This window comes from Episyrphus balteatus, chromosome 4, assembly GCF_945859705.1.
Source record: "Episyrphus balteatus chromosome 4, idEpiBalt1.1, whole genome shotgun sequence".
NCBI classification, from domain to species: Eukaryota; Metazoa; Arthropoda; class Insecta; order Diptera; family Syrphidae; genus Episyrphus; species Episyrphus balteatus.
The window spans coordinates 41596591-41824356 of NC_079137.1; the positions used below are offsets into that span (position 1 = coordinate 41596591).

The following is a 227766-nucleotide window of genomic DNA, read 5'->3' on the forward strand; positions in this document are numbered from 1 at the left end:
ATATATATATATATTTAACACAAAAGTGAATATACAAATGTATAAATAAATAAAAACAAATTAATGATTAAATAAATAAAAAGAAAATAAATAAATAAATTAATTAATCAATAAATTAGTAAATTAATAAATCAATAAATTAATAAATTTATAAATAAATAAATAAATAAATAAATAAATAAATAAATAAATAAATAAATAAAAATGTAAATAAATAATAAATAAATAAATTAATGTAAATAGATAAAAAAGTAAATATAAATAGATAAATAAATAAGTACATAAATTAATGAATAAATAAATAGGTACATAAATAAATACAAAAAATTAATAAATTAACAAAACAAGAGAAAAAATAGAGAAACAAAAGGAGAGATTAATAAATAAGAATTTATATGTACAGTGACAAAAAAAAAAAAACAAAAAAAAGATATAAATAGATAGGTAACTGAACAAATATTTATCACAGATTGATTTGGTTTATAAGAGGGTTATCAGATGAACTACATCTAAACGCAAAGTTTGCTTCTAGCTTTTGAATTCGTTCAGAGATCAATTCAACATTCGTTTCTTGATGAAGGTCACAAGTGGAGTAACGGAATGGTAGATTAAGCATCATTTTTAATAATTTATTTTGTGAAACTTGGAGTTTTTTAATGTGACATAGTGCAGCCCCTCCCCAAACAGGACTTCCATATAATAAAATTGACTGAAATATCACTTTCATTATGATCACTTTATTCTCAATTGTTAGAGCAGATCTTCGATTTATACATAAAAGGGTAAAGCAATTTGATAGCTATATTTACTTTCTTTATAGTACAATTAATATGGTGGTTGAATGTAAGTTTGGTGTCAAGATGTATACCTAGATATTTAACAGAATTTTCCCAAGCTATGTCTATTCCATTTATCTGAATAAATTGGTTGCTGGGGAGATAACAAGACTTTCTTTTCCTTGAGAAAAAGATAGCTTGAAATTTATCAGCATTTAACTTAATTTTCCATTTGTTATAATAATTGCTTAATATTTCAACAGCTTGAACTAAATTACTCTCAATGTTGAGAGCAAGTTCATCTGAAGAATATATTGCTGTGTCGTCTGCAAAAATGGCAAATTCACAGAGTGGAATGGTTGGGATGTCTGAAGTATATAAATTATATAACAGAGGGCCCAAAACAGAGCCTTGGGGGACACCAACATTGAACGTAAATAAGGACGAAATACCACTGTTGACATGAACACTAAAACATCGATTGGAAAGAAAACTTTGAACAATTTTGCAAAGATATAATGGAACTTTAAATTTAATCATTTTATAAATTATTCCTTTATGCCATACTGAGTCAAAAGCCTTCTCAATATCTAAAAGTATCATACCCGTCGATTTACCTTGGGTTCGTTTACTTTTGACATGCTGACAGATTCTTTTCACCTGATGAGACGTAGAGTGAAATCTCCGAAAACCAAATTGTTGATCGGGGAATATTTTTTCATCGGAAATATATTTTAGCATTTTTTCTTTAAGAATCTTCTCGTAAATTTTGCTTAAACTACTTAGAAGGCTTATTGGTCTATATCCGCTAGCTAAATCGGGAGGTTTTCCGGCCTTACAAATTGGAATGATTTTAGCTGTTTTCCATTTAATTGGAAAGTATTGCATTTTCAAACATGCATTTATTATGAATGTAAGGAACTGAATGCCTTCTTTCGAGAGATGTTTGATATAAGTGTTTTTGATGTTGTCTAGCCCATCTGTTTTTTTTTAAGTTTTAAATCATTGATAATGATGTTGATATCTTTAGTTGAAACAAATGCATTTGAAGGCGTTAATAAATTTAAATTATTAAAATTGTCGATTTTTGAACCAACTAATGCGTTTGTTTCATTATCACCTAAATGTTCTGAGACCCTATGATTCTTTAAAAAGTGCTCAGCGAACACATTAGCTTTATCCTCGTTAGAACATATAATCTCATTATTTTCCCTGAGGAATGGAATTTTTCTATTTTTATTTTTTGTAATTTTAACAATATTCCAGAAGGGCTTTCCATTCTTATCAAGCGTACTCAATTTGTTGTTCCATTCATTGTTTCGAAGATGTAAAATTTCTCTCGAAATTAATTGATTGAATTGAGAAACCATGTTTTTCGAAAAAGGCTGACGGTATCTTTGCCAATTCCTTCTATGAATATTTCTCAGTTTTATCAGTTCCAAAACATGAGCAGGAAGCGTTTTGTTTAGAAAACCATCTTGTATAAGTTATTTGGGAACACATTTTTCTACGGACGATAAAATACCTTGGGTAAAGCTTTGTACAGCGCAGTCTACATCATTAAGAGAAGATATTTTGTTCAAATCCATAGATACATTTTGAAGTTCAGCATTCATGGTTGTTTGAAATAATTTCCAGTTTGCTTTATGAAATTGTTGTACATATTGCACTTTTTTTACACCCGACCAAGGGAGACGACAAAGAACAGGGTTGTGATCGGAACTCAACGCATTTACAGAAATTGGGTTAACTAATTGACAAGACATATTAGTAATAAACAAATCAAGGACGGATGGAGATCCATGGGAACCAGCGGGAAAAAAAGTGGGACCAGGAGGGAAAAGGATATTAATAGGAAAGAAATGTGGAAATTGGGTTAGTAAATTCCCCCAACAATTTGCCCTAATACATCCCCAATCTTTATGTCGACAATTTAGATCGCCACCTAGCAAGAATTCACCATGAGTGGAGAAAAGCTGCCTTAAGTCACGCTTAAAAATATTTCTTTTTAGATCCGATGAAGTTCCACCAGGAAAGTAGACACAATAAATCTTAACTTCATTTCCGTTCAAAAGCTTAACCGATATCCCTATATTCTCTATCAAACGTGTTCTTATGACAGGTAAGAGTGAATGCTGGATTGATCTCTTCACGAAAATAGCTACGCCACCACCCCTTTGATCAGACCTATCTACTCGATAGCACTGAAAATCAGAAGAAGGAAGTGTATCTACATTTGTTAGCCATGTTTCAGTTACTAATGCAACGTCTACTTTTTGGCTATTTAAAAAATTCAAAAATTCAAAATATTTGTTCCTTATTGACTTAGAATTCCAAGTTATAATATTTAAATTATTCAAAATGTTATTTGCCATTGGAATAAAGAAACTTACAAGCTAAATGTGCGATTACATTAAATTGTTCAATTTTGTTTTTACAAACAGATAAATTAGTGATCATTTCCATACAAAGGCTGTTGAGTTCTTCCATCGAAAATAAGGTTGTGTTGTTGTTGTTAGATGTAATTGATGGTGTTGCACTTGTGTTGACAAGGGTTGGTGAAGTTGGTGAAATTGGACTACAGGTAGGCAGAGAGCTTTTTTGTAATGATCTTGTTGAGTGAAGAGATTGAGATCTGATTACTGCAGGTTGTTGGCTCTCAGTAATTACTCTTTTTCTTGGAGTGGGAAGCAATGGAAAATTGTTCATTGAACCATATAAAACCGGTTCTTGTGAAGGAACTTGCGTAGGTGTAGGTACGGAGAAAGAAATTCTTTGGTGATTGTTTAATCGGAGAGATTTTTTCTCTTTAATTTGCAAGTATGTGGCTCTGCTTGCACAAGTCATATCGGTGGCCTTATGATTCCCATTACAGTTTGCACATTTGTGTGCCGAGATGTTGTCACAGTCGGATGTTTTATGTGAACCAGCACAGATCGCACAGTAGGTTTTAATGTGGCAATTGCGCTCCCCATGACCAAACATTTGGCAATTGTGACATTGGGTCAACTTGCCTTTGAGTTTTTTTTGATAACTCCAAGTGACTTGGGTGTAAAATAAAGATTTAAAGTTTTTTTTTAAGTCATTCAATTTCACGGAACCGTTTTCAAAAGATATTATGTACAGATTGTCACTATAGTGTTCATAGTTCTTAACAATTTTTTTTACTTCGATGCACTTAAGATCGCGTCGAATAAGTTCATTTTTAAGATCATGTGATTCGATATTATCCAAACCAAACAGAACAACTTTAAATGCTTTGACACTTCTCAAATCATGTGAAAAGAATTGACAGTTTTGATCATTTAAATGTTTAAGAACAGCATTAAATGATTCAAGTGATGCACAAATAATTTTAATTCCGATGGATAGTTTTTTAATGGAATAATCGATAATTTTAAGTTGTTACATGAATCCATGCACAAATTCAGGGTTTTTTTGCAACAATTTAATTGGGGGCACATACACTTTTTTTTCAACAAATGGTAAAGATTCGTCCATTTCTTCAGTATTGTCAGTATCCGGGTGACATTGAAGAGGAAAAAAAGAATTGTTGGAAAGACGACTTGTACCTGCCATTGCAGTACGAAGTTTTTTATCCAAGGACAATTTCTTGCCCTCGGATTCTGGCGATCGATCGCGTTTAGTTATGTTTAGGCTTATTGAGAACTTTTCAGAGAAAACACGTTATGCGTCAACGAAAGCTTCACCTAGACTGACTTATTTCTAATAAGATACATTGATTGATATTAAAATTTGTTGGCACATATGGGGCCTAACCTTATACAATGGATAAAAGATAAAATATATATAAATATAGTACATGAATAGGCTTAATTTTACAAGTCTGCTGACTAGGTTATCCTCGGGGTGTTCCGTCCCGGTTGTCCAGTTGTGGTATTGATAATGGTGGGTTGGGTGGTATGGCATTTAGCAGCGGTAGTAGGCCGATTGCGTATCGGCGTAAAAGTAAACTACTTCCTCGTTGTCGGTTGGGATTATGTGCTCATCCAGAATATCCAAAGCACTAAGGTATCTGGGTTCGGGATGTCGTTGTTGGGTTCTCATGCTTCTCATCAGCTGATTGGGGTGGTTGGCGATGCTTCCGACAAGTTTCTTTGCAGATTGCAGCAGATACTTTTCCAACGTCATGATGTTTGCTTCCTCGTAAAGTCGCTCGTTGCTGTAGTATTTTTGTCGCTGTCGATCGAAGTAAAGTCCGGTGCAGATCCTCAGGATTTTCCTCTCAAAGTTTCTAGGTGGTCATATTTTTCTCTGTGTGCCTATACCACATTACCCACATTAAGGCTAGGCGCACATATGCGATTTCAGTCGCGCGATTATTTAGTCGCAAAAATGGATCACACGGATTTCAATGCCGGTGAACACACATGCTTCTAAAAAATAGCCGCAATTTAAAAATTGAAAATTGTCCAATTTTTTTGGCGACACGATTGTCGCAAATTAAAATGGAACAAATGGACCAGTATAGTTGTGCACACACTTGCGACTAAACCGAAAACGACTAAAAAGTAGCAGTCGCAAAGAGGCCAAATCATGCGCACACATGCGATTTTCAACCACTCAATTTTTTAGACGCAAAAAATGAAACACATTATTTTAAATGAGAGCGCACAGACTTGCGATTTTAAAATCGCAAAGTTTAAAAAAATGGATCCGGTTTTATTTTTCGCGATTTTTTTTGCTGTACATAAGGATATATTATACAGAATACAATGCACCTGCCCGCACGTGCGACACTTGGAACAATTATTTTATGTACAATAATGGATATTACTAGAAAGTGTTGTATAGTGGCTCTTTTTTTATAAACGATAGGAAATTTAAAAGGACAGTTCCATAAAATTCATAAAAATTTAAGAGAAGGCCCTCAGAAATTTACCCAGTACTATAGAATGAGTATATAATGCTTTGGTGAAATAATGGTACTCGTGGGGCCTAAAATAAGATACAAATATACACATTGCAGAGAATTTATTTCTAATCTGGTAAACAAGCTGTCAAACCCTTACCAAATTTTGAAACATTTATTACTTTACCACTTTTACCAGAGCTTACACAGTTTCATGAATTCACATTATCATAAAATCCGATCGTAGATACCATTTGTATGAAATTTTCCATTACGAACGGATTTCGTGATTGTTTTCTTTGCGGTAATTTGACCATTAGATTTGAACGGTGAGTATCTCCTGGCTCTTTTGATCTTGAGATGATGCATTTTTTTTTATCGAAAAACGGTCAACTTTTTTTCGACCAAACATAATGTTTTTTCTTGCAATAAAAAATAGTCGCGCGATTTTTTAGTCGCAAGTGTGTGCACGGTAATTTTATGTTGCGACTGCGATTTTTTAGTAGCAACGACTGAAAATCGCATGTGTGCGCCTAGCCTAAGGCTAGGCGCACACATGCGATTTTGATCGCGCGATTATTCAGTCGCAAATTAGATCACAACAATTTCAATGACTGTAGACACAATTTTCAAATTTTTAATCGCGGGAAGCATGTGTGTGCACAGGCATTGAAATCCTTGTGATCCATTTTTGCGACTCAATAATCGCTCGATCAAAATCGCATGTGTGCGCCTAGCCTAAGACTGTTGCCCTACCTTAAATTCAACTCTGGCAACGGGCCTCTATGCATATTCCAAAACCAAAGGTGTATTGGAGGTCAGGTTGCTGAGATATGGCACACAAAATATTTTTTTTTTTTTAATATTCGAAGCAGATTTTTTCGGAATTAGTTCTCGAAACAAGTTTTGGTTTACAGATATGAGTTCACAGTGAACAATCCTATGCATTTAATTAAAAAAATTTTAAATCTATTTTTTTTTTTTTTTTTTTTTCAGATCTTAGAAAAAAATCCAAGGTCCTACAAATCCATTAAAGTGATACATTAAAAAAATTTCTCTCTAATCTTTATTCATAACTGAAAATTAAAAGTTTCTATTAGGTAATGGTGTTGAGTTATTGAATGAAAACCAAACATTGTTTTTTTCATACACTTTAGACTTTTCTTACATTGACTGAGCTAAGTACTGTGTTATCCTATTTATCAATCAAATAGAGGTAAAATAAAATACTAACAAACTGTAAAGATTATCGATATTTCAGACCTTTAAAAGTCAGTTTGTGCATGATTGTTTCATTTATTTCTGAAAAATTAAAATAGTTTGACCTATACGGTGTTTGTAAAATTAGGAGCTGATATGTTTATCCAATTACAAAACTTATCGTTAACATACTGTGGTAAGATAATTTTGATCAAAAATTTATCCATTTTTTGTTGACTGTTTATAATTATGTTTATTTATATTCTGCTCATAATACTAATAACAGTAACTCAACTCCAGTCAAGGACCTACTTCCTTATCGGTATTTTTGACAACTCTACATTCCTTTGTCAAATAATATGACTCTACCATGTAACTGTTAAACAAATCATTTTTTTTCTTGTCTTGAAAACATATTCTTCCTTTCAACGAAAAAAAAATATAAATTATTCATCTTGCTACAGAAATGAAATGCTCACATCAGTGGTAAAGAACAAGACTCCAGCCAGTCAAGTCAAAAAAATAGAATTTTTTATTAAAATTCTTTTTGACAAAATCTTAATATACTCTTATATACAGTTTACAACCAAAGCATTCAGGTCAGCTACTTTTTTATATAGTTGGATAGGTACTCCCTCGATAAGAAAGAGCAAAAGAAGAAAAAAAATCAGAGTAGCACTTCCTTAAATATTCATCGCATTCCTTTGCAATTTCGCAATTCTCCACAAATTAACCATATCAACTTTATCATCTACAATCTATTCTAACAAATCTTCTCTGTCAGCCACTCAAGTTATGGCTCTTCCCCTTGGTCACATTCAAGAAACGAAAAAAATGTATATAGATCCAAAGAGATTGTCACCACTCAACAAACTGACGATGAAACTATACTCTATACAGAACACCCAAACCCATCACAGGAAAAAGAAACGAAGTGAAACAGTGAGTCCACTCTGGATGCGACGACACAGGACTGGGAAGAAAAAAAAAATCAAGAAAAAAATATTTCCATATCAGTCCATCAAATTTTTCCACCATCCGCATCTCAAGGGGAAAATCAAATTAATGGACGAAAAGTTAGTTCGCATAAAAAAATTATACTTTGCATAAAATCGTTTGAAGATTGTGTCACCAAACCGACCCACCAAGCGTCCGACCCCCGTATCCGCATCCACATCCACCCGCCCGCCCGCCATTCCAATAATATTATATTCTCTCCCAGTTGCCCCATGCCCATTGAAATTGACAGTCGTGGCAAGGACACTTAGTTCTCATCCCTTGACAGAGTTTCACAACGGAAACGGGCCAGAAGAAACATTTGAATGCAAATGCGACTACTTTGACTTCAACAGACAGCACAGAAAGGAAAATGGAATGTCCTCCTTCATTGAATAATCAAAAAAGCTTTGCTATGTAAGTGTAAGTGTGTATGTAAGTGTATGTTGGGTAAAGTGGGCCAGTTCGTAGAAAGGAAGCTGCGTATTTCCGTTTTTTGTGGAAATTTGTTTTCCTATGATAAAGGACAAGATTTGTGGGGTTTCGGAATTGAAAGTCTTCTTTTGGCAATTTGTCATACTGTTAACGTTTACTCCCAAACTCGAATGACAGAAACGAATATTTTTTTTATTAGAACAAGAAAAAAATAATGACAAAAAAATTATCAGCAACAGATTTTGTCACTTTAAGAAAAATATTGGCTGAATAACTTAATTAAGGAGCTGTTTAAAAATTGCTGAATACTAATATTTGCTGAATGAATTTCTTAATTTAGAAAAATACCACCAGTTGACATAATTAAAACAATTTAGGTCAATCTGTAAAAACAACAAAATGTCAAAAGATAAATGACAGTAACTATCGTTCTTCCAACATGTGTGGTTTACCAGACGACTGTTTTTCTTCCTGCAAACAAAAGTACTAGAAAATGTTCCTGAGAACATTATTTCCTTCCCTTACATGCAATTTCCACTTTACCATTGATAAATTGTGTCACAAGGTGATGAGATGACAATCGTAAAACCGTTAAATTGCATGCGAGTGTTACTGTCTTATCATGTATTTTGTATGGTTATTATGTGAGTTATTAGTAATAATTCTTCAAGAGTTGGCTTACCAAAGGGATTTCATGTATGAAAGAATTATTGCGTGTATTAACTGAACTAGTTCGGGTGCTATCAGTCAAAAGTGTCAGATTTATAAAAGTGCAAATTTGAGGTTAAGGGTTAATTTTTCGAATTACTTTTTAGCAATTACGATGATGAAGTTTATTCAGTTTCTGTAATCTGTAATTGGTCCCAAAAAGCCAGGTTCGTGTAAAACGTCAAAGAACTTAAATATTAACTTTCAATTTGTCATCAAAACCAAAAATAAAATGAATTATTAGCTTTTTGGGACCAATTACAGATTTTACTATCTCTTCCAAAAAAAAACACCCTTTCAACTAATTTTTTTTTGACGTGATAACGTGACGCCATTTTCTCCCGTTCCACTCTCGCACTTTTGCAGTGCGGCCAAAAATTTCAATTAAAAATTAAAAATAAACTATTAGAGATACAAAAATCTTCTATAGCTTATTTCAAATGAAGGATTTTTAAAAATTCCGTCATTTAATAGGGTAAACAGGGGTAAAAAGGAAAGATGAAATTTGCGCTAAAATCTAAACGCGTTGTTGTAGAGAGTTTATTCTTTTTGCTATAGATAGAGGAGACTGGTTTATGGATAACTGCATTTAAAAAAAAATTCTAAAAAATTCTGGAACTTCGCTATAACGTTTTGTTTGAACGTTGATCAGGTGTTGTGGGTATGACAAAATGTTGATTATGGGTAGGGGAAATTTTTTTTGACAATTCTAAGATGCCAGGTGAAAGATGAAGGCAAAAAAAAATTAGGGGTCTAATACGGATTTTTTTCCAACACTCTGCGTTTCGAAATATGAATTTTTGAAAAATACCTACTTTTTTAGGGGTATTTTTGGGTAGTTTTTGATTTTTAGCTTTATTTTGGAGCGATCAAAAAATCTCAAGTTATATAGGACATATAGGGCTGATCAATGCACATACATATGCAAAAAATTGGAATCGTTAAAAGAGTTTTGACTGAATACGGAGAAAAATAATTTAAAAAAAAACAGGTTTTTTGGCCGTTTTTAACCCATTTTCATCGTTTTTTATTTTTATCTTTTTTTCTTTAATAGATAGAGGAATATTATATATGGAGTAATGATAGACCATGACCACGACTATATGTGTGCAAAATTTCATCATTTTCGTAAACACAATTTTGAGATAACGGTAAAATAAAATTTTAGAATTCAACAGGTTATAACTTTTTACCAAAAGCAGATAGAAATTTGATTAAACATTTATGAGCATTCTGATACAACTACCTTTCATTTGGTTTATCACACATAACGCTAGACTAACTACAAGCCACAAAATGTTAAATCAAGAAACTTGCGAAAAACCTCAAACCACCAGTGGAGATCTGTTGCGCCATGAACAGCCACCTGTGTGGGAAGTACCGTAATCTCAGTCTGGAAATTCCACATGGTTGACTTTAAAAAATTCTAATTTCTCTTGTAGGCATCTTTGAAATGAGATTGATACGTCATTTGAAAGGTGAAACAATAAGCTTTCACATGGTTCACAATAAGCTTTATAGGTTTTTAGGGAAAAAATTCATTTAATAGCATGAGAACATAAAAATAAATGTTTTTTTTGTTGCTTTTTTTGATGAAATTTCATTGAGTTTAAAAAATTCTAGCTCTTTTTGTAGATGTCTCATAGACTTGATCTATATAGGGTACAGTTTCCTATTTTCGGCTGTCTCCAGTTTCCGGCCACCTTTCGGAAAATCGTCATAGCTAGGGATTTCGTAGGGTTTATTCCAAAATTTTGCTCTTGTGCTGTTCTCTTATATGTTAGAACAGCATACGAGTGAAAATTTGGAATAAACCCCTTTGAAATCACTAGTTATAACGATTTTCCGAAAGGTGGCCGGAAACTGGAGACGGCCGCAAATAGGCAACTCTACCCTATATATTTTTAGCTAAGACAATAAGCTTTTAGATGGTGTAAAAATTTGTAAAGATTGTTGAAAAAAAAATGGATTTAATAGCGTGAGAAGATAAATTTACATGTTTTTTTTTTTTCTTTTTTTAATGAAATTTGATCAAAAAATTCTAGCTCTCTTTGTAGATGTCTAATAGGCATGATGAGCTGAAGCAATAGGCTTTCAGGTGTTATAAAATTTATTATAGGTTGTTGTATCAAAAAAATGAGTTTTTGTGTGAAGTGATTTTTTCACTTTTTTCATAAGAAATTATTGTTTTCAATAAATTATTTCAATACTTTTTGCTCATTGTAAAAATTTAAAAATGGTTTTATTATTTAGAAGAAATATTTGGCTTTATAATGGTATAATTTTTTTTTTGTGAGCTTTTAAAATAAAAAATTAATATAATGAGAAAAGAAAAAAGGTATTTTTTTTAGCTTTTTCTTGTAAATTATGATTGTTTGAAATAAATAAACGCTTCAAATGGCTCATTTTAAAAGCATACAACCTGTTTTCCTACGAGGTTATCACGTAAAATCATCTTCCGTAAACCAGCTTTACAGACAACCTCTTTTATGAAAACTCTTTATTCTTGCTTTCTATCCGAAATTAAATGTTTTCACCAAATTTCATTAGGGTGACCCATCATTTTTGTTTTCACTAGAAAAAAAAACACCCTTTTAACCATGATATTTTTAAAGACAATGTAGATTCTTGTTTCTTATCTCAAAAGTAACATAATTCCTGAATTCCAGTAGGGAACCACAAGTATTACTCTAGTATTGCACACTTTTCCAAATATACCCATATTTTCTCTACACCTAAAAAAAAAACACCCTTTCACATGAAAAAATTTATAGTTTTACTTTATTCGTAATTCCCATGGGAAAGACAACATTTTTAATAAATTTCGTGAGGGTAACTTTTATACCATTGATTTTATCGGACTTATCGCGGATTTACGTTATTTCCCCAAAAAAAAAACACCCTTTCACCTAAAATATTTTTATAGACTACTTAGATTCTTGGCTTCTGTTATAAATCAAACACTTGTACCAATTTTCATTGGTGTAACAATTTTTTCCCAGTTTTTTTGGTACTAATTTCGAATTTCATCATATCTTAAAAAAAAAAAACACCCTTTAACTCAAGAAATTTTTGTACACTTTATGGATTCTTAATTCTTATATAAAACAAAACTTTTTCACTAAGTTTTAAAAATTAATAAAATATAAGTCAGCTGTTATGATACCTTTCTCACACACAACTCAACCCACCAAAAAAACCCTTTCACCAAAAATATTTTAAAAAACTTTATGAATCCTTTGTCCATGCTTTATCTAAAACATGCTTTTGCCATGTTTTATGAGTGTAACAATTTTTTTTTTTATTTCTTTATTTTATGTACTATTTTACCTGTACTAATTAGAAGCATATAAATAATTGATTCAACTCTTAATTTGTTTTTGGAAGCTGCTCTTTGTAATCAGACTGTAAATATTGTGATTTTTTTTCCAAATTTTCGATAAGACTACAGGACCCTGTAACTTATCAACACCTGAAGTGTCGCCTAAACTGTCCCATTCCAAGACCAAACAGGATTTTTTTTTTGTCTCTGGAATTTTCAGTGACACAATCTTATTGAATTCTTAAAATAAAATCTCTGACACTCACCAAGAAACTCATTTATTCTTCAACCGACCGAAGAAGTTCAAGGTTGATCTGCTGACATCAGTGGCGTATTGAGGGGGGGGCTCAGGGGGCTCAAGCCCCCCCCCAAGCCTCCAAAATCATGTTATTATTTAGCTGATTTCATCATAATCTACATGATTAACTGAAACTTCTTCGTAAATCGTAGAGATTTAGAGGCAGCTCAAATGATCGAGCCCCCTCCAAATTCTAAAATGGTTGTTTGTGTTTATTTGAGTAAGTGCCTTAGTTGACGTTGAGGTTTCGGATTTTCAGGATTTTAGTCCAATTCAGAATTCTTCAAATAACACGGTGTTACAAAAATGAGGTTTCAAAATATACGCGGGCGGAGACCTATCAGGTTTTGTAGAGCTAGTCGCACTGAATACGAAACGGTATTTGAAAATCCCCTAACACCCCCAAAATCTGGAGTTACGGGCAAAAAACGGTTTTTTGGACCTTCATTTCATTTTCGATTTTTTTACAGTTTCTGATAGAAGATAAATATACCTTTTCAACAATGTATAGAACATGTAACTCGGTTAAACCACTTAGAATTTATAAGCTGCCAAAGTTCAAAAATTCCATTTTTTTCGTCATTTACCCAACTTCGGCATCAATTTAAAGTATATGTTTTCCAAACAACATGCTATTTAAAAAATATATTCTAAAACTATATCTTTTTCCAAATTCAAAAATAATATTTTTCTCAAAGATATTGGAAATACAAATTTTTTCTATCTCAATATTTTAGTGGTCAACATAACTAATGGTTTATTTAAGCAAATTCCACTTTGTGCTTCTGATTTGTATTAAAAAAAGAACATATTATTAAAAAATATATATTTCGGATTAAACATCAAAAGAATTTCATTGAAAATTAGTTTTTGAGACTTTTACGTTCTGCATTTCACTTTTTGAGCATTCACTTGCGTTGCCGATAGTGAAATTAGGTGTTCTACATTTTTTCGCTCATTTCGATTTTCTGATCGAATTCAATTCACTTTGTTTCTGCTCGTGAACTTGGTATCTTTTTCAATGAATCTCCAATTTTTGGGCAAAATATTATCAAAACTTATATTTTTATTGTTTTGTAATGTTTATTTGTTGTTAATTTAATACAAAATACATAAAACACATGAGGCATTAAATATCATGCCTCTGTGTTTGCAACCTCATTCGATTTACACTTTATCTAATTCATTTTTCTTTGAAAATTTGCAATAATATCGCCCATGTTCTGCATTTCACTTACATATTTCATATGTCTCGCAAAATGTGACTTCTTATTTTTTCTTTTAAATTCTGCTTTTTTCCAATAAAGTTGCCAATAAAATTGCATCCATGTTCAAAGTAGCAGTAATTTAACTTTAGAAACAAAATAAAAATGGATGATCCTTCAGTTTTGACAGTTCGAAGCATTTTCGAAGTTTTCGAAATCGATCGAAAATCAATTTCACGTGAAATTGAAAAGTGATGCCAGTTCACTTTCGGTCGAATTGCGGAAATATGGGCATTTATACCGAAAAAAGTGATGAGTATACTCAAAAACTAGACGTGATAGGAATAAATCTGTAAACAGTTTTGAATTCAGCACATGAAAAAGTTCGAACGAAAAAGTGTTTTTTTTTACAGATAACTAAACACCTTGCTGTTTGTGTAAAATGTTTGGGATACAAGAACTTGGAAAAATAGCTACTTTGAATGTGAAAGGAGACAGTAGTACGAAGTTGTCGGGAGCAGTAAAATGCTACTATACAGCTTTCAGTACCGCAGCACAGCGCTTTTCTCTCGATCAAAGATGAATAAAAAAAGAGACAAATTTGTAGTACATTTACCTTATCAAAAATTTTTGAAAAATTTTTCAGCCCCCCCCAAATTTTTTTCTGGATACGCCACTGGCTGACATCAATTTAGGTTGACAACCAATTATAATTGGCTTTTAATTATTCACTACATCCAATTGTACCAGACAAATTTGCCATTAAATTAAGGCAGATTCTCTTCAGCAAACTTTTTCGACATGTTTATTGAAGTCATTCATGGACAATGTTTTATGTACAACTGTTTCAATTATTTATAAAACCTCTCAATTTTACGGTAGGATAATTCATTCGTTCACATATCTCACGAAACTTTTGACAATTAATTTGGTTCGTTGTAGTTTTACGGACTTACATGATTTGTCTCGTGAAAACCCCTAAAACATAAACTTTCGAATAGGTCGTCGAACGACATTGGACCGCACAAGTCTGGCAAGAAGAAACTTTTACTCCAAAAAGTCCATAGATGAAAAGTAAAAATAAACTTTGTTCTCTTCAACAAAATCACACAAACAAATATAATTTTTAACACTCTCAAGGTCCAGACGTCCGAAAATCCATGCAATTAAAGAAAACAAAAGATAACAGAAAAAAAAAACAATAATTGTAACTCATCCAGGATCACCCTTATATAAAAAATACCTTATTCAATTCATTGCATTAAGTTTTGCTTGCTCCTTCCCAGTCTTTCTTCCTCTTTAAGACTAAATCCTGTGAAAGGAGGTTAGGGAAAAATTCACAACCACAAGAAGGATGGTGGACAGGTATTAGGAAGGTAAAGACTGAACCTACGTACGATTGCGAACAATAGAACCTTTGAAATTGGCCAAGAGCTAGAGAGAGGAGGAAAATCTAAAAGAAAAGAAGGATTTTTGACTTAATTACAACAAATTGGATTAGCCAATAAAATTACGAGAACGGAATAGTTTTCAGAGTCTCTACCCATTTACAAGATAAACATTCGACTCCTTCCGTTTGTTTTTCATTCTTCTTCGGCAACAGGACGATTCCCGATTTCTTTATTTTTTTTTTTTTCTTCTCTTTTTCGATTTTCATTGGAATTGAAAAGAAAATCACAAGGATGATGGTCGTCGGTGGACTTACCACATTCGTGAGCGGATGTGGATGATGAATGTCGACTCAGTGATCCTTTCCCTCCCTCTATTCTATGACTTTGGACCAAAAACACAAGACGAAGACAAAAAAAAACAAAAATAGAAAAAAAAATTGAAAGCTTAAGAAGCAAAAGAGAGAGTGTCTGACTTAATAGGAAAAGTAAAGTCCAGAGTTAGAAATGTGGTAGACAAAGGATATTCTACCATCAGAAAAACGAAGATGCCCTAGACACTACCGACGACGACGATGATGATGATGATGGTGATGTCGGTGAACAAACAAACTTTCCTTCTGTTTCTTTTGTTTTTTTCGTAAAAGAAAATCAATTGAATTGTCCTTTGGACAAGAAAAATATTAGTAGACAAGTTGAGGAAAGGTGAGAGAGAAAGAGTTCAAGGAGTAAAGGGATTTTATCAGAAATTGTATACGCCTGATGGCACTGTCGACGACGACGACGACTTGGAGATTGCATTTAGAAAAGAATACGCATGTGTTTCCAAGGTACCTCAAGTTGTATGCTACACATGTTCTGGCTTTATGAAGAACGAGTTAAAGAGGAAGTTAAAGAAATAAAAGGATTTCTTATAAGGACCTTAATGTTCAGTTGTTGGGAGTTTTTTTTTGTATTCATTCCACTGTCCAGTTGATGGATGTAGATTGTTGGTGCTGCATTGTTGGTTTGGAATAAATCTTAGTTGAAGTTATTTGAACTTTTCTAAGACTCACTTAAGGATAACTTTTATATTATACTCCCAAAGACGGAATTTCTAGTGAATTTTTTGAACAGGTATGAAAATACTTATATTGAGAAAAATGATATTTTCTTCTTTGAACAAAGGCAATGTTTGAGTATTTTTATATGAAATTTTTCCACCAAAAAATTTACTTCAACACTCAGATGTTAGATTACACTGGTCTGCAAGGAAATCCTCCTTTAAATAAAACTATATTTTTCTAAAGGATTTTTGTATGCTGATTCCGAATAGGAAGTTAGAATTGACCTAGCAAGTCACGTTTTCTAGATATTCCCGTTAGAAAATCTCAAAAACCCATTTTTTGCTGTTTTCGAAGAAATATTTTGGCATAATGTAATCTTTTTCAATTAAAATTGTTACGGTTTATGAAAGAACTTATTTTTTATTTCTTTCAAATTCAGTTTCAATATTCTCAATATCTCTTTTCTTCTCCGAGATATCTTAATTTAAGTAAGTTTAGTAGGTTTGGCATATCTTACCGTAAAGGAACTGATCTCTAAAAATTAATTTATCTTTCTCCCTAGAACAAAAGTATACTTTTCTAATGGACTTTAGTGGGCTGATTTTGAATCCGAACTCAAAAAATTTCGGTCAGCTCTGGTTTTTGAGATATAGTAGTTTTTTTTGAGATTTTTGATTTTGTGATACTTTAATGCGAATATTTTAAAATCCTGACGTGATAGAATTTTTGACCTCGGATTCTAACTCAGCACATCAAAAACTATAAGAAAAGTTTACAAATCTGAAACTTTACAATGCAGTTTATCGAATGGTTTATTACAAATAAGATATTTCTAAATAGAAATATAAACTCCTGCTCAAAATTAACGCACATTTTTCGTCTGAAGTTATACCCCTGCATCTTATTTTAAAAGGCTTTAAAATTCTTTGGTGCATTTTTTTGTGTTTTGTTATTGTTTAGCAAGTCGAAAAAATGCTAAACTGCAACAGTATTATCAACCAAAAAAAAGATAAACCAAATTTAACAATTCAAGGTCTGAAAACTGATTATAAAGTAATATTTATTTTTAAGAAGAAAAATTTAAAAAAAATGGAAGCGGGTGACGGTTCTTTCCCATAATTGTATGCAATACTTGGTATAGTCTCCTCTAGCGCATATGACAACCTGGAGTCGTTTGTCCATTCCACTAATTAACTTTTGAAGGTTTTGTTTTAACACTTCTTTCACTGAAGTTTTCAGTTGATCAAGACTGCTTGGAGGTGGATTTCGGTCGCGAATGCATCTTTTCAATATTTCCTACACATGTTCTATTGAATTCAAATCCAGATTTCTGTGTGGTTAATCCGAAGCTGGAATATTAAAATCTTGAAGATATTCCCAAACTACTCTAGCATGCATTATCTTGCATCAGACTAAACTGTGGACCAAATCTAGGGATGATTGGAACCAGATGCTGTTCGAGGGCATCAGTCAAGTATTTTTGGGTACTTAACTTAGGCTCGCTAACTCCGTAGGTGTTGTAAAGCAGATTTAACTCCATGAAATTTTATGACTCTTCTTTAAAAGGCTCGCGGGTTAACAGACAGACTTCAGCAAATCTCTCCCCAAATCTTCCCGACAAACATATTATTCCATACCTTTAATTTAAGATCACTACTGTCTCATTTGAGAAAATAACCATGATGCTGTGGCATAAAGTAATAGCAGGACTTTACTTTAAAATAAATAGGATGTGCGTTAAATTTGAGCAGGAGGTATCTAGGTAGATTTCTCTCAGAAAATTTAAATCTGTATAAATTGATTGAAACATGATAGCTCCATTATAAGATGTTAAAACACTACTTTTACGATAATTTTGCGACAAAAATAGTCGCTGAGCATTATCAAAAAATTCGAAAGTAAAAAAAAAACTACAAAAATGGCACGCATACGTCACGGTGACCCAATGTCTTGAATTCATTTATTATGCTCAATATACATAACATGACAAGCAGTTCTTCTAATTTGATAATCCTTATTTTTTTTTGTTTAATTCTTTTAAAAATATGTAATTCTATAATAAAATGTTGTTATTAAAAAACATAGCACATCTAAAGAGGGTGCTCTTCATAGTTATTTTGACAGACGAAAAATTCTCAATGTTTTCCCCCATTTCTATTCTATTAAAAACTGAAATGGTAAATTTAGCACCATTCAAGTTTGTATGAAACGTGGACGTTACGCGGCCAGGAATAAATTTTTTATTTTTTGATGTAATTAAGGTTTACATATATTGTGCAGAAGTTTTATCCCTTTGACGTATTTCAATAACGGATAAAATGCATTTTTGCATTTAACACTTTATATATGTCTCAATGTTAAAACTCAATTGTGTATTTTAAGTGCAAAATATTATTTTCTGTCATTTTCCCTGAGTCTGAAGACCTTTATCTTGAATATTCAACCACTAGAACCCAAACTATAAGCATTTTAAAACAACAAATTCAAGCCTATTTTTAGAGTTTTGTTGTTCAATTTTTTGTTACTTTGAATTGTTTGAAAACTTTCGAACCTGAAATGGTTGTCTTAAAAATCTTATATTATGAGTTCTATTGGTCGGATTGTCAAGATTAATGTCTTCATGCTCAGGGAAAATGACAGAGCATCATATTTTATATTCCATATAAAAATATAAATCAGTTTTTCCTTCATACATTGAACAATGCATTAACAATACTAATACTGCATTATCTTGCATTCTTAACGCAATACAGCGAAAAGTCCATAGTAAAAGTTTTTCCTGGGCTATAATTCTTTCATTTCATACCAATTCTATTGATGGCCGCTCAACGTCCAAAATGCCCATTCTCCTTTGAATAGAAATCAAAAATAATTTATTTAATTTAAAAATTTTATAATATTGAATTTTGATTTACCTACATACACGCCCATGTTCATCAATTTTTTCCGAATTGAAATCACTTTTGAATTTCACGTGAAATGAAATAGCATGTTCTACATTCCGGAAACTTCGAAATTTCTTCTTTCAGAATTAAAGGATCATCCATTTTTATTGTTTTCCTAATGTCTTTAAACATGGATGTCATGTAATATTACTGGCAATTTAGAGGGAAAAATTGAAGCAGATTTCAAAAGAAAAAATAAGTAGACAAATTTTCTTTAGATAACGAAATGTCATTTCTTTAGTTGTCTATTTGACGATTAATGTAAAATATTTTGATAAAATAAAAAAACCGTTTTAGGAAGAAGACGTGCTTAAATAGGTTATTGGTAAATATAAAATAATACATCGTTGTTTTGTGTTTTGTTCACCCCACTGTATGTATTCCAAAAGCTTTCATTTGCAAAAAGTTTTCTCAAATCAAATAATAAAACCACTAAGCCAATACCTAAACCACTAAAAGTTATTAAATCACAAGTACTCATGATTCGTTACTATAGCTATGAAAGCTTGCAATTTAAAGCTTTACATAGAAAGCTTTTTTTAATATTTATAAAAAAAAAAACAAAAGCTTACTGTTGTAATTTGTTTTTGTTTTGAGAGTAGGCAATACATTTTGGAAAAGATAAAAAAAAAACTTCCCATACCGGGAATCGAACCCGGGCCTTCTGGGTGAAAGCCAGATATCCTAGCCACTAGACCATATGGGATATGAATGTAATGTGGTTAAAATGTTTACATAAATGATTTTCAATAATATTATCAAATGTTATAAGCGCTTGATTTTCTAAGAGTTAAATTTAATTGCTTGCAAAGTAAATAACAACAATTCATCTGTATTTCATTATTAAGCTTCAACTAAACTATTGCAACCAGCAGATGTATATGACAGTTGTTTTAATCATATCACAAATTAGTTATAATATGGAAATTTTAAAAGTTAAAAATTTAGAATGACAAATAATATATGTGTAAAAGTCTTCTCAATTAAATTTTGAGTTTAAGATAGCTTTGAGAAAAATCTATATTTTCGAAGATATACATTTTTAAATTCTAAAATTTGTTTTATCTTGCAACGGATCGCTTGTATATAGAAAAAACTGTGTTGCCACTTTTTGTAGATGATGGATATTATTCTCCATAAAAGGGGCATGAAATATTTCTTGTTCATAAAAAAAATTTGTTTTGACTTCTTAGAAGGAAAAAAACATTTTTTCTTTTTAATTTTTTTTTAAAGGGGTCTCTACCACAATTCAAAGTTTTGAAAAAAACAGCAAATTTTGTTTTTTTTTTGTCCAAAAATTTTAAAATTTGTAATCAGAAAATACGTTATATTAATGTCGTTTTCGATTGGTTTCACTCAAGGATTCGCTCATTCTGAAATCCAATAAAACAGTTTGAATCGCTGTCTCTCAAATCTGAAATTTTATATCTTCAAACGAAATATTATAAATATGAACTTAACTGTCCCATGAGTCCCATATGACTCAAAATATATGTTTTGTCCCAAGCCTACAGAGTCCCATGTATCATATATGATTCATATACATATTTTACTAAAAACAACTTCACTGTCCCCACACAATCATCTTACAGAAAATTTGCAAGGACGTTATTGGCCCTAAATTATATTATCTTTCTTTTTTAAATTCACAATTTTCCTATAGAATGAATAATTTTTTAATTAGAGAGCCAAACAATTAATATGTGCTTTTAATTTTTTATTTTTTACTCCTCAAGGCAGTTGTAAGGGGTAAGAAGTAGGGGAAACATACACAATTTCCAAACATTTTTTTTTTTCTTTTTTGTTTATTACTTTTTATCTCAATGTGTACATTTTTTCACTTTTTTTAGTCAATCCGTATAAAAATAATGATCATAAGTAAATGAGACCAAAAAAATATAAGCTGCTTCGATAAGAACCTCAAAAATTGAGCAACATAAACCAAAAAGAAGTGTTTTTTAATATATGTACATAAGTGCAACTTAGTTCATCTTCTCCGCGCTCTACACCCGAAACGGTTGATTTTAGAGAGAAAATTATATTGTAAATAATTTTACGACGAACAATGCCCTCTGATGACCTCCGAGAAATAGGTCGCGAGATATTTGTGAAAAATTTATTTCAAGGACCATTTGACCCTTATAAGTTATAACTTTTTTAGACTATAAGGTATCAATGTCAGTTTTTCACATTTTCATTACAAAAATAAGCATTACTATTTACAAATAATGCAATTAGAATTGGTTTCTTATCTGAGTAATTGGTAAATATTGTTAAAAAAAGAGTTTAGTTTTATTCTCCTATATGATTCATTGGACTTGTGGCGATGAAAATCAAATATCATACGTCCATGAATCATATAGGAGCATAAAACTAAACCCTTTTTTTAACAATATTTACCAATTACTTATAGGTAAGAAAAAAATTCTAATTGCATTATTTGTAAATAGTAATGTTTGTTTTTGAAAAAAAGTACTGGACGTAGAGATGATTTTGAAGGAGTTTGTATGGGGACAGTAAATTCTATTTTATGAAAATATGTGAATGTATCATATATGATTCATTGGACTCTGGCGGCAAGGGAAAAAATAAATTATATGAATCCAATGTGCTTCATGGGACATATATACTTGTTGATGAGAATAATGATGGACGTATAAGGTTTTATATTGAGTTTCTATGGGGACAGTTAAGTTGTTAATATTCAAAAACGGTAATATTCAACAAATTATTGGGATAGATGGTTGGTAATATATTTTAAGTAAGTATAATAATGCGTTTATTTGTTTGAAAGTAAATTAAAAAAATAATTTAAAAAAAAAAAAAACAAAAAAAAACTGATTGAGTGATTATTTTGACTTTTGAATTTGATGTATTAGTGCTTCTTGACTGGATTCTGATTTTGAATCGAGAAGAGAATTTCTCTTCTTTTCTGTCATTTTCGTGCGAATAAAACAGTTTCAGAAGGCTTCTGAATGATTCCGGACGCTTCCGAAGAGCCAATCGAAAACGACATAAATCTCTAGCTGTTTTGAAAGAAATTTTGTTAAAAATACAGCGAAATAAAAATGACGTTTAATTTTGAATATTTTTAAATTTGACATTTTTTTTTAATGCCAACATTTTTAGTAAAATGTGCCTAGGTTTATATTGTTGACTGTAAAATCATGTTCTATGGTGAGGATATCTACACTTTTTTATGTCTTGCAAACCTGAAGAATGACAATTATTTTCAACTTTAACTAAGATTAAAATGAGAATAAGTAAAATTTCAATACCTTCAAAAAAAAAAAAAACAAATCTTTCATTTGGTAATAAAAATTATCCTTTCATATCAAGAACAAATTTTCTACAGCACCAATTAAGCACCTTTTACGACTTATATCTCCATAAAATTAGTCTAACAAAAAACATGCTTCAGCATCTGCACTACAAATTTCCACTTAAGAACTTTTAGCTCGCGGATTTCAACACCAATCACGACCATAAAATAAGGAAATAGAAAATCCATTCATTTACAAAGAATATCTCTCTCTCTCTTAACTGTGTTCCAATTCATCGACCTACAGAACCATATTTTTCTAATTTCTATATACCTACAATTTGCTTGGCAAGCATGGAAGACCGTCCACTTACTTATTCTACATACACCTCTTTCGTGGTCCAAGTGCCCTACAAAAGGAACAAGCTGGTATACACTCACATCAAAATCAGACATCAAATTGCAGCTCCAGCTGCACCAGCTCCAAGACTAAAACCAGCACTCCAGCTGTTTCTATGAAAAGTTAAACAGATCGCACCTTCATCATGCACAACACGTTTACGGATGATGATGATGATACCTTTTGTGGTATTTGGAGTAAACCATTGGCCAATGCAACCAACAGTCTCTAAGTCATCATATTTGATCTTTTACTCCTTTAATGATTGATTGCTGCACCACAACTTCTTTTCCAATCCAACCCACTTTATTGGTTCAGAGCTCTTGGATCAAATCAATAAAGAGGAACAAGTTGATTCTATGACTTTGTGTGTGGATCACATTGATCCAGAAATGCTACAATAGTTTTTTATTTCCCGATTGGGAATTCTTTTTTTTTTTCTCTTCTTCTATCATGACTATATATTTGGCCTCGTTTATATGACCGAAGTCAGGAGTTTCGCTAATTGCCCGGTTTTGTTATGCAATTTTTACCTTTTATGTGGAGATTTGTAGAATTGTTTGTTCAGCAATTTATATTTCTGTTTTTCTTGTGATGATGTTGGTTAGCTGATGAAATAGAGAGAAAAAGAAGGAACTTGTTCTAAAAGGTATTCATACACTACACATGTATGCTAGTTTGTTTGTTTATATTGAAGAATTGTGCCATATGTGCGATTGAATTCGATAGGTAGCTGATTTAACTGTAATTGATAATAATGTCACATTGAATGAAGAAAATGGAATTTGACGATGTATTTACTCAAGTCAAAACAAATTCCAATGTCAAATTCTTGAATACTGTTTGTTGCAAGGTTGAAAAGAGAAAAAGAAATTATTGATGATATTTATGAAAAATTCGAATTTTTCGTTTTGGTACGTTGTGGAAAAAAATTGGAAATAAAAAAAAATTCAGTTTTCTAAGGATCACTTTGAGCATTCATTTAAAAAGTTATTTGAAACTTTCATAATGTGCGTTCAAGAAGAATAGTTTTCTAGATTTCTCACTTTTTCTTGTCATCGAGTCAGTCGATTTGCATGAAAAGTTTTGTACAGAAGATTTTTTGAAAATAATTCAATGAATTTTCTTGAAATTTTAAAATCGGATCTGTTTGGCCTGGTTCTTAGATTAAGCCATTTGTTTCACTTAACAAATGAAAAAAAGCAAAATTAAATTGGATTTAGGAAAACATTTTGGTATATTTGCCCAGGCAGATATCGAAATAAAATAGGGGTCACTGTGGTGTATGCGTAACATTTTTTTTTTATTTAATTTTTTCTTACACGATTTTTGAATTTCCCTTACACCTTAAGCTTTTAGCTTTAAATTTAAGCAATGTGTTATAATGTAACTAGATTCCAGTATATTTTTAAAAACTTAGACTTGCTGGAAATGTTTATTATTTTATAATTTGAAGTAAAAGTATTTTCAAATAACATTATGCTGTTAAAAAAAAAAAACTACCGTCTTTTTAGAATTTAAGCGTGTTATAAGTTTGAAATATGAAATATTTTTTAAAGCAAAATTCTTATTACTTGCCATCCAACCAAAGTGAAAGAGGTTGTCTTTCTAAAAAAAACTATTCTAAGGATTTTGATACATGAACTATGTCAAATAACGTCGTTGTTTTCAAGTACAACAAATTTTTTGGACCGTTAGGTATTAATGGTACCTGTCATGGAATGGAACCAATTTCTTGATTTCTTAAAAAATTCCAGTTTTTTTTGAAAAATTAGTTACAGTAGCGAGCAAAAAAAATGCAAACAATAAAAACATTCGCATTTTTTTGCTCGTCTTAAAAACGAATATTTAGGTAGACTTTTGACCAAATAATGGTTTTGAAGTAAAATATTCCACAAATTGACTCTGTTTAATGAAAATAAAACAGTTTCAATATGCCAAATTTGGTAACTTAGTTCTTGTAAAAAATTCTTTAAACCTCTTTCGTTTGCATTTTTTTTGCTCGCTACTGTATTTGCAAACGGGTTGATAATTTTTTTGAAATTTTATTTTTAAGCCTCGAATTAAAAAAAAATAAATAAAAACGGTTCCTACAATTTTCGAAAAATTCTTTGTCATACAAAAACTAAAATGGTATACTCAGTTTGGAGATTAAAAATATAGAGAAGGTGTTTTCATTCTTTTAATAAAAAGTTTTAATATTTCTTATAAATTTAAATTAAATTTTTGTTTTATAAATGCAATAAGAAATTTAACATTGTAAGCAACTTTTACTATACTTGCTTAACCGTGCGACCCAGCCGTAGCCACATACACAAATATGTTTTTGTCTAGATCGATTTTTAACTAATTTGTTTCTCCCATCCTGTTAAACTCAAAAAAAGTTTTAACTATAAAAAAAGTTGTGTAATAGTCTGCTCTACAAATTTATTGTAAAAAAAAGCATTTGAAATTTAAAAAAAAAAATATTTATTGTAAATTTCAAACTTATTTACTTTAAATCGAGCATTTTTTTTAAGAATATTGAATTGAAAATAATTGGCACTATAAATAAAATTTTTTATCCAAAATTGAAATAAATATTTTTTCCCTTGTTTGCGTTGACTTTTTATTTGACAAAATGTTGAATGCACACATTTTTCATTAAAATTTTCGATTTGCAATACCATTCTTTTAATGAAATTATTTACTTTGTTTAAAAGACAAGTATACATTTATGCATTAGTTTTGAGTCTTAAAAAATATTTAAAAAAATATCAAAAATATTGAAATTTTTATAGGTATTACTAAGGTGGATTAATCCATATATAATTCGTTTTTCAGGTAAGGCCTAATAAATACTTATATCGATCTTAATTTAAGCAAAATTTTTTCAAAACTTATGATTAAAAATTGTTAAGTAAAAATATAAAAAAAAATTGACTTAATTTATTTTTTGAAACATATTTCATAAATTTTATTCAATAAAATAATACAAAGCTACTTTAATCGACATGCGACACAGTGTTGTTAATTTTATTTTAATTGCAATAATATTTTTTTTTATTTCAAATGAATTTTTTTACATTTATATTCTTAAAACTCTCGTTCGAAATAGGTTCGGCGAGTCGAACGGTCATAGGCAATTTTTCACATCCATACAATCACTACCATTTCTATGAATTTTACTGTTAATTTTAACTTTAAAAAAAGTAGACATGTACATTGGTACATTTTTTAAGTCTCGTCTATTAAATCAACGCCTGAATTAAATTAAAAATTGAATAAATAAATTCGTCAAATCGTACAACTGTAAAATTATTTTACCTGATCTATTGCAAAATCGTCTGCCTCCCATAAATAAGACCAAAACCTATCACCTATATCAACTTGTTGTCTAGCCATCTTCATCCTACTGCCTATTTTGTATGCAAATATGTAATTCCTCTCCTCAACATGTTACCCTTAATCTTAATTAAAGACAAAAATAAAATAAAACTTATTCTTCTTCTTTTAGTTGATAAATGAAAAAATGCAAATTACAAACAAAATTCCTTTTATTTTTCCATAAAAATACACGCAGTCCAATGAAGGAGGTAAACAAGATCATTGAATTGCAGTAGCTAGCTATTCTGTCAACATCACGCACTTCATCTTCATCTTCTTCTCCTAAAGTATCTCGATTCTCATGAAATTAACACGCATACATGCCATTTCAATCTCACCTAATGACCAAATTGTTGTTTGCCACTCTCCAAGAACACTTCACTATTCCAACCGAACACTCTTAAGTGATAATGTGATCTTGATCTCAAAGTTGCAGTGCCCATCTCAGTTCTGCTGATCATCCCACCATTAATTGAATAAAAATCTATGTAATTGGTTCAGAAGCCGGCCATCGAACAACTCTCTTGGTAAAATGATGAAGAACCTGCCTCATCATCATCATTACCACCATACACAATCACGATCGACAGCGATGAAACACACAAAAACAAACTTGATCTTACTGACCTAGTCAGTCACACTACCAAGAAGAAGTCTCATCACCATCCAGCCTACACTTTCGACCAACATCATGCCGCACTCTATATAAATTAAGTCCAAGTCCAACGATGATATCTACTGCCAATTACCTCATCCCCAAGCTAATTCATCGAGGATAACTCCCTTCTTCGTCAAAGTTCTGCAGGCGATCCGGATCCCCCTGGTTGCATTGCATCTTAGCCCAGTCGGGATGTACAAAAAATTAAGCTGAAATAGAAATAATTAGATCGTGCAATTTTTTTTCATAGGATAATAGAGGGGATCACTGGGAGCTTAAAACCAGTTTTTCGGGAAAATCGACCTTGTGCTTAAGCCGCCATCTTGGATTAAAGGTAAAACACGTTTTAGTGAATAACTCGGCCATTTTTGATTTTTGACAAAAATTATATATGTAAAACTTGTAGAAAATTTTATTTTCTATAACTTTTGTCTTAATAAATTTTTCTATGTGACCTATATTTTTCGAGTTAATTTGAAAAAACTATACCCCTACTCAGCTTAAACTTTATACCCGCTTTGATTATAGTTTTTAAGATCAACGCAATATGGGAGTGTTTTTATATGTTTTTGGGGATGATAAATCTAGCTGCAATGTTAGTTTTTGCAAATTCATGAAATTTTATAAACAAAAGGAACTATCTCAAAATTGGTAAGTGTCGTTTTAAATAAAATTGGTAAATATTATAATTGATGTCTAGCAAGACAAGCAAGTTTTTGAATTTTTCAAATCGGTTCATTAATGCCTGAGATATGACCAATTGTTTATAACTCCTCTCTCTTTTAAGCTTTTATTATAAACAATTGGTCATATCTCAGGCATTAATGAACCGATTTGAAAAATTCAAAAACTTGCTTGTCTTGCTAGACATCAATTATAATATTTACCAATTTTATTTAAAACGACACTTACCAATTTTGAGATAGTTCCTTTTGTTTATAAAATTTCATGAATTTGCAAAAACTAACATTGCAGCTAGATTTATCATCCCCAAAAACATATAAAAACACTCCCATATTGCGTTGATCTTAAAAACTATAATCAAAGCGGGTATAAAGTTTAAGCTGAGTAGGGGTATAGTTTTTTCAAATTAACTCGAAAAATATAGGTCACATAGAAAAATTTATTAAGACAAAAGTTATAGAAAATAAAATTTTCTACAAGTTTTACATATATAATTTTTGTCAAAAATCAAAAATGGCCGAGTTATTCACTAAAACGTGTTTTACCTTTAATCCAAGATGGCGGCTTAAGCACAAGGTCGATTTTCCCGAAAAACTGGTTTTAAGCTCCCAGTGATCCCCTCTATCATCCTATGAAAAAAAATTGCACGATCTAATTTTTTCCATTTGAAATGTTTAATTCTACTGGGCTATCTGCACCGACCAATCGATTGCAAACAAACCACGCGATCACTTTTTTTTGCAGAAGCATTATAGCCAGGCCTAGGCTACTGATAGTCAATGAGTGTGGCGGATTTTCAGTCTTCAACGAAGGCTTTAGCCAAACAGACGTGCATTGTTTCTTCAAGCCCCGGCTTTATAGTGTCTTATGTGTCTTCAGGTAGTTCGTTCGAGATCGATCGTTACTTTTGGTTGCGTGTTCGAGGTTTTGTTTGTTCTCCAGATTTCTTGTATACGAAACATGTCGATGGCGTTCTAGATATTTTTTGTTTTGTATTTTCCATCCGTTTGCTCTTGGGGAATCTGTTTTTTTTTTTTCTCCTATTAATGTGTAACAATTAATACTGTGCCTTGGCTAATTTGCATATAAAGATTGTTAACTGATTCCATTGCATTTATTGTGTCTACTTGGTCTGTGTGTCTTAAAGAGAAGAAAAGAAATCGTTGCTTGGTTTAAAGTGTTTTAAGTATATTTTGCCTGAGGCCGGCTTACAATAAAAATCAGGCTTCTATTTAATTGGCTGGAAATCAATTTGTGGCTAGAAGAAAAAAAAGTGACCGGAAATATATACGAAATTTTGTGAAGTTTAGAAAAAAGAAAAATAACAAAAAAAAAACAAGGAAAGAGAGTTTAAGTTCTTTGGCAGGTTAAGAATAGGTGAGTTATTATCTTTTTTAAGCTCGAAGCTATAGACAATTAATTAGATTAAAAAGTTCTTCGAGACGATCTATTTTTCTAGTTCATAAATCTTTAATTTCGAATTTAGGTTTTTGGGTAAAAAAATTAACATAATATGCAAAACAATTTTTTGTTTCATTTTTTGTTTGATTTTAAAATTAACTTTCTTTTGGCAATAAGTCTCGATTTTTTGTTTTGTTCATTTTTCCCACATTAAGTTTTTTTTTTTCATCATTTTTTAATCTATTTTATCAGGTGAAAAAAAAGTCTTTTTTATTGCTTTTTTTTTAAAGAAAACACGTACTTATTTGAGCGATTGAAATGTCTTATGATTCCTTCCGTGTGCCGGGAATTTCTTTCACAGGTTTTGCTTTATAATGAGTTATTTTTGTTTTAGTTTAAGTTGCTTTTGGACATTTCGAATGATGAACGCTCGGAGATGGATAGGGCTGGTGTTACTACAGGTACAGGCCCATGGTGTGAGGGCCTCTTATTGAGTCTTGAAAGGTTAAAAAGGTCGAAAAATTCTATGTGATCTGCCATTGGTGTGAAAAAAAATCTTTGTTAGACTAAAAGTAGTAAAAGTCATGTTTGGATTATTTTCTTTTCAAGGCTTCTGTCATAGTCTGGATGACTCGGGCCGACCATGGCGCTGATGGTGTCTCGTATTCTTGAGTATTTTTTCAATTATTGTATTTTGTTTTGTTATACCAATCACATAGTGTTATTAATTTTTTTTTGTTTCCATTGAGGAAGATTGTCACAAAATGAACAGTTAGACTTTAAGTTGAAAGGAAAAGTTATTTCTTCAAAAAAAAAAATTCATCACGTAGATATTCGTGATTGTAATAAGATTAAGTTTGGGTATTTTTTTTATTTTTGAAGAGCATACCTACGTTATTAATAGGTATTTTTGTTTACTTTAAATTTCACTTTTTAAATAAATGATTTTAAACCGAAATACTTAAATGCACGTCATATACTCGCACGAACTTTGTTTGTGCACCAGTCAATGATCCTCAGAATGTTAAATTTTTCTATAAAAAAGTATTAATTGTTACCATCACTTTTGTATTTTACTTGCGATATATGTAGGTACTATAAGGCAAATTTAGAAATAACAATCAGACATGACATTACGATGATGTAGAATGTTCGCAAAAAGGGGGTTCTGCAATTCTGTCTGTCCGTCTGTATACTGTATGTACCTCGAGCTTCAGCCTAAACTAATAGAGCGATTTTCTTCAAACAGTATTGGGTTATTCCCTAGAGGAGAAATTGAAATTTTTTTCTTAGGACCAAAACTAACGGTACCTGTTACTTTTTTTCGAAAACGGCTCAAACGATTTTGATTTAAATTTTTGTGTCTTGAGCCAACTTTTGAAAAATCAGTTTTAAAAAAACCACTAGGTATAAATATTTTCAATTTTATTTTTCCTTAAAATTCTTTTTAACTGCATTGGTTTTATAAAAAAGATCATTAAAAACAATGTTTAAATAATAATAAAAAACATTTTTAATTTTTTTTTACCAACTATGTTAATTTCATGCTTTTATCACAAACGATTTTGTGGCTAAGCCGCCCCAATATTTATATTACGAAAAATTTTTGTTCAAAAGCATTGAATCAATGTTGAATTAAGAAAAAATTTAAAAAGAAAGTTATTTTCGGATTATTAAAAAAAGTTTAATTTTTCATTTTTTTACCTCAATTTTTTGAAAACGGATGAATTAATTTCATTGAAAATTTTTTTTATGTATCAAATTTCCTTTTTAGTAATGAATGCCAAATTGTTTTCGGAAAATAATTTTGAAATTTTTTAAATAAAAAACTACTTTTAAAAAAAACGGCTCGAACGATTTTCAAAAAAAAATTCTGAAAACTCCATGTTATACAAGAAATTCCATGTCACTCTTTCTTTTGAGGACAAATCCATAAGGAGATGTTTTTGTAACTTTAAACCAATTTTTACATATTATTTTTTAACGTTTTTTTAATTTTATACTTCTTAGAAAACTATTTTATGAATTTTTAAAAAGCTTTAATATTTCTAGCTATAACTTCTTTTAACATAACAGCAAATACATGCGACCCAATCTTGCAATTTTTTTTAACTACGAAGATTGATTGATATTTTTCATACAGAAGCCATGACCTTCAAACTCAATATCAAAAGTAGGTACTTCCACTAGTGGATCAATTTTTGTTTGGAATCGTTTGAAGAATCAAATGCAGTTTTTTAATCTGAAACTTCTCTCGGCTCTGGCTATAAAGCCCCCAACACCAAGTATTGAAAATCTACTTTATAGAAATCCACTGTTCAATTTTTATTTGCAGAATGGACATTATTATAACTCAAAAATACAACTTCCACCTCTTAACCGTGCGATTATTGTGATTATTACCGACTTCCAAAAAGGAGGAATTGAATTCGTCTATGTTTTTTTTTATCGATAACAGATCATCATTTTTGGATTGTCTTAGGTAAAAAAGATGGTACCTAAGTTCCGCCGGCTGAAGAGGATTATAGGTTGTGGTCAGACAAGAAAGATACAAACATGATTTTTTCTTTTGCATTCGTATTACAAAACTTTCATTGTCTGAATTAAAGCTTAAAATCTTCTATTCAAAAGCCATCATATTTTTTGAATTTTTTTAACCATCCAAATGAACCGCAAGCTAAAAGTTTTATGCTAAAAAAACCAAAACAAGCTTGTCACATGAAATAAATTTCTATTTCCTTAACCAATCTTTCAAATAATTTTCCTGGTTTAATCCATTAAGATAGATACATATCAAGATAAACTAGCTCACTTTCACCTAAAATCATCGCAATGTTTAACGAAAATTAAAAAAAAAAAAATAAAACAGGACTAACATCAAACCCCAGGATACAAAAATCATCGATCTTTTTCTTTCTTCCATATCAAGTTGAAAAATAAAAAAAAAAATATTCAAGTCATAGGTTTCAACAGCATCGATAGAAATGTCTTTAAAAGCCGGAAAACAAATTGCACTTGTTTGCATATTCAGCCAACGATGACAAGGCGAGAGCAAGCATTTTACAAAAAAAAAAAAAACGCGAAAAAAAAGACCGCGACATCCAAGCACCTCTATTATTTAAATTGCATCAGCAAGTGACCACGCGGCTCATACGATTACAAGAGTATATTTCAATATTTATCTGCCACTTAGCGCCTGTGTTATTGCAAAGAGACACATTTTAAGGATAAGACACTTCGTTTAGATATAGGATTCCATTTTCATGCCTGCACTTATTCTAATTGATTTCTGGTGCCAGCTTAGGTGACGCTCCTGCTGCTGCAGGAAGTCCCCATTCCGGACTAAATTCACGCATTTACCGGTCATAAATAATAGTCCAGCACCATTCTATAGCCAATAGCTTGTGCTACCTCGAAAAGAACACACATAGAATATGCCAGAAAGGCGACGATAAATCTGTTAGCAACGCCATCTTACTAGATGAATTATTGCCCCAGAACGTGCCGCCTATAATATTCCTTCGAAATTCTAACTTTTGTCTTGTACCGCATTCCAGAATCTAGGTATATAGAAATTAAGGCTATAACTGCCTTAAGCCGTGGCTCGATGTGTTGCCAAATAGGAAGACATCGAATACACTGGTAACTAAACACCGCCAACCTGTCTTAAGATCGAACCATATTAATTTCTGTTGTACTTGCACCAGCAATGGTATGGCAGCACATTTATACTCATTTCTCAATCATAACCGCCATTTAAGCCAACTGTGACGGCCATGTTAGGATTCAAATCGGAACTGGGAGTCATTGATCGCTGATGTTGGTTTGATCGAAACAAACGCGAAATAATATCGATTGCAATTACTCTGATTACATACCGGCATCAATATGCGCGCCAGAGAGAGGTGGTATTTTGTGGTGCACCATCGATGATCGTCAGCAGAAGCCACAAGTAGTCAAGTTATATGTCGAAATGACTGGGTGGTAATTTAGTTTGCAGCTAATTTAATTGCCAAAGTCCAATTGTAAAACTTTCTATCCTTTCTTGTTGCAAGTTTTTCCATCAGAGCAGCATTTGAGCTGAAACAAAATATAATACCTAATGGTCTTTTGGACTTTTTTTTGTTTGTAATTTGTTTTCTTTTTGGAACTGGTTTTGAAACCAATATTGCTAGAGATTGGGAAGATTGTGGGAATATCCATCTATCCGTTCTAAAAATGGGATGGAGAGCAGCAGTTTGAAAAATGACGGAACATGAGAGTACACTAACTTGTGTTGCCTTGTGGTTTGCTTGTTTTCAATGGATAAAACATAGACGCAAATAAGGAGTAAACTAGACCACATTTGCCAGATGTACCGTACAGTGGGGCATATTTACAAATTGTCTTTGACTAAATTTATCAATTGAAAAAGATACATATTTTTTTCGAAGTATCGCAAGCCAACAAATAGTTACGCGTTAAAAAATTTCCAAGTTTAGAATAACGTTCCATGATGGCCTCTCTCAATGCATTAAAGGATTCAGTATTTAAATCTTGTAAAAGGTTTTCAGAAGGAAATTAGTCACGTTGTGATCTCTCATGAGAACTCAATTGTGTATTTAAGTGTTCAATACCGTAAACTTAAAATTGCATTGTCAAAAAAAAAACATTTTTTCCTCCTTTAAAGCTAAAACGCCCCACTGTATGGATTTTATGCACTTGCAATGATAAAATAGAAAACATTTTTATATAGATTTAATATTAGTATGGTGACTATGTGAAGCATGTGTTAGGAAGTAGATATCAATTTAAGGCATCGCTTTAGGTTGTCCTGTTTAAGAACTCCTTTTTTAGTTTGTTTGTTATTTTGTAAACACGGTTTTGTATTGTATGTAACTTTACATTTTAAAGGAAGTTGTCGCTGCTCAGGATGTTGACTCTAAAAAATTTTAAACCGGGTATGGTCTGAAAGCAAGTTCAGATGAACTGAATGTTATCATATATCAAAAGATCTGCTCAAAAGTTTAAAAAGAAAAAATTAATAAAAAAAAAAATTGTTGACAAATCGGTCTAGACAAAACTTTAAGATCTAGAAGTGTTAGGTTAAAGCGTATTTTGACCCCTGAAATACATAGATACTTTGGTTAATCATGATCTCGAGTCACCTTTACAATTTGGTAATTTTAAATCTGATGGGTCAGTTGAAAACATTTTCTAACAGATTCGGCCTCAATTTCTTTTAAAATTATCATGCCTCATGGGTGGAGTGAAAAAAATTGTCTTATTTTTTGATATATCTAGCCAGGATGGGTGCCATTTGGAACATAAATAGCAACAAAAAAGTTTCAGATCGATCAAAGAAGTTTTAGAGGGTTCACAAGTCACTTGAAAAAATGAAAAAACCCTAAAGTTTAATATGGACTTTTTTTGTAAATCAGCAGATTTTCTATTGTTTTTTTTTTTTTAATTTTTTAAACGGTGTGTATCTCCACACGTAACAGTCGTAATAATATTAAATAAGTATCATATAAATTCATTAAGTCAAACCCCTCAAAATATAAGTTCATATGAAGAAAACTTCAAACAAAAAATAAAGAGGTTTCATAGAAAAAATAGTTTTGGTTTTTTGTTAATTTCTCGAAAATAGCAAACAAAATTTGTTTGCAATTTTTTTTTCAAAATTTTAATTTTGAAAATTTAGCTTTAAAGTGAAGTTTCACTCCACCCTAATGCCTAAGTATATGGAAACTAAATGCGCAAATAAATTATGGCACAATATAGCTAGTAATCGATTTAGTTAAATGCTAAAGGCATTTCATTAAGCTGTACTTAGTCAAAAAGCAGACTGATTTTTAGCTTGTTTTACTAAGTCATTTAAAATTTTGCTCCAGTATGTTTTTTGTACTTAAAAATTGGTGTGTCGATAAAAAGAAAAAATTATTTTACACATAAAACAAAAATTTTGATAAATTTATTTTTGAAAAAAAAAAATTGAATTTTTTTATTTCAAAAACGTTTTGTTTTATTTTTCTTAATAATTTCTACATTGAAGTTACTCAAAGGTTTTGATATAAAAATTTCCGGGAATTCGATTATGTAAATCTTAAACTAAAAAAAACAAAACAAAATTAAAACAGATTTCTCGCATGAGCCCTTTTTTTTAAATATTTTCCCTTCTTCTTTTAATCGGTGCAAATTTATATCATACCATACACAGATACACACCCTAGCTTTTTGCATAATTTTAAAACCTTCCTTATTTAAAATTTAATTTTTTTTTTAATTATTAAAAATGATCATGTGTAATTTATTTGTAAGCTGTAGAAAATGTATTTATTGATTTTTTTACTAACAAAAAATGTTACGCATACGCCATACTCACTTTTACTCAGAAATATAAAGTTGACAATTTTTCACCGATCTTCTAAACTTTAGTATAAAATGAAAATACGAAAAAATTTCAAAATTTTAAACCTTCAAATTTTACTTCACTCGTAGATGTAATCTTAAAAAACGACAAAATGTATGAGACCATGTGTATTTTTATCTCGAAAAAGTGACGTCATGAATTCTAGACAGAACTTAAAATTTTTAAGGTTAAATCCAGACACTTGATCGTATTGATACAACACACTTCCAGAAGGTATATTAATTTGACCCAAAACTACAATTTGAATAACTTAAAAAAATGCTGATTGTATTTCATTGATTTAATGGCGCTATATCCGTTAAGACAAGTGCAAACATTAAACAAAATATAATTCCACAAAGTTAATCATGCAGGTCTGATTATCTTTGCGTGTTTGGCTTCAATAAATAAAATTATTTTTCTTCACGACCAACGACGACAATATTTTCACACTTTGCCTTTGAACATCTTTCATTCTTTATGGTATTCGATCTTTTCTGTTCTTGTGTCACTTTTGTTCATTTTATTTGTATCTAGTGTTTGTTCACACGTAACACTGATTTATTCACATTCAAAATGCACTTTATTCAAAGAAAGTATTTTTTTGTCACACTTTTTTTCTTACTAAGAACTTTCAACGATGTGACATTTTTGCATTTGAAATGACACAAAATCCTTATTTTCAAAATAACAAAATGAAAATATTAGCTCAGACCCCTTTAGTTTTGTTTTTTTTTTAGTTTTTTGTTTAGCTTGTTAATTTGCTAATTGAGTGCACTCAAGTAAAGAGTTAAGTTTATTTCTTATTGCCACTACCGAAGTCCAAAAAGTCTGTTATGCAGCCACCATTTATACCAACAGGAAGACTATATATAAACTTGGCTAAGAATAACAAACAATACAACCATAACATTCTTGAGCTAGAGCTAAAGAGTTAAAAAGGTTTATGAAGTCGATTTGCCAATGGCCAAACGTTTCTAGCCAAAGTGAAGTAAATTTACTCAGTCGAGTGGGAAAAAGTGCAGTTGGGATGTTTATACTTTTTCGCATCATGATTTTGCTTTTTGCGTGTTGCAATGTAAACAAACGGTTTATGGTTATGAATGATGCTTGAAAAATGAATACAAACTAACATAAAAAAAATTAGTGCTTTGTTTGAAACCGAAAATATAAAGTTTCTGGTTCATCAAATTATAATTTTAAGGAAAAAGGAAAAAAATTTCTTGTAATTATCAATCTGTCCATTCATTTTTTTATAAAATGAACACAAATTTAATTGTAGTGATTATTTAGTTTGCGGAAAACTTTTAGACATGCTAACATGTTGTTAAAATTTATCCGTTTATCATAAAATAAATTGATATTTTTACTCTAGTTACCAGGTTATTATTATTGTAGTATTAAACTATTTAATCATGTCTTATATATATTAATTGAAAACCTATTCCATGTAAATATGTATGTACCTATGTTTATGTATTTGTACGTACAGTAACATATGGACATCTTTACCAATATAAAAAGCAAAATACTTGCCTTAATTAACCATAAGAATTCGGTAGTAAAATTTGAATTAAAATAATGTTTGCTAACAGTTTTACGTACAAAATGCTTTCGTTTTTGACAATTTTTTGTCATGTAATAGTGTTATTACACCATCTTCAAATTATTGTTTAAACAAAAAAGCTTTACCTTTGAAATCTTCAAATTCAAAAATTTATTCACTAACTTTTTTGATTTAAAACAGGGCCATTTTTTTTCCAAATTTTTAAAAAAAAAATGCATCAACCGAACAATTAATATATTGGTTTAAACAAAATTTAATATAAAATTTCTAGATCTTTCAATTGCATGTCTAAATAATGCATATAATGGTAGGTAGTATTTTTTTTACTTGCTCTCAGTATTGGTTTCGTGTCGAAAAAATAATGATGTTTTAATCAAAACTAACATTACGATGATTAGGAGAACTCCGAAAAAGTCGGTCTCGCAATTCCGTCCGTCCGTCTGTCCATCTATACACATTTCCACAGCCTAAACGAGTGGACAGATTTTCTTCAAATTTGGTTTTATCTCGCTTAGAAAGTGTACCCCCATACAAAATTTTTTAAATTTTACCAAATAACTAAAAAACGGCTCTAACGATTTTTAATAAACTTTGGAGGCGTAATATTCATATTGATTGCAACAAAACTGCACCAGAGGAAATAAAATCGAATGTCTTGTTCGATTTCACTAGTCAAAAAGCTTTTTTTTTTATAGAAATCAAAGTATATTTTTCTAATGGTTTTTTGTGCGCTGAGCTCGAATCCAAAGTCAGAAAAATTCTATCACATCACGTTTTTGAAATATAACCATGCCAAAATATCACACAAATAGTGTTTTAGACGTTCAAAATTCAATATCTCAAAAACTTTGCACGTTAGAGCTATTCTAATGCTAGATTCAAATTAAGAAGGTCGAAGGCCATTAGAAAAATATAATTTGGTTTCTGTGGAAAATTATTTCTCGCCAATATTACTGTCATTTAGGGAAAAATCGATCTTAAAAATCGTTTTTTTTTTGTTTTTTTTTTCAACTTTTCTCAATATTTTCTTAAACAAAACTATAGTTTTTCCACATAATCTTAAAAAATAGGTTTAAATCTAAATAATTGCATTCCAAACTTTTCAAAAATCAAAATTTTTTTCGGTAACTTTTTTGATTGAAAAATAGGCTATTTTTTCAAATTAAATTCGTCAAAAATCCAAAAATTAACTTTTTGCTCAAAAAATATTTAAAATAGATTTAAAACAAAACAAAATAATTTTTAAATAAGTTTTGTTAAAATCCAACCTTTTTTGTAAAAGATAAAAATAAAAAATAAAAAATCGTATTTTTGCATTTTTTACAATATTTTTGAGGTTATACCTACCTACAAAAAAATTGTTTGAGTAAAAGTTGTATAGACACCTTTACTATCTACAATTTTTGCATTTAACTTTTTTCGCTAGGAGGTCTACTCTTGACAGAAATAGTAAAAAACCACGATTTTTGACACCCACCCCACTTTTTCGCCCATCCACCCCCTTTCCCCCAATTTCTTTGTGCGCAATTTATATTTCAGCTTTCATATACCATTTATCCTAAAATTTCCAACCACCCGCTGTTAATAATTTTTTTATTTTCAAAAATTATCGGCACTGGTCTATAAAGATGATAAAAAAATCTAAATAAATATAGAAAATTATTTTTGAACGGATTCAAGTCCATCTAAGGTCGAGATTTTCAGTTGAGTTAACAATCACTTTAATTTCTAGTGAAGGTACATCGGTAAATAGAACAGTCAAATAATTTCCTACTGTATATAATTTACCTAGCTACATATGTACATAGGTTCATACAAAACAATACACTGTTCGTTCATAGCACACCTGCGAGTATTACGAAAAATAGCACAGAAAAATGAAAAAATGCTCATGTGTGTATATGTTCACATCAAAAACCACAGGTCTTGTGGCGCAATGGATAACGCGTCTGACTACGGATCAGAAGATTCCAGGTTCGACTCCTGGCAAGATCGACAAAACTTTTTTTTTAAATTGTATCCAAAATTTTATTTTAGATTTTTTCCTAATATAATAATTATAGACCAGTGCCAATAAATTTTTGAAAATAAAAAAAATATTAGCAGCGGGTGGTTGGAAAATTTAGGATAAATGGTATATGAAAGGGGAAATATAAATTGCACACAAACAAATTGGGGGAAAGTGGGTGGATGGGCGAAAAAGTGGGGTTTGTGTCAAAAATCGTGGTTTTTTACGATTTCTGTCAAAAGTAGACCTCCTATCGAAAAAAATTAAATGCAAAAGTTGTAGATAGTATAAATATCTCAAACCATTGTTTTATAGGTGTATCCTCAAAAATATTGAAAAAAAAATGCAAAAATACAATTTTTTGGTTTTTTATTTTTATCTTTTACAAAAATGGTTGGATTTTAACAAAACTTGGTTAAAAATTACTTTGTTATGTTTTCTATCTATATAAATATTTCTTGAGCAAAAATTTAATTTTTGGATTTTTGACGAATTTAATTTGAAAAAATAGTCTATTTTTCAATCAAAAAAGTTACCGAAAAAATTTTTGATTTTGTAAAAGTTTGGAGTGGAATTATTAAGATTAAAACTATTTAAAAGATTGTGTGAAAAAACTATAGTTTTGGTTTAGAAAATATTAAAAAAAAAAAAAAACAAAAAAAACATTTTAAGATCGATTTTTCTGTAAATGACAATAATATTGGCGAGAAATAATTTTACATAGAAACCAAATTATACTTTTCTAATGGCCTTTGACCTTCTTAATTTGAATGTAGCATTAGAATAGCTTTAACGTGCAAAGTTTTTGAGATATTGAATTTTGAACGTCCAAAACACTATTTTTGTGATGTTTTGGCATGGTAATATCTCAAAAATGTGATGTGATAGAATTTTTCTGACTTCGGATTCGAGCACAGCGCACAAAAAAACATTAGAAAAATATACTTTGATTTCTATAAAAAAAAACTTTTTGACTACCGACGCTGAGCTCGAATCCGATTTTTTTTTCAAACATGAATTTTGTATTACTGATATTTAAGCAAATCTATAACTTTCCAATAGTAAGCCAATATTTATGTTCTACTTTGAACTATAAGAACAAGTTGCAAGTGCGATACAGCCGTTCAATTTTTTATCTGTAGAGTACGATTGAGTCAAGTCCGAACTGATTTGTATCTAGAACTTAAAGCTTCAATGGAATGGAACAATTTCATCTAATTCTGTTCAGAGCAAAACCTTTTCATTAACTTAACTTTTTCCAAATGACCTCAATATACCTAGGTATAGCAAAATTTTGCGGGAATCCATCAATCTTAATTTTTTCAAAAAGTCTGTTTTGGGCCGATACGTTTTTAACTTCAGGAACATGTAGGTACTACCAGGTATTTAAGCTACTAAAACTAACTAATGACATCTAAAACAATTGACACAAATGAGAAGAACTTTTTCTATTCCTATGTCCTCTTTCTCCAAACCCGCATCTATCACATCCATAATCCAACAAAGCAATAGACTTCAAGAATCTCTTCTGCGTACTAGTGTCCATCACCATTAAAATCCAAGTCTTATTAATCATCGCTGTATCACCAGTTTGGCACATCTTAATAAATGTAGACACACATCGCATCTCTGATGGACTTAAGTCCCAACTTGATGGATGTATCTGGAACGGAAACAGACAACCCGCAATAAAACAAATACCTACCATCATCTCCAACTTTCATTCACGCCATGTGTTTTCAAAATATATGCACATACACGATCCCAAACACTCTGTCATTGTGAATTCTCCAAACAGCCAGCTAGCCAGCCAGCATCCAGAACCAACAACAGCAGCTCCAGAAGCAGCAACAGCACACATATGAAGTCTTCTTCATCTTTTCTGGCCAGACATGTAGCAATGTCACTTAACCAGACACATAAACCTTTTGCAAACAACAACTTTGTGGGTCAAATCAATCTTCGAGATACTTTTGCAAAATCCATAACTCCGCATTCGATCGTATATCTTCGCTGAGTCTTCTTGTGGTTCTTATAAGCTTGGCTCCACTTGGCTCATGTTTATGTTTATGTTCTTTGCGTTCTCTTTCGAGTTACAATGTCGAGGTCGTTACGACATAAAGCCGGTTTTGCTAAGACTTAATCTGGGACTCTCTCATTAGAGTCAACCGCATCCAAGCTACTGATAACACTTTTTTTCTGCGCAAACGCAAACAGCAGAGAGGAGGGATTCCACTTATGGGATTCTAAAGCGAATTAATTGACCTGATTCTTGTGCATCAACCAGAACTACTTGACTTTCGTTTCTATAAACTGCGGAGGAGATCTCTGTTGGTGGTTTTGTGAGATGGAGATGGAGCTGGGATGCTGGTGGAATTGTGTCGATCTATCGATTTGTGTCCAGGTTTTTGTGGTTTCAATTTCTATATCGTGAATGAAGGTTGTTTTGAATTTTGTGTGGTGTGTGGGTCAGAATTAGGTGGGTCGCTGAACAGACTATTAAGATTATAATTTTATGTTATAAGCTTGTTATTAGGCCGCTGTTTGGGAATACAAAACCGATTATTGTAGAAATTGTGTTATTTATTGAGGAGTTTAATTATTACCTACTAGATTATGAATTGAAAAAGATGAATAGGTGTGGTTTAAAGGCTTTGTAAGACTTCTACATCTTCTTCCATCATTTTGTTATGTTCTTATGAAGAGCAAATTGGTCTCAGATGGAGTGTGACATGGATGGATAATTCAATTTGAACCAACACGTTCTTGGAGAAAAAGATTTATGTTGATTAATTGAGATTAGAATGTTTTGATGAGAGAGGCTCCATAGAAGTTGTCTACTATTTAGAACAAAAGAAAGTGGAAACTATAAAATGTGAGAGCATTCAGGATCAGGTTTAATTCAAGTATCCCAGAAGATAAGAAAAGTGTAATACTTTTCATACATAAATGTGTTGATGTTTAGGAGATTGTAAACAAAAAAAGTGTGCCAAGATGGGTATTTTTTCCTATATTAATTGTGGCCTTGTGGGCATAATTGATAGTTTATGTCAATTTTGTGAGGACAATTAAATTGGACAGGAAAGGCTTCATAAAATATTAAATACTTTCCAGTTTTAATGTTTTTTTAAATGTTCTCCATGAAGAAAGACGTTTTATTTTTTTTAAGTCTCAAAGCTTCATGGAAACGTTTTTCTTCTTGAAACCTGTTTACTAAAGGAAGCCTTTTTGTTTTTGAAAGACTCCCAATAGTTTTTTTTTACTTTTTTCAGTCTGTTTCAAAAATAACTTTTACGATTTTGATTTAAAAAAATTTTTCTGTCAAGATCAAAATGTTTACCTTCTTTTGAAATAAAAAAAAAATATTTTGAACCGATATCAAAGGGAACGATCTTGTAAACTATTTAACCAATCTTAAAAAAATTAAAACCATATAACAGACAAAAGTATTGCCTGCATGAAGTTAAATCAAAAAATTTTCTAAACGATTGATCAGTTAAAAGTTATTGTGACTTTGAATAGCCAAACACCAAAACAACGATTTTTCAATTCACATTTTTATAATACGTTGCAATAACTTTTAGTTGATCGTTCGTATGGAAAAAAGTCTAGTAACATCTTTTATAAGAAATATTTCAATCTAAGTATAAAGTGAGCTTGAAATAATTTTTGATTGTTTCTTTATTCAGAATTTAAAATCAAAACCCATTTTTTCGACGTTCAACAGAATGAATAAATGTTTTGTGGGCTATTATAAAAGGTCTCACCTTTAGTTCGGATTATTTGTATCAGTCGGCGTTTCGGATAGGTCCTTTCTTCAGGACTACAATTCAAAATCTCTTTAGCCTCCTAAGTTTTCTTAATAGTGATTTGTTTAAAAACTGCTTAAATTTTTTTAAATTGATAATATTTTTATTATATTTAGTTTTTTTTTTCAATTAAAAATTTTCAAAAATTGTTCAAAATTATTTAGTAGGTATGCCATTAAAAAAGTAACATTAATCGACACATAAAAACAAAGTTTCAGTTAAATCATTGGTAAATTCTTAAAACATTAAAAAAAAAGAATGATTTTTTAAATGAGTTTTTTGAAAATTTTTGAATAGATATTTAAATAACTAAAATATTTTAGTACAAAAATTTTCATTGATGTTGACGAGAAAGTCAGACATCAAGAAAAAGGCTCTATTGCAAGTAGAAAAAGATTAATAGAGCCGTTTTGAGTCGTTTTTAAGAATAACAAGCTTTTCATTTTGGGTCATATGGCAAGTACCGTTAATTTTGGTCCTAAAAACAATTATTATTACGAAAAACTTTTTGGCAGCTCTTTGCTGCCAGAGTTAAGCTTTGCGCAGAGTTTGGCAGATTTAAAAAAAAATATTTTTTTTATTTGATCCGCTACAACTTTTAGCCCTCTATTTCCCTAAAATATTCGCCATATTTGTTTGACAATTTTTTAATAGTCGCTGACTTAATTAAAAAACAGTTTGTTTAATTTAAATCAAATTTTTAAAACTTATGAAAAACTTGAATACGTTTGCATTCTTCAACTTCTGTTTTCGTTATTTTTAAATTTTTTTGGAAGTTCAAAAATCGAAATCTCAAAACTTCAGACGTTCAGACGTTAGATCAAGGACCGAGAAGTTTGTACACAGAACAATCTTTTTTCATTGATTGTGCGTTTTTCCAACTAATTTTTTTTTTGCTGAAACATAATAAATAAATTTGTCATGGGAAAACTAACTACAAACCAATTTCAATCTCATTTTCTCATTGGCGATGATATTGGCACGACGTGTTTAGGGTGATCTATTTATTTGAAATTCGTGCAATAATCGATTTATAGTAGATAAAAATAAAACCAAAACCCTCCCTATACCACCTCCTCAACAAGCTAACCAATGTTAACTTTTTCCCAACTACAGCTATAAACTATTGATCTACATCTAACCTAAAACCGATTAAACGTGACAAAGAATTGGACATAAATCTTATCATCGAATGCTCCTTGCAAGCGTGTATACTTCTTGTATAACCTACCTTTTACCTATTTTATAGGCCAATTTAGACAGACACTCAGAGTATTAGTCTTGAACTTCAATTTCTCATTCTTTCTCCACTGGAATTATTGTCGACAACTTTATAAAGTGGCTGCACATCGTGATTGTTGCCAATTTGTCGTTTCATTGTATTTTTTTCGATCAAAACCCTCAGCACGTTTTTGACCCACCTTTTATTCCCGTTACAAGTTAGTTAGTCAGTTAGTTGATGATGGCTTATTCAACATTAATTTTTTTTTATGTATAAGTACGAGTATATCTAAAAAGCGTTTAACCCAAAGTGTTTAACGTTTAACCCTTTTGCGATTGGATATACCTCCCCAAAATAATACTAAATACAGTTTCAACAGACACCAACGCTGGAGCTGCGGTTTCGATAGATCAATGATGCTGGCAGTTTAACTAAGATTGTATATTCCGCTGCTGTTGGCTAATTCTGATGCTGGTTCAGATCATTTAGGTATCTACACGTACAATGTTCATTGTGTAGACACAACTCATTACAAGTTAGTTATGGATAGCTCCATTGACCACGCAGATAAGTGTGGTGTTGTGCAAGTTGTTGCACAGGTACCCAATAAGATAGCTCGTTCATTCTATCTGTTTACCTTTAGGATCAGGTTATTTTGATAGAATAGTCTTCTTGTATTGAAGCGGACGACGACGGTCTGTGTCGGCCGGGCGATGAGATGGTGAATATGCTTCGCATGGTAAATGGGTCAATTAACTTGATATGCAATCATGTAAAAGTAGTTAGCAGGGCTACATTTACAATAAATAACTAAACGAAGCCATAATATAGTTGTTGCAAGTTGTTTTTCAAATTAAATACATATTAATAATTGAAATTGTGGTTTAAATTTTTTTTTTAAGAATAAAGACAATTAAGAATTAATTGTAATGTGTCATATCTATCAGTCAAAGACTTAAGGCAAAAAAATAATAGCTTAAGACCAGCCAAAAATTTTGCAATTGTATCGAAAGCCTCCCAAGCTATGAGGTCTCAAAAAATAAAAAAAAAATAAAATAAAAGAGTTAAAAGGCATCACGGAACAAAAAAAAAAATTCTCCATGAGGCTGTGAGGTTTTCAAAAATAAAAAAATTAGGGAAAATTTAATATTTGACACTTTTAAGGAATTTCATAAGTAGTGTAATAAATAAAATCTGTTTTCATAATTAAATAAACACTATTTTAAATGATCTTCAACACAAACCCAAGTTTGAAATTTCATTTCTAGCATAAAAGGAATTGTAAGCAAACAAAATTTCAGAATTGTTTTTTTACATATAAAAATTTTTCAACGTTAAAAAAAAAAAATTGGTAGGTATGTCATTTTGAAGAAAATACTATTCAACACATAAAATCGAAATTTCGATAAAATTCATCAAGCCGTTTTCAAAAAATTTATTTTTAATTTTTTTTTTAAATCCAAAAATGTGTTTTTTGAAATTTAATTTTAAAATTTGTATGTATCGTTTATTTTGGAGTTTCTCTGTAAAAAATTTGATTGAATTCTGCTTTGTCGTTCACGAAAAATTAATAAACCCTTCTATGACAGGTACCGTTAAAAAAGGTATAACAAATATTTTTTTTTAATTGCTCTTTTGTATAACATAATGCGGGACCCACTTTTTTAGCATTCTTTATCATCGTAATGTCGTGTCTATAATTGGGTGCTTTAATAAATGCATGGTTGCGCAAGTCTGACGAATGCAAAGCTTTCAATATTGCAAATAACAAATGTCATTTGTTCATAAATGTCATTTGTTCATAAATGTAAAACGCAAATATTAACAGCGCAAATGTGCGCAAATATAAAATTTCACATGCATTCTAAAAAAGCGACAAATATCATATATTTTGTTTCTATCTGCTAGAAGACTTAAAAAAAACCTCGTGGAATCCATATCCACGTTGAGAATTATAGCGTCACAACTCAAAAAACGTGATTTTTCAGAAGAATTAAAATAAGAAAATAGGTAGGTACACATAAAAAACATGTGCACTCTAGCGACTCGAATTCAAAATCGATACTTTTTGAGTTGTGACACTATTTTTCTCAACGTGCGATATACAGGCGGTCCCGGGATGAGATAAGAAGATTTTGAGGGATGTTTTACAGTAACTCTCTATCTGCAAATTTGATACCCTTTAGCGATGATTTAAGAAAACGCTTACTTTTGTATGCCTTTACTCATGTTAATGTTAATAACTCCGTTAATACTTATGATAAAAACTTAATTAATGTCTTTTTTTTAGAAGAAATGCTATTCTTTTTACCAGCATTTACATTGCTGCATTTAATTGCTCAGATATTAATTTTTAAATGGAATTATTTATTTCTTACCCATGATATTGATATGGGCCGATTTTCTTCGATAAATGTAGGAATAATAAACATAGTGTTTTATAAATTTATTCTTATGAACAAAACAATAATGAACAAAAATGTTGTTCACAAGTTTGCCAGAAAACTTATAGATTTTATGATATTTGGGAAAACCAGGTAAAATCTCTAAAAAAAAAATGCAGCAATTTAATCTGAGCAATCAAAAAAGATATTAACATTTTTTAATTGCAGGTACAAAAAATAGCATTTCTTCTAAAAATCAAGACATTAATTAAGTTTTTATCATAAGTATTAACGGAGTTATTAACATTAACATGAGTAAAGGCATACAAAAGTAAGCGTTTTCTTAAATCATCGCTAAAGGGTATCAATTTTGCAGATAGAGAGTTACTGTACAAAAATTTTTTTCTTAAAATATAGCCAAGAATCATCCCTCAAAATCTTCTTATCTCATCCCGGGACACCCTGTATTTAAGAAGATAAATCGAAATCCAAACTTCAAAAATTTTACAGGAGTCGCAAATAAGAAAAGGTAGAAAAGATAGCAATCATGTAAATATGAAAGCACCCACTATTTCGAGTCCGATTTTTTTTTTCGAAACCTATAGTACCTACCTATAACGCAAGTAAAAACGACATTATATTGAATTGAATTACCCTAAGTATTTCTGATGAATTTAATTTTTTGTCTTTCTGACTCTGACATAGATAATTGAAATAGTCAACTAATTTCAATTAACTAAACAAAATGCGTTATTAACTCAGCATCATTTCAAGATGTCCAGTTCTTGCTTGGAGTAATATTGCTTGGATCTTAAATTATACAACAAATCATTAATAATAAATTATGAGGTATTAAGAAGCTACTCTTTCAGTTACATATTCACACAAACACCGAGTTGACAATTGGATTTTCTTTTGCATATCGAAATATTTTCATATTCATTCAAATTAAAATGTAAAAAAAAAATATTTTCCGCATTTATCTAATACTTGCTTTAACTCTAAGTTGTAAAATTTCAACTTTATGATCTCTAATCACTTTTTTTTTTTAATTCACAGCATGAAGGTGTAGAAGCTAACAAACATCTACCTCTGTCATGGGTAATTCGATATCAAATGGACGATCATACGGCCATAATAATATACATCGTCACCAAGAGCATCAAGGTGTAAACAAATCTACCGGCAACACCAACCAACAAACCGGTGGTGGTGGAGGAGAAAGTTCCCGGGTATTATTCCTTTTATATTTGATACATCGTACCTGGAATGTGGTCATTGACACGGTTGATACCCGCAGTAAGAGGTGAATTATGTCACTTTTATTATTATTTTATTTATCAAAAATGAGATGTTTTAATCTCACGCAAACTAACTTACAGAAGTTCTAATTCCATTTTGCCGTAGGTCGCGTGTGAGTGGGCGTTGTTCGACGTCAGAAGATTCGGGTGCACCTAGAAGTTATTTTGATGGAACAAGTTCACATGATGATGACGATGAGACATACTTGGATGGCTATTCGTCGTTGTATGGATCGCAGTGTACATTCTGTAGTTGCAGCTATTGCTTCGAGCCAAAGCAAAATCTGTATAATTCGATTGATGGCAAAGATGGCGCCGGCGACTGTGGTGCTCGTAGAGAATCATCAATTTGCCGAAGAATGTCGATGTGCGAAAGGTGAGTGATTTTTATTGATTTTTTTGCTAATTCTTCATGATGAAAGTTGATAGTAAAATATTTTTATATCTTTTAAATGAGGCAAATTGGTATTGGAAGATTTTTAGCCTTGTTGGAATTTTTATGAGGTATTAATTAGTTTTTTTTTTTTTTTTAAGATTGGCATGGGATTAATTGAATTATGCATGTATTGCTTCATTTTAAACAATGCGGTCAAAATAATTGTTGAAAAGTAAAAATTTATTTCTTAATTTTATTCGAAATAGAAACATGTTATGTCTGCCAATTTAAAACTTTTTTCTACAACAAGTGACAACAGTTTCCAACATAAGCACTTCATAACAGAGAGCATCTCAAAATAAGGCTCGTACCTCAGCTCTTTTGTTTGGTACTTTGCAAAAAAGAAATAAGAATCAAAACGGCATCAACTTAGTGAAATTCTATTACTAATACAAGAAATTATCATGTTAGTTTATCTGCTTAGTGCAGTGAAAATCCTTGATTTAGACAAATTGTATTAAGGAAGGGAAAGTTCGGGTGCGCAATTGTTTTTGATGGCTGAATGTATGCCTTATATAGGTTTCAATTTCTTTGTGCAGAGACTTTTTTTCATTCAAAAAGTAACTGCTTATTAGTAGGTAATACCTAACCTAAACCACGGTATTATAGAGAGTAATTTCATCACACAAACGTTTTGTTTTTGTGCCCACGTAAAAGCAAAAATTTGGTTCTCAGATTTAGTGAAAAAAATTTGCCCGATTTGTTTGAAATCGGAGAATTTTGTACCGAGGTATCCGTTAAATGCGATTAACATATCGGACAATCTTCCGATGAAATGTGAAGCCCATCATTGAGTTGCGTTGAATTGCATAGTGTGCAGCAAAGAATTTTTGACATTTGTACGTTAAATTTCAAATTTAACGAAAGAAAATAGTTGCGAAATATTTTAAGAAAAATGGGATCTTCACAAAAATAAGTAAAATGTGCAATAGTGTTATTTGTATTAAAGAAAAAATTAAAACTAAGGCTGAGTAAGAGATTTTGGTTGAAATATAAAAGACTTTTAATCAACCCATGGGACAAGTGGATCCCTCCAACAAACTCTTCATTCCACGCGAACGTACTATCGTTTCGGAACTTCTTTCGAATTGATGCCTCGAGAGTGCTGAATAGAATAGTATAGTTGAACATTGCGTTGTTTTTCGTTACAATAATCCGTCGCGACGCGTCGTATTGGAGTTGTAATTTTATTAAATCTGCTCGAAAATTCAAATACTTTTCCAAACACTGTTGAAATTGCGATCAAAAAAATTCTTAGTATAGGAGAGGGTTAGAGCCCCCAAAAATATTTAGATACAGGGCTGAAAAAAAGAGAGAAAAAAAATTAAGGACGGATTTTATGTCGAGATTTTTCTCAAATGAACGTCTGAAGAGATATTTTTTCTTGAGAAGTTCCTTAGATCACATTAGTTTAAACAATTTCAAATGAAATGAGTAAACATTTAGACCAGCCACAGAAAGATTTTGGAAAATAGGCTATCACAAACAAACTAGGTTGTCACAAACGATTTCTTTAGAAAATTCTAATAGTTTAAACAATTTCAAATGAAATGAGTAAAAATTTAGACCAGCCACAGAAAGATTTTGGAAAATAGGCTATCACAAACAAACTAGGTTGTCACAAACGATTTCTTTGGTAAATTCTAATAGTTTAAACAATTTCAAATGGAATGAGTAAAAATTTAGACCAGCCACAGAAAGATTTTGGAAAATAGGCTATCACAAACAATTTGTTAAACCACAAACGATTTTCGAAATATGTTGACAATTTTCAATAGAATTAAGTTAAACATTAGATAAGGTTTACCCATAAGAGTTTAGATGAAAATGGTAGTCGCTGACTTATTTTAATTTATAAATTAAAAATTCAAACTCCATTTCCCTTCATTGAAGTAGAAACAACAGTAGTTTATGCTTACAATCAATCTTCTATACTTGTATACATTTGCAACATGTTGCTCACCTCAAAGTATAAAAACTCACCTCAGCATCATGAATCCTATGCATAGCTCCGCCCATATTGATAAACAAAATGAAAATGTGGTGAAATTTAATTAGTTTTTCTTATTTTTCTCGAAAACTAAGTTGTCACAAACGATTTTATTGATAAATTCGGGAGTCAAAAACGATTTCTGATCGAATGAGTATAAAAAAGTCCATACTATTTCAGTTTTGAAAAAAAAAAATGGCTAACTGGTACTTTTTTTTTAATTTGTTAATAACTAAAAAACTAGCGAGTCACAAAACTTTTTATTGCTGTCACAAACAGTCACAAACGAATCACAAACGAATGGCATAAAAAAAATTCAAAAAGTTGATTTTTTAAAAATTAAAATGGCTATCTGGGAGCATCTATAAACTACAGTGTATTTCAGACATAATAAGGTAAGTTGTCACCAAATTTCGTAGAAAAAAAACTTTTTTTTTATAAGATAAAAATAAAAAACCAAAAACTCGGTTTTTTACCGACTTCCATAAAAGGAGGAGGTATTCAATTTTTATGTTTGTTACCTCATAACTTTGGACTAAGTGAACCAATTTTGATAGTTCTTTTTGTAGAGGAAAGCTGGTGGCTGCAATGTGGTCCCATTTCAATTTCGTTCAGTTATAGCCATAGGAACTATTAGAAAAACCATAAAACCCGGTTTTGATCCATGGAAGTCGGTTTTGCTTTTTGATAAAAAAGATTATATTATTTAATTTTTCAACTAAATTTTGAGGTTATGTGAAAAAATTGTTTAGGTATACAAAAGTAGTAGATCTTTTTATTGCCTACAACTTTGCCATAAAACTTTTTTCCATAGGACTTGTAGTTTTGCCGGACATCGATATTTACAATTTTTTACCATTAAAAACTCAACCCACCCACTTCCCGAACTCGGCTCGCCCGTAATTTATTTTTAAAAATTAACTGACATACAATCAAATACGCAAACCTAGGCTTCTGAAACTGTCTTCTTGACTTACCTCATACACCATTTGTATATAATTCATCCCAGTATTATAACAGTTGCTAGCACGTTCAAGAACCTATCTTTTCCCATTCTCCACTCTACTGTAACACAATAGCAAGTACACAAACCTTATATTCTCCTCAAAGTATGTGATGTTTTTGAAGTGGACGTACGTTTACACATCGCAGCATGAAAATTATTTGAAAAATGATCCATCTCAAAGATATATTTGATCCTCTCGGCTATAATGGATTTTAAATTAAAAAAAAAAATAAAAGACGACATATTCAAGATGGTAAAATGTGTTTATCCAAGTCTAAAATGTTCTTCAACATAAACTGCCTAGAGCAATAATTTCACACTGCTTTCCATCGGCTTGACACCTTCCATCCATCACTTTGGGATTCTTTTTACAAGACAGCCAACAGAATTTGCATAAACATTTTTCTTAGAGGAAACAAAATTGCTTTAAGAAGAAGAAGAAGCATTACCCTTCTGTGTCTCTGGATATATTACCTATACCTCTTTTGTCTCTCCTCAAATATTATCATGACACTTCAGTTTGTTTGAAGAAGTGGAAATAACGATGATGAAGATACAACATGTAACGCGTTCTGGAGGTCCGTGTTCGTTATTTATATGGGAATCTATTAAAGATTCATTTCAAAAGCATAGAAGTAGATAGGATAGGTATAAGTTTGTCGTCCCTCTGCGCTACCGGTAGTGGTTGTAGTTGTTTTTCTGGTGATGCTGGCTCTGGAAGAAAAGACCAAACATTGCATTACACGTTAGTGAGAACTTCTTCTTTTATTGAGACTTCAACTCAAGTTTATAACTGACTTTGGAAATTGAATTTCAACGGCACGCGAAGTTCTATCGTTTTGTGTCCCTCTTATACAGTCGATGTGTGTGTTTTTTTTTCGCCTTGAGGTCAAATTGCTACCGCATGATGTCGGTGCAGAAACAGATTCACTTTACAAATGCAGTTTCTAACCAAACAAACATGAAAAAGGCTGCAAAAATGAGGGTTTGGAGATACCTACTCTTTTTTTATTTATTTTTATAATGATAAGCCTTAGTCGCATCGGTAAAGTAGTAATCTTTTCTGGCCAATGCAATGATGAGTTTTTATTTTCTTCTGGATAATAATTGCGTTTCTTGAATATGTAATAAGTTGAGAGGAGGAATTTATTTTATTTTGTTTGATTCCGGGAAGGTTCAAAGGGAATAAAACTGTTGTGAAGGTTCAAAAAGTGATATGATAGTTATCTTGAATAAATATGAATATTGTGTTGGAGCGGAGGTGCCATTGATCATTTTCAATGAGTGCATGCATAAGAAGAGAGAAATATGTATTATGAGAGGGAACTAACACCTGAGGACTTTGTTTCGGTTATTTTTAAGATCAAAGGAATTCATGCGAAACGAAGGTAGACAGCGACAACCAGTAGTGAATGGGTTAGTTAGACATGTAAAATGAAGACAACAAAATATTTTTATTTAATCACATACCAACAAACATACAAACAAAAAAACATATCAGATTTGCTTTTTATTAGTTTGCTTAGAAGTCACGAAAACACGGTTAATATTATATTTTCAAGTTGGCCAATCCAAATTTTGTTTTCAACTCATATCATTTAAGAAAACTTTTAATAAGCTTATTCAAGTTAAAAAAAAATCAAATAAATTACTTTGAAGTAGCTTGCACTCGAAAGAACATTAGATATATTGATTTTAGAGTTTGCAGATCAGCTCTTTTGTTTCATATTCACACAAAAAAATACAAAGATTTAAAAGACCTTTAAAGTTTGCAAAGGCCTCAGATATTGTTTCCTTCAATAAATATATTGACTTTCTCTTTAAAAATTCTAATAGAAAAATTATTGTATGTCGACATTATCACGAATTTGTAATTTTGTAAAATTAAAAGAAACTGATGCATTTTATACCTACTATTGTTGGGAGTGTGATAGAAAAATTCACTACTAGTAGTATGCTAGTGTTTAATTTTCAGGAAAAAATTTCAAATATATTTTAAAAATCAAAATCTTTTGTGCTTTATTTAAAGAAAAACAAACGTTTTGGTTTTATATTATACTTAAAAGCACAAAATATTTCGCTGAAATTGGCCAGGAGAAAATGAAAAAAATTGTTGTTATAATTTTATAATAATTATAATTTTAATTTAATTTTATTTTAATTTTAACTCATAAGAAAAAGGGTTTTGTGCTGCTGCTGTCTCTGTTTTACTCAATAGAATCGATAGATGGAATGGAAAAGAGAAGTCAAAGTTTTATTTTAAATTTCAGCTCACGCTTCACCAAAAGTGAAAAGCTTAGATAAAAAAAAAAGTCATTTGTGCAATTCACACGTGGTAGAAGTGAAACCTTAAAAAAAGAAAAAAATCTACCTATTTTTTATTCTATCTCCTTTAAATACATGTTTTTTATATGACAACCTATATTAATTTTATATCATCTGAAAGCTTATTGTTTCAGCTCAAAATATTTATATCGTTCATTTCTATACAACATCTACAAAAAGAGCATATTTTTTTCAAACCAAATCACTTTTCATCAAAAAAGCAAAAAAATCAATCTTTTTTCTCTTTTAACACCATTAAATATATTTTTTTAAATGACAACCTATAATAGTAAATTTTATATCATCTGAAAGGTTATTTCACCTTTTACCTATATGACATATGAATCATATTTCTACCATGGCTAGAAAAAAAATAAGAATTTTTTAAAGCCAACTATGTCGAAATTTCAAACTGAGATTACTGTACTTCCTACACTGGTCATCGTCAACAGATCTCCACAGGTGTTTTGAGGTATTTTTCAAGTTTTTTTCAATTTAAGATTGTGTAACTTGTAGAGCTTGTACAGTTAATTGTGATATATCAAATGAAAGGTTATGTTATCAGCATGCGTATTAAAGTTAATTCAAATTTGTATGTGCACTAGATCAAAAGATATAACGTGTGTAGAAAAAGAACATCTTTTTACCGTTATCTCAGAATTTTGCATATGAGTCTTCGGTATTATTTCGAGTAACTTTGAATTTCGTTATGATGCAAAACTATGAATGTTTAATTTGCAGAAAATAAAATCATAGGTATATATACTAAGGGAAAAAATAAGTTGAAGTTGAAACGTCGTTGTTAAACTTCTTTTATTTATGTGACTTTAAGATTTCAAAATGTTCATCTTCAACTCAAAATCATTCCGAATAATAGTTAAATCAATGTGGTTTTTATTGATTTCATGTCGTTTAATGGTGGCTTTTCCCTCAGTGTATAATATAAAATGTATTTCTTATAGCTATTCCGAAACCGTTTGTAATCAGCTTAAAAACGTTTACTATGGATTCAAGTAAACTACTAAAAATACATTTGGAAAAGTATTTGGTCTCTGCAAAAAAAAAAAAAAAATTAATTTTGCTGAGTAATTTCATAAGAACCGTTTTAAACCGTTTTCAAGAAAATTTAAATTTTTGTGACCCATCAATATAGAAATGTATTCACGTGAAATGCTTTTGGGCCTGCAAATATAATTATTTTCTTGTAATAAAAAAAACTATTGTAACCTGAATTTAGAAGATAATCGTATTCAAATCGCAATGCATACTTGTCATAAGAAAACTATTGAAATCAGTGGGCATTGGTTTTGATACGAATATCTTCTTAACGGTTAAAGCAATTAATTTGCTGCCAAGGAACTTTTTATAGAACGTTTAAGTCCCTACAAGAAAACATCTTGCTAATTTGAAAATATTGAATTTTCAGTGAATTAGAAAATTTTTAAATTGAAAATTGATTTTTTAATTTTTTCTCGATTTAAATCGTGAATAACTTCTTTAGAACTCAATTTAGGGAAAATTACTACAAGACCTTTTTTGTAGAGAATTAAATTTCCTATAAGAATCTGTCGTGGTTTTATTTTTCTATTCACTTATTTGCTCATCACAAAATTCCAAAGTGAAACAGTCAAATTGAAAAAACACTTCGATTTAAAAAGCTTAATTACTCGAATACGGCTCGTCTGACGAAAATTTTCAATTAGATCTTTTTTGTAGGAAATTTAATTTTATATAAGAAAAAATGAACAGAAATTTTTTTTACTTTGATCGTCTAGCAGTTCTGTTGTAAAACATCATATCATGTATAAAAATAAAAAACACCGATGATAGACCTCTTAAAATTTTTTTTAACTGCTCAAATTTTCACCAAATTTTTTTTTCATCATCCTGAACAAGATTTTCGAAGTAACTTTCAAAAAAAAAATATTTTTTTTTTGGCCCAGTCTACTTAATATGATAATGATGAGTTGTTTTAAAACATGATCGAATGAATATAATGTCTTTGATATTAGATGATATTGGATAATTTTTAGTTTTCATATATAATTTTTTTGCACAAAAAATCAATTAAATGTATGTTTTTTTTTTCTAAGAGACACATAATACATATTTATATAAATAATTTTTTTTGTCAGGATTTCATTTGTAAAAAATTTACGCTACAAAAACAAGTTGTTTTTCTGAAGAAAAAAGAACCAAGATCACAAATATGTCTGGTCTATTTCCTTTGAATTGAGTTTTGTCTTATTTTGACCAAACTTTTTTATACAAACACTTTAAATAATGAAGTCATTCAGACCATGACACACACACAAAAATCATTTATCATCAGTTAATTTTAAATTATAATTCTTTTTTTCCCAAAGAAAATTAGTGTCCACAAAGTGGAACGAATTGAATAAAAAGTCTACTGACCCTTTCATGAATTTTTAAATTCGTTTATCATCCTCCCTTTATTAATTTTAATTTTTCTTTTTATTCTTTTTCTTGTTCTTACAAAATATTCATAAGACCTTTTTTTCATTTTTTGTAAACCATAAAAACCTATCAAACGGAAAACATAAATAAAAAAACTTCTGTATGCAACAAACAATAATGTAGAAACTGCTTTATCTACAACTTCAGAACAGAGAATCCATAATTACATCATAATCCATCTGCATCAACAACATCTCTCTAATCAACGTTATAGTATTCACTCACGAAGGTATAGCATACAAAAGGCACAAATGAAAAAAAAAGTCAATCTTCAAGCCTGTCTCTCTTACATCTTATCATCATGGATGCGAGGCTAATAAACTTGAATCGATAAATTATTCCCTGAAGATCAGTGACTTCCCTCGACGGTAGCGTATTTCCACAATTCTTTAGTTTAAATCCTCTCACAATGCCCACTTTATAGATAAAAAGATAGTTTTTTTTTATTCCCACAATATCTCTCAATAAAGCCCCTCTCTCAAATTCTCTTTGAATCCAGTTATACAAAGCCCCCCATATTTGAGAGACGTTAGATAGAATAGCCAAAGTATCTAAGTATCTTTTATACACCTGACGAAGTCAAGACCAAAACAAAAGCCAGGTGGTTGTGGACTCAAAGCCGAGTTTTGTTAGCGGCATTGCATCAGTTAGTTGAGAATCGTGTAACGTTGTGGATCGTCGTAATATTTGTTCGTCTTGCTTGGATAATTTTTTTTCCCTATAAAGTTAGAATAGAAGACTTGAACGTCTAATAACTAAAGTATCTATAAGATTCTTGTTCTTCTAGTTTAAGTGCTTTTTTGTTCTTCTTCTTCGACTTGGTGGTTTTTGTATCTAAAGTAAACAATTTCCTCATCTTTATAGTTGCATATAAACACGAGAAAAAAAGAGATGCAACTCTGGACTCAATCAACATATTCTCGTTCGTCTTTATTGGCTTCTAACGGTACAACGAGTATTTAGAGAGATACATTTCCTCCTCTCGACGAGATGATGCCAAGACTTCTTCTTCTGTAATAATTTCTTTCGTTTTGTTGGTTCGTGGTGTCGTTAAAATGTGTTTAAATTGAAGTCTATTAGATGCTTTTTTATGTGATTCCTGACCCTTTTCAAGTGAAAATTGTTTAAACTTTGCGCAAGTGTATCTGCAGCTTTCGCCAAATTTTTGGATTAAAACAATAAAGTCTATAATTATCTTGTTTATAGAAGATCAACCAAAAGAGGCAAAGTGGTAAGTGTCCAGACCAAACTGTAATTTAATGATACGAGTAGGTACACCTGCTGCTCGTTAGGGTCATAATGCGACACGCAAAGGTGAATTACAATTCTATACAATTTTATTGTTTAAAATGTAATTAGGCCAAAAGTCATTCAGTACAAAAGAAATAAAAACAAAAACTACTTTTTGACCAAAAAGAAAGTGAAATTTTACTTTTTTTGTAAATTATTTTGTTTTTTTCCTTTTTTTTTTAGTAAAGTTGTTGTATAATTTACATTTTTAATGTGAATCGCGTTTGATTTGAAATTAGACCGGAAAATTTAGATTCCATGGTCCGAAACAGTTTCTGTGGTAATTTTGCTCTTTCTTTCGCTCTTTTTGGTAGTGGTAGTGATTTTGCACTTTTGATTGAATTTGGAAATCAAGGTATTGTGCTTGACCGCAAAAAAAAAACAAAAAAACAAAAGTAATGAACATTTTTAAATATTAATGAAAACCGAATAGTTTTGCGTAGGTAGTGGTTTCGAAATTTAAATGTAATTAAAGTACCATACAGCGGAAGTGGATGTGAAGCACGCAACAACATATTTTCAATGTTATGTTATGATTTTGTAAGATTTCATTTGTTTTTATCTGATTTATGTGAATTTCTCATTTTAATTAAATTTTTTTGAACCCACCTTTCTTTTGATTTAAAAAAGTTAAAGAAAAATCCCCCTGATTTTATAATTTCTTTCGACCCTTCAATTCGAAACCAGCAGGTTTTGAAAATATTTTAAGAACTGCATTTTAAAAAAATTCAGAATTTTGACCTAACCCCTGTAATTTTTACTGTCAAAAGTGGTCTTAAACTGTAAGGATTAGTTGAATATTACGATAATATCAAGTTATTCAATGAAAATTTGCCCTTCAAGGCAGAAAGTTTTGAACATAATTGATCAACATTTTATTTGATTAGATTAGGTAGGTGTAAAGTGACGGTTTACATTTAGTAGAAAGTGAAACCATTCATTCCCTTTAGGCATTAAATTGTTTCTCCTGAATTTAATCACACCTTAATTATAATTTGTTGAAGATGTTATTTAAATCAAATAATTTTAAATAAAAAATGGCAAAAGGAATGTTTACATATTTTTCTTCTTCATCAATCAAAAATTTTCTGAATTTATAATTTTATTTTACTTTGAGTTTGAGGCGGTGAATCGTGTTATAGATATGATATAATAAAAATAATAATAAATTAATAGTTTCAATTCATGCGCTTTTACAAATGTTCAACTTCAGTAGCCATGATCAATGTTATTTTACAATAATCTTGACAGCCTCATATTATATAAAAAATTATAAACAATTTGTTTTGTGGAATTTCATTAATTTAAATGCCTGAATGGTTTTTTACATGATTTTATAGTTCAAGTATGATTTTTTATTATCTTGACTATTATGGAAATGGGTAGATAGAGATGATAGTATACAGAGTTTCATGACTTTTAATTAAAAAAAAAGTCTTTAACGAATTACTTAACAAAATGAATATAACACGCTTTTTGAGGTAAAACGCAAAAACTACCTTTTTGAAATAAATGAATAACGTAATATAAACCAATGGCAGTTGGATTTTGATTTCAGCTTTATTTAATTTTTCATAGCTTGTGGTTAGTAGATAGAGCCATTTGGGATAAGTGTTCACATTTTTTTAGTTTCAAGAAGAATTTCGAGCAAATTTTTAAAAAGTTATTAATTTATTGGAGGCACCTGTTTTGACAACTCTTTTAAAATTAAAAAATAACAAAAGTTTATAAAACTAATTTATATTGAAACAAAAGCCAGTCAGTTGTTATTTTTTTCTCTTTTACCTTTTCGCGAAACACGAAACGGACTTCAATGTACATCAGATATTATTAATTGTTCATCTGTAGAAATTCAAATTCGATCGTTATTTTTGAGAAAATGGCAATGCCCACACTTTAAGGAATTATCAATTTCCTATTATTAAAGTGTTTCCATGTACTTAGCCGGTGGAATGGTTTTCAAATATTGTTGATTTTTAGGGAATTCTCAATGTAAAGGCCCCGCCCCATAGAATCCGTTGCGTCCGTTCCGTCAATCCAAACGTTGAAGTTGAAGAATGGGACAGAAAGGGGTGACCCATAGAATACGTCGTATGACGGATTTCTGTTTGACAGCTCACTTCAAATTCCAAGGTGTGTTCGATATTTTATCGCTGAATGTGCACTAAGGAAGTTCTGATGGAAGAAATTTTTAACTATTATTGTTGTTCTTTTTTTTAATAAAATAAAATGCACGACAAGATTTCCTGTAGGTACTTGCTCTTCAGTTAAAAACAATTTTTTATAACAAATTATGAGTTGTAGGTATGACTTTGGCATAGTAAAATTGAACTCTACAACAGAATTTGAGTATTTAATTGATATAATTTATTAGATATATCATTAAATGTTACTTTTATTAAATTTTCTTCACAAATATACAATTAAAGTTCACAATTCATAAGATCGGAGAAGAAAAGAACACAGTTCTTAGTTCTGAAATTCCCCGGTGTGCACTCAGAAACAGAAAATCGAACTGATCTATTGTTGACAACCAATGTCAAAGGATAAGACGGGTTGGGCTACTTCTTCCTTCGAATCCGTCCGTCTCCGTCCGATCCGTGGCTTATGGGTCGCTTCCCATAAAAACGTGTGTATTTTATCGAGCTGTCAGTCAAAAACTTCGACGCAACGGACGCAACGGATTCTATGGGTCGGGTCCTTAAGTTTTCTTTTTATTCCCCGGATTCCTCTCATATAAAATGTTTGGTATTTTTCAATTCTCTAAAAAACGTCTCTAACGATTTAAAAAAAAAACCAAAGTTACTTGTCTAAATGAAAAAAAGACTTTTCCAAAAATCATTATTAACAAAACAACGTCAAAATTTTCAAAAAAAAAAAAAATGATTTAAAATTGTAATAATAAATAATAAGTTATTTCTTAATTTAATATTCCTTTTTTTTGTAAAAATGATCAACGATTTAGCAACTCTTATAAAAATGCATTTAAAGAAAAGAAATCTATTCTCTTACTTTTTTAGTTTTTTTTTATGAAAAAAGAATCTTAAAAATCAACCAACTAAAAAATGTTTTTTACTCGTTGAAAAATGGCAAACATATGAATATGATAAAAATAGAAATGAGACACAAACAAAAAACAACTATACAATACAGTTATATTGATTTGATTTATAGCAAGGCTACCTTAAAGTTTTCTTAAAGGAATTAGTTTTAATTGATCCAAAAATATAAAAAAAAAAATTTATAGAATGATAAAAAAAGAGTTTTTTATCAAAAGCAATTACCTTCGTTTAAAAAATCAGTTCTAGACTCTTTGATTTTTTTTTGTCAAATTTTGTTTTTAGTTTGAATTAATTTAATAACGAATAAAAATAAAAATATAGGTACAATAACTGTCGTTAAGAAAAAATAAAATATTAACACCTAAAGCAATTTCTAGCTTCAGGCGTGGTAAGATTTGGTAGTCGCTTTGAAAAAATAATAACAACAAAATCCACAGAAATTTAGCTTATTTTTTCTTAAACAGATCGTATTGGGAACCATCGTATTTAAAAAATTGATTTTGGAAAATACTTTTCACTTTTTGTTAAACTTTCTTTGTTTTAATTTACCAAGCTGTCAAAAAAACATGCAAGTTTATATAGAAGACGTACGCTAACTTGTGCTATTTATTTTTTTATTTTTTTTAAATTTTTAAAAATTAGTCTTTAATTATTTGATCGTGGCTAACTTCCGATATATAGGTATTTGGAGCCGCTGAATCCCAATTTTAAGTCCCTCTAGTTTTGAGCTGTGATTGCAGTTTATTTATTTTTTTTTTTTTTACTTTTTTGGGGTTTTTTGCATTTTGCTGGAGGGTGATCGGGCCAAATGGATTTAAAATTCGGATTCAGCGGGTGCAAATAAAATATCGGTAGGTACATAGGTCTGGTCTCAAGTACATGCTCATTAACATGGGTAAAGTTATACCAAATGTAAGCGTTTTCCTATCATTTTTAGAATAAACCAATGAATCGCAACTTAAATGCTCATTATCTTACTACGGACACCCGCCATATAGTTCTTTCATTAATCCTATGAATTTGATTGTGCAGATATCCCAACTTTCTATTTAAACAATCCCTTTATAAGAGTGTTAACATACAATTATAGAGATAAACAAACTTACCTCATAAAAAACGTATGAGAAGAAGCTTATCTATTCATTAAACGATGAATATAATGTTCTTATTTTGCATTTGTGTTCATCTGTTATCAATAAATTAATCATTATCACAATTAAATCACCATGCCTGGAATTTTATTTTTGACACTTAATTTTCAACATCCTCGATAGTATAGTGGTCAGTATCCCCGCCTGTCACGCGGGAGACCGGGGTTCAATTCCCCGTCGGGGAGATTCGATGTGAATGTTTTTTTTTAAATTTTCATTTAACATAAATATAAATGACACTCAATATTTTTTTCCCTGTTATGCAATCCATTTTTTTTTTTTCAAATTTATATCAATCATTTCAATCATTTTTAGTCACACTTCAATAAATAATTGCCACACCTAATTATATTGTTTTTGCTTCGAAGAATACCAACTGAATACACATTCTTTTAATGTAAGAACAAGATTCTTTCGCATCTGTCAAGAACTCATTCCATCAGATCTCATTTCAATCTGGGTGACAGAATGTAACCAAAACAAACCATAATAAAACCGCACTTAAACCTATCAACAATAAAAAGAAAACATAGTAACCGCATTATAGATACAAATCCAATCCAAATCAATCTTTAAGATTTGTGTTTACTATGCGGGATCTCTAGAGCATTCAACAAATAACTAGACCGCACTCTCAATGGTGTCGCTAAGCTGCACGAACACACCGCATCCATCGTAAATAATGTGTGCATTGAAGTGGAACATTGCTCCGTTGCAAGTCGAACGAAAAAGCCGTCCGTAGTCATCTACAATTGAAATTAATCGAAGTCAAGACCAAGACGGTGCAGTGTTCCGAAGACCGCAAGAAAATAACTCGTTACAAAAAGTACCTAGGTTCGGTACCCATGTAACATCATGATTCATTTCAAGCCCACTTCATTGGAGATCTCTTCTCCATTATAATAACTTAAATGTCTGTCTTGAGAATCGAAGTGAGCGACATTTTCAAGGTCGATCTCAAAAAATAAATATTAAACCTTAGCTAATTAAACTTCACCGCAACAATACACGAATTTACTTCTTGTACACGCCTTAGGAAGTTGTTGTTTCGAATCATAAAGGTGATGCAGATTGATTGAATCAATTTGTCTCGCCAAAAACGGTATAACAACCAACGATCCCACAACAACTTTATAGCTTTCAAGGTGAGTATTTGAATAATTCTGTCAGAGTAAAACACAAAAAACGATAAAAACAATGATTAATGGAAAAACCTTCATCAAAGTCAAATGGAATTCATTTTGTTCAACCATCAAATCTTTTGAAGCCACGTGCCATTTATGGAAGCACGAGCTTCACGTTTGCCCTTTTTCAGTTTAAAAACCATAATTTAAAATAAATGTTTTTTGTATAGTAAATTATGACGACGGACGATGATGCTCATAAAAAATAGTTAACATAATTTCTGACAATGTTTGAGATTGTTTTGGTGTAATTATTGTCTAATGTCTCAGAGGCTAATTAAAAATGCTAACGGAACATCAAATTCTAGGAAGTCAAGAATTTAAAACATAACGTTTGAAGTTAAAATGATTTTTTAGTACCACAACGCATTAAAACTTCAAAGTCTTGGAGGTTGAGTTGAAACACTCACTTATTCTGTTAGATTAAAGTTGGGAAGTTTTGTTGGTTTGATAATTTTCCTATCCTGGTCTGAATGCTGTGGAATGTATTTATTTAACGTTTTTTGGTGAGTCTTGTAAGGAGAAAAGTTTCAGCCTTTTTTTTGAAAAAATACAACTTTACACCATTGACTATAAATACGAAAACGAAGGAAAGCCATCGACGACAGTCATCGATTGGTTTCCGTAGAGTTGCTAATTAATTGGCACTCAGTTGCTGTTGGTTGTACCATTGAATAATTATATATAGAAGTGACACCGATAGTTTCTAGCGCTACACAATTTTATTTTTTTCGGCAATCAGATGTACTAAAAAATCCCCAGAGAGAATGGGGCTTGTCTTAGAAAATTATTTTTCCAAAAATTTGTTTTTAAAAAAGGAAATTTCACAAATACAAACGTAACAAAACAAATATCAAATAAAAATAAATTGTATCGACACGTCGACATCCTATAGTAGAAAAAAAAAATAAGGAAATTTTACTCACACATAAAACATAAAACAAATATCAAACAAAAATAAATCGTATCGACACATCGACATCCTATAAATGAAAAAATAAAATAAGGAAATTTTACTCATACATACAAAATTACACAAATATCAAACAAAAATATTGAAAAGTTAGTTGACATTATAAATGTATCCATAGTAAACTCGAAACTAAAAACAAGAAATTTTTTATTAACGACGAGAATTTGAACAAAATTAAATATTATTGTTGTATATCCTAGGCACGTTATAGCTTATAGGGCATGAAAGTTACCCTTGTTTCAATAGTCCTATTAGCGTAGGTGACAAGGTGATTGCTGTTTAATTTTGCTTTCTGAGTTCGTATCCCAACAGAGATTGCTATTTTTTTATATTATATTTTGTTTTGGAATATTATGAAATGCGTAACAATTAGAGCCTTTTTTTGCTGAATCGAAACTTAAGCATTTAATTACAACATAAATCCTTATGTGACAGTTTACGCCGAAGTTAAAATAGAGCCTAAAAGTTTATGTTCAACATGAATTATTTAAGGTTCGTTTCAGCTAATGGCCCTTAAAGAAAAAAAAGAAAAACGTTAAGAAAAACTCAACGTAATAATTTAAGTGAGGTAAGAGCTCAAACCAATAAGTCGTTTTGGCTCAAACTTTTTGTTTATTTTTGATTCCAAGGAGGGGAAATTGAAATTTTTTAACGGCACCAACTAGAGATGCTGCGAATAATGATTCGGTCGAATACCGAACATTCGACCACGCTTATATGTACATTCACTTACTATTAGGCTATTATTACTATAATTCACCAAAGCTTATCATTAGTAAATTTGATTTTCTACGAGCCTTACCAATAATCAAATTAAAGGTTCACTTAATTATTTAACTGAATTATACATATTTCTCTCAACCAATATAAACAATTTAATACTCAGATTAAAGGCTAAAGCTCGGCTAAATTTAATACTTGAGTTTCATAACCATAAAATTTAACCGAGCATTAGCTTTTAACCTGAGTTGTTTTTATACACTAGCCCAAAAAGTTTAAGGAACAAAGGAAAATTCGTGATAGCTCCAAAACAAGTACCAATTCGATTTGATTTTTTCTACTAAGATAGATTTTTAGAAAAAAAAAATTTCAAAATCGTTGGAACCTTATAAGTTAAAAAAAAAAAAATTCAAAAATAAAATTGGTATGCAATTTTGTAGAAATTACTAATCCAAAAACTATTATTTTCCCAAATTTTCTTTCTGTTTTATATCTTAACTATATAAATGCTTTTGTATAAAAAATTCGTTGAAATTAAATTGGCAGTTTGGCACGGTTCTACGGTAGGTTAATAAATAATAATTTTAAAAAATGTCCATGATTGCCCAAAAACTATTATATAATTTTTTTAAACAAAATCACTGGTACCGTTTTCGAGAAAATTAAACATTTCCTAAATTGGTTTATGACAGGTATCGTTATTTTTGATAAAAAAAAAAATAGTTCTAAAAACCCCTATGGAGATTCTGCAAAAAAATGCTACCAAGTTTGATGTTACTCGGTAGATCCATTTAGCTGTTCCTTTGGGAGGTGGCAAAGTACTACTAATAGTTAACTAGCGATTTTCAATGGAACGCACTTTCAACGAATTCAATACAAATCGTATCCACTCGGGAAGAAGAGCATGAGTAGGTAGATGATAGTACTAGATTAAACAAAAAATCTACTATTAGCAGACTACCACCTCCAGTGGAACAGGGCTATAGTAATCCCATGTCTGATTGTTATCTCAACTTTTTTTTTGTACGAATGCATAGCTTGACTATATCATGACAAAATAAAAAGCATGTAAAAGCTACATTTTTCTAGTTTTAGAATCTTAGAACCAAATATGTATTTTATTTCAAATGGTGAAATAGAAAAATCATTGGAACTATCCCAAAACCACATTTTCTTGCATTTGCGATCAAAATATGCCCTTTTACCTTTTGAGTTTATTTGAACATTTTATTTATAAATATCGTTTAAATTTTAGATAACAAAAATGTTTTAATTAAAAATAAAGAAAAGTATCCAAAAATGGTACGAAAAGATTTTTTTTTTCAAAATTTAACATTTTATAAAAACTTTTAATTTTTGTTTGCAGTTGCAAATTTGAACAAAGCCGTATATCCAGAGTCCTTGTTCGCAAACATAAATCAGTTTAAGCAAATAAACGAGGTTGTTTCGTATTGTATTAAAATACTTTAAAATAATGTGAAATATGGCCTTATTGTATGAACTTGATCCCTACCTACTCTTGCATTATGCGGTTTAAGAAAATAATAAGTATATGCCACAGTGCATGTGGAAAACATTCAAACAATGAGAACTACAACTTTGGCCTAGATATTATTACAAAAAGCACCCTAATCAAAATTAAATAAACACTTCTATAACTGAAGAAAATCTTCTTCTTCTCGTTAATAAAAACAAAAAACAAAATCCTTCCAAACATACATAAGAATCAAACATTCAAAAATAAATATTCGATTCAAAATAATACAAAAATTTAAAATAAATTCAATTTCAATATTACAGAAACAAAAATAAACAAACACACTACTAGCACAAAACAAAACTAATACAAATACACCAAATATAAATAATATTGTAAATGTGGTTACTTAGTAACCAAAAGTCCTTTTCAGGGATTTTTCGGCCATCGAATACACAATCCTAAAACGATTGTGGCGCCACTTCTCAAACGATTGTGGCTCCACCCCTCAAACATAGCGGACGTTTTTTCCGGTGTCACTTCTATATATAATTATTCAATGGTTGTACGAACTGTTTCCTTTGTAAAGCTTAAGAATGACCCCCCATGGCAATATTTGTGTTACTATTTTAGCTATTAAAGTACCGTTATCCGCAGAGTCCATTGATATAGTTTATATCCTTTATTTAAACGATAAATCAAAGTTAATATGAGTCACAAATATGCACTCTTTAATTCACTATGTGGGTATTTCTTTTGTGGGACATTTATGTGGTTTTTCAGATGAAAGAATCTCCTGGCTATTAGTGAACCCGTGAGTTTTAAATAAACAAATAAATTAAAGCATAAAGAAGAAGATTGAAAATACTTCTGTACTATGTACTAAAATAAAGGAAGTGAACATTTTTTGTTGTTATGGATAACCACATTTTCGAGCTCATAAATTCATTGAAACGATGTAACATAATTGAAGTGTTTTATATTCCTTGAAAGGAAATAATTCGTGTAAAAAGGTTTAATGAACTTAACATAATTTTAAAATGTGTATTAAATATTAATCCTTAAGACATCGATGCCACATGTTCATAAAAATCGTACTAATTTTACATTCTAATTTAATATAATGCTCTTCACCAGAGATTTAAGGCAAACACATACAAACATATAATTACCGCATTTCTTAGTACCTACTTAATGAAAAATAAAAAAAGCCTTCACATTTTTATCAATTTTCAAAGTTTTAATTTAATTGGTCACTGGGGCGTATGCGTAATATTTTTTTAATAACTTTTTCGTTGAGGAAACTGTCCTACAAACTGTCAAGACCCGTCGTTTTTGAGCATCTACTTAAAAACACCTAAATCCGAATTCCAAAAAATATAATGTCCCGTTTTCAAGAGTTTGATTTTTCAAAAAAAGAGGTAGTCTGTAAAGCCGGTTTACGGACGATGATTTTGCGTGATAACGTCGTAAGAAAACAGGTTGTGTGCTTTTGTTTAAAATGAGTCAATTGAAGCGTTTACTTTATTCAAACAATCATACCTATAATTTACAAGAAAAATCTAAAAAAAAATACCTTTTTTATTTTCTCATTATATTAATTTTTTTATTACAAGAAAAATTATGTGATTTAAAAGCCAAGTATTTCTTCTTAAGAATAAAACCATTTTTAAATTTTTACAATGCGCAAAAAGTATAAAAATAATTTATTGAAAACAATCATTTTCATCAAAAAAAGCAAAAAAAAACATGAATTTTTATCTTCTCACGTCATTAATTCCATTTTTTTCCCTAACAACCTATCAAAAATTTTATACCATCTAAAAGCGTATTGTCTTAGCTCAAAATATATATATCGATCAGGTCTATGAGACATCTACAAAAAGAGCTAGAATTTTTTGAACTCGATCAAATTTCATTAAAAAAAGCAAAAAAAAACATTTATTTGTATGTTCTCAGGCTTCCATAGCCTTTTTTGTTTGACAACCTATAAAAAATATATACCATGTGAAAGCTTATTATTTCAACTTTCATATGACGTATCAATCTCATTTCAAAGATGCCTACAAGATAAGTAAGAATTTTTTAAAGTCAACCATGTCGAATTTCCACACTGAGATTACTGATGTTTTGAGGTTTTTCGCAAGTTTCTTGATTTAACATGGTGTAGCTTGTAGTTAGTCTACCGTTATGTGTGACATACCAAATGAAAGGTAATTGTATCAGAATGCTCATAAAAGCATAATAAAATTTCTATCTGCTCTTGGTCAAAAGTTATAACCTGTTGAATTCTAAAATTTTATTTTACCGTTATCTCAAAATTTTGTTTACGAAAATGATTGAAACTTCGCGCACATATAGTCGTAGTCATGGTCATCATTACTCCATATACTTTATTCCTGTATACAGGGTGTCCCAAAAGTAATGGATCAAACAAAATATGCTGATAGGCCTACTTAAGGGCTCTCAGAATTTGGTAACTTGTTCATCCCAAATCCTTACGGTTTTCGATTTAATGCAATTCTTGTGAAATTTCGAAAAATCCCTACTTTGCAACAGTATTTTGCTTCCTGCGCCCACCATTGATTTTTGTTTTTTCAAATTCCTTTACAAAAACATTGCCAAATAATTAGGAACAATTAATTAATCAAAATATTTTTTGTTCCATACGCTATTTCGCTGCAAATTAACTAACAGTTTCAAGTTTTATAAAAAATCAATTTCTAACTTTTATTTGAGATCAACACCGCAAAAATAATTTGTACGGTGTGCGGATGGTTTATTACTTTAAAAAGTTGCCCTGTTATTCTAGTTTTCAAAAATGTATAAAAGTTCCAAAAGTTGCAGTTAGATCGCAAAATATTACAATTTGAATTCAACAAAACAGGGTTTTTCAGAACAAAAAACAACCAAAAATAAACAATTTTTTTCAAACTGTTATTTGTTTATTTTTCTTTCAACAAAAGCCTCTATTTTTGTTTGTATTTTTGCTCTGAAAAACCCTGTTTTGTTGAATTCAAATTGTAATATTTTGCGATCTAACTGCAACTTTTGGAACTTTTATACATTTTTGAAAACTAGAATAACAGGGCAACTTTTTAAAGTAATAAACCATCCGCACACCGTACAAATTTTTTTTGCGGTGTTGATCTCAAATAAAAGTTAGAAATTGATTTTTTATAAAACTTGAAACTGTTAGTTAATTTGCAGCGAAATAGCCTATGGAACAAAAAATATTTTGATTAATTAATTGTTCCTAATTATTTGGCAATGTTTTTGTAAAGGAATTTGAAAAAACAAAAATCAATGGTGGGCGCAGGAAGCAAAATACTGTTGCAAAGTAGGGATTTTTCGAAATTTCACAAGAATTGCATTAAATCGAAAACCGTAAGGATTTGGGATGAACAAGTTACCAAATTCTGAGAGCCCTTAAGTAGGCCTATCAGCATATTTTGTTTGATCCATTACTTTTGGGACACCCTGTATATTAAAGAAAAAAAGATAAAAATAAAAAACGATGAAAATCGGTTAAAAACGGTCAAAAACGTGTTTTTTAAAAACTTGTTTCTTCCGTTATTCAGTCAAAACTCACTAAACGATTCTAAGTTTTTGCACATGTATGCATAAGGCATGTCCTATAAGTTTGAGATTTTTTGACCGCTCCAAAAAAAAAGCTAAAAATCAAAAATACCCCTAAAAAACAAGGTGTTTTTCAAAAATTCGTATTTCGAAAGCAGAGTGTTGAAAAAAATTCGTATCAGACGCCTAGTTTGTTTTTCCCTCATCTTTCACCTGACATCTTTAGAATTGTCAAAAAAAATTTCCTTTACCCAAAATCATCATTTTGTCATAGCCCCAACACGTGTACAACGTTAAAAAAAACGTTATAGCTTAGTTTCAAAATTTTTTAGAATTTCTTCTTAAATGCAGTTATTCTTAAATTAATCTCATCTATCTATAACGAAAAAAATCAATTCTCTACGACTTCGCGTCTAGATTTTAGCCCAAATTTTATCTTTCCGTTTTACCCCTGTTTACCTTAAAATCCTTCATTTGGATTAAGCTTTAGGTTATTATCTTTCAAATAAGCTATAGAAGATTTTTGTATCTTCAATAGTTTATTTTTAATTTTTAATTGAAATTTTTTGCCGCACTGCGAAAGTGCGAGAGTGTAACGTTAGAAAATGGCGTCACTTTTTTGTGGTAGCTGCCATGGTTCATCGATTTATAAGACGTTATCACGTCAAAAATAAATTTATATTTAAAAAGCTGTATAAGATTTTTAAAATGGTTGTTGAGTTGCCCAATTTTTTCTTAAAAATTGTGATATAATTTGATTATTCCCATTCGAATCTTTAACGTTTCCATATCAGCCAAACTCCTTCATTTTCAGTGCAATTCCCATTTCCATCAATGGTTTAATTTAATTTGAGTAAAAATTGTTGTAATTTTGTGTGCCTTTATGTTTTTGGGCCTGTATGCCTAGAGTGTGGTCGATTAGTAACGTAATACTCTAAAAACAAGTAGACGAAGTAGTATTTATATAAGAATCCTACAATTTCTTCAGTCATAGACTTCTTGAAATCCTTTTTAAAATATGGCCTTATTTTGCCTTAATTCTGATGAAATTTAAACCTCCCCAATTGATATTTCTTTAAATTGTTGCTTTCGGCTAAGAAAAAAAAAATATCAGTGTAACTTTTCTAATTTAAAATCTTCCCATTCTTCACCGAATCATTAGAAAGCTAATTTCGATTACCTATACTTTTTTTTTTGTGTATGTTACGACCTGTTTTGTCAAGGCCATTAGGTAGGTATTCTTTCTCTCTAAAATAATAGCTATACTTTCAGAGCCAATCTTTGAGTCGTTTTGATAAAATGTTATTTCAATTGATCACATAGCTGTCCCATTACAAAAAAGACTTGATTGTATGGCTTTCATTCATTATCAGCCAATCACCTTTTAAATCAATTCCTTACACATTTTTTAAAACTATCATCGACCGAATTGCATGGTGAGTTTGTAGTTGTTGTTGTTGTTGGTGGAAAGTATAATTTAATTTGTTTACATAGGCGAATCAGTTAGTTATAGATGGTAACTTGCAACTTAACTACACAATCGCATTGCACGCTTCACTGCGCTCCTACACCAACAACAACTGATATTTAAATTTCTTTATACCCATGGGGGGCTTAGCTGGCAAAAGCTGATAGGAGTGGTTGATGGTTTGATGTGATGCGATGATGAGACGAGATGAAATGGAAACTGCATCGGAATGCTATTGAAATTGCCAGATGAATTGTGTGAAACGATTTAATTGGGAAGATTGTTAAAGTTTTTTGTATCGCATAAAACGCATAGGTAAAGTATATATTCAAATCAAATTCATTGAGGTAAACAAACAGAGCTGAAAAATAAAAAAGCGGAATAGGAATGGCGGTGGCGGGAGGCTTGGCATTATTTACGTTACTTATCAAACCTAATTAATTCGGTTTTAATTATTGAGTAATCGGTCTGTGTTGGGGGGAAAGAGGGTTTGAAACATGTGGGAGAGCAGCTCTGCACTCGCAATTTATTCAAATACTGGAAACATTTTTATAGACGCAATGAACCCTTTGCCTATTGGAATGGTTGGTAACAATAAATGAAACCGATTTTATTTTACTTTTTGCTGAAGAGATATGCTTTTAAAGCTTTAATGTTAAAGCAATCTTAACAATGACATTAATTGACAGATAAACCTTCTTCCTTTAACTTCTCTGAAGATTCCATTCAAAATAATACCCAACTTCCAACCACGCCCATTGCAAAATAATTCTGCAAAATCTCTTCCGTATAATAACCATCAAACCTACTTAAAAACACCTTTAAGAAGATTAGTTCTTTAAGTTTTTGTTTTGCTGGCTTAAGTGATTATGCCTTCATAAGTAACAAGCTTAAGCTGGCACACAGAAACCAGGTCAAAGACACTCATTTTCTTCTTAAAGTATAATATACCACTGGGACCTAGTTGATCTGGGCTAAGTGCCCAGTTTGCATCAAATTATGTGCAATATACCGTTTGAATGCAACCTACTCTGGTGGGTAGAAATTCTATTTACAACAACAAAAAAAGTAAACACCTTTTGTATCTAGGTCTTCGACCGAGCTCAGATGAAGCATACTTCTTAAGCTAATAATATACACCACCTAGCCGCAGCTTTTGTCCAGATGTGGTACATTATAATGATCATTATGATCTTTCAATGGATGCAAAAACCTCTGGTGATCTTAAAAGTGAACTTTGGAGCACATTTTATCGGTCAAGAATTAAAAAAAAAATATAAAAAATAAAGAAGAAAAGAAACAAAACAGCAAGAAAAAAACGTCCACCGTTATTGTGTTTGGTATCAATATTCTTTCTTGGAAATTATACTATCTGGAACATAATTTATGCCATCATAACGGTTTTTTTTATTTTCTCGATTGTTGTTAAAGAATTAAGCTTTGATTCTTTTTTATTTAAATTTGTTTTCTGATGGGTTTATCGAAAATATAAATCATCAAACAGACGCAATAAAGTGTTTGTATGATGATGGTCTCAACTGATTATTTTGTTTAATTAATTTAATATACTGTGTTTGGAGCCTACTATACTATAAATCTTTTAATTAAAGAAGAAGAAAAATGTATAACTGAATAAGATTAAAACGTGTTCAGGTCACTGACACTTCATGTAGATAGTTTTTGGTTTTATGTTTCTTCAATGTTCATAAGTTTAGCGAAAGTATAGTTCTTCCTAAAATTTGAAATGCTTAATAAGTTATGTTTTTGTTATTTTCTAAATCTCACTTTCATTCTTTTTATATTTTGGATTGCAAACATTTATCAAAATTCGACGCGAAGTCAACAAATAATAAATTATTTAGTAAAATAAATCAAACTTTCAAACATCAGGAGCGGGATAAATTATATTTAAAATAATCTAGGAAATATCAATATATCGTACCTAGTTTGGGTACGGACAAGAAAAAATTTGCAAGTTAGTTGAAAAAATTTTAACTCCAGACATTTTAAACAAAGCAAACAAATCTGTATTTATTTTTTTCTCATTTACAGATTAAAATAATAGACTTTTTAGAAATGTATTTGATTTGGTAAGATAAATTGTTCTGATTCTATTTCAGTCCATGGAATTTATCCAAAAAAGCGTTCCCTGAATATTTAAAACCTAATATTCAAGCTTAAAAAACACATTAAAATTAATTATTGTTAGATTTTCTTACACGACTTATGCACATTATACTTCATACGTATGTATATTAGGGTGGGTCAAAAAAAAAAATCATGTGTGCAATTCACACGTGTTAGAAGTGAAATCTTAAAAAATCATTTTTCTTGCAAAGAAAATCGAAAAAACCTACCTTTTTTTATTCCAACAACCTATAACAAATTTTATATCACCTTTTATATGACGCTTCAATAATGTATGTATCTACCATGACTACCAAAAAAGTAAGAATTTTTTAAGGCCAACCATGTCGAAATTTCAAAATTAGACTACGGTACTCTGTTCACTGGTGGCTGATCTGATCATCATCGGCAACAAAGGTGTTTTGGTGTATTTGTCAATTTTTTTCAATTTTTTCAATTTTAGATTGTGTAACTTGTAGAGCACGTACCGTTATGTGTGATATATCAAATAGAAGGTTATGTTATCAGCAGGTAAAAATTTGTATAGGTTGTTAGGGAAAAAATGGATTTAATAGCGTGAGAAGATAAAAATTCGTGTTTTTTTGCTTTTTTTGATGGAAATTGATCGAGTTCAAAAAATTCTAGCTCTTTTTGTAGATGTCTCATAGAACTGATCGATATATATATTTTCAACTTAGACAATAAGCTTTCAGATGATATAAGATTTATATATGTAGGTTGTCATATAAAAAACATGGATTTGAAGGTGATAGAATAAAAATAGGTAGATTTTTTCTATTTTTTTTTTTTTTGCAAGAAAAATGATTTTTTAAGGTTTCACTTCTACCACGTGTGAATTGCACACATGATTTTTTTTTTTATTAATTGCATTTTTAGCCAATTATTCACATATTCTTGTAGAAAATTGAACGCTCTACAAAAAAGGTTAAATACACTTTTTTGAATTATCTAACCGTTTAGTAGATACCTATTTAAGGTCCAAAAATTGAGAAAATCTTTAAAAATTCGTTTTTTGTTCTTAATTTTGTAAGAAATTGAAAAATTATAATAATCAAACGCGCATGACATATTCTTGTAGGAAACAGATTGCTCCACAAAAAAGGTCTTATTAACTTTTTTTATTAATCTAACCATTTGAAAGATATTCGAGGTCAAAGTTAAACAAAAATTAAAAACTTTTTTTACTTTTCAAAATTTTCTAATTCACTGAAAAGTCATTATTATTAAATAAGTAAGATGGATTATTGTAGGGGCTTAAATGTTCTACAAAAAAGTCCATGGCATCAAATTGGTTGCTTTAACCGTTTAGAAGATATTCGCATCCGAGTCGCAATGCATAGGGACTATAAGAAAACTATTGAAATCAGTGGACATTGGTTTGGATGCGAATATCTTCTAAACGGTTAATCTGTACATCGAGCTATTGCCTAAGCGGATGGATAGATTTGCTTGAAACTTAGTACAGATGATTTTTACGTAGGTAATTCCCTAGGCTGTTTTTTTTTTCATGTTTTTAATATCTCCTTTTTAACGCATATCTCCCATATAACGTTTTCGAGGTATTGCAATTTTCCCGAAAACGGCTCTAACTCTATAACATGAGTAATCCGATCCACAAAAAATTTAATATCCTTATAAAAGTTAATATTTAGTTAAAAATTGCAGTATTTGTGAGGGTTTTCTCAAATTTTCAAGTAGTCTTAATATCTTAGAGCTACAAAATTAAATAATGGTAACACTGAAAGAGAATGACTATGATTTTTTTCCAATCTATAGAATATCTATGCAAACATGTTTTTAGTAACAAAAATTTGTTTTTCCAATCTTAATAATAGTTTCTTAAGCTTTTTTGTTAAAACACATTGGTTTTTAAAGCATTTTTATTTTTTACTTATTTTAACTGAAAAATGGAATTCAACTTTTGTACTCTCAGCTCAAAAGTTTCCTAATACAATGTTAGTACTAGTACAATCATTTACTCCGGGAACAAAAGGAGTTAAGATATCGATAATTTGAACTACAAGAGCAGGTTCGTGCGAACCCAGTCGTGCATTTTATTTAAGATAAAATATTCGTGGTCAAAGCGGTAAATTTATTTTTTGTTCAAAAAATATTTTTGAATTCAAATCCATTAATCACACAAAGAGACTATAGAATAGCGAATACTCATTTTTTTCGCATTTTCTATCATCGAAATTTGGTGCCTGGGGGTCAATTCCCGAACTGTGAAACTGTGAAGTGATTAAAAATTTATCATTTAAGTGTTCATTTGAAAAATTTTTGAAAGTTTTTTTTAATTTTTCAATTTTTTGTTATTACATTTTTGAAGTTTGTTTTAATTTTTGTATACATCCTGAATCGAATTTATTATAAAAACGTGATAAAACTTATTACTTCATAGTTTCACAGTACGGGAATTGACCCCCTGATTGTTATCTCGAGTTCAATTTGTTTCCAAATCCTAAAGAAGAAAAAAATACGTATACGCCATGGTGAACATATTTGAATGTGTCTTTACATACAGCTTGCGTAAATCCTCTTCTATGCTTTCATTCTACTCAGCAAACACAAATACCTACACAAATGTATGTAGCTTTAATCAAATAGCACAATATGAAAACCAAAAAATATATATTTCTTTTCGGACGCATAATATTCATACACAAGAATAATTGACAAAAAAAATAAATAATTTAATTTCTATCATATAGGAATGTAAACATCAAGTTTTGTTTCTTTCAAAGATAGGCAACCTGATTCAGCTTGCCGCCCAGTTTCATATTAATGAAGTCGCTGCTAATTTTTCTAGATTAAAATGCTTGCAAAATTGAGTTATTGCAATTAATTAAACCAACAAACATTATTTTATAAAATAAATAAAAAATAAAAAACAAGAAACTTTCTTTGCAATTAGGCCTAATAATCTCGTTTAATCGCTCAAATTACCAGCGAAAGTTTAATTGATTTAAATAATTTATATGTCGCTTGAATTATATAGTCTGAGCGCGCGGCTTCATTAAAGAGTCGCTTCTTTCAAGGGCTTACAATGTATATATTTTAAGTTAACTGACATCATGACAAACAAAATCCCACAATAAAATCTGCCAAGCTGCGCTGCTGTGAGGGCTTGACAGCAGCACTTAACTTGGCTTAGCATTGTCTTTTGATTTTTCCAACAACAACAAAACAATATAACCTCCCACCTTCTCCGTTTGTACTACAAAACATGTGATATCTTTTGTTTTATGTGTCTTGTGCGATAATCAATGCATTTCTTTAGTTGTTCGTTTGCATTACATTGGAATTGCGTGCGCAAAAGTGACATAAGCAGTGCATAACCTCACATTACATGAAAACATATAAAAAAAAACTAATTAAGAAGAAAAAAACTTCCAACACGTTCAAATTGTAAAAAAAAAAATTATTATTTTTCTATAAAATTATAAAATTTTGATTGGAGGTCATATAACCACATTATATCGCTTTGTCTTCTGTTTAATGTTTATACGCATAAAAATATTTATATATTTTCGCATTACCCGATATAGGAAATGGTTTAGTCGTTAATGTATAAAAGTGAAATTACAAGATTACATGATGCATTGCTAAGCGATATTAACAGCGTTATAGGTGCAAATTTTACTAAATAGGTGGGAAATTTTTTCACTGAATCCTGAACATATATGGAAATGCATTTGCCAGTATGTCACTTGGCACTGTTACTACCTATATTGTATATAAACGTTTCTGTAAATGGTTGATGATGGAATATCATAGCACAGAAATAAAAATGGTATTGCAGCATTTTGTTTCTTTATTTGTTTTTGGTTGTGTTTACTTTAATTCCTAAGGGAAATCAAATTACAAATTGTAATGACATGACCAGATTCTTTGACACGAAAGAATTGTTACTTAACGTTATTTATGGGTGGAACAGGTGTTTGTGATGAATTGAAATAGAAGTTTTTACATCACCATGCAGTATTTTATTATTTCTTATTGAATATTGTAGCTCAGTTCAGTAATATTAAACATGGAAAACAACAACAAAACTAACTGTATCTAACTATTGTAGTTATAAACAAAATATTTGTTTGTTGTCATTTAAGAGCATTTTTTGTTAAATTCATTTATTTTTGAACCTTCAACAACAAATAATAGTAATAAATAAAAGAATTCGGTTGTTCTTGTTTATAGTTTAAAATGTTTTTTACTTACCTTAATACAAAATAACCAATAAAATTTAACAAATGTTAGAAAAAAAATAGAAAAAAAAATATATCACAACGCTTCTCCCCGACGGGGAATTGAACCCCGGTCTCCCGCGTGACAGGCGGGGATACTGACCACTATACTATCGAGGATGTTGAGAAATGCTTGTCAAAAAGCAATCAAACGCTTGGCTATCTTTTATTTAGTGAATTCAAATTTTTTTTAATATAAAAAGTAATTTCATAAAATTAATAGACCAGTGCCGAAGCCTTCAAAAACTTTAAGAAGTAAGAAAAAATATGATAAAAATTAAAGGAAAAATAAATTACGGTCGAGCCGAGTTCGGGAAGTGGGTGGGTTGAGTTTTTAATGGTAAAAAATGGTATATCTCGATTTCCGGCAAAACTACAAGTTCTATTGAAAAAAGTTGTATGGCAAAGTTGTAGGCAGTGTTGCCACAAGTTGAAATGAAAAGTCGCTAGGCCAACCCCTAAAAGTCGCTAGATTGGCTGAAATTCTGGGGACAAAAAGTCGCTAGAAGTCGCTAGGAAAAAATTGTAAAATAAGGCTCAACAAAAATTTATTTTTGAATAACTTTATTTTTTTTTTTTTTTTCAAAAATTCAAAGTTATTTAAAAAACTTAAGGCTAGAGTAACAAAAAACAAATAAAGGTAAAACAAAATAAAAATTCAGTCTCATTGTTAATAGGTATTTAGATATATAGATAATTCTTAAATCTTTTGGAATAAAATACTTAGTATTTATTCTGAATCACATACAAAAAGATCAATATCGATTTCTTCAATATTCTCAGTTGCAAGAACTTCAACAGCATTATTTTTAAATACATTTGTTTTTAAAACGATTTCTGGTACTTCATAGGTTTGACAGTTTTTGTAAAGTAATTTAAGCTGATTTCGAATAAGAATAATAGAATTTAAAGTTTTTGTTGACAATTTGTTTCTGGTTTTATTTTTCACAAGGTTCAATTACCAGTGCTGTTTTATAATAAAAATAGTATTTACGTTTCACAACTCAGAAATGCTTGGCTTCAAAAGTCGCTAGAAAAGTCGCTAGAAATAATCTAGCGACATCAAAATATTTTTTGTCGCGGAAGAAGTTGAAATGTCGCTAGATCTAGCGACAAAGTCGCTAGAATAGCATCCCTGGTTGTAGCTAATAAAAAGATCTACAGCTTATGCATTAACAATTTTTTCACATAACCTCAACATTTATATGAAAAATTCAAAAAACCGAGTTTTTGGTTTTTTATTTTTATCTTTTTCAAAAAGATGTTTTTTTCTACAAAATTTGGTGAAAACCTACCTTATTATGTCACATTTAAAATATTAATTTTTTAACCTTATTTTGACTTAATATCAAAAAAACACAATAATTTTCAATCGAAAATTCACGTGTCAAAATATTTTATTTTTTTATGTTACATTGATAAATCTATTGGTTATTGAGTAGTTAAAGTGTAAATTTTAATAAATAGGCCGAAATTGTTAATAATGATAAATTTTCGAATTTAAGGTTTTTTCATTTTTTGCATTTTCCGAGAATATGTACTATGGTATACTAATGTAAATTTATGTTTACACCATCAGAAAGAAGAGATTTTAACGAACAAATTACCCACCGATTTTTTGAAAAAAACTGATATTTTGTAACGTGAATTTTCGATTGAAAAGTAGGGTGTTTTTTTGATATTAAGGCAAAATAAGGTTAAAAAATTAATATTTTAATTCAAATAACTTACTGTGTATTTGAGACATAATAAGGTAGGTTTTCATCAAATTTCGTAGAAAAAAACATCTTTTTGGAAAAGATAAAAATAAAAAACCAAAAACTCGGTTTTTTGAATTTTTCATATAAATTTTGAGGTTATGTGAAAAAATTGTTAATGCATAAGTTGTAGATCTTTTTATTACCTAAAACTTTGCCATACAACTTTTTTCCATAGAACTTGTAGTTTTGTCGGAAATCGAGATATACCATTTTTTACCATTCAAAACTCAACCCACCCACTTCCCGAACTCGGCTCGCCCGTAATTTATTTTTCCTTTAATTTTTATCATATTCACCTCCTTTTCCAATGGGTTTCATCCTACTATGATTTTTTTTGGTTTCAAAAATTATCGACCCTGGTCTATAAGGTCTAGTCAAAAAAAAAAAAAAATTCAACCTAGAAATAATTCGCATAGAGCTGAAAATTGGTACAGACCATTTAAATGTCGATCAAAGTAAAATGTCAAAAGTCCCCAAAAGTTATATATGTATAACTATGAAACTGGAGAAGCTATACAAAAAATAGTATACGGATGACTTGTAGGTTTTGTAATTGCCTAAAAAAAATGTAGTGACACTTTTTTCTCTCCGAGATATCGTTTAGAAGATAGCTATCGTGGTTTTAAAACGTGTCAAATGTCGAAAATATCGGTTTTTTGCGTATTACTCGTAAACGATGAGTCCTATCGGAAAAGTTGTCTTTGGAAAACTGGTCGATAATCTGCTCCTCTATTTAACTACGTTTTTTGATTTTTGTTAAAGTAGTCTTTCGAAAAGATAAAATTTTTTTTTTGATTTAGTCAAAATTCAAAAATTGCGAATTGTTGTACCTAGCTTCTAAAATATGAGTTTTTTTAAATGTATTTTTTACTCATAGGTATCATAGACTATAACGTTTTCCACAAAATAGCTGAAGATATGCTTTAGTAGCACTTATAGTTTTGTTTTTAAGGGTAGTGCGTCAAAAGAGTGGAATACCTATATAGAAAATATCGTTTTTGCCTATTTTCTTCAAATGGTCAGTGTTATCTTAACAAATGTATATACAAATACAATGTGTAGATTATGTGTTTTTTTACATACCTATTTCAATTCAGTTTTTATTTCTCAGAGCTGTAATTAAAATAATTTTTTTTTTAATTTGGGCAAAAATTAAAATAACAGATTTTTAAACTAAAATCTTCTAAAATGCAGTTTTTGAAATATATTTTAAATTTATTTTATATCCATGATGTTTTCCATAAAAAAAAATTAATATGTGCTTTTTCATAGCTGCCATCGTTGAGAAGATATTACTTACTGATGAATAAATTCAATTTCTCTAAATCTATAGCAGCTCAAGTTTTCAACATATTCCAATCTGAAGTCAGTTTTTTCTTAGTTTCTTATCATTATAATTTTTAGTGACTTGTCAAAAAAAACTCCATAATCAACAAAGAAACTTGTGCATATATTTGACTAACGTTGTTAATCATACCTTCCAAAGTATTTAATTTAAACTTAAAATCTTATACATACTTACTTTTTTGCTGTGTCTAGACAATTCTTGATGTCTAATTCAACAAGGCACATAATAGTTGTAGCGCCCACACTTCCGTGAGAATATGTAACAAAGATCTCGATCTTCATCACATCACCCATCGCAGCTCTCAAACAAACACAAACCTTGAAATTGAATAGTGTTGTATACTGTTGAAGGTATATCTCTACTGCATCGACCGCATCTCAATGGTCATATAATAGAAAACCGACAAACATCTTAAGATCATGTAAAATCAACGAACTCGAACGAACGTTAATGTCAATTTATGTAAGGGAAGCGGCAGCCAGAAAATACAGAACTCTATCTCTCCACAAAAGTCAGATAGAACAACACAAATCAGAAAAAGAAGCATCAAAGCAAAAAAAAAAAAAAATAGAGACTCCAAACGAAAAGCAATTTAAAATGCGCTTCCTGCTTCGGCGCACATATCGCCAACGAAGAAGTCGACAAGCTGAGACGGACAGGGCGTTCGGACATGCAGTAATCAAAGTAAATTAAATCGTGTGCTCCTGCTTCTCGTCCCTCTTTGGTTCGTGCTGCAAGCAATAGCAAAGAATACTCTAGGGTTACCCTATAGAAAAGTCTTAGGTATGTGCGCCAGGCCGACAATTGACAGGCTATGTCGTCGACATAGTCTCCATCTACGTCTTCTTCGTCGTCGTTGTCTTCCATGTCGAAGGAGTATCTAGCTTCAGAGTACCGATTTTTAGTTTTATTCTATTATATTCTATTTTCTACTATGAACAATCTGTATTTTTGTATCTATAAACCCCATTCAGTGGTGTTGGTTATTGTGGTCATAAATTTTCCCAGAATAATCAGCGATGCGAATATAAAATCGCCATTATACATGTGGTGAAGTTTTTAAAGTATCTAAGTATAAAGCCATGGTCCGAATCTGACCAAACGACCGATGAATAGAACCTACAAGATTGTTTCTATAGAACCCTATAAGTGTGCATAAATTGAGATATATATTCCATGAAATAGACGCCAGTAGGTACTTGAGGTGTACCTACTAGCTATATGTTATTTGTGCAATCTTCCGTAGTCGGACAGATGGACATAAACATGGAATCGTGTGGGTCTAAAAGGAATCGACAATGTCACTTGTTCGGGTACTCCAACTCCATATCAACTCTCCACAACACACCACCTGCTCTATAAATGACTTGTTTTAGTTACTTGAAATGGTTTTGAATCTTTTGGCTCGTTACTTCATCAAATGGATGGATGGTATGAAATTGGAACAGGTATAAAATGTTGTTCGCCTTTTTTAAGTAGAATAATATTATACTTGATTGCAATCATTGTAAATGATTCAATTTTATGTACTTATACTGGAAGAAACATTTTCGAAGAAAAAATATATTCTGTGAATGCAATGTGTCTGGAAAATAAATTGAAGAATAATGTCAAAATTGATTCAAGTTGTCATCTTCTAATTCATGTTGAAACAATTTATATTTTGACGAGAGAAGAATCTGAGTTTTTTGTATTTTTCCGGTAAAGTTAAAAATTCTGAGGAAACAAATTATGTTATCAGCTTTTTATGTACATATGTATCTACATAAATAGTCGAAAAAATAAAACGATTTAAAAATTTATTTCTTCTATTGTAACTCTCACAAATGATTTTTGAATTAAATTTTCCAAAAATTAATCTTAACAATTAATTTTAAATCGAAAGAATTTTTAGCTATCTTACTTTCAATTTTTCTAACTTCTACTGCTTACAAATGCAAATGATTATTTATTGTAGAAAAGTTTTATAATTATTCATTTTGATCCGATTTAAGGTTAACGACATTAAGTCAACGAAATATTTAAGTTTGATATTTCTATTCTTTTTCAACAATAGCGGCGATCTGATTAATTATTCTTTTATTTATTTTCTCGAGACAATTTATCAAAATTAAAGAAATGATTTTGTTTCTTTTTTTTAGAAAAGTTTAGAAAAGAATAAAAATAATAGTATATGCATTGACAATTTATGGAAGATTTATTGGAAAACTTTGTGCATATAAAAATTCTTTCATTAAAAATTTATACTTTCAATTTCACATTGTTTGAATGTTGGACAATATGACATAGTATAGGTACCTACCTATAAAGAAAAATTGTATTTTTACAACATATACATTAGGGCGTTCGTTTTTTTTTTTAAATCAAGTTCCTAAGTGGAAAAACTATTTCTAAATATGAAAAAAAAAAATCCCTAGCCTAAGGCTATATCTAAAAAATATGGCCTCATAAGTCAACATGTACCTATTTCAAATGAGAAAAAACTTAAACCCTCTTGGGGCGCCATCTAGCGTCAAAATAAAAATCTGAAAAAATTGGGGAATTTTTTTTTTATTATTACGAAACAGCTTTTCCACTTAGGAACTTGTTTCCCTTTTGCTACTGGTGCTCTTGTTAAAGTCACAATATGTATTAGATAAAAATCTTGTATAGCAATTATATTCATTGCAAATGGTTCTTAGGTACATCAAATGAAACTCATCTTTATATTTTATCAAATCTTCATACTTTTAATATTTAAACTAAAAATCCATCCATAATAATACGTCCCAAACTTTGGCGAAAATTTTAAGGTGCTATCAAAAAAAAAACTTTGATCTCAAATATTGTAGCTGATCAAATCTTATTTGCTGAGCAAACGAAAAATTTGTAGACCTCAAGGCTTTTTAGAATTTTTCGCTAAAATACTTCTGAGTTCTTAAATAAATAAAATAAAATGTTAGAGTGGATTGCCGATTTTACTTATCGGTTTCCAGTTGTTTAAATTTTCAAACTTTTTATTTTCGATCTTTTTCCAATGTTAACTTTGGGAAAATCCTACTTAACTGCGGATAGATTTAGCAAACATATTTTTTGAAGTGAAAACTTCTTTAGTATCGTAGTGATTTGAAACAAGATGAAACGAAAATGCGACACGACTTCAACTTGTTATAACTTTTTTGTTTTAAAAAATAAATGAATGAAATTTGTACTGTAGATAGGTAATTAAATAAATTATAATTGTACGAAATTTCAATAAATGTCATATTCAAAATTCGGAGATAACGGTAAAAAGATGTTCTTTTCCAACACACGTTATATCTTTTGATCTAGTTCACGTAATTTAACTTTTAAACTTTAATGTACATGCTGACATAACCTTTTATTTGATATATCACACATAACGGTACGTGCTCTACAAGTTACACAATCTTAAATTGAAAAAATTGAAACATACCTCAAAACACCTTTGGAGATCTGTTGCCGATGACCAGCTACCAGTGTAGGAAGTACCGTAACCTCAGTCTGGAAATTCGACATGGTTGACTTTAAAAAATTCTAACTTCTCTTGTAGACATCTTTGAAATAAGATTTATACATCATTATACGAGGTGAAACAATAAGCTTTCACATGGTATACAATTTTTTATAGGTTGTCAAACAAAAAAATTGAATTAATAGCATGAGAACATAAAAATAAATGTTTTTTTTTGCTTTTTTTGATGAAATTTCATCGAGTTTAAAAAATTCTAGCTCTTTTTGTAGATGTCTCATAGACTTGATCGATATATATAAACTCCTGCTCAAAATTAACGCACACATTTTTCGTCTGAAGTTATACCCCTGCATCTTATTTTAAAAGGCTTTAAAATTCTTTGGTGCATTTTTTTGTGTTTTGTTATTGTTTAGCAAGTCGAAAAAATGCTAAACTGCAACAGTATTAATAACCAAAAAAAAAGATAAACCAAATTTAACAATTCAAGGTCTGAAAACTGATTATAAAATAATTTTTATTTTTAAGAAGAAAAATTTAAAAAAAATGGAAGCGGGTGACGGTTCTTTCCCATAATTGTATGCAATACTTGGTATAGTCTCCTCTAGCGCATAGGACAACCTGGAGTCGTTTGTCTATTCCACTAATTAACTTTTGAAGGTTTTGTTTTAACACTTCTTTCACTGAAGTTTTCAGTTAATCAAGACTGCTTGGAGGTGGATTTCGGTCGCGAATGCATCTTTTCAATATTTCCTACACATGTTCTATTGAATTCAAATCCAGATTTCTGTGTGGTTAATCCGAAGCTGGAATATTAAAATCTTGAAGATATTCTCAAACTACTCTAGCATGCATTATCGTGCATCAGACTAAACTGTGGACCAAATTTAGGGGTGATTGGAACCAGATGCTGTTCGAGGGCATCAGTCAAGTATTTTTGGGTACTTAACTTAGGTCTAGAAAGGCTCGCTAACTCCGTAGGTGTTGTAAAGCAGATTTAACTCCATGAAATTTTATGACTCTTCTTTAAAATGCTCACGGGTTAGCAGACAGACTTCAGCAAATCTCTCCCCAAATCTTCCCGACAAACATATTATTCCATACCTTTAATTTAAGATCACTATTGTCTCATTTGAGAAAATAACCATGATGCTGTGGCATAAAGTAATAGCAAGACTTTACTTTAAAATAAATAAAATGTGCGTTAAATTTGAGCTAAGACAATAAGCTTTCAGATGGTGAAGTTGTTATAGGTTGTTAGGGAAGAAAATGGATTTAATAGCGTGAGAAGATAGAAATACGTGTTTTTTAGCTTTTCTTGATGGAAATTGATCGAGTTCAAAAATTCTAGCTCTTTTTTTAAATGTCTCATAGACCTGATCGATAAATATATTTTGAGCTTGGACAATAAGCTTTCAGATGGTATAAAATTTTTTATAGGTTGTTAGAGAAAAAATGCATTTAATAGCGTGAGAAGACAAAAATACGTGTTTTTTCACTTTTTTTGATGGAAATTGATCGAGTTCAAAAAATTCTAGCTCTTTTTGTAGATGTCTCATAGACCTGATCGATATATATATTTTGAGCTTAGACAAAATATTCAACAAATTAATAGGATAGATGGGTAGTAAAATATTTTAAATAAACATAATAATGCTTTTATTTGTTTGAAAGTAAATTAAAAAAATAATTTCAGAAAACAAAACAAAAGAAACTGATTGAGTGATTATTTTGACTTTTGAATATTGATGTATTAGTGCTTCTTGACTGGATTCTGATTTTGAATCGAGAAGAGAATTTCTCATCTGAGAAGAGTTTTTTCTGTCATTTTCGTGCGAATAAAACAGTTTCAGAAGGCTTCTGAATGATTCCGGACGCTTCCGGAGAGCCAATCGAAAACGACATAAGCTTTCAGATGATATAAAATTTATATAGGTTGTCATATAAAAAACATGGATTTGAAGGTGATAGAATAAAAATAGGTAGATTTTTTCTATTTTTTTTTTTTGCAAGAAAAATGATTTTTTAAGGTTTCACTTCTACCACGTGTGAATTGCACACATGATTTTTTTTTTGTTTGTTTTTGTAAAAATTAGATCTTATTCTATGTATTTACTTGTCTAAAATGCGCTTGGTCAATCTTCCAGTATCCCATATGGTCTAGTGGCTAGGATATCTGGCTTTCACCCAGAAGGCCCGGGTTCGATTCCCGGTATGGGAAATTTTTTTGGTAATGATCTCATCTTTTCTTATAATAAAAAATAAAAAAGGAAACTATAGAACATTCAAAAATTAAATCTTGTTTCCAGAAAAATAGACCATTTAAATATGACGTATGGTTTGAATTACCTTAAAACTTCTGTCATTTTGTATCGGTATTGTTTAAAATATTAATACTGTTATTAAAACTGCCCTGAATAATATAAAATATCTTATATTAAAGACTTCTCTTTTTTCTTGTACTATAATTTTCTTTACATTCTGTCACATTTTCTGAACTAACTTCTTATCTCATTTTTATTTTAATAATAATCACAATTTTTAATAATCATTAAATTTCTTCACGAGTATGTAAAACTTAATTTGTTGTGATATGAAACGCAATTAACGCAATGATTTTGATGTAAATTATATTCGTATGAGTGAATTCGTCACGCGCTAAACACTACCGCATGCGGTATGGCTTTTACTGATTCTTCCGCTACATCAACACTTTTTCTTGATATTGATCTAAATTCAAACAACGACTAGCTAAATTGCAATAGAGAATTCTTCACAGTTTTCACGCACCTTCTTTTTGAAATGAAAGTGGATATTAATCTAAAAATCTAGATCCGACAAGTGAAAACTAAAAGAAGTAAAAATTTAATAATTTAGCAGCTACATTATAAACTTTGATCTTAAGATTAATGAGGCGGAATAGATGGTAAAGAACAGATTGTGCATACAAAGGAAATCTTATTCGATCAAGATTTTGTGTCTGAATTATTTTCTTTTATCAGATTTTCACTCAATCGAAAACAATAAAATGGAAATAAATCTTAATCGATTTTTGTTTTCTTTTAAATAAGTTTATTGGTAAACAATTTGGGTCATTTGGAGAACATTTTTATTCTTAATTAATTTTTGTTTAAAAATCATACAAAATTTGTAAAGCAATATTTCGTTTGCTTGTGAAATAGGTACTAGGTTATTTTTGTTTTATTGTATTGTTTTAATATAATACGGTTATAAAATAGATTTATTTGTCTAAAATGTGCATGGTCAAACTTCCAGTATCCCATATGGTCTAGTGGCTAGGATATCTGGCTTTCACCCAGAAGGCCCGGGTTCGATTCCCGGTATGGGAAGATTTTTTGAAAGAGATCGATCTTCTTCTCTCGCGATTAAGTAAACAAAAAATAAACTATCAACATACAAAAACTACAACTAGCTCCATAGCTTCCAAAAAAGTGCGATATCAAAAATTCGCATAATGTTTTTATTGTACTTGTATGTACCTACAACTAATTTATTCTTGGTATTTAACAAATCGAAATATTTGTTTTCTAATTAAAAAAAAGAGAATATATAAATATTCACCTCAAAAATTTTTCGAGGTCTTTGCGAAAAACTTATTTTAATCAAACGTCTATAGTTTTTGACTTGTTTTTACCATCGTCAAACACATCTATTGAGACGCTCGTACGTCGTCTTAGGTCATTTTAATTAAAATTTCAAATGGGTAGAATAAGACAAAATGTATATTAAACTTTTTGAAGAAAAAAGGTCAACTTAATTATTTTTGAAAATAGACGAGGTAGTTTTTCCGTCACGGGTTGGACAAAAACAAAGGAAGCGATTTTGAGAGAGTACCTATGTTATTTTGTTACAAAATGTATGTGAATTTGTTTCAAATGTCGTAGCTTTCATTACAAAAAGCGAATTAACATACCTATAAAAGACTCTCTTTATATTAAAAATAGGATTTATTGATGTCACGGGTCGGAATTTTTTTTGTCATGGGACCTTTCCTCTTTGATTTAATATTATGTCAGCTAAGCTATCTTAAACCCGATTCACAAGAATGATTTGGACTTCAATGTAAAACTAGAATTAGGTTGGTAGGTGCATTTCTCATCAAATTAATGGGTAAATGCTTAATATACCTATCCAAAAATAGAAATTGTCGAATAGTTTTTTTTCAAGGTTTACATGGATTGCGTTTGCAAAAACATCGCCCTTTTCTTTTTACAAAAAAAAAAGTGTCTTTTACTTACACTTTTTTGAACAAGAAATATCTCTGTGCAAAAATATGCTTTCTTTTTAAAATTTTTATTTTTATATGGATTACCCAGATAACATTTTTTTTTATTTTTACAGTTTTCAGTTTTCACAATTGCTTTAGTTTTCGAAAGTTATGAGTTTCGTTTTTAAAAAATAAAATTTTGGTACAGGTTTTTCTTTTCATCCTTAAAAAATTATGGTCGATTCAATTTTTTAACAATTTTAAATGAACAAATTAAAAAAAAAAACATTTATTTGGTACAGCTTTTTTATTTTGCGACAAATGTATTTATGTAAGTAGGTTCTATAATAGGACAAGCTTGTCGAACTCAAGAATTTGGTATGACACGTCATTATATTTGTTCATAAATGTAAATATGCGTGTTAAATTTTTTTTAAGCAGGTAACTCAAAGAATTTTATTTTTTTTCTTAAAAAAATCATTTATTATACACTTTGGAGGTCAAAACCTTTTTTATATTTTCCAAAAAAAATGCATATAATTTTTTTTTAAGTTATTGTTAAAGTTTCTATACAGTTAAACAAAAAAAAAATCTTATTATGAATTTTAAAAACTTTTTCAACTTCATAGTTTAAAATTGGTTTTTCAAAATTAATCATTCAATATTAAATCCTAAGCGGGCTTTAAGTCTTTATTGAATCTCTAATCTGCGAAAATCTGAGATTTAATAAAGACCTAAAGCCCGCTTAAGATTTAATATTCTAAGAAAAAGGTCACGAAGATAGAAATTATTACTCATTCAAGTTACTTGATTTGAAAAGGAAACGTATCCAATTTATTACTATTTCTTGCCACTTTCCACTTTCGATTTACGAAATGTCACATCACAACACATACCACTTACCCCTTGTCGCATGTCACCACAGCCACTTCCAATTCCAACATGCCACAAATATAGATACCATATGCCATATATTCAACATGCCACATGCCACATGCCAACCCTATGCCTCATGGCGTAGAAGGGTGGTTTCAAGATGATAAAATGCCAAACATTCATATATTGAATTTTTGCTAGCAAGCATTTTATATCCCATATGGTCTAGTGGCTAGGATATCTGGCTTTCACCCAGAAGGCCCGGGTTCGATTCCCGGTATGGGAAATTTTTTTTTATTTTTTTTTTGTTTTATTTTTTTTTTTTTTACTTTTAAGCTTGAAATTTTCCTAATTTAGATTTTCAATAAAACATTAGAAATGTTTTTGTAAAAGTGCTAGAAATGAATGATATCAAAATGTGTGTGAGACTAAAACAGTTTTAAATTCCTATATGTAACTACTTTTCAAGAGTGTTTGTTTATGCAGCTTAAACTACACCAAACATGTCAATAATTTTGCGGCTCGTCTGTCATAGTTTATTTAAGGTTGTAAGCATAACAAATACCACTTTTTTTTTTGTTATAAACAAAAGAAAAACCGCCAAATGACAATGTAACATGTAGCTTTTGTTATATGCCTAGACCCAGACAGCCTCACAAATAAACACTTATGACAGCATACCTACCAGATAAGCAAAAAATACACTTGTTCCAGCTGAATAAATTCATAATCCCTAGTAGATCCTGCCAAATGTCATGCACTGATCCGCCTTGAATAGCATACTAATTGGCTAACCCGCCACACATCCTACTAAAAGAGCCAGTGTCAGTCATAATGAGAGCCGGACTCCCAGGAGGTAACCTCAATCCGCATGTGGAATTCCCTTTCCATATTTTTCTATATGTTGAACATAGTTCCCGGCTAATAAATCATGCAAACATACGTAACTAACTAATCCGCAGACAGTCAACATTCAACGGGATGTCAGTTGATTTGACATTACTGTGGGAGCGATATGACATATTTTCCAGAGTTGACAATTGACTCTAAAAAAGGTATATCATAAACATAAAAAATCACAACTACTTATGCGGTTTGCAGTAGTGTATGTTGATTTGGATTCGGCGACAAAAGAAAACCTCTTTTCGGTTTGGAGCTCTTGAATATTTTAAAACTCATAAAAATGCTTGTGGGAGGACTTGCCAGATTTTTTTTCTGTTTTCATTATTTCGTTTGACTCACAAAAAATGTATTAAAACTTTTTTTTTCAGTTGATGTCTGTATAGTTAATGTTGTCGAAGACAATCGGCCATTTCGGAACTCGTATATTATATATATATTATATTTTTTTCTCTTAGTTTGTGGATGGTTGATGTACCGTGATATGGAACGCTTTTGATCTCGATTAGATAAACTCTCCCATCTTAAGGCTAGGCGCACACATGCGATTTTCAGTCGTTGCTACTAAAAAATCGTAGTCGCAAAATAAAATTACCGTGCACACACTTGCGACTAAAAAATCGCGCGACTATTTTTTATTGCAAGAAAAAATTGATTGTTTGGTCGAAAAAAAGTTGACCGTTTTTCGATGAAAAAAAAATGCATCATCTCAAGATCAAAAGAGCCAGGAGATACTCACTGTTTAAATCTAATGGTCAAATGACCGCAAAGAAAACAATTACGAAATCCGTTCGTAATGGAAAATTTCATACAAATGGTATCTACGATCGGATTTTATGATAAGGTGAATTCATGAAACGGTGTAAGCTCTGGTAAAAGTGGTAAAGTAATAAATGTCTCAAAATTTGGTAAGGGTTTGACAGCTTGTATAGGGTCAATGTGGGTAAATGTAAACAATTTCATGTCTTTTTTTTCTTTCGACTTTAGATTTTTATATGTTTTCACGGAACAACTTGAATGGTATCTTCAAATGCAAATATGAAATGATGGCAATTCTTCTTTATAAATATAAACAAATATTTCCCAAATTGTTTACATTACTGTCAAATATGGCATGTTTACAAATACCCCACCATGTTTGTGTTTTTTTACAAATTTGGGGTAAATGTAAACGGTGGTTTAAAATTTAGAATTTCCTCTTTATCATATGGATAACAACTTGAAAAACGTTCAAGAAGGTATTTGACAAAAACTTTTTCAAATTCCAATAAAAGTTTTTGTTTTCTTCCTTTGATTCTTTATATAGAGGCCCAATATGAACCCTGAGCAGCTCCGAACGTCAAATATTTTGTTTTTTTACGTCAAAGGCCGATTTTGCAACATCATCCACTGAAAATGATGGTGTTGGCTACTTTAAAATGTGACTCCGCGGCACTTTAGCAATAGTAATCGACTAAAAATACTTTATTTTTATTAAAACCAATAATTTCAGCAAAAATATATGTTTATATTTACCCCCAGAATACGTTGTTTACATTTACCCATTATGAAAAATATTCTGGGGTAAATGTAAACACATGCAAATCGACATAAATGTCCTGTATTTTTAAATTTGGTTGTATCACATAGAATCTACATCAAAATTAAAAACAAAAAAGTATTTCCAAATTATACTGACTTAATTAAATCTGCAAAAATATTTAATTTTTCTGAAAGACTAACGACTTGTTTGGCACTTTAAAAAATTATCTTTCACGGAAAATACGCTCGTCGAATGAATTCTCTCTTGACAGCAATGAGCTTGACGTATATGTTAAAAGATACATGCGTCCGCGATTTGTACTTATGCATGCATCAAAGAGATTTAACTGAAGCTTGTTATGAGCCATGTTTTCATTTACCCCTGTTTACATTTACCCACATTGACCCTACTAGATTAGAAATAGAAATAAATTCTCTGCAATGTGTATGTTTGTATCTTATTTTAGGCCCCACGAGCATTATATACTCATTCTATAGTACCTACTGGGTAAATTTCTGAGGGCCTTCTCTTAAATTTTTATGAATTTTATGGAATTGTCCTTTTAAATTTCCTATCGTTTATAAAAAAAGAGCCACTATACAACGCTTTCTAGTAATATCCATTATTGTACTTAAAATAATTGTTCCAAGTGTCGCACGTGCGGGCAGGTGCATTATATTCTGTATAATATATCCTTATGTACAGCAAAAAAAAAAAAATCGCGAAAAATAGAACCGGATCCATTTTTTTAAACTTTGCGATTTTAAAATCGCAAGTCTGTGCGTTCTCATTTAAAATAATGTGTTTCATTTTTTGCGTCTAAAAAATCGAGTGGTTGAAAATCGCATGTGTGCGCATGATTTGACCTCTTTGCGACTGCTACTTTTTAGTCGTTTTCGGTTGAGTCGCAAGTGTGTGCACAACTATACTGGTCCATTTGTTCCATTTTAATTTGCGACAATCGCGTCGCCAAAAAAATGGGACAATTTTCAATTTTTAAATCGCGGCTATTTTTTAGAAGCATGTGTGTTCACCGGCATTGAAATCCGTGTGATCCATTTTTGCGACTAAATAATCGGGCGACTGAAATCGCATGTGTGCGCCTAGCCTAAGACTTTCAAGCTATCTAATTAACAATTAGCCTTCGGAAGCATAATCCCTTCAAATATAGCTTTACGGCAACTGAGACGAAGAGATACAGATCTTGTGAAAATGAGATTTTAATGGTGGTATAGTCTGGCAGATCGGTGGCACTAAGATGACTTAGATTACCAGGAAATTACATCTTGTGTGGAGCTGTTAAATTCTTTTTTATTACTCTGACAGTATCTTAGTCACATGAGTGAGGGAGTTAAAGTTTTTCTTTATAATCTAAAACTCTCTTTTGTGTCTTTAACGATATTTATATTACCTTATGGGAAAGTTCTTGATGGAAGTTGAAAGTTACATTGTTAGTTTTATAAATAAAAATACAAACTTGTATATGACTTTGACTTTCGTTTTAGTTTTGCTTATTTTATGAATAATAATTATTATTATAAAGTTTATATGAATGAATAGAAGAGTTCTAAAAATAAAATATTAAAAAATATGAAAACATTGTATTCATACACACACAGTTGAGAACCTTAGCAGAGAAATTAATACAAAGAATACAAAAAAAAGTTCAAAAACATCACATAGCAATAATAAAATTTAAGTACTAAACTTTGTAGTAACCTTAATGTTAAAATTAAGAACAAAATTCAAATAATTATTTTTGGATTTGAAAAAAAATTGATTTAAAAAAAAAAAAACAGACAAATGAATTTATTTGAAACTTTAATTTTATTAGTTGATTATTGGCATACAAAAAAAAATTTTTTTTATATATTTTGCATTGCAAAAAATAAAAGTATTTTGTTTTTTTTTTTAAACAATTAATGTTGTGTAAAGTTTTGGTTCTTAAAAATTCGCTGTTATAAAGAAATTAAATCTTTTTTTGTAGTTTTAAAAAGAAATTTCTTACTATTTCTTATGTAATTATATTAAAATATTTTATAAAATTAAATATTTTGAAAAATTATAATAAAAAAAATCATATTTTAGATATTTATTGCAAACCATTAGGGGACTTATGTGACCGAACCAGCGGCGCATTTTATTTTTATCGAAAACCATTTATCCATCACCCAAAAATTCATTTTTTTTGATATACCTAACAACCTATAAAAAATTTTATAGGTACCACTTGAAAGCTTATTGCTTCAGCTCAAAATATATACATATATCGATCATGTCTATTAGGCATCTACAAAAAGAGCTAGAATTTTTTGAACTCGATCAATTTTCATCAAAAAAAGCAAAAAACAAAACATATAATTTTATCTTCTCTCGCTATTGAATCAATATTTTTTAGACAACCTATAAAAAATTTTATATCATGTAAAAGCTTATAATTTCACCTTTCATATGATTTTTCAATCTTATTTCTGCGATGCCTAGAAAAAAAGTTAGAATTTTTAAAAGCCAACCATGTCGGAATTCCAAACTGAGATTACGGTACTTCCCACACTGGTGACTGTTCATGATCAACAGATCTCCACAGGTGTTTTGAGGTATTTCGCAAGTTACAACAATTTCAAAAAATAGTACCTATTAAAACAATCAATAATTTATTTTTAAGTTTTGTGGAGCCACTTAGTCCTTATCTGTCCATAATCTCGTAAAGGCCCTAACTACATTTTTCTTAATTCTGAGTTATAGAGGGAAACAGTAAATCTAATATCGCAATTTGCATATAAAAATGAAAAAAATCAAAAGTGCATTTTGAATTTTCTGACGTATTTAAAGACCTAGCCTAAAAAAATATATGAGGATAAATCAGAGACATTGCCCTAACTCCAAATATGCAAACAATTTTTAGTTAGGGTTAGGGCCTTTACGAGATTATGGGCAGTTATATGGCTGTGATGCCAAATTACCACAAAAAGCTTTCTCTTAAACCAATTTAACCTTTTTGTTTTTTTATTTTACAATTTTTTCTAATCATTGTTTGGAATGAAATTATTTCTCTGGCCTATTTTCATTCCAATATACATACAAGGTCTGGATGATTTGTAAAAAAAAAAATATGTGCATATCTACCAGTGTCATCATGAAGTAATTTTCTATGAACTCTCCCATCATATTTCAATCCACACTCTTGGCAGGCATTTTACACTTTACTCCATAGCAAAGACATATTTGAACCCCCTCCCACTACCCGCAGTTTTCTGTTCTATTTTGAACTGCAATAAAAATATATATAAGGTTAAACATAAAATGAATTCCTAATTGTCAAGCAGCAGACTGGTGCTGACTTCTGATGCACTTCTAGTACATTGTACAAGCCTAACACATCCATCAGATTTGATTAAAAATTCATGAGTTGTCGTTCTTCTAGTAATTACCACCCCACGATGTTCTCTATAGGTGTATCTATATAATAAAGATAGGGAGTTATAGAAGATAGATTGAGTTTTGAATTCAATGAAACAAATTCCACACCGATCCTCCCTAGATTCTCTAGACTAATATAAAATAATAGACACTAGACAATCTATTCACCTGACTCGTTCCTGAGGTAGGAATAGACGCATGCCGACAACAACGCCACTGACTAATTTTTGTTTTGTCTTTCTTCAAATTCTATGTAGGCACAGTGATGTCTCCCGTATTGCATAGAGCCAAGGAAGACACATCATTTCATAAGGGAACTATTTTTTTCCAAGAAAATGTATGCATTTTGACAAATAAGAGTATTAATCGGACTGTCTAAACTAGATTTATTAATTTTTGAGCTTGTACGTAAAAAAAAATATTTAAAAATAAGATAAAAAATCTTATGGTAAAGTACTTAAGCTTAAGGTTAGGACCTTAAATATTAATATCTGTATGTTTTGTAGAAAAACGGAATAACTTTTTGAATATAATATTTATTTACAAGAAAAAGCTAAAAAAATTAACTATTTTTCTTTTCTTTTCTCATTACGTAGATATATCAATTTTTACCCTATTTTACATGAAAAGTTTCCAAAAAAATTATACCATAAAAAGCTTAATATTTCTTCTAAAGAATAAAACCATCATTTTTTATAAAAAAAATCAAACTTTTTTTCTTCAATCACCCAAAAATCCATTTTTTCATATGACAACCTATAATAAATTTTGTACCATTCGAAAGCCTATTGTCACTTTGTCAGTTCAAAATATATGTATACATCAATCATGTCTGTACGACATCTACAAAAAGAGCTAGAATTTTTGAACCCAATAAATTTTCATCAAAAAAAAAGCAAATCGAACTTTTTTTTCCATTATCTATGTACATTAAATTCGATTTTTTTATGACAGCGTATCTATAGTAAATTTTACATCATCTGAAACCTTATTAATTCAGATTTAACAAGATAAGAATAAAAAACGGTTGAAAACGGCAAAAAAAACTTGGAGCGTAACTTGGAAAACTTAATCCCGTTTTTCAGTCAAAAATCGTTCTAAGACCCCAATTTTTTGCACATGTATGCGCATGGCCAGTACCTATAAGTTTGAGATTTTTCAAAGCTCCGAAAAATTGCTAAAAATAAAAAAAAAAAACAAAAATACCCCTAAAAAAGTAGGTGTTTTTCAAAAATTCATATCTCGAAACGCAGCAACTTAAAAAAATCCACAAAATTTTTTGTATTATCTTTCAAATGGCATTTTTCAAATTGTCAAACAAAAATTCCCCTATAACAATAATCACCACTTTGTCAAAGAACTACCACACGTTTAGTTTTCCAAAACCGTTCATAACTTGGTTTTGAAATTTTCTAGATTTTTTTTTCATTTATAACAATAAATGTATCTATCTATTTAAAAAAAATCAACTTTCTGCAACGTTGCGTTTAAAAAATAGTCACTTTTTTGCAATTTTGTTTTACCCCTATTTACAATATTTAATGATTGAATTTTAAAAACTCTTTCTAAGTATTTACCTTTCAAATAAGCTATAGAAAATGTTTGTATCTCTAAAAGTTTATTTTTAATTGCAATTTACGTTACACTGCTAAAAGTTTCAGGTGAAACGGGAGAAAATGGTGTCACTTTTTCGTGCATGCCGCTATGGTTCATCGATTTATAAGATTTTATCACTTCAAAATCGTTTGTAAAGCTTGAACCAACTAAACTTAAAGTTGGTATATTTAAATTTTCAATTAGCTTTGTTCTTGGTGTTTTTTAGAGAGATTCTACTGTAATATTACCTTTGGGCGTTTTGTTCAGAATATAAATTTTGAATAAAATTATGAAATATGTGCACCATTAAAATAACACTGTGGCTATACTACCTATATTCAATTGAAATATAAAAATGTATTTCTACCTTTGAATTTAAATGCAGCAAATTTGTCATTATAGCTAACTCTTGTAACGGTTATTATAAGGAATTAAGTGCCAACGGCATTCAATGAACTTGCACATAAAATTCTCATTGACTTTTCTGACCTCCCACTGATTGAAGTTAAAGATGCATCCATCTTTTATTATTTTTTTTTTTTTTTCTTTTTGTTTGTTGTTCATGATCTTAGTGAAAGTTTACACTAAAAATAATGTTTACACGGATGTTCCAGCGGAACCAAACGCTTTGGATACAACACCTCCAACATAGCCACTCCATCCATCCAAAGCTAGACAAACAAATTTATTAATATTCGTATTTCTGCGGAAAAAAAATTTATGGAAAAACATTTATTCGATAGACACAAATACGACCCACATTTGAAATGGTAAAAACGAAAAAAAAAACATTCATAGATGCCTGGCACGCGTTTATATTTACTTGGCTCAAACTCGCGCGCCATCTTCACGAATCTGGTTAAACTCGATTTAAGACAAGTGCACACACAGCACGCTATCGGATGCAACAGCGCCATACTGTGCAGTGGTCATACACAAAATAAGTGTTTTGAAGTAACCAACAGGCGTATCAATCAAGTTCAATGTGGAGAAATGCTGTTTATCACTTTTGTATATCTTTTCATGTTTTTTTTTTTTGTTTTTCTCCATGTTGCATCCAATATTTATATTTATTTTTGAACATTAAGTTGTTTAACATGACTAAAATAATATTTTCTTTGTATTTTTTTCTTTACAGTGATTTATCATCGTTCTACGCTGGCTATCAAATGGCACCCAGTATATGTCAGAACTCGCCTCTGTCCCCTGGTCCGGCTGCCCAGATCCACCATCATCATCATCATCCCCCATCAGCATCATCGACGTCTTCGTATAAAATGACAAACTCGGAAAATAGTTGGCCACAAAATTTTACAAATAAGGTAAGGTTTTGTTTTCCTATTAATTTTCTATCTTCGAAATAAGATAGTGAAAAAAAAAATTAAAAAAAAAGTTTCCCGTACCGGGAATCGAACCCGGGCCTTCTGGGTGAGAGCCAGATATCCTAACCACTAGACAATACGGGAGGATGAAAATTGAGGTGTGTTTTGCAGTGTTAAGACAAATTACCAGTTCACATATAAAAATAAATGATGGAGAGTGATTCATGCCAAATGTGAGGAGTTGGTGTATGATAACTCGGGCGTATGCGTAATGAATTTATATTTTTTCATGCATTAAAATCGAAAATAAAAATTTAACTTTTCCTTGTTATAATACAGGGAGTAGATAAGAAATAGAAATAGTCCAAAACGTCCCTTACTTTGACGGACACTTTGTGGGGGAATCAAAAAAAATTTATCTCATTAATTGTAGCTAATTAAATGCTAAATTGTTGCGCAAACCAAAAATTTGTAGCTCGCATAGTTTTTGAACTATCGAATTTTCCGCTAAAATAAGTCTGAAGTTAGCGGACAAAATCTGAAATAATTGAAATTAATGAGTTTAAATGACCTCCAAATTTGTAGCTTTTTAAATACTTTTCAATTACATAAACTTGGTTTTTGTAGCTTGAACAGTTTTTTTGTTATTCAAAATTCCACTAAAATAAGACTGAAATTAGCGGACGAAAGTAGGAAAATTAATATTTCTTTGATGCCCGAAATTGTAGCTAATTAAATGCTAATTTTTTGCTCAAAAATTAATTTTGTAGCTCCACCCAGTCATTTTTTATTTCAACTTAAAGTTTCAGAAGTGCACTTCCGGTTGGTGGAGACTTTTTTAAAAATTCACTTTTTTTAAGTTTTTTTCTTTTTCCATTGATTGTAGCTTTTGAATACATTATTTTTGATACAAACCCCAATTTTGTAGTTCAAACCGTTTTTGAAATATTCAAAATTTTGTTTTAAAAACATAGCTCAAAAGTAACCTTTCAAAATCCAAAAAAATGCGAAATTGAAAAATTTTTTTTTGTACAAATTTGAAGTAACTTAGACTAAGACGAAATTTAAAAAAAGACGTGCATTACAGCGAACAGGAAGTGCACTTTTTAAACTTCAAATTGAAATACAAATTGACTGAGAGGAGCTACAAAATTAATTTTTGCACAACAAATTAGCATTTAATTAGCTACAATTTCGGGCATCAAAAAAATATTAATTTTCCTACTTTCGTCTGCTAACTTCAGTCTTATTTTAGCGGAATTTTGAATAAGAAAAAAAAAAACTGTTCAAGCTACAAAAACCAAGTTTATGTAATTGAAAAGCATTTAAAAAGCTACAAATTTGGAGGTCAACTAAACTCATTAATTTCAATTATTTCTTTTTCTCGACAACGAAGTAAAATTGATTATTTTTTGTTATTCAAATTATCAAAGAAGTTAAGAAAAACTCGATGATTAATAGTCGCACTAGCTACTTGTTTAAAAAAATGAAGAGTGTTCGAAGTTGAACCTAATTTGAAGAATGTTATCATCAACTTCTGAATTTGTTTTTACCAACTCAAAGTTGACGTTTTCAACATTCGATTTTCAACTCGAAAGTTGGTCAATTTTAGACTTTCTCAACTCCCCAAAAAAGTAGACGTTGAGCAGCAAACTTGAGATTTTTGACGAAAATGTCATGTTTTATGTTTGAGAAATTTTTATTTTTGAGATACATATATTGTGGTTTGCAGAGAAAATACACAATTTTTATCATTACATTTATATTATTAATTGTCACATTTTAAATTAAATTCCTGAACATTTTTTAACTTCAAACAATTTTATAATTCACCAATTAAATCTTACAATTTTCCCGCCGATAGTTCTTTTACCGATTCTAAATAATTTTTGCTGTCAAAAAACACACAAATTCATTTGTTAAGAAAACATTTTTCAAAAAAAAACAAAAAAACAATATTATAATGATTTAATAAAAATATTGATTTAAGTTTTTGTTTAAACGAATTAAACATTTTATTACACAAGACCTCGGTTTTAATGACAAACAAAATTTCATTCCAAACTTGAAGTTGACAGTATTTGCGTTCACTGTCACAAATATCCCTATTTTTATAAATAAGATAGAGTTGCTAGTAGCCGGTCCCTTAAGGATTTGTTCTCATAAAATAAAGCACAGAAACGTCAAATATCAACATTTTCGAATAAAATTCTTGAAGTAAAATGTACCTAGTTTATGTGTGTACTGTTAAAAAAAAAGTTAATTATTGTTTCCAAAAATAATTTATTTAAGTTTTTGTAAAAAGAAGTCCGATTTTCTTAAATCCGGCCTTTGTTTCCTATTTTCAGCCATCTAGTGCCCTATTTCCGGCCTTTGATTTTGCTAGGTCAAGCTTAAATAAATAGAATGAGTTTAATTCAAATTTTTGTTTTTTTTTTTTAGAATTTAGAAACAATAAGTAATAGCATGAAATGATTCAAAAATTTATTTATTTTTTTCCATTTTTTAAACTTTTATAACAAGAATATAGTAACCTTAGGAGAGACATTTAAAAGAACAGCATAAGAGCAAAAATTTGGAATAAATCCTACGAAATCACTAGTTATAACGATTTTTCTGAAAGGTGGCCGGCTACTGGAGACGGCCGGAACTAGGCAACTCTACTTTATTCAGTTTTAATATATTCAATATGTCCTACAAAGCCACAGTACACATAATATAGGTCCGTTCCACACTCAGTTTTAAACTGCCGAATTTAGTAATATTTGGTTATTTTTGGTCAGAGTCTGTTCACAACTTCAAAGATTGTGTAGAAGAGAGCGCTCACGAGAGAGTAAAAAATTTCCCCACCCTGACAAATTAAGCCCAAAGAATTTCTTCCGGCAGAAATATGAGTTCTGTCGAATGAAAAGTTGACGTATGTCAAACAAACAAATAAATAAAGAAGAAAACAAATCAAATTGTAGTGATTTTTAAATTGAATCGCGTTTACGTGTTTTTTGCATTAAAAAAGTGTTAATGTTTATCGAATTAAGCATAAAATATGAAATTGTGTTGTATAATGGTGTTCAACTTGTTCCAGACTTTTTGGCAGTTTTTTGTAGTTTTATTTCCTACTAAGAGAATTCTCTCCCAACTCTCATTAATTTGACAGACTGCCTAATTTAGTGCACAAAAAGTCTGGAACAGACCTAATAAGGTAATATCTTTCGAACGTTGTCAAAATTTGTTTGTCAAAAATGGGCACCAATCTGTCAAGTCGGCCCTTAATTTTTATATTTCAATCGCAGTAAACAGGAAATTTGTTTTTGTTTTAATTTATAAAATGTCATTTGAAAAAATTATAAATTGAAAAACGACAAATTTTTTTCGTGTTTCTCCGCCGAAAATGGTCAATAATTGTTAAAAAATTAGCGGCGTGCGTGGTTTTTCGGTTTTTGTGCGTTTTTTGTCGGTAATTTTAAACAATTAAGAATTACGGTAGCTGACAATTTGGCGACCAATGTCAGTTTGCAAGATATTACCTTTTTATGTGTACTGTGCTACAAAGCGTATTGGGTCAAGAAAAAAATATTTTTAAATTTCGTTTTTTCTAAACAATGTTTTGAAATGTAAAAATCTGTAATTTTTCAAAAAAAAAAATAAAACAAAAAAGCCAAAAAAACTAAGTTAAATCAAAAATTTAGCACATACTTGTCAAGTTATTTTATTTATTCTCCCTAATAATATTAACATTATTTCAAATACTTTTTGTGCTGATTTTTGGAGAATTATTTCTCAAACATCGAATTTCATGGTTTTGACTTTTAAACGTATAATAAATTTGTTCTTTTTTATCGTTTTAGCGATATAAATATTTATGTGCAACTGGATGATTTTTTGCGCACTGGGAGAAAAGAAGTGTACCTACTACATTATTTGTTTTATTTACTTTTTATATAATTTATTTTTCGTATAATTATTATCATTTGGTTTTATTGTTCCATAAAATTTTCATTACATATTATCACTTTGCATCCTTTCAACACCTTAAATTGCTAAAATAGCACAATAGAATGCATTGAATTCCTGGTTCTCACCATACCAAATACCACACTCCAACTGCATTTCTTTTCATTTACAAGGTGTTTTGGTCCTAGTTCCAAATCACCCATTTATACCTCAACACGAGGGTCTGATGGACCGAACTCTATAAATTGTGAACACCTACAAGATTTGAAAGTTATGATTATTTTGCAACTTTCAATTATGTAGTATTCTTTTTTTATTTTGCCTCCGATATCAAATAATACCTAAATTAACTAATTTTGCATTCCATAAGCTGAAACATACAAACAAATAATACCTATACCTGTGACAAGCTACTGAATTTTTTATTGCTACATATTTCATAAGCCGTATGATATAAAATATGTGAACATTAACACATAAAATGCCATGTTAACCGATTTCAAATGTACAATTAAAAGACCAAATAGATTGCCTTGCTACCTGAAACAAATTAATGTTTATTGCGATTATTTTTGCGGCATGCGTGGGAAGTTGGTTCAAGAAAATCAAGACTATTAGAGTTTAAGAGTGAATAAAAAGATTAAAGTGCTGAGACAAATTGTATAACTTAAATAATACACAATAATTAATGAGTCATAAATTTATTTTAGTAATAAAAAAATAATCTAACAAAAAAAAAAAACAACAACAAAAATACATTAAAAGTAACAAATAACAATAAATAATTTTAGCACCCACTGTTATGAATTATAATTTCAATTTAAGTTCGTTTATACCATTGAGTATCTCTGTGCGAATAACTCTGTGTAGAGAGATAAGAGAATCTATTATAATTTCTACTATACTATGACTAACTATAAATGTAAAAGTTTGAACTTTGAGATCTAGTATTAATTTGTTTCTATTTCACCAAACATTAAAATTAAATTTATTTTTAGTGTTTATCCAGTCAAATAAGGGTTTAACCTCGGAATGAATGTTAGTAGAAATTTTTTTTGCTCAATATCTTCCTTTTGCCATTTGAACAATAATCTGTTCATAACTTTAGCGGACTGTATAATAAATTCGTAATTATAAATAAATAAAACACAAGTTTATATTTGCAATAGGACTGGACGTCCTCTTTATTGAAAGATCTTGTTAAGACTGAGGAGAAGAGAGGGAGGGAAGAATAAGGAAACACACACGATCGTTGGTTGGTGTTGTTGGTTGGCATGTCATGTGTGTGTTGGTAGTCTTCTTCTCCGTGGTAGGTACGGATTATTGAACATCCTGCCCACTTTAAACCTTCGGTTTAATATCTTCCGATTGTTATTTTGCTTGAAGTTCTGCTTTGGAGGTTCTGCTTTGGGGCTCCTTCCGAATAGCATTTGCTCAAGGACATTGGGAAAACATTGGCGCCCCTGCGTGTATATGCCAATGAAAAAAACCAAGTCGATTCGGGTATTTTGTAATGTTTTTGGTGGCCATAGTGCTCATATAGACCTTGTGACTTGCTGGCTGAAGGTCTGCTGAATAATTTGGAGATTCCGATGTGGTCCACCAATTCTGCTAGATGTTGTAAAAGCTGTTTACGCAGTCACATCCTACTGTTATTGTTGGTGAAACGGATGGCTGCAAAACTCTTGGAGTGTTTTCAGTGTGTGCTTTAACTTTTTGATGAAAATTTTTCTAATTTGTGTGAGGAAAAACTTGATCCATTTTATTTTGCAAATATTTTGCTGATGATTTTGCAAAACTTGTAGATCCTGCTGCATTCTTGTGGTAAAAATTGAAGAGCTATTGAAAGTTGTTGGTGTATTCAGTATTCTGTTGACGGTTTTGATGAATCACTAGCTCATGTTGGTGCTGTGCTGTGCTGTGGTTCTTGTTGTTCTTGCTGCTGCTGACCAGATGTCGGCATTTAACGGAATCATTTGCTGCCATTGATATCCTGCTTTGTGTGGCTTGTGTTGTGGGTTTGATCTGCCTATGAACAGATGTCCCTGCCCACTTTGATTCTACAGAATCAAGAGAATTGAAAAAGCTGTGTCGTGTCTCATATGGCTTTCTCAGCCATTTCTCTGTGTTGGAAATGCTCGGAAGAAAAGAAAATAAAGAAGAAAATATTTAGTCATGCTTCCTACTTGAAGGAATATATTTTATAAATGTATGTTTGAAATGTTTATGTTTAAAATTTTTTTTATTACGTTTTATCTCGTGCGCCTCTTGTGGGCTCATACTTCTAATTTACTGTTAAAAGGTTACCCATTGTAGGTAGGTCCTTTTCTGCAATGTCAAAAGGTTACCCATTGTAGGTAGGTCCTTTTCTTGAACGTCAAAAGGTTACCCATTGTAGGTAGGTCCTTTTCTGCAATGTCAAAAGGTTACCCATTGTAGGTAGGTCCTTTTCTTGAATGTCAAAAGGTTACCCATTGTAGGTAGGTCCTTTTCTTGAATGTCAAAAGGTTACCCATTGTAGGTAGGTCCTTTTCTTGAACGTCAAAAGGTTACCCATTGTAGGTAGGTCCTTTTCTGCAATGTCAAAAGGTTACCCATTGTAGGTAGGTCCTTTTCTTGAATGTCAAAAGGTTACCCATTGTAGGTAGGTCCTTTTCTTGAACGTCAAAAGGTTACCCATTGTAGGTAGGTCCTTTTCTGCAATGTCAAAAGGTTACCCATTGTAGGTAGGTCCTTTTCTTGAACCTCAAAATGTTACCCATTGTAGGTAGGTCCTTTTCTGCAATGTCAAAAGGTTACCCATTGTAGGTAGGTCCTTTTCTTGAATGTCAAAAGGTTACCCATTGTAGGTAGGTCCTTTTCTGCAATGTCAAAAGGTTACCCATTGTAGGTAGGTCCTTTTCTTGAACGTCAAAAGGTTACCCATTGTAGGTAGGTCCTTTTCTGCAATGTCAAAAGGTTACCCATTGTAGGTAGGTCCTTTTCTTGAATGTCAAAAGGTTACCCATTGTAGGTAGGTCCTTTTCTTGAATGTCAAAAGGTTACCCATTGTAGGTAGGTCCTTTTCTGCAATGTCAAAAGGTTACCCATTGTAGGTAGGTCCTTTTCTTGAACGTCAAAAGGTTACCCATTGTAGGTAGGTCCTTTTCTGCAATGTCAAAAGGTTACCCATTGTAGGTAGGTCCTTTTCTTGAATGTCAAAAGGTTACCCATTGTAGGTAGGTCCTTTTCTTGAATGTCAAAAGGTTACCCATTGTAGGTAGGTCCTTTTCTTGAACGTCAAAAGGTTACCCATTGTAGGTAGGTCCTTTTCTGCAATGTCAAAAGGTTACCCATTGTAGGTAGGTCCTTTTCTTGAATGTCAAAAGGTTACCCATTGTAGGTAGGTCCTTTTCTTGAACGTCAAAAGGTTACCCATTGTAGGTAGGTCCTTTTCTGCAATGTCAAAAGGTTACCCATTGTAGGTAGGTCCTTTTCTTGAATGTCAAAAGGTTACCCATTGTAGGTAGATCCTTTTCTGCAAGAATGTGCGCGTTGTAAGGACGCACACTCTTAGTCCAACCCAATGTCAAAAGGTTACCCATTGTAGGTAGGTCCTTTTCTGCAAGAATGTGCACCTCGTGTGGATGCACACTCTAGTCCAACTCAAAGTCAAAAGGTTACCCATTGTAGGTAGGTCCTTTTCTGCAAGAATGTGCACCTCGTGTGGATGCACACTCTAGTCCAACTCAAAGTCAAAAGGTTACCCATTGTAGGTAGGTCCTTTTCTGCAAGAATGTACGCGTTGTAAGGACGCACACTCTTAGTCCAACCCAAAGTCAACCCAACGTCAATAAAAAAAAAGGTGGAAATCAAACAATTTTTCTCGGAAGTGAGGAAACAACTTAAGATACGTTATGAGAGATGCTAGTAGCCCCTTTAGAAAAATTGTATTCATTAATTCATATTTACGTTAAACCCCGAACACCAACCTTGCGTGCCCTTTTTTGTATAGTATGTGATGTAAATAAATACTTGAATTTGTTTAATATTTGGCGAATATAAAAATTAAGATGTGTTGTTTTTTTTTTTTTTGTTTAAAGAAAGAAATTGCTGGTTTAAGGTATTTATTGCTCTTGCGCAATAGACCTATCATATAACATATATAGATACATATGTTCATAGATGTTAATGTACTAGCATTTTTGTTCTGCATGATAGTCTTTGAATTTTTTTTTATGATTTGATTTGCTTGGTTTGCTGAATTTTGATAATTGAGCTTGCCTTATGGCTCTGCTTCCAATGATTTAATTCCTATGTTAATTTGTGTTATTTGAAAATAACCAATTGAACAGGTTTTTGCATAGGTGTGAATGAAAAACTTTTGGTTTTATCAATTTATTATTTTTCAATTGCTTAACCTTTTTTGTTTTTATGGATATAAAATGCGATCGATCTGATATAGCTGCCTTTTCTTAAGCAGTTTTCATGGAATAATCATTTTTTTTTATTATGTATGTTTGCTTGAAGTGTTTTGTATTGGTGAACATATGATATCAACGGATGTTTTTCGATTGAATAATGTCTCTTGAACAAATGCTTCATTCTAGTTTCATGTTAGAATGTACGCTGGGATGAATTTGTCTCCTGAACAAATGATTCATCCCGCGAACGCACACTCAAAATTGAATTGTGAAAAGGACACCCTATGTAGGCGATCTGCTTTTCTGTAAGAAAATACGTTTTGTAAGAACGTACTCTCAAAATGTAATTGAGAAAAGGACACCCTTTGTAGGCGATCTGCTTGTCTCCGCGAACGCACACTCAGAATTGAATTGTTAAAAGGACACCTTATGTAGGCGATCTGCTTTTCGGCAAGAATGTACGCTGGGATGAATTTTGTCTCATTAAAAAATGATTCATCTTGCGAACGTACACTCAAAATTGGAATATATAAGAACTAAAAGGTTATCGTTTGTAACAACTTGTCTGCAAGAATGTGCGTTTTGTAAGAACGCACACTCAATAAAAGATATCGAAAGTGCACCCTTTGCAGACAACAACTTTCCTGCAAGAATGTGTGTCCCACTATTAGTTCTATATCGGCAAATCCTCTTTTATGAAATGAATTATTATGTTTTAATTGTTTGTCTTTTTTAACAAAAATATGAGTTCCTTCAAATGAAAAATTAATTGAGTTCAACTGTTTGTGCATTGAGAAGGTGGGTTTGTTTATCGATTTAAACGTTTGATATGATATGAAATTGTGATTGTATAATGATTTTCTACTTGTTCCGGACTCTTTGCAGTCTTTGTTGTTTTATTTCCTTCTGAGACAATTTTCTTCTTAACCCCAGAAATTTGACATATACACTTCCTATTAAGTGCATAAGTGTGTGATAAACCTTTAGTTAGGTCAAGAAACGATTTAGGTGGTGAAATATGGCAGTTGTCTTTATAATATTATTGCTTTTGTTTCTTTTTATTTATTTTTTTTTTTATTTGATTTGCTTTTGAATGAGGTACAAGCGCTCAAGTTTTGTATGTATTACTTCAAACAACGAAATGAATACATTTGCATAAAGTTTTATAGCCTTAAACTATAAATCATTAAAGGTTTTTTTTTTTTTTTTGTTTTTGTTAAAGAAAAGTGATATTGTTTTTATTGTCTTGTGTCCAAATCCTACCCAAGGAGATACAACCACTGAAAAGCTAACAGCCACTGTCTATCAATCGCTATGACATAGGAAAATGTATTTCAATCGGCTTTGTAAATAATTGAATTATGACCACAACTCAATTAAGCATTGGCACATATGAACTTCAAACTCACCACCTAAATCAGAACGAAAATAAAATACAAATAGGTATCATAAAATAATTCTTAATTGCCTGTGATGCGGCTGTCTAAGATTATGATTCCATCCCTCCTAAAAGAATTTCGCTCAAAAATACCTTCCTACACTAAAAAACACGAATTCTTAATCTGAGCCGACAAAAAATGGTAATGATCTTACTGTCTAGTAAAATGTGTGCTTGCCTACCTACTTGACTGAACCAATGACAAGGAAATTCTTTTTTTTACAAAAAGGGCAATAAACGACCTAACGGATTTTTCTATTTCAACAGCTGTGTAGATTCTTCACAACAACAAACCCTAAAACAAAGGAAAAGAAATTGTTCGCACAAAAAACGAGTTGGGCTACATACATACTTTGCAAAACAAATATATAAATGTGTAGCGCGTAGGTAGATTCTCGAATAAATAGATACATTCTTACACTATTTGGTGAAGGACCACTTTTTCTATTTACTCGCTAATAGTTTGGCGGCTCATACATGAGATGGCAATATATTAGTCCAGTAAATAAAGGAGTTTTACCCTACAAAAGGTCCGGTAGTTCTAAATTTTTGATATGTTGTTAGGTATGGTTAGTAGATAGAAAAACCAAATTTCCACAACCACGCCCCCTCCGCCCCCTTCAGCATCACCGAAAAACCATAGAAATCTGGCACTTTTTTCACTTTTATGCCCATAACTTTCTTCTGGTGCATTTTATTGAAAAAAAGTTGTTGGTAGACTTGTAGAAAACATAATTTCCTATGAAAATGACCTTGGTAGTATTTTTATACATCCAAAAACAACGAAGTTATGAAGCTTCCAAAAACATGTAAAATTTCGGATTTTGCAATATTTTCAGTTTCTTGTCACTTAACAGTGCTATAACTCTTTAACAATTGACTTTTACGCAAAAGTCTTCATAATCAATCTTATAGACAATTTAATTACCTAAAATAAAATGTAACCCACTTTGATTTTGTGAATCAAATAACCGAGTTAGGGCTAAAATAGTAAAAAAGTATTTTTGATAGTTTTAGAAAATTTTTTAATTATCCATTAAATGAAGGATTTGAATCCCACAAAAAGTCGGGTGGTTCTTATTCTATATTTAATCAGGTTCTAATGGTAGATTGAAAAAAAAATTCATAGCCACGCCCCCTCCGCCCCCTTAACCATACCCCAAAAACCAATTCTGCATTTTTTCAGTTTTATGCCCATAGCTTCCTTCTGGTCATTTAAATGTGAAAAATTAATGTGCAAAATTGTAGAACACAAAATTTTCTACAACTTGCACATCCAATATCCACCAAACTAAGAATTTTCAAAAAAAAGTTACAATTTCCGTTTTTCTTTATTTTCAGTTTCTTACCTGTTTACAGCGCTATAACTTCCCAATTTTTAATTTTTAGCCAAAAATCCTTTTGTAGGGAATTCATTTGCATAACTTTATTATTTTGATAAGAACCAGGTAATAGTAAGTGTTTTTATTTAATAAAAGTCGTATTTCTTAATAACCTAGTTTAATATCTCATGCGCTTATAAAGCGGTGGGCTATGAGTGGACGAAGGTAAAAGAATTGCGTTATGAGGGGAAGGGGTAGCAGGTGGGGAAATATAGAAGTAATAGGTGGAGTTGAAGATGGTGAATTATGAGAAAAGTTGGCTTCGTTGAATTTTTCTTCAAATTGATCGATGATATCTGATCTTCTTCGTCGACATCTTCATAAAAAATTCAAGTGGACGATTTTGACAGGATTGTCCACAGCAAAAATTACAGAATGTGGAACATTTAAGTCCCTCTTTCCTGCATCTGCCAGCTCCCATGCATCTAGGCACATAGGTATTTGCATGACACAGCTTTCATCAATTTTTGGGGAGCAGGATCTTGCACAGTTTTAATGGGTTGCAATACGTGGCATCCTCTCGTCCAGCCCCATTTCAGAGGTTTTTCTCAATACCCATCCACGCCATGATCTGGTGATAAGTCCGGAGGAAATGAAAGTGTGCTGGATCTGTTGTACGCGGTAGTTTGCACAAATTAAGTTAGTTGAACTGCTCATAAATTTGAAATATCGAAGAGAGCTTAGAGATATGACTACTGTCCTCTCCATATAAAGCCAACAAGATATGTTCTTCCGCCTCCGATACTTTCTGATCTCTGGCATTTGGGTCCTTAGCTTCTCTGCAGCTTCAAGAGCAGAGGGGTTTTTGAAACATTTTGCAAAATTTGTTTTTTTCCGAAAACAAAGATGTTTGAGGTGGTGTCACATTCACTTATGGCATGAATGAGACGTTCTCCATAGAATTGAATGTGAAAAATGGAGAATTCATCAGATAAATTGATCCTCCCAGGTTTTCGAAGGTACATACACGTTCTCTGCCCTAGGTATAGTAAGTCGATGTCTTCCTCAAAAATCTTTGAAACTCTATGGTACCTGCTTTAGATACTAATTCTGGCGCAACTGGAAGAAAGCATCCTTACGTTCGAGTTGAATCAGGGGTGGTTGTGGTTGCATGATAGTAGAAACTTAAAGTAGCTGCGCCTCGTGGTGATTTGATGAAAAGCCAAGGGATGTAATCATATAAATGAGAAGCTCAGGACCTTCCTATACATATACACTTATTCTTGTTTGAAGGGGGAAAGGAAGGATCGGGGACGAGCAGCAGCTTTAACAGCATGGGATAAGGCCAAACATTTCCTTTTCCATTTATCCAAAGGGCCACTCTTATTCTTCAGTATTACAGTTTCAAAAAATAGAGGATGGGTAAGGGTACTCATCTGTATTGTAAACTTTAGACCGAATGACTTCCAAAACTGTGCCTGCGGCTGCTTTGACTACTCTCAACCTTTTAACCTTCTCCATACTTCTTAGGCAAACAGGATTTGACTGTTTTATTATCCATTTTATAATCACCCGTATTGTGATTTACAACTGTCAATCGATTGTTGATAAATACTGTAATTTTGGGTTTTTAAACCAAAATTATAGGAAAACTGGTCAACTGGAATTTTGTAATTAGATTTCTTTATAACGACTAGGACCATTCTCTGCTTTCAAAACTTTTTTTAATTAAGTAATAAGATATTAAAATTAAATTTGTATCAACTTCCGATTGATAGTTGTATATTAGGGTGGTCCTTATTTTACTCTTTTTCGAAAATTGAGTGCGACGCCCCCTAGATTGGTTCCAAATCAGGAAAAAAAATACCCTATTTTTTTTTAAATTTTTATCTCTGACCCTTCCTGGCCCTATTTTGATAAGAAGTTACTATAGCAAGGGCGATATTCTGTGTCCAGTGTTGGGTAAATGGCGGATTTTTGATATAAACTTCTTAATTAAATATGGTCAGGAAGGGTTAGGAATACAAATTTGAAAAAATTAGGGCTTTTTTTTCCTGATTTGGAACCACTCTAGGGGACGTCCCCAATTTTTTGTTCCTAAGGACCACCCTGTTGTATATAGCAATAAAGCTGAACCTCCTTCAATCGTACTTGTCAACGCATCAACTCATATATGAAACTTCATAAAACTGAAAAAAATGCAGAATTGGTTTTTGGAGTATGGTTAAGGGGGCGGAGGGGGCGTGGCTATGAATTTTTTTTTCAATCTACCATTAGAACCTGATTAAATATAGAATAAGAACCACCCGACTTTTTGTGGGATTCAAATCCTTCATTTAATGGATAATTAAAAAATTTTCTAAAACTATCAAAAATACTTTTTTACTATTTTAGCCCTAACTCGGTTATTTGATTCACAAAATCAAAGTGGGTTACATTTTATTTTAGGTAATTAAATTGTCTATAAGATTGATTATGAAGACTTTTGCGTAAAAGTCAATTGTTAAAGAGTTATAGCACTGTTAAGTGACAAGAAACTGAAAATATTGCAAAATCCGAAATTTTACATGTTTTTGGAAGCTTCATAACTTCGTTGTTTTTGGATGTATAAAAATACTACCAAGGTCATTTTCATAGGAAATTATGTTTTCTACAAGTCTACCAACAACTTTTTTTCAGTAAAATGCACCAGAAGAAAGTTATGGGCATAAAAGTGAAAAAAGTGCCAGATTTCTATGGTTTTTCGGTGATGCTGAAGGGGGCGGAGGGGGCGTGGTTGTGGAAATTTGGTTTTTATATCTACTAACCATACCTAACAACATATCAAAAATTTAGAACTACCGGACCTTTTGTAGGGTAACCCCCTTTTTTTTAGCTTCATTTATTGGACTAATATGGCAATAATCTAAATTACTTTAACGAAAATAAATCTTTTATTTTTTTTTTTTTTTATTTCTTGATATGTAGAATGTAGGTAGGTATACTGTTCTCCTTTTTGTATGTGACAAGCCTGGTTAAATTTGACATTGTACATACATAGGCAAGATACATAATAGCACAAGTTGTAAATAGCTGTGTTTTATTTTCCTTGTGATCCAGATCAGATCATTGATTTATTTGTTTAACAATAACAAAACAAGATCCTGCTTTGTTGTAAAGCTAATAAAAATATCGTTGGCCTTAATTGTTATTCGTGGCAGTTGATATTTTTATTTGCTATGTTTTGATTCATACCTACCTAGGTACTTTACTTATGGTATCCGCGATCATCTCATCGCATATTTTGTCTGTGGAGATGTATGTATGTTGTACTTGGCACTTCTATAGGTACACAGACTCATCACTAAAGAAAACAAATCTTCCTACCTGCACCCTAAAAACAATTCGCGATTTGAACAAAAAGCTGCCATAAAAGTAAAAAGGGTACCTAATGTGTACTCGAGTGACACGCGACACAAGCAACGCACCCCTAAATTACTGATGAAAACGAAAACAAAACTCTCTTGCTACCTACACAAATAAAAAGGGCAATAAAGATGACCTAACGGGTTTACTTTCTTAATATCTGCATGATATATTATATCACAACAACAAATCGATGCAAATAGATTTTGATATATTTTCCAAAAATAGATGTGTGCATACATACGACCCATGTAGGTACCTGCATACAAAAGTTCGGTGGTTGATAAATCTAGAAATTGTTTGATTTCTAAACGAGCAATTTAAGGTATGCAATTTTTGTTTCTGTTCTTTTAACTTCAAAGTAATATAGGTATAGGTACATGTGTATGTACAAATGTAGATGCACGAACCATAATACATACTTTCGTTTATCATATTTTTTTTTTTATAAAATCGGTTAGTAGGTCCTAGATAGGTCTGTAGCGTACCTACCTACTATAAAAAGAATTTTCATTTCTATATGTACCTATCGACTGTCTCCTTTTTAAAGACATTAATGCCAAATAACAATCATGCGTCCGCTCAATCATAATTAAATTTAGCATTGCTTTATAGGCATAGGCACCCAGAATCAGAGATACTCATCAGAATCATCAGTCATCACAAATAAAAACTTAGACGTATAGCTACTTAAAAAGAAAAAACAAAACGGCGCGAGATTATAGGCACCTAATACAAAACAACATTATCTAGACTTCTAAAAAGAAATACTAAGGATCCTGTGCGCCTCGCCTGTGCTGAATGGATGGATCACAAAGCTACCTGCGGCATAAAAACAATTCTCCATCTGAACGAACAACAACAAAAGGGGTAATGTGTAGTGACAAGCAACAAAAATAATGTACCACTAAATGACTGAAGAAAACAAAATTCTCACTACACACATAAAAAAGGGCTATGAAGATGACCTAACGGGGTTTTCTTTTCCAACAGCTGCACCACCAAGTTGGTCGCATAAAAAATAGGAAAGGAAAAGATGGGATAGATTTCAAGCAAAATAGATCATTTGCGTACATACATAGCTAGTGCAAAAAATACTACCATCTACCTACATCGAATTATACATTTCGGTGGTTGATGTATGTGTACGCGACCGCGACACCATTGGCCGATGTCTCTTGTTTTGTAGTTTGAGGTTGAATTGTATTTTTAATGTACCTAATCGAATTTGTACTGATTTTTTGCTTTTCCTTATTGGAAATATAATTGGGAAAATCTTTCATGTACCTATGATGAATCTGATTTGTAAATAGGATTTTAATTTATTTTAACGCAGAAATTGCTTGAGTTCTTGAGTGTAATATCAAAAAATTTTAATCTTATGCACGCATGCGGATACATAAAAGATAAATATGATTGCATCATAATAATTGCAAAGTATGTTATGTACGTAATATATAAGGTTTATTTTCATTAATTATTTCATATGAAACAATATGCGCCTAAGATGTGTCTTTTGAAAGGTAAAATTGATCGAAATGAACATATAACATGCCCTATGAATGCATTACATAATACATACATAGGTAGGTATTTGTACCTACTGCAAAATGGAATTATTTTTTTTTATAATTAATTTTTTTTTATTTTGTTTTTTGGCTTGAGAGTGGGTATTAATGTGCAAAGGTAAAAATATATATATTTTTTAATATTCGCAAAATCAAGCAAATAATAACATTTTTAAATGAAGAAAGAGCGACATTTTTGTAGGTAGGTACATAACAAAATGTAATGTGTACATACTGAAGTGTGTTTTTAAGTATGGTGTTTTGTACCTTTATAAATCGTTGGGAATTGATATTTCAAAATGTTGTTTTGTGTTTTATAGCTCAAGATATGTATATGTATGTAGTTTGAATATAATAAAATATGAAAATGGTTAATTGGAATTGATACATATTACTTACTTATATATTTTTATTTCGTAGCTGTTAGCTACTTATAATTTAAAATGTGCAGGTATGTGAAATGCTTTCACAGGAATTTGCCCAGTTGAAATCGTGTTGACTACGCACAGCCAGATCTGCTGCTGGATTTTCACTTTCGCTCAATTAACATAACAAACAAACAGGGAGTCCTTGGAGATCCATATGTTGCATAGTTGAATTACATTCATAAATTAAATGCATCTATTGATATTTTTTGTTTGATTTTATTTTACACTCGTAGGTATTTCTTTTATAGTTTGTTTCAATTTCTGTTATCCTTTTTGTTTCATGGTGGTATTTCGATTTTGTTTTATTATTGTTGTTTTTCTGTTTGTATCTTTTTTTTTTTTTGTACTCGCGAGGATTTTGTTTGTTTTTTTTTTTTTTATGAATTTTTGCACTCTCACTTAGACAAAAACGTAATTTTAATAGGTGCATAGCTCAATATTGGGCTACGAAGGACCGTGAACAATAATCTGTTCATAACTTTAGCGGACTGTATAATAAATTCGTAATTATAAATAAATAAAACACAAGTTTATATTTGCAATAGGACTGGACGTCCTCTTTATTGAAAGATCTTGTTAAGACTGAGGAGAAGAGAGGGAGGGAAGAATAAGGAAACACACACGATCGTTGGTTGGTGTTGTTGGTTGGCATGTCATGTGTGTGTTGGTAGTCTTCTTCTCCGTGGTAGGTACGGATTATTGAACACCATTCTATAACATATCTCAAAAGTCTAGAAAAATCTCATGTCCGCTTGTCGCGATTTCAAGGTCATATCGCGAAATGGAGATTTTCAAAATTAGCAAAAATAGGCTATGGTAGTATATACACATATGATACATGATTTCAAGGTATTTTTTAATGCTGATTCCAAAAAATCTAAAATCAAGACAATCTGACGTCTCTGGAAAAAGTTATACCTGTTTTTCATCTGTCAACTCATATTATTATAACAGTTGCAAACTTACTACCGAAAAACCCTTAAAAGTTATGGTAGAGGAACCAAATTTTGCATGAAGATTTTAGAATCCATCATTATTAAAAATCAAAACAATCCCTTACAAAAAATATATACCTACGAAATAATGGTATTTTTTGATGGACTGGCAAATTTTAGGATATGCACTAAAGAAGATTCTTGTTCATCTTAGGAATAAGTGCAAATAGGCTAATTTTGTCATTTTAATCTTTGTTTGGATATTCTTTAACTTCCCTCAAAAATCTAAAAAAATCTCATGTCCGCAAGTCCTAATTTTCTTGGTTTGAAAATAAGATGCAGATTTTAAAAGATAGAAAAACTACACTTCAGATATTTGTGTCAGATCAACATGAATAAGGTGCATTACTTTTCAGGGATGGTCAGGTTGACTTGTTTGTGAGTTTTGTTGGAATAAGTGTTAAAAAAATACCTTCAAATCATGTCGCTTATGTTGGTATACATATACAAATTTAAACTTTTCTTATTAATTTTTTAAAATATGCACCTTATTTTCAAACCAAGAAAATTAGGACTTGCGGACATGAGATTTTTTTAGATTTTTGAACCTTCAACAACAAATAATAGTAATAAATAAAAGAATTCGGTTGTTCTTGTTTATAGTTTAAAATGTTTTTTACTTACCTTAATACAAAATAACCAATAAAATTAACCAAATGTTAGAAAAAAAAATAGAAAAAAAAATATATAGCAACGCATCTCCCCGACGGGGAATTGAACCCCGGTCTCCCGCGTGACAGGCGGGGATACTGACCACTATACTATCGAGGATGTTGAAAAATGCTTGTCAAAGACTAAATACAAGCTAAGTTGTTTAAAATAAGAATGAGTAAAGGCAGAGAATTGATGACGTCAATAGTAAAGTAAAAAGAAATAAAAATCTGATAGAGTGGCGATGTACTGTAATTTGGATAGAATTTTTTAAAACGCATAGGGTAAGGGCAGTGGCGTATCCAGAAAAAAATTTGGGGGGGGCTGAAAAATTTTTCAAAAATTTTTGATAAGGTAAATGTACTATAAATTTGTCTCTTTTTTTATTCATCTTTGATTGAGAGAAAAGCGCTGTGCTGCGGTACTGAAAGTCGTATAGTAGCATTTTACTGCTCCCAACAACTTCGTACTACTGTCTCCTTTCACATTCAAAGTAGCTATTTTTCCAAGTTCTTGTATCCCAAACATTTTACACAAACAGCAAGGTGTTTAGTAATCTGTAAAAAAAAAAAAAAAAAAACACTTTTTCGTTCGAACTTTTTCATGTGCTGAATTCAAAACTGTTTACAGTTTTTGAGCTATACTCATCACTTTTTTTGGTATAAATGCCCATATTTCCGCAATTCTACCGAAAGTGAACTGGTATCACTTTTCAATTTCACGTGAAATTGATCTTCGATCGATTTCGAAAACTTCGAAAATGCTTCGAACTGTCAAAACTGAAGGATCATCCATTTTTATTTTGTTTCTAAAGTTAAATTACTGCTACTTTGAACATGGATGCAATTTTATTGGCAACTTTATTGGAAAAAAGCAGAATTTAAAAGAAAAAAGAAAAAGTCACATTTTGCGAGACATATGAAATATGTTAGTCAAATGCAGAACATGGGCGATATTATTGCAAATTTTCAAAGAAAAATGAATTAGATAAAGTGTAAAGCGAATGAGGTTGCAAACACAGAGGCATGATATTTCATGCCTCATGTGTTTTATGTATTTAGTATTAAATTAACAACAAATAAACATTACAAAACAATAAAAATATAAGTTTTGATAATATTTTGTCCAAAAATTGGAGATTCATTGAAAAAGATACCAAGTTCACGAGCAGAAACAAAGCGAATTGTATTCGATCAGAAAAACGAAATGAGCGAAAAAAAGTAGAACACCTAATTTCACTATCGGCAACGCAAGTGAATGCTCAAAAAGTGAAATGCAGAAGGTAAAAGTCTCAAAAACTAGTTTTCAATGAAATATTCTTTTGATGTTTAATCCGAAATATATATTTTTTAATAATATGTTGCTTTTTTAATACAAATCAGAAGCACAAACTGGAATTTGCTTAAGTAAACCATTAGTTATGTTGACCACTAAGATATTGAGATATAAAAAAATTGTATTTCCAATATCTTTGAAAAAAATATTATTTCTGAAAAAAGTAATATACTCAAGACAATAAAATACGACGTGATTGCATAAGAAGCTTTGCAAAATTTAACGGTGATGTTATTCGACGTCAAAACAACAAACAAATTATTTGAAGAATTCTGAATTGGACTAAAATCCAGAAAATCCCAAACCTCAACGTCAACTAAGTCACTTACTCAAACAAACACAAACAACCATTTTAGAATTTGGAGGGGGCTCGATCATTTGAGCTGCCTCTAAATCTCTACGATTTACGAAGAAGTTTCAGTTGATCATGTAGATTATGATGAAATCAGCTAAATAGTAACATTATTTTGGAGGCTTGGGGGGGGCTTGAGCCCCCTGAGCCCCCCCCTCAATACGCCACTGGGTAAGGGTACCTCAATATATTAAGAGCAAAACTAAATAAGCTAGGAATAATCTGGTGGCAAGAAATTCTAGTTATGTAAATATTAGGGTGGTCCTCATTTTACTTTGCGAAAATTGAGTGCGACGCCCGCCCAATAGATTGGTATCAAATCAGGAAAAAAGAATAACCCTATTTTTTCATATTTTTATTCTTAACCCTTCCTGGCCCTTTTTTGATAAGAAGTGAGATACTAGAGGAGCAGGGGCTAAATTCTGTGTCCAGAGTTGGGTAAATGGCGGATTTTCTAACATTCATACGTATAAACTTCTTAATGAAATAGGGCCAGGAAGGGTTAGGCATAAAATTTTGAAAAAAATTAGGGCATTTTTTTTCCTGATTTGGAACCAATCTAGGGGGCGTCCCCAATTATATTTTTGCTAACATAATTTTCTTATAGAAGTTATTCTTTGAGAGTTAGAGCATCGCAAAGTACCTATAACATTTTCAATTTTGTTGTCATAACCTGACAGTAGAAAATTTTATTTTACACAACTTTTATCAATACATTTTTCTCTATGACCCATATTTGTCGAATAAGTTTGAAAATATTTTTTGCACATTCCAACTGGGCTACACATGGTTACCACCTCCAAAGAAATAAGGCTAACAGCCCTATTCTGCTGTTTACGTGAATCTCCGATCCGATTCACACATTCGATTCACTTTAACTCTACCTTGTCATTCTGCTATCAATCGGGTGAACTGCATTATAATACCCCTATTTAACGTCTGCGTGAACGTCAATTTGAAAAAAAATGGCAACAAAGTAAATTGCATAGAACAAATATAAAAAAAAAAAAAACGATTATCTTTATACTAACAAATACTTAACAATTTATGAGAAGTGTTATTTTGCTTAATTTTAATGATTGTGAGTTTATTTTTACAACCAAAAGTGACAGATCCGCAACATTTTTACGCGGATTGCAAATGTATGGAGCAAGTTCATTCACGTGAATAGTAGAATACTGAACAACATTACCGATATTATCGATTCCCCCCGATAAATAGCAGAATGGTAATTGGTGATATAGAGATTGATAATATAGAGATTATTCCCCCCGATGGATAGCAGAATAGGGCTGTAAGTTTGCAAATAAAAAACTCTGTTTGCCTAATGAAAAAAAGAGAATTTTTTGCGTTTTAGAAAATTTCTTATATTTTCAAAAATATCCAATTTTTTTAACATTAAGACCTTCAAAGTTAGTTAATCATGCGTTTGGTTTACTTTATAACACTGGAAAAATCTGTCAAAGTACAATTTTCAACCTTTACCTTTTGTTCGTAGAAGAGTTATTTTCCTACAGTATGAAAACAATTTACTTCTTACATTTTACATGCTTTCGAAGGCATTATTTCTTTTAAACCCTTTTAAAATTATTATTTATTTTATATTGTATGACGGTGTGTATGTTCCCTCATAACTTCTAAACTACTAATTATAAAATTAAAATAGAAGTATTGTTGAAGGCATCTTGCCTATATAGAAATTACACAGGTCGACAAAAATAAAAATATTTTTTGTGCTTGGGTTTAATTTGCACTTTTTGGGTTCATGGTAAACCAAAACAATAGACAATCACCCTTTCCCCTCCTTAGATTTGCTTTTGTAGTGTTGGGAGCAAAAATACAATTTTCATAATATGTGAGTCTAACTCGAGTTTTATGAGCTATAGTGCAAGAACCGTGCATTGTACAAAAAACTGTTAAGCTATAAAATGTAGATAATTGAAAGGTCTACATTTTTGCTGAAGCTTTTTATTCGACTTAAATTATAGGAAAAAAGTTATGATGAATACAAGGGTTTTTTGCTCTGAAAAACCCTGTTTTTTTAGTTCAAACTGTAATACTTTTGGATCTAACTTCAACTTTGGAAACTTTTATACTTTTTTAAAAACTGCAATACCGGGATAAGTTTTAACAATAATAAACCAGAGTCACACAATACAAATTTTTTTCGTCTTGTTACTCTGAAATAAAAGTAAGAAATTGAGTTTTTATGAAACTTGAAACTGTTAATTAATTTGCAGAAAAATGGCTTATGAAATAAAAAATATTTTTATTAATTAATTGTTTCTTATTATCAAGCAATGTTTTATTGAAAGAATTGTAAATAACAAAAATCAGTTATGGGCAGAGGAAGCAAAATACTGTTGCAAAGTAGGGAAATTTCACAAGAACTGCATATTTAATCGAAAACCGTAAGGATTTGGGCTGAAAAAGCTACCAAATTCTGAGAGATATTAAGTTTCATTTGATCCATTATTTTCTAGACAGCCTGTATATGCAACAAAATAATAAAAATAGTATGCAAACAAATTAATTTAATGTTTCAATAAATAAAGAATTTCAATATGAATTAGTTTGGCTACAGTTTGGATACAGTTATTTTTGTAGATTAAAAATACCATCAGAGTGATTTACTTTTACCATAAATATTGAAAATAGAAGGTATCAAATAATGCCTCAAGCTCTCATTTGACAAAAATTCAAACAAAACGAAAATTTCAATATTTTTCTTTTTTTCTTCTTAATTTTCTTCTTTTTTTAATTTCTGAATATGAATATGAAAACAGCATTAAAATGAAGAAAACAAAAGAAAAATCAGCCAAATCGGTAAAGACGTTCTCGAGTTTTTGCCAAAATTACGTCCGACAATTTTTGTAAAAGACAGATTTTCTTGAATACTGGAAATTGCTCTGCTGACCTCAAAAGCAAATTAAAAATAAAAAGAAAAATGTTTTCCAGATGAGTATCAATATATCTATCATAATTTCATAGTCACAACCCAAGCACAAATTTCGTGTTGACCTGTGTTATAGGCCGCGTAAAGCCTTCTTGCATGGTGCTTTTTATAGAATATATTATGTTTACAAATATGTAAATAAGTGGAAAAATTTAAAAGCTAATATTTTTGTCTCTAGAGGGCGGCAGATAAGAGAACGCTTTAAAGCCTATAACTAGCGGACTGGAAAGACATTTTAAGGCCCCTGACCGACACTGGAGACAATGCAGAGAAGGCATTATGAATCCCTTTAGACAGAAGAGAGACAAATAATTTTCTTCAGTATAATGCATACTGAATTAGTAGCCAACCACATAATATTTCATCTTAAAAAAATAATACCTCAGGGACCCCAGGGAAAGAAAATTTAATATTATACCTATTAGGTATAATTACATTAAAAATAATCTGAGGTACGTATGGCGTATACGTACTTTTTTATTTGTTTTTTTTTTTTAATATCTAAGGGGCCCAAAATTTAGTCTTGCCCCAGACCCCAGGAACTCAACGTTCACCTATGTGCAGAATACACCTTCTCTTTTTTCAATGGCTTTTTTCTTAAACGTTACATATGATTGTTTGGATTTTATTAAAAAAATCCCTTTTTTTTAATATTTCAGGAAAACCAACGCCCTCCAGTTTACAACCCCGAAGACTATATCCAATCGTTAAAAAAATTTGGTAAACGTCAAACTGGAACAAATGCCAAATCCATATATGATCCGAACGATGTGGATATTGCTAAGGACACATATAAATCAGCAACACTACCATCCAAGTATTCTGAGTACAAGTAAGTTAGATTACTTTTTTTTCTGAAATTTTCTAATTCAATACCTCTTTTCTAATTTCCAGAAGTCCAATTCCATCTCCACCAGAAACCGATAGTGAGATGTCATTACGACAATTCGGCTCAATAACCGATCTTCTTACAAAACTTCGAGCAGACCTTCGGGTATCATTTCCAAGTTTTGTTCAAGAATTTGTTGCCACACCACTAGATGGTGTTAGTTTATTATTGGAAGTTTTAAGAGCAATTCAATTATCACAAACAATAAATCCAACAGCTTCAATGACAGCCTCATCATCGATGCCAAGAAATGCACAATCTTATCAACGAAGAGCTTTATTAGATGAACTTGCCTGCTTGTAAGAATTCACATAAATCATAAAACTCAAGACTGAATTTTAGAGGTAAACTTTTTTGTTCTTTTCTAGACAATGCCTCAGTATATGTTGCTGTCGATCTCCAGAAGCCAGTGCAAGACTCGGCACAACTCCTGTTGGACTCTTACCATTGGCTGCCTCAGCTACTGGTCAAGGTATTCGGGCGAGAATATTTGCCTTGCAGCTTATGACAGCAGCTTGTGACAAGTGTTTAGTTGGCCATGGTTCACATAAGGGAACCTGTAATGGACATACTGCCGTTTCTGAAGCTCTTTCTACACTCAGACTTAGGTGTAGTGAACCTGTGAGATTTAGACTTCTCGTTGGAATGCTGAACAGTGGCGGTGGCAGTGGAGAACTTCAAGCTGTTGGGGTCAAGTAAGATCAACTTCCTTACCTCAAAAACAGATTGAACAAATTTATTCTTCTAGATTTTTGAACACCTTCCTGGAAAGTGCAGAAAACCTACAAAACCGGCTTTATCTCCAAGCTGAACTCTTTCAAGCTGGCTTTGAACCAACCCAACTTACAAAGGTAATAAAAGCTTCTTAGATTTGAGTCCCAAATTTTACCATGTTTCTTCCAGTGCATTGAATCTTCATCGCCATGGTTAGAAAAGGTACGAATTGAAGTGCGACGTTTTGATGAGCTCAAAATTGACATCGAAAAACTTCAAAATCAAGCCCGGGAATCAGATCGAATTCGAAGCCAAATGGTTATTCTTGAAAGAAGAGTTCAGGTACAATCTTAAAGTAAATTTTGTGATCAGTCGGAGTCAGTAAAAACTATTTCTTCCTTAGATTCTTCATGAAGAAAAATCGGTCTTGACCTCGATGGAGCGTCGCCTCCAAGAACGTTGTGCCGAACTGCAAAGGGAGGTCTTTAGACTCCAAGGGGCTCAGAGTGAGCATTTCAAATCACTTGACAAGCAACCAGTGGCATTACCCCGTTTGGTTCCTCCAAATGGTAAACAAGACTTCTCTGAACATGAAGACGAAGGAATAAGCAGCTCCGAAACCGGTCCATCTTTAAGTCCGGTTCCAATACTTGTTCTTCCACAATTAAACTCTCAAAAATTCAGTATAATGCTGAATGAACAAAAAGAAGAAGATGCTACAATTGAAGATGTTATCGAAGAACTGAAGAATATTGTCAGTGATGCTGAGAAACAGATCTCAAATCAAGATGTCACGATTTCATCAACAGACAGTAAACCTAAAGTTCTAGAAGCCAAGGAAAAAGAGATTGTTCCCGTGAATCTTTTACCACAGCCACCGAGAAAATCACGATCGCTGGCTCATATTATGTCGAATGGAGGTGAATCAGCTTCAGATCTTGATGGTTCTGAATATGGTCTTTTATTGCTCCAGAATCAAAACACTGCCAATTTAGATCCCAATTCGTATTTTGAGGAGCCCGCAGACTATGAGGGTAAGCCATATCAATCCGATCGTAGTCCAACTTCAGCCCGAATGCATCCAAGTACAAATCGTGAGATTCTTGATGTCATCATGAATGCCCGTCATACCGATGATGATCCAACTATGAAGGCTTTTCGGGAAGGTGGAGGCCGAAACTCATCACACACTTCTCTGCCCGTCGTTAATCAGACCGAAGTTACGGTTCCCCCACCAGCTCAGCATTTCAATGGAGTTTTCTTCATGACTGGAATGAATACTCCACAGAAGTATCCCCGGCCGGATGTGACAGCTGCCCTTGAAGCTCGTCGAGTTACAAAAAACCTTGAAAGAATCGAAGGAACTACAACTGCCAATGAGATAATTTGTGAGAAATCTCGAAGTAATCAGCAAATTTTCTTCGGATCAAGTCCAACTTTAAAAATTAATACTGGATTGTGTATGGCAAATGTATCGGTTGTTAATAATGTCAACACACGAACTCGGTCTTATACACATGGCTCAAAAGTCACAGATATTCCATCGGGACTGTACTGAATTTCCATCTCATTTTATTATATAATTTATGTAGTGTAGACTTATAATATTTAAGATACCTTTGTCATTTAATCATTTTTATTTAAGCATCCTCATCCTTTGTGCAATATTTACAGAAATATAAATTCTCTTCTCAATTAATTATTTTGATAGCTTTATGGAAAAAAAAAACAAACAAATCAAAAATGGTGGTTGGTTATACAAAATTTACTTTCTTAATTGTAATTTTTATGGGGCGCGAAACTTATAAGAACTTTTTTGTTAAACAAAAATAAAAATAAAAAAAAACAAAGGTTCTATAGAAGTTTTCGATTTTATTTTATGAACAAATTATTATTATTATCAATACATTTATGATGCTTAGAAAATTTAAGTTAATTGTTTAAATTTAAATTCGTATTTTTATTGAAAATTTGACAAAAATAAATACAATTTTTCATTATTTTAAGCCGAATTTTTATTTTTTTAAATGTAACACAAAACTATTGAATCTTAAACAAATCATATTTTGAAGTTAGCTGCCTGAAAAAAGATTATATTCTTCCCGATTCTTTTTAGTTGTAGGAAAGTTACCCGAATGATTTTTCTTTCTATAGAAAACTTATTCTCAAGAGCAGTGAACAAAGTTTTAATTTTGTTTTGTCGTACACTTTGTGTATTGTGGAAGTAGAACGATTTTGATCGTTAAGTTGGCACCCCCAAATGCTAATTTTTTTTCAAACCTGCCTGATTCGATAGCCCAAGATTTTTTTCCGCTAGCCCACCATTAGTTCTAAAATTATAACGCAATTATTTTTTTTTCACCTCAAAAATCCCAAAAAATAATTTTATTTTTTCATTCAGTGTAAAAATTTTTTCATTTCGGAAACCGAGTAGTTTAAACCGTGTTTTTTTTTGCCCATCAAGGTTTGCCCAGGATAGCCCTATCTTTGTTTTCGTTATCCTATGCTTAGAATACAAATTAAAGGAGCATTAGTTTTTATTCACCTCACAAAAAAAAAAAAAAAAAATAGTTCAATAACATTACATTTAGTTTACTTGATTTTAGTTTAACAGTTAAGAATAAACTTCTGGCTTTTTAATATTGTATATCTTTATTGTTGTATGTGTTGTCGTTATGTTTTTACGTTAGAAGTCAATCTGTGAGAAAATTGATTCTACCGTTTGAACGGTGAAATCTTGTCCCTCTCTCCAATATAATAATCCCATTACATAAAATAATCATTTTTAGCAAAAAAAAACAAAACTGACTTCCATGGATCAAAATGGTTTATGGTTTTTAAAATAGTTCCTATGGCTAAAAGTGAACGAAATGGGACCACACTGCAGCCACCAGCTTTCCAATACAAAAATGGAAGTCGGTAAAAAGACAATCTGTTTATATCATTTAATTTATGAAATTCAAACAATTTTTTTGTTTATGAAATTTTATTTATGAAATTCAAACTAATTTTTTTTTTTGACTAATCATCATTTTGTGTTGACATTTCGTCGGCTCAGAATTACAAGGTTCTAAGCGCCATGAATTATGGGTATCGTTGGATTCGTATTTTCAAGCGTTATCAAACGCTAAAATTTTTTAAATATTTTAAGAATTATTATAAGGTTATATGTAGCAAAATTGGCTGATAGAACTTTGTTATTCTCTTTTTAGTCAGTAAAACATGTACCAGTACCTATAATCTTATTGACATAGAACTTTGTGTTTCTAATTTTTGAACATAGAACCTTCTAATTTTTATGAAATTATCGAAAACAAAACAAATTTCTATTGGAGGGTTCTATGTTGTTGGGTAAATTTTTCAGTATTGCAAAATCTTTGGTTAAGGTTGGAAATCCCTGCAGACGACACCTTTTTCACTATTTTTTTATGAAAAACTGAAAGCGCTTATTGAAATTTGGAAAAAGACAAGATATTACTGACATTATCAAGAATTGAAAAAAAAATTTTTTGAAATGAAAAAATAACAAAATGGCGGCTCTGGAGCCTTTCAAAGTTGACGCTTCTAGTTTGCGCCGTGCAATGTACAGGTCCAGGAAATCATCTTAAATCAAAAAGGAAATTTTTTTCCGTTAGATGATATTAGTACGCATTGCATGAACCTAAATTTATTTTTTTTAAATGAAAAATAAAAATTAGAAATCAAAAAAACGAAAAAAACATGTTTTTTTTACAAAGAAGTAGTTAAAAAAAATGTTTACTGTACAAATTTTATTCAACTTTTAGGTTCATGTTGTGGCCAATGATTTAAGGAGTAATTTTCTTCAAATTTCAAGTCGATAGCTTCATTAGTTTTTGAGTTACATTGCACGGCGCGGAAAAAAACTAGTTTCGAAAAAAATGCGTTTAAAGTTTTCGTTTTCGTAGGTACTATGGTAGGTTCGGAGCGCATTGGTTTCGGGACTATCTAGGCACTTTTGAGGCTTCATTTAAGGCTAAGACCACTGAAAATAGTTTCTTCGGTTGATAAATAAATTTATTACGCAAAAAAAAATGCAAAAATAAAAAAATTCCGGAGGGATTTCCCCCCTTAATAAAATAATTAAATACATAAATATAATTTTTTAATGTTTACCAACTCCAATTTACACAGAGCCTTACCGAGATGTTTTTAAGACTTTGAGCTAGAAAAATCTTTAAGCTATTGGAGTTATAGTAGGTATTTTAAAATTAAATTCAAATATGATTTAGATTATAGCCTTTTCTTTTCTAATTTAAAGAATTGAAGTAATTTTATACATAAAGTACCTAAAAATACTGCACTAGGTACTGCATACATGTTACGCAAATACCAAAATATGTTTTTTTTTACTTAAAACTATGTTAAAATCAAGTTTTTATTTAATATTCATTTAAAACCCGATTTCTGCTGCTTTTATAATAGTTTTATATAGCTTTATAAGAGTCTCCATATGCTTACTTAACAATTACATGGTTCTAAGTGGTACATAGAACCCTTATCGAAGTTTGAACTACTTGGAATTGGCTCATAGAACTTTGTGAAAAAAAATTAATATTGATATTAGAAGAAAGTTAATTTATAAATAGACAAATTAACTTTTGTTATTTTGATTATTATTAATAAACTACCGTTTGCCATCCGTTAAACATAAATCAATATTCATTTAATGTAAAATCCAAGCATAAAAAACTTAAAAGTTGAATAACTCAAAATAAGGGTCAGTGCACATAGAACCCTGTAATTCTCAGCCGACGATTTTGTGAACCAATTTTTTACAATCGGTATTAAAAAATGTCAACTTCACATCGCAGATGTAAAATTTTCAGTGTTTCAAGAACAATTATTCACGCATATAGTATAAATGCATAAATGTTAAGATAAACTTACTATTTTCCTGTAACTTGTAATGGCTTTCAAAGATAGTTTTAAATATTAATTATTTTAACTTACCAAAAACTTAAAAACTGAACTGAAATTTTAATAGCAAAAACTTTCAACACCCTGCGAATGTTGGTTTTGTTAAAAAAATTTAAAGTCTGTTTTTTGTTTACCAATATTCAAATGGTTGGTTCTAAGATAAACCTATTTTTTTTTTTTGGATTAATCATCAAAAGTCAAGCAAGCAAATTGAACCAGGAAACAACTCATAAATGAAATAAGAAATTGAAAACTAACAAAATATTTTATTTAATTTTGTTTGATCATGCTTCTTTCTATTTCCTAAAACTCAAAAAAAAGTAAAAATGACTGTCCCTCCAAAATTTGTTTATTTACTTTAATCTATAAAACAGTTCAAATTTTCTCTATATGCACCAAAGCGAGTCTTAAAAATGTATAAACTTTATCATTGACACATCATCACAGAATGGGGATTCCATATTATAAGTCCGCCTGGTTTAAATTCTTTAGAAATAGATTGTGGAAAAACTTTAAGTAGGTACACTTTAACATAAGTTGAATATATTTATCAGCATGTAGGTACTTTTAATTCTTTGAAATAAGAAGTTGAAGTTTTAAACTGAAAATTCTAAAGAAAACACTCGCAGGTTATATTTTTTCTTTGACAAGTTCCTTTAGCTTGAATTTTTTTTATCTTGGGTCTTTGAAATCAAATATTTATCATAAAAAAAATATTTACTGTAGAGTTTTGCAAAACTTGGTATGTTATTAATTAGTTTTGCTTTGTTATGTTATTTATTTGTTTTGGGGTATCGGTTACATTATAAGGTATAATGGAGTAAAGATATGTATACTTTTTTTTTGACGATGTCTGGTTGGAACAAAACCGGATTTTTTAAATTTTATACAATTTTTTTTTAAATGAAGAAAAAGAATTAGATGGCTGATAGAATGGCATAGCGCAACAGTTTACCAATTTAACAAGAAGATAAAACACTTAATTTCCCATAGACTATCCTTCCTGAAAAGTGGGATGAGTTACATATTTCGAGGCCTCCATTTTCTAAATATTGCTATTAATCAATGATGATTCTGTTTTTCAATAAATAACTTTGTCCATAGAAGCTTTACTTAAAAAAATCAACTATTATGAAAAAAAAAAAAACTCTCAAGTATATTGAATCGACCTTTTTAAATGGAACATGCCTAAAATAGCTCTTTAAAAAATGTACATAGATATTTTGCATAAAAAATTAAATTTTCTATCAAGATAGGGTGAAACAAAATGTTATAACTAACTTTGACTTACCTAATAACTTACTATTCAATTTCCGGACCGAAGTAAATTTCAAGAGTAATAATAAACACTTAAGCAAACAAAAATATATAAAAGTTTTCCATTGAAAATTTTATTTTCTACAAATTTGTCAAGCTCAGAACAATCACGTGAAATGAAATGTGAGTGAAAATACAAAAAACTTTGAAGCGTGGCTGATTTCCTTCAATGTGTTAATATGTAACTTAAAAAAAAAAAAAACAACACGAAAGTCTTTCTATATGTATTATGTACATTAGAGTGACCGCAAGAAATCGATTTTCGAAATTTGGTCGGGGGAACCCCATAAAATGTTCCGCCTTTGCAGATTTTTAGATAGCCAAAATTTCAGCTCGATTGGATAACTCTAAATGGTGCCGACACTCGCTCAAAGTATCAAAAATCTCTGTTATTTCACTGTTTTTCGAAGAAAATTAGCTCTAGCTCCCAAACAGATCGGGTTATTTTCACTTTTTATATTTTTTTACTGAAAATTTAAATTGATGACAATATTTTTCTTTTTTAGTAAAACTAAACAAATTAAGCATCTGAATTATGTGTAACAACACTACCTTTAATTAAATATATAAAAAGTGAAAATAACCCGATCTGTTTGGGAGCTAGAGCTAATTTTCTTCGAAAAACAGTGAAAAAACAGAGATTTTTGATACTTTGAGCGAGTGTCGGCACCATTTAGAGTTATCCAATCGAGCCGAAATTTTGGCTATCTAAAAATCTGCAAAGGCGGAACATTTTATGGGGTTCCCCCGAAAAAAATTCGACAAAAAATTTTTTCTATGGGAGTTGCGGTCACTCTAATGTACATATGTATAATAAAGGCATATGTAAGTATGTATTAATACGTAAAAAACAGTACTTGGTTTGTGATTGACTTTAAAATTCCTTATTCATTCAAAAAAGATCAAAATATTATTATATAATTTATATTATCTGTAAAGTACCTAACAATTTTGAGGTTCAAAACTGTACATTTATAGTACCTACTTATTTATTTGTTTTTCAAAATTTATTTTTTTCTCAAAAATTTTGGAAATAAAAATTTATGATATTTCAAAATATTAATATGAATCGTTTTTGAATCAAATTTCGATTTCTTAATACTGATTTGGATTTTTAAAAACATACTTATACGGAAAAAATATATACCTATGTATTTTTGATAAAACTCCATTGAAAATTAGTTTTTGAGATATCATTGGGAGGTGGTGAATATAGTTCAAAATCTAGACGTGAAAATTTTCAGTCCACTAAAGTCAATTAAAATCACGTTAACAAAGTCCGTGCTACCGACTTTTTTTGTTTTTGCCGACCAGTGTTATTATCAAATTGGTTTCGGAAAAAAAAGTTGTTCCATTATCTATTTCTTTGAAATAAAAATTTTGAATAAAGTTTACTCAAAATGAAGTATAATTATAAATTTTGGAATGTATTTTACTGTTAATGTACACATATAATCTTTTTGATAATACTAAATTGTGTTTAAATTGACAATATTGGATACTATGTTTTTATGTTGGACTATGGTCTTAAAATTTCGTATATGAAACAAAAAAACACAAAAAAATTTCAATGACTTTGACGAGCAAAAACTTATCAGCTACTTTTTTTGGTTTTTGTAACATTACATTTTTTCTAAAATTGTATCATTTGAAAGTTTAATTGCCGATAATTAAGAAATAAAAAAAATATTATTAGAAAAAGTCCTCAAATTTGCATTTTGTCATTGAATTGTCATCAATTAACATGTCAATCAAAATAATTCAAACAAAAAAAAAAAAAAAAATTAATCTCCCTTCACGAAATATATAAATTGATTTTTCTCTTACAAATTCCAAACACGCCGACTTTTAATCTTTTGTAATATTATCTTTTTTTACTTTGCTTCCAATGAACCTATCTAAATATAGGAAGCCCTCGTGTTTCACTTTGAGCTCTTAAGGAAAATTAAACAAAACAAAATGATAAAAAAAGCCGGAATATAAAATGTCTTATCTTTGAATAAAATAAAAAAAAAAACACTTATATAACCCCATCGATCAAGTTTATCGCATATTACAATTATTTTTACTCGGGAAGTTCCAAGAAAACAAAAAAAAAAAACTTAATTAATTTCACCAAGTTGATGTTTTATTTCGATGTTTTTTTATTTAGGTCTTTTTTTTGCTAGTCATTATAAATATTCTAATCAACATCTAATTTTCTAAATGAACCAGCAAGTCCAAAAACTGTCTCCGAAGTCATTGGTTTACCTGGTCTTAATTTTTCATTTGTTCCATAATTAGCCTCGTCAATAAAATATTCTCGATAACTTAATAATTTTGCCTCCCACGTATCGATAACATCTTGAATTGTTCCATTTTTACCACCATATTCAGCTGGTAGATATTTTTCAGGGACATGTTCATAAAGACTTTCATATTTGCTATGAATGTGGAACTAAAAATTATGAAAATTAAAAAAAAATTATTTTTTAAGACCCTGATGGTGCAAAAAAACTATATATCTTACCCTTTTCTTGATCTTTTCACTTAAAAGCGCTCTGACAAGCGTTAAAAGTGTCTCAGTTCCACTTGGTACATTGACAAAATGGAATCCTTTCTGTCGATAAGGCCAAGCTTTGTCTCCTAGAGCAGCTAATTTTCTCACCAATGACATATCGAATTGTAACAAATGGGACCCTGTAACACCCTTAAAGTCGATAATTTCAATAAAACCCTTCACCATTGCATTATCATCTTCAACAAATTCAATTTCCTGCAGGAAAGTGTTTGTTTTCAGGACATCAGTGATGTTATATTTATGGGAATCATACATTCCGTATCGAGTGACATGTATTCTTGGACCATCTTCACCCAAAGGCGATGGCAATCGGATGAGGCAACTTTAAAAAAAATATCGATAAATTGTTAATTTTCTTATTGTTATCGAATAATCGTATGTAACCTACCCACTTCGAAGGATTCCAATAACCTTAGGATCATCTACACTCCTGTTGCTATATAACTCAGGAATAATGCCACGCATTGTATAAAACATGTCCAACTTGTGTTTCGCCTTTTCCAAGCTGTGTTTGCAGCCGCGTAGGAAGGCAATCAAAAATTGATCATCTGTGCGGGATTTTAAATGAGGCTGCTTCGCTATCCACTCACGAAACGCCCTGAGATCATCGTCGATTCTTTCTGGAACTTCATTGAGTTCTTCTTTAGCTCGCAAAGCTAATAAAGGTGTTAGAGGTCGTAAGTTTGACATGGTTACAATTTTTTTTAATCTTTTTTTTTTTTTTCGTTAATCAATTCACCAGAATTCAGCACATGCGAAAAACCGATTTATAACGAACACAATTTGGCACAAGTTAGTATAGATAAATTTGTATCTCACAACCGGTCGCGTGGAAGACTCAATAGCTTATGGGACTTATAAGTCTTTTCTGTGGCTTGCGAATTTTTTTTTTCTTGTTACTAGATTGGTTTTCCCCCCACAAAAATTTAACTTTAATTTACTCTTTTAAAAGAGAATTTGCAAATGAATAAGATAATGTGTATAATAACTTGGGTGACTGCGAAAGTATCTTTGAACTTCGTCGTTCGACGATGTGACACTTTCTCCAAGTACAGATACACTAACAGCCAGTTGATTGCACTTCAGATGTACTCAACTTACTCGAGTTGTGTGTTATTTCTTTGTTGTTGTTTTTGTTGGTGTCGTTATATTGTTTCTTTAATGAAAAACGTCGAAATAATAATTTATGAACTAGCATATAATAATTTTAGCCAATAAAGTTTGATAAGATAAGAATAAAGAAGAAAGGGGCAGAGGGTGTAAAAATATCATTTTAATTTAAAAAACAAAAAAAAAAAAGTTCCATGACTACATTTTTCAAATCAAATCAATGAAGTTCGTTATGAAATTATTTTTTGGGTAAATTGCAATAAATTTGTTGCTATTTTTTTTTTTTTTGTCTTGTTTTAATTATTCATTGGTAACGGCATTAAAGTGGAAAAACTGGTTTTTTTTTCAAACTTCAGATATACACAAATGAAAAGGAAACAAGTTGCTTTGAACTACTCTATTGTAGTTTTGTATATTGCATGAAGTTGATTTTATTATATAATGAGTCACAGATATACACGATGACAAGTCAAGTTAAATCTATTAGATACACTCTTTACAAATAATAATAAACTTTTTGCTCACTCATTATTATTATCGACGACGATATAGTTGAAAAGCTTTGACTAGTTAAATGTATAATTGCCACTTTGGGAAACTTTTTGAAACTTTGTTTGCTTTGGATATTTGATTTTTGAAAAGCAAAGTAACTATAACACAGTTGAACAATTGAAATTCATTGTTTAAGCAAAGTATATAAATAAATAATTTTAACTTGCTTTATAGGGAAAGTACCTACTGGGTCAGTGTCAAAAAAAAAATGTCCCGTAAACGGCTCTATCGATTTTGATTAAAAAAGTACATGTTTTGTTACACACTGAGGGAAAAAATAAATTGAAGTTGAAACGTTATAGTAATTTGTCCATATGAAAATTTGTAATAAAAAAAAAAAAACAGGTCCATCGATTTCCAAATTTCCTTGAGTTTTTTATTGTTCAAGAAAATAAATGGCATACACTTCGTTTGGAGGTCAACAGAATTTCAAGAGATGAGAGACCCTGTCATGAATTTTATTTTTTTTTTCTTCTGATAACTTAACCAAAAACTCAATTTTTCAATGATTATGTAAGATAAACGTCCTTTGAACTACAAGAGCAAAGAACGTGTCACCCAGTCGTGTGCATTTTATTTTGAATGAACTGAACTCAAAAAATTTACGGATTTTTTTTATGGAAAGGTATTTTCAGCAAAAATTTAAAATAGTTCGAGTCGTTTTTTTTATATATTTTGTTTTTAAATAATATTTAAATAGTCGTATAAGCCAGTTTGTAGCTATTATTTAACAACATCCATTTTCCTGTTTTCAAAAAAAAAAAAAAAAAAATGATTTTACAAAAAAAAAAAAAAAAAAAAATACATAATATATGCATAATATAAAATTTCTTTTAACATCCAAAAATATATCTTTGAAAAATTGAACTGGTCGTTTGGGAAAAAGATAATAATTAGAAAATTTTCTTTGGGAAAAAAAGTTTATAAATACAAAATAACTCTTGAAAACCAAGGTAATAAATCCCCGAAATAAGCACAAAAACAGTCATTCTACAGTATATGTTTCAATATGACGATGATGTTAAGATATAAACCATCTCGTAAAATGTCAAACGACAATTAATTTTGCGAAAAAAGTCCAATACAAAATTTTAATAATATTTCCACCTTTCAAAAAATATGTTTTCGTTAAATTTGGTCTTATTTCAGACTTGAAAAAGCATGTTTCTTGCAAGAAATTTAATTCTGACCTTAACCTTAGAAAGATAAACTGCGCCTCAGAGGCGCACGCAAAATCTTAAACTTGCTTTCTTTTTTAAAAAAAGGCTTTATCTTTTTAGGGTTAAGTTTCTTTTATTTGTGCAAATACTTGTAAAAATATAAAAGTGTTTCAATTTAAAAAAAAGAAGTTAAAAAAAAAAGTTTAAAAAAATGTCTCCAGGGACTTAATTATATTCTAAAAATGCTTCGTAGGTTAATTTCATTTAAGACTCTTTTTTATACAATTTTTTTTTTCATATATTTACTTAATTTGTATAATAGGAAATTTTAAAAATTTTATAAACTTGAAATTTATGAACAAGTTTGTGCAACCGAATCGAATAAATAATGGTATCCAAATAATAAAATTAAATCAAGAAACACATTTTGGGTAAGTATAATGAAAAATTTATTAGTACCCAATTCCTTTAAGGTAAAATTTTTGTAGCCGATTTTCTGGAAATTACATATTTCAGCATTTAGTTCGAGATGCATTTATTGACTCTCTTAATAGTTCACCCTTTTTCAAAGTTTTCAAGCTTTTTAAGTATTTTGCTTTATTTCCATATTTCACCGATAAAATAGACATTCAACAATTTATTTATCTTTATAATATTAGTCGGATTTGGTCGACTGTCATTCTTCACGCAACTTACCAAAAACTCTTTAACTTAGACTTTAAGATCAAAAAATAATTATCAAAATATATGCAGCACAACTATGTATGTTGTGTAGTTCAATTGGGTCACTATGGTGTATACGTAACTTTTTTTTCGTGAAAATTACTATATTTCACTGAACAAACTCTTTTTAAATGATACAGCTTGTCATTCAATATTTAACACAAATGTTTGTATTACATAAGTCATAACAACACAGTAGTTTAAAGAGCAGCGTATTGTATTTTTATAAAAGTCGTATGAATTATGTTTTTCTTCAATTAAACAGTATGTGCTGTACATTCTACAGCTATACAAAATGGGCTAAAATATTCTACAATCTATAAGTCTTGACTAATAGTCAATGACTATAACCTAATAGATTTCATTTTATTGTTGGTAAAATTATTTCTAAGGAAATGGCAACCATATTAAAAGCTTCAATTTATTCCTGTGATATGCATAAAGTAGTTTACTATGCTTTATCTAGGTTTTATTTTAAACTAGAGCTTTATTGTAGTCAATTTTTGCATGCAATAAATTTTATCATTTTAGGTACCTAGTTAAATATACTTACAATGTCACGGAAATGAAGTTTAACTACTTTAAAATAAGTTAGGTAAACAGGTACAAAGTCTATTAAAGCTGGTGTGCTTTTTATGTGTGAACATATTGCATCGAATAAAAAAATGCAATTTTTTTTTTTTTGTATTATTGATAACAATTCTGGGAGCTTTAGTACAATGTAGAGTTAATTATTTCTATAAAGTTTTCTTAGGAGTTTAACTATTTAAACAATTTAGAAATTTTAATATAGTTTAATTTAAAACAACCATTTATAAATTAATTAATGAAAAAAAAATGTTATGAGGTTAAATGAAGTTGGTATCAAGTTCAAGGACTCGAATATTTAATACTTGTGAGAATTTTATAATTAAGGCTATTCTTATTTACGTTTTAGTAACTAGTTTTTATTTAAATTAATCCTAGAATATTTTTGGAACCTTGACTACAATATTTTTTGTATTGACTTTGTAGGAGAAAAAAAGCCTAAATTTTATATTTTTGAAAATTTTAATGCAAATCAGCCGTTTTATTACATAATTTTCTCAAAAAACTTAAAACGCAGTCTTATTTTGAGCTATTGTCAGAATAGTTTAACCATGCTTAGCAAACATCAAATAATAATAATTATTTTATTTGTATAGGTTGATGTTTGATTAAAATTATACAAAATGATTTCAATTAACCTTTTCAAAGATCACCCTGTATGTTTTATTGTATAAAAAACCATAAGTGGGTTATTTAAAATTTGATCAGTTGTAGTTGCTTTGTTTTTGATACTCGTATTATAATCTGGAAATATGATTATTTTTACTCATACCATTTAATTATTTAAATAAATGTATGTCGTCAATGAGATTCTATAGATACAAAAATGCTGATACAATTTTTGAGTGGTTAATTTCTGTTGAAAATAATAGATTTAAAAGATATACGTATATAAATGTACCCAGCGACCAAAAACTGCAAATCTGCTTGATAAAAATATCAATAAAATTTAAATGTTGTGGGGTATTTTTTTTTTTTTTTTTTTTCAGAGAAGAAAAAAGAAGTGAACAATTATAAATTTTAAGGAGGTACAAAAATATTTGCAAAAAATTTTATAACCAAAATTTTGTATAATTTAAGATATAAAACTCACAAATACCTAAGTTTGAAAAAAATTTTCTAATTTTCTGAAGAAAACAGTAACATTTATTTAAATTTCACTTGCGATATAGGTACTATTAGACAAGGGCAATGATTCTACCGATTTAAACGAAAAATTTTTAAAGGGAAGCGTTTGAGTGGGAAGCTGATTTTTTTTTAATATTTCAAAATTTGTTTCTGAAAAATCAATTTTGTGAAAATGGGTCGATGAACGTATTAAGAAAAAAATTAATATTTTTTATTGAATTCTGAAAATTTTTATTGTTTTTAGTATGTTTTTTTTTTAACTAATACCTTCCATTTAACATTTTTTTTTCCTATAGAGCACAGTCGTACAGACCGACAAGTTTTTTTTTTAGTTTCTCCATAATCGATTTTACTAAGACAAAAATTTTATTGGAAACTACTTGCTCTTACTTTAAAAAAAATGTTAGAAAATTCATAGAAGAATATTTTTAATTTTTTTTTTAAGAAATTTAATTAAAACTTAAAATTAAAGAAATTTAGGTTAAAATTGTTTTCACCACCAAACGAAGTATGCTATTATAATTCTTAAATATCTAACAAAGAATTTTTAGAACTCGTTTTTGAAAATTATTAGAGCCATTTTCAAAAAAAAAAATTTTTTTGGTACCTACACAAAATTTTTCAAAAATTGTATTAAAAAAATTTGTATACAAATTTAAGGAAAATAGTAATTGACATATAAAAACTTAGCTTCAAAAAAAAATAAACAACTCTTCGACCCGTTTCAAAAAAAATGAATTTTTCAATAAATTTAATAAAATTTAAATTTTTGTTTTTTTTGCACCAAAAAATATATTTTGTGGACATTAAGGTTACTAAATCGTTTTTGTACAGAAATTTTCGTTGAAATCGATTTAGTCCCTTACGAGAAAATCCGACATTTAGTAAACGGTACTTTGACAGGCGCTTTAATAATGTTCCAAAAATATTTCTTTTATGTCTTTATTTTCCACAGTGCCTATGTACCTACATAATATTATTTTAATCAAAATCATTAGAATTGTTTTTGAGAAAACAACCTTATGCATTTTGGTCGTATCGCAAGTACCGTTAATTTCGGTCCCAAAAAAAATTCAATTTCTCCTCTACGGCAGACCTCTTAACTACGAAATTTCAAGTAGGTTAATCGCTTCATTGGCTTAGGCTACTATTCGAGATTGAGACAGACAAACAAGAGAAATATTTTTAGAAAATTTACTGCCAAAAAAAAAAAAAAAAATAAACTTTGTTCTGAAAAATGAATTTCTAAAAATATTAATTAGCTATTTTGAATTTCCGATTTCTTGTGCTATTTCATCTTTTTTTACCGAATTCGCCTGTATTTTTTTTTTTTTTTTTTTAATTTTTGTTACCTAATAACTTTGGACTGAGTGAACCAATTTTGATAATTCTTTTTGTATTGGAAAGCTGGTGGCTGCAATGTGGTCGTTCAGTTATAGCCACAGGAACTATTAGAAAAACCATAAAACCCAGTTTTGATCCATGGAAGTCGGTTTTGTTTTTTGATAAAAAAGATTATTATTTTATTTGATTATACATATAGGTGAAAAAATAGTTGAATTTGTTAGAAAATTGAAGAAGATTATAAAAATTAATATTAAAATAAAATATTACTCATATTTTGCGTTGAAACTTTATTTTTAATGTAAAATATTACCAAATTGTCATAACATTTTTTTAATGAAAACTTATTTTGCTTGCAATAAAACTTTATTTTTAATGCAAAAATATATTTTTTTTAACAAGATTTTTTAATGCAAAAGTGAAAAACAAATTAATTGCAAAATATATGGATTTATTTTATTATTAGTTTTAAATCATTCAATTTTTCTATATTTCAATATTTTTTGTAAACGCCGCTGCACTTTTAAACGGTTTAATATAATTTAACATTTAAATTTGGTCACGACGACGAGCCTACGTTGCTTCACAACGCATTCCGCTTTTTGTGATAATAAATCTAACTACGCTCCTGAACTTAATTCGTATTTATGAACAATTGATTTAATGAGCAATATTAAAAGAATGCGAGTATGACAAATTGATATTTCGCACTTCATGCTTTAACATAAATATATGTTCCACTAACTACGTAGATGTTTTGTTTTTTATCTCAAAATGTTATTATAAATAGTTAAGTATTATTAGTTTCGTTTGATTTTTTCTGAAGTTGACAATTATCTTATCATTAGTGACGTGTCTATTAGAATACAATGACTTCGTAGTAATTTTGTGTTTGGAAGAATTCCAAAAGTTCATTATCAATATCATCATGAGTAGGTGGAAAAGTGCTTATCAATGACTTAAGGACTTCGCCCATTTCTTATCACCATAACATGATTTCTGATGGTGTTTATAGTTAAATTTTTGATAAAAAAAAATCTAATTAAAATAATGTTGAAAAAAAAAACTCTTGAAAATGAATACTTAATTCGTACTTTGATTTTAGAATCTGGAAAGGAAAAAATTTAGTTTAAGAAATTGGTAATACAAAACTTACTGAGGGCATAAAAAGTGAATAAAAAATCTTTCTAATTTTTAAAAATATTTTAATATAAAAGAAACAGAGAAAACAATAAAACGATCACAATATATAAACTAAGATTTAAGTGTCTTCTAGTCAACATCAAGTTTTCTAAACGAACCATCAGTTCCAAAAATATTATCAAAATTAGGTGGCTTTCCGGTTCTTAGTTTTTCATCAGTCTTATATTGAACATCTTCCTTAAAATAGTCGCGATGTGCTAAAACTTTCTTACACCAGTAATTGGTGATTTCATCAAATGATCCATTTTCACCGCCATATTCCTTTGGCAGATATTTTTGAGGCACTGTTTCATAAAGTTCACTCATATTTCTTCCATGAACTTTTAACTAAATTAATAGAAATTTAAAGGTTAAGTTATATTAAAAAAGTGAATTTGTTTAAACTTACCCTTTGTTGCATTTTAGGAGGCAGAAGTGATTTAATTGAATTGAAAACTGTCTCAAAACCAACAGGTGTATTTATGAAATGTGCACTTCGCAAGCGCAATGGTAATGCTTCTTCTGTGAACGTTGAAAATCTCTTCATAAATGACGGATTCAATTGGAAGAAATGTGCTGTTGTTATATCGGTAAAATCTAATATTTGAACGTAGCCACTAATAACAACATGATCATCCTCTTGCATTACGATTTCTTGCAGAGCTGTACTGGCTCGCATTATTTCAGTCAGTTGGAATTTATCGGCAGCATAAGCACCAAGACGGAGAACTAAAATCCTGGGACCATCTTCGCCCAGAGGATTTGGCAGGAGTGTCGTTATTCTAAAAAAAAAATTACATATGTATGTATATAATTTTAGTTAGGTTAAAAATTTTCAGAAACTTTCTTATAACTACCCTTATTCCGAAAAATCGAATTTTCAAAACTCTTTTTTAAAAATCTAGAATTTAATTTTTATTTTTGAATTTGAAAAAAATGTCCTTAAAAATTAAAAAAAAGTTGTTATCAAGCAAACAAAATGTTAATAAAGTAAAGAAAAATGTACAGGATTTAAAGAAACTTCGAGTATACTTAAACTCTCACCCATTTTAAATCCTAAAAAGAGTCCTAGCAAGGGAAAGAGCGTTCCCACATATGCATTTCAATGTTCTCTTGGGTTCAAAATTTAGCCTAAACACCTCTTTTGGGAATTTCATCAATTAAAAAAGATATTTTCGGGTGGGACATAACTTCAGACATTTATTTTTTGGGCCTATATGTTTTATTAAGATGCTTTTGATTTCACCGGATTTGTCTGTATGACACTCATAGAATCGTTATCTTGATTTCTTGCTTTCTGGTAAACGATTTAACGGATTTTAACGAATTTTGTTTTAAACAGACCAATGAATTTAATTTTTGTTTTTGCAAAAAATTACTAAAATAATTTTAACGACTAAAATATTTTTTTCTAAATATTTTTTGGTTTACCAAAAAATTAAACGGCAAATGTAACTTTTGCATAAACAGATTTTTAAATTCTAAGCAACTGTTATCATAATAGCAAGTCTCTTATTTTCCGTGAAAAAAATTCTGAACCTTTTTTAAGAAAATATTTTGTTATACATAAACAACACATTTATTTAATATGATTTCATGAGGAAAAAGGCGTAAAATAATTCGGTGAACTAGTTTTGACGCATAAGTTGAAACCAGTAAGCCAACTGTTAGATGACATTATTATAAAGAAGCTCCGACTATTTTTTTTTTTTTAAGATTACCAATTCGCTTACACCTTTGCATTGAATTTTGCAAAAAGATAACATTCTAATGCAAACTGCACACGTGAAGTAAAGTCGTTTATTGCAAATCATAAACTTGAAATAATGAAAATAAAGTGAAGTAATAAATATTATAGACTTTGTCTTGAAAGAGTTAATCCAAATGTATACGAAAGTCAAAAACAGAACGACAGTAAACATCAATTCTTTGCTGAAATATTGCTAGAGGTTACATAAAACTTGCATAATATTATTTAAAATAATTTTAAAAAAATGGTGGCACGCACATTGCTAACTTGTCTAAAATTCAAAATGTTCAAATTTTCCAGAATTTATCGTTTTGCTTTTTTTCATGTGAACCAAAATTGATTGTCTTCTTTTTAGATATTATTTTAAAAAAGAAAACTAATTTTTGTTAAGTGTGTTCTCTGGAGAAATTTGGAAACTTTTTCCTTATCCAACAATAATAAAATTGGTTATCGGTGAAATTCAGTGACCTACTTTTTTTTTGCATTCTTTAGGTACTATATCGTCATCTATATAAAACTAAAAACTATGGTACCTATTACGTATATCAAAAATAAAAGAGATTAATATACAAAACCTCTGAATTTCGTTCATAAACATAAACAAAAAAAATGTAGGTATAAGAATAAGTCCAGGAAATTACGGACTCGAGCTGGTTGATGTTAAGGTAACAAAAGTTCAGAAAATTGCAATGCTCATATGGAGGTCTCACAGCTATCCGGAATGATTTTGCGTTGAAGATGAACATTTTAAAATCAACGTGGAAAAAAGGTTAATTTTTGATGGTTTCGTATCTTAAAGTCACAAACATCAAAGTAGTTCATCTTTGAAACAACGACGTTTCAACTTCAATTTATTTTTTCCCAAGTAAAAAAAAAAAACAAAAAATTTAAATCTAGTACCAAAATTTGCTCAAGATTTAACTCTATTAAGATCTGTCATTAGTTTGGGCAAAAAGTGGTTTCCTTTCAAATTTAACTTGTTCAATTAAAATTTTCCCTATAAGATTCAATAGTAGCGTATTTTCTTTAACTCGTTATATCTCCTAATTAACCTTTTGTGACTTGGTTCTCTTCAGCTCTTAGTCCTCCATATAACACTGCAATTTGTTTATGTGTTGAAAAAATATCTTTAAATAATAATAAATAAAACCTTGGCAGTTCGATTAAAATAAGCACTTCTTTTTCAAATTCACTCTGATTTGTATAGGTCTAATCTCCTATTATTAGATCTTAAGTGAATTTAATTTATATTTTCCTAAATAAAATACATATTTACTAATCAATCTTTGTAATGTTAAAATCGTAGATATTATTTTTGGTATCAGTTTGAGGTTTATAAAAAAATTTTTGTCATGGGACGCGTACATAATCATACAAGAAAAATTATTTACGTTTTCATTTTCATGTTTCTATTTCACATTTTTAGACAACTTTGCCACCTTAACAAACTTACAAGCTCTTACTCACTCTTAACATTAAATTAAAAAATTCTTTACACTTTTTAAGCACTTTGTTTCAAACTTACCCCAATCCAAATACATCTTGAACTCTAGGATCGTCAACATTTCGACATGTCAATGCACTTTCATAATTCGTTCGCAGGGTGTAATATTTGTCAATTTTATCCTTGGCTTTCTCCAAACTAAATTTGCATCCTCTCAAAAATGTCACCAAAAATTGATCATCTGTGCGTGACTTCAAATGTGGTTGTTTTTCAATCCAAGTTCGCAAACTAGCAATATCCTCATCCAATCTCAATGGAACTTCGTGTAATTCATCTATAGCTTTCTGTTGTAGTTTCTCACTTATTGGTCGTATGTTTGGCATGATTGACTCGAGACTGTGTCCACGAAATAAATAAACAAAAAATAGTATCAATTTCAATTTTCACTCAAAAAAAATCTAAACAGAAAGTTGTCTTTGCGTGTTAATTTGTTCGAATGAAACCCAACAAGTTCTTAAAGTCCAATAATATTCACAAAAAAAAAGTAGGTTTAGTTTGTATTATTTTCTAACCATAAGTAATGTGCTTAAATGAAGTGTGGCTTAAGACAATTTGGTGCAATAAGTGATTAGTGTTACCTTAATTTCTTTTTTAAAAAAATATTTAATTAGTTGTAGCACTCTTGTCCTCGTAATTAATTTTATTCTACACTTTGTTGCACTTTCTAACAACTTACTTAATGAGAATGAAAGACACTTGTGAAGGTTTTTGTATTCTATAGAAGGTATTGATACTTTAACTTTGCCATTTTACTGATTAGATAAAAGCAAAAAAAAACTTCAACCTTATCTCTTTGCTTCTAGTTAGTTTGTTTATTGTTTTGTACAACAAATTTCTATTAGGTAGGGTAACGAAAGACTAAGGCAAAGTTAATATTATTGGTATGTATATTTATGAGATTCTTTGATAAGATTTTGGATTTCGTTCAATATTATGTATTTGTTTGCTTAATTGTCAAGCGAATCTTCAATAACGCTGACTAACTGGTTTCAGTTAATTTTACTATTGATGGTAGGTATGACTAATTTATAAAAAAGTTAAGTTAGCAAGTTGATAAGGTAGTTAAAAATGAACTGATTGTCGGCAATTGGGTTCCTGAAAATAGGCAACATTAAAATTCGATTTGAAAAAAAAACTTAAGTTGGTTGGTGGTTTTGTTGGTTGGTGGTTTTGAATTCAAATAACACATAATATTCTTTGGATACTATAAAATTTTAACTATACCCTAGAAACCTTTTTAGTATTTTTTGTATTTTGTACTAAAATACTTTTTAAATAATTGTACGGTACAGTGCAAAAATTTACGAGAATTCCATTGAATGCAATAATATTGAATGAGAGTATTTTTTGGAGAAAATCATGCACCAAGTTAATACCATTCTGTGAAACAAAATGTTATTTTTTCCAACAACTGACTTCAACCATAAAATTTGTACAAAAGCTTTTGAGTAGTGATCATTTCAAAAATTTCCAACTTTTTATTAAGAAAATAAATTTCGGAATTTAAAAGAAATCAAAAACAGTTTTTAAAAACAATGTTCTACGAAATTTTGTTTTTATGTTTCAATTATTATTTATTACTTGAAAACGGACTACTATTTTTTTTTTTTTTTGGCATTTTTTTACAAAACTATCTTAAAAAACGATTTTAAACATTTAGATTTTTTTTTCTGAAAATTTATTAGGTATTATACAAATGCCATGTTTGGAGGTCAAAACCTTTAGGTAAACAAAATTTTTCGTAATTTGAAAAAGTTTTATTTTTTTTAACATTTTTACTAAGGCAAGTCGTGCATTTTATTAACATAAATATCCATGAAACAATTCTTTAACGTAGAAGAACTCAAATAACGGTTGGTGCCCAGAAAAGTTCAGAGTTAAAAAAAATAGTTCTTATTTTTAGAAAAGTTTAAAAATGGTAATGTCATTTTGAATATGCTAAATGTTTGAATATGCTAAATTTTTGAATATGCTAAACTCAGCTTTTCATAATTTAACTTAAGTAGCTTAAAACTTGGTATTAGTAATTAGTAACTATGGGTTTATTCCCGTCTTAGGGCCGATTGCATTTTTTTAGAACCAAAACTAACGGTGGGTCATCTTACCAAAATAAAAAGATTATTTTATAAAGCTCTAAGGATTTTTATTAAAATGTTTATATTTTATGTGGCTGACAAAATACCCTTTTTAGAATTAAAGTGAATATTTTTTTTAACCGTGTTGGACGGTAGGTACCTGTCACAAAAACTTTCTTTGAACTTTGAACGCTGATTTTATAAAAAAGCTTTAACCATAACAATAAAATAAAATTTTTTTTTAAATAATTTTTTTTTATTTTGTTCATAATATTGATAAATGTTTTTGTGTGTAATTTTATAAGTAAGACTCAATTCTTTATATAAAAAAAAAAATACATTGTGGACCGTCAATGGTACCTGGTCATAAAATTGTTGTTTTTTTTTTATTAATTTCAAACTACTCAGGCGATTTCAACTAAAATTTCGTTTTTAAGTGCTGATTAATATTTTCTGAAAAATGGAATGACAACTTTTTTCTTTTAAAAAATTTTATACAAACATAGTTACAAACAAACTTATTTAAAAAAAAAACACTCTTATCGTTTTCTATTGTTTTTTTCTAAAAAATCCTTTTTAAATTAAATGGCATACCTTCTTTGTTTTGTGGTTAAAAGCATTTTAAAAGATGTTTAATAAAACCAGATTTTATACTTTTTAACAAAGTTTCTGAAATTCCTTAAAAAAAACTTTAACTTTTTTGTTCAATCCATTTTTTAAATATTTTGTTTCTATTTTTTAAAAACTGATTTTTTTTTAGGAAATAATATTTGACACAAAATTTTCTTGTAAATATCAAACAAATGTGATAAAATCATTGCCACAGACTGAGGTCATAAGATGAGTGTCATTAATTAATTCCGAATGAAAAACTGGTTGAGTTTTCGAATACAGAATAACGGATTTGAAGAATTTCAGAAAATAAAATTTTGATTTAGGTACAGAATTTTAAAATGCAAAAGAAGAATATGCAAATTTGTATGGAACCTGGACGTTAAGCGGCCATTAAGGAATTTGTTATTTTATGATGTATTTAAGTCTTAAGTAATTCAGAAACGGATAAACAGCATTTTTGCATTTAATACATTATGTAGATTATCTCAATGTTTTAACTTTAATATGTATTTTATGTGCAAAATATGATACTCTGAAAATGACAGAGCCTCATATTTTACATTTAAAACAAAAATGGACGATGCATTTACAATACTAATATTGAAAAATCTCACATTCTTAATGCAATAGAGTCAAACCTCCATAGCAAAAGTTTTTCCTAATATAAGTATTCCTAATATAAGTTATACGTAGTTCTTTCGTTTGAAATCAATTTCATTAATGGCCGCCTAACGTCCAAAATGCCCATTCTCCTTTTGAAAAAAAATTTCAGCATCCATGAAAAATCATTTATTAAAGTATAACACGGTGTAACACTCAAAATATACGCGGGCGGAGACCTATCAGGTTTTGTAGAGCTAGTCGCACTGAATACGAAACGGTATTTGAAAATCCCCTGACACCCCCAAAATCTGGAGTTACGGGCAAAAAAACGGTTTTTTGGACCTTCACCCATTGAAAAAATTCTAGCTTCGTCAATTTTTTACCCATTTTCGATTTTTTTACAGTTTCTGATAGAAGATAAATATACCTTTTTAACAATGTATAAAACATGTAACTTGGTTAAACTACTTAGAATTTGTAAGCTGTCAAAGTTCAAAAATTCCATTTTTTTCGTCATTTGACCAACTTCGGCATCAATTTAAAGTATGTGTTTTCAAAACAACATGCTATTTAAAAAATATATTCTAAAACAATATCTATTTCCCAATCAATCGAGGTATTTTTTATGAAAATCACTTCAAAATTGGCTTAGAAAAAAAATTTTTTCGATTTCAATCCAGATACAGAAATTCGAACTTTTAGGTATAGATCAAAAATGTTGTTTCGGCACGTAGTAGGATAATTTGGGAGCCAAGATTTGATAACGGGTTTTTGTAGAGGAGCTCAACATAAACATTTTTTTCTTTGGGAGGGGGGTCTATCTCTCCCCGTTTAGGTGGGAGGGGCATTTTTCTAAAAAAAAATTATCAAAATAAAAAAAATTATTCAAAAACAACGGCAACACTTACAGTAATAAATGATACCATTTCCGAAAGGCAAAATTGTACATTTGATTCCAATTTTTAAATCAATATATTATAACAAATAGTTTTTGAAATAATTGATTTCAAAGTTAAAAATAGGCGAAAAAAAATTTTTAAAACTCATTTTATACTATTTTTGTCCAGACTGTGAATTTTAGTAAAAAAAAATTACTCACACATGAAGCTGCCTCAATTGATTCCTTATCGAACAGTGAAAACTATATGTTTCTATGTCTTCTAGTTTATGATAAAAATGAAAAATAAAAACAAATAAAAACAAAAAATATTTTGAAAAAAAAAAAAGTCTGATAAAATAATTTTTCAATTTTCTCAAAAACTAGAAAATGGGTAAAAAATTGACGAAGCTAGAATTTTTTCAATGGGTGAAGGTCCAAAAAACCGTTTTTTGCCCGTAACTCCCGATTTTGGGGGTGCTAGGGGATTTTCAAATACCGTTTCGTAATCAGTGCGACTAGCTCTACAAAACCTGATAGGTCTCCGCCCGCGTATATTTTGAAACCTCATTTTTGTAACACCGTGTAATTTATCAGTCAGACTGAGACAGTCTCACCGCACACAAATTATGTGCTTTTATAACTAATGTATTACCTCTTTAAATATCTACAGATGTACATTGCACATGCATAATATTAGTATTGTAATGCACATTCATATTAAATTATATTCGGCATTCTTACGTACTTTAATGTATTGAATATTTATTACAAACAATTAAATTAAATGGAATTTTAATAATTCTGATTAGACAGACAAAAAATGCATACTAAATGAGGTGAATGTCATTAGACTATCATAAGTAGGTATTGCTATTTATAACCTGATCACGGGTTCGTGACTTGAAAGTTCAAGTTTACATAAGGATCTTGATTTTTTGATCGTCTTATTATCTTAGAATTTTACTTCGAGTAAACAATATTACTACACTGGATATGCAAAATAAATTATTTTGCAATATTTTATTAAATTTATTTAAATAGGTAGGGTAGATCGTAGGTACATTAATTTGGGATTTTTTTTTTTATTTATTTGCTAACAAAAACAAATCAAAAAATATTCCAAATCAATATTCTTAAAGTTTTTTTATTTCATTTAAATTTTTTTGCACAAGAATTTTTAAGTTTGCCTAAATACCTAAATAAATTAAATTATATTTTTTAAGACCCAAAACTTTCGCCAGCACAGTGTTGTAGTGTTGAATAATAAGATTTAGATCTTAGACTGATAACAGTTTCAAAATAAAGTTCTAAAAATAGATTCAATTATTCATTTTGCGAATAAATCTTCTCAAAAACTATTGAGTTCTAATCTCTTGACCTGACAACTATTCGAGGTTATCATTATTTTGATGATAAATTGACTGTTTATTACACACTTCAAAAAGTTCATTCATAGTACCTATCTTCTACACATGTTTTATTTTTTGCATTCATTTCAAATCATGCGAAATCTTTAGTTCATATTGGCAAAGTGTGTCATTTTTTGTTCAAGTTCGTTTTACTTGTTGATTAAACTTGAAGATTTTTTTTTTAAATTGACATTGAGACAAGCGAGTTATTTTTATTTATCAAAAAAAAGCATTATTTTCGGATTGGGGTCAAAATATTTGCGAAGTAAAATATTTTTTTATCAAAATTCTATTTCTGATTTGCAAAATTCAAAATTTCAAAAACTGTGAAAAATAGAATTAAATATAGAGAATTAAAATTTAAAAAATTCTTATTTCAAAATTATGTTTAAAAATACTCATATTTTAATTCATATTTTTTTTAATCTGGTCTGGAATCGAAGCTGTAAGGCAAAAAACTCTTACAAGAGAAAAAATTTATGCACACAGTAAAATTTTATTGATTCTTTTATTTATATAGCAAAAAACCTTACCTATCAATCTGTAAATAATTATCTCTTGGGTTCACCTTCAGAAATAATAGTCATCTTATCGGTTAACATAAAGACTGTTGAAATGAATCATTTCAAAGATAACAGTTGCCCTTATCACATCAAAGGAGATCAGATAACTTACCTGGTTACAAACAGTTTCCATTAGAAAATGACAATGACAATCAAGAAATTTACTATAAATCCATAAGTAAACAAAATGTTTTTTATTACAAAAACTAAATACTATTTTATACACAAGAAAAAAGTTAAACAAACTTTAATCTCATCCAAATTTTTTAAACGAACCTCGAATTCCAAAAATATTTCTGGGATTCGCAGACTTTTCACTCTCCTTAAGTTTATCCTTAACTCCAAAACTAACACCTTCTTTAAAAAATTCTCGATAACTCAAGAACTTTTTCTCTGTCGATGCAATTATATCTGCAACACTTCCATTTTCTCCACCATACTCAATGGGTAAATACTTTTTCGGTACATGATCGTAAAGGGTTTCACCGTCAGCCGAATGTACAAAAATCTAAAATAAATAAGGATTTTTGTCAAAAAAATTATTAATTGAGGCCACTGTTAAAATAATTACCCTTCTTGTAACCTTCTCCGGGAAGATTGCCTTAATACCCCGAAATCCAAGTTCAAATGGAGGCGGAACATTAATAAAATGTGTTCCCTTTTGTCTCGTAGGTTGAGCTTCATCAGCATATACTGCACATTTTCGCAGTAAATTCGGATGAAGCTGGAATAGATGACTTGCTCCAACATTTTTCATGTCCATAATTTCAACATAACCATTTATGACCGAAGTATCATCTTCCAACATCATAATTTCACCAAACATCACTCCGAGACGAAGAACATCGGCAAACTTGTAAACGCTAGTATCGTAGATTGTGGCACGAACTATATTAATACAAGGTCCTTCATGATCCTGCGGTATGGGAAGTCTCAAAATTACACTAAAAGGGGGAAATTTTTTTTAAGCTCTTTAATGCAGATGGCAAACCTTACCCCATCCGGATAATTTGTAAAAGTTTTTCATCATCAACCAAACGATTGTTGAATACTTCAGGTATTTGAAGTTGTAGGGTATAATACTTTTCCAACTTGCTTTTTGCCTTGGCGATATTAAATTTGCATCCTCTCAAAAATGCCACTAAAAATTGATCGGAGGTCCTTGAACGGATATGAGGTTGTTGCTGAATCCATTCTCTTAAAAATTCTATATCACTTTGCAAACGCTCAGGATTTTCATTTAATTCCTGAATAGCACGGTCTTGTAAGCCTGGAGGTAGAGGTCGTAATTGTGTCATTGTTTTAGATTTATTTTTAACATTCACTTTTAATAGGTTTTATTAATTTGAATTTCACAACACTCGACCTCCAGAATTCTCTTAAGAATTTAAGTTTAAAAAAAAATGAATAATCACGGTACTTTTCTACCTTAAGCTTTAGGGAACTTGTATAACCTTTTACTTCGTGACTTTAATGACAACTGAAATAATAAAGACCAACTATAACCACATAATCCCCCGCTATAGATACTTCGACGGCACTCGACACAAAATTGACCAGCTTTGATCCCTCTTTCTCTTGACACAAACACAACAAATGATAAGGGAGAAAAAATTTTGCTGATGTTGTTTTTGTTTGGTAGGGAACTCTGTTAGATTAAAAAAAAAAAGAGACTTTTGATGCAGCCATCGATTTTAATCTGCTAGTGACACTTAAATTTTCATGTACTCGTAAGTGGTTTGATATCTTCTGGCTTGTTAATGATTTAGGCATTACACTATGCTCGAGGGCAAATTGTTATTTTTTAAATTAACGTGAAGCTTTGTCATTTAGAGCAAAAAAAAAAAGAAAAGGTGGCGCATGGCAGGGATGGCAATTTAGTTTGGATAGTAGTGATAGTTGATGATACTTTTTAGTTTCGTTATAAAAATTCCTATTATTTATTTATGAAACCTGAAATGAAGATAAAATAATATGCACGACTAAGGTCGCTTGCACTTGCTTTTATGCTTAAAGTTACTCTTATGTTAAAGCTCTTTATTCAAGAAAATTAGGGAAAATTTAAAATTTGATATTTTCAAGAAAAAAAAATAAAAAATATAATCTGTATTATTTAATTAATTATAATTAATTAAACACCGTTTTAAATGATTTTTAACAAAAAACAAGTATGCCATTTTATTTCTTGTATAAAAAGGAATTTTTAGAAATAACTTTTCGGAAATCGTTAAAGTCGTTTTTTATATATAAAAATTTTCTAACATTTTTCAAAAAATAATTTACACATAAAAAAAAATTTCAAAATTGTTCACAAACCCGTTTTCAAAAAATTGATTTTTCAAAAAAAAATTATCCTGACTGAATTCTCAAAGGACTGAATTCTCAAAGGAACATATTATTGGTATGCTTCTTTCATTCAAAAACAAAGTTTTATGGACCACGTTCCCACAAATTTCGATCTCAATGATCCGGGAAATGCAAAGGAACTGTTAAAGCTCCGTAAAAATTTGGTCAAGTTTGTTCCAGAAGCGAAAACAACATGTCCCTTTGATAATTCAATTTTTGTTTTATTTTTGTTTAATGAGATAAATACTGTAGGTATTATCTTCCCATAAATATGACAAAATTGTCTTCTTCGAGCTCAATGCAAAGGGTACTTTTGCTAACAAAGTTTTTGATGAAAAAATGGCATTTCCAAATCCAGACTGTTTAAAGTCAATTCGCGATTTAAAGTGAATTCTTCAAAACGCTTCTATTTTTTTTAGTGCATTTTTTTTTTTTTCATTTTTTGTCCATTTGTGGTAAATTTTGAATGGTTTAATTATATTTTTGTGTTTTCATATTTGGAAATTTATAGTTTCCCGCGAAAAATTCAGTTCTCCACAGATTTTTTAACAGACACACCGATATTATGACTTGAAACAGAAGATGCACTTATTTCAATGTTAAATTCCGCCGATTTTTACAAATCGGAACCTTAATAAGTCTGTCAGTTTTATACGTGCTTGTAAAACGTAAAATGCATTACCATACCTTACCAATGTTGAAAGTTTGTCAAAATACTTTTTTCCCTCAGAAATTAGTACTTTTTATACAAAAAATGCAGCCTCGAAGCATAATACCAATTATATGACTGAAATTGACCATCATGAGATTCACCATAATATACTTATTAAGTAACCGTCAACTTCCTTATTTTATGTTTAACCGCTACAGGTTATTCTCATCAGTTAGATAAATGTTCATTCTGTCAGAATACTTTTTCCGACCATTGTATGTGTTTTTTGAAAATATTATAAAATTTTAATACTACCTTTACTTAAACGCTTTTGTATAAAAATTTTCGTTGAAATCGGGTTAGCCGTCTACGAGATATTTAGAAACCAAAAAACCGTTCTATGGCAAGTACCGTTAAAACTGTACAAAAAATATTTTTTTATTTCAAAAGTTGGCTATTAGGTAGGTATATGTTAGAGCCATTTTCGAAAAATATTAGCTATTCTATTTCCGTTATATGACAGGTACCGTTAGTTTTGGTCCAAAAAAAAATTCAATTTCCCCTATAGGGAATCGCCCAAGACTGTTAACTACCTACCAAGTTTGAAGAGAATCGTTCTAGTAGTTTAGGCTCTAGCTCGAGGTGCATACAGACGGATAGACCGACAGAATTACAGAACCCACTTTTTTGGCATTCTCCATCATCGTAATGTCATGTGTGATTGTTATCTCGAGTTCGATTTTTTTTCGAATCCCAAACTTGCCCTATAGTACCTATATCGCAAGTAAAAAGACACAATAAACGTGACCCAATCCTGATTGAAACAATATAGTTTTTTATTTAAGCATTTTCCATATTTTTTTTTTTTTAAGTAAAAATACTTTTTTTTTAGATTTGGAAACATCGCAAGTTATCACACAACAGGTACTTACCGGAAAGCTTTAACCTTTGTCGTAAAAGTAAAATTAATTATTTCCAAACCTGTATTCTAGTATATTACTGACGAAAAACGATAACATATTATGTCTGATAAGGTAGAGAGAGGTACATGCGGTTAATTTAAGAAATAAAAATACTATGTAAAGTACATAGTATTTTTATTTCTTAATTTCATCCAGTGGAAAAGTAAGAGCAAACTGAAAATATAATTATTAAAGATGGTTTGGTTTTCGTAATTGATTAATTGTTGGCACTGGTACCAACTGGTAGAAATGCTAGAAATGATATTATTTCGGAAGTAACAATTTATTATTCGTCGAAAATTCTGTTAGTATATTCCTCGAAGTCATGTTAATCGGGGCGATAGACTTTCCAGTTATACAAAGGTTTTACATCAATCTTTAAATTTAACTGTTGATCTTTAGGATTATGATATTAAATAAGGTAGAAGGCAGTATAGAACAAAAACTAGCAAAGGTCAACTTTATGACTCAAAGCCGACGTAAAACTAAACACATCAATATTTCTTGATGAGTACTCTAAAAGTCGTGTTTAGGAGATAATAATAAGAAGGTCACTTTGGTGTATGTGTAACCTTTTTTTTTGTTAAACAATCTTAAAGGTTGATGCAAAGTACCTATTCTATTCTCAAATTATTAAATTGATCAAATGCAGTTTTCAACTTTACTTTTATATGATTGATTGTTTTATGTTCAATATATAAGATTTTGAGTTGTGAATTTTTACGATATTTTATTAATTTTGTAATTCGTTAAAATTTTAAAATGGTTTTATTTATTTTCTAGTTTGTCTAATATTATTTGAAACATCTAAATTTTATATTTCAATTCAATGTCAAATTTATCCAATGAGTCAAACTAGCCCAGTCAATGAAAACCAAATTACAACAACAAAGTAGCAAAACCACTTTTATATAAACAGTTTTCAATGTGTTGCATGCTAGAACATTTCAAAACCAGGTCGTGAACTTTGATCAGCAGAGACTGGGTTGAAGGTTCCTTTTTTAGGTATTTTGTTTATACATACATTCTTTGAAAACTTCATGAAAATTGTTCACTTATTAATTTTGTGAATTATGAATGATTTATGCTTCGTAAATTATTTTCATCTCTGATTGGTAAGTTTTATTACCCATGTAGATATTTCCAAACATTTTGTTTACATTGCATCGAGAGAATTCAATTTTGTATTTGTTTTGCAGAAAAACATCATAAATTATACTTTAATTTATTGATCTTCAAGATTTGATAAGAATGTTTGCAAATAAATGCAAATATTAATTTAAAATCGAATAAAAGAAATAATTGATATTGATTGATAAACTGTGTTCTTGTAAAAATATGCTTATATTTGGTCAGTTCTTTGAACCCAATTCATTTACAATGTATTTGATTGGGAAACCGTCTGTTGGTATACTTTTATTTTTGTCCTTAGGACTTAGTAATGAAAGTGGACTTATTAATTGCTAAAAAAAACTATTAGACCTATAACTATAGTGTGCACAGAGAAAAATAGATCTCATAAAATAGAACAAAAACAATAAGATTTCTCTATGGTTTTCATCCAAGAAGAAAACCTTATTAAAACAATCGGGTTTTCCTTATTGTTTTAAAATCTGCACTTGAAGGGTTTTGAAAAAAAAAAAAAAAAGAGGATCAGGCCGGGAAGTGGAGACTTTAAATCATTAGTCGCCCACCTGACCACCTGAACGAACCCACTATGAAATATTGATCGCGTTTTTTGTTCTAGTGCCAAGTTGCAAAAAAAAAATGAACTTTCTATATAAAAGTAATAAGAAATTCTTATAAAAAAAAACCTTATTAACGATTAGTTGCTTTTAATAAGATTTAATCATAAAACATATGGGCAGGAAATCAATATGACAATCTGTTAGTTTCTAGGTGGTCATATTTTTTCTCATGTGTAGATTAGAATCAAAACCCATTTCATCCACATTCAGAGATTTCGAGTGAATCGAGAAAAACAAATCACAACAAAAACATTACTGTTAAAAAACGAGCCAAGTTCTCCTATGTTGAAATTATGCTGGCACAAAAAGTACTGAAATGTAAAAGTGTACCAAGTTCTAAAGCTTGGCTTTAAATTTGTATAAATAGAATTTTGATTGTTCTCTTGACAATTTTTCTTTAAATTACCGACTTTTAAAGCTATTTGAAAATTTGCCAAGAAAAAAATCAAAATTCTATTTATAAAAATTTAAAGCCAAGCTTTAGAACTTGGTACACTTTTACATTTCAGTACTTTTTGTGCCAGCATAATTTCAACATAGGAGAACTTGGCTCTTTTTTTAACAGTAATGTTTTTGTTGTGATTTCACTACTTTTTGCAAGGTTTTGCTGTAGAACTTAAAATCTCTATAATTGAAGAAAATTCAGAGAAAATGGGCGGTTACCACGCCCCTTGTCTATAATTCTCAAACTTAAAATTTTTTCTTTTGTATAAACTACCAGGTCTAACATTCTACCAAATTTCAAGATTCTACGATAGTTAGAAGTGCTCTATAATAATTGATGAAAATTGAGCGGAAATAGGCGGTTGCCACGCCCTATGGCTAAAATTCTCAGATTTCAAATTTTTTCCTTTTTATAAACTACCAGATCTACTATTCTATCAAATTTCAAGATTCTACGATAACCAGAAGTGCTCTATAATATTTGATGAAAATTCTGCAGAAATGGGCGGTTGCCACGCCCCCTATCCAAAATTCTCAAATTTTAAATTTTTGTCTTTATATAACTTATTAGCTCTACCATTCTACGAAAATTCAAGATTCTACAATAATCAGAAGTGCTCTAAAATATTTTATGTAAATTGAGCGAAAATGGGCGGTTACCACGCCCCCTGGCTGAAATTATCAGATTTTAAATTTTTTTCTTTGTATAACCTTCCAGCTCTACCACTCTACCAAATTTCAAAATTTTACGATAATCAGAAGTGCTCTATAATAATTGATGAAAATTCGGCGAAAATGGGCGGTTACCACTCCCCCTGAATTGAAAATCTCAAATTTTCTTTGTATACACCACAAGTCCTATCACCATGTAAAATTTCAAGTTTCTACCATAGCGGGAAGTTCTCCATAATTTTGATGATCTGTCAGTGAGTCAGTGAGTCAATGAGTCAGTTACGGTTTTCGCGATTTTTGATGTCCTATATCTCAGAAACTACTCATCGTAAGAAGCTGAAGTTTTGTGAGGAATTTGGGTTTGGGAATGAAACTTCTGACATCTTTGGTGTGGAAGTTAGAGGGGTCGAAAATGGCCTGAGTTGTTTCCTGTAAATAAGGGTGTAGTGCCAAAGTTGCTAGAGAACTTGGCTGGGCACTACCGTGCCCCTTGATATAAGAAATCAAAAAATGTATGGATTTTGCTATTTGCCACACATTTTGTGGTCTGATATCTTAAGCATAAAATAGAATTTCTGATTCAAACTTGGCCCACGTATGCATTTGAATAATAAGCACAAAACCTCATACCTAAGTAATTTTTTGTTTTGAAAATGGATATAATAAGTTTTGATTCTGATCCACACTAGTTTGAAAGCTTAAACTTCGTTTGAAAGCAAAATTCTAAGAAAGAAATCTCTAGGTCCCATGAATTTTTTCAGCACAAAAATTAAAGAAGCAACATAAAAATTAATTATTTTTTTCATTTTTCCATAATCACACAAAAAATTTCTTTTAGGTTTCATGTACCGACTTCGTATTTGTTTTCTACCTACCCGCATATGGATTCCACATTTATTCAGCTCTTTCATTTATATCATAAGCTTAGATTCTTTTAATAGACGCTGCTGTTGGCGATAGTTTTGGTTATTATTTTAATTTTTTAGTCTATTTGTAGTTTGAATATTTTGGAGACCAGTTTCTAGCATTATCAAGTAGGTACATAGTATATTTCGCTTTGTTTAGGGGAAATATCTACATACATTTGAGTTTCGACTGAAAACTTTATTTTAATAACTTAATTTGTTTTTTTTTTTTGCATATGTTTTTACTGAAATTAACAACTCAAATTTTTATTCAGTAACCACAATGATTCGCTTATTAATATATCATACTTGTGTGTGTATATAGTATAGTATTACTCTGCTCTGGAATTATTTAAGTTTATCGCGAAGATTACTCCACAAAAAACTAATCAGAACAGTATTTCAATCATGAGTTAGAGTAATTTTGGTGGGTATACCAACATCACTCTACTATGCCATCCGAAAAAAAAAGGAATTGGAATTGGGAATGCCTAAAATTTATAATGTAAAAATGTTTATGTAGTTTGAAATTAATTATGTACCTAGTTTTGAAATTATTTTTTTTGAATTGTTTTTCTTTTTTTTGGAAAATCAAACTTTCAAAAACATGACATTGATTTTTTTATTAAATTTTGGATTAAGGTGATGATGAATACTATCTACAAAATTTCATAGGTACCGATTTTATTTAACTTTTTTTTAAATATTTTTTTCTAAAAATACATCTTAATAACAGAAATGAAACTTAATACTAATTTTGGAGCTCAATTTGATTTAACATGTTGTTATTTTAATTTGAAAACCGAATTTTGAGTTTTTTCTTATTATTTATGCATTACATATGCATTTACCAAATTTCTACACAAAGTCTTGAAAATTTAAGTACTTTAAGAGCAAGTTCGTGCAACCGAGTCATGCATTTTATTTTTGTAAGCTAGCTTACTTTTACTTAAAAAAAAAATATTTTCTTATAAAAAATGCATTGCTTTTATTTAAAAGAATACCAAAAGTTTTATGATTTGTTTTTAAATTTGAATATCTGTTAACCGATTTCTTGAAAAGAAAATTCCAATTTCAACTGGTATTTACGGAATTTTTTGAGATGTTTAGTTTAGTAAATTTCTATGACCAGCACAAACAGAAATCAAGAAAAACTACCAGTGAAACACAGAACCGTATAAATAGCGGAAAATTATTCCTGGAGAGTACAAAAACTACTGTATCGGCGATATAAATATTATTAATATTAATTGTTGAAATGAAAACGAAATTATCTGAATTACATATATTTTACTATCAAGTTCTTCCTGAGGAAACATTCCGGGTATTGCATGTATTCGTTTAATACTCACGTAGTAGCGGCTAAATCAAGCCAATCCAGACTAAGCATTCAACTAATTGATCCCCTAATATAAAAAAAAGGGGCACAGCTTTCTCCTTACCTAAGTACATCGGTAAGGTACTATGTATGTTATTGGACTGCTAGGTTTCCTTAAGGGAATAACTTCTGCTTTCTGTTCAAGTGTTTTTAATCCATTTATGACCACAATATATTTTTACTATAGGTCAGACATTTTTTTGGGACTAGCGATAAATTGTTCTTACGAAAATGATGAGAATAGTTTCTTGATAAAAATAAATAGTTTTGTCAAATCATGGTTTTCTTTCCAAAATTTTTACAAGATAATTTATTGAAGTAATATCTTATCGTGGTTGGTTTAAATCAGATTAAAAAATTATACAAAAATCTCAGATTAAGAAACCATTACCAGACTTCCACTTAAGATTTCTGATTATATTCTTTGTTTTATATAATCGATCACTAACATAAGAGGGAAAATGCTTCTTTAAAGATAGAAAAGCCAGTCAAAATTTGAAGTACGTGCAACTATTCCTTAATTAGTATTAGAATTTAAAAAAAATATAATTGAGTAAAATACTGATATAATACAAGCATCCTTGTTCTGATGGCCAGCTTAAGATTAGATTAACAATTTAATGCAAAAATAATGACTTACATTTTTTTTAATACCTAAACAAAATTGATACCGTTTATCCACAGTTTATATATGGATTATACTGAATGAGTTTAAATCAATAAAATACAACAAAAATTATATATTGTTTGTCAAGTGTCAGCCTTTCAAAAATTTATTGTAGCTATGTGATAAAAGTATTAAAACATTGCCAACCACACACCACTACTACACACCATCTTTTAATCTCAACACGATAAATCCTAATCAGTCAAATCAAGGTTCTTTACGCACTAATCGATTGTTAATTTCTTAAATGATCCATCAATACCGAAAATACTATTATAATCAATTGCTTTTTCAGCCTTTCTCAGCTCTTCTGTTACTCCGAATTTAGCACTCTCTTTGAAATAGTCTCGATAGCTGAGGAATTTTGCTTCCATTGAAGCTACAATTTCGGGAATAGTTCCATTTTCTCCACCATATTCAACGGGGAGATATTTTTTCGGGATGTGTTCGTAGAGTGTTTCACTTCCAGTTGCATGTAAATGAATCTGATAAGAAGACGAAATTCTAAAATAATGTTTTCCAAAGAAATTTGGAGATACTTACACGTTTCGTAGCTTTTTCGGGGAAGAAAGACTTAATTCCCCTAAATCCCATTTCGAATGCTGGTGGAACATTGATAAAATGTGTTCCCTTCTGTCTCATTGGACTAGCCTCGTCAGCGAAAACCGAAAGCTTTCTCAACAAACTGGGATGAAGTTGAAACAAATGATTGGCTCCAACATCTTCCATATCCATCACTTCGACATAACCACTTATGACCGAATTATCGTCCTCGAGCATCATAATTTCTCCAAACATTATACCAACTCGAATAATATCGGCAAACTTGAACTTATCCGTGTCGTAAATTGTGGCACGAATTATGTTAATACAGGGGCCTTCATCGTCTTCAAGACGTGGAAGTCGCAGAATCACTCTGAAACAATCAAAAAATCAGTATTTGAAAACTTCTTTTACAAACCTCTTAAAAAACCTACCCCATTCTAATAATTTCCAATGAAAGTTCATCATCAACTGAACGATTATTGAAGACTTCTGGAATACCAGCTTGCAAAGTGTAGTATTGATCTAATTTGTGCTTAGCCTTTTCCATGTTAAACTTACAACCTCTCAAAAATGCAACCAAAAATTGATCAGAAGTTCTAGATTGTAAATGTGGTTGTTTCTCAACCCATTCTCTAAGCTGTTTAATATCATCGTCAAGGCGCTCGGGCACCTCATTTAACTCCGCCACTGCACGCTCTTGAAGTTTTGGAATTAACGGTCTTAATTGTGCCATAATTGCTTAGATAATCACTTCTTAACACTCCAAAGGCGATTAGAATAAAATAGATTGTGTCCAACAAACACTACACTTCGGACGGCTGCGGCTATTGCTTAGCTACGAGCTCAACTACCTGAGCTGGCGTCTTCTTTTCAACAACTGAAATGTATTGGCTCCTTATAGTGCGTTAGAACTTCACAAGTATTATAGTCTTCAATACCTACGACCACCCTTAACTATACATGCATCAGCTTTTACAGTAGAGGCATTTATTTACTGCGAGAAAAGACTGTGTAAAAATGTATAAGTGGTATCTTAGAGGTTGAATTTTATAATCTTGTGTGTGTCGTCGATTTGTTAAGCTTCTTGAGTTTTTTTTTTTCTTTGTTTTGTCGAAATTAGGGTGGGAAGCCATATAGCCATGGCTAATCGAAGATTTGTATTTATATTGTGGCTATAAAGCCAGATTAACGTTGCATGTTAAGTTTTATTTTTATTGTTGTTGTTTTTGTTTTTTTTTTTTTTTTTTTTTGTGGAACTGGGGAATCGGAACTTGTTGCAATTAGTTGTTTTTTTTTTTTTTTTTGTATCATAGGGGTTAGTCGGTTAACTTGGTATTCATTGTATTCGTTTATAAACTTGTATTTACCGTTTTACAATCAATGCGAATTAGATGGGTATGGACTTTTGTTTTGTTTTGTTTTGCACACGACAGTTCAGCTTAGTAGTGTACAATTTAAATGTCTCATGTGAGAAAATTACTAGGAATTAGAAGTAAAAGAACGTTTTGGGGGAGGTTTTCCTTTTTGATGACACTGTGGTTTTACGAATTTCATGATTTATGAAGGTTGTTGAGTTTTTCACAGACATAGACTGGTGCTCAATGTAACTTGACACCAGAATTTCCGAAATAAATTCGACGTTAGTAAACATAAAGTCTGAGAAAATATGGAGATATGCACAACAAATATAATTTAAATTGCTAAGAGTTTCTCACTACATGTCATTTTTATGAAATTTTAGTACCCATTTTAGTTTATTGATTCAAATACTGTGATTGACTTTCGATTTCTTTAAACTTTGTACCGTAAGTTCCGTTTCAGCCATTCCTTTGGGAAATTTCATTGGGAACAAAATTTATAATTAGCTTCAATATTTTAGTTGAACTATAATGTATAGTGAAATTGTCAAAATTGTAAGAAATTCTACGAATTTCAAAAAAATAAAATGCACGGCTGGGGTCGCACGTACTTGCTTTTATGCTAAAAGTAACTCTAATGTTAAAGCTTTTAATTCAAGAAAATTAGGAAAAATTTAAAGCTTGATATATTCAAGAAATTTCATAAGTAGAGTAAAAAATTAAATGTTTTAAATGTTTTAAAAAATTAACGGTTTTAAATGATGTTTTACAAAAAACCAAGTATGCTATTTTATTAATTGTATAAAAAAGTATTTTTAGAAAAAAAAAATTCGAAAATTGTTAGAGCCGTTTTTTAAAAAAATAATTTCTTATATGTATATAAAAAATTTCTTACATTTTTCAAAAAAAAAGTTGGTATGCCATTTTGAAGAAATAATTAATTTACACATAAAAACGAAGTTTTTCACCAACCCGTTTTCAAAAAATTGATTTTTCAAAAAAAAATTTTTTTATTTTTAAAAAATCCAAAAATGCGTTTGTTGAAAATTTTAATATTACCTTTATCTAAACGCTTTTGCATAAAAATTTTCGTTGAAATCGGGTTAATTTTGTACAAGATATTCAGAAACCAAAAAAAACGTTCTATGACAGGTAGGTACCGTTAATAACGGTATAAAAAATATTTTTTTTATTTCAAAATTTGTCTCTTATGTGTAATACTACACACAAAAATTTGAATCATTTAAAATTGGAGCCGTTTTTGAAAAAAAATTAACTTTTCTATTTCAGTTATATGGTAGGTACCGTTAGTTTTGGTCATAAAAAAAATTTCAATTTCCCCTCTAGGGAATCACAAAAAACTGGTAACTACCAAGTTTAAAGAAAATCACTTCACTCGTTTAGGCTGTAGCTCGAGGTATATACAGACAGACAGACAGAATTGCCGCGGACTCACTTTTTTGGCATTCTCCATCATCGAAATGTCCTGTAAAATTATTATCTCGAGTTCGATTTTTTTTACGAATCCTAAACTTGCCCTATAGGCTATAGTACCTATATCGCAAGTTAAAATAAATACAAAATTTTCCATGCAGAAATTTTTAATTCGCAGTAACATTTTTTTTATGCACAATATTTATATGTAAATATTTGCAATAAAAATTTTATTTTTGCAATTTTTTTTTTTTCATTTTAAATATAAGATATTTTTGTTTGCATTACAATTTATTTTTTAATGCAAATAATTTTTATTTGCAATAAAATTTTTTGTTTTAATGCAAAATATGTTTTTTTGGTTGCAATAAAAATTTGTTATTAATAAAAATTCTTTTTTAATTGTAATCAGTATTTTTTTTTAATTTTTAATGGAAAGCAAAAAATGTACTAGAAATAAATTGATTTTTGCAACCTTGCTCATATATTTTGTACGTTACGTATTGCTATTGTACGAAACGTATTCGGCATTTAAGATATTTTTGAAAATATCTATAATTTCGTATAGCATACCCAGGGACTGGAATGAGCACGGAACAGAAAAAACATTACAGATATTTGAAGGATATAGGACAACGAAAATGTCTTATTTATTAAATCAAGCTTAGGGGTGGAAAATGACCAATAAATAGTTAATATAAAGAACACAGAACTCAAATAAAGTATTTAATTTGATTTATAATGAACATTTATTAAAAAAAATACTATTTTACGGGAAATATTTAAGAATATAGACTGCCAAAAACTAAATGCATTACATTCTAATTCTAGCTCCGAATTTAACATAGTAAATTCGTTTAGTTAAACGATTTTGGAAATGTAATTTATGTTCTAAAAATATGTACATATGTATTTCCGTCAGCCACCGTTATATGTATTTTAAAAATTACAATTTTGACTTGTTTGTAATTTTTTTGAAATACCTTGGCTAATTGAGAAAAAGTGTAAAAAGGACAATATTTACATTGAAAAAAAACAAATTTGGATTTTTAAGAGGTTGGTAATTTGAAAAAAGTTTTGTTTGTGGGTTAACGAAAAAAAGTGATGTAATTTGTTGGAATTACTATGGTTACTTGAGAAATGTTTAAATAGTTCAACTCGTGTACTAAAAAAAAACTTCCTCACACATCATTTAATATTAATTGTAACTTTTTTTTTTCTTTTTTTTTGTGGTTTTTAAGGTGAAATAAAACAAATTAACTCAATCTTCTTAGCAGGAATGTTATATGGACTGCATTCAATCAATCAAGAATTCTAAAACAAAAAGATAACATTTGAGACCAATGGATTAACTTTTTCCAAGTTATATATTTAAAAAAAGGTCACTATGGTGTATGCGTACTATTTTTTTTTTTTGTTAAGTAATGATTTATCTATTATCTTATTATTAATGAAACTAATTGGCCTTTGTAACCAACTACCTATAGTTAGGACTAACCTTGGGCGAACGAACCACAATGATAAATCAACGATTTTTCAGTTAACAAAAAAAAAATATTTTTGTGATTTTTGAGGTGAATAAAAAATAATGCTTCTATAATTTTTAAACTAAGCGATAGCAAAAACAACAGCTGGACTTTGCTGGGCTAACTTTGTGAAAAAAACTAACGATTTTTTCACAGGACAAAAAAAAATCATAAATTTTTCGATTTCGGATATGAAAAATGTTTTTTATTGTATCTTTAGAAAAAATGGTGGAATAAAGAAAAAAAAAGTTGCCCTATCCTAGGCGAACGTTGGACAAACCACAGTTCAAAACCAAACTATTTTTAAACTGAAAAAAAATTATTTTTTGTGATTTTTGAGGTGAAAAAAAAAAATAATTCCTTTATAATTTTAGAACTAAGGGTCGGCTAACGAAAAAAAATATTGGGCTATCCTGGGCTAATCTTGGGCAATCGAACCAGGCAGGTTCGAAAAAAAATTTGAATTTGGGAGTGCCAACTTCACATAGCCAATTTACCAGTTACCAGTGTAATGAAGTTATGTTCGAACAATACATAGTATAAAATTTCAATTCAACAATAAATAAATTTAATAGTTTTAACTCTCAACAGATTCTTACCAAAACTCAACTTGTTTTACGATTACGTCACAGAATAAATCATGGATCACTGTGTTGTAAACGTCACTTTGTTTTTATTAAAAAAAAAATCTTTATGAATATTCTTGAAAATTTGTTTACCTTTTGAAAAATTTAATTTGTTAATTCAAAAACATCTATATGGCATTTAATAATATTCAAGATTATGTTTAATATTAGCGTGATACCATACTCTATCTATATCATTATTGTGCGCGCAGTAGTAATATTTTAAAACATGCAAAATGAGAAGTACAGCTTTTCAATAAACTGACACTCTAAGACCTTGCATCTTCAAAAACAATAACGAATCAAACAAGTAATTAAGATCAATTGTATTGAATGAATGAATGAATGAATGAAATGATGTTAATTTTCTGCAATATAGTATCTAGTGCATAAACTTACTTAAGTTACATGACATATTTATAGAAAAGTACTCAAATAGTGAATTTTTATTTTTAGTTCAAACTCAAACCCAATATTCTATTATTTCGCAGAATTTAACTGACGACATCATACCTCTACAATTCATAGATACCTATAATTTTGTCAAGAATGAGTTTTACTTTATAATGACCTCGTGCTTGAACTTTTCAATAAACAACTCAGACTTAATTAGTTTTAAGCTCATTGACAGGGGTTTTTTTTTTGCATTTCGAGACAAAATAGTAAACTGAGTTTTGTTAAGATTAGTTAAATAATTTTGATTATTTTTTTTAAAATGATTTAGTTGTAATAAAATGTCAACAAAGATAGTTGATCTTTATGAACGTAAAATTGCAATTCTTATTGAAGATCTTTGTTTGTGGGTTTTAAGTCAACCACATCTTAATTCTCGTATTGATGATGAATTTCTTCGTGGATTTTTAAGGTCATGTCGATATGATTTAAATGAGACGAAAATTCATTTAGATACATTCTACACTTTTAAAAATACTATACCATCGATTTTGACAGAACGAAATGTTAACAAAAAAATTCTTGACATATGTCAAATGGGGTAAGTTAAGATCATAACATCAAAAAGCTTGTCTAAAAATATTTTTTTAATAGAATTTCAGTTTTTCTACCCGTATCCCTAAATGACAAAGATGTTCGATTAAACTTTACTAAATATCCACTACTGCCAAGGTCCAGTACATTTACCTATGCTGACGTCATAAAACTTTTCTTTATGCTTGCTGAAGTCAACATGATCGAATCTAGGAATTCGGATCCTCAAGCTGCCGTAGTTTATGTTATTGATTTGGATAAATCAACCTTCAGACAGAGTCTCAAAATTGATATCAGTTTTTCAAAAAATATATCTCAATTTATTCAGAACGGACTTCCACTCCAAATAGACGAAGTGCATTTTATAAATGTGTCTAAATATTTCAAGTGCATACTACGAATGGCTTGCTCGTTTTTAAACGCGGATTTAAAGAAAAAGGTAAATAGAGCATTTTTAAATTAAAAGTGAAGTTTTTCAATCCAAAAAAATACTTATCTAATGCTAACTTCTTTTTTTTAGTTTCATGCACACAGTTCTATGGACACATTTTACAAATATGTACCACAGGAATTTTTGCCAATTGAATATGGAGGTAAAAATGGAAACATAGCGACATGTATTAAGAGACAAATGGAAAGTCTTGTAAAGTTTGAACAATATTTCGAGGAAGATGTTATGTATGGAGTTAATGAATTTTTAAGAAGAAAGTAAAATTCAAATTATTATCTATTGTTTTTTTTTTTAGTGTTAAGAATATGTTACTGCGTAATCACACTGTACTTTTTTCTTAAATTTTATTAATTTTAGGTACTTACAAATTTTGTTATCGTTAATTTGACTTAATTATTTGTGTGAAACAATAAGGTGTTTTTTGTAATTTTTTGTTCGCAAACTTACAAATAAAATTGATACATTTTTCTATACATTTAACAATTTGTCAAAAATTTAATGGATATTGAGGTTTTGATAAAATTTTATTTCTAAGAGAACAATGAAACATTTTTTTGGTTTGGAAAACCCAAAAGTTTCTTTGAGGTCTGGTTTATTTCTAAGAGAACAATGAAACATTTTTTTGGTTTGGAAAACCCAAAAGTTTCTTTGAGGTCTGGTTCTGAGTTATTTGCCCCCTTCGAAGGCCTTCCGAAAATAATGAATTTTAAAAAATTTCCTCCAAATCCATCGAGTTATACATCAAAAGAAAGGTATTTTTAAGCTATATTCTTAAACACATTCCAAAAGTTTCTTAGAGCTCTGGTTGCTGAATTATTTGGAATCGAAATATTTTGTATCTTAGATTCGAAAGCAGTTATCTTGGGAATAAAATCTCGGAACAAGTTTTAGTTCAATGGTTCGAGTTTATAATGAAGAGGCCTTTAGTTTTAAATCAAAAAGTTACGAATCAATTTTTCTTGGATTTTCGAATAAAATCCAAGGTTAAACCCTATCTAGTCCAGTGCATTTATGATGTTCATATATGGGCGACCCAGCAGTTTGTACCACCCCCAAATTTTTTTTGCTTGTTCGATAGAGCATTGGTTGAATATCATTATCCTGATTTTTCGCACTCGCGAAATTAACCTTTCGGACGCCATCTTGGATTTTAATTTTTGTTAAATATCTCGATTTCTATTTATCCAACATAAAAGTTGTGTATACAAGAAACGTAGGCAATTAAATTTCGCGTCTTTTATGTTAAGAACACTTTTTCGATATTCTGAATTTTAAAAAAAGTTACAAGCCAAAAAAGTAAAAAAAAAAACCGAAAAAATGACAATTTTAAAGATTTGAGCACTTTTTATCAAAATTATGAAAAAACGTATTGGAAAAAGATTATTCGCCTTAAAATTCTCTACAACTCTGCTATACAACTTTTTTTTGTATCACTATAATTAATAAAGTTATTAACACTTTTTTGTTAAAAAAATACCCCTTTTTTACGCAATGAAGAGACTTAAATATAAAAAAATTGCAGGTCCTGAATTTTCTCTTGCAACATAAAGCTATAAAATACTCACTAATCATTTAAAATTCAATATTTGGTAAAAAAAAAAATTAAGAAAAAGTAAAGATAAAAAACACAAACAAAAAAGAGCATTTTTAATAACTTTTGTATTTAAAGCGATAGAAAAAAAAAGTTGTATAGCAGAGTTGTAGAGAATTTTGAGGTGAATAATCTTATCTAGGAAAGTTTTTTAATAATTTTGATAAAAAGTGCTCAAAACTTTAAAATTGTCACTTTTTTCTGTTTTTTTTTTACTTTGTTGGCTTGTAACTTTTTTAATATTCAGAATATCGAAAAAGTGTTCTACCATAAAAGACGCGAAATTTAATTGTTTACGTTTCTTGTATACACAACTTTTATGTAGGAAAAATAGAAATCGAGATATTCCAAGATGGCGGTCGAAAGGTGAATTTCGCCAGTGCGAAAAATAAGGGTAATGATATTCAGCCAATGCTCTATCGAATGAGCAAACAAAATTTGGGGGTGGTACAAACTGCTGGGTCAAATTATAAATGCACTGGACTATTCCGAAAAAATCGCATTTAAAATTTTTTTTTCTTAGATTTGAAAGCAGATTTTTTCGGAACAAAGTCTCGAAACGAGTTTTGATTTAAAGGTATTTTATATAGATTACAAATCTCCTTTTTTTTAGATTTCATACTTCTATTTGAAGTTAAAAACAAAAAGAAATAGTATCTAACCAAGAAAACCGCACTGTAAAATTAAACTCATTTTCGACTGTTTATTCTGAGTGATATTTTTAGCTGTCTTTTTTTCACCTAAAATGAGCTTTGAACTCTTGAACTGAAATACTAATTTCAACCAATAAAAATTAATTTATTGCTTTAAATATGATTCTGAAGATGAAAAAGATATTTTACTTTTATCAAAGTACTTACAAAACGTTTTGTAAGTAATAAAAACAATATCTATGATTTTCCTTAATCAAATAAAAATATTATAATCTCACATTCGTCTAGGTGTATAATACAATAATGATGAACTTGGAAGCGAAATAAAATGTAGATAAACATATTTATTTGCACATATTTTATTTTTTTTTATCGCCAAGTCACTGAGTCAGTTCTATGAGTAAAATTATTTGACAAATTTTTATCAACATTCAGTTCTGAGGTAAACTTTAATCACATCGGTTGGCATAGGTTTTTTTTTTATTGAAATAGAAGAACCAAAAAAATGATTAACGTTCGACCTCTGAATCCAGAATTAGCTAAAAAGGCTCGAGAGGAACTTCACGAAGTCGAAAGTCGCATAGCAGATGATATAATAGCTTTAAGGACATGGGTGGAAAAACAACCTCATCTCCATGCAAGGACAGATGATCAGTTTTTGTTGTCATTCCTGCGAGGATGTAAATATAGCATGGAAAAGGCTAAACAAAAATTCGATTATTACTACACAATCAAGACTATGTCACCTGAAATTTTCCTCAACAAGCAGATCGATGATCGATCAATGAGATTAGCTCGATTAGGGTAAGTTTTAAGCAATTATAAATGTTTGCGTGAAGACTAATCAGTTTACTTTTAGGCACATAGTTCCTCTGCCAACCCCTCTTAAGCCTGATGGACCACGGATTCACATAACTCGATATGCTAATGTCAATCCCAAGGAATTCACCATCCTAGATCTCTTTAAGAATCAACTTCGAATTTTCGAAATTCAAATGTTCGAAGATGACAATTGTGTTATTGGGGGAGTCGTTAATGTTGCCGACTTGGGTAACAGCCCCAAGGGTCTTATTTTACAATTCGATCCTGTTCTGATCAAAAAATTAAGTGTTTTTGCGGATAAAGCTGCTCCAATTCGAATAAAGGGTCTGCATTTGATAAATGTTCCAAAAGAAGCTGCCGCTGTTATTAATATTGCTAGAAGTTTAATGTCGAAAAAAATTCGAGAAAGGGTAAAGCAATATTTTTTTTCTCAATCAAGCTGAAAATATTGATGGTGGTTTTTTATCTTTTCCAGCTGATTGTTCATCCAACACTTGAAAGCCTTCACAAATACATTCCACAGGAGTATCTTCCTAAGGATTATGGCGGTCACAATGGCACCTTACAGGAAGCAATCGATGGGTGGGAGAAACGATTGTTAGATCATAGAGAATTCTTTGAAGAAGATGTTCAGTACAAAGTGAATGAAAAGGCGCGAATAGGATCAAGAATGAATTTGGAGTCAGTTTTTGGCTTGGAAGGATCTTTTCGAAAATTAGAAGTCGATTGAATGGGATTCCCAGAGGGTGGTGTGTTATTTTCGTAAGTCATAATAATATTATGGTTATCGATTTTTTCATTTTGTATTTTTTGTTAAATTTAATCTAAGTCAGATAACTATCTAGTAAAGATAAGCACGTGTTCATTTCGATAATATTTATAAATCAATTTTTTGTTTTATGTATATGCGTTTTTATTGGTTTTCCACGTTAATACTTAATCATAACTTGCATGTGGATAAGTTAATTTGTTTTATAATTTGCCCAAAAACAAAAATTTTAGAATATTTCAGTTTTATTGAAGATTGTTTTTTATGACATAATAGGAAAGTTTCGGTGTTTTTTTTTTTTAATTTAATTAAAATATGATTGCATTATCAAATTTGTATATTATGACGTAATTGGAGACTTAATTAGTTATTTATGTAATTTTATTTCTTATTAAGTTATGATAATAAATTATTATAAAAAAAAAACATAAACATTTTTTTATTACTCTAAACGCAAAAAAACGTGTGGCTATCAAAAAATCTTAACCTTATCAACTGAAGGAGCTTTATTTTCTTTACGTCATAAACTACTGATGTAAGATAATTTTTTTTTTTTTTGGGACTTATAGGTAGTTTTTTTTAGTTTCTTAAGTTTTTTTTTAGTTTCTTTAATTTTAATGTGATGACTCATAATTATAAATTATTATTACTTAATGGTACTATATCTGATGGCTTTATTCAAGAGTTAAGTTATGAAGTATCAAATATTTACATATATAAGATAAGTACAAACCTATAAAAATACATTAGTTTAGAAAATGTCAAAACTTTCCATAAATTGAAGAATATATAAATTATCAGGATATAAGACATGCAGCGTTAATTCAAAATCGTAAACTTTATTTTCGTAGTTTTTTGCAATGAATCAAAAAATGTTAGTCCCATTATGCTTTGTATACCTAAGATTTTACTCCGTAGAATCTGAAAGCCGTATCGAAAAAATGAAAAAGCAATAGAATAATGTAAAATATTACCGGGCGACAAAAAAAATGCACTGTACTGATTAGACTGATTTTTTTTTTTTTTGTTCAAAGCATTACCGAAAATATTGTTGGAAATGACGAAAAAAAAATACTGTAAAAGTTTCAGCCCTTAATATTAATATTAAGTACCGCCGCATCGCAAATTTCTATTTCCCATACGATTTACATGGGAAAGATTGTGTTTTTGAGTTTGGAATTTTATAACTTTTTAACGGTTCAGCAAAAAGGCTAGATTTAATTATTTTCTTGTATAAAATTATAAAAAAAACGCTCTACAAAAAAGCTCTTAATAATTTTTTTTTTTTGATAAACTGCCCCGTTTCGAAGTTATTCAACTTTAAAATATAAAATGTAATTTTTTCTTCATTTTTTCTTCATTTTTTTTTAATTTTTGACGAAACTATCAGGTTTTTCAAAAAAAATTGGCAAATTTTTCAAATAATTATACTCTATGTTGTGTTTTGGTTTCACAGATCCTTTTATAATAACTCTCAAACCACTAATACTATCATATTAGATTTCTTCAATAAATTCGAATTATTCATTTTTTCAACATTAAACTATTTTAATTAATTTTTCGCGTCGGTTTTTTTTTTAATTTTATAAATGCAATTAAATGCAAATGTAAAAGCTTGTTACAGTCTAAGCGGCTACCGTTGAGTTACGACAGAGGTTAAAATTTGTTTAAAATGAAAAATAAGTTGATATTGAATATTAAAAAATATAATTGCTACTTTTAAAACTGGTTGCCAAACCAACCCTATTTTTCTATGAACAATTTCAAATAACATACTGTCATATCTTTGTAGTTTGATCAAATAAAATCAAAATCTTGAAAAAGTGATTTTTTTCTCAATTTTTTCAACTTTACCCAATTTTTTGTTTTCAAAATAAAACAAACAAAAAAATAAAGTTAGGTTATATTCTGGAAAAATATTTATTTAGGCACAAATTGGTGTATTGTTTTGTTAAATTTGACCAAAACTGCGGAATCTATGCTACTTTTCCGTAACTAGAAAATATGCCATATCATGCGATGTGAATTGCAAGGTGCACAATAGGGTGCTCGTTTTTTTTTAAATAATTAGAATTTGTATGCTTCTCAGATCTTATATGATTGGAAATAACCTTAAAATAATATTCCCCAAGTTTCAAGTCTCTAACATCATTCTAACCCGTGCCGCCAAGCGGTTGAAGTTTCTTATGGGAATAACATGGGGTTTCTTGGACCTAGTTCGATCAATTTTATATTCCAGCCAAACCATTTGTTCAAAAAATTTAAAACTTAAAGGACTCAAACTTTATAAGTGTAGCTATCATGTGACCGTTTTTCATATTTTTAATTGTAATAATTTTAGAGATTTAGCTTGGTAAAGAAAATCATTTTTTTCAGACTTTTTCAAAAATCGCTTTTTACACATATGATGGCAAAAAATTAAAAAAAACATACATTTTATTCACAAACAAGCGTAGTATGTTTATTTTATTTATGTTTATGTTTATTTATGGGATATAAACCTACACTTAGTTTGTTTAAACAATAGACTTATATACATGTTTAATGTATGGAAATCCTCTTTCCAAAAACATATAACATATTGAGAATTGTTAAAAATATGACTGAGATATTGATAGATTACATCGCAAAGTCTGTAAAAATGGTTTTTTGTAAATAAAAAAAAATGGAGGGTTCCAAAAATATAGCAAAAATATTTGTATGCATTATTCAACCATTGCACAGTGGTACCGGTTTCTAAGAAGGGCGGCCATAGGGGATTATGGTTAGGATAGCAACAAAATATACTTGAATATGTGTGAGAATATATTTTTTTAGCAATAAAAAATGAATTAATTGAAAAACAATTGTTTTATAAAGAAATCTTGTATATATTTAATAACAAAATGTAAAAAGAAGCCTTGAATCTACATACAAACAAATGATAAGTTATTTTTTAAAATTATTTGTTTGGTTTTTTTTTCAATTTCAGTCATAATTTTTATGTTACATTTCAGATTTAAAGCTTGCTTAATATCATATGTTTTTATAAAAATATGTGCAAAAACTTAAGGAAAACATAAAACTTAAAAAAACAAAAAAAAATTTGAAAAAGTTTTAAATATGAGAAATATGGGTAAAATTGAAACAATGAGTGTGAAAGAGTCAGTCGTAGCCCTTCGCACTTATTCGCAGACAGATTCAATTGTTTAAGAAACTACACGTGCTAGAGAAAATTTATGTATATGAATCATGTATTTATATTGATGACAACATAGTTAAAAGTTTCGGTAAAGTGAGAAGAAAAACAAAAGTATGGAATTTGAACCTGTCCTTTTCTAGTCTGTTTTTTATTGAAAATTTTAAATAAAATAGAATTGTAAACTCTTTAAATAAAGTACATACCTTCAACTTTAAGTTCCATAACAAAAAAAAAACTTTAAAAATAATTTTAACCGAAAAATACGCTTAAAAGTTTAAGTTGATTCGGGACCAAAAATAAAGCATTGAAATCAGACTTTTTTCGACAACTTTTTATGGTTGATATGAAAAGTTTCGTTATTTTCTCAAAATTTCTGTTATGCTATCTTAAAGAATAGGCTTTTTATAACAAATATAACGAAAAATGACGTCATTATAATGACATCGATATTTCGGCCTATGGCCTACTACGGAAACAATGTGCATTGGAATAGCCTACACTATGTTATTTCTCGGTCGTATTTTTTTTTTTATTTTGTAGCACAGTGATAGCAGTAGTTACAAATTTATACTATTTATTATAAGTTTAATAATACTCTCTCTCTCTCTCTAATACATACATTATGTATAAAAAAAAAGATTAATTTTATAGATTATACTCTGCAAATTTACAACTCACTATAAAATATACTTAATCAATAAAACAAACAAATATTGATATGTAAATATATAAAGCCAGATAGTTAAATTTTATTATACTTACTATAAAATTGTATTACCAACAATAAAATTATCTTTTTCAAATGCACTCAATCCACTTCCAATTTCCGAAATGATCCATCCAATCCAAATAAAGATTCCGAACTAACTTTTGTACCCACTCGTAGTTTCTCATCTGTTTTGTATTGATCGTCTTCTTCAAAATATGGTTTGTACTTAACCATAAGTTCTTCAATAGTTTCGATACAGTCACTAATACGTCCATTATTTCCACCATATTCTTCAGGAAGATACTCTTTGGGTACATGTTCATATAAACTTTCAGTTGTCAAATGAATTGTCATCTATTACAATTGTAGTAAAATAAACTATTTGATTTTCACCTTACTCAAAACACTTACCCTATCAAGAATCTTCTTAGGCATTAAATGTTGCACCATTTTCATAAATGTTATTGCTTCATGTGGAAAGTTTATAAAATGTATGCCAGCTACTCGAAATGGCATTGCCTTATCCGAAAAAACTCCGAGCTTTTTGCCAACCACTGGATCAAATTTCAAAAGAAACCCTAATGTCACATGTGTCATATCGATTATATTGATAATTCCTCCAATCACACAATTATCATCTTCAAGCATCATAATGTTATTGATACGCAATTGATTTTTAAAAAGTTCAATATATGAGAACTCGTTGAGGTCGATACCATCATAGCGAGTCAGAACGATGCGAGGTCCATCGGGTTTTAGTGGTTTTGGCAAGGGAATTAAATGCCTGTAACAAAAGGAGTTTGTTTTAACTTCAAAATTTTCATAAGTTTGCTATTATTTTGTGAATACCCAAGTCTTGTTAGTTTCATTGATTTTTCAGAAACTTGATTATTAAGGAATATATCCGGAGAAATACTTCGAAATGCATGGAAATAGTCGATTTTTTGTTTTGCCTTCTCCAAACTATATTTACAGCCTCGTAGAAAGGCCAGCAAGAATTGATCATTTGTCCTTGATTTCAGATGTGGTTGTTTCTCGATCCATTCTCGAAGAGTTGCAATATCTTGAGGAATACGTGCTTCAACTTCGTTTAGTTGAGTTCGAGCCTTTTCGGCTAGTTCGGGTGAAATTTGTCGAATATTTAGCATATTTAATTAAAATGAATTTTAAGACTGAACCGGTTTTATTAAAGTTCATTGGTGAACTGATAAGTTTTCATAGACAAGGACGTTCGTTTATTTACTATTTCATATTTTGCTTGCATTCGAAAGTCATTGATAAGTATTTTATTTGTTTTATATACTTTTTTTTATAAACTAAAGATAAGGTATCGACAGGAATATTGCAGGTGGGTACCTACAAATAAGCTGATTTTTATCACTCACTCAAGAGCATTATAATAATATAAATACACTTCGGTTGAACTCGTTCATGTAAAAAATTAATCTGATAATAGTAATAACTTAAAAAATAAAAATAGTCTAATGGTAGTATAACCTTTATAATCTTATTTTTACTGCATTAATTGAACAGATATCCCTAGCATTTTTTACTTTTGTATTTGAAATGTTAAGATATACGAAATTAAATTTAAATTTTTTAAGGCAGAAATTTTTTAAATTTCAATTCAATCCAGAATATGGAAAAAAGTGTTTACGAGGAAACGTCATAATCCCTTTGACATTCTTGTCAAAAAGTAAATTTTCATGGCTCACCACCGCGCCGCAAAAGAAGTATAACTTCAAAAATTATCTTATAGTAGCTATACCGCATTATGAAAAATCGTTAAACTGATTCAGTAGCTGCTGTTTAAAGAGAAAAAAGGTAGAACACAAGAAAGACCAGTCTTATCAGATAAAGTAGAACAGAAAACAACAATAGACACATTTGACGTTTTTCAACGAGTCATTTCTCGTCAAGCTACATCAACTACACTAGTGGAAAAAATTAATGGATAGGTACAAAAAAAAAATTCCAAATTTGTTGAGGTTTTTCATGTGATTGTATTTCCTTTAAATATGGTTGCACTGAAATTTTAGGTACAGTAGGGTTTCAAAAGTCGAACTTTCTAGTTTTAAGAACTTGCAATAAAATAATTTTGCAAGCTACATGTTCGGCTCAGTCCTATTTAATACCAAAAAAAATATTTCTTCAAAATTTTTCTAATTTAAATACAATAAATTTGCTTTTTTAGAAAGTTCCATATTCGAAATAATTAAAAGTTTTTAATTTTTTTTTAATTTTCATAATATAATAGATTCAAAAAAAAAAAGAGTGTGTGTACACATGTACACCAGACTGAAGTTATACTTCTCATTCAGTATATGTAAATGAATTTCATTTGATATTTTTAATTTCTATTATGAAGTAATTAATCCACACTTAGTTTTTTTACATTTTTATCAAGTGAACAATAAATTAATTCTTTCATCCTCCTTGCGTCCATGTAGTTTTCAATTTATTCTGTGAAATTTACTCATGTTGTGCGGTTCAGAACGTACGGTATATGGTTAACGAAAGTAAATGAATTGCGCATAAAATGTGCGATATGGTAATTTTATGAGAATTGTGTGTGCTTCAGCACTAGTAGTAGCAGTATGGAACTTGCAGGGTTGCTACAAAGCTCAAAAGTTAGCTGAGCTCAGCTCAAATTTTGAATTCCGGTACAATCCGGTTTTTCGACTTTTTTCAAAATTCCGAGAAAATCGCGTTTGAAAGTTGGGGTAAATTCTTTTTTCGAAAAATCCCCGAATCTTTGAACGCTCCTGGAAGCTAAACCGCTTGAGAGCAATTTTTGGGAGTGATGCCAAATGATAGCTTGTGTCATGGGCCTACGCTTTGCACATTATCAGATTTTTAAAAAATCGCCTTCCATGTTAAACCGCCACATCATGCCTATTTTATCAGAATCGTGCCTAATTTTTTTTTACTTTCAAGTTCTCCCGGTTTGAGAACGCGTGGTCCTACATGGATGGGAGTTGTACCCAAATGTAGGTTAGAGTCCCCGCTACCTTTTGGCAACAAAAATTTTTTTTTCATTTTCTTCAAAATTCCGCGATATAGGCGTTCGAATGCTTTGATCTAGAAACAGGGGAGTGGTGCCATATGAAAGCTTATATTCTCAGCTACCCGATAGTGGTATAATCCGGTTTTTCGATTTTATTCAAAATTCCGAGAAAATCGCCTTTGAAAGTTGGGGTTTAATTTTTTTTTCGAAAAATCCCCGCATCTTTGAACGCTCCTAGATGCTAAGCCGCTTGAGAGCAATTTTTGGGAGTGATGCCAAATGATAGCTTGTGTCATGGGCCTACGCTTTGCACATTGTCAGATTTTTAAAAAATCGCCTTCCATGTTAAACCGTCACATCATGCCTATTTTTTCAGAATCGTGCCTATTTTTTTTTACTTTTAAGTTCTCCCGGTTTGAGAACGCGTGGACCTACAGGGATGAGAGTTGTACCCAAATGTAGGTTAGAGTCCCCGCTACCTTTTGGCATCAAACATTTTTTTTTTTTTCATTTTCTTCAAAATTCCGAGATATAGGCGTTGGAAGTTGGGGGCGCTCACTTTCAGCTCAGCTCAAATGAGCTGAGCTATGGTACCTAGCTCAAAACTATCGATAGTTTTGTGAAGTATCGATATACTCGATATTTTTTTGTTATCGATGCTATCGATAGACTGTCAAAGTTTAACCAACACTAAACTAACAGTTAAATTAATTTTTAATGGAAAACATGCAATGTATTTGTGCAAAAAAGAACAAAAACAGCGAAAAACGATAAACAATGTAAAAAATTTCGATTTTTTTTAATTTTTTCAAAAAAATCACTAAATTTTCAAATAAATTGTTTAAAATAGTTTATAATGTCTTTCTACTGGTAGCAAATAACGTTTGAGCAGAATTATTAGCAATATAAATATTGTTTTTGGTTGAAAAATTACGAAAAAAAGTGAAAAATTGTCAAAATAATTGAAAATCTTTCAAAAAAAATTTTGTTCGAAGTCGCACCGATAAATCGAAAAACTAATGACGCCAATCGATTTCTCGGGTCCGAAATAGGGCGAAACAGTTATTCGCGCGCCTGTCAAGAATTTTGACTTGCACAGTGTAATGAGAGTTTCTACATAAAACATTGAACTTAATGAATACATTATTTGAAGACTTATATTTTAACTTTTAGGCCTCGTTTCCCCTATAAGAAAAAAAATTTAAAAAAAATTAAATTCGTTTTTAAAAGGAAAAAACAGCATCATAAATCAAATTTAGCTCCAAAACAAGTATGCAATTTAATTTCTTTTATTAAGATGTATTTTAAGAAAAAAATTCAAAATCGAAAGAGCCGTTTTATTTTATATAATTTTTTGAAAACATAAAAAAATTAATAAAATTGGTAGGTATCCCATTTTGTAACAAATATTATTAATCAACAAAATTTAAAAATAATTCAATTTCCCGTTTCCAAAAATTTGATTTTTCGAAAAAAAAAAAAATCAATTAATCCAAAAATTATTTTACTTTAAATTTAAAATTTTTATTTGCATTAGGTAACATAATAATATAAATGATTTTCTTTTGCAGTGGAAGTGTCAAAAATTTCGCATTTCGTTTTTGCGAGCTGCTAGTTTCAATACATAGACAAAAAAATAACTAAGCTACACTGTAAAAACTAAATATTAAAACTCATCAAAAAAATATAACCTTTTGAAATTAATAATTAAATTTAAATAGTGTAGGTAATGACATACACCCTATCGTGATTTCAATTAGTTTTATGATTTTTTATTCTATGTTTGAAACCATTTTTTTAGTACTTGGTTAGAAAGCCTTATCTTACGTCAAAAAACAAATTGAAATAAATAATAGCATCGGATAGGGTTGCCAAGCATCGTTTTCCTCAGATCGATTTTATTCCAGTTCTAACTGAAATCTAAATATTTTATCTGATATCAAGAGTTTGGAATCATAGTCGTAAATTCTCTAGGTCATTGTTAATAAATAAGGTAAATTGTGGTTAAACACTTGACGAATCTTCAAAATTATCATTTTATTTGTTCTCAAATTAAGTTAACAAATTTACTGATATGCAACTTTCATAAAAATAAGATTTAGGAACTATGTACGAAGGTCATTTATGATTTTTACGTAAATTCGTTGATACATAAAATCATATTTGGAAAGGTTAAATTAAATTTTAAGGAATTTGTAATTCAAAGAGATTTTACTAAGCTCTTGGCAACACTCAATTTAGTTTAACAAACGTCATCCCTGAATACAAGTTGCTACCAGTGCATTTGTTAACTTAAATAAAAAAACAGTTGGATATTAGGGTTCAATAGTAAGACAATGAATTCATGCAAATCACAAACTGCTGATATTCGACAAATTTCGCCCGAACTAGCCGAAAAGGCTCGAACTGAACTTCACGAAGTAGAGAAACGTATCCCCCAAGATATAGCAGCTCTTCGAGAATGGATTAAAAAACAACCACATTTAAAAACTAGAACAAACGATCAGTTTTTAATAACTTTCCTGAGAGGTTGTAAATACAGTTTGGAGAAGGCAAAACGTAAAATTGATAATTTCCATGCCGCCAGAAGTATCTACCCGGATATATTTTTAAATAATCCAATATCGGACAAATTTTTGAAACTAACAAGAATTGGGTAACAAAATATCGACGAAAATAAGACAAATTTTAAAAGCCATTCAATAACTCTTTCATTTTAGACCACTTCTACCCTTGCCAAAGCCATTAGGAGCCGATGGACCATGTATAATTTTATCTCGCTATAACAATATCAATCTCGATGAATTCTCATATCTTGATCTTTACAAAAGTCAGTTGCGTATTTTTAACATTCAAATGCTTGAAAACGACAATTGTACTATCGGAGGATTTATCAATGTCGTTGATATGGCACAAATAACGTTTGATTTTGTTATAAAATTTGATACTGTTTTAGCTAAAAAGCTATTAGTTTTCTCAGATAAAGCTATACCTTTGCGAGTAATTGCAGTTCATATAGTAAATTTCCCACCTGGAGCATATTCATTTGTGAAAATGATTCAGAATTTTTCACCTAAGAAAATTAAAGACAGGGTAAGATTTTAAAAGCATGGTTTTAAGTATTTTTTGATGAAATTTTTTTTTTAGGTTATGATACATTCATCACTTGAAAGTTTCTACGAACACTTTCCGAAGGAGTTTATGCCAGAAGAATATGGAGGAAATAATGGCCGTATCAGTGAATGTATCGAAACAGTTGAAAAACTTGCGCTAAAATATAAACCATATTTCGAAGAAGACGATCAGTATAAATCTGATGAAAAGCTGCGAGTTGGCATGAAGGTTACTTCAGAATCTCTTTTTGGACTGGATGGATCGTTTCGGAAATTGGACTTAGATTAAATGATTTCTTTGCAGTTTTACTTTGGAATTTATTAGCACTCTATAAAATATTATTTCAAACAGAAAATTTTAAATATGAATTAGTTTTAAAAAACAAAATAAGATTTCAAAAAATTTTAAGTAGGTAATGTTTATCTGTTCAAATGTATCACAACAAAAACATTACTGTTAAAAAAAGAGCCAAGTTCTCCTATGTTGAAATTATGCTGGCACAAAAAGTACTGAGATGTAAAAGTGTACCAAGTTCTAAAGTTTGGGTTCAAATTCGTATCAATAAAATTTTGATTGTTCTCTTGACAATTTTTCTTAATTATCGATTTTTAAAGTTATTTCAAAAATTGCCAAGTAAACAATCAAAATTTTATTGATACGAATTTGAACCCAAACTTTAGAACTTGGTACACTTTTATATCTCAATACTTTTTGTGACAGCATAATTTCAACATAGGAGAACTTGGCTCCTTTTTTAACAGTAATGTTTTTGTTGTGATTTCACTACTTTTTGCAAGGTATGGCTGTAGAATATAAAATCTCTATATTTGATGAAAATTCAGTGAAAATGGGTGGTTGCCACGCCCCCTGCCTGAAATTCTCAAACTTTAAATTTTTTCCTTTGTGTAAACTACCAGCGCCACCATTCTACCAAATTGCAAGATTCTACGACAATCAGAAGTGCTCTATAATATTTGATGAAAATTCAGCGGGAATGCCGGTTGCCACGCCCCCTGGCTGAAATTCTCAAATTTAAAATTTTTTCCTTTGTATGAACTACCAGCTCTACTATTCTACCAAATTTCAAGATTCTACTACAATCAAAAGTGCTCTATAATAATTTATGAAAACTCAGCGGAAATGGGCGGTTGCCACGCCCCCTGGCTGAAATTCTCAAGTTTTAAATTTTTTCCTTTGTATGAACTACCAGCACTACCATTCTACCAAATTTCAAGATTCTACGACAATCAAAAGTGCTCTATAATAATTTATGAAAATTCAGCGGAAATGGGCGGTTGCCACGCCCCCTGGCTGAAATTCTCAAGTTTTAATTTTTTTCCTTTGTATAAACTACTAGCTCTACTATTCTACCAAATTTCAAGATTCTACGACAATCAGAAGTGCTCTATAATAATTTATGAAAATTCAGCGGAAATGGGCGGTTGCCACGCCCCCTGGCTGAAATTCTCAAGTTTTAAATTTTTTCCTTTGTGTAAACTACCAGCACTACCATTCTACCAAATTTCAAGATTCTACGACAATCAAAAGTGCTCTATAATAATTTATGAAAACTCAGCGGAAATGGGCGGTTGCCACGCCCCCTGGCTGAAATTCTCAAGTTTTAAATTTTTTCCTTTGTATGAACTACCAGCTCTACTATTCTACCAAATTTCAAGATTCTACTACAATCAAAAGTGCTCTATAATAATTTATGAAAATTCAGCGGAAATGGGCGGTTGCCACGCCCCCTGGCTGAAATTCTCAAGTTTAAATTTTTTTCCTTTGTATAAACTACTAGCTCTACTATTCTACCAAATTTCAAGATTCTACGACAATCAGAAGTGCTCTATAATAATTTATGAAAATTCAGCGGAAATGGGCGGTTGCCACGCCCCCTGGCTGAAATTCTCAAGTTTTAAATTTTTTCCTTTGTATTAACTACCAGTTCTACTATTCTACCAAATTTCAAGATTCTACGATAATCAGAAGTGCTCTATAATATATGATGAAAATTCAGCGGAAATGGGCGGATGCCACGCCCCCTGAATTGAAAATCTCAAATTTTCGATTTTTTCCTTTGTATACACCACAAGTCCTATCACCGTGTAAAATTTCAAGTTTCTACGATATCGGAAAGTTCTCCATAATTTTGATGCTCTGTCAGTGAGTCAGTGAGTCAGTGAGTCAATGAGTCAGTTACGGTTTTTGCGATTTTTGAAGCCCTATATCTATCTCAGAAACTACTCATCGTAGGAGGCTGAAATTTTGTGAGGAGTTTGGTTTTTACGAGCTCAACAAATATAGTGAGTTTGAAATTTCTAGCATCTTTGGTGTGGAAGTTAGAGGGGGGTCGAAAATGGCCTGAGTTGTTTCCTGTTAATAAGGGTGTAGTGCCAAAGTTGCTAGAGAACTTGGCTGGGCACTTCCGTGCCCCTTGATTCTTGTAAAAGCTTCATAACTTGAATTGCGAGATAAATATCTAGCCCATGTTTTAATTAATTAGTTCAAACGCATATCTGCATATTATTTCGAAAGGTCTTTTTTCGGTTGAAATTGGACGAAATGTAGAATACCAATTCCATTTAGGTAGTTCCGATCGAATTGGAATATTTATTTCAATTCATTTTCGAAATGCAGTAGATACTGTACAGTACAGTGTACACTGTGCAATATACATGGGCTCTATTTATGTTTTATTTTTCCACAATTAAAACTTACCATATAGTAGTTTTTATTGAAAGGTCTCAAAAATCACCTTTTGAATACGGGCACGCTAATAAAGCCACGTTAATAAAATTTAAAAAATAAAATGCACGACTGGGTCGCACCAACTTGCTCTTAGAGTTCAAGTTGCTTAAATATTTAAGACTTTTTATATAGAAACTTGGGAAATGTAGGTATATAAAAAAAAAAAAAAAAAATTCATTTTTCAAAAAAATAAAACAATATCTGAAATCAAATCGCCCCACAAAACAAGTATGCAGTTGTATTTGATATATTAAGGTGCATTTTTAGAAAAAAAAATTTCAAAATCGTTAGAGCCGTTTTTTAAAAAACTAATTTTTTATAAATAATTTTTTGAAAAAAAAGTTTAAAAATAAAACTGGTATGCCATTTTGTAGAAATAACTAATCAACATCGAAAAACAAAATTTCAAAAAAATTCAATGTCCCGTTTTCGAAAATTTGATTTTTCAAAAAAAAATTTTGAAAATTTTTTTAAAAATCCAAAAATTATTTTTTTCAAAATTTTATTTTTGGCTTATATTTAAATTGTATAAAAGCTTTTGTATAAAAAATTTCGTTGAAATACAATAAGTAGTTTTGCAGAAAATCCGATTTGAAAAAAGCGGTCCTATGGCAGGTACCGTTAATAATGATTTTCAAAAAAAAAATTTTTCTTCAAAAGATAGATCTTGTTTAAAAACTACTATTTGAATTTTTTTAACAAAATCGTTGGAGCCGTTTTCGTGAAATTAAACTTTTCCGAAATTTTTGTATGACAGGTACCGTTATTTTTGGTCCAAAAAAATTAATTCCAAAAACCCCTCTGGAGAGTCTCCAAAAACTGCTACATAGCAAGTTTGAAGTCAATCGGTCCATCCGTTTAGGCTCTAGTTCCTTATACAGACAGACAGACAGACTGACAGACTGACAGACTGACAGACTGACAGACTGACAGACTGACAGACTGACAGACTAACAGACTGACAGACTGACAGACTGACAGACTGACAGACTGACAGACTGACAGACTGACAGACTGACAGACTGACAGACTGACAGACTGACAGACTGACAGACTGACAGACTGACAGACTGACAGACTGACAGACTGACAGACTGACAGACTGACAGACTGACAGACTGACAGACTGACAGACTGACAGACTGACAGACTGACAGACTGACAGACTGACAGACTGACAGACTGACAGACTGACAGACTGACAGACTGACAAACTGACAGACTGACAGACTGACAGACTGACAGACTGACAGACTGACAGACTGACAGACTGACAGACTGACAGACTGACAGACTGACAGACTGACAGACTGACAGACTGACAGACTGACAGACTGACAGACTGACAGACTGACAGACTGACAGACTGACAGACTGACAGACTGACAGACTGACAGACTGACAGACTGACAGACTGACAGACTGACAGACTGACAGACTGACAGACTGACAGACTGACAGACTGACAGACTGACAGACTGACAGACTGACAGACTGACAGACTGACAGACTGACAGACTGACAGACTGACAGACTGACAGACTGACAGACTGACAGACTGACAGACTGACAGACTGACAGACTGACAGACTGACAGACTGACAGACTGACAGACTGACAGACTGACAGACTGACAGACTGACAGACTGACAGACTGACAGACTGACAGACTGACAGACTGACAGACTGACAGACTGACAGACTGACAGACTGACAGACTGACAGACTGACAGACTGACAGACTGACAGACTGACAGACTGACAGACTGACAGACTGACAGACTGACAGACTGACAGACTGACAGACTGACAGACTGACAGACTGACAGACTGACAGACTGACAGACTGACAGACTGACAGACTGACAGACTGACAGACTGACAGACTGACAGACTGACAGACTGACAGACTGACAGACTGACAGACTGACAGACTGACAGACTGACAGACTGACAGACTGACAGACTGACAGACTGACAGACTGACAGACTGACAGACTGACAGACTGACAGACTGACAGACTGACAGACTGACAGACTGACAGACTGACAGACTGACAGACTGACAGACTGACAGACTGACAGACTGACAGACTGACAGACTGACAGACTGACAGACTGACAGACTGACAGACTGACAGACTGACAGACTGACAGACTGACAGACTGACGGACAGACGGACTTCCGGGACCCACTTTTTTCGCATTGTCTATCATCGTAATGTCATGGAAAAATGTTATCTCAACTTTTTTTTTTTTTACGAATGCATAACTTGATATATAGTACCTATATCGCAATTAAAAATCAATGAGTTTCAAAAATGAATGAAAAAATTTTAAATTAAATTAAGACACTTAATTTTAAATTTGGATGTATCTTTACAGACTTTCATTAGAAAAATGTTTTTATAATTAAAAAAAAAAATTAGTTATAATATTTTTCACCATTCATAAATATTTTAAAAGAAATGCAAACAAATTTCATATAACTCGTTTTTTTTTATAATAAGAACACTTCTTTTACTTGCGATATAGGAACTATAAAACAAGTTTAGGATTCGAAAAGAAATCGATAGATCGCGTTGGGTGATTTTCGAGAGGGGAAATTGAAATTTTATTATTAAGATCAAAACTAACGGTGCCTGTAACGGAAATAGAAAATTAAATTTTTTTTCAAAAATGGCTGTAACGATTTTGGTTAGAATTTTTTATCTAAATAAAAAAAAAATATTTTTTAAAAGATAGGTACCTACCTGCCATAGAACGCTTTTTTTTGGTTTCTGAATATCTGGTACACGACTTGCCCAATTTCAACCAAAATTTTTATACAAAAACGTTTAAGTAAACGTAATATCAAAATTTAAAAATATACATTTTTGGATTTTTTTAAATAATATGTTGATGGTGATGACCTTTTTGTTGATAATTATATGTTTTTAAACTGGGCTTTAGGTCAATGAAAACAAAAATATTTTTGTCACGACGCACAGTGTGGCCAATGGTAGGAAAAGTTGGCAAAAATTATTTTTGTTTGTTTTTAAGTTTGTTATGGGTAAAAATACTATAATAAAGTACAGAACTAAGACAACTCTTGTGATTCTATGAAAAGTTATTAAAAACGCATATAACTAAGAAGGTATCTGTTACCTTCAGCTTTGAAGTTGTTTGAGAAGGAAAATTGTTATTTAATTTTTCAATACTTTGAATTTACTGGTTTTATTATTTAAATAAGTTTTTTCTTAAAAAAATATAGTTTTATCTCGCAAAGATCTTTGACCTGACTCATTAATTGGGTCATAACAAAATCTTCTTAATGAAAAAATACACTGGTCTACAAAATTCAACCTTTTTTTGTCCAAAGAACCAAAATATACTTTTCTGAAGGATTTAGGAATACTGAACTCGAATACACATTCAGAAATATGCTTTAAGCTTCCATTTTTTGAAATATTAACGGTATAAAATGCAAAGAAAAAAACGTTATTTTCAATGTTTTTGAGGTTATGCTAATGGTGGTTTATTATTTCAGCATAGTTTGACGCCGTGATCTGTTTTTCTTCTTCAAAAAACTATTTAAATCTTTCCGATCTTATTTTATGCATAAGATATCTCAAGATGAGTCTCCATTTTGTTGATCAACACTATTTTCTTAAATTTTTAGCCAGCATGCTAACCGTACACACTCTCAGTTGTGGCTAATAAAATAATTCTGACTATGGATACGAGTTCAGAATCTCTTAAACCTTCAGAAAAGTATAATTAGGTCCTTGTGTCAAAAATCTAGTTGACCGGTATTGTCAGCACTGCCGGAATCTGAGAAATATATACAAAAAAATGGTTATTTTTAGATAACTTCACATAGTGTTTACTCAAAAAGGGGCAAACATGGGCAACATTTTTTTAATTGACATGAAAGATGACACTCTCATCAATAAAGGGACACCAAAAACAAAGCGACACTTTACACCGTTATAAACTTTTTCTCAAGGAATTTGTATGACGCACACAAAACACGAATGAACTTAAAGACACCGACTTCGAAAAATTATTTCAAACAAACTACACACTCATAATTCAAAAGAGAAATGAGAATCTAAAGCTTCCCTTTTGCTTGTAATTCCATATTTATTTCAAATTTTTATCTTTTGTTTTAACGAAATAGCACTTAAAACTTGAAACACCCATGGGAGCTAAAAAAAAGTTAAATAGCGAATAATTTCGCCAATGGTGACATTTTAAAGTGTAGTTACTCTCCCCGTTAGGCTAAAATCGTGGAATAAAAACCGGTTTTGTGCGGCCTATTAATCCCTTTATTAAAGTAGGTAAATTTGTATCTTGCAATTTCGGTACAAATTAAAAATAGCTATTTTTGCCAGCTTTTGATACCATTGGCCACACTGTGCGACGTTTCGTTCATGTCTATGAACATCATCAGGTGATGGCAAGGGAATCTTTATTGAACATCGATAAATTGGTTACAAATTTGTTAAAAACATCAAAAAACAATAATAAACTTACACTTGTTACATTTATATTGCACTTAGTAAAAACAAAAGTTAAAAGTAAGTTTATTATTGTTTTTTGATGTTGACCTAAAGCCCAGTTTAAAAACATATAGGTAATTATTTTTAAAAATATTTCAAATTTTTCTTTTGAAAAATTTTTAAAAACGGGAAATATTTCGAAATTTCGTTTTATTCAAAATGGCATACCAAAAATTTTATATATGAAGTTATTTTTTTTTTAATGGCACTAACGATTTTCAAATATTTTTTTCTAAAATTCCTTTTCATAAAATAAATCAGATGGCATGCCTACTTTGTTTGGTGATAAAAATCATTTAAAACGGTGTTTCATTAATTTAAAATTTATATTATTTTTTTTTACATTTCTTGTGAAATTCCTTTACCTATTAAATTAAATTATGATTTTTCTTAATTTTTTTATAGAAAGCTTTAGTAGCTACTTTTACTATTAGGTATAAGATTTTAAAGTTCAAGTGACCTCAACTCCAAATTTATAAAGCGTTTCGCTTTATAAATTTGGAGTTGAGGTCACTTGAACTTTAAAATTGAATTATATTCAATCGCTCCACTTAAAATAGAAATAATTTAAATAATTTTTATTATTTTTGTTATTTTTTTCTTCGTTATTAGGTATAAGAGCAAGTTCGTGCGACCGATTTCATTTTATGATGATCTGTATTAATTTTGTTTTTTTTTCATTTTTGAAAATCGTTAGAGCTAAAGTTTTTCAAATAAAAAAATATCAGACAAAAAATCATAATAAAAATCGGAGTTGTTTGCAATGGTTTTTAGATAATTTGCTTATTTACTCAACAAAATGTATTTTTTTTCCAACAAATGTAATTAAAAATATAATTACATATTCAATAGTTTAAAAAGTAAGTTTAAATTAATTCAGTCGATTGCCAACCTTCAATGAAATCGGTTGCAATATGTTAAATATTAGAAACATTAGCCCCGAACTAGAAATAAAGGCCCGCGATGAAATCAATGAAGTGCAAACACGCATTACAGAAGATATTTCTCAAATTCGTGATTGGATCAAAAAACAACCTCATCTCACAGCAAGAATTGATGATCAATTTTTGTTGTCATTCTTGAGAGGTTGTAAGTACAGCCTGGAAAAGACTAAATCAAAAATTGACTCATATTATACAATCAGAAGTCTTTCTCCAGAAATATTTCTAAATAAACAAATAAACGAGAAAACCATGAACCTTTTTAAACTTGGGTATGTTCTAAGTTATAGAAAGTTTTATTTGTTTGGTAACACTATTTTTCTTTGAAATTAGACCCTTTCTTCCACTGCTAAAACCTTTAAGCACAGATGGATGTCGAATACATCTTGTTCGTTATGGACACATTGATTTTGATATTTTCAGTGCTGAAGATTTGATGAAGATCAATGTTCGAATTCTTGACATTCAACTTTTCGAAGATGATAATGTTTTTATTGGCGGTATTCAATGTGTTGTGGATATGTCATCATTGTCATTGAAAAAAATTCTTAAATTTGATTTTGTATTAATCAAAAAAATAACGATATTTTTTGAAAAAGCTGCTCCATATCGTATTAAAGGAATTCATTTAATTAATTTTCCAAAGGAATGTTTATATATTATCAACACTCTTTCAAGTATAATGCCGAAAAAAATTAAAAAAAGGGTAAGTGTCGTAATACTTTTTTTATTGTTCGATTCTTAAAAATTAACCTTTTGTATATATTTTCTTATAGTTTATCTTACATTCCTCATTGGAATCACTTTATGAATATATTCCTATGAAAAACCTTCCACAAGAGTATGGAGGTGAAAATGGAAATTTGGAAGACACAATATTGTATTGGGAAAAACTTTTTCTTCAATATGAGAAGTTTTTCGAACAAGATTTGAAATATGGTGTAAATGAAAAACTACGAGTTGGTCCGATAGTTAGTTTGGAAAGTGTTTTTGGATTGGAAGGATCATTTCGAAAACTCGAGGTTGACTAGTAATAAAATGTTGACTGTTAAAAAAAAAACATTTTTTTTTTTCATTTTGGAGTTTGAATTTTTTAGTTATAAAAGAAGATATACGGAGATAACCAAAAATATATAAGTGTTCGCAAGATTGATTTTTTTTTTCAACTTGTGAAATAAGCAGCAAAGTATTTGATAAGTTTCAAGAAAATTGGTTGTCAGGGTGTTTCAGAATCTTGCCTTGAAATTTTAAATGTTTAAAGTTTCAAAAATTGTCTAAAATTAAGTTCTTTTGAGGAGTCTGAGGACTTTTAAGGATTTTATATAACTCAACTGAAAAATCCTGAAATTTTGAAAAAAAAGAACATAATTGAAAATTATTTTTAAAAACTTTGTACAATTAAAAAAAAAAACTATTTTTCTTTGACTATTAAAAATAAAGCTTTGACTGTCTGTATTGACCGGATCTCTCAATCCCTCGAAACTTTATTCATCTTTCGAAACTTCTAAAATTTCCTAATCTCTCGGCTCTTTCAGTACCTACAATTTGGTCCGCTGTCAGGCGAACGGCATGATGAAAACCACTTTATTTAAATTCTCCATCATCGTAATTTCAAAACCTCGAAATTCTCTTTTTGACACGGAACCAATACTTGTCCTACCTTTACAGCAGATGTTTATGGGTGAAATTTTCTAACTTGAATCTTTGCTATAACTTTGATAAATCGGTTTGAACGTCTGATCTGTAAAAACTAAAACGATGTAAAAAGTAACTTAACATTTTATGAATAGTCTTTTACTTTAAGGGCAAGAATTATACAATAAACAAGTAAGGGTTTTTTTTTTAAACATAAATCAAAAAATCCCAAATTGAATTTCAATTTGTTTGTATTTGGTGTAGTTTATTTCCAAAAAATTAATGTTTACACGTCAGCTAAAAAAATAAAAATAAAATGAAAATAAACAGTGATTGCAAGACACGACATCCAAGTTCAAGCACGAAGTAATTACAACAAAAATGTAACTCAAAGTACTTTTTCATGACAAAATAAAGTCACGACTAGGTTGCATGTACTTGCCCCTCGAGTTTAAATTAATGTTAATTTAAATAAAAACAAACAATTTTTTTAGAAAAGCAAAAATCAAAATTTCAAGACCCGTTTTTACTTGCAATAAATGAAAAGGGGAAGGTTTTCTTTTGGGTACCTGTCATATCTATAACCAAAATGGGAACGAATCGTTATTCTGTATTCGAAAAGTCTCTGTATTTTTTGCAAATAAAAACTTTGAACAATACATTTTAAATACTGTTAGTCTAAAATTCTGTTTTTAAAAACTCTTTAAATTCAGAAGTCTGCTTTCCAAATTCTGAAAAAACTCGTTTTAAAGACTTTAAATTTCAATTCTATGTAAACGAAATAAGAAAAATTATTTTTATAATGAACTTTTCACTTTCAAATCAATATTTCTATATCATAATTTTAGAGTACAGTATTTTTAAACATAACATACTGGATTTATAGTGCAGGTAAAATAGTACATAAAATCAAGAAATAAAAAAAAATTGTTACACTCATGAAACTTCTCAAAAAGTTTGCTTTTGGGATAAGAACCAAGGACAAAAAAAAGTCTATAAAAAAAAGTTGAGTGGAAGGGTGTTTTTTCGCGGACAAGAGGGAGGGGGTGAAGGTCAAAAATAAACTGAAAAAAATTGTTAGTCGAATATCATTATATGACACATGTTTTCAAGGTAGTTTTTGATGCTGAATCTAATGACATAAGAATTAAGTCGATACAATTGCTCTAAGAAAAGTTATTGCCGATTAAAAACAAGGGTGCTTGTTTTTTTACTTCAACAGGTAAAAAATAACCAAAACCCATGTGAAAAACATGCTACACTGATAAAATTCGGGATGAAGGCCATCAAAATCAAAATTCTTGTTTTTTTTTTGAGAAACAAACAAAATTGGTTGATGACAGTTACCGATATTTTCGGTAAAAAAAAATTATTTCAAAAATCCCTTTGTAGAGTCTCCAAAAACCGTTACATACGAAGTTTTAAATAAATCGACCCATCTTTTTAAACTGTAGCTCCATATACAGACAGAAAGACATCCTGACTGACGGACTTGCGACAGTCACTTTTTTGCATTCTATATCATTGAAATTTCTTGATTGATTGTCAGTTCAACTTTTTACCGAGGAGGTATTCAATTCGTCTGTATTTTTTTTTTAAGTATATTATTATAAAACAAAATAACTCAATAACAATAGGTAACATTACCAAAAAATGCTAACAAACGCTGGCTGGTATACTCTTATTAATTGTGGGTAATGCTAATCCAAGTAATTCAGGCTATATCTAAAATAATTTTTAAAAATGCATAATGTACAGTTAATAAAGTTATTTTCTCAGAATAAAATACTAAAAATATGCTTAATTTAAGGTTTCAATCTCATTCTAATCCGTAAAGTATGCAATAAATCTATCTACAAGAAATCAACTTACCATTTTCTTATCAATTATCCAACACTTGTGTTTCTTCATTCATATTCGTTTTGACTTTCAATTATTACCTCTTCATTTTTATTAAGTTCCTATCAGTAGTTGGTCAGAATTAATATTTTGTGTCCACTTAATCATTAGTGCTTAGTACGTGACAGTGTGATTAACAAAAAATATATTTTGTGACTCAATCAAGTGTCTTAAATTGTATTTTTTGTTTTATTGTTTAAATCATAAACAAATTAATCGTTTTGAAGAACCTAAATTATTGATTTAACCTACATTATCATATAAAAATTTACCTAATTAAGAGATATTGAATTGAATGAAAAATTAAAGTAGTAAGTAAATACTAAGGTAAATACTAATGTAGCCGCAGTGTAAAAATTGAAATTAAAAACAGTATTTTAGACTCTTCCACTTGATAAACTCACACAAATTTTTAAATATTAATAACAAATACAAAATAATAGTTCGATTGAAAAGCAGTCTTATAGGATTGTCGGCTAACGGTGCAAACGTGACTGTTTTATTAATTAGGCTATTTAAAGAACTTTTTGTTTGTTTTGATTTTCGTAAAAAAAAAATATCTATCATTGATAACAGCTCAAAAAATGATTGTAAGCCAATAAACATAATAAAATGTTATATTTTCGCATTTTACATTCAAATGGTTAGGAAAAATTTTTGATAATGAAAGACATCAAAATTATATGTTGTGGGCCCTACTTTTTTTTGCATTTTTTTAAATTGAGGAAAACTAATATTTACCATACAAATTTTAGATTTTTTTCCGACTTTCAAAAATTAGGACGTATTCAATTCGTCAGTAATTTATTTTTGTATGTGATTAAAATGATTATTTCAAAAACAGAACACATTTTTATGAATATGACATTCGTGTAGCTGTTCAAACATTTTTTTAAGCTTGAAAATGATTGATATTTTTAAAGTGGTTTTCCCAATGCATGCCTATTATAACTTTTTATTCACTATCATATTTTCAAAAGTAACTACAAAAATGAATGGTGTCTAAGGTAATTAATTAAACTGGTTTACAGCCAAAATGGACACTCAATCCCACAATTTTTCTTACTTACTTTGGCCTCAGGGACTGGGAAATCACTTTTAAAAAAAATATTTATTGATAGGTTTTCGAGATATGATTTTTCAAAGTTTTTTGTCGTTTTTTTTTCCAGCCTACTTAGTATTCAGGCTATATCTTTAGTAATAAACGACTAATCTGAACAAAAAAAGCCGGCCCCTGAAAGCTGAGTAAATAAGCAAAAAACACTGGAACAAATTTTCTGGGTCACATTAAAACATTTTTTAAAAAATCGATTTCTTAAAGGAAATTTTTGCAAAAAAAAACTTTTATTACTGAAAGATAAAATCAAAATCTTCCGAATCCTCATAAATTCTTTATGTATAAGATAAAAATATAATTTTCTTTAAAATCTATGGATAAATTATGAAGATATGACAACGACAAAAAAACTTTGAAAAAATCATATCTCGAAAACTTATCCATAACTATTTTTTTAGATAAGATTTTTGAGTTTTTTGGGCTCAAATCTATACGAAAAGTATAACGGCACTTCGTGTCCAAAAATTTTTTATTTTTTTGTAAACTAGTGTTATGTAGCGCCATAATGGTTCTTTTTAATTTTTTTACCCACGATAATTCTAACAATTGCAGCTATTTTTCATTAGAACAAACCTTAAAAAAAATTTAAAAAAACAAACTTAATGTTGTTACCTACGCCTTATTGTTATAAATTATAATCAACACCCACAGCAAAACTTCAAAATAAAAAAAAATTAATGTACATACCGTTTTCGCAAATTTGATTTTTCACCGAAACAAATGTTTCTTGAAATTTGGAACGAATGATTTTTTCGTAATTTTTTTTTATTTGTATTTGATCTCCATTAGAAAGTGTACAAATTTTTGGAGTAACTGCAATATTCTCGAAATATCTCACGATTTTATTTAAATTTAGTGAAGGTTATGCTGTCAGTAATTGTAACCATACTTGAAATAAAAGGTGTTTTTTTGTTTGTAAAAACAACTTGGTTGCTATGAGTTTTGAGAAATTATAAAGCCTTTGGTTAAGTTTTCAAAAGAAAATTAAAAAAAGGAAAACGAGGGTAAAAAAGTTATATAATATTTTTTTTTAATTAAAAATATTTGACTGAAAATTTCGAACAAAATTGGTTCTACCTTAAACAAAATGTACGAGTCTAACAGAAATTATATCAATTTTCGCTAAAAAAAAAAAAAAACAGTTAGGTACCTGATATTTCCGTTATCAGAATATTTTGAGTAAAACTAATTTGCAGTTTTCTTAGAATCAATAAAACGATTACTTGGCCTTGGAAATAATACGTCAAATCATCTCTTAAGCCATCTGTACGTTAAGTCAACTGTACAACACAGATCGTAGTTTATTTTCCACGAAACTTGAGACGGACAGCATCCCGAAATCGGGTTTTCGGGATTTTGGATTTACGGGATTTTGGATTTACGGGATTTTGGATTTTCGGGATTCTGGGTTTTCGGGATTTTGGCTTTTCGGAATTTTGATTTTTCGGGAATCTGGGTTTTCGGGATTTTGGGTTTTTGGGATTTCGGTTTTCGGGATTTTGATCCCAATGTCGTTTAAGACAACACAGTTTTGAGCTTTCAAAAAAAAAAACTTATTTTTGGATAAAAAAAAATCCAATTTTATTGAAAAATCAAATTTTTATAGTGTAAGTCGGGAGAATATGCCACACTTAACAGTAAAACAATCATATTCAATAGTAAAAGCAAGTTTAGTTCAACATTTTTTTTTATTTATTAGATTGTCATTTTATTTAATAGAAAAACCAATAAAAACATAACTTTAATTCGTTTTATTCATTTTAAATAAAGTTTTAAAAAAATCTAAAAAAGTGGCATTTTACCACCCACATGTGAGGGGAATATGCCACTTTTGACGGGTGGATATGCCGGCAGACATTTAGGCAGTATGTCCTTTTTTAAGTTTAATCGCGTGAAACATCGGGTCCTTGTGCATAGATTTCTAGCATTTAGAGCATTAAATACAGTCACATCTTGCTCCGAATTTGTCGGAGAAGCACAAATCACAAATTGGACAAAAGTTGTCTGTATCCTCTGCGCCACTTGAGGAATCATATATAATTCTGGTACTAATGCTTCCTCGGAAGTGTCATTTCACTTTCGTTTTCCTTTTTTTTCTGTTAATTCAGCTTTTTTTTGTTGGTGTACAACGTATGTGGCAAAACGTCCAAAAATATAAAAACATCCCTGAACAAAAATTAACGCCAAATATCATCTATCGACAGGAACACACGTTAAGTTTACATATCGAATCTTACCCTTTTTGAAGTAACTTTTATATATTTAATTGAAAAATCCAAAAAAAAATAACGTTTTTAAGCGAACTTAGTTTAATAAAAAGATAATTGGATTTATATTTTCTCGAATATTTTCAAAATCAGGTGAACTCAGCATTACTGAGCGAACTGCATTGTCAGAATTGCCAATATGAGCTTTGTAGTGTAGAATATTCAAATGTGGCATATTACCAAAACTGGCATAATCCCCCAACTTACCCTATCTATTTTTCAAAAAAAAAAAAAAAAAAAAAAAATATTTAAAAATTCTTCCTCAAAACTAAATTTTTAAAATAATGTTTTAATAATTTCAATCAATTATAATTTTCAATTCTTTTTAAATTTTTCTAAAAAAATAAAAAAATTTCTAAAAAATAAAAACCAACAACCCTGCATAAGAGCATGTACGTGCGGCCCAGTGATGTAATTAATTTTATTTTGTTACCAAAAAAAGTTTTCTGAGAGCAAAGTATAAGAAAAAGATATAAGAAAAACCGTTATAAGAATGGAATTCAATATTTTGATATCTTATCTTTGTCTAGTTGAAAGATTTCGACTTTTCTGTAATAAAAAAAATTCATTTTTTTCTAATTAACACAAATATCTTTTTAGGAACTGTACAAAAATGGCGGCTAAAGTACGTTCATTGAGTGCCGAACTTCAAGAAATAGCCATTTCCGAATTAAATGAAGATGAGCAAAAAATTGAAGACGAAATAAACGCAATTCATCATTTTGTAGCTGGACTACCAGGGATGACGAAATACCAAATTTCAGATCAATTTATCATAAGCTTTCTTCGTTCCTGTAAATTCAATAATCGTACTGTCAAGAAAAAACTACCAAATTTTATGACTATGCGCAAGGTTTGCCCTGATATATTTGCTAATAGAATGGTAAATGAAGAAATGATTGAAATTTTAAAATCCAGGTAAGATACAGAATTTTCTATGCGACTATTTTGTTTGTATTTGCCTATGGTCGTTTTTGTTTGAAGTGTTCATCTTCCACTGCCAAATCCACTGGACACAAATTCATCACTTATTCAAATATCAAATTACGGAAATCTAAATCTTAAACAGTACAATATTTATGAAGGAATAAAGCTGCTCTTTATGATGTTGGAAATAAGATTCCTAGAAGATGATCACAGCTCTGTAGCTGGCTTCACGTTTATCGAAGATTTTTCACATCTTTCCTTTAGTCACATGATAGCTATGAACATAGGAGTTCTAACGAAAATAATGGGCTACTTAAGATCAGGATTGCCATATCGTGTGAAAGGAATTCATATTATAAACGCACCTTGGTTTGTCAATGGAATAATGGGACTGTTTCGTGATATATTGCCTTTGAAAATGAAAAGAAGAGTAAGTTCTTGCAATATAAATTAAAATAATTAATAACTTAATCAATAATTTGTATTTCCTTTTTACAGTTTTTCATTCACAAAACACTTAACGATCTCTATGAACATGTACCTCAAAAATATCTATCCAAAGAATATGATGGAGAAAACGGATCGTCTGAAGATATACTCAAACTTTGGGAAACAAAACTGCTTAAATACAAGAATTACTTTCAATATGATTTTCAGTTTGGCACTGAAGTAGAAACAAGTGAAAAAGATGTTTAATAAGATACGTTTTTTTTTAATTAAGATCTCCATAAACAATATTATGCTATTAGAACTGACGTAAATTAGTTTTTGTTTCATTTAAGAAATAGTTTTTTTGTGCAGTAGTGTGAACACATTTTTTAATTTTTGTTTTTAGAAATAAAATACTTTTAGAAGATGAAATTATTTTGACTAAATTATCATTATCAATTTTATACTAAGTTGGCACCAAATATTATTTTTGATTGTGAAATACCAGCATTACTCTAAAAATTCATAATGGTAGCTTGATTTATGTTATGTTTTATAATTTAAAGATGTTCCGGAACACTTAACAAAATAATTGATTTAATTTCCTAATTTTAATGCATTAAATTTACTTTTTGAAAAACAATAATAAATAAATTGGATCTACCGAATAAGAAAAAAATTATGCCTGAAATTCACACGTGGTGGAAGTGGAACCTTAAAAAATCATTTTTCTTGCAAAAAAAAAATCGAAAATATCTACCTTTTTTATTTTACGGTACTTTCTACACTGGTTTTCAAGTTTTTCAATTTAAGACTTGTAGAACACTTACCGTTATGTATGATATATCAAATTAAAGGTAATATTATCAGTACGCGTATTAAAGTCAAATAAAATGTTTATGTGCTCTTGATCAAAAGATATTACGTGTTTAGAAAAAGGTAATTTTTTTACAGTTATCTCAGGATATTGAATATGAAATTAAATGAAATTTCGCAAAATTATAGTTTATTTAATTAACTATCTACATTATAAATTTCATTAATCTATCTATTAAAACAAAAATATAATAATAAATTGATTTATCCTGTCGCTTTTTCGTTTCATCTTGTTTCAAATTACTACGATACTAAAGAAGTTTTCACTTCAAAAATAATTTTATGTAAGTTTGTCTTCAGTGGAAGTAGTGATCTCTAAAGCATTATGCAAAGCGAAACGAAAATTCTGTTTTTCAAAATTCTGCTTTTTTTCTATTCTGCTTTTCAAAATTCTGCTTTTTAAAATTCTGCTTTTCAAAATTCTGCTAGCATTATACTTGAACAAAAAAATTCTGAAAATTCTGTTTTTTTTTTATAGCATATGCATTGGTACTTTCCTAAATTTTTTTGTTTAAGTGTCGCAAATATTTTTTAAAATGCATAGACTGACTTTCTTTTAAATAAAATCTATAACTTATTGCAACCGATGTTGTTTGAATCAAAATATTCCTTTTCTTATTCAAATTTTTGAATATTCATCTTTATTTGATAAATTAATAAATTTTGAATGATTTTCGGAAATGTTTAGTATTAAAAATCTTTTCTTAATATTTTCAAATTTATTTATTTATAAAACAAAAATTAATATGCATTTAAAGAAAGACAAATTATGTAGGTAAGTAATCAAATAAGTAGATAATTTTTCAAGAAGATGATTATTTTGCAGAATTTTGAAAAACAGAATTATGAAAAGCAGAATTTTGAAAAACATAATTTTGAAAAACAGAATTTTGAAAAGCAGAATTTTGAAAGCAGAATTTTGTAAAGCAAAATTTTGAAAGCAGAATTTTGACAAAAGAATTTTAACCCTGGCAGACAACCCACATTTTTTATATAAAAAATATTTTTTGTAAACATGACTCTAAATATAAGAAATCAAATTGCATAACTTTGTGGAGCTGGCATGGAAAATTCGATACAATTGTATCGAATTCCATACAAATGGGTTTGCTCGAGTCCAAAAATACAATTTGTCTAAATTCGATACAATTTTTTACTGTGTGTATTAAAAGTTCTTTTGCAATCTAAGATTTCAAAAAAAGAGGAAATTGAAAGTATTAAAAAACGACAGTTCTATTAATTTGTTATAGTTTTAATTTAGTTTCAGAATTTTTGAATCAAAATAAATATTACAATTTGAGTGTAGTGACTTGTTTTTTGAAAATATGTATTTATAAAAATGATCAATTTGTTCTATTTTTTTCGACATTCATAAGCAAATATTGTAAATTTTTTTTTTTTTTTTTTGTCCGTGGGTAGGACTTGAAATCTTCAAAAGATTCTATGAGGCCCGGAAAACGCGTGCTCATAGATATGTGGGACTCTTAACCACTAAAACCACCTCCTCCTCCCGATTGCAACTAAGTTCAGATGGAACTTATCTAGCAATTTATCTTTCTCGAAGTTAAGTACGTGTTGTAGGTAACTTTCCGATGAAAGTTCCTACTGATGATATTTAAAAATAAATAAATAACATTCGTTTTAAATTAAATCATTTAAGTAATGGTTTAAATTTTGTTATCAAAAAAATACTTTAAAGGAAGTTATACAAATAAAATCTCTAAAACATTTAAATTTATATTAATCAATGCCGATATTTTGAAATAAAGGAATTAAATTGAAAAATTTCACTGTACCAAATCGGAAGGTTTAGTCCTTCGCAAACGTCGTACTAAGTTTGTCTCGTCGAGTATTTCTAGTATTGTTCTATTAGTATGTTCGACTAACCGTTTTCGATGTTTTTGGGCAAACGTTTTTATTTCTTCGCGAACCGTGGGGATTCCAAGATCCCTGTGAAGATCTTCGTTTCTTATATACCACGGCGCATTTACAATTGATCTTAATAATTTATTTTCAAAGGTTTGTAATCTATTTAAATTTGTATCGCGGGTACAACCCCAGAGTTGAATACCATATGTCCAGACAGGCTTAAGTACTTGCTTGTAAACTAATAATTTGTTTTCAATACTAAGTCTAGAATGTTGTCCGAGCAACCAGTACATTTCTCTTAACTTAATATTTAATTGATCACATTTATTTTTAACATGCGGTTTCCATTTTAATTTCGCGTCGAGAGTCATCCCGAGATATTTTGCCTCATTTGCAAATGGGACTTGAGTAGTATTAATAAAAACAGGTAGTCTATTTATTTTCTTATAGGTATGTAAAGTCCACGTGGACTGACTTAAATTCGTTAAGCGCTATTCGCCATGTTAAGAGCATTTTGCAATTTACTTGTCGATTCGTTAATTGTTTTGCCTACTGCAAGTATTGCGGTGTCGTCAGCAAAAGTAGCTACAATTGTGTTTTCTGTTTGAGGTATATCGCGTGTGAATAGAAGGTACAGAATGGGACCTAAAACACTACCTTGTGGTACCCCAGCCACTATTTCCCTAAAGTCTGAGTAATCATTTCCGTGCCTAACGCGAAAAATTCTGTTCTCTAGATATTCTCTAAGAATGATAAAGAGTCCTTCAGGTAGGACTTGTCTTAACTTGAATTTGAGACCCTCGTGCCATACTTTATCAAAAGCTTGAGACACATCTAAAAAGACCGCTGAACAAATTTTCTTTTCTTCAAGAGCTTTCTCAATGACATCGGTGATTCTATGTACTTGATCAATCGTCGAGTGCTTGCTTCTAAAACCGAACTGGTGTTCAGGTATAAGACCTTTTTCTTCTATTATTGGCTGGAGGCGCTGTAAAAATATTCTCTCAAAAACCTTTGAGAAATTAGAGACTTATAAAGTCGAAATGCAAAACATTGAATTCATTCTGTTATAAATTTAGAAAAAAAGAATGAACACAATTTTCAAAGTAAAGCTTTAAGTACGAAGACCTGCAGACTTTTCTATGGAAAAGGCATGTTAATGTAGATTAAATTTCCTGAAAATCAAAGAAAACACGTTCTGTTGCGGCAATTATCGAGTTGTGGTTTGGTTTGGTCAAGTTTGTAAAGCTAATTTAAAGTTCAAAATTTAGCCGTTATCTAAAAACCAAAGTTTCACTTTTATTTTTTGGTCCCCCAGATTTTTGCATTTTTTTTTTTTTAATTTTATTTTAATGCTTGTAGATAGTCTTCCGTGAATATTTAATTTTTCCCATATTCATTCATACCGAAATTAAATAAAAATTACTCTTTTATGCAGAAAATAATGAAATTTATATGCAAAATTTAGGAGTTTTTGCAAATAGGTAAAACATTTTAAATAAAATTTTAAATTAAAGGCTTGGGCACACCGAAGGCTTGGTGGTAGCGGTACAGGTAATTGTATGAAAAAATTCCAAACTGACACATCAACGTTCAGATGTGGAATTTTTTTCATACAATTACCCGTACCGCTACCGCATGCATCCTTCGGTGTGGCCAAGCCTTAATTTCTCATGTAAAAAATATATTTCAGTACAATTGTACTGTATCCATTTCAGTACAATACAACTGAAATTTTCAGTACAATTAAAAAATGTCATTTTCTATCCCTGTTGTGGAGCTATGAACAACGAATTTTGTTTTATTAAAAATTTAGGTAACTTTAACTCTAAGAGTGAGATCGTGTGACCCAGTTAAGCATTTTATTTAAAGGCCAACAACTGCCGAACTCTGTATGTATAAATATGTGACCAAGAAAAATCAAGAAAGTGTTTTATTAAAAAAAAAAAAAATAGCTTATAAGGCTATTACTCAGTCTAAGGGGAGGGGGAAGGGGACCTTAAAAACAAATTGGGTACAGGGCCGCCAAAGGGCTAGCTACACAACTATATTTTCGATTTGTTTACAACTCCTAAACTTGCATGATTGTACCTATAGTAATAGGAGCCTATTTCGATTTCGACAAATTTGCCAAGAATCATACACCAAAAGCGTTTTGAAGGTTGTTGTATTTTTAAACAATTTTTAAAATTTCATTTTCGTTAGCTATAAGGCTTAAAAATGTTTAATCCTATAATTCTACCTCGATTTTCCATTCCCAACCAAAAAAGCTCATTAAAAGTTTTTGAATTATATCTTTCCCAGAAAATATGCAACATTATATCTCAATACTGAATTTTTTTGCGCTAATCTCATTTAAAGCTTATCAGAGCCACTTAGAACGAAAAACCAGTTTTTTTTTTATATTTTGTATTATATTTGTCATTATACATACAATTAGTAGTAAGTCACAAAGAATGCGCTTGATGTGAAAACACATCTTTCTCAAACAAAAATACTATAGCTCGGCTTGTCGTCAGTCTATCGTCGAGCATCGTCAACAGCTGATCTTGTGTATATACCGCGTGGTACCCATATTTTCTCTTAACCCAGTTAAAATTGTATTACCAGAAACAAGTTTGTTTCTTTTTTTGTTTATTTTAAAATATTTATTTAGATATATATGCAAAATACAAATATCTAGATCTAAATGCATAAACAGACACTCTCATATGAGTGATCTTCACTTGATCGTAATACGTAATAATTTATAAGAACGTCACGAATTGTTTAACGTGAATTAAAAAAGGTAATCAATGTTTCGCTATCAAAATTCAGACTCTCAGTGAATTTTTTGTTTTGTTTTTGTTTTGATTTTTCAATTATTTTTTTTTTTTCTATCCTTCTTGCCTTATGTCGACTATATGACAAGTATTGGTTTCATATAAATCTTCGGCATTTTAATAAAACCAAATTTGATCGTAGATAGTAGATATTCATAATTTTCTTCGGGAAGAGCTTAATGTTAAAATGTTTTTTTTTATTGAATGGACAAGACGAATAAACAAAGTCGCTATTTTAATGCAAATTCTCCAGATGAGAAATTTAAGAAATTTAATTCTGTTGAAGATAGCTGTCAAAAATATTTTTGTTTCGAGTGAAAAGCTAATTTATACCATGAGAGCAAAAACGTGCGACACGGTGGTGTATTTTATTTAATATTCATCGATTAATTGGTTCTTTTAAAACTTTTCACTTACACATACAAATGTTTATTTGGAGTTATTTTTTTTTTTTTTTTGCAAATGTGTATTGCGTAAACTAGAACTTGAGTGTTATTGCTTGAGTTTAATTGTCTTATCTTTATTGTGATATATTTGTTTAGGTATATCATAACAATATCAAAATGTAATAAATTAAATTTTTACATTGTAATAGTTATTAATTTATTAATTTCAAGAGGGGTTTTTTGTACCTATACATTGTCACAAAATCTCCAGTCAAATTGAAATTGTTTACTTAACAACATTAAAATTAAAACGAGTATAAGTTGCTACATACTCGTACCTATAATATCTAATCCGGTTAATGCTATAAATTACAAACCAATTAAAGTGATTAAGGTACCTACAAGTAATAATCACAAAATGATTATAATTTAATAAGTGTTTCTATTGGAAATAAGTAGTGTCTACCTGTGTACCTATTTTTGATAAACATTCGATCGTGTATCAGTTCAACTCCCACAAATTCAACAAACAATGGAACCTTGAAGCTAAGTTTAATTAAGTTGAAAAGCGAACTGATAGTTATTATCAGATTGTTTTTTTTTTTTTTTTTTTTTTTAATCCAATATTATACTCGTATGTGTTGCATTTAATAAATGATTAGAGAATGAGAGCAAAAAAAAATTAAATAAATATAAAAAATGTAGGTATACCGATGGGACGATTGTTTGCACATTTAATATGTTTTGAACTTTAGTTGAGGAAGACTTTGGGAGGGATTATTTCAGATTTAGTTTAGAAAAAAAAAAAAACACATTTTGTACCCAGATCTAAAAGTCAGTTGAATTAATTTTAAATAAATCATAGTACAGTCAAACTAGACTAAACGTCGTCGTCGATAGAAAATCACAAAACTTATTTACTGAATCTTCTATATTTACAATAACGATTAACAGTCGACTCCATCTAAGCCAAACTCCCTCTGGATTAATTTCACTTTAACTCAATTTTTTTTTACCATTCAAAGAATCTATAAAGCCCTTAAAAATATTTTTTGGAATGGGTTTTTTTTTTTTTGAAAACAGAAACTTGGTACATATTGCAAAAACTAAATAAAATTAAAGGTATCCTTTAAAAATTTAACAATAATATTACATTTGAGATCGGAACCAAGGATCTTAAGTGTCTACCAGGATATCATTAGTAAAAGGGTGTTTTTTTTTATTAGAAGAAAAATGTATGGGGTCCCATAATGAAATTTAGTAATAATTCAAAATTAAAAAATACTTACCCTTTAATCGTGCTCAACATCCAATGTAAAATTTAAGTTAAAAAATCTAACTTTTCATTTCTCTCAAAAGAAACACCCTTTAGCGTCCGATATTTAAATAATTCTTGGTAATCATACCAACTGCAGCTTCACTTTCACTGGAATTCACGGGTATTTGATTTTCCTGTGTGGCAAAAAAATCTGAGGTGCAAATTTTGTTAGTGTAGCATTATTTTTAACAGCTTTTTCGGTTTTTACAAAGAATATGGATACAATTTTTTTTTCGTACTTTAAAAATTCTTCCAATTCTTCCTTTCACAAAAAAATTAGAATTATAAATTACAACAGACAAAGTAATGGGGACTATTTAAGTGTTGATATTCTTTAAAATGAAAGGATAACTCGATTTTATCACTAAATTTCAATTTAAAATGTCCGAAACGACAACAGTGATATCCATGCCCAATTGCTCACCCAATTCCCTTTAATCATTGAATAAAAGTGACACCGTTCGTTTCTAGTTGCAAAAATTTTATTTTATTTTTTTTTTTTTTCATCAATCAGATGTACCAAATATTCCCCAGAGAGAATGGAGCTTGTCTTTGATAATTTTGTTTCGAAATGTTTATAAAAAGGAAATTTCACTTCAACCCCAAAATGTGGATGAAGCGGCAAAATTAGTTTTTGTTTCCGACTCTTAGCCAATGCAAAAATGTTAAAGCCGTCAATTTTCAATCGATTTTAGTGGTTTCATTATTGAATGAAATAGAAAATACGAACATTTTTCTCTTTCACTTACTAAAATATATACAATATTTTAAAATAATGTGTCATATGGCCAGATTGCATGAACTTAAATTTTCTAACTTGATCAATCTTTATTTAAAAAAATCCAATAAAAAAAGCAAGTATACACCACAGTGCACGTTGACAACGAGCAAATAATATGAATAGATGCTAACACACCCTTAGGAAAATTAAATACACACTTGCACAAAATAATTGAACAAGATTTTTATCTTCTTGTCAGTGTTAATAAATAAATAGGAAAACAAAATCCCTTCAAATAAGAATCAAACATTTAAAAATATTTTTTTCAGCTTTTTAAATTCAACTTATTTTAAAATATAACAAAAACAAAAAATTAACAAATACAAACCTAACACAAAACAAAATATAAATAATGTAGCTTTTTTTATTGATTTATTAACCATAAAGTAATTTTCAGGGATTTTTTTGGCTATCGAATACACAATCCAGTAAAGCGACTATAGCGCCACATTTTGTTAAAAAGATTTTTATATATAATTTTGCAAAATTAAAAAAAATCCAAACATCTCTGAATGAATCAAAACTTACATAAATTTCAGCCTTTTTTCCAACAATGGCAAAAATCCGTCCACTCAATCCAGCTTTACAAAAAATCGCAATCACAGAACTCAATGAAGATCCAGACAACGTGACCATGGAAATTGCTTCAATTCGTAATTGGATCATTGATCAACCCAAACTTGGAAAATACCAAATATCGGATCAATTTATTTTAAGTTTCCTTAGAGCATGTAAATACAATCATGATACTGTTCATAGAAAGCTACCAAATTATTTGAATATGAAATCACTTTGTCCAGAAATATTGGCAAATAGAAGAGCTGACGAAGAAATGATGGATTTAGTTCGAACAGGGTAAGTTCTTCAATTGCATATATATATATATTTTTTAAATAATTTTTTCAAACAGTTTTCATCTTCCACTATCGATGTCTTCAGAGAAAAACCATTCACGTATTCTATTGTCACAACATGGAAAAATTGATCTCAAAGATCATACAGTCTATCAGGGTGTTAAGCTTTTGTACATGGTTCTGGAAATGAATTTACTTGAAGATGATAATACAGCAGTAGCTGGCATTACCTGCATTGAAGATTTATCAGGTCTCACATTTGGTCATGTGGTCTCTATGAACCTCATGGTGCTGAAGAGAATGTTAGACTTTGTCAGATGTGGATTACCACATCGAATAAAAGGAGTACACATTATAAATGCACCTTGGTTTGCAAATGGAATTTTCAATGTTGTTCGAACGCTGCTTCCGGCAAAGATAAAAAGTCGGGTAGGTAAAAATAAAAAGAATTTTTAAACTTCAAAAACCTTTAAAATCTTGTAAAATATTAATTTTTAATAAGAAACTTTAACTAATTTTATCTTCGTTTTAGTTTTACGTTCACAGTAAAATTGAAGATCTCTATAATCATGTGTCACAAAAAATGTTACCAGCTGAATTTGGAGGAGAAAATGAGACAATCGATGATGTCATAAAAACTTGGGAAAAGAAAATGCAACAATATAGAGAATATTTCGAACATGATCTCCAATTTGGAACTGGTTTTGAGCACGAAGTCTAAATTTCAGAATCATACAGCAAAAGCCAATAAGTCACAAAAGTTATTAGTTTCTTTTTTTTTAAGTTTATAAAATTGTACTTATAAAACAATAAGATATTAAATAAGTTGATATTATAGTTATTATAAGATATTGGTTGAGTTAACTATTTTTATTAAAACTCAAATTGTTAAGTTTTGGAATTTAATGATTTTTGTAATTTTTTTTTCATGTAGAAATTTACTGCAATCTACTTTTATTTAATATTTGCTATATTTGGCTATTTCTTTACTTTATCTTATTCTGAAGTGCCAATAAAAATGGGCGTATATCCATTTTTGAAGTTTTGAGATAAATTCTTTTTACTGACAAGGTAAAGAGTTAAGAATTGTAAATATGCTCAGTTTCAAAAATGATTTTAAACAACTTGTAGTAGGAAAATTATATCACAACAAAAACATTACTTATAAAAAAGAGCAAAGTTCTTCTATGTTAAAATTATACTGGCACAAAAATTATTGAGATATAAAATCAATAAAATGATTGATTGTTATCTTTCCAATTTTTCTTTTCAATACCAAGTTTTAAGGTTATTTGAAAAATTGCCAAGTAAACAGTCAACATTTATTTGATACAAATTTAAAACTCAAATTTTCGATTTTTTCCTTTGTATACAGCACAAGACCATTCGCTGTTCAAATTTCAAGTTCCTATAATAACTGGCAGTGCTTCATAATCGGTTTTTGCAATTTTTGAAGTCGTATATCTCCGAAACTGCTCATCCTAGCTGAAATGTTGTGAGGAGTTTGTTTTGGCTAGCTCTAAAAAATGAACTTAATTTTTGGTGTCTCTAGTCTAGAAGTTAGAAGGGGGTTAATAAGGGTGAAGTGCCAAAGTTGCCGTGCCCCTTGATTTGGTGTATTTCGCGCTGTTATCTATAATTCCGTATCAGTAATTATTATTTTTGGGTGAATTAAATGTTTTGAAATCAATAGTCTATTTAATAGACCGGAGCTCCAGAGCAAAAATAGAACAAATTCGTTCAAGAGGTTTTATTTTTGATTATGATTCCTTGGCATAAAAGAATACTCCAGCCAAAAGTGCTACTAAATCCATTGTTGCAGTTCTGAGAAAACGGCAACACCTTGTCGGTTTTCAGTTTTTTTTTATTTAACTCGAAAACCAAGCCCAATTTTTAAATGGTTCACAGACACTTTTCATAGCAAATTAAATTGTCTCTCAAGTTAAGATGGTTAAAAAATTTTTAAAATTATTTTTGACTAAATTTCTAACCTAAATTCAAAGAAAAAAAAAGTTAAAAATTTGACGATTTTTTTTCGGTCAAGGTCTGAGAGAAACCTTTATTTTGTATTTTTTTAATTTTTGGGTAAACAAGTGAGATTTATCGCTGAGAAAAAAAAAATAAATCTCATCTGAAAATGTATCAATTAGAACATTAGAAATACTCGAAATTGCATTGGTTGTGCTTGTCGTACCAGCAACGATTCAAGTCACAGTGTAAAAGACATTTTCGTCTTAACATTTTATTTTAAACGAAAAGAGATAATCTTGGAACTTTGAGAGTCTCAGTCTATTATTTAAATTATTAGTTGAACTTAATACATAAACTAAGAAAAAACATCCTTTTCGTACTTATTTTTACAAAGTAAAGACATTCTTGACATATTCGAGATTTTCTCGAGCGAAAACGGTTAAAGGTTGACCTTTTCCATTTATTTTTTTGTAAAAATCTCAACCATTGAGAGATATTTAAAAAAAAATAAATCTCAACCGATAACCTTTATTTTTGATGTTTAAAAATAAATCTCAAACCTTAACCGAAACTATTTTAAGTAATGTGGTAACTCTCAGAGAGAAACCGATTGAAAATAAAGGTGAACTGTTATTTCTGGTCTCTGCTTAAAGCTATGTTATTTTTAATGATTAAAAAATAATTTTTGTTTCCTTTGTTGGATTTGACAGTTATGAATTGACAAATGTCATTTGAAGACAGTTTGTCTCAAATCTGTTTCAGTAAAAATTCAGAGCGCTCAAAACATGTTCAGTTCAGAGAATGTTCAGAGCTCCCTTCTGAACTAAAATACACAAACGCCTAATGTGTGAATTACTCACTCATTAATGCTATATTAGTAGTTTCATTCTTTTCTTTGTTTTGAAAGATATGAATGCAGCGAATAAAGTATACTGTAAGCAAAATAGAATGTATAGGGGTAGTTTGAAAAATATTTTAAGGAATGTCAATGATGTAGGTATTATTAGACACTAATAGAAAACTTGACCCCATTTTTTAAAACCAATTTTTTTTTTCTATTGTGAGTAAAACATAAAATAATGTTTGATTAAAAGCGCCATTTTTAATGGGCATCTTTTAGGAAAATATAATAAAAAATTGACACTTTTGACACAGATCGTTTCATCCTTTGATCAATGGTGTTGCAAAAAACTATATAAGCTGGATATCCAATATATCTACTATATTCAGTTCGAGAAAGAATAAGAAAAGCGACTGTAACCTTTTCCTCATAAAAATGCATTGAACTTCATTAAACCAAGCTGTATGTAGGTACATTGAAATATACCTTCTAGAAAATAACGAAGAAAAAAATAAAAAAAAAATAATAAAAAATTATTAAAATTATTTTTATTTTAAGTGGAGTGATTGAATTATATATATTGAATTATACCTTCTAGAGCTCAACGGTGGCATGTCTGTGTAAGAAGTGGAGCTCTACGCACTAGTTATCCTGCTCCATCTGGCACACATCAACATCTTAAGCAAACAAAAAACTGTGAGCAATCCGCTTCGACTTAGAGCCTCCACTATCCCGAGAAAGCAATTTGGAAAAAATAAAATGCACGACTGGGTCGCACGAACTTGCTCTTAGAGTTAAAGTTGCTTAAATTTTTAAGACTTTTTATATAGAAATTTGGAAAAAAAAAATAAAATTCGTTTAAAAAAAAAAATAAAATAAAATCTGAAATTAAATTGCCCTCCAAAAACTGTATGCAGTTTTAATTGGTATATTAACATGCATTTGTAGAAAAAAAAAAATTTCAAAATCGTTAGAGCCGTTTTTTCAAAAACTAATTTTTTATAAATAATTTTTTGGAAAAAAGTTTTAAAATAAAATTGGTATGCCATTTTGTAGAAATCACTAATCAACATCTAAAAACAAAATTTCAAAAAAATTCAATATCCTGTTTTCGAAAATTTGATTTTTCAAAAAAAAATTTTCAAAATTTTTTTAAAAATTCAAAAATTATTTTTTTGGAAATTTTATTTTTGGTTTATATTTAAATTATATAAATGCTTCGTTGAAATCGAAGAATTAGTTTCGGAGATAATCGTATTTGAAAAAAATGGTTCTATGGCAGGTACCGTTAATAATGATTTTCAAAAAAATATTTCATCATTGAAAGATAGACCTTAGCTTTAAACTAACATTTGAATTTTTTAAACAAAATCGTTAGAGCCGTTTTCGAGATATTTTAATTTTACTAAAATCGGTATATGCCAAGTACCGTTGTTTTTGGTCCAAAAAATTAATTCAAAAAACCCCAAATAACGCTACATAGCAAGTTTGACATTAATTGGTCTATCCGTTTAGGCTGTAGCTCCTTATACAGACAGACAGACAGGCTGACAGACAGACAGACAGACTGACAGACGGACTTCCGGGACCCACTTTTTTGGCATTGTCTACCATCGTAATGTCATGGAAAAATGTTATCTCAACTTTTTTTTTGTACGATTGCATAACTTGATATATAGTACCTATATATCGCAAGTAAAAAACTGCTAACTTGCATATCCCAAAGATCAAAGACTTGGAGTACTAGAATACATACATATGTTGAGTTTACTCGAATATGTTGAATCTACAGCACTCATTCCGTCTCCCTTAAAACTGTAGCGTGTTTAAGGCGGATATTTTATTGAGTTTTATGTTGGCTAAGAGAAAACATGAAAATTTCTGCTGTCCACATCCTCGACAGTTTTTCACCATGAGTTATTCGATCTTCCAAATCTTCTGAATTCTTGAATGAGCAAGTTCCAGAGCATTGCTTGGTTGTAATAGAGTTGTTGTTGTTTTTTCCACTGCCTCTTGCAGTTTCTTATAGTAAAGTCAATGGGTTCCTGATCCGTTTTCCTTTTAAATTCTTTGTTGGGGTCAGAAAATCCTTAAAATACCCTTATTCGACATCTATTAGCAAAGTTTTGCACCTTCATTGTGCTAAATCCATGAAGCAGAACTAAATACAAATGTGAGCCGTACTGATGTAGCTTGGTCTTTATGAGCTAGCTAAAAGAGTTTTTACTCTTAATTTATTAGGCAGCATTATAACGAACATAGCTATTTTCTTCCAAATAAGGATTTTTTTTTAATTCTATCTATTCCTTTTCCCCTATAGAGACAATACTTTCAAGATATGTATTGAAAACTTTAAAGAAAATGATTATAGGTTTCAAGGCTGATCATCTTTTCTTACCGCATATTTTTTTTTTCAGTCCCACAATTTCTGCTTCGTTTTCCTTGATGTAATTTTAAAAAGAGATCCATGAACCTGTTAAATACCAAGTAAATTATCTGTTTATTACTCTTGGTTAAACTTTACGTTTCAAAGTGTCATGAGGCCAATCAAGGAAGTTCGACTTTATTTCAAGGCACGCGTTCAACCATTTCGTTATATTGTTTCCGAGACATGGCCACCCGATTTCTATAACCCCCTTTAAGGCAATAGCTACTCATACACACTAAAAGATATTCAAACAATTCGATAGAATTTCGAGACCCACTTTTTCGACTTTCGCATAATCGTTATTTCATATTTGATCAATATCCCGAATTAATTTTTTTTTTTTTTCAAAAACACGTCATAAAAACATTTTTTACGGCGCATGTTAGAACACTCACATTATTTTTTCAGTTGGTTTCGATGCCAAAATCGATGTGTTTTTTTTTTTTTTTTATTATTTATTTTATTTGAAAATATTTGCTTTTTTTGCCAGGCTTATTGATATTGCACAGTTTGCTTAACCGTTATTTACTGCGTTAATGTCTGTATCAATAAATGAACTCGTGTATCATTTTTCATTTTTTGTGTTGGTTTTTTTTTTTTTATATACATATAATGTGTTTTATTATTTTTGTATTAAAAAAAAAAAACAAAATTATTATACAACTGATTGATATAAAAGCAAAACATTTGCTTTTAAATTCAACAGTTTGAATATTCACATTAACGGTTAACAACCTATTGTAATAAAAAAAAAAAATTAAGATGAAGTTCTTTGGAATTTTCGTAGCACTTTTCGTGGTTGTTGCTTATTTTAGCACAGTTTCAGCTCAAGTTAAAAGTAAATTTATTTTGTAACAATTCAATTTGGATATGATTACTATAATCAAAATTCAAAACTCTTACTTTCAGACGAACAACCATGCCCAATTTATGTTGATTCTCGTGAAACAAGAATGCAATTGATGTGGTTGGAAGACATGAATCAAGGTACACATGTTGTTGATTGTCCCCCAGACGTGAAGAAACCTTGCTTCAAAGTTAAGTGCCAAAAAGGTTCTATCCTTTCAATTGAAAATTGGCCGAGATCTTAAAAAAAAAAAAAAAACAAAAACATGTTTATGAAAATTTTCATGAAACACTAAAGTGCAAACGAACGTAAATTCAGATGGAAGTTTTGAAAATTGAACTAAATAAAAAATACTAACTATAAATGAATGTCTATCAATGAATATTTTTGAATTAAACAATAAAAAATACTCGACTTGGAACTGTTCAATTATCATTGTTTTGTTTTATTTAAAAAAAAAAAAGTTGTTTTGAAAAAAAAAAAACCAATCTGGTGGCCGAAAATTAATTTTTTCTGACAGAAATGTAGTTGATTTAAGCTACAAACTTAGAATGTAAGGTTTTTTGGAGTTTCTGGAGGATGTTTTTATTTAATTAGTTTTTTTTAGAGCCAAAACTAATTAGTTTTGAAAATGAGGTAATTACTCAAAAACGAGCCAGGCGATTTTTATAAAAAAAAAAAAAATTGTCCGTAAAGTCGGTTTACGGACGATAATTTTACGTGATAACGTCATAAGAAAACAGGTTGTGTGCTTTTGATAAAAGAAATGATTTGAAAATTATTTTTTTGTCAACTTTCTAAGATAATAATACCATTTATCATAGTATAGTACTTAAGCTATATATTTATATCTGTATGTTTTGTAGAAAAACGAAATGATTTTTGGAATCCAATCTTAATACAAGAAAAAACTTTAAAAAAAAATACCTTTTTTTTTCCTAATTTTGGATTATTGAAATATATTAAAAAAAAATTACCGACGTAAAGGAAATTCGGCAATTTGTTTCTTAAGTCAAAATAAACTTTGAAGACGACTTAAACATTTGTATAAGTACGAGAATAGAATTTTTGATCAAGATGCAGACGTGGTGCGGCGCGGTGGTGCACTGAATTTTATCATACAAAATAAAATGGTGCGGACCAATTTTTTGCACATGCACTATAAACTATATGATGTATAAGGTTGAGATTTTTTGAACGCCACGAAAAATTGCTAAAAATAAAAAACCCACCCCCTAAAAATTAAAAAAAATATCACCATGGGACAAAATCTCCAAAAAATATAAACCAACTTGCCAATATCTCCAAGAGAAAATCTCCATGGACAAAATCTCCAAAGAAACATTTTTTTGCCAAAATCTCCACGAAATCTCCAGATCTCCAATGTGTCCGGTTTCTACTACTAACGCCGTTGCTCTTGAGGCATGGACATGACATTCTTTTAACTTTATGACATGATAACGATTTCAGATTTAAAACAATATCCGTAATAGACCCCTAATTTTTTTTTATTTTTCAAACTGTCAAAAAAAATGTATCTACCTATAATCACTACTTTGTCATGTTTTATATTTTTAAAAACCATTTAATACTTGTTTTTTTTAATTTTTTAGAAGTTTTTCAATATTAAAAAAAAACTCATTCTTCTACAACGTTGGGTTCAGAAAATAGCCATTTAACCTCCTATTAAACTTTAGGTTATTATTTTTTAAAAAAAAATTTTGTATCTCCAAAAGTTTATTTTTTATTTTGAACTGAAATTTTTGCAGCACTGCTAAAAATTTTAGGTGGAACGGGAGAAAATGGTGTCACTTTTTCGTGGAAGCTGCCATGGTTCATCGATTTATAAGAAGTTAAACGTTAAAAACATAACGTTGGATAGACGAATATCCTAATAGGGGGGGGGGGGGTCAGGGGGATATACCCCCCCCCCCATTGGGGTCGATAATTGTTTAACATAATCAGTCATGAACTAATAAGTTAAAGAAACGCACTGCGAAATTTAGTTTCTAAGTTCCTACTTGAATTAAGTCTAGTTAAAAAACGCTATGGATTACGAGTTCTTGACTAGCTTAAAGGTTTTAAGTATTTTTTTTTTATAATTAACGCGCACTAAAGGGAGTTAAATACCCTTAATATGTTAAACACAGTGCGAGCTTCAAATGGTTTACCAACTCTCGTTGCGATTAAGTCGTGAGTTTTAAAGAGTGAATTTAGACTTGGTCCAAGCTATGGATATCGCCAAAGATTTAAGCGATCATTTAAAACCCAACGGGCAGAAGACGACTCACTTTCGAAAGTGTTTGAAGATGCGAAAAAATAGCTGAAGTCGTTGACATTGTCGATAACTTACTTACTTCCTTAGGGTGACCAGCGCCTTAAGGCGGCTACAATCCGCTGTGGATTTGGGCCTCAACCAACAAGCTTCGCCAGCTAGCTCTACATTGGTGATAAACATAAGAGAATAGTTTAGCCACAAAAGAATCGTTCGAACCTTTTGGTTCAAAGTACAGATAAGAATATTTTCGTTAAACTGTTTTCAATCCCTTTCTCGATTCCTATGTAATGGGCCTTGGAGAGAAATGTACAAACCAAGAAAACATACATATATACTAGAAGGGTTTTCGGTTCTTTCCATCAAGAATTCTTCGTCAACAAATAGACAAAGCAGCTAAAAAATTTAATGAAACTGTTGGATTTACCAAACATTTGGCTGCAGGATCATATCTTCTATTCTTGCACAGAGAAAACTAGACCACATAAAGTAGAACAAAAACAATAAGATTTCTTTATAGTTTTCATCCAAGAAGAAAATATTATTTAAACAATCGGGTTTTCCTAATTGTTTTTAAATATGCACTTGTCGGGTTTTGCCAAGAAAAAAAATACAATCATGTTCGCGATCGAACTGAAGACTTCAACTATCTATCTCTTGTCGCACATATCTGCCACCTCACTATAGAAAAATTGGTAACAATTTTTGTTCTAGTGCCAACTTGATAAAAATGTGAAATTTTTCTAAAATTTTTAAGAGATTATTTCTCCATGAAAATAATAAAAAATCTCTATGGAAAAACCTTAAAAATTCTTGATTTTAACAAGATTTCTTCATAAAACAATTCAATAAGAAAATATGTTAGTTTTTAGGTGGTCATATTATTATCTGTGTTAAAAACTCGGAAAAGATATTTGATCAGAAGGAATAATACTTCCTCTAAGAACTCATTGGAAGCGCTCGATAGCTGCCCCAAAGAAAGCTTTCTCAATATGCATACAAATATATTTTGTTAAAGATATTAGCTACACTGCTGGCTTTAACGTCAACTACCGAAAGAACTTTCTCCAGTTTAAAAATAAAAAACAATACAAAGAAGAATTAAAACGTAAAAAAAATGTGCGAACTATGTAGATTTATCCCCCCCCTTAGCGAAAAGCTATCTACGCCACTGTCCTAAACCAAACCTAGGTACCTTTGTACTTTGGATATTCCTCAAGAGCACATATTTCCAATGGACAACAAGAAAGTTATACAATGTAGTTTTAATGCAGGATGGCCTTCACCATGGAGTAACTCACTGCCCTTTTAAATTCATCTCAAACATGATTGAAGCCTTATATTAGTCACGGTAGTGACATTTTTTGTGATCCACTTTCCTGATATTTTTTTTCAACTTAAGTCCAATCTAAACATAAAATAAATAAACATTTCATTAAAAAAAAAAATTAATGTAAACTTAAAGAAGCTAAGCCTGCCTACCCAAAATAAGTTATCGATTTCACAAATATTGTTTATTATGAAACACGTTTTTCGTATTAAAATTTACTGCTCGATAGCAAATACGCCAATTTGATACGTGTTTATTTATCATGTTAAACACGATGACAACTGCTGATTAGAATTGACGCATTATAAATCTAGTCAATACATAATACAGCTGTTTCAACACGAGAATATGCTAAGAAAAATTATTTTTTTTTTTTTAAGCCTGATGAAATAGGTACTTAAGTTTTAGAACAAAAATTTTGAATTCTGTCAATGAGTTTTTTTTACTAAACAAATATGGAATATTGACAGCAGTTTTTTTTTATATATTTATATAATTTTCGAGCATTAAAAGTGGTTAGGCTACACACAGGGTGAGTAGGTGAGTGTAGGAGAATAGGGAGGAATAATAGACTCGAGTAATTCAGTAAAGATCGAACAAATTAAATGCACAGCTGGGTTGTACCCAGTACAATAAGAAGCATTATAAGTAGTTCATTCAATATAATTCGTTTATAAGGTTGTATTTTGGTGTACGAAAAAGTTACATCATTGAATAATTACAAATATAACACCCTGTAAAACGGCCGCTATGAATCCTGGCAGCGTTAGCATCTACCGATGAGGTTTGTGTATTGATAAAATTAAAAAAGAAATTTTTAATGAAGGTTAAAAATAATTATTAGTTAAGGCGCAACCCTATAATGTAGTTCATCTTTCTTCCGGTGACAAAGCTAGAAGCTTATTCATATTTGTAAAATTAAAATTAAGTAAATTGAGATAAGGGTTTTTGAAAAAATGGTAATTAAACTCAGATTTTTGAAAAAAAAAAAATTATTGAAAACATTTTAAAATGTCCTTTTTAAAACTTTTATAATATAAAATGAATTTATTTTTCAAATTTTTTTGGCCACATTTATTATGATTTGAAATTATAAAAGGAAATGTCAATATGTATTACGGCTTATGAAAAAAATTAAAAAGTATTTCATTTTCGAAGAACTTTTTTTAATAGAAGTTTTGAAAAAAAAAATTAACTTATTTTTTTTTAAGTTCAACATTTAAATATAAAGTTATTTTTTCTTCATTCAATAGCCTTTATTGTTGAAAGTTAAATGGCAAAAGTGTAAAGTTCTTATTTGCCAAAGTCGCTGAACAAATCAAAATAAAGTGGATTTAAATTTTACAGATAGAAATGAGATTCTGGCTTTTTAAAAACGTGTGTGTAAATATTGTAGGTGTTGCCGTTGTGTTCAAAATATTTTTTTTTGTTTGAAGTCAATTTGTGAGAAAATTACATTTTCCGCTTAAACGATGGGAGATTATAAAAAATATTTAATTTTAATTTAAAAAAAACAATACGGCAACATCAGCAATTTTTAACCTTAACGTTTCATAAAAAAGAGCATCAAAATCAGAGCTGTTCAGCCGGGTTCCCTAATAATTTGCTTTAGTTATCCACTATTAATGAGGGTTTTATTAAATTTTTCATTTTTCATTTTTCATCATACTAGCCGACCCCGCACTCAAAATTCGAGTGCCAATTGTAACTTTTATTTATGCTCAAATAAGCACACTATATAAATCACTTTATTTACTACTAAGAATATGCAACACTTAATTTTATTCGAAATTCGAGAATTTCTTCAAAGGTTCTCGTCTTTGCTTTTATAAGTTTCCACTTCGAGAAGGGAGAGGGCGTGGTTCAGTACATTTGTTTTTGTTTTTTTTCCTCAATTTTTATTTATTGTTTTTATCTATTTCGGTAAAAAAAAAATAAACAAAGTATACATTCTGCACATCTAGATAAAATTTCCTATCGTTCGGTATATAATTTATGCCCCTTCGGTTTTTGTGGGCCGCGTATTTTGTACCACAAAATAAGTGTTTGCCGTTTTATTATATGATGATGATGATGATACCTAGTGCAGTCAATAAATTTTTTTATTAATTTTATTTTATGAAGAGTTTCAGCAATTTACATGTTATTTCCTAAGGGTTAATATGAATAACATATTGAAAACTGGTACTTAGTGAACCAAACTCACATTATTATTTTGACATTATTAAGATTTTATGATTGTGTTTAGCTAGGATTAGACGGTCAACGATTAACGCGTTGAAACTCCAACGTAAATATAAGATCTTTGGTTTGATTTATTTTTTACATTATGAAAAAATGTGAATATATATGTCTTACCCGTTGTTTGTGCTTTTCAATACGTCAATTATAGTAATTCTACGTTTCCCGCTATTTGGAAAAATGCATTTCTTAATCCCATTCATAAGAAAGGTCCAAAAAAATTAGTGACAAACTACAGACCTATTGCCAAGCTTTCTGTCATCCCTAAACTGTTCGAATCCATTGCATGTGATATTCTGTCATTTCATTGTACCTCTGTTATAATGTGAAAATCAACATGGCTTTGTAAAAAAGAAATCTACGTTCACAAATTTACTAAAATTTACAACGTTCTGCTTAGATGCATTTGAAAAGTATAAGCAAGTAGATTGTGTTTTTACTGATTTCAGTAAAGCTTTCGACAAACTTAATCATGAAATATTACTTATATTAAGAAACTAAGCACCATTGGACTAAACGATCGCTTTATTTTATGGATTTCTTCGTATCTCAAAAATAGATTATATAGTGTTGTATTTAGAAATGAATATTCCCAATGGTTTAAAGTTAATTCGGGTGTACCTCAAGGTAGTCACCTTGGTCCTTTATTGTTTGTCTTATTTATTAATGATCTTCCTTCTGTTTTAAGTAACTCTATGGCCCATTTCACACGTCGCCGAGAACCGGCACGGTTTTGGTATTAAATTAACAGGCTTTTTTGCACTTTGGTGCCAATAACTTACTAGTAACTCTAGATTTGATAAAAACTTTTACCATTCTGCAATCCCCTTTGGACTCGCATATTTTTAATAAAGTTGGCCACCTACTTTTCTATGGATTTTTTTATACCACAGGTGTTTGAAAATTTTCATAAAATATTTTTTTTTTACATTTTGCATCGAAAAACAAATTTCAAAATTTTTTTAAACAAAAGATGCAACAGTTATAAAAACTTTTAACTTCTTATGTAGTGAGCCAATTATTGTAGAAAATTATAAAAATAAGAAATTTATAAAATTCATTCATTCGTGATTGTGGTTAAAAAAAACGTAAGATGATGAAATTTAAAGTACACTGAACGAAAAAAAGCTAATATTTTTACTTGCGATATAGGTACTATAGGGCAAGTTTAGGATTCGTAAAAAAAATCGAACTCGAGATAACAATTTTACATGACATTACGATGATGGAGAATGCCAAAAAAGTGGGTCCGGCAATTCTGTCTGTCTGTCTGTCTGTCTGTCTGTCTGTCCGTCTGTCTGTCTGTAAGAACCTCGAGCTACATCCTAAACTACTGAAGGGATTTTCTTTAAACTTGGTAGTTAACAGTTTTGAGTGATTCCCTAGAGGAGAAATTGAAGTTTTTTTTTTAGGACCAAAACTAACGGTACCTGTCATATAACGGAAACAGAAAAGTTGATTTATTTCAAAAACGGCTCTAACGATTTTGATTAAAATTTTTCTGCTTACTGTTACAGATAAGAGCCTTCTTTGACAATAAAAAAAATATTTTTTGTACCGTTATCAACGGTACCTGCCATAGAACGGTTTTTTTGATTTATGAATTTCTCATAAACGACATAACAGATTTCGACCAAATTTTTAATACAGAAACGTTTAATCAATCATTATTTAAAAAAAATTAAAATTTTTCTAAAACCACATTTTTGGATTTTTAAAAAATATTTCAAAATTTTTTTTTGAAAAATCAATTTTTTGGAAACGAGTTGGTGAAAAAATTTGAAATTTTGTTTTTATGTGTAAATTAATTATTTATTCAAAATTGCATATCAACTTTTTTTTTGAAAAATGTTAGAAAATTTTTATATATAAAAAATTATTTTTTTAAAAAATGGCTCTAACGATTTTCGAAAATTTTTTTCTAAAAATTCCTTTTTATACTAGAAATAAAATGGCATACTTTGTTTTTTGTAAAAGATCATTTAAAACGGTATTTTATTATTTATAAAAACGGATTTTATTTTTTTTGTACCACTAACGAAATTCCGTGAAAATGTCAAATTTTCCCTAATTTTGTTCAATAAAAAACTTTAACATTAGAGTAACTTTTACCATAAGAGCAAGTACGTGCGACCCCAGTCGTGCAATTTATTTAAATTGCTTCCGATAGAAACTTTTTCTATTTGGTTTCAGAACAGTCAAAAGTGCATCTATCAGCCATTTCCGGCTTATAAATTTTCTACCGGACACCCTGTATATCGATCATATCTGTTAGACATCTACAAAAAGAGCTAGAATTTTTTGAACTCGATCAATTTTCATAAAAAAAAAACATATAATTTTATCTTCTCATGCTATTGAATCAATTTTTTTCAATGACAACCTATACAAAATTTTATATCATGTGAAAGGTCATTATTTCAAATGACGTTTCAATCTTATTTCAGCGATGCCTAGAAAAAAAGTAAGAATTTTTTAAAGCCAACCATGTTGAACTGAGATTACAATGCTTCCCACACTGGTGGCTGGTCATACGATTACGATCATACGTTAACGTTTTGACTATTTCTGTCTCTATTTAATTATTAGAAAACGATAGGGACACATAGCAACCATTCGTTAACGAACGTATGCCGTAATTCGACCCCAGATCTCCACAGGTGTGTTGAGGTATTTCTGAAGTTTTTCAATTTAACATTTTGTAGCTTGTAATGAATGTACAGTTATGTGTGATATATCAAATGAAAGATAATATCATCACAAATCAAATTTGTATCTGCTCTAGATCAAAAGATATTATCTGTTGAAATATATAACTTTATTTTACCGTTATCTTAAAATTGTGACTACATAATTGATTGAAATTCGGCACAGATATTATCTATCTACAATATAAATTTCATTCATTTATCTGTTGAAGAAAAAAAGATAAAAATAAAAAACGGTTAAAAACGGTCAAAAAAATTGGGACCATAAAACTTTTCTTTCCCCTTATTCAGTCAAAAATCATTTTAAACTACCAATTTTTTGCACATGTATGCGCACAATTATAGACTACATGTTCTATAAGATTTTTTGAACACTACAAAAAATTTAAAAAAAACAAAAAGTCACCCAAAAATACCCCAAAATAAATAGGTGTTTTTCAAAAATTCATATTTCGAAACGCGGAGACTTAAAACAAAATCCGTATTAGACCCCGATTTTCTCAAAAACGATAAGACATAGAAGCATAAAGTGTTCACTGTTTGATAAGGAATCAAATGAGGCAGTTTTCTGTGTGAGTAATTGTTTTATTAAAATTCACAGTCTGGACAAAAATTGTATTAAATGAGTTTTTAAAATTTTTTTTTCGCCTATTTTTAACTTTAAAATCGATTATTTCAAAAACTATTGGTTATAATATATTAATTTAAAAATTAGAATTAAATGTATAATTTTGCCTTTCGGTAATGGTATCATTTATTACTGTAAGTGTTGCCGTTGTTTTTTAATAATTTTTTTTTATTTTGATAATTTTTTTTAGAAAACTGCCCCTCCCACATAAACGGGAGGAGATAGACCCCCTCCCAAAAAAAAAAAATTTTTGTATTAAGCTCCTCTACAAAAACTCGTTATCAAATCTTGGCTCCCAAGTTATCCTACTACGTGCCGAATACTAAGTTCGAATTTCTGTATCTGGGTTGAAATCGAAAAATTTTTTTTTTCTAAGCCAATTTTAAACTGATTTTCATAAAAAATACCTCGTTTGATTTGGAAATAAATATTATTTTAGAATATATTTTTAATACAGCATGCTGTTGTGAAAATATATACTTTAATTTGATGTCGAAGTTGGATAAATGACGAAAAAAATGGAATTTTTGAACTTTGACAGCTTATAGATTCTAGGTGATTTAACCGAGTTACATATTTTATGCATTACTGAAAAGGTATATTTATCTCCTATTAGAAACTGTAAGAAAATCGAAAATGGGTAAAAATTTGAAGAAAGCTAGATTTTTTTCAATGGGTGAAGGTAAAAAGAAACGTTTTTTGCCGCTAACTCCAGATTTTGGGGGTGTTAGGGACTTTTTAAATACCGTTTCGCAATCAGTGCAACTCTACAAAACGTGATAGGTCTCCGCCCGCGTATATTTTAAGTGTTACACCGTGTAATCACTACTCCGTCAAAGGTCTACTTCATGTTTTAGTTTTAGAAAACCATTTATTACTTGGTTTTGAAATTTTTTAGAATTTTTTTCAATACCACTGTCAGTCTTGTAATAAATTTATCTATCGATTAAAAAAAAAATTCAACTCTTAACATTGTCGCGTTTAGAAAATAGAAAATAGCCAATTTTTTGCAATTTTGTTTTACCCCTATTTACCCTATTAAGAGATAGAATTTTTTGAAATCCTTCAAATTTATTCAATTTTAGGTTATTATCTTTCAAATAAGCTATAGAAGATTTTTGTATCTCTAATAGTTTATTTTTAATTTTGACTTTAAATTTTTGCCGCACTGCGAAAGTGCGAGAGTGAAACGGCGTCACTTTTTTGTGGTGGCTGCCATGGTTCATCGATTAATAAGACGTTATCACGTCAAAAAATCAAATTCATATGAACTTAATATTAATGCCAGGATAATATTAAGTCGTACAAATCAAATCAATTTTTCACAAAAATTGTAAAATAATTTTTTCAAATTGTGTTGCACCAATTTTTAAATACATACAAAAAATTACAATTGTGTAAATAAAAAGTACGATTACAAATTTGGGATTGTACATTGTATTTGGTGAAATAGACCACAGGTCTGCTATTAAATGAAGAATCACTCTTAATCAACCGCTCGCGATGGCGCTGCTTCTTTGGTCTGAAAAGCCAATTGACTAGCAAAGCACCTTCTCGAGCAATTTAAACACATATTACTCTGCTCATCCCATTCCTACTCTATGGTGGAGAGGTTTGGACAATGCCCGGAGCGGAATTTTATTTTTTTAGAAATTCAAAATTATACCCCCCGCAAAAGTTGCATATAGTCCTAAAACATCTAATTTATTAACTTTTTTTTATTTGTTATTCCCACTGCTAGGGGTCGCACATTGTAATGGAAAATTTATGTTTTCTTGTATTTGTATTTTTTTTTTTTTTCAGTGCAGAGTTGATTCTAAAAATGATTATATAAAATAAATTAAAGAACAAAATTAAAAAATAAATAAAAATAAAGTTTTAAATTGAAAAAAGTTTTTAAAAAAAGTTATTTATTCTATAAGGCCTGATTATATTTTTTTTTAGGTTTCAATTGCAAAAAGGAATAACCAATGGGCGCTTTTTAAAAAAGAATAAATTCATAAATTAATAAAAAAAAAATTAAATAATACAAGATATGAGCCTTAAAAGTCCTCAATGGGAGAATAGCGCTGGCTGAAGAAGCTTCTTGGTTGAGGCCCTAATTAATAATGGTACATTCCATAAAGTCGCTGTTAAATGTAAGTAAGTAAAATCCACGAAGTTTTATGTTACTATTGCGGCGAAGTGGCAAGGCCTTGGTTCACAAAAACAACATTACTCATTTACTTATTTACTTGATGGAGGCATGTTGAATAAAAGATCTGTCAAAATACAGGAACTATTGTGTTTATGCATGTGAAGAAAAGTCAAATACATAAACATGTGCTTAACAATTTGCATTTACTTATGTACCTACATAATGTATCTATGTATGTACGCACCAACTAAATAAATAATTCTTTTCGGTTTTTTTCCAAACCTAGAGGTTTTCACTTAAAATGCATATATTTTTGGCAATTTATTGTATAACTTATATACATACTCGCTTCTGACACTCACACTGTCAAAAATCCAGCTTGGCAACCTAACCTTAAAAATTCATTCGAGCTACGAAAAAAAAAAACAAAAACCTGAATTTACCTCCATGCTCTTAAAAACCAAACAATAAACACCTCATTATTTTCACAGTTGGTCCCAACTTTTTTTTTTTTTTTGAAAATATTTGCTTTTTTGACAGGCTTATTGATTTTGCAAGGTTTGATCAACAGGTACCTATTTACTACCTTTAATGTTTGTTCCAATACAACATTTTAATATATTTCCATTTTTTTTTTTTTTTTTTTTTTTCAAATATTTTTGTTTTATTTTTTGTTTTTCAGAAAATAAAACATCTAACTGATTGATATAAAAGCAAAACCTTCGATTGAAATAAAATTAGTTTTAATATTCTATAGCCACACAAAGGTTAAATTTTTTAAACTAAAATGAAGTACTTTGGAATTTTTGTTGCCATCTTCATGGTTGTTGCATGCTTCAGCAACATCTCAGCAGGTAAAACGAAAATTATAATAATTTTTATTTCAACCAACATTTTATGATGATTTTTTTTTTTTTCAAAGGACAAAAAATTGCCTGCCAGAAATTCATCAACTGCAAAGGAGAAGAGGTTCAACTTTATTGGCATTCCGATAAGGGAATGGGTGAATCAAATAAATGCTCTCCATTTGAGGGAATTTGCTTCAAAACTACATGCAAAGAGGATTTGAGTTTTGTTGCAAAGGCGTAAGTTGAAGAAAAAGCAAAGATATTTTTGAAAACTTATGATATTAATAATTTTTTTTTTTCAGATGTTAATTCCAGAGATGTAACTTCAATTTAAAAAAAAAAAAAAATGTTGGAAAAAGAATTGAAAAAAAATTTAATCATGAATATTAATCAATAAATATCTTACTGAGCAATAAATATGATTTTTTTTTTATTATTATTCATTATTCAGTATAATATAATTGTTTTTTGTTATTTATTCATTTTGTTTATCTGCTGGTTATAAGTTGTATAAAATTTCTTATATGGCGCCATCTAGAAGCAAAAATCATTAACTAAACATTTTCTTTTATTATGTAGATACGACATTGGTAAAGTTAAAAAATTAGATGAAAATGAAAACTACTACCCATATAGTTCATGACTTCTGCGCTTCTACCTCTAGATAGATTCATATTAGACATTATAATATTGCCGATAACCAGCAGACAATCAAGACGCTTTTAATAATACCTCAATTGTTAAATTATAATGTGCAGATTAGAAGTCATAAGGGAACACACAAGTTCACTTTTCCCATACTACAGGTCCAGGATCTTTTACATTTTTCTGTCACACAACACACATTATTGACTATCGCCATCTAGTGTTCGATAGGAATAGTTTCGAAGAAGTTAAAGAAAAGTTAATACTTAGTAAACTAGTAACAGAAATATACTACGAAACTTCGCACTTTCAAAACCAACTCTAACATAGAAATCTACTTTTCATCTACTCGCCACCTAGTGCTCGGTGGGAGAAGGTGATTTCACTTGCTATAGATGAGGTAATAATGTGTGACAGAGAATATGTGTCTTCAATCAACTCAATAGATTTTGCGCTCATATCTTCATTTAATTCCAAGATTAACTTAGTTTATTTGGTGTGTTAATCCAGGTTTTAGAATTGACTGAAAACCATATATTTGTAGAACTAAAACTCGAGCTTAACTTTGAAACAAGGATAATTTTGTTCAAATCGCTCTCTCCAAAGTATTTACGTGACTACATATATTTTAAATCCGGTACCGATGGTCAAAATATAAATTTAATTAGCTGACGAATCTAAATTACTCTCATACGTTCTGTACATTGTATAACATTGTGAACCGTATTTAAGTGCTTGGCGAACAACTGCAGTATAGAGCTTTCCTTTCAGTTTAGGGGGCATTTTTCGGTCACAGAAGATGGCAGAGTTTTCGCGCCACTTCATCCACCCTACACTTATTCGGTGGTTGATGTCGTCATCACAAGAAGCTTGATGGTTGTTGATCATAGATCCAAGATATTTGAACTTTTCGCACTTGGGAAGTGTTGTTCCATTCAGGTAAATCTCCGGAATAGGGCCGTCTGGGTCAGAAAATGGACAGCAGAGATATTCTTAAAAATTCCTTAAAAATAACAAATTTTCCCTAATTTTGTTCAGTAAAAAGCTTCAACATTAAAGTTCCTTTTACCATAAAAGCAAGTACGTGCGACCCCAGTCGTGCATTTTATTTTGAATGGCGTGGTCGTCATTATTTAAACATTGTATATATATTCTCATGAAGCAGACATTGTATATATATTCTTATAGTACTCTCATGAAGTAGAATTTTCTGTTTTGCGTCGCCACCGCTGGGATCGCTAGTTTATTTTATGTTTGAACCTTATGCAGAAAATTGAAGTGCAGATCTACCAAAAGATGTCGCTAAAGTATTTTCATGGATTGATAGTACTATAGAAATATATATACAATGAAGCAGAATCCGACGATCCGCTGGGATCGTTAGTTTATTTTATATTTGAACCTTATGCAGAAAATTGAAATGCAGATCTACCAAAAGATGTCGCTAGAGTATTTTCTTCGATTGATAGTACTATAGAAATATATATACAATGATTTAAATCAAAAATATAAACAAAAAAATTCTGACAACTAGGTGGCGATTAAGTCACTGTTTCACATTCAATTTAGACCAGCTCCGATTTCTTTTCAAATTCCAAAGAAAATAGCACCACCTTCTTTTGAGGAACTTCAACACAATTGCCAACTAAATTTAAATAAAAACAAAAAAGACTGTTTTTTAAATAATGTTTGAATTTTGATTACTACTAACTGTTGCTAAGGTTTTTACTTGAGGAAGAATTATAACTTTCAATAAACTCTCTTTTCCCTTAAGCCCTGATTTTTCAATCGTCAGTTAGACTATCAGCAAAATAAATGTCAATATAAAAAAAAAAAAATATTCCTAGGAATAAGCCCTAACTGAGGTTTATCTGACTATTGAAAAATTGGCCCTTAATCTAATTGATTTACCAATAGCTTGTTAGTTTAATATTGGCGTTCGTATGTTCTATGTTGTGTTTACCCTGTACTCTCCCTTTAAGCGAACCAAATTGATAACAAATGATGGGAAAACTGCTTAAACGGTTGCAAACTCGAACTTACATGCTCAAAAGCTGGCAGACATTTCTTATGTTCCGAAAGGGGGGTTAGACTAAACGAATAAAGAAGAAATGGTCAAAACTTGGCATAGTTAAAATTAACCGACATTTTGATCTTTTACCAAATTGGAAAGGAAAATGAGATTGAGATATAGATTGAGATTAAGATTGAGATTGAGTCTATGTAGTCTTTTTGTTTATTCGCATTTAATGTGAGTACTCGTAGTTCCGTACATGAGAACTAATATTATTCTTTAAGGATTAAAAAACTAGCCGTTGCAGAAAACTGATTTTTTTAAGACGGATAACTAGTGTGATATACACGGTTAAAAGCCCTGTCGTAGTTTTTAGTAAAACCTTTGGAATAAGGTCTTTTTCAAAACAAAAATTATTAGTTTTTAATATTGCGATTTTTTTATTACACAGTTTTTTTTTTATATTTTTTTATAAATTTGAAATATAAAAATTTAAATGTATTTTTGTTTAAATTTGAATTAAAAGCTAATAATTCTTTTGCACTCAAATTATAACTTAATCTGGTTAAAAATTAAAATTTAATACTCCTCTTCTTTTTTTTTTTAATACAAGAAAATTAAATTTTCATCATTTTCATTTTCATTTTCAATGGATGCCATTTGAAAAAAGAAATAATTTTTTTTGTGCTTGGATTTAGGTTTATCGCTACCTGAAAATGTACCTACCTATATCAAACTATTTTGGTTCAAAAAAATGCATTTGGTAAGCTTTTTTCTGATAAAAAAAAATATAAATTAAAAATCTGAATTTGCACTATTTTCAAGGCGCTTTGTGTTTTTTTCGAAGAAAAATGTATAAATTATTGACAAAATTTGATCGGCAGAAAGATTTCACTTCACATAGTTTGGGAAACAAAAAGAATAAAAGAGATAATAATTTGTATTACCTACCATTAATAATAATCACTTTCAGAAATGTTTTGTTTCATTTTAGAGAAGTAAGAAAGAAAATACTTAAAATAATGAAAAAAAAAAGAAAAAGAAAGAAATATCATTATAATAAACTATAATTAACTGAAACTTTAATTTCAGGAAAACGTCCTTGATTTTTAATACAAAAAAATTTAAACTTCAATAAATTTTGTACAAGTCTTAAAAATGTAATACCTACAATCAAAGTAGGTACCTATTAAATTTAAATAAACTTTTGGTGTGACCTCATATTTAACCCAAATTTTCGTATAAGCTAAACCAACAATTTTAACCGTGTATTTAAATATAATTTAAAAATAAAAATTCAAATTGTTTTTTTTTTTCTAGATTTAAACTTTTATTTATATAAATATCAAGTTATAATCATTGGAGTGCTTTCATGTGCGACTTCCAAGACTCCTTCAAAAGCCTTTGCATTATTTAACATCTAAAAACGAAAGAGGATTATAGTTCAAAAGCTTTAAAATAATGTCTTTTTTACTTACCCCTGGACCATCACTTCCAAGTCTTGTTGACAAAAGAAAAGTTTGCAAATTCCTTTAGGTGTGATATCAATCATTTGTTGCCCTATTCCCAAGGGCTTCCTTTCTCCTGAAGACAATGTTATAGCACAAGCCATTGGAGAAACTTAAAAAAAATATATATAATTAAATAGTCAGTTTCATTTCTCAAGCTAAATCTTAAAAAAAAAAAAAACAATTACCTGCTGAAACGGCGCTGAAATAAGCAAAAACGACGAAAAGTGCTGCGAAAACTGAAAAGTACTTCATTTTTATTGTTTTTAAATAAGATAGGTATACCAACGTGTAGAATACTTAAACTGATTTTTAAGTACGAAAATTTTTCCTTTTATACCATTCAATATTCTTGGTTTTGTTTTGAAATTCCATAAAAATTTTGAAAAATCAGAAGGGTGGGGAGACATACCTACTAAAGTTATTTATGGCAAAAATATGATAGATTAGAACAAACATAAAACAGTTGAGACCAAATGCGCAAACTTTGAAAAATCAATAAGCCCCATGAGCATTGGAAGTATTTTTAAGTTTAAGAAATATACTTTTATGTACATTTGTGACCAATTGCGAAAACAATGATGCCATGTTTACTTATGAATTTTGGAAAATTTTTCTTTTAAATTCATTCCACAAATTAACAAAAAATTAAATGAGCCTAAATACTTAATTAGAGTATCTACTGAATCTAAAAATTTGGATCATTTTTCTTTTCAAATTTTTGTAACTTAATATGGAATAGTTATAATAACGTTTACAGAGATGTTTTAAATGATATTTCTATATTTATCACAGTTTAAACACAAAACAATCGAAAAACTAAACAACTGTGTTACTTTACTACAAATTTAAGTTTTATTTATAAAATCAAATACATATAGTTATAAAACATGACAACTTTAAACTATAGTGATAGTGAAAACGTATAAGTCTCCCATAAAGTTAAATCACAGAAACATCTGTTCAAATTGTAATAAATGTATGCTATTTGTATTCATTGTAAGGCAGTTCATCAGTAACGCAGTTCTTAATATCTAATTATATTGTAAATAGGAACTTAATAAAAAAAAATGTTGTCACTGTGACAATTGTTAGCATAAAAGCTCTGTATGAGGATAACGATAGTAGATTTTACGTCCATAAATATCTCAAAAATGAAAAAAATTCAGTCAAGCAATATACAGAAACACATCTTAACTAAATGAGAAACATTAAATTAAACTACAGTAACTTTTAGTTTTTCTCTTGTCACATGGTAACGCATAAAGTACAACACATTATGCGAGATATTATGAGAAATTCATCTTTATATCATAAGGCTGATACAGTCTAATACAGCCATATTTTGCATGAAAA

The 227766-nt window shown here is 30.0% G+C and overlaps 9 protein-coding genes, 2 long non-coding RNA genes and 9 other non-coding genes across 22 annotated transcripts; 11 read left to right on the forward strand and 9 right to left on the reverse strand.

Annotated features, from left to right (window-relative positions):
* Window positions 1–19826: 19826 nt before the first annotated feature.
* On the reverse strand, window positions 19827–19898 carry Trnae-uuc (transfer RNA glutamic acid (anticodon UUC)). The gene has a single exon. It is a non-coding gene; the product is annotated as a tRNA-Glu (tRNA).
* Window positions 19899–38843: 18945 nt separating this feature from the next.
* Window positions 38844–38916, forward strand: Trnar-acg (transfer RNA arginine (anticodon ACG)). Its single transcript has one exon. It is a non-coding gene; the product is annotated as a tRNA-Arg (tRNA).
* Window positions 38917–47429: 8513 nt separating this feature from the next.
* On the forward strand, window positions 47430–123666 carry LOC129917980 (uncharacterized). The gene is made up of 9 exons (XM_055998255.1): window positions 47430–47650; window positions 47752–48021; window positions 97437–97620; window positions 121084–121256; window positions 121319–121612; window positions 121682–122008; window positions 122062–122164; window positions 122217–122369; window positions 122431–123666. The coding sequence occupies exons 1-9, from the start codon at window positions 47442–47444 to the stop codon at window positions 123583–123585; spliced, it is 2868 nt and encodes a 955-aa protein (XP_055854230.1). The 5' UTR covers window positions 47430–47441; the 3' UTR covers window positions 123586–123666.
* Trnad-guc (transfer RNA aspartic acid (anticodon GUC)) lies at window positions 61497–61568 on the forward strand. The gene has a single exon. It is a non-coding gene; the product is annotated as a tRNA-Asp (tRNA).
* Window positions 77225–77296, reverse strand: Trnad-guc (transfer RNA aspartic acid (anticodon GUC)). Its single transcript has one exon. It is a non-coding gene; the product is annotated as a tRNA-Asp (tRNA).
* On the forward strand, window positions 85906–85977 carry Trnae-uuc (transfer RNA glutamic acid (anticodon UUC)). Its single transcript has one exon. It is a non-coding gene; the product is annotated as a tRNA-Glu (tRNA).
* Trnae-uuc (transfer RNA glutamic acid (anticodon UUC)) lies at window positions 87035–87106 on the forward strand. Its single transcript has one exon. It is a non-coding gene; the product is annotated as a tRNA-Glu (tRNA).
* Window positions 89075–89146, forward strand: Trnae-uuc (transfer RNA glutamic acid (anticodon UUC)). The gene has a single exon. It is a non-coding gene; the product is annotated as a tRNA-Glu (tRNA).
* On the reverse strand, window positions 97693–97764 carry Trnae-cuc (transfer RNA glutamic acid (anticodon CUC)). The gene has a single exon. It is a non-coding gene; the product is annotated as a tRNA-Glu (tRNA).
* Window positions 115830–115901, reverse strand: Trnad-guc (transfer RNA aspartic acid (anticodon GUC)). Its single transcript has one exon. It is a non-coding gene; the product is annotated as a tRNA-Asp (tRNA).
* A 6722-nt stretch (window positions 123667–130388) lies between the features above and the next one.
* On the reverse strand, window positions 130389–132106 carry LOC129918849 (alpha-tocopherol transfer protein-like). Its single transcript, XM_055999595.1, has 3 exons — window positions 131231–132106; window positions 130792–131164; window positions 130389–130719 (listed from the first exon to the last, which is right to left on the reverse strand). The coding sequence occupies exons 1-3, from the start codon at window positions 131530–131532 to the stop codon at window positions 130465–130467; spliced, it is 930 nt and encodes a 309-aa protein (XP_055855570.1). The 5' UTR covers window positions 131533–132106; the 3' UTR covers window positions 130389–130464.
* Window positions 132107–138631: 6525 nt separating this feature from the next.
* Window positions 138632–149501, reverse strand: LOC129919216 (clavesin-2-like). Its single transcript, XM_056000069.1, has 6 exons — window positions 149025–149501; window positions 148600–148972; window positions 148340–148536; window positions 141905–142219; window positions 139039–139411; window positions 138632–138977 (listed from the first exon to the last, which is right to left on the reverse strand). The coding sequence occupies exons 1-6, from the start codon at window positions 149324–149326 to the stop codon at window positions 138720–138722; spliced, it is 1818 nt and encodes a 605-aa protein (XP_055856044.1). The 5' UTR covers window positions 149327–149501; the 3' UTR covers window positions 138632–138719.
* An 8440-nt stretch (window positions 149502–157941) lies between these two features.
* LOC129919861 (alpha-tocopherol transfer protein-like) lies at window positions 157942–159469 on the reverse strand. Its single transcript, XM_056000947.1, has 3 exons — window positions 158780–159469; window positions 158346–158718; window positions 157942–158287 (listed from the first exon to the last, which is right to left on the reverse strand). The coding sequence occupies exons 1-3, from the start codon at window positions 159079–159081 to the stop codon at window positions 158027–158029; spliced, it is 936 nt and encodes a 311-aa protein (XP_055856922.1). The 5' UTR covers window positions 159082–159469; the 3' UTR covers window positions 157942–158026.
* Window positions 159470–163790: 4321 nt separating this feature from the next.
* Window positions 163791–165047, forward strand: LOC129918868 (uncharacterized). Its single transcript, XM_055999613.1, has 3 exons — window positions 163791–164286; window positions 164340–164718; window positions 164800–165047. Exons 1-3 carry the CDS (start codon window positions 164027–164029, stop codon window positions 164989–164991), a joined length of 831 nt encoding a protein of 276 aa, XP_055855588.1. The 5' UTR covers window positions 163791–164026; the 3' UTR covers window positions 164992–165047.
* A 2350-nt stretch (window positions 165048–167397) lies between these two features.
* LOC129919217 (uncharacterized) lies at window positions 167398–178911 on the forward strand. The gene is made up of 6 exons (XM_056000071.1): window positions 167398–167778; window positions 167834–168206; window positions 168272–168517; window positions 177766–178118; window positions 178183–178555; window positions 178610–178911. Exons 1-6 carry the CDS (start codon window positions 167480–167482, stop codon window positions 178862–178864), a joined length of 1899 nt encoding a protein of 632 aa, XP_055856046.1. The 5' UTR covers window positions 167398–167479; the 3' UTR covers window positions 178865–178911.
* LOC129919432 (alpha-tocopherol transfer protein-like) lies at window positions 172460–173695 on the reverse strand. Its single transcript, XM_056000303.1, has 3 exons — window positions 173305–173695; window positions 172867–173239; window positions 172460–172809 (listed from the first exon to the last, which is right to left on the reverse strand). Exons 1-3 carry the CDS (start codon window positions 173601–173603, stop codon window positions 172555–172557), a joined length of 927 nt encoding a protein of 308 aa, XP_055856278.1. The 5' UTR covers window positions 173604–173695; the 3' UTR covers window positions 172460–172554.
* A 7852-nt stretch (window positions 178912–186763) lies between the features above and the next one.
* Window positions 186764–196041, forward strand: LOC129919218 (uncharacterized). The gene is made up of 7 exons (XM_056000072.1): window positions 186764–187081; window positions 187143–187515; window positions 187586–187839; window positions 191324–191350; window positions 194328–194645; window positions 194712–195084; window positions 195153–196041. Exons 1-7 carry the CDS (start codon window positions 186783–186785, stop codon window positions 195348–195350), a joined length of 1842 nt encoding a protein of 613 aa, XP_055856047.1. The 5' UTR covers window positions 186764–186782; the 3' UTR covers window positions 195351–196041.
* Window positions 196042–200314: 4273 nt separating this feature from the next.
* LOC129919473 (clavesin-2-like) lies at window positions 200315–204895 on the forward strand. Of its 3 annotated transcripts, none has more exons than XM_056000358.1 (4): window positions 200315–200616; window positions 203675–203990; window positions 204046–204422; window positions 204522–204660. In XM_056000358.1, the coding sequence occupies exons 2-4, from the start codon at window positions 203689–203691 to the stop codon at window positions 204536–204538; spliced, it is 696 nt and encodes a 231-aa protein (XP_055856333.1). In that variant the 5' UTR covers window positions 200315–200616; window positions 203675–203688; the 3' UTR covers window positions 204539–204660. The 3 variants fall into 3 exon arrangements, with proteins under 3 accessions (XP_055856333.1, XP_055856331.1, XP_055856332.1); XM_056000356.1 differs by having other exon boundaries at window positions 200318–200616; window positions 204046–204418; window positions 204522–204895; XM_056000357.1 differs by lacking the exon at window positions 200315–200616 and adding an exon at window positions 201330–201430 and having other exon boundaries at window positions 204046–204418; window positions 204522–204895.
* Window positions 204896–209944: 5049 nt separating this feature from the next.
* LOC129919499 (uncharacterized) lies at window positions 209945–210340 on the forward strand. Its single transcript, XR_008773081.1, has 2 exons — window positions 209945–210067; window positions 210139–210340. It is a non-coding gene; the product is annotated as an uncharacterized LOC129919499 (long non-coding RNA).
* A 15918-nt stretch (window positions 210341–226258) lies between these two features.
* On the reverse strand, window positions 226259–226765 carry LOC129918104 (uncharacterized). Its single transcript, XR_008772927.1, has 3 exons — window positions 226599–226765; window positions 226381–226522; window positions 226259–226322 (listed from the first exon to the last, which is right to left on the reverse strand). It is a non-coding gene; the product is annotated as an uncharacterized LOC129918104 (long non-coding RNA).
* Window positions 226766–227766: the final 1001 nt, after the last annotated feature.

Coding starts and splice junctions, on each gene's coding strand:
- LOC129917980 (XM_055998255.1), top strand. CDS start 47,442: ATGGGTAATTCGATATCAAATGGACGATCATACGGCCATAATAATATA. Junction 47,651..47,751: donor GTTGATACCCGCAGTAAGAG/GTGAATTATGTC, acceptor ATTTTGCCGTAG/GTCGCGTGTGAGTGGGCGTT. Junction 121,257..121,318: donor TCCAAGTATTCTGAGTACAA/GTAAGTTAGATT, acceptor TCTAATTTCCAG/AAGTCCAATTCCATCTCCAC.
- LOC129918849 (XM_055999595.1), bottom strand. CDS start 131,532: ATGTCAAACTTACGACCTCTAACACCTTTATTAGCTTTGCGAGCTAAA. Junction 131,165..131,230: donor ATTGGAATCCTTCGAAGTGG/GTAGGTTACATA, acceptor TTTTTTTTAAAG/TTGCCTCATCCGATTGCCAT. Junction 130,720..130,791: donor GTGAAAAGATCAAGAAAAGG/GTAAGATATATA, acceptor CATAATTTTTAG/TTCCACATTCATAGCAAATA.
- LOC129919216 (XM_056000069.1), bottom strand. CDS start 149,326: ATGACACAATTACGACCTCTACCTCCAGGCTTACAAGACCGTGCTATT. Junction 142,220..148,339: donor AAACTTAAGGAGAGTGAAAA/GTCTGCGAATCC, acceptor TCGTGGACACAG/TCTCGAGTCAATCATGCCAA. Junction 139,412..141,904: donor CAAGATGTATTTGGATTGGG/GTAAGTTTGAAA, acceptor TTTTTTTTTTAG/AATAACGACACTCCTGCCAA.
- LOC129919861 (XM_056000947.1), bottom strand. CDS start 159,081: ATGGCACAATTAAGACCGTTAATTCCAAAACTTCAAGAGCGTGCAGTG. Junction 158,719..158,779: donor TTGGAAATTATTAGAATGGG/GTAGGTTTTTTA, acceptor TGATTGTTTCAG/AGTGATTCTGCGACTTCCAC. Junction 158,288..158,345: donor CCGAAAAAGCTACGAAACGT/GTAAGTATCTCC, acceptor TCTTCTTATCAG/ATTCATTTACATGCAACTGG.
- LOC129918868 (XM_055999613.1), top strand. CDS start 164,027: ATGTCAACAAAGATAGTTGATCTTTATGAACGTAAAATTGCAATTCTT. Junction 164,287..164,339: donor CTTGACATATGTCAAATGGG/GTAAGTTAAGAT, acceptor TTTTTTTAATAG/AATTTCAGTTTTTCTACCCG. Junction 164,719..164,799: donor ACGCGGATTTAAAGAAAAAG/GTAAATAGAGCA, acceptor TCTTTTTTTTAG/TTTCATGCACACAGTTCTAT.
- LOC129919217 (XM_056000071.1), top strand. CDS start 167,480: ATGATTAACGTTCGACCTCTGAATCCAGAATTAGCTAAAAAGGCTCGA. Junction 178,119..178,182: donor TTGAAACTAACAAGAATTGG/GTAACAAAATAT, acceptor CTTTCATTTTAG/ACCACTTCTACCCTTGCCAA. Junction 178,556..178,609: donor CTAAGAAAATTAAAGACAGG/GTAAGATTTTAA, acceptor TTTTTTTTTTAG/GTTATGATACATTCATCACT.
- LOC129919432 (XM_056000303.1), bottom strand. CDS start 173,603: ATGCTAAATATTCGACAAATTTCACCCGAACTAGCCGAAAAGGCTCGA. Junction 173,240..173,304: donor ATGAAACTAACAAGACTTGG/GTATTCACAAAA, acceptor CTTTTGTTACAG/GCATTTAATTCCCTTGCCAA. Junction 172,810..172,866: donor CTAAGAAGATTCTTGATAGG/GTAAGTGTTTTG, acceptor CAATTGTAATAG/ATGACAATTCATTTGACAAC.
- LOC129919218 (XM_056000072.1), top strand. CDS start 186,783: ATGTTAAATATTAGAAACATTAGCCCCGAACTAGAAATAAAGGCCCGC. Junction 187,516..187,585: donor CGAAAAAAATTAAAAAAAGG/GTAAGTGTCGTA, acceptor ATTTTCTTATAG/TTTATCTTACATTCCTCATT. Junction 191,351..194,327: donor AAAAATGAATGGTGTCTAAG/GTAATTAATTAA, acceptor ATATCTTTTTAG/GAACTGTACAAAAATGGCGG.
- LOC129919473 (XM_056000356.1), top strand. CDS start 203,689: ATGGCAAAAATCCGTCCACTCAATCCAGCTTTACAAAAAATCGCAATC. Junction 203,991..204,045: donor ATGGATTTAGTTCGAACAGG/GTAAGTTCTTCA, acceptor TTTTTCAAACAG/TTTTCATCTTCCACTATCGA. Junction 204,419..204,521: donor CGGCAAAGATAAAAAGTCGG/GTAGGTAAAAAT, acceptor TCTTCGTTTTAG/TTTTACGTTCACAGTAAAAT.